General features: G+C 39.3%; 4 protein-coding genes and 3 long non-coding RNA genes across 19 annotated transcripts in view; 3 read left to right on the top strand and 4 right to left on the bottom strand.

Annotated features, from left to right (window-relative positions):
• The first annotated feature begins 6,162 nt into the window (after positions 1 to 6,162).
• LOC135417419 (serine/arginine repetitive matrix protein 2) lies at positions 6,163 to 8,067 on the top strand. The gene is made up of 2 exons (XM_064661567.1): positions 6,163 to 6,938; positions 7,098 to 8,067. Exons 1-2 carry the CDS (start codon positions 6,781 to 6,783, stop codon positions 7,801 to 7,803), a joined length of 864 nt encoding a protein of 287 aa, XP_064517637.1. The 5' UTR covers positions 6,163 to 6,780; the 3' UTR covers positions 7,804 to 8,067.
• Positions 8,068 to 9,318: 1,251 nt separating this feature from the next.
• LOC135417422 (uncharacterized) lies at positions 9,319 to 11,977 on the bottom strand. Its single transcript, XR_010432024.1, has 2 exons — positions 10,803 to 11,977; positions 9,319 to 10,073 (listed from the first exon to the last, which is right to left on the bottom strand). It is a non-coding gene; the product is annotated as an uncharacterized LOC135417422 (long non-coding RNA).
• Positions 11,978 to 21,366: 9,389 nt separating this feature from the next.
• On the bottom strand, positions 21,367 to 27,488 carry LOC135417423 (uncharacterized). Its single transcript, XR_010432025.1, has 2 exons — positions 27,183 to 27,488; positions 21,367 to 25,647 (listed from the first exon to the last, which is right to left on the bottom strand). It is a non-coding gene; the product is annotated as an uncharacterized LOC135417423 (long non-coding RNA).
• A 61-nt stretch (positions 27,489 to 27,549) lies between these two features.
• MGAT5 (alpha-1,6-mannosylglycoprotein 6-beta-N-acetylglucosaminyltransferase) lies at positions 27,550 to 148,800 on the top strand. Its single transcript, XM_064661553.1, has 17 exons — positions 27,550 to 27,684; positions 72,529 to 72,918; positions 76,827 to 76,994; positions 90,147 to 90,223; positions 91,800 to 91,889; positions 101,381 to 101,452; positions 102,502 to 102,663; positions 103,523 to 103,692; positions 104,619 to 104,753; positions 110,829 to 110,962; positions 114,785 to 114,918; positions 124,117 to 124,266; positions 131,932 to 132,078; positions 135,832 to 135,948; positions 136,735 to 136,809; positions 139,926 to 140,083; positions 141,456 to 148,800. The coding sequence occupies exons 2-17, from the start codon at positions 72,681 to 72,683 to the stop codon at positions 141,652 to 141,654; spliced, it is 2,226 nt and encodes a 741-aa protein (XP_064517623.1). The 5' UTR covers positions 27,550 to 27,684; positions 72,529 to 72,680; the 3' UTR covers positions 141,655 to 148,800.
• Positions 148,801 to 154,811: 6,011 nt separating this feature from the next.
• TMEM163 (transmembrane protein 163) lies at positions 154,812 to 247,441 on the bottom strand. 2 transcript variants are annotated; one of them, XM_064661568.1, is made up of 8 exons: positions 247,285 to 247,441; positions 242,121 to 242,240; positions 192,823 to 192,866; positions 191,612 to 191,703; positions 174,665 to 174,761; positions 160,404 to 160,515; positions 156,906 to 157,047; positions 154,812 to 155,953 (listed from the first exon to the last, which is right to left on the bottom strand). In XM_064661568.1, exons 1-8 carry the CDS (start codon positions 247,439 to 247,441, stop codon positions 155,893 to 155,895), a joined length of 825 nt encoding a protein of 274 aa, XP_064517638.1. In that variant the 3' UTR covers positions 154,812 to 155,892. The 2 variants fall into 2 exon arrangements, with proteins under 2 accessions (XP_064517638.1, XP_064517639.1); XM_064661569.1 differs by lacking the exon at positions 242,121 to 242,240.
• ACMSD (aminocarboxymuconate semialdehyde decarboxylase) overlaps positions 247,395 to 288,358 on the top strand; it is a 41,722-nt gene continuing 758 nt past the window's right edge. Inside the window, exons 1-11 of one of the 12 annotated variants that reach the window (XM_064661560.1) lie at positions 247,832 to 247,920; positions 252,332 to 252,388; positions 270,907 to 270,951; positions 271,196 to 271,400; positions 274,159 to 274,255; positions 277,746 to 277,795; positions 279,071 to 279,307; positions 281,189 to 281,282; positions 282,843 to 282,938; positions 283,412 to 283,584; positions 288,057 to 288,155. In XM_064661560.1, the coding sequence (XP_064517630.1) occupies positions 274,171 to 274,255; positions 277,746 to 277,795; positions 279,071 to 279,307; positions 281,189 to 281,282; positions 282,843 to 282,938; positions 283,412 to 283,584; positions 288,057 to 288,155 (834 nt within the window). In that variant the 5' untranslated portion in view covers positions 247,832 to 247,920; positions 252,332 to 252,388; positions 270,907 to 270,951; positions 271,196 to 271,400; positions 274,159 to 274,170. Of the gene's footprint in view, positions 247,921 to 251,460; positions 251,612 to 252,331; positions 252,389 to 258,120; positions 258,218 to 267,914; positions 268,046 to 270,906; positions 270,952 to 271,195; positions 271,401 to 273,104; positions 273,342 to 273,649; positions 273,681 to 274,158; positions 274,256 to 277,745; positions 277,796 to 279,070; positions 279,308 to 281,188; positions 281,283 to 282,842; positions 282,939 to 283,411; positions 283,585 to 288,056; positions 288,156 to 288,358 lie in introns of those variants that run through there. The other 11 variants (XM_064661559.1, XM_064661558.1, XM_064661563.1 and 8 more) reach the window with 11 other exon arrangements.
• LOC135417421 (uncharacterized) lies at positions 267,903 to 270,399 on the bottom strand. The gene is made up of 3 exons (XR_010432023.1): positions 270,187 to 270,399; positions 270,018 to 270,073; positions 267,903 to 268,036 (listed from the first exon to the last, which is right to left on the bottom strand). It is a non-coding gene; the product is annotated as an uncharacterized LOC135417421 (long non-coding RNA).

The following is a 288,358-nucleotide window of genomic DNA, read 5'->3' on the forward strand; positions in this document are numbered from 1 at the left end:
CCCGGGGGCAAGCCCGAGGTTCTCCTCTCCTGCTCGGCGGCAGGCTGGCTCCCCACGGGGTTGGCGCACAGAGGCTTGCTCTCCTCTTCTGGGACGTTCCCCCTTTGATGTCCTTGTCTTGTCGGTTGTGAGTGAGCGAGCGAGCGAGCGAGCCGAGCTGGGTCCCTCCTGTAGCCCCCGTAGAGATGTAGGCAGCGTAGCTTAGGCTTCCCAGGAGGGAAAGAGGGGGCTCTGTGCAGCAACCGGGGAGGCGCCCTCGAAGCCGGCGGGCGGAGAGGGGGCCCCGGCCTTGCCCCTTCTTCCCAGGACAGAGCGAAGCCCGTTAGTGGCGGTGCAGGCACCGTGACCCGCCTGTAGCCAGGGCCTGGGGCGTGTGCCTGCGCTGCGGGGGCTGCCTGTCCTGCTGGCGATGTGCCAGCGTGGAATCCCCCCAGCCCGTCCTCAGGGCTGGGGCCCTGTACCCCCGGCCCTAGGCCGTCAGGCCACTGTTGGGAGTGCCGGGCCTCGGGGGCGGCCCCGTAAGTGGGGGCTTTGTGCGTCCCCCGTGCCCGGCGGGCGGTTGGAGGACCCCCCTGTAACCAGGCGGGTGTCCCGTGGGGTCCGCCACCCTTTCACAGGCGTGGGGCTGGGCGTGTGCCCTCCCTGTCCTCGGGGGAAGGCCGAGCTCCGTGGCTCCCTGGGCGTGGACCCGCCTGTAAGCAGGGGACCGGGTCTGGGAGCCTTTGCGCTCCCTCAGCTGGCAGCCTGTGCGGGGCGACCGCCCCGTTAGCGTGGGAGCGGGTCAGGTGCCCCCGAAGCGGAGAGGAGGAGCCTCCGTAGGCCTTTGGGCCCAGGGGCCCCCCTGTTAAGTCGGGGGCCAGTGCCCTGGTGTCCCGGGCGCTTTGTGGTCCAGGCAGCGGCCGGAGGCCCCTGTAAGCAGGGCGGCAGCCTCTTTGGCCGCTGCTTCGCCTGCCCAGCTGCCTTTGCCCAGAGGGCCCGGCTCCCCGCAGCGGGTGGGACTGCGCCGTGCGTCGCCGTGGTGAGTCCAAGTGAAGCTTGGAGAGTTTTGTGGAAGTGGGGGGGCCTGTGGGTGGGCGGGGAGGGGCTTGGAGATGTGCCTCCGGGGGCGCGGGGTCCGGGTTGCCTGCGTACGGAGGAGCCGGTGTTTCTCGGGCCCACCTGCCTCCTCCCGCCCTGGCAGAAGCCGTCGGAGAAGACAGCGGAGGAGGCGTCGTGCGGGACGGCAGCGCCGACGCGGGAAGACGCCGCGGTGAGAGCAGCTGAGGTCGGGGGGGGTGGTGTGGAGGTGTGGGGGTCCTGCGAGTGGGCGGGGCGGGCGGTGGCTGGGGCAGCTGCCTCTGGGTCCTGCTTTCCTTCGGTGCAAGGACTCGGAGCTTCGGAGTCCGAGCCGCGTCCTCCTGCCTTGGCAGGAGCCCTCCGAGAAGAAAGCGGAGCCGCGGAGTTGGACGGCGAGGCAAGAGCGAGAAGAAGAGCGTCGGCTTCGCGCTCAAGAGGGGGCGGGAGAAAGGCCCTCTGGGCAAAGGCCCCTCCCCGGCATCCCCGGGGCAGGGATCCCTAAGAGTCCGGCGGGCAGCTTCCGGCTGCGCCCGCCGGCTTGGCGCTGGGCGACCTCCCTGTAAGCAGGGCTGGGTCCTTTGCCTTGCTTGGCGTTGGCCTTTTGCCATCGCGCTCCTCTGGCTGCCCGGAGAGCGGGGCAACCGCCCTGTAAGGAGGGTGAGAGTGCCCGCCTCCGCGCCCGAGGGGGGAAACGGAGCTCTCCCGACCCCCAGCCCACCCTGTAAGCAGGGCAGGGCTTTTTCCCTTGGCACCTTCGGTGCCTGCTGGCGGTCCCTGGCCAGAGTGACCCCCTGTAGTCGGGGCGTGTCACAGCCCGTGTCCCTTGCCCCTCAGCGCGCTGAGGCCCTTCTGGCCCGTGCGCAGCCCGGGGGCAAGCCCGAGGCTCTCCTCTCCTGCTCGGCGGCAGGGCTGGCTCCCCACGGGTTGGCGCACAGAGCTTGCTCCCTCTTCTGGGACGTTCCCCCTTTGTGTCCTTGTCTTGTCGGTGTGAGTGAGCGAGCGAGCGAGCGAGCTGGTCCCTCCTGTAGCCCCCGTAGAGATGTAGGCAGCGTAGCTTAGGCTTCCCAGGAGGGAAAGAGGGGCTCTGTGCAGCAACCGGGAGGCGCCCTCGAAGCCGGCGGGCGGAGAGGGGGCCCGGCCTTGCCCCTTCTTCCCCAGGACAGAGCGAAGCCCGTTAGTGGCGGTGCAGGCACCGTGACCCGCCTGTAGCCAGGGCCTGGGCGTGTGCCTGCGCTGCGGGGCTGCCTGTCCTGCTGGCGATGTGCCAGCGTGATCCCCCCAGCCCGTCCTCAGGGCTGGGGCCCTGTACCCCCGGCCCTAGGCCGTCAGGCCACTGTTGGGAGTGCCGGGCCTCGGGGGCGGCCCCGTAAGTGGGGCTTTGTGCGTCCCCCGTGCCCGGCGGGCGGTTGGAGGGACCCCCTGTAACCAGGCGGGTGTCCCGTGGGGTCCCCACCCTTTCACAGGCGTGGGGCTGGGCGTGTGCCCTCCCTGTCCTCGGGGGAAGGCCGAGCTCCGTGGCTCCCTGGGCGTGGACCCGCCTGTAAGCAGGGACCGGGTCTGGGAGCCTTTGCGCTCCCTCAGCTGGCAGCCTGTGCGGGGCGACCGCCCCGTTAGCGGGGAGCGGGTCAGGTGCCCCCGAAGCGGAGAGGAGGAGCCTCCGTAGGCCTTTGGGCCCAGGGCCCCCCTGTAAGTCGGGGCCAGTGCCCTGGTGTCCCGGGCGCTTTGTGGTCCAGGCAGCGGCCGGAGGCCCCTGTAAGCAGGGCGGCAGCCTCTTTGGCCGCTGCTTCGCCTGCCCAGCTGCCTTTGCCCAGAGGGCCCGGCTCCCCGCAGCGGGTGGGACTGCGCCGTGCGTCGCCGTGGTGAGTCCAAGTGAAGCTTGGAGAGTTTTGTGGAAGTGGGGGGGCCTGTGGGTGGGCGGGGAGGGGCTTGGAGATGTGCCTCCGGGGGCGCGGGGTCCGGGTTGCCTGCGTACGGAGGAGCCGGTGTTTCTCGGGCCCACCTGCCTCCTCCCGCCCTGGCAGAAGCCGTCGGAGAAGACAGCGGAGGAGGCGTCGTGCGGGACGGCAGCGCCGACGCGGGAAGACGCCGCGGTGAGAGCAGCTGAGGTCGGGGGGGGTGGTGTGGAGGTGTGGGGGTCCTGCGAGTGGGCGGGCGGGCGGTGGCTGGGGCAGCTGCCTCTGGGTCCTGCTTTCCTTCGGTGCAAGGACTCGGAGCTTCGGAGTCCGAGCCGCGTCCTCCTGCCTTGGCAGGAGCCCTCCGAGAAGAAAGCGGAGCCGCGGAGTTGGACGGCGAGGCAAGAGCGAGAAGAAGAGCGTCGGCTTCGCGCTCAAGAGGGGGCGGGAGAAAGGCCCTCTGGGCAAAGGCCCCTCCCCGGCATCCCCGGGGCAGGGATCCCTAAGAGTCCGGCGGGCAGCTTCCGGCTGCGCCCGCCGGCTTGGCGCTGGGCGACCTCCCTGTAAGCAGGGCTGGGTCCTTTGCCTTGCTTGGCGTTGGCCTTTTGCCATCGCGCTCCTCTGGCTGCCCGGAGAGCGGGGCAACCGCCCTGTAAGGAGGGTGAGAGTGCCCGCCTCCGCGCCCGAGGGGGGAAACGGAGCTCTCCCGACCCCCAGCCCACCCTGTAAGCAGGGCAGGGCTTTTTCCCTTGGCACCTTCGGTGCCTGCTGGCGGTCCCTGGCCAGAGTGACCCCCTGTAGTCGGGGCGTGTCACAGCCCGTGTCCCTTGCCCCTCAGCGCGCTGAGGCCCTTCTGGCCCGTGCGCAGCCCGGGGGCAAGCCCGAGGCTCTCCTCTCCTGCTCGGCGGCAGGGCTGGCTCCCCACGGGTTGGCGCACAGAGCTTGCTCCCTCTTCTGGGACGTTCCCCCTTTGTGTCCTTGTCTTGTCGGTGTGAGTGAGCGAGCGAGCGAGCGAGCTGGTCCCTCCTGTAGCCCCCGTAGAGATGTAGGCAGCGTAGCTTAGGCTTCCCAGGAGGGAAAGAGGGGCTCTGTGCAGCAACCGGGAGGCGCCCTCGAAGCCGGCGGGCGGAGAGGGGGCCCGGCCTTGCCCCTTCTTCCCCAGGACAGAGCGAAGCCCGTTAGTGGCGGTGCAGGCACCGTGACCCGCCTGTAGCCAGGGCCTGGGCGTGTGCCTGCGCTGCGGGGCTGCCTGTCCTGCTGGCGATGTGCCAGCGTGATCCCCCCAGCCCGTCCTCAGGGCTGGGGCCCTGTACCCCCGGCCCTAGGCCGTCAGGCCACTGTTGGGAGTGCCGGGCCTCGGGGGCGGCCCCGTAAGTGGGGCTTTGTGCGTCCCCCGTGCCCGGCGGGCGGTTGGAGGGACCCCCTGTAACCAGGCGGGTGTCCCGTGGGGTCCCCACCCTTTCACAGGCGTGGGGCTGGGCGTGTGCCCTCCCTGTCCTCGGGGGAAGGCCGAGCTCCGTGGCTCCCTGGGCGTGGACCCGCCTGTAAGCAGGGACCGGGTCTGGGAGCCTTTGCGCTCCCTCAGCTGGCAGCCTGTGCGGGGCGACCGCCCCGTTAGCGGGGAGCGGGTCAGGTGCCCCCGAAGCGGAGAGGAGGAGCCTCCGTAGGCCTTTGGGCCCAGGGCCCCCCTGTAAGTCGGGGCCAGTGCCCTGGTGTCCCGGGCGCTTTGTGGTCCAGGCAGCGGCCGGAGGCCCCTGTAAGCAGGGCGGCAGCCTCTTTGGCCGCTGCTTCGCCTGCCCAGCTGCCTTTGCCCAGAGGGCCCGGCTCCCCGCAGCGGGTGGGACTGCGCCGTGCGTCGCCGTGGTGAGTCCAAGTGAAGCTTGGAGAGTTTTGTGGAAGTGGGGGGGCCTGTGGGTGGGCGGGGAGGGGCTTGGAGATGTGCCTCCGGGGGCGCGGGGTCCGGGTTGCCTGCGTACGGAGGAGCCGGTGTTTCTCGGGCCCACCTGCCTCCTCCCGCCCTGGCAGAAGCCGTCGGAGAAGACAGCGGAGGAGGCGTCGTGCGGGACGGCAGCGCCGACGCGGGAAGACGCCGCGGTGAGAGCAGCTGAGGTCGGGGGGGGTGGTGTGGAGGTGTGGGGGTCCTGCGAGTGGGCGGGCGGGCGGTGGCTGGGGCAGCTGCCTCTGGGTCCTGCTTTCCTTCGGTGCAAGGACTCGGAGCTTCGGAGTCCGAGCCGCGTCCTCCTGCCTTGGCAGGAGCCCTCCGAGAAGAAAGCGGAGCCGCGGAGTTGGACGGCGAGGCAAGAGCGAGAAGAAGAGCGTCGGCTTCGCGCTCAAGAGGGGGCGGGAGAAAGGCCCTCTGGGCAAAGGCCCCTCCCCGGCATCCCCGGGGCAGGGATCCCTAAGAGTCCGGCGGGCAGCTTCCGGCTGCGCCCGCCGGCTTGGCACTGGGCGACCTCCCTGTAAGCAGGGCTGGGTCCTTTGCCTTGCTTGGCGTTGGCCTTTTGCCATCGCGCTCCTCTGGCTGCCCGGAGAGCGGGGCAACCGCCCTGTAAGGAGGGTGAGAGTGCCCGCCTCCGCGCCCGAGGGGGGAAACGGAGCTCTCCCGACCCCCAGCCCACCCTGTAAGCAGGGCAGGGCTTTTTCCCTTGGCACCTTCGGTGCCTGCTGGCGGTCCCTGGCCAGAGTGACCCCCTGTAGTCGGGGCGTGTCACAGCCCGTGTCCCTTGCCCCTCAGCGCGCTGAGGCCCTTCTGGCCCGTGCGCAGCCCGGGGGCAAGCCCGAGGCTCTCCTCTCCTGCTCGGCGGCAGGGCTGGCTCCCCACGGGTTGGCGCACAGAGCTTGCTCCCTCTTCTGGGACGTTCCCCCTTTGTGTCCTTGTCTTGTCGGTGTGAGTGAGCGAGCGAGCGAGCGAGCTGGTCCCTCCTGTAGCCCCCGTAGAGATGTAGGCAGCGTAGCTTAGGCTTCCCAGGAGGGAAAGAGGGGCTCTGTGCAGCAACCGGGAGGCGCCCTCGAAGCCGGCGGGCGGAGAGGGGGCCCGGCCTTGCCCCTTCTTCCCCAGGACAGAGCGAAGCCCGTTAGTGGCGGTGCAGGCACCGTGACCCGCCTGTAGCCAGGGCCTGTGCGTGTGCCTGCGCTGCGGGGCTGCCTGTCCTGCTGGCGATGTGCCAGCGTGATCCCCCCAGCCCGTCCTCAGGGCTGGGGCCCTGTACCCCCGGCCCTAGGCCGTCAGGCCACTGTTGGGAGTGCCGGGCCTCGGGGGCGGCCCCGTAAGTGGGGCTTTGTGCGTCCCCCGTGCCCGGCGGGCGGTTGGAGGGACCCCCTGTAACCAGGCGGGTGTCCCGTGGGGTCCCCACCCTTTCACAGGCGTGGGGCTGGGCGTGTGCCCTCCCTGTCCTCGGGGGAAGGCCGAGCTCCGTGGCTCCCTGGGCGTGGACCCACCTGTAAGCAGGGACCGGGTCTGGGAGCCTTTGCGCTCCCTCAGCTGGCAGCCTGTGCGGGGCGACCGCCCCGTTAGCGGGGAGCGGGTCAGGTGCCCCCGAAGCGGAGAGGAGGAGCCTCCGTAGGCCTTTGGGCCCAGGGCCCCCCTGTAAGTCGGGGCCAGTGCCCTGGTGTCCCGGGCGCTTTGTGGTCCAGGCAGCGGCCGGAGGCCCCTGTAAGCAGGGCGGCAGCCTCTTTGGCCGCTGCTTCGCCTGCCCAGCTGGCTTTGCCCAGAGGGCCCGGCTCCCCGCAGCGGGTGGGACTGCGCCGTGCGTCGCCGTGGTGAGTCCAAGTGAAGCTTGGAGAGTTTTGTGGAAGTGGGGGGGCCTGTGGGTGGGCGGGGAGGGGCTTGGAGATGTGCCTCCGGGGGCGCGGGGTCCGGGTTGCCTGCGTACGGAGGAGCCGGTGTTTCTCGGGCCCACCTGCCTCCTCCCGCCCTGGCAGAAGCCGTCGGAGAAGACAGCGGAGGAGGCGTCGTGCGGGACGGCAGCGCCGACGCGGGAAGACGCCGCGGTGAGAGCAGCTGAGGTCGGGGGGGGTGGTGTGGAGGTGTGGGGGTCCTGCGAGTGGGCGGGCGGGCGGTGGCTGGGGCAGCTGCCTCTGGGTCCTGCTTTCCTTCGGTGCAAGGACTCGGAGCTTCTGAGTCCGAGCCGCGTCCTCCTGCCTTGGCAGGAGCCCTCCGAGAAGAAAGCGGAGCCGTGGAGTTGGACGGCGAGGCAAGAGCGAGAAGAAGAGCGTCGGCTTCGCGCTCAAGAGGGGGCGGGAGAAAGGCCCTCTGGGCAAAGGCCCCTCCCCGGCATCCCCGGGGCAGGGATCCCTAAGAGTCCGGCGGGCAGCTTCCGGCTGCGCCCGCCGGCTTGGCGCTGGGCGACCTCCCTGTAAGCAGGGCTGGGTCCTTTGCCTTGCTTGGCGTTGGCCTTTTGCCATCGCGCTCCTCTGGCTGCCCGGAGAGCGGGGCAACCGCCCTGTAAGGAGGGTGAGAGTGCCCGCCTCCGCGCCCGAGGGGGGAAACGGAGCTCTCCCGACCCCCAGCCCACCCTGTAAGCAGGGCAGGGCTTTTTCCCTTGGCACCTTCGGTGCCTGCTGGCGGTCCCTGGCCAGAGTGACCCCCTGTAGTCGGGGCGTGTCACAGCCCGTGTCCCTTGCCCCTCAGCGCGCTGAGGCCCTTCTGGCCCGTGCGCAGCCCGGGGGCAAGCCCGAGGCTCTCCTCTCCTGCTCGGCGGCAGGGCTGGCTCCCCACGGGTTGGCGCACAGAGCTTGCTCCCTCTTCTGGGACGTTCCCCCTTTGTGTCCTTGTCTTGTCGGTGTGAGTGAGCGAGCGAGCGAGCGAGCTGGTCCCTCCTGTAGCCCCCGTAGAGATGTAGGCAGCGTAGCTTAGGCTTCCCAGGAGGGAAAGAGGGGCTCTGTGCAGCAACCGGGAGGCGCCCTCGAAGCCGGCGGGCGGAGAGGGGGCCCGGCCTTGCCCCTTCTTCCCCAGGACAGAGCGAAGCCCGTTAGTGGCGGTGCAGGCACCGTGACCCGCCTGTAGCCAGGGCCTGGGCGTGTGCCTGCGCTGCGGGGCTGCCTGTCCTGCTGGCGATGTGCCAGCGTGATCCCCCCAGCCCGTCCTCAGGGCTGGGGCCCTGTACCCCCGGCCCTAGGCCGTCAGGCCACTGTTGGGAGTGCCGGGCCTCGGGGGCGGCCCCGTAAGTGGGGCTTTGTGCGTCCCCCGTGCCCGGCGGGCGGTTGGAGGGACCCCCTGTAACCAGGCGGGTGTCCCGTGGGGTCCCCACCCTTTCACAGGCGTGGGGCTGGGCGTGTGCCCTCCCTGTCCTCGGGGGAAGGCCGAGCTCCGTGGCTCCCTGGGCGTGGACCCGCCTGTAAGCAGGGACCGGGTCTGGGAGCCTTTGCGCTCCCTCAGCTGGCAGCCTGTGCGGGGCGACCGCCCCGTTAGCGGGGAGCGGGTCAGGTGCCCCCGAAGCGGAGAGGAGGAGCCTCCGTAGGCCTTTGGGCCCAGGGCCCCCCTGTAAGTCGGGGCCAGTGCCCTGGTGTCCCGGGCGCTTTGTGGTCCAGGCAGCGGCCGGAGGCCCCTGTAAGCAGGGCGGCAGCCTCTTTGGCCGCTGCTTCGCCTGCCCAGCTGCCTTTGCCCAGAGGGCCCGGCTCCCCGCAGCGGGTGGGACTGCGCCGTGCGTCGCCGTGGTGAGTCCAAGCGAAGCTTGGAGAGTTTTGTGGAAGTGGGGGGGCCTGTGGGTGGGCGGGGAGGGGCTTGGAGATGTGCCTCCAGGGTTTCCCCCTAAGCTGGTGGGCGGAACATCTTTGCCCCTTGTTCCGGAGAACAGAGCGAAGCCCATTAGTGGCGGTGGAAGTAGGTAAGTAATTCACCAGGACCATTCCCAGAGACTGGTGAGAGGAAGTATAGAGCTTCTAATATTGTTATTTTCAAAATATGACCTAAAGCTATTGTTAAAGTGCACTAAGAGAAAGAGCTTGTGGGTCAAAGATTGGTATTTACCACTGAGGTGGTCTACTGCTTTGTAATTTTCCTGAATTAATTATTATAGATGAACGTGTTCTCAGTGATACCCTATGCTGCTTTTGTAGATTATCTACAGTCCATTGTCACGTCTACTAAACTACAAGTCCCTGCTGTCTGGGCTGAATATTAAGGTACTTTTAACAGCAGCTGAAAGGAATAAAAAGAAGCAACCAAACCCAAAGCTTTCACCTTCTTTTGTCCTGATATTCATTTGTACTTTTACCATTCAGCAGGTTACAAAATGAATGACCAGGATTAAATTATTTGGCTGTGGGATTATCTCTGTGGCTGCTCTTAGCAAAATATCTGATGTAAGGAGAGCTGTAACCCCACTTAATGCAAGACCCATAAAGGATCACTCTGCACGTAGTCATGGTGTGACACAGAATGAACATTTGTAAAACATGGATGCTGGCTTTTATGGGGAGAATAGGGACTTTTCTGGAACAAAGGGTGGAGAGTGGGAGGAGTATTCCAGGAGTGGCAAATCACAGCAACAAGGGGTGGAACTGTCTGAACACGGACAAATGGGAAACTGTCTTTGGGTAGAACAGGTGAAGCAGGGTAGGATGAATAAGGAAAGGGCTTACATCGAACAAACAGAAAAAAGGGTAACAGGGGTACAGTGCAGGGAGTAACACATTTTTATAATAAAATATACCACTAATAAAACAATTGCATAATGGAGCAAATACACGCTGAAACAAACACTCTCGTGGTCCCAACAGTCACATTCAGTGCACCAAGGTGTAAGTACATTCCAATAGTTTTTCTTCCTCTTCTTCTGATTTCTTTTTAGCAACTTCTCTCCACCACTCATAGGTCTCCATCGGGGCACCTCCAACAAATATCCATGCAAACCATTGAGAGAGCAGCATATAAGCACGTGAATCAGACTCTGCAGGGTCACTGTACATCCGACTCTCACTGTGTTAGCTGCACCCTGGCATTAGAAAGACTCAAAAAGCAAGATATCCCACTTCAATTTTTGCTTAATATTGAAATAGATGAAAGCTAATAGATGTGAACTTTCATTGTCTAAAAAATCTGACCTAAAAGGAATAGGAATTTAGCAAATGAGCAGCCTGAAACCTCCCATCATGCTTGCACCTGCTCATCCTTTGAGATTCTTTCTGTAAAATAAAGATATGATTCACTAACAGGAGATATGAAACACTGAAGTGGAGGAACTAAAATTGCAAATCTACCACCATGTCTTCCAACAGCTTAACCATCATTTCAATCTGGTCAGTGTTAGGGTGCAGTCCCATTGTTTTTTTCTTGCATAAGTTCTGTCATTAAATTGAAAGGTGGTTGGGAATGTATACCCCTCCCCCGTGTATTTTTACCTGTGCAGTGCCTTGCACAATGAAATATTTATCTCCAAATGGAGATTCCAGGCCTTATTACTTCTTGAATAATACATGTACCTTGAGTTATAACCTCCCAAAGACCTATTTACAACTCAATTTTTTGTTCTGTCTGTTCAGCACTGTGCTTCCTGACTACAGCCACTGGTAGTATTTTCTTACTTTCCAGTTAAGGTTGTATTTTCAATAACCTCACCTTCTCTATGTTATATGTTCTTTCTTCCCTTAGATAAAGTACACGACTTATTTACACCAAACTACTTACTTAAAAGAAACTACTTCTCTCCCTCAACTCCAGAAAAACTGCCATTGGCAACTTAATCTAATGAGCAAATTACCCCAGTGGATGAGACATCGATTTTAATGAAAAGAATATGCCCTGATCACCAAGATTGCTTGGTGGGGAAAGCCAGTAGATGAAAAAAGTGTAGACTCTCGTGACAAGCACCTACAAAGGCAACATCTTCTATATTCCTCAGATCCATGCTCCACCTTTTATAAAACACTTCAGAACAGTGGATGGTGCTTCCACTCAGAGCACCTTAACATAAGAGAAAACCATTCTATTAGAATTGTGCCACGGTCCGGGGGAGAGGGGAGTGGGACCATGACATTGCCCAAAGGGCCCAAATTGAAGTTGGAGGTCGGGTGCAATGGCTGTTAATTGAGGATGTGCGAGGGTTTATGTAAGTTCTGGTGTAGAAAGTGCCAGCAAATTGGGTGGAGCATGAGACAGACAACCAGGGGAACGAATAGGAGTAAGGACTCGGGAGAAGAGGGAGGAACTGGGAAAGGAAAGGACCAATGGTAGCTCTCTCCACACTGCAGCTTTTTCAGCCAACCACAGGGAAGAGTGGAGAAAGCAGGGAACAGACAACTCGAGGCAAGTCTTATCGTGCCCAGGCAATAGAACTGTAGGGGTAACATACAATGCACATATTTGAAACCACATAAGAACTGTAAAATCCATATAATAAAGTATTTTTTCAATTGTTGCATATCTTTTTCCATGCCTGGAACAGAATTGTATCTTACTAATTTTTATAGAGCAGGGAAAGAACCAGGACAGCATAAGTTGCTTGCCTGTGCACTCATAATTTTATCCTGAGTCCTCCACATAACTGAAGAGAAGAACATTTCTGAGGATTTTCAAAGTGCTAATTTACTAAGACCTTAGCCCAGACACACTGTCAGTTCTGGAACCCTGTCTGTCAGGCTAAGGAGGCCTCACATCAGCTGCCCTCTGAAAGGCATTCACAAAAATCACTGAACTTAGTAAACAGACTTAATAGTGAGTCAAGTGAGTCAAGAGTATTTGTGCTTAGTCACCTTGGATTTTCAGGTATTTTTAGGTAAATCCCTCTTTGTATATTTAAGAGTAAGTGACTTTGGGAATGTTACTAAGCAGTGGTGCTTCAGAGAACAGTCTAAATTAAAATCTTTTTCTACAGAAAAAAAAAGTTCCTCAGCCACTGTGTATTGATATTGGGGTTTCTAAGATGGAGTCTACCTTTCAAGGGAAAGTCTGACTAAAACACTTAATGGAAAAGCTGCCATTGCCTTCCTGGTTACATGGGCTTCATGCATTGAATGTTTTTTAGACGTTTAGTGAAATTACATTTTAGTAATTCACTGAAACTCTTTCAGAGTCAAAACACATGATGGTCCAGAACAGTGGAAAAACTGAAAATGAAATGACACTTCACTTAAACGTGTTGATTAGGCTAAAAGCTTCCAAATGCTAAGAACTAAAGATAAGGCACTCTTCCTGGTAGTGGAAAACTGAATTAGTTATAACAATTAGAACTGCCATTTGGGAACCTTCTGAGTGATTAGTGGCTTCATTACAGGTAATGTTGACAGCATGACAGCTCTCTGTGAGAGTATAAGTCCCTGTATACACCTCACACACTGTGCTTTCCTGCTTCTGGCACCCAGAAGAAACTATCAATATATACAGTGATATACTAGAATGGACTTGCCAAATTAACAAATTCAGTCTCTGCTATCAGCCAGCTATGTCACGCAATCCCCTTCATAAACATATTAAAGAACACCTCCAAAAATATCAGGGGAGAGAGGGATTTTTACTCCCTTTATGTTTGCTAGAAGAACAGTGTAGACACTCAAACATCTGACATTCAGAAATTTCTGATTTCCTGCCTAAATGTAATTTGTTCTTCTGCTAAATTTTCCTTTTACGTAAATGGTTGTTTTGTCTCTCTGATGTTTTTCAACCAATACATTTGTATGCAGCAATTGCATTTCCTTTAAGCCTTTGCTTTGTTAAGTTAAACAAACCAAGTTATCTTACTCCTGTTTTCTCAGGATAAAAAGATTTCATCCTAGACTGTTGGCCTTTGTAGATTTTTTCTGGCTTAAATTATGGCATTCATTTATCCTTCTCAAACAGGAGTACCTGTTTATAGGGAGAACAGTATTTACTATTGCACCTGGCTCTTACAGGATGGATACATGTCCCCTCATCTCTACTCACTCAACTCAGCAAAGGTTTGTTTTTCAGGGCTGCATCATATAGTCAGGTCTGTCCAATTTGAGTCTTCTCTGCTAATGAATTTTGAACAGGTAATCTTCCAGCTGACAGCAAAGACTCTTTTTATCTACCTAAATCAGGACTTTGCATTTTATATTACTAAATTGAAATGCATTTCTACAAAGCGAGGTAGTTTAGCACTCCTCAGGCATTTGCAAGTCCCTTTGGGAAATTCAGTCTTCTCCATCTTCAAGGCAACATTTTATCCCATAGTTCTTAGCAAAAATACAAAATAAAACTGGTTACTACCACAACAGAGTAGATTCACTATTATTCCTTCTCCAGTACTATATTTCTGCTTTCAGCATAATCTCTTTTTAATTCTAAATGAGGTGCTTTAAGCCATTCAGCAATTATGTTTATAATTCTTATACTAATACCAATTTTTCAATTATCTAACAGGTAATTTTCTCTAAATATAATATCCTTTATCTCAAACCTCTTCCTGGTCTCCAACTATGATGTTCATATACTTTTTTTACTATAAGATGCTATTGCTTTTTGCAAGATACATTGACAGAACCCAAACCACAAATATGGTGGTTCCCAGCACAGTAAGATTTCTTAAGAAGTCTCTCTAGTAAATCATACGGTAAGAGAGTCTAGAGCTTCTAATGTTTTGTCATGGTAGATCAGCCAGAGGGGTATTTCCACGTGGTAGACAGTATAAAATTTTGCAATAATGAGGGCCCAGTACTTTTTGTCCCCCACCCTTTTCTTCCCAATTCCTTCTTGTGGTGGGTTGACTGCATCCAGCAGCTGCACCACAAGATGGGGGAGAGATTATGAAGAGCAGAAGTGAGAAAATTCGCCGGTCCAGATAAAGTCAGTTTAATAACTGACAGTGTTAGAAAAAACCCAAAACAAATATTGCAAAGGCCATCACTCACCACTTCCCTCAAGTACAGCAATGCCCAGCCAGTCTCTGAGCAACAGCCACCTCTTCAAAAACCCCCTTCCCCTAGTTTGGGATCATTGCTGAACATGACATTATCTGGCATGGAATATCCCTTTGGTCATTTTGGGTCCCCTCTCAAGTTCTTTCCCCCCTGCCCCAGCCTACTCACTGAGAGAGAAGAACAGGAAAAAGAGTCCTTGCCTGTGTGCAAGGACTGCTCAGCAACAGCCAAACACTGGTTTGTTACCAACACTGCTTTAGTCCCTGATCCAAAACACAGCATCATGTGGGCTGCTTTGAAGAAAATTTACTCTGTCCCACCTCCAAAGCCTCAGCTAAAGCAGAGGAGCCATATGCACTTTCAGCTGACTAAAAGATGTTTTCAAGGACAGCATGTCAGTGCTGCCAGCATGTGAAGGAAACACATAAAAGTTGTCAGGGTTTAATTAACAGAAGGACTGTTATAAATCAAAAGTGCATTTTGAAAATTTCAGAATGGTCATGATTAGCCTCAGAAAGTGAAAAAAGAATGGGGCTGTCAAGCATCTTCTGTATTTGAAAGAGAGATTGCTTGGTTTAAAAAACACTGGACAGACAAGAGGAGCAGCAGGGACACTGTACTACACAGATGCAGGGCCTGGTGGAACCATTAACATCCATGGATCCAGCAGCACTTCCTAGATTGATCATGGCTTGGGGGAATCTTTCACGGGACAAAGAATGCCTTGGTTTTGTATTGCCAGCAAGGCTACTCCATTAGAAGGCACTAATGACAATAGTATGATTTTAGAGCACTTCTGGGAACTCAGGATGCTGTTTCACATCTCAGTTTGTGCCAAAGAGCTGGGGAGGAGGGGAGCAAAGCAGGGATACCAAAGTAACAGCAGGCAATGGGTTCGATCCTAACTGTAACACTGAAGATTTAACTTGCATCAGTGCTTTCTGATATGTATATAACTGATTCCTTAACAGAACCCTAGAACTAGATCAATTTTCAAAAGAAAATTACCATAGTAAGCAATATTCCAGCACATACATCTTTATACACAAAGTCTAGAAGATACAGAGGCTTGCTGCTGTCATCTATTCATATAGTACTATTTGAGAGAATGATGCAATCTTCCTGCAACCTAATTTTTTCCCCATTTTTATATTCATACTCTTTTCCTTTTTTTTTTTTTTTTTTCCTTTTTTTTAACTCTTTCTTGAACCATTTGCTCAGTTCAGGCACTTAACTTTCTCCACTGGAACTGTTGGTTTATGTTTAAAAGGAAAGCATATAGGGAATTGATGTACAGCACTTCTTTCAGGAGTATTCACAGTCTGCTTTGCAAACCCTTTTAGAAGAATACTCACTACTCCCTGACTTCTTCCCCATCCCCATCTTCTTCTGCAGATATACTTCCTTCAGCATGGCCCACCCAGAAGCACTGCCTTATCTCTGTCCCATAGGGTGACTTACCTGCCTTGGGGGGCCAATAAACCAAGCTTTGCAAGGGAATTCCCCCCCACAGAAGGGAAGCTTCTATTTCAACTGAGTATTACAGACTGTGTTACAAAGAGGTTCAAGAGAAAGGCATGAAACTGGAGTGCTGGTGCACAAAGGCAAATTATTTGCTGAGGTGTAAAGAATTTGTTCTCGCCTAGTCTAATTTCATACATTTCTTTTGTCTCACTGTTGTTCCAAAGGCATAAATATATATAAATAAACAGGGACTCACATGTGTGTAGGTGTATAATGATTTTTACTAATGGACGCTTCTAACTGATAAGTTCTTGCTGCACCAAATTCAGGCATCTTCTTAGAGATGCACTCAGTATGTGTAGTTGAAAACCATAGAAACCGTTCACTGAATTTAAATCTGTAAACATGAATTGTGAAAATTTTACTGACAATTCAGACCACCTCTCATTTTACCTGAGCTTTAAACTAGTTTTCACTTCTTGATTTTTCCTCTGGTTTTATATTTATGAAAATACTTCCTAGCAGATCTATAACATTTGATGGTACATACTCAACTAGCATATTCACTCCTTCCTTAATAACTGATACTTTAGGGTTTGCAGAGGTCTGAACTGCACGTACATCCATAATACAAGAAAGCACTAAACCAATGTATTCGTTGAGATAATGAGACAGGAAAAACAGACAAAAAAGACACCACTGCTGTAGCTGATTTCACTTTTAAAAGAGTCCACTAGATGTCTTTTGGCAAATTACTTATACAGTTATTTAAGCCAATGGACAGCTCCAGGAATTGTTTCTGTGCCTCTTAATAGATTTCTAAATTTCTTTGTTTGATTTCTTTTATTGCCATTGGTTGCATCAGACATCTGGGAACAAGTTAAAGGAAACCCAACAACAAAAAGGAAGCTTTTTGACACTGAGGTCAGAGAATAGGAGGCTACACTGAGAGATCAAACCCACCGCAACGAAGAACGTGTATCCTGCAAGGAAAGGCAGACCCATTCTTTTTATCCCAGGGCAATACCATTTTCCTATGTGATTATACAAAGAGCTCAAATTATTCATGCAAACACTTCCATTAGGGTCAACGGGAGTGCAGTGAGCAGGATGTGTAAGAGCATTTCCTTGAAATCAGCAGGGACCAGGAACTCTGTTGTTCTAGATATGGTTTATACACACTTTTATATAGACTTGGGCTTTTACTATCTAAACTATAAAAAGTAGGAAGAAGAGAGAAACAGAGGCACAGTGCAATTAACACCTTGATGCCCCTTCAAATAAATAAACGTCTGTTTCTAATTGCATAAATGTTTAATTTTTTGCTGGACCATGGCCAAAATGACTTGACAAAGGTCATATATATAATTTCTGCAGAAGAGTTAAGCATTGAATTCCATTATTCTAAAATCCAAGATTCATCAGTTTTCAGCCCCAGGCAATTAATCCAGGCAATAACATGCTACGCACAATGACTTCTGTAACAGCGGTTTTACTGTATCTTTGTAGAGTGATAAAAAAAGATTAAGAAGAATAAAAAAGGTCTAACAATATATTAGAAGATTAATTTTTTAATTTAGATGGTGGGAAAAATCCAGAAAGAATAAAAGCAAACAGATCAGATTCCTCAATAGTACCTCTATATATTATTCATGTACCTAAAGTAATTATAATGTGTAAAAACATTAATTTCAAAATAAATATTGTAAAACTGTCCCATTTACTATCATTTTAAATGTACTTGCCTGTGAGGAATATGATAATGTTTTCTATGACAGAAGAGAGTTAACTTTTTTTTTTCTTAATCAAGGCAAGTTTCTGCTAGAACAAGTTAAAATCAAACCCTCCTCTTCAGCAGTATTTTCAGTATGTAGCCTTTGCAGAACCTGCGGCTGTGTGCTGTGTTTGGGAAGTCTCTGAAGCCATGGTTGGACAACATGACAGGACGTAGCATGAACTGTTTCACTCAATCAACAACAATGCAAAAGGAAGTAACAGACTGTCACATCAAACAGGAGATATGTGATGGAAACCTCTTGTGACAAATTAGAACCTTTCTGGTCTCTGAAAAGTGGGTACCAAAGCAACGCCCTAAATGATACTCACTGTGCGTCAGTCGTTGTATTTGCAATATTTTTCAGGCAGTTTATTTTTGTTGTTTCTTCATTCTGCCTAAATCATGTAGTTAGCAGGAGCTGCCAGTCCTTAAGGAATGTGCTATCTGATGCTGGGTTTATTTTGTTCTGTTTATAACAGAAATGGAGCATTTCAAAAGTAAAATCAGCTACAACAGTGATGCCCTTTGGTTTTTTTAACATTTAGAGCCCTTGCAAAACTCTGTCCTAAGAGCTGACAGGACCTTACAACACTCATCATCTCACAGAGCTCAGCTCTTCAAACAGACAAGTCATCCACTCATCCACACCTTCCATTAACAAAGACCCTTAACAACTTTTACATAGAGAAAACCAGCCATGCTCACCAGACACCACCCACATGACCAACTTCCATACATATCCTTATGCATTTGCGTCAGGAAACTCATTACTAAAGACACGCCAATCAATTTTTCTGGATTCTAAGTATTATTTCATGAAGTACTTAGAAATTTTTACTATTTATGTAACTGCAACTAGTCTGTTAATTACTCCGACCCTAAACACTTTTGCAATTTAAGTTTTGCCTCCCTAAAAAAGCCGCTTTATTTCATATAGCAGTGCTTTCTCGAATAACTAACTAAATAAAACTAAATAACTGAGCTCTAGTTGTTATGGTAAATTGTTCTACATAGAGCTCTGCCATTTGTTGCCTTGTTTCCACAGTGGTGGTTCACTGCATTCTGACAAATGAGAACTGTTCCTTTAGAAATCTCTTTCCGCATGCCTTAGTCTTCACTCACCAACAACTTATTTTTTTATTTTTTCAGTATAGACACTGACAGGTCACATATATCAGAACATAAAGTGTTGTCATTGCAGATCAGACTACTGGGCCATCAAGCCCGGTAGTCTGCCTTTACTACATCTCAGAGGAAGGTGCAAATTCTCACAATGCGATAAGCAATTATGTAATGGCTCCCATAAGGGCAACATTTCTTCTGCACTTTTCCAATCAGCCTGTACCTAGAAGTGAAGGATGCTCTCATCCTTTATATAGTTTCCTATGCTGTGCATGACAGACTCCCTTCCCTTCTGATTGATATTCAACAGGACACTGTCATAGTTAATAGGCTCAAAATCTAATTTGGCCAAAGAAGAACAAGACTGAAAAGCAAGGTTAGCAACATAACTGTGTTTCAAAAATGAAGACTGAAACAGAGGGGAAAAAGCTGGAATCTGTGGCATTAACTTTGTTGAAGTTTTATGTGAAAGCTGTTTGATGATTTCAAATTCACACAGATGACTAATGAGGAAGACAAAGCAAATTTTGAGATCATATGTTAAAGGGCCATTTGGAACAGTCATGGAGTCCATGACCTGGATTTACCAGCTCTTCTATCGTAAATTCTGAATAGTAGTCTTTAATGGTAACAATCACTAATAAGAAGATATTGCTTTTATTCATATTTCCTGGTGGTATTTTGCATGAATAAGCACTGAAAAGCACTGTCCAAAAGAGCAGCAGTGATGTTTTATGGAAATTAGTCAAAGCCTATAATCCCATTATCCTGTGATTCTAGCATTTCTGGACCTACTGCTCAACAGTCTGCTGAGCTCAGAATAACTCAGTTTACGTGATTTCCAGTCTAGTTTGTAATTATTTTCTGTAATTGACAGCAGATTATGCAGAATATCCCACAGAGATCATCAAACCATCTGAACTCTCTCTAGCTCTGAAAAAATCATTGAGATGTCAGAGGACTGTGAGTTCAGATTTCCTTTCCCATAATGGGTCATATTTCCATTCTTTCAAACCCTTATTTTTATCCAAAATCTGATATCTCCCTTGAAGGTAGTAAGCTACTAATCCCTGCTGGCATTTGAACCTGATCAGTGGGAAGAAAGAAGAGCAGAAGTAGAAAAATAAAAAAGAATATCCAGAGAACAGTTAGGAGAAAGGAATTTGTATAGAAATTTGTAATAGATTTTTTAAAAGTACGTTTTCAGGGGCAAATTAACAGCCTAATGAAGGTTACCAGCTTTGTATTTTATATTAAAATGTGTTATTTCCCAAAACATTTGAAAGATCAAAAATACATGAGTGGAATTATTCTGAGTTATGTAAATGGAAACAACTGAAAGCGATTACATTAAACTGAAAATTAAGGAATTAATGACATAAGCGCAAAGAGGTGTTAGTTTCCAGAATATCACTGAAATATGATATGTCAAGCTAAATAAAGTGTAAGCATTTGGAATGTTCTTAAAGCCAGATAAAATGAAACATTAGCAAAACAATGCACTGTGTGAGAAAGGGAGATTCTGCATTTGCAGCAGGACAAACATGCCTTGACTGGTCTTTTCTATTTATAATTGCTGTAAGTTTGTACTTGTAAGAACATGAAAATTAAAAAGTTTCTGAGTTTTTTTAGTAAGTACATGTAAATGAATATATTACGATTAATTTTCATGAAAGCAAATGCAGTACATATGTATTTCTAAAAAAAATGCATGCTGTCTAAAATGGAAATGCCACAAGCTTCTACATTTACAAGTGTAGATATTGTTTGTCCAGAATTTGCTGTTAAATTAGTTTCTATTTTAGCAGCTGTTTTCATACAGAATGTTTTCATCAGAGAGGGTTTTGTTGGGGATTTTCAGTGATATAAAAGTCTAGGAATGTCGATAAAAAGTAGACAATTAAAAGTTGTGTGTATATTCTCAGAAGGCACTTTACTGTTTTTAAGCAACTTTGCAATAAATGACCAATCTAATGCTCTTCAGAAAATTATCAAAGACTCACCAATGCATCACAGAGCATCTAAGCCTCTGGGCTAAAACTGTGGTCACTTTACAAGTTCTTCCTGAAGGAAGAACCGGTTTGAACCTTGCTTGATGTCTGCCACAATCATCTGCAGTTACATCTGTCTGAGCTCATAGGATGGTCTGGTAATTACTACACTATTGGTACCATCCCTCCTTTACAACTCCAGCTCCAGCTGGCAAGGACAAGATTAGATTTATTAAAGTCAATATTTCATCTACCTAATCTGACAGATTGATGTAATTTAAGCTGCAATGACTAATGATAAATTAGCCAGCACATGAAAAATACCTGATTTCCTTCAAGCACCCTGTATCTCAGTGATCTATCTCCCTGTAATATACATAAAAAGATGACATTTCTTTCAACACTGGCTCTTCTGATTGAATATTTGTCTTTGTTGCTTGTCAATAAGCCCAGGTCCTAATGACTTTTAAAAAACAAGACTTCCAACACTAATTTGTATATTATTTAGCCAGATTTTTTTATACTGCATGCATATCCTAAATCACTTGCAACTCTGCTAAACCACATAGGTAACCTAAACATGAAAAAATGTGATCACACACAGTAAATTAAAGGTAATTCACTGCCACCCCTAGACAGACACATTTTCCAGCTTGCTAAGATCTAAATGATTCCCTCTAGGGTCTCTACCATGAGCAAATGTGAGGCTGCTACGGGTCAGTGGGTTATAACCTGAAACTCTCAGTCACACCTCTCCCACCTGGGCTGATGAAGCTTTTGTGCAGTGATCCTTCTCTAGCAACAAACGAGACTTGGAAGTTTGATGCTGAAATAGTATCTCGGCTGTAAAACTGGTTCAATATCCAGTTCCACACACTTGGATGGAGCCACCCAACCTTTCCCTGGATCTCACGCTTGTTAGGCATATATGTCCAAGGAGATACAATTACCTTTGAGAAATATATTCTAGAATGTGTAAGGAGACCAGGGAGGAAAGCCACTGGAAGCAAGGGACCTAATTAGGAACACATTAAAATTCCAGGCTCTCAGTTGTACTAGGAAACTCAAAGCTTGTCTGCAGCTGCTTAACATTGGGATGTACATCCAGGGATAACCAATATATCTAAATATTTCCTGTCCACAGAGACTGGTATGGGTCAAAGACTGGAATGACAGGAGAAATGGATTTGGAGACTGTCCTCTTGAATATTCTTGAGACTGTTGATTTTTTTATAATGATGGCAAAGAGTAAGGGAAAAAAAGATATAGGCTTGTTACAGTGTTTGGACAATCCACAGAAGATCTGAATTCCAGAAGAAAAAGTATCTACACATTTTCTAGCAGACTTTTCACATAGAGATAACATTGATTAAACTGGACAAACTGCTGCAAGTTCAATGCATTATATTCCACATTTGATCCCAGTTCCTTTCTGACTGCAGTTCAAGTTGATTTTTGTCACATTTACAAAGCCTTGAATCGATCTGGGATCTTGGCATGTTAGAAAGTGATTTCCTTAAGCTTCACTGTAAAATATTCCACTGATGACTGGTTTTATTAAATAATACATTAAATGAACAACTAAATATATTAAAATAACAAGATTTGTGAGGAGAATGAAGTCAATGGTAGGACAGAGAATACGTGATTATCCTTCTAGTAAGTAATGGAGACATTTAATTTAATAAATTCTTTTAAGAGTCAAATTAATAATTCCATTGTATTTTGAAATTTCTAAATATGTTAGGTGAATATTGACTTTGGGCTAAATTTTGCATAGTCAATCACCAAACCCATAAAAACATAAAATTAAAGGTGCTTTCCTCTTTCTTGCAATAGGAATCCTATTCACAGATACTCTATTTCCAGAAGTGTTCAGTAACACCATGAAAAGACTTAGAGATCACTGAAGTTCCAGATGGATAAGCATTCCTCTGTGACTTTCACAGTGCTTGGAAGTTTGCACGTATAGTCTTTGTTGTACAAACTTTGTGGGACCACAGATTGAAAAACACCAGCAGTTCCAGACAACTGAAAGCACCTAAAAGATTCTCACCAAAGTCAGATTAGTTTTCCAGATGATACTTTAAATCCCTATCAAGGAGACATCATTTAGAGCAACCTACAAATTACATTTATCACTTAGCAATTAAAATTCCACCAAAACTTTCATTCACCACCTAACAATGCAAACATGTGCTCAGTATTGTTCAGACCTTAGCCAGCCTGATTTTTTTCTTTATTAATAACACTAAGAAAATATAAATACACATGACCACATGTATTTCATTGACCACAGGACTCTCAACCTTTTCAATTTTTAAATTAGATGAAAGGGGACCTACTAGATCTGCTTAACCAGCCAAAAGCCTAAAAGTAAGCACTCATATGTGGTAATTCCACAGTCAAGAACTCCCATTTTTATTGCCAATCTTGTAAATAACAGTCAAGAATTACTGTAAATAATTTCCTGGTGCTGGAAGATATTCCAGGATTTCAGGCATGGGATACACTGCGGTGAATCAGTACCCTACATAAGATTTCCTTCATTTGAGGGACTGAGGAGAAAAGAGTGTTCAAAACTGATGATCTATATCTCACACTGTGGGTTTGTTTCTAATAACAGCAGCTTCATCTACCGCCCATTGAAGCAAGACACTCTTGTCACAGTTCATAAATTGCTAAAAATCGTTTGCTTTTTTGTGAAGTTTTATAATCAGTCCCTTCTAGCTTTATAAAGCAGACTTCAGTTTAATGTCTTTTATAAATCAAGTGCCTCCCACTTTTAAACATTAATTGCCAAAATAGTGACAACAGTTCTCTTTTAAGTAGATAGAAAATAAACTGAATCTGTTGTTAATGCTCTGGTTTAACAGTTTCCATAAGTGAAATGTCACCTGGCTACTTGACAGAGAAAAGATGCCAATTTCAGTGGTTGCCTACATGATGTGTTTTCTTCACCCTTGTTTGATAATGCATTTATTGCTAATGGAGAGTAAAGATAAGATACAGTTCTGAGTGTGTACATACTTCTGAGTTTCAAATTAACAAGTTAATAAAATATTTTAAAGAAAAAAAAAACCAATCAAGGATTACTTAAGAAAGTTACAGGAATGTACAACAGTAATATCCAGATTGGGAAGTCTGTCAAAAGTTCTGGAGATTTATAGGAGATAATGTATTTCCTAGATGTGTTGTTACCTAAAGCAGTTGGCCTGATGCTGAAATCACAACTGATATACCAGTTAAAACTGTAAAACCAGATTCAAAAATAAGGATTATTTGGATCCTAGTGTTTGCTTTGGGTATCCAGTAACAACAGAAAACCAGATACATTTAACTAAGGTAAGGCTGAAAAATAATTAACTTCATAATCTCATTTTGGCATTGACCTGGAGTCCTTTGTTACACTTGCAATAATGTAGCAGCGATCTAACCAGATACTCTGTATTTCAAATTTAGCACTACATTACACTGGCCACAACCACAGTGGAATTGGGGGTTTTGTTTGATTTTGTTTTGGGTAGGGGTTTTTTGTTTGCATTTTTTTGTTGTTGTTGTTGGGGGCTTTTGGGAGTTTTTTCTGTACTGGGCAGAGATAATGATACCTTTTAAAACTCTGACTTTTCAATATCCATAAAACCTTGGCAAAAAGGATGCAGTTAAAGCCTAACTGCAAAGTCTTACTCATGTTAAAACCGGGGGTGGGGGAAGGGGATGTGTGTGCCTGAATATGGGGAAAGGACAGGAACATTTTCTATTTCCTAATATTTTGATATTTAATCAGAGTTTAACCAAGGTTATTCTACAGCACTTTTGAAATGTGATTAAGAAGCAAAAGAGAGAGGGTGACTTTTCAAAATATCACTTTGTGATTGGAATATTACTAGGGTTGAATATGGCAGCTCTTCAGAAGTATATTGTACTGTATTTCAAAAAATATAGATGAGGTCCTTAGAAATCAGAGTGTTCAAACAAAAAAGCAAGGCGCGTTCTTGAACAAGAACACATGAGTTTTCTGATCTCTAGCACAGAGGAGACTATGCTGACTGTTGAGTCAGTTATCATTTTGCAGTAAATTCAATTGTATCAATAAAGCTGAGGGAGACATCAAACAGAAAGCTTTAAAAGCATATCTTGGAAGCCTCAAGACATGCTTATTGTGTTTGGCTATGAACAGGCAAAGATACTTTTCAGGAAGGTCTTTTTTATCTTATCTCTGGTTCAAATTTTAGTTTTACCTTCTTCTTTTTCCTCTTCTCCTTTTTTGTTTTATTGAAGTCATGTTCAATATTAATAATAAAATATTCCGCCTGCCACCAAAGAGTCCACTTAGTATCTGCAAAGCTAATAATCCTTTATTCAGAGGAGCATATGGAGGGGTTATAAAAGAAGGAAAGAAAACTCTGAATAGAGGGAGGGAGACCTTCCAGAAACCAGGCAAGGGGGCTTTAAAAGAGATGAAGATTATAATGCAAATGGTCTCTAGTTCCTATCCCAGGTGCTGTAGCAATACAAGTATAACATGATGTAACACTCTGTCTGTCTACCTGAGACAAGATGGGGATATGAACCACAACAAAGGCAGGTATGTTAGATGTACTCCACCTCACAAGAAAGACATTTCTATATTAAAAGTATTTTCTCTATCTATATTCTCTAATAATGTATATTTTGTAATAACAGATTTTTCTACCAGGAAAGGCAAACTATATTTTATACACGTGCTGTAATTTTATTATACAGTCTTACAAGTCAAAAGGGGAACACAGTTTTCACATACTTCACTAGGGAAAGGCTTGTGTAGGTATTGCCTGTCAATAATTACAGAATTCTTTTATGCTATAGACACGTTTCTCCATGTTACAGTAGTTCATTCTTTGAACAAAAAGGAATGGAAAATTCAACAAGTATGCTACTTTAAAGGTGACATTAAGCAAATCTGGAGTTAGCACTGGTGACTTCTGTGCACTTATGTTTAGGTTATCCTCCACTGCTGGTCCACAATCAGAATTCTCCAAAATTCAGTATAGAGATGTGCCAAAGAATTGGTCTCTCAATATGGAAAGTCCAAAATATGTTCAGTGTCTTCTAAGGATCACTTCTGTCCTTTATGTTGAGTGCACAGTAAGCAAGCTGAAGTTACTATAGCTGTGACTTCTTCGCCTCATCTGTTTGAGTTCTTTACCACTCCAAAGCTGCAACTGGCACAAAATCAAGGGAGTTTTTGTTATCCACTCAGGGCAGGGCTTTGTCCACCACCTTTGGACATAAAATTAAGCAGGAAAACAGTATCAGTAGCTGATATATTGAATGTCTCTACCAGAATATGATTGTTTTCCTTATGAATAAGATACACCTCACAATAACCCAAAAGTTCTCTATTAACAGATATAGCTAAGGGGCTCAGTCCTAGCCTTATGCTATGTTTGAGTGTTCTCACACATCAGCCATCTTCTTTAATCGCTTCTGTAATCATTCCTCTCTGCACCCAAGGATGATGGGATCAGTACATGCATGGAGTCTGGAGCTGGAAAGATGCAAAAACAGGCAAGGTGAGATGCCAGGAACAGGGCTCTGATCGCAGTAACAGGCCTTAATGGTCCTAATCAGCCTCACCTGGGGCCTCCACCCACACTCTCTTCCCACAGGCGGGGAATGAGCAAGGTGGGTGAAGCTTTAAATGTGGGACAGGCCTGAGACAGCTAAATCTGAATAATTGGTGGCCTACTTGTCACACACTAAAATGAGGAACAAACATGTAAGTGTTCTACTGCTCTCAGATTCTCCTAAAACTTTAATGCTGCGGGGGTTTATGTTCTCTCTTCTTTCAGTCTCTTGTTCCTTATGTTGTAAGAATCCAATATTTCTCAAGAAACACTTCTTGAGCAGGGAGCTCACTCACCTACACAGCTTTCACTTCCTTAATCAATGTACACAGTTTGCTCATAAATTCCCTTTTTTTTTTTTTTTTTTCTTTTAGCTATGTCAGATATAAATACTGTGGAATATCCAGTGTAACTTCCTATTCCTGAAAGGAAGATCTGGTTAGTATGATCCAGTTTGAAAACTGTTGGCTAATGAGGGCTGCTGTTCCCTTCAGTAAGAGCTCTGTTAAGAGACTACTGTTGATATTTTCTGATATATTTCTATATCAGAACATATAAAACTCAAAAGTGACTGCATACGAGCTATGTAAACTAAAAGCATAATAAATGGAAAGTGCTGTAGTTGCTGTTATTTTACCTGCTTTGTTTCCTTGTGACAAAAGCCTGTTCCACAAGCCACAGCAGATAATTTTAAAAGTTACCCATCTCACACAGAAAGATATCCAAGGCTTTGATCATTCAACTCCTTGTAAAATTTTCAAATCCCTAACCTCTCATTAAATGCCAGCAAGTGCTTCCAACCAGGAACAGAGCATAATGCTGGGTGAAAACTAAAACTCCAGATTGCAGAGCATTATTGCAGATGCTTGTGGGTGCAGACAAGTGTCCTTCAGCATGCATTGTGTACATCACTATTTTCTGTCCTGTGTGGAGAAACCCCAGATGAATAGCACTGAACACCAGCTGGGATTTTTGTGAGTTGTCACCAAAACCATACTCACTTACATGATTTTTATTTTTTTTTGGTCAACATTTTCTGATGATTCACGGCATGTGAAGAATATGTAACAGACATTGATTAGAGTTCTGCACCTGATTATAACCTATACGTATCTCCCTTTAACTTATATTAGGCTGTGGAGGTAACTAGAAACATTTTTTCTTTTCACTTTTATCTTGATCTGATCTTCTCCTAGTGAAAGAAGCCTCTATCCATACCAGAGAGCAGGATTGGCCACGAGGTGTCACCCAGCTTCTATTAGCCATTATGCAGGCTTGGGAAAATAGACCGCTCTGAAGCTGTGCTAAACAGAGACCGTCTCGCCACTACAAAATAGAGTCATCTTATTGCAAAAAACAGTAGCTTTTTTTTGCGCTAATGGCTCTCAGAAGTGAACTTCTAGGAGCTTGTAGAGAGTTCTTAAGACGACCTAAGTGGATGAATAAATAAAAATACCTGTGTCTAACGCTCAGTAAAACGCTGGCTGATGCAATGCGTCCGCTTACCGCGGACAAAACCGCATCGCTGCCAGAGTCGGGAGCCGCGCCTGACCTCATGAATTTGCGGAGGAGGACGAGCCAGGAGGAGGCAGAGGAGGCCGGGAGCCGCCTCCGCGGACTCACCGCGGCGGCTGCGCACGGGTGACGGTGCCCCTGCTCATCCCCGTTCCCGGTGCCCATCCCCGTGCCCGGGAGGTTTTCCCCTCGCCCCCGCGCCGGGCGCGCACTTTGCAGACGCTCCCTCGCTCTGCCTGTGCCTGTCACAGGCGTTTCCGCTCGCCCGCCCCTCCCTCCCTCCTCCCGCTCCCCGAGCGCGGCCGGCACTTTGCAGACGCTCCCCGGCGCCCGCCCGCCCCCGCCTGGCCCGTCCCCCGGCGGGCGCGGCCGCGCCTCCGCCCGCGCTCGGCCATGGGCGCTGCGCTGCGCTGGGCGCGGGGACCTGCGGGCACCGCCACCAGGTGAGCCGAGACCCTGCCGGGCTGCGGGGACCGGGGGGGTGCAGCTGCCGCCGCCGCGCCCAGCCCCGCTGCGGGGGTCGCCGCGCCGGCGAGGGGGCCGCCCGCCCGTCCGCCGCACGCCCAGCGCCGCGGTCGCATCGCCCCCGGTGCGGAGCGGGAAGGATGGAGGGCATCGCCCCGCAGCCGCCCCGGCGCGGCGGGGCCCCTGCTTGGCGCGGCCCGGCCGCCCCCGTCACCTTGCGGAACGACCTTCGGGGAGCGGCGGCGGCGCCCCCGGCCCGGCGGGGCAGGGGAGGGGGGTCTGCGGAGGAGGGGGCGGCCCCGGGAGCCCCGCGGTGCCCGCCCCGGGCGCGCCCCGCGGGGACGGAGCGGCCGTGGGAGGTTTCGGCGAGCGCGGGTGGCGGTGCGGTGGGTGGGAGGATGAATCCCGGGCGAGCGTCTGTTGAAATCTCTCCCCCTGACGATGCCATTTACCAGCTCTCGGTTCCACCCGGTTGCTGGTTTTGTTCCCTCTCCAATGCTTTGTGAACCTCTAGGAAGTGAATTTGAGAAAAAGGTTCCTGAAAGCTGTCATCTCTTTGCCAAATTTGCCTTGGGCTGCCATGTCTGCTACTTTTTTTTTTTTTTTTTTTTTTTTTTTTTTTTTTTTTGGCAGAGATGCATTGAGCTTTACACTGGAAATAACAGTGCTTTTCATTTGCCAGGTTCGTTATTTCTTACACATCAACATCATATTGTGGTTTGATCGCAGGGATTTATCTTGTCTCTGAGAAGCAGGGAGTGACCTGATGTGATTGTCTAGGTGTGCGGACGTACATTAAACAAGTATTTGTGGGGTCTGTTTTATTGTCTCCCTTGAGTTTTAGCAGCTGTTTAAGGTAGACTTACTTTTTAATATATTTAGGGAAGAATAAATATCATTTAGTTTTGAGGAAGTAAATCTTGGTAGAGGCTTTTCTCCCTGTTAACATAAGGGCTGTAAGTTCCATCTCTTCCAGACGTGGTACAAAATCATCTCATCTTTTGAGAATATTTTTTTCTTTCTGGTATTGTGGTCAGCAAACCTGAGAAAATGAATTCTCCATTCTTGCATTAGGTCTTGTTACATCAATTTCTCTTGATAATTGCAGCAATGATAGAATACTCTTTAAATGAAGGCTCACTCTTACAATTCTTGTTATTATACAGTCTTATTTGTCTAAAAAGCTCTGTCACCTTGTCCCCATGAAATAGTATGATAGCTTTTTCAGCATGACTCATAATCCTAAATACAGGAATGAATTTAGACTTAGTGCTGTGCAAATGCTTTATCTCAACAAACAGCTTTGTGTGTAGAAAATGCAAGTAGGGTGGAGGGAATCACTGGTACTCAGTCTGCTAATCTTTGTCCTCAGGAGGACAGCGTTTAAAGTCGTTTGCAGGTTGTGGGTATGTCTTTGCTCCTAAATCAATGAGGTGATCTCGGTTCTTTCAAAATACTTTCTCGCAGTTTCATAAAAAGCTTTCAAAAAAGGAGGAACCAGTTCGTTCTTGTTTTTTATTATTGAAACCATTTTGCCTGGGGACACGAAGTTCAATTTAGTCTGAATGGGTGATTTACCTTTTTCTTTCTTCATCTCTCTGTAATGACTCTGAGTGTACTTCATGAGAAACTCTCCTTGCTGCAGCACCCACAGTTCACATAATTAGTGCTGGTTGTACCAAGCATATTAGTAGGTGAAGAAAAACCTTCACTTTTTTTTCCTGGTGGTTTTGTTGCACACAAGGTAAATTTCACTACTGCTTCCTGATCTTTACCTGTATGAGATGATGTAGGGAGTAGTTTACTCTTAAAATAGCCATGGAACAGTACGTTTAGTGAAAAGAATGTCTGTGCTTCATGATTTAATGTGTGCACACTGTTTTCTGTCGCTCTTCTGTAGAATATGGATTTATTTTGTATGAACAGAATAAGGATTAAATAAGAACATATGCTTCTTCTTTTCTGGGTGATAAATCCATCTTGCTGTCCCAAAGGAAGGCAGCTTATACAGCCTGGACTGAAAAGATGCTGAAAGACAAAGTGACTGAATGCTGAATATAAGAAGATCAGGTTGTTTAAGCTCCCCAAACTAAACTGCCTAAAACTTGGGAAGCAGCCAGCAACACTGGGTGGAAATCATGTAAAATCCTTAATCTGCTTCATGAAATAGAATCTGGCAAAATAATGAAGTGTTCTGAATTCTTAAAATGACTTTGAATAAAGACAATTGCTCTCCAGTTTTAAGTCATCTCCCTCCAACCAGATTCCATTCTGTTCCCTTGTATAAAAAAGAAAGCTTTATACTGTTAACATCTATGCTTGAAATAATATGTGGGATTTTATTAGTGCTCATTTCCCTTCTACTTTGAAATTCATTTTTTTAAAATTCATTTACAGGGTTACATTTTTGGTGTTGTATGCTGCCATCATCCAACAAGTTCACTCTGGTTTTGCTTTTGTTGAATAAAATATCTTAGTATGCAGTTTTCTTCCTCATCTTGGCTTTGAAATTTTATTAGAACTTCAGGAGTCGTCGTTGTCCTTCGCTGATATTGTAACTTGATTATTAGCTATGTGGTAGGTGTTTTGAAGGCTTATGTGAATACAGTGTTCATGTTTTGAGCAGATTGAGATCTAAAGGAGACTGTCTTAGTGTTTCATGAGAGGATGGGAGAATTAGTTCAGTTTTTTTGATAGGAAGAGCAGTCATAAGGGAGATCCAGTGGCAAACATTATGGTTGTTTGCCAACAGATTGTCTGACTTAGTGTTTGTGTAGCCTCTTAAATAGAGGGTGGAAAGAAATACACTGATGAATATCAGAGTGCTAGGTGCTGATAGTATTTTCAGTTATATTATTCCCAAAGTGTCTGCTGAACTCTTCTGCTTAGCCTCTTTTGGAACCAGAGCAGTACTCTAGCAGCAATTCTTGGTAACGAACATCGGAAGCATCTGCTGAAGGAAATGAATATGCTGCACACTGCTAATCAGCTGGGAATCTGATGAGTGGAAACTTTTTCAGGAATCAGGCAGTTTTGCAATTACTGCATCCTCAATTTCAAAAAATTCTCAACTGGAATGGAATAAGGTCATTCTTTATTCCTCTCAACTTTGGCAAAGTTAATATTTGTGCGTCTCTGTGTTTCATATACCACATATGCACATGAACTAATTAAACAAACAATAAAACCCCCACCAAAACCTAACAAATCTCATCTTCCATACTTCAGCAGAAAAAGTGGACCTTTGTATTTGCCTCTGCATGTATGCATGCACACTCAAAACCCCCCTTGTTTTCGTTTTTAAGCCTCCTGTTATTGGCACAGAATACTGAAGTTTCACTTCTGAAGTTCCTTATCTGTTTCACTTTCATTTCTTGAAGAGCCCAGACCTGTAATGTAAGGAAGTATAACTTCTGTGAGGAATAAATCTTGTTCAGATTGTGTTTTAGTATAGTGGTTTGATTTCCATCACTTCTGGGGGTTTTTTTGACTATTTCTGATTTGTTCATGTGAATCGATAATTTACATATTGTAATTCGCGGCTACAAAGAGTTTTGTACAAACTTAGATTAATTCAGTTGAAGGGTTTTGGATACTGACATAGGCTCTCTTAATGGGTGGCATTTGAGGAGGAGCCACCATAATGATGAAGAATTGGTGACACAAGTGCTGACACAGCCTCCCAGGTAAGAGGCAGTGGCTTTTCGTGGCAATGCAAACTTTTATCGGAGCGGATAGCCTTATTCTTTTATTTAAGCTGGAATGGTTCAGCTCTCTTGAGATGAATTTGTGGGGTTTTGTTCTTATCTTCCCACAAGGAGAAGTCTAGTCTGCTTTAATCAGGTCAATCCTTCAATCCCAAGATCTGTCTATGCACTCAGACCAGGGTGTAGCTCCTTTGAGAAACTTCTGCTAAAGCGATGGTGTAATAGTGCATCTGTGTTGGCTTGTGTACTAAGGAGACACTGCAGTGAACAGAGAAGAGGAAATTAATTTGGGGGACGGGGATTCCCTCTTAGAGTACTCTTAGGTAGCAAAATCATTTTCCTGAGGAAAGCTTAAGTCAATGGTGTGATTCATTTGATTTATTATTTATGGTTTATATGAGTTAAGAATCCTGTGATCCTGGCCCTTTGAGTCTCACAAGGACCTCTTATTCCTGTTAGCTAACTGTATTTCTTCATACATCCCACAGGCATTCCAAACTGTTTAACCTTGGTTATTAATCTAACCTACTGACGTTTGTCTTACTGATTTTTATATCCTAATAAAAGCCTCTAATCTTTCAAAGCTATCAACCACCTCTTTTGACCTTGTCCTTGAGACAAAGGGATTTTCCTAGATTGTAAGTAGCAGGCTGAACCTGATTTTATTTTTATTGGTAGTTGCTCATGGGTCATGTAGTTTGTTACATTTATTTATATATATAATTTTTGACATGTAATGTGCTCCTTTATGTTTCCCTAGAATAGTTTACAATTAAAACCTTTTTTTTCACTCTTGGTAGAGTTAGGTAATGAAGTTTATTGCTGCTTGTTTTCCATTACCTATTAAGGTTGTGTTCCTCTCTTCATAAATGCACCATGACTGGTTCAGCTTTTTATATAGCCTATATTGAGGTTCTAGCAAAACATTCTCAGAAAGCTGCTAATCAAGTAGTAGATTGCATGCTAGGAAAATCTCTTCACCAAAAGGGTTGTCAGGCACCTGAACAGGCTGCCCAGGGGACTGGTTGAGTCAGCATTCCTGGAAGTATTCAAAAAGACTTTGGACTCGATAATCTCAAGTACCTTGCCCACCTTAAATGATTTTATGATTTTAAGTTGTCATAAAAGGTACAAGGTGCAGTGAATTATCATGCCTGCCTGAGATTATATTTTGTGAGCTGGAAGCTTTTTAGCCATTTCCCATTTCAAGATTCTGAACCTTTGGACTCTGCCATATTATGTGATATGTGTGACCAGAGTGGATTAACACACTCTTACAGGAGATCCTTGTTAATACAAAGGCATCTGCTTATATTCACTTAGGCAGTAGTTCTCTGGAGTTTAAAATGCTGTGTCTTATCCCTCTCTTTTTTTTTTTTTTCTACCCCCTCCCTTTCTCTGTCTGTTCCTTTTCTGCTGAGAAATAATACTGTTCAATGCAGTTTTTGGAAGTTTCCCTTGAACTCTGCAGAATGCATGTAATCTACTTGGAACATAATTTCAAATATTAAGGACGTACATAACTAAACTTGTATTTACTCTGCTATTTTGACCTTTTCCTTTTTTTTTTTATTTTTTGGTAAAATGAAGTGTAAAATGTGCAGTCTGTCAGAAATATTTCATTGGTCACATAAAACTTGTCTACACGGGATACATGAGTTAAAAATATACATAACTCTCTCATTCAGTGAATTTGAACATTGGTATGGTATTCATAACAAAAATATTTGAACAGATTATCTACCTCCTAACAAGCTTTTTAAGTAACTTCCATGAGTCTTTCTTGATAGGCCCTGTTCAAGCACAGTTTGTGCAATGACTTCATTTTCTATATTGTAGATTAAGAAGGATGAAAATACTAGTTCTAAGTTGCTCAAGAAAGTTTTATGCTGTACCACTACACCTTTGTATCCAATTCAGTCATATCAATTCGTTACTTTTTTTCTGGAAGTTTAAAAAAAAAACAAAACACCTGGAAAAAAAAAACCCAAAACCTGGAATAAATGTGAGGAATGTTTCTAACCTGGTGGTTATCCAGGTTTGACATTGTTTATTCATTCCATACCGAGGCACTGTAATAAGATTGTACTGAATGCTGAGTGAAAGTGTTTGCATGACCTAACTGTAGAATGAAAGTCCCACACTGTTTCAGTGCACTGTAGTGTGAAGGCTCTTTCTGCCCATAAGAAATGCTTCCAGTGCTAATGCCCCTAAAATATTACTCCAAGTAACATGAACATGAAATAGTTTGCTTCTCACGATGTGGATTTGATATGCTCATTTCTGTCTTGATGTAGTTGAAGCTTGCTGGTTTTAATAATTAAAATAGCAATATATACAGAAAACATAGAATATGTCTAGAAACATTCATCAGACAGCAGCAACCAGATATTCATCACCTCAGATTCTCGGGATGAGTTTTCCTTCTGTCTTGTGTTTAGTATGAGTTGTGCATAAAAATGAGCCCCCTTTTCTTAGAAGGAATATTAGAGTATTATTTTGCTCTGTGTTTATTTGTTTGGTTGGGTTTTTTTTTACCTAATCTTGGAATTTCTGAGCCACCTGGCAAAAGAGCTTTCTCCCTGGGGGAAAAAAAAAAAAAAAAAAAGGAGAAACTAAGTAGACAGATGTATTTCAGGCCTAGGAAATACATGAAATATTCTTGACAGAGGGACTTCCACACCTATTTGGCAAACTCCTGCTGTAAAGATGAAGGAGCTTGACCTCAGTGTTCTCTGTAGGTTCTAATACATTATATCGAATACAAACTTTCCTATCTACTTCAGACACGAAGGCATACACACGCACACAAAATAAGGCACACTTCCAAAACCTCCAGCCTCTCAGCTTTTGAAACACTCTCACAACCCTGACAAAAACGCATTTGGCCAATGGTAGACATATAGCGCATTCACAGTTGATTTTGGCAGAAAGAGGGGCTGCAAAATGAATGGGGCTATTCCTTGGCTAGCAATAAGATGCTTAAGAAACAAGTAGGAGAGCAGTCCAAATAAGGCACCATTGCAAGCAGTGAGAAGGAGCAGAGAAATGAATATTTCTCAGTTTCTGTGTGTTGATGGAAGAGAAAGTAGGAAATGTTAAAATACTTATTTCTGTTGCAGGGGTCATGGAAAAAAGTTCTAGAGAGATCAGGAAAAATCTGAAAAAAATATTTGGAGTACTGAACAAATTGAGTTGTTTGAGAAAGGCTTTTGAAGCACCCAAACTGTTTGTCTGTAAGTCAAACTAATTTAGATCTTGGGCATTAAATTTGAATAGACATGCAGCCAAATTAGAATATTTAATGGTTTATTTCTTCTTAGATTTAATTAAGTATTGTCACTCCTGTATTTTGGCAAGATTTAGTCAGCGAAATCAGTATTTGTGTTTCCTGATCTGACAGAATAGCAAAAGGATGGAGAACACTCTGTGGAGTGTTAAAAAAAGATTTATCAATTTTGCCACTCAGACTTCAGTCTAGGTTTTACAGGATATTTGACCACATTATTAAAATTACATTATTACAATCAGTCCCTTAGCACATTGATTTGGTTTTCTAAGTCCTTGTAAAAGTGAGCAGTTTACTTCCCTGTGTTTCTTTTCATGAAATGCAGTTTCTCAATCAGTATTATTGATCCTCCAAGAGCATGGTGAAATGCAGTATCATTCTGTTTACACTTCATATCTATTTGTGTTATACAGCTGCTTTTCATTTACTAGACTGCAAAAAAAAAACATTCAGGAGGAGAATACTTCCAGTGTCTTTTCTGCTCAAGCTAACAGCTATTTTACTTATAGATAAAATCAGCCAGTTTTGAACACTTAACCTAATTTTAAGAGCCTGTAATCAAGTTACCATATGTTATGGTTATACTTTAAATATGTTTATGGTAATGCTTTAAGTTAAAATATTAGATTGTTATTTCTAATAGACATTTTGTTAAATACCAATAGAGTTTATTTATAGGAAAAAAATTCTTTGTTTCGTTAGCATAACTTATCTTGAAAGATAAGTTCTGCTCCTTATAGGTAGGTTAGTAACCTGAATTTCTTGTTAGAATACTTTCCCTACTTTTTTTCGGTAGCTTAGCTTTCATGTGTTCAAGAAATTGAATAATCAATAAAATAAAAACTTTCGAATTTTTTAATGGTGTGAGAAATGAAACCGGGTTGCCTGAATTTTTAGTTTGACTAAAGGATTTGATGTATGACTGAATCTAGATCTCGGTGGTGTGAGACCTCTTGGGCAGGTCTCATTTTTTTGGCTCCAGTTTTTAATCTTTCTGAAGTCTTTGAGTCTCTGAAGTGACTCTCCTTGGGTTCTGGATTGATAACCTAATAGGGCTACTCGTGATTCCTTTGGGGAAAAGTTACAGTAACTTTCACCTGACCTGCCATACCAAAATTCTCACCAAGGTAAGTTAAAAAATATTTGAGGGAGCAAGGAAGAGCTTCAGGCTGGAAGATGCATGAGGACTTGGTGCCTCTGCTGGAGTCCATTACAGATGGCTGCATACCTGCATCTGAGATGAAGTTCTGTGAAAATAGTACCTGCCCACTGGAAGTTTGGAATTTCAGTTCAGTAGCTGATCCGGGCTGGCTCCTGAATGTCCAATAAGTGAGCAGTTGTTTCAGCACTGTTGATAAATTACCAGCAGGGATTCAGTTTGCCACCAGCCTATGGTGAAAGGATTGGATTTTTACAATGATGTAACGAGAGTTTAACTGCAGTGGGTAAAGTTCTGTACTGGTGTAAAAGGCATATTGCAGTTTACTTAAGCTCTTTTGGGCTGATGCTATTTAAACCTCTGGCTCTGTATGTTGAAACTAGTACAATGAGGCCCAAGTGTACATTTAAACTTTCCTTTGAGGGCTGTACTGGCTGATGCACAGCAAATGCTTGTAACAGGTTTAGCTTCTGTTCAACTTCTATTAAAGTCCTTGCACCTTGATTCATTTCCTGGCATCGTAGTTTCCATATGTACCAGTTGCATAGGTTGTGCACTGTGTAACGTTACAGAAGAATGCCATTGGTAAGTTACTTAAAACATGTCTGAGAACACTTTCTTACTTACTGAGATATTGGCATGTAAGTGGTCACATATAGAGCAAAGAAAACAGTAAGTCTTATAAATGAAAAAAAAAAGATTAATTTTAAAAGAGCTGTACTTGAAAAATGAGGAAAATTGTTCTACATAAATTTTGTATTACTTAGGCTTAAAAAGGGGATTTAGATGGAGATTTGAAAAATCTACTTGCTCATTATTTGGGGTTTAAAAAATATAAATTAGCAGGGGCATTTTTTCCCCCCTACATTTGAAGTGCAAGTTTTCTGCATCCCATGTACTTGAAGTATGCATTTTTTTCCCCATCCACTGTTAGTATTCAGTTTTGTTAGAATTGTACCTCAGGTCTCTTCTACCCTTGAGTATTGTTCCCAGTGGATATGGCAATCTTGAATTCAGTTGCCCAGCTGAAGGCTTATTACTTCAGGATATGATGTTCAGAATACTCTGTGTAACTCAGTAGTATTATAACACTCTTTTATAATTTGTACTACCTTATGCTAATCAAATATTCTGTTCCTCTAATGCAGGAGAATTAACACCAGCACTTGGTGGTGCTTTTATATGGGAATGTCATTAGTCTTCCTGATCTTCACCAAACTGCAGTTAGATGAAATTTGTTTCCTCACACCAATCCCTCCCCATTTCTTATCAATGCATTTACATGCCAGTGCAGTGACCTGGCTGACAAAGTATTGTGGCTGTAAATGGCTTTCTGGCATTTTGCTGTTCATGTTCCAAAACAACACCATTCCTCTCCTGTCCTCACCTTCCAGCCATACAGGCTGGCCAAGGAGGCTGGAGGAGGATAATGCTGCAGCTTTCAGTGACAGTACTGGCTTGGCGTGTTTGAACATCAGTCTAATTTAGAAGATTGTGTTCTTATTACTTCTTAAAATGTTAGTTTAGCAGAGGGTTAATACTGGTTAATGCTCTGTCCAGCAGGTCAAATGGCCCCAGTTTTATGTAGCAAATTAATGTGGTGTTTGTTGTTTTGTTTGGGTTTTTTTGCCAGAAGACTTAGTCTATGGAAGTATTTTCAATATACGTTTTTATGTTTGTTTATTCAAATTAAAAAAAAAAAATCCTTCTCACTGTAAAATTCCTAATATACAACTAAGATTTCACACTATTGATTTTGGGTGTGTATTATGAAAATAGTTTTTTAATGAAGGTGTACTCTTCCCCTTCGACAAGCTACAGAGTATTTTTAAATATGCCACCCACTTTATTCTTTAAATAACTAAAATTTGACATTTAATTAAAAAGGCTGCTGATGCAGCATTGTGGTTTGGCAGAAATTACTCCAGGAACCTTGCAGTGTCTACCTTGCCTGTACTATGGGGATCAAGCCTATTGCTCAGGATAAAGATGTTTGTCCAGGCCACAAAAATGCAGAATTAAAACCTTTTCATTGTTTATTTTTTACTGACGGGCTCTGCCGTCCTTGCATTTAACAAATGGAGGAAGAAATCTGTCAAATGTTGTTATTATCCTTTTTTTTTTTCTAATATAGTCTTACTATCTTGGATGTGTGGCTGAGTGCACTAATAGTTGTCCAGTTTATTATGATGTTAAGGTCTTTATTTCCTTAATAAGATTTATTTAGACTGTCAGGGAAAGTACAACAGTGTTTGAGCTATAAAGCTGGTTAAAAAAAAAATAAAATTAAAAATGAGGAGTGTTAGAAATGTACCAGAATACTGTGTAACAGGTTTCAGGGTTTTGGTCTTACCCTTTCTTTCCATCTCAGCTTGTGTCTGTTGCCTTCCTTCCCTACTTGGTGTAATTTCACAGAATCACAGAATCACACATTTGAAGCATGTTTCTTTGTCACTGCTCCCTATTTATTGCTTTTCCCACTGCCTCCGCTGTTCCACACCCTACAAGACTGAAGGGCTAATCATGTTGTGCTCTCTTTTCATTTGGTCTTCAGGAGCTATGCGGGCAACAGATGTATTTTCTGTTCTGTTCAGCCCTGGAAGTAGCCTTCCATTAGGCTGTGAAGATTTCAGTGTATGTAATCTCTTATTCAGAAGGTGTGTTATAATTCACCTATTTCTGAATTAATTTTCTTATTTTGGCTTTGGCATTGTGTTGTTTTTAGCTGTTGGTCAAGCTGAATTTCAGTTATGTGTGAGGAAGGCTTTCTGTTTTCTATGCTGTGTGTGTAAAAAAACCCATGATTTCCATCTCAGTCCAGACTCTTGAGTGACTTTTGCCTTTTTACTTCAAACATCTCATCTTCAAGGATGAGATTTCACCACATGACTTAAAACTTTTTAGCACACGTTACGCATAAGCTTTATCTCATGCATTCCTTCCCATCCCTGAAAGTGTACTTCTGAAATTCTTTTTCAGTTAGTGTAACCTGATTCTTTATTAAACCAGTTAGGAAATGTCTTTATTTACTGAACTCCTTGACTTCAAGTGTTGGACTAAAATAGAACCCCTCATCCTGCCCCACCCACCCACCAAACCTGGATGGATTTTTTTTTTCTGTACAATTAAGTCAAACTTGATGAAGTCTCTGAATGGTGTATGTGCAGTTGTGCTGAATCTTTGTTATAATCAGCTAATAATAGACACAAGATGAACTCAGACCTTTCTGTTGGATTGTTCACTGCCTATTTATGAAAACAGGTGATTTCAAGCATTGATTGCATGCCTTCAAAGGGCCATTTGATCTTGCATCTTTTTCTTTGTCACAACAATAACTTACACACAAATCCTGTTTCTCTTTTCTTTTTTTCTGATGGGGCTTTTTCAGCTGACCTCAGGAGCTGTCTCTAATGACTGAGGCCATTTTTATTAAGGTCTGACTTGCTGCCCTTGTTCAACAAGCTCTGAATCTCCAGATAATGAAAGGAGCACACTGAAGAAGTGGGTAATCCATGAGTGTCCTGTAGTTTGTCCAGATCTACAGATTTTTCTTTCCCTTGGGGGTTATTTGCACCAGAATTAACTTTCATATTTTTTCCAGTATATTCAATATGTTATTGCAATAATTTATTTGGCTTGATTATTCTAAACATATATATAGGAAATTCATCTAAGGCTATCATTAGACCTCCCAAAAAAGCCAGCCAGGATAAACAAATGAAAGTATTATGGAGAAAATGTAAGTTTGACACTTTATATTGTCTCAGTGATCTGTTAGAATGTAGGAAAGCTGAGCAGAACAAGGCATCAAATAAATCTGAATTTAAACAACTTTTCAAATACTATCTTCTGAAATGTCTGGTAAATCTATGCTAACTTTTAATTTCATAATTAAGCTGCTTCTTTCGTAAGCTGGCTATTTTGAGTCTCTCCTTGAACTTTCATTGTAAACATATTTTAGGTGTCTAATGTGGAATTGTGAATGTCATAGCAGCTAGATACTTAAAGCCATGAAGCAACAATTGGTTTTGCTTTTTATTTTTTGAACTAAATGAAGGAAAAATCCTTCCAATTTTAAAGAATTTTACAAGGTGTTGTTCTTAAGGAGTCATTAAATTAACTGGTCAGGTACTGCTCTCTTTAACATAAAGCAAACTTGAGAATGAAGAGCAGGAAGAATGCAGTTAATTAGAGAGAGGTTAGGAGTTAAATTAAACCTTTAACTGTGGGAAAAACAACTTACTTGCTCAGCTGTCTTGAAGGTCAGATACTTTCTGAGATTTGGAAAATAAAATAGTTAAAAATTCATATACCAAAATTACTTTATGCAATAATAATTTTGGATCAAAATAGTTATTACAAGAACATAAGAGATGACTTCTGGAAGCTATTGATTAAAGCTGTAGAAAAAAATATCATATTCCTCTGAAATACAGAGGGAAATGTTACTGAAAAAAATGTTTTCTTTATTCTGTCAGGCTAGTAGCTTGAACAGTTCTTCTCTTTAAGACCAGACCTCATAATAGAATGAACACAAAATGGTTTGGGTTGGAAGGGACCTTAAAGCTCATCTCATTCCAACCCCCTGCTCATCTCATTCCTCCCCTGCCATGGAGAGGAACACCTTCCACTTTGCCAGGTTGCTCCAAGCCCCAGCCAACCTGGCCTTGAACTCTTGCAGCCACTGAGTCACTTGAGTGGCCCTGTTGGGTTTCGGTGTGTACCCCCAGAGTTAGAGGTACTGTTGTCCTCTGCACACACGTGGCTCAAGTGCACATTTATCTGCTTCAGGCAGTGGAACCCAGGTCTAAGCCATGGGTTAAGATATGATGCAGTGGTAGGATGGTCTGTGTTGGATCCTGGTGGTTGTAGCTTACAAAGCAAATGGGCTGCTTTGTGTGTTGAAATGTGCCAAGATAATGCCTTGAATAGTTATTTGCAGGTTATGTGTCAAATCCTGGCTGTTGCAGAGATATATCAATGTAGCCCAGTGATACAGGGCTTAAAAGAGGAAGGCTTTTTGTATCAAATTTTAAAGATATATTTGCCAGCAAGTTTCCCCAGTTAGTGGAAAGAGAAGAGTATTTTCATAATATTAGAAAATCTATTTCTCTATCTCTACCTATCCTTTTCTCTTCATTAGGTTTGACTAAACAGTAAAAAAATCCATTCATCTGTGATAGTGTCAGTGTAGTGGTCTCTGGTTTACTCTCTGCTACTACTGTGGTACTGTTTCAAGACCATTTAAATTCTGCTTGGAGCTGTAAGTGATCTTTTTGGCAGCCTTGTGCACTTACATTAACTGCTGGATTGTAATAATTTTCAAATGCATTGTCTGAAAGTGAATTTATAGATGAGTATTCATGTCTCAGGGTTGTAGGTTTATTTCGTGTCATGTGCATTTACCTAGCTAATATGAACTTGGTTCTAGGAAGAAAATTTGGATCTTGTTAGATCAAAATACACAGTTTTTCACTGTCACCATTCTAGAGATGGACAATATTGTCTATTGAATTTCCTTTCTGATTCTGGAAACCATATGGCTTTAGGATGCTATTTAGGAAATATTTTTTAATTTTTTTTTAGTGTTGTGGGGGAGGAGGAAGAAAGCCTTCATGCTTACATTTATATTCTTACAATGCATCTGTATTGTTGAAACACAAGAGAACTAAGTTAAATACTGACCTAATGTGTTTCAATGGACCTTGGAATTCTGACTTAACTGCCTTGTAAATCTTGTCCCTCTTATTCATATAATGTTTGACAAATATGTGGATATTTTGTTGTACATGTGAGATGTTTTCAAATTATATTAATGTCTATCTAGTGTGTGAAGGAGCTTTTAGTTGGTACACAGCAAGAATTTCTGCTAGAAGGTACACTTTTTTCTCTTCCATTCATACAATTACGAACATCTAGAATGACTTCTGTTGCAGTGGCAGAGATTTGTAAATGCTAAGTTTTCTGTGCCCTTTTTAGAAAATACTTACCAAAGTGGATCTGTTTCTGCTTGTTTTTGGAAAACCATTTCATTTAATGAAAGTGCTTCAGTTTATAGCAAGTGTTCTAAGAACTGACTTGTGTTCCCAGCATTGGAGGGAGAAAAGCTCAATATTCATGCTTGAGAACACACTGAAGAGCACACATGGGGGAATTCCAGGGCTGATGAAAACTTAAGAAGAGAGTAACAGGTATTTAACATAATTATATAGCTTCAGATTATATAATCCTTGTACAGTTCAGCCAAGTGCAAAATTACCTCACCAGGTTTGTCTTTTTTTATTTAATTGGTTTGAAAAGATGGAGAGGGACTATTTCTTTAACTGAGAAAGTTCAGAAAATTGTGATAGGCAAGTGAGGTAAATAACCTTCTGAGATGGTTCAGACTAGAAAACATAAGATTAAATCCATGACAAGGCAAATATAATCTCATTTTATAGTTACATAAGACTATTTAAAGTGGGTCATTAGTATTGGGGAAAAACATGTTTTAATTTTCTAGCCTTTTTTTTTTTTCCCCTCCACTTCCCACACTAGAAGGAACGCTTTTCTCTAGGGACACAGATAGGATGAAGCTAAATATATCACTTGTCTACTTTATTCTCCATCATGTTGCTTCAGTGGTAATCACTTGTTTGAGATTTACCTTCAGAGATTCTGCCTGACATATGGTGATGTGCATAATGAATATATGCAAACATATAGCAATTTAAAATTCATTCTTTATTGCACTTAGGTTTTAGTTCACAAATTGCTGTAATAATTAAAGGGATTTGGTAAGCATTAATCTATGCACTTAGGGGAAATTTCACCTTAATTATTTATTATCTTTGTGAGATGGAAAAAACCCCCACATTTTAAGACCTGGCTTGACAGTTGGGCTTCTTTTGTTTCCTAATTTCAGATGATATGCAGGCAGGTTAAGTGTCTCTTCATTGAAAGTACCACCCTTTTCAGGGAAGGAGAGGAAGCTGAAAGTTTGAGCAGCATGACCTGTGTGTTTGTTGGGTTTTCGGTTTCCTGAAGCACCTGAAAAAGGCCAAACTGAGGAAAGAGGAGAATGATTGCATGTTTCTGTAGGGAGAAGGAGGCCAGAGAGATAACAGCTACAAAGGTAGATAACAGCTACCTTAGGTAGAAAGGGAGTTGTTTATTCTGCAGACCTTCAGAACTGAGAGATACAAAGGGAAGTACACTTAGGTGTCCTCTAGACACCCAAAAATGTGGACATCAAAAACCTGGTTCTCTCTCAGACTCTTTTCTTATACTGTGTTTTGGGGAATTGGGGAAAGGACTGAAATGTTCAGTTTCCCATTCATTGCAGGAACCATGTGATGATGAGGAAGAGGTACATACTGCTGCAAATGACGTTGGAGCTGTAACCCTTCCTTTGATACTCCTGACTGCCAGAATTGGCATAATTGGTTGCCAGCAATGGGAGTTGCTTGCAGCTTGTGATGATTGAGATAATTTACTTTGAATTTCCATTTAGCAGCTAAGTCCCACTAATCCAGCTTCGAGTTCATCCTGTGTTTCGGTTCTTTATAGGAGTTGACAGTAAAATTTTACAGTTCCTGCTGAAAACTGCATGTTGGCAAATAAACAGGTACCATTATAACACATGAAATGAGCATCTATTCAAGCTTTATGCGGAGCCTTTGATCAAGTAGTTGACAGTGAGTGGTAATGTCAGTCAGTATGCTGAACCAGAAGAGGACAACAGAATGATTTTAGGAAAGATTCCTGCAATCTTTATGGAAGGACCAGTCTATACAGCTTGAACTATGCTAATCAAAATAGCCAGACCAGCTTGGTAGATAAAATAGCAAATTAATTATTCCCCAACTTGTTTTGACTGAAATGTCTAAGGAACACTCAGGTTAATTCCGTGGGCAGATGTGAAGGGGCAGTGACTTCTGGTTGGAGAAGTCTGCTAGCACAGATGGATCCAGAATAGCTTGTGCCTTCCTCTCCTCAGCCTGTCACACTGAGAGATTTAAACCATGCATACTGAATCATGTGTCCTACGTGATTTACATTTGTCAAATCACAGAATTATTTTCCATGTCGCTCTCTCCACTATTTTGACTTCATTGCAATATTTGCTGTTACCAAAAATGGCTGCTGGTAAGTATGAGGGCTTTTGTGTTTCCTAAATATTATTCTTCATGATCAGAAAGTAAGAACAAAAGAGAGAAAGCTTTGGAGGAGTTACGAGCAATAACGGTTCCCTGATATTAGCTGTGCTGTAGATTGTTGGGGTGCATGGAGAAAGGGAAAAGAAGGGACAAAAGCACATCTTAATCTGAGTCTAAGAAGCTCAGGTCCTTCCATAGTCAATAGAGAGGATGAGGCTTTTGGGGCTGCTGCTTTGAATCGCTCCCTAAAAGGGGGAGAAGGGCTAAGCTAAACAGTTCCTTGCTACCAAAAGATACAATTTCTCCTTTTCATTTTCACAAGCTCCGATACACACCTGACCCATCTGTTAGACAGCTTGGTTTGCAAAACAAGCAGAAAGCTAATGTAAGAAAAAGGCTTCTTTTGTTTTCATGATCTGAATCAGCTCATCGAGGGATCTGTGGATTTGGCACATCTAGCACAAGGGAGGGTGTGAGAGTGAGCGGCTTGGAGCAGCAGGATAAGTGGAGAGAGATTAGCCTGTTCTCTGCTGTGAGCTCTTGGCTCAGCTCAGCCGTCTGCTGTGGCTGGACCCTCTCCTGTGGGTATCAAGGCCTCCAAAGGCCCCAGATGTCTTCACTGACTACCAAGGGACAAAATGACCTGCAGCTTCCCCTTCTGCTCTGGTGGCGACAGAGGCTGCTGTTGTCATCTTTGAATGTTAACTTTTCCTTCCTCTTCTTTCACTTCTTTCACCTTGTGTAATTTTGATTTTTTTTTTTTTTTTGAAACAAGAGATATGGTAGTCTTAGTAAATCTTTATGCCTTGTTAGGTGTAAAGTCAGTAACCAACTGATGGGAGGGTTTCTGGGGCAAAAAGGTGCTAAATTGAACTTCTTGATTGTTTTAGTAGTTTCACTGCTATTTGCACTACTGATGCCACACCTGTAGCCACGTCAGAGATCAGTGCCAAGTCTAGTGAAGCTTCTTTTCACTTGTATCACATCTGGGTTCTTTGCATTTTGGCAAGCAGTCAAAAACTGATTTAGCCCTTTGCAAGAATTAAGCACTGCACTCAGACATCGTAACTCAAAAGAGTGTGTCCAGTGTATGGTGTGAAATTAATCAAAAGGAAAGAAAATTAATGACCTGCTGTGGTGCCATCCATCATGATATCGCTCAGCAGGTGTGAAATTAACTTGCCTTGGCTGTGGATTAAATTTAACGGCATGACGTAAACCTAAGAAACTGTTTCTGTTATTACTAGGGAGCAAGCAAGTGTTTTTAAAGATTCCAGCTTAATGAACTGCTTACGCCATACAGTGGATAGTCTTATGTTCATTTAACAGCATGACTTTAGATTACGTTCCCTAAGAAGATCAAGTATTACTGTATCAGTAAAAATTGTTAAAGGCGGGCCACAGAAATGTGGTTTTAATTTCTGTAATTACTGTGCACCAGATGGTGGATGTATACTTTTTTCCAACCTAAGTACTTCAGCTCAAATATAAGCAGTTGTGATCTTTATTTACAATTCATCAGATTTTAACCAAGGTGATCACAATTCCTTTGTTATGGCCCATTATGACGACCTTCAAAGAAGTATGTAGACAATAGACCTCACTACTGTTTGATATAGTTCCAAAAAAGCCTTTTTTTTTTCCCCAGGTCTTAATTATGATGATAGCAAAACTACCCACTAATGTTAACTACCCACTAACTTGTTTTGGAGTAAGTATCTAATATTAGAATATCTACTTAAAGCATTTGGTAAATCCTACTTAATTTAGAGGAACAATATTACAAAGATGCAAAATACATTATGGATTGCTAACAGCTCGAGAGAAATGAGGAAAATGAAGGCAATGTATTTCCCAATTTGAATCTAAAAATCTTGATGTTCTGCCAACTATTTTCTTCTGTCCTGTCCTATTTCCTTATGTGTATGTACGTTTTCCTCTATAATTGCCCTGATTATTTTTTTTTTTTTGAAAGCAGCTGTTATCATTTCTGTGGAAGCTCTCTCTGACTCCTGAGTTCTTAGTGGATTTTTGCTGAATGTGCTCAGAATATCCTCCTCTAAAATGTTCAGTCATCTCAGTCCTTTTGAGAATGCCTGATGTCTTTTGCCCTTGCAGACAATAAGTCAGGTATGTGGCTTTGTCTCCACACTTTCCCTCTTAAACTCTGAATACGCATTTCCAGGAGTTAAGGAAGTTGTGTGTTTGTGATTACGAAGACTTAGCTACTGTGCAAGTCATAACTTTCTTTGACTGGCATGCAGCTATTAATATATTTTCAGGATAATGTGTCCACAGTACACTGGCACACACTTGATTAGCTGGCCTGTATAAGCCGATTCATTTGACCTCTGTGCTTTGTCAAAGCAGTACTATTTTGTTTAAATATCATATACAAAGAAAGTGTTAGGCTGGTGAAGGTCTAATTAATTCTTTACAGTTGTAACAAAGTTCTGTGGATTTTGTGTCAGAAGATAATTCTGACATTAACATTAGTAAAATTGTTTTGATTCATAAAAGACATGATGTAACTACTGAGAAATGTTAGGGTTGTTATAGAGTTGTCCCACTCAGGTCCTCTGTCACTAGCAGTACTTTCATCAAGGGATAAATCCATGAGCAGGAGCTCTAAGATCATGGGATCTGTACTGTTCTGGAACTGAAGAGTTCTATAGTTCTTCTGAAGAATATTTCTTTGGCTAGAGCTGACAAGATATTTTAGAAGTTTCTTCTTTCATTGAAAAGCAACATCAGTCTTTGTACCCATTTCCAAATGAGGAGGTAAGCAATTCATGGAGGGCTAATGCTTTGTAATGTTATAAACATTAACAAAGTTCACCGAGCTTTTAACAGTGAACAAAGGTTAGATGATTACTCAGACAGACATGTTTCAGCTGGAGCTTTGAGCTGCTTTCTTTCCTGCATTAGGAAATTAATATTTTGATATGACTGTCTAAAGAAACTTGCTTTTAAGGCTTAGATGCTCTTGCAACCTTGCTTATATTCAAATCAACCCCTGGATACTGTGTTCAATTATCTGCTTGAAATTTGGGGGTTACATTACTGTCTTTATTTAATTGTACTCACTTCTCGCTCTTGTTGATGGCTTTTATAGTTGCCTATGCTTTTTTAAATAATTTTTAGCTCTGGGGGAGGTGAGGAGAAAAGAGGAAAAGAGATTAACTTTTTTTGTGGAACTTCTCCTTTAGTTTTTGAAGACAAGTGACAAGCCAGGCAGGAGTGCTCTCTGACAGTTGTGGCAGCAAGAAAATTTAACTGTCTTGGCAAACCTTTTTGTCAGCCCACTTTGCCAGAAAGAAGGCCTCACATTTCTGTTTTCCACGACAGGCTGTGGAAGTTGGGTCGCACAGCTCTTCCTCGGGCCACACATCCAAACTGACTTTGTGTTGGCTGTTTTTGCTTTATTCTCCCATATCTATAATGCTGTATCATAAGGGAGCATGAAGTTAATGTTTCTTCACTTCAGGGTTTGATTGTTTTTTATGCATCACTGCTAGACTGTGGTATGAAGAGAACTCAGATTTCTCTACGTTGCCTGTAGCAAGAATATGCAAACTTGGTTTGTCAGCATGCTTAGAGTTAAGCAGTGTGATGTTATATGCCTGTGAGTATGGGTTCCTGAGAAAGTATTTGGATTTCTCTTGATCCAGAATGACTGAGGACTGCAGCTAAAGTTAGCAGAGATGGTCCATTGCAAGCAAACTGATCCAAGGCAGAGAAAACCAGAACGAAGTCAAACAAAACAACTGCTTATTCAGTGCCATTTGTACAACTGATATTGTGATACAGCTGTCTTCTTGTTGCACCCCATGTCTACAGAGCACTCTTTATATGCCAGGTTATGCTGAGAATACTTTAGTTTCTGATGGGCTCAGAGCACATGAGGAAGGGGAGCTTGAGTCTTCTAGCGAGGATGAAGCAGTGGCCACTGGTTAAATCAGTGGGCAGGGTTTGGTCCTTGGATTTGTTTTTGTTGGTTTTTGATTGGGGTTTTCTTTGGGGGGTGGTTTTTGGTGGTTGTGTGTGAGGAGTGAATACTTTGTTTGGCTTTTCTCATGACGTTTTCTGTATTTTCTCAAACTGCAGTCGATGAATGTCCCTTCCCAAAGGAGTTTCCAGTCTGTAGACTTGTGATAATCATTGTAACTCAGCCAGGGATAGACAGAAACTTGTTATATAAGAAGTCAAAAATGGTGATACTTAATAAGAGGTCTATTCTGCATGGGACAAATTTAAACTATTGTTTAATTAGCAGTCACCTCTAGTTTGTTATGTGTTATGTAGGTTTATGCCACTGATTCATGTAGCTAATTACAGCTCATAAATGTCACCATAAAATTAGTCAAAATAAGAGTGTTAAAGTGACTTGCTGCCATTAGTTACCCAGTTGGTTTGGTTTTGTTGACAAGTTTGTAGATAAAGTGTGAATTTTAGAGTTGAAGATGTCATAGGACTTGGATAGCATGCAGCTTCTCGTTATGGAAAGAGACAGCCTATATCTAAAAGATGTAGCTGAAACTTGTTCTCTGGTCATAGCTACTTATTGCCTCTCCTTATCAGCTGTGTCAGCCAGTGCACTGCACCAACTTTAAAAGCCACTAAAAATTGTGACATTTTCAGTAAGTCAGTGATGCCACTTCTGGGAACACAGTTCCGGTGAGATGCTTTCATTGAATCCTTGAGTTCCTTGCCCAAATGACAGTCAGTCAAGATGTGGAACTTAATGTGAGCTGAAGTGGCCACTTCTTTAACAGTACAGCTAATGATTTCCAGATGCAAATTATTGTAATATGCTCAAATAGTTCACATGGTAGGTAGGATCCCGGAGTCTGCATCTTAGAAGACTATTGTCATTGTGAAAAAGAAACCAGGATATAGTAGAGAGAGTGATTTTTTTATATGGATTTACATCAATAGATTTCAAAGATTTGCAGATATTATATGCTGTTTATTATATTTTATATAGAGAAAATAAGATATGGGAAGCTACAGGGGTAGTAGGCCATTGCAGTGTCAGAAGTACTGCTACCTGACCCCCAGATCATTTTAAGGAAACTAAAGCAGTCTGTCAAATAGCCTTTTTTGTTTGCTTCACAGGGTGCATTTAGAGATGTATGTCTTAAGTGACTAAAAATAAACATTTTAATATGTCTTTTTTTAAACTGTAACATTAAACTAGATTGTCATGTTGGGTTCATCTCTGTTCAGAGGCATATCTCTGGTTTTAATAATTTATGTGGAAACTGTATGAAAGATTTAAAATGTGACAGCTCTGAAATAAGAAGACTGATGCTACTCTAGTGTGATCTGATTTGGATTCTGACCTAATTTCTTTTAGTTAGTGATTGGTATAAGACTTTGTGGGGTACTTGAGCTTATGACTTTTGGAGATTACTGACTGATATTTTTAGGTTACCAGCTAATCCTGTTTAGGAATAGGATTTTCATCTGAAAACCAACAGGCCCTTAAATTCTTCCTGTTTTACTTTAGAATTACAACTGGAAAGTGTACAGAAAACGCAGTGGATTGTTTGCTTATTTCACACTGTCTCGTGCAGTGGCTTTCTGCTACATAATTATTTTCTGTGTGCATAGGTTTAAAAAAAGCTATTTTTCTTTAATGCTTAAACAAAAGTAAAATCTTCCACTGAAGTTGTTAATTTTGCACACTGTCTAAAACAGGTGTGGGAAAGCATTGTGTACACATTGCCCCAAGAATGTTTTGAGTATTTCATTCTGAATTTTTCCTACTTTGCCTAGCAGCCAGACTATAGATAAGCTAACAAATGCAAATTCACACTTCCATTTGCTTACTCAACAACTGTGTTCCATATATAAACACTATCTTCCAGATGTTTTCTCCTTGTTAGCAGTAGCTTTCATGTGCTTGTAGCGTATGGCAGAGAGAGCCTTGTTCTTCAATTCCACGCTTGGTGAGGAGGTGCCATCTGCTTTGTGTGTTAATTTGGAAGGTAAGCATTTTGTCACCTGTTCCTGCAGATTGAGACCATACTGCTTACCAGTCCTATTTATGAGGTTACCTTTATGATTTTTTATTAAACTTTGTGAAAAGTGTAAGGAAGCAGAAAAATAAAGGACGTTGTAGCTTTAATGGAATGTTATATGTAGGATTGTAGCTCCTGTAGCTGTTCTGGTTCCTTTTTCTATGCCCTCTATGATGGGAAAATTGAGGTGGAGAAATGAGAACTTACACTGAAAGTATAAAGTTTATAAGTAATACCATGTTGTATTGACGATGTTGCTTGAACTGTGTGGGTTTTGTTGCAGTTTTGGCTTACTAATATTAATAGGTTTTGCCTTTTTCAGGGAAAGGACATGTGTTGGACTGAGCTTGCTGTAAACTGCTGTGGGTCTGCCCCGTCCCAAGTTTTACTGCCTCAAAAGAGCCCTTGCAATACACACTCTGTAGACTGAAACCTCTTCTATTGCCATTACACAGAGAATTCTCAGAATGGCTTGGTGAGATCTTCGTGTCATTGGTAATGGGGGCTGAAGTGAAAGGGAGGGGAGTAGGAGGATGTCACGTTCACATGGGCGATGTCATGCCTTATGTGACATCCCTGCATCCTGGAACCCACAGTTACAGTCATGCTCTTGTCTCCTGAAAGCAGAAAAGGCTGCAGGTCTGTGGGCACTGTTAGCGATGAAAGGCAGCAACCGAGTCCCAGGAGTTCTCCCACGCAAATCGAGACAAACTTTGCAGATCTGCAGAGAAGAGTGGTTCTTATCTCTTTTTTTTTTTCCTTTTTTTCCCCATGTTGCCTTCCACACCAACTCTAGAGAGTTATTGAGGGTGTGTTCAGTGAAGAAACTGAAACTACCATCATCAATCAGCTGTTGGGGTAGATGGAGCATTATCTCTCACTGAGGCTTTCTCTGCCTCTTTGGCACTTCAGAACTGCCTTAACAACTGTCCACGTCTACTTCCTTATCTTCCTTTTCTCTCCTCTTTCCTCTTGAGTTTCTGTATATCACTTGTGGACTTGTGGTTTTTATTTGCTCCCACAATATAGAAATAAATAATATCAAATGCCTGCAGAACTTGATTTGTGGGTTTTAAATCTGAAAAAGTTGAAGTTGTAGAGATTTGGTAAACTTATTTAATCGTCTATATGCAGCTGATCTGAATATTGTATAAATCACATGGAGCTTCAGCTTTCTGCTCTTTACTTACCTGGTTTAGATATATATACTGGCAGTAGTCATGTGGAAGAGACAATGCTGCCTAGACACTCATGTTGTTTGGATAATTTTTATTTTATTTTTTATCACACAACTCAGATTTTGAGGTATCAAAAGCCGGGTATTTATGGGAATAGTTTTCACTTAATTTGTATGTGTTTGCATGGGTTTAAGCACATCCATTATACTAGGGAATATTTGTATATGTTTTAAGAGGTCCTAGTGAAGTTCTTGCTCACTTTCAGCATATTCCTGAGGAGTGCATATGTGTATGCTTGGAAACAGATATTTTAGAGCAGAATTTGAAGTCTTATTCATAATGCAGCTTATCAAAGCCAGAATCCTTTTCTGAGGATAAAGTAAGGTACTATTGAAAAGAGTCAGTGGGAAGATTGCTGTTTAGAAAGGGCCCTTAAATAAGGCAACACTAGAATACAGTACACCTAAACTTAAATATGAGAACTTATCAAACTAGTCCTTAGTTGATAAGGATTAAAGTAGATCCTTTTCACACACTTGCTTACAGATACTGTGCAGTGTATTCCAGGACTGTCTGGAAAACAGAATGGTCTCTGTAGTAACCTGCATAAAATTTCATTGATAAAATACCATAATTATGAAAAGCTGTTTAGTGAAGTAATGTCTATAGCTATCCTTTCTTTCATAGTGGAGATACAGTGTTCTCAAAGCAATTTCAAAAGACTTGTGCCATTTACTTGGTTACAGGCAGCCAAGGTTTGTGGCCAAAATACATTTACTTGCATGTGATGCTTGTTAGAAATTGTGTTAATGAAGGTATGCTTATTGCTTGGGGAAAAAACAAACAAACAAACAAAAATGTTTTACAAGATTTTAATGTCTTTTTCTAGTGAATGTTTGCAAGAATTTTGGTATTGGCTCCAAGATTCTTAATCTGTATGGGTTGTTAGTAAAATCCAACTGCGTGGAAATCAAGTAAGATTCTTGGAATAGATATTTGAAGCGTGAAACTTATTAATTTATTCTTTGAAGCTTTAGTAAGCCTTTAAAAGCCTGTGCAATATGCCATCTTGGAACCTTGGACTATGTCTCCAGTGTGTATGTTCTCACTTGGTTGATGTTGACTCCTGCTGGTGTTACTAAGTCTGAGTTTAGTTACATATAGACTAATATTGGTGCTGTTCTTTGGTATTTACAGTTGTGTTGAAAATGTTTCACTTACACCAAATCAAGGCTTCCGAGATGAGCAAATACAGGCTTATGGTTGTAACTATAATTCTTCAAATAAGTGTGAGAAGCATTAAAATTCCTATTGTTTTTTAAAACACCTTCACATTTAACAACACAGTTAAAACTGTAAATTGTCCTTAAACCCCGAGTCATTTTATGCCTGGCATTTCATGTTATGGTGTATCTAAGTACCATTTCTCTGTGAAGAATAGTATCGATGCCATGCTAAACAGGAATATTAACTAAATTCCTTTCACAATGTTTATGGATACTTCTAGAATTCCCATGTTAATGTACACCATTTTGGGAGGTGTGTCTGGTTTGAAGCGTTCAGGTTTGAGTGGGTTTCAAGTCTGTCAAAATGAGTTGCCTTACCTACTTAACTTTTGAGTGGAGAAGTTATGCCTGTGAAGGGACTGGATAATCTGGCATGGGAGGAGAGGCTGAGAGAGGTGGGACTGTCCAGCCTGGAGAAGAGAAGCTTTGGAGGAACCTTATTAATTTTTATGTATGAATATGAGTTGCATGGGATTTTTGTAGTGGTGGCTCAGTGTATCAGTAGACTAAGGCAATTAAATACTTAGACGGGGTAAGGGGAAGCCAACTGCCATTTTAAAAACTGGATATGAAATCCTTCATTGTCAAAAGTGATCTTACTTTTATGTAAATTAACACTTAACAGGTGTTTGAAAACAAGCAAGCTTTTTGTGGTGAGAAACAATGTTCTTGTTCAACCAAATAAGTTTTAAAGAAGTTGAAAAGAGTTAATTTATTTTTTTCCTAATCTTATTTTTCAAAATAAGAAATTCAAAGACTTGCTCAGTCACTTTGCAAGGCTGTAACAATGGGGCCTTGCTAGGCACTGCAGTAAGAGTTAAGGTAGAGAAATCAGGCGTAATGCTGAAAACATAAATATAAAGAGAGGAATGCTGATTTTGGATCACTCTTTTTCTTGTACTTCTGCAAAGGAGTACATTGTTAATGATTTTTTATAAAAAGGTGCTGAAATGCATTAAATGGTGAGTTCTCAAGTGTTGTCAGTGTAACCACTCTCAGTGGTTATATTTCATTTTCCTAACTGAAACTATCTGCTACTTTCACTGTTTGACAAAAAAAAAGAAACAAAATGCTTGAGTGGAGATGATTTTATAGTAGTCCTCATTATCTCAGTAGCGTAAACAAGTGCACTTTCACTTAGAGTAACATCATTGAGGTGGATTTCTGAATGATAGAAATTATGCCTTCTTAAATTGCTGCAAACCATGATTTATTTTTTTTTTCTGTAAATAGTATAATCCTTTTCCTTAGACCAGCTTCTAATTAATGTAGCACCGCCAAGTTCACCTCTAAACCACGTCCCTAAGAGCCGTATCTACATGACTTATACATCCCCGCAAGGATGGTGACTTCCCCACTTCCCTGGGCAGCCTGTGCCAGTGCTTGACCACCTTGTCAGTGATAACCCATTCACCTGCTTCCACTGTTAACTGAATCTACTTCAGTTTGCAAAGGATAAAAGGATTTCCAAGGTTTGTCTTCTCATGTTTTTTTCCTTACCTTGACTGCAACCTGTGCCGGATCCCTCGGGGCTGTCGCTGTGTGGCATCAGCTGTGCAATTCTAATGAGCGTCAGGAAAGCACAGCAGCATCTCTGCCTGGTGCAGCCTCTGCAGGGTTGTTGTCAGTCTTGTCCTGTTTTCAAGAAGGCCACGTTTCTTTGTAATGTTAAGTGTAGGAACAGCAACAAATTCTCATGCAGGGGCAGCTGATCAGCATTTTGGTGCTGAAGTCCTGGCTGTAATATCTATGTTTTATTGAATTTATTAGGAGTCTGCAGGACTCAAAGAAGTTGTAACACTGTAGGTCTTCAGATTTGAGTGACTAACCCAGACAAACTTTTCCTGAACTAACTGGTGCTGTGTTTCTAAAGTGTGCTGACCCATCTGCCCGTGGGTTAAATGAGTCCTGTGCTGGAAGGTCAGTCTGTCTTGCCTATGAGCTACATTTTTATTCCATCTGTTAATATGAATGTTCTGAAGATATTGCCAACAAAGAGTTTACTAAATATATACACTTATGTGGGAAGAGATAGTCCTTGAACTGATCAAATTTTCCTGAATACCAAAATTAAACAGGTTTTGACTACCCTCTCAAAAGACAAGCGGGAAAATTACTTCCCGTGGCTTTTATCACATATATATATATATATATATATATATATATATATATATATATATATATATATACACTTCCTTTCTCTTCAGATTCTTCTTAGGTCATGATGTTACTCTGTATCAGAACTATTTTTGCACTCATTTTTTTAATATACAGTATATATTTTGAATGTATATTCATGACATGTAAAATATAAAATACGTTACTATAAAAATATCCTAAATTCAGGTGATAAACTGATACAATATAAAAAGCAGAGCATTGAACTATGATTTCTTGTTATGAGGATAATTGGGAGCATGTAAGGCTTAAAATGTGGGTCTCTTCATTTTTTTCAGTGTTTAGGCAAATCCCAAGAAGCAGTTGAAAGCTAACTTCCAGTAACAGTTTTCAAATATCAGTAAAAGCTTTCTTATTCTCATGAATTCTTGTTACAGCTGTGATTTATATTGACTTTCCAAATGTAGCATTATATGCCAAACCCTAAAGAAATTTTCCTTTTTTTTTTTTTTTTTATTTCCCTCCCCCTTTAGCACATTAAGAAAGATGGTTGAGAGAGGGAAGGAATAAGCTGGTGCTGAAAAATTCAGACCTCACTCCTACTCTTTTATAAATTGCTGTTAGTATTCCTGTCTCCATGTGTGAGCCCGAGGTCCAGGCTTGAGGTTTAGACTATAAACAGAGATGAGATGCTTTTATACAAGGATAAATGTGCACAGATGGAGATAATCAGAAATTACTTAAGTGTGTAGGCTTTTGTAGAGGTGCCAAAAGCCCACAATACCAAGCTGACATTGATGGGGACTACAGGTGTGAAGTATGCTCAGACATATCCTTGAGTCTGCTTTGCAGAAGGTGTTCAGACACCTACAGGAGTACTCAGGAGTGTCTCATTAAGTGCTGTGGGAGTTGTGTATTTGGGCATGTTCATAAATCTCTTAGGCGCCTCTTTGCATATTTATTGAGATTTCTTTAAAATTTTTGCTGTGCTGTTGACAGTTGCTATAATTAAAGGGACTTTTTTTTTTTTCCAGAGCTTGCCTTATAGTTCTCAGTTAATTAAAAGAAATCCTGATGTTGTGGGCTCAAGGGTAGAAAGAACAAAAACTTTCAAGGGCAGTACTTTGCATGACATGAAGAATTTCTGTAGGACTCTTTAACCTATTGGATACATTAAAATTCAGGAACAGGACCTTTTGTGCTTTAAAAGTTTTTAATGATAAATGCAAAAAGAAGCCTTTTTAAAATAAAAACAACACTTCTGTAGTTACACCTCTAAGACATCTATTCTTTGAAATTTAGAAGGAAAATATTTTAGAAACTGTTAATGAATTCTGAGCTTTTTTTTTATTGACAGTCATCTGGCATGACTGACAAAATCCCCCTTATTTTTCTTTGTGTGTTACCTCCATTTAAGGCACACTTCTGTACTAAAGGACAATGTTGGTATTGGCACAGATTCAGAATTTGTTCTTGTTCCTTAACAGACATAGTGATTAAATGTGGGAAGTAACAGAGCTTTTTTATTTAATAATAAAAACTGTAAATGACCGTTATTTTTGCAATGACATACTCTTCTTACATGTAATTCCTGTATTGCACAGTAAGGCTCCATTAAGCTAATAAATTAAACTTCATATTCTTGAAGCCATTTTCATCTCCATTCCCAGTCTTTCCTAGCCATAGTATCAGCCTCTCTTTCCAAGTTGCGAATGTGAGAATATTAAAAAAAAGAAAGAGGAAAAAAAGAGCCTGAATCTTGCAGTTTTGACATACTTTCTGTGATATGTGGCCATTTTCATCCTGTCATGTAACATAAATGTTTTAACAGGCGAACACACCTCCCCCCTTTCTAATCTCAATTTAGTGTAATAGGATTTTTCTCTAGACTGGCTGTGCTGACAGCTCTCAAGTTCTGTATTTTCCTGTACATATTGGTCTGACTGTGTTCCCCTTACCCATCCTTCCACTCCTGTTCCCCCCACTGAAACATCATCATCTTCTCTTTACATTCAGACTCCCCATCCTACTCAGCCATAAGGGGTTGCTTCCTACCTCCCCCTGGGCCATGTGCTGCCCACATGAGGGTTTCCTATAGATAGAGACTGTGAAAAGGCATCTTTTTGCTTTCTCCTTCGTTCCCCTCTACCACAGTTAAGAATTCTCCCTTTAATCTCCATAAAACTACACCGTCCTCAGATCTCTTCTGAAAACTCTGCTGTGATGACTAGAGGATAAAAAATGAAATGAGACTCTCAGTCTCATTAGCAGTACTTCCTGAGGTTGGTTTCTTTGTGTTTGTCCGGTCGTTCTTATCATCTCTGTTTGCATGGTTTCGTTGCTGGGCACAAGGCAGATCTTTGCCCTTGGTACTGGAGAAACCAAGGTCTCCTAATCCATACGTAGGATTTACTGTAATGCAAATACTAGTCTGAAAAGGGAGGTCTAGCTTTAAAAATTCTGACATATTCATTTTGTACTCCAGTGAAATCCAACCACTTGGTTAGGAGGTAGCAAGTGTGGTAATTTCTATTCCTTTCTTTTTTTAAATAATTCTGTTGCTGTTCTTCAGCCTGTACCATATTGTCCAGTTTGATACATTTAGATACCTGGCATTTTAACTTTCAAGACAGAAAAATGCATGTAGGGATTGCAACTTGACTTGCAAAAAATATGGTCAGGATTGTGGGTTTTTTGTGATTCACAGGAATTGCATTTATATGTTTATCTTATTTTGTGTATACGTTTTACTTGAGCTGTGCTGTGTTCTTTTGTCCTTTCATTTTATATATTGACTCAAAACCTCTTAACTATTTAGCCTTTAACAATTCTGCTGGATGAGCTAGTTTCTCCCTCTTGCTTTAATTGGGAGTTTAAGTCAGGTGGAGATGAATGTATTATCTGTCACTGGAATTTGTAACCAGCCTTATTTTTTCAGTTTCTTTTAGTTCTGTTTTTTGTTTAAGTGGTGCATAAGATGATGCAATCTGTTGAAAACTAGGGGTTGCTACTTTTCTTCCTTGCTTCAATTCACTCCTTTTTATTTTGGGTTTTGATTTCTTGAAAAATTGCATAGCAGGTATTTAATTTAATATTTGTTCCAAACCTGATCTTCTGAAACTTTCTTGCCATATTGCAATAAAAAAACTTGAGCAGAGGAGGAAGAATAGGAAATGTTAGGGAATATATTTTTATTTTAGATAAATTGAATTTCAGTGGATGACTGGGTTTTTTTGTAGTTATGCAACGCTAAGTTTAGAAATCTTGTCAAGGTTCTTGAATAAAAATTGTGGGATGTCTTGGCGCCTTTCTCTTTTTGAAAGGGAAAAACTATCTGCTCTTGTTCTTTGGAAATGGGTTTCTTGGAGTTGGCTGTAGTGTGGGGAGGGTTTTTTTTAGTGGTTTTGCTGACACTTCCTTAAGGCTTGCTAGCTTGCATTTTTAATCTGCCTTATGGTTATTTGCTTGCAGTGTTTACAGTGTCACTTCAGTTTTGCTCATAAAACTTCTTGGACGTTTATCTTTCACCCACTACTAATGTTAGATCTTTGTTATTTTTGGTTCCTACTTAGTCCTTCAAACTCCTTCCTTTTCCTTATCCCCTAAAAAGACTGAAATCTTAAATGCCAACCTACCAGGTTATCTTTTCATTATTTTGCAGTCTGAAGGGTTGTTTACTTCTGTATTTCGGTATAGCAGATTTTATAAAAGTCTTGTTTAGTTTTTTGTTTTAAATCTCATGTGCAGTAGTTGTGTGTGTTTGTCAAAAATACATTTATTGATTTATTTTTTTTTTCCCCCACTAGTTATTATAAAGTGATGAAACTGTTTCTTTTTGATTGTTGAGGGTTGCCTCAGAGATGTCTTGGCCTTCAGTGAAGAATGAGACTTTTTTTTTTTAATTAAGTTTTGCCTCTAATACATTATACTAATCAGAAACTGAATAATGACAATTCCTGCTTCTATAAAAATATGCCAAGTACCAAGTATTTGGTGGGTTATTCTTTGCTGGATTTTGAGTTTGAAGTTTGGATGTCATATAAGCAAAGGGGAAGAGCAAACATGAGATATTTAAGTCGTAATTGATAAAGAAATGTGAAAAATCTGATGTGCACCAAAATCATTCTGTTCTCTAGCAGTTTGTGCTTCTTGGTATGTGCTTACATAAAAATGCAAAAAGGATGTTATGCAAGTAAGTGTTTCTTTGCTTGACACTCACTACGCAGCCACCTGTTAAAGCATAACGGTGTGGATGATTCCCAGTGCAAGATGTGAAAGCGTTGCTGCCTGTGATGAAGTATGTTTACTAACCTTCAGAAAGCAGATTTTGTTGTTAGCAAAGTAGAATTTGAAAGCCTGACACAAAGTGAATGCATACAAACTTTGAAAATAGGCTGGAAGGTAGTGTCGTGCTAGTAACAGAGACAGAGCAGCCAGCTGACTCCTGGAGAAAACTGCACTTAACTCTATACTTGTTAAAATACAACTGTGGACAAGGGTGGCTTTAAAAACATCTTTTTTGACATCTTCAGATTTAATAGTATCAGAAAAAAGCCTCGTGACACTCTTGTGCAATATGTAATGTGACAACACTTGACTAATGTTCTAACCTCAGTGTCAATGAATGTAATTAATTATGCATTGTCAGACCGTTGAGGGGAATTTATTCTCAAAATAAATGTGGAGGAACTAATGGAAATTACCAAAGTCTCTAAAAGATTGTTAGTTCTAGCTCTTCTGTCACCTGTGGTTAGCTCTGTGGGTTTACAGTGTTTCTTAGTATTGCTGCTTACATGACTGTAAAATGTGTTAAAGAGGGTGGTTATTCTAGAACATTTGAAAGTATTACTCTGAATTTTCACTGATCACGTGTAAAGATGTTCATCAGTTTATTTAAGTAATTAATGTGACCCTTGACCTTGGAGTTCTCGAGTTGTAAATGCTTAATATGTAATTTATACCAAATATATTCCTAATCATGAATGTAGATCTTGAATATGTTCTTGCAGCGTCTGTGGTTTTATTTCCTGTTACCGTCTGTCTCCAGCATCCTCTTACTGCCTGTGCAGCAACCTTAACATAAACCCATAATGTCTCATGCAAAGATAATGTTACATTTTGTCCCTGCTGACTCCTGACAGCTGTAGAAAATATCACACTTGTGAATGTGTATATATGTAGTGGAACATACCCTATTTACTAATGTCCAGATCCTTATGCTGTGAGTCGATTCAAGTGTTTGGACGATAAAGTGCATAGAGAGCTGACCCTATGAGAAGTTAATTTTTTAGTGAAGTTGATATTTTGGTAAGACTAATGGTAATATTGAGGAATAGGAGTTCTGAAGGAGTTTCCCATTACCTTGAATATGTTATTTAAGGAAGGTCTTGAAATAGGAAGTTCTATTCACTGTGGCTTTCTCCTAAACTAAAAACTCCACCTATTTCTTGCTCAAGGTGAAAGTTTTAGCAGCTTAAGTGTATCAGGAGATAGCAATAACTCTTTTGACAAGCAAACTGTTTCCTCTATCAGTGGTCACAGCCCTATTTGTGTATGGAAAATGATTAGTTATGCTTTACCAGTTGCACTTGTAGTCCCCTTTGTGTCTATCGGCATATCACTCATAATAATGATTTAGTATTGTTTAATGTTCTGTGTTTTCTTGGTCTTGCCTGACCCAGTGTATTCAGCTGATCAGTTTGTCTGTCAGCTGCTCTTTCTGGTACCTTTTCATTTTGTTTACTCTCTCTTAGACTTGCATTGAAATGTTTTCTTACCTCATCTCCTCGCTCCGGATATTTGGCTTTTTTCCTCCTTCCTCACATTTCAGTTTAGTCTCTCTTAGTCTTGCAGTGATTTCCATCACCCCACTCCTCAGATTTTCAAGTTGGTTTTCCCCCTTCTTATTACCTCTTGTTTTCTCTACAACTTTCTTCTCCTGTCTGTTCTGCAATTTCATCTATAACTGCATCAATGAAATGCTGATGACATTTGCAAGTTCTTGCTCATAATTAAAAGGAAGACCTGAGCTTTGTTTTCCTATTGATAATATTATTTATCTGTAATCTATTACTCACAGAATGTGTGAATACAAAATTTTGGTCTCTTTGATCTTGTTCTCTTCTAATTTCCCAATGAAAGAGGGCTCTTTTAATCATCTAATTTTGTCCTTCATACTTTCAATTTCTGTTGGACTTTCAGTTAAACTGGTTGTGAAATTTTTGCAAGCTTTCTGTGAATTCAGTAGCTGGCTCAGAAAGCCCCTGCTAGTACAGTAAGGAAAGACATGGAATCAGAAGAGTTGGTGGAAAAAAATAAAATGCAGAAAACTGAATTGTTGCTGTTCTTTGAAGTATTTGCATTTTGTTGCAATGGTCAGAAGGCTGTATGTGGCATGGGCATCCTTAGCAGGTTTCCTGCTGCAGGAACTGGAGAAATCCTGTTTGGTACAGTTACCGCTCGTTCAAGCAGAAGCCAAAGTCTGGTTCCAAGTGTGTTCTCTCCTAGTCAGTCTGGGATTGTGTGCCGGTCTCTAACCAAAATACATGTAAACAAAGGGATAGGGCCATAATCCATAAATCCATAAACCTTTTTGGCCATTAACGTTACAAATTGTTACTTGAGAGAATAACTGCAGGCAATTGATTTATGAATTTATTTCCTTGGCCGTTTCTGTGATGAGTGTCTATGGTATGAATGAGTTTGGTGACTCAGAGTAGTTTAGCATGTTCTCAAACATAGGTTTGAATGAGATGTGCTTTTTGAAGTGAATCATTAACCCTGCTAATAATACTTTGATTTATATAGGGGAGTACTAATAGAAATCACAAACTGAATTCCTCTTTAATGAAAATATTCCAGGAATGCAAATGATGTCCTCGAACTGTTGATATTTGGTCTTGAAGACCAGACTAGATATAATCCATGGCCCTGTCCTTCGGTACTAACACCCACAGCCCTGAGCTGAAATACCAGTGGTGTGAATGTCACATTCTCAAAACCTATCAGGTTTTTTTGCAGATGTGTTCCTGTTCTGCTGTGGTACTTGCTAACATAAATAGAGATTTTGAGACCTAAGGTGTGATTTTTATGTCTATTGAAGACAGACTTCAAGCTTCATTTTCTCATTTATTTCTTGCTTGAATTCTAACTAGAACCTTTGAGAAGAAAGAGGAAATTCGTGACCACTGAAGCATTCAATATTGTAAATAATTAAATTTTCCAAAATGCTAACATTTACATTTACTTTGGAACTGCTGTGCAGGGGGAAATAAAGGTTTGCTTTCAGCACTGAAAATGAAGCTACTTCTGCTACCAAACCTCGAATGGGAGTATTGATGATAGCCTCAACAAAGCATGCTTTGGAAAGGAGGTCTCTCCAGTAATTTGGATTATTTATAAAAAGCACCGAGGCATTAAAGAAAGTTCATTACCCAAACCATTACTGCACCATGGACCAGAACCAGCAGATGAAATAGCTTTTTTCAAGTAATAGTAGACCATCGCTGTCTAGAGGACCTGAAAACCTGGGAGTGAGAGAAGCTAAAAAGAGGAACACTGCTGTTAATGATGGGGTATATGCAATGAGGAGAGCTTATGGGGTTCTGCATCCACCCTTTAGTGCTGTGTTGTGCAGAACATCAGCTCAGAAACCTGAGTTGTTTACTAGGACACTTTCACATTATTTCTGAATTGTGCTGGTGGCGTCGTGTGTCCTCCCGCCTCTCCCCGCCTCGCAATGGTCTAGAGAGAAACTACAAAGTCTTATTACTGATTGATTTTCCTTATGCTGCCTGTGCTGGCTGTTTTCTACACGTCACTTTTTTTCTTTTTTTCCCCCTATTTAGCTACAGCTGAAACAGAGCTATTCCTCAGAGTTTGCCAGTACAAGTTGTTCTACAGCTGTCTAGGGATGGCGAAAGAGGGGAGGCTGTTTTCCACCTACTCAAAACAGTTCCCAAGTTGTGCCCTACGCTATACTAAGTACAGCTCATTTGTTTGCAAAGAAGGCTCATATAGTTTATTAGATCTTGCAGATGACTGGAAAGCTGATGGCCTCCCAGCAGTACAGTGGTGACAGGCTGGAATGTGGTCATGCTTGGCCTTGTACTGGCTCTCCTTAGAAAATGCCGTTGTGGTCATGGCCAGTGTTGTTCAGTATTTGTTGTGGTTTATGGTAAAGCTTTAAAATTCGTATCAACATTGTGAAAATCATGTGCAGAGAGGTTTTATGTGAAGGCTCATAATATTTGTTTTCTTATGGCTGGATGGATCAGAACAGTGTAGGTACCAAAACTTTAGTCTACTTCCTTTAACAATCCTTTCAAGCCCTTTGCTTTAAAGTTCTGTCCTATATGACTGTAGGTTTCTAACCAGGCTTTATGAGACATGCGCAGAACTCCATGTGTGTCCCTTTAAACATTTTGACATCTCTGTCTGACAAATTGTTGCTACTTGCAAAGAGAAATAAGAAACATTAACAGCTTTCATTTTAATGATCTCTAATCTTGAGTGGTATCATCTGTTGACAAATACCAACGTTGAGCAGCAGGGTATATACAGGTGATGCAGGAAATAGGTTAAAATGTTTTGCTGTCCTGCTAACTTTCAAATTAGATATGAAACAAATCGCAACTTCATCCTTTCAATAATAAAGAAAAGGTCTTAAATGCAGAAACTAGAGCAATGGAATAATCAGCACCACTGTTGCTTCCAAACAGGTGACAGTGTTGAAATTTTAACTCCATTAAATTTTGTACTTTGGAGATGCAGCTTGTACTTCCAGCCATTTGTCTAGCCACATAAGCTGGAATGTGTTCAAAGTGCCTGCCAAGAACAAATCCGTTGGAAGAAATGTTATACTTTGACCCAGGTTCAAGACATTCTAAAGCAACAAGAGATAAATATTTCTGAAGACTTATTTAATGTTGAGCTTAGATAGTTGGGCTTTTTTTCCTCCCTGTGATCTGATACACACTTGCTTAATAGCATGCACATAAGAATTTTCTATATATTTATTTCTACTTTCCTCTATTTTGACTTGACTCTTCTTTTTCCTCATCATTTGTCCTTTGCAAAAAGTTTGTGTGTAGAATCATCTAGCAACAATTAATTAAAAGCAAATTTAATGAGAATTTGGTTTTGCTTTGATTATATACCACCTCCAGCAAGTGGTAAAATATCCAAGAAAGTTAATTTTTTTACACGGATATACTTATATATTTTGTCTTCTATTTTTGAAAAACTTTTTCAGTACAATGTAGTGAGTATTTTGAGCATGAATGTGTTTGGATCTTTCCTTAAAACTTGTACTTTATTTTTGGCTGGCTGTCTGGGGTCCAGCACAATTGCTGAAGACGATGTTTAGTGTGTTGACCATCGATTTTAGAAGGGTTGATAGCTGGGCATCCACATCGATGAGAGCTTTCTTGCTGAATACAAAGAAGGTTTTGACTTTGCTCTGTGAGTTGGACAGAGCTCCTGTTGAGTGTTACTTGTTTTTTCTCTTGGACAGACTGCAAGATGTGATGTAACAGGCTGATTTTTGGTTAATAGCAGTGGGTGAGATTGGAGCCTGGAGTATCTGCTTGATGTAAGCAATGAGCTAATGGATCCAATTTCTATATAATAAACTTAGTGTAAACTAAGTTAAACTTAGTAATTTCTATATAATAAACTTAGTTGGTTTATTAACTTATGTTAATAAACCGAACATAATTCGGTTGCTTTGATTATAAAGCTGAAGGTAATTTTATTATTCATTAAAAATAGTTTTATGAATAAGTTCATAGCAATGCTTGTAACTCTTGCTACCACAGTTATACTGTGTCCTGAAGAAATTGGGGAGAATTACTAGAAACCAAGTTGCACTCATGGGATTGCTGTGTAAGAACCAAGGACTTTTTGCTCTTAACTTTGGAGAACATCCAGGTGATCTGAAAAATAGGAGGCCATGCTTCTCAGCACGTGCCCTTCAGAGGACAAATGCCAAATGTAAAATTCAGAATGACATAAGAGGATGTCATATATTAGCCTTTGACTGAGGGGAGTTGCAAGGAGGGGAAGAGAAAAATGTACTTGATCCATGCTAGAAAGATGATAAAACTTACTAGTCATGAGTCCTATTTTTAAAATTCATTAAAATTAATGAAGTAACTTGAAGGCTCGTTTGTTCAGTGGACTTCAGGGACTCTTGAAGGCATGAAAGCATGACTCATGGATGCTTTTTTTTTCCCTGGGTTTAGGGGATTTTGTAGATGATGACTGGGGCTCTCAGCCTATGTAAGGTAATTTCTTTCAAAAAAAACCCAACCAAAAACCAAAAAACACAAAAACTATTAATCTCTTGATCAGCATGCTGACATCCCAAAATGTTCTTTTTAAGTGAGAAAATGCTATTTTGGGCATATGGTTTTAATGGAGTAGCAAGATGAAGGTTATTAATATTCCTTGTACTTTGACTGTAAATGGCTGTAAAAATGTACATTTCTTTTGTTTGTTCAAGGTCAATAACATTTCTGATTTTTCTGTAGTTTATTGAAGTCCTATTCCTAGTCCTAACATTGATTCAGTTTTTTGATCTCTAAGCACTTTATTGAAAGAAGATTGGGTTAGTTTGTGATTATGTCTTTAAATACATTGCCTGGAGTCTTTCTAATCAATAAGCACTATTTGTACCGTAAGGGTTTCAATACATAAGGATTTTTCCTTATGGATTTTCTCATAATCCCTTTTTTCTTTATCTGTTGTGTAAACCTTCCTCCCTTCTTTACTCTTTCCTCCCTGAAATATCATGGTAAGCAAACAATATGAAAGGAACAACATCTGATGGTTTAATTTCTGTAGGACTTGGCTACGGAAAGTGATGTGCTAGGTAGAAAACTGGAAACATTTCAGAGTGCTCAGTAAAACCATGGACACACATGGGGGAATTAAGGTGGGATGCCACCCAAATTGTTTCTAATTGGAGAAATTTATTTTTGAAAGTGAAGGCAAGCTGCTTGCTCAGGATGAAAATTTACTTGTTTTTATGTCACCTTATCAAAAGGCTGCTTTTCCTTCTTTTAACTTTCATCTCACCACCTCCTGCCAATTTCTACTACATGCACATGCACAAAAGCAAACATGCCTCCCCAACCTAAAAAAACCCCAAACTGGAGTATTTATACTCTTACTCTCCCTCAGTCCATCTGTCCTGCTGCATCTGTTGAGACCCAGTGTTGCTTTGCTTTTCTCACTTCATGGGATTGCATCCCAAATTGCCACTTCAGGCACAGTACATGGTGCCACATCAACTGTAAATGGGTGGTGAGTGAGAAGACACAGTGATATCTGTCAGCTAGAAGGAAAGAATGGCTTGGCAGAAGCATTGCTGAAAATAAAATTGAGCAGCAAAAGGAAGAGCAAAACTAAGACTCCATAATACAGTTAAGGAAGTGGGTTTATGCATTTTATATATTAAGGAACTTAAATTATAAAATGTGTAGTTAGCAAAGGTGTGCATAAATATTGATTACCAGATGAGTCTGGTATAGTTGCATGATTTTTCAGCTGCCTCTTCTTCCTGAGGAGCCCACCTGTGAGATATGTAGGCACACCTTCAACCAGCTGGAAGCCCTCCCCTAGACCTAGGACTTGCAGGTGTGGGTTAATATTATCAGCTTTTCTGCTGTGTTTCTGCTCCTTCCAGAACATTCTGTCATGGATTTTGTCTTTTATTGGACTGATCACAACTGAAGAAAGTTTATTTTAATGTAAACAAAAATGTTTTGAGGTGCCGTCACATTTATGACTTGAACTATTAAAATAAATTTTCTTCCTTTGTTGCTGTGACCCAGTCGGGCAGGATACAGCCCTTGCCACCCTGAGCAGGTGTGGGTTCAGCCTTTGGTTGTCCTGCTGTCTGCCCTCTGCTTTATGCATTTGACATGGTCAGTGGCTAAACAGCAGCTAAAGTGCTTCTAAACAATCATTATTTAGAGGGTCTGAAGTTTTGTTTAGATGTGTGCATGGTTGTATGTTAGTACAATATATTTCCTAAGTTTAGTGATTATTTAATTGCCATGTCAGTACTGAAGTCAAAATGTGTGTGGTATGGAGATACTTGACAATGGTATGAGCACACATAGTGTTGAAATGCAAGTAATCTTATCAGAAATTGGGCTTCTTTTTTCTTCTCTGATCCTTTCTTATCTTCTACCAACAGATCATGTGATTGCTCTTTGATTTCACTTGCCTGCATTAAGTAGAAAGCTGTAGCTTATCCCGTTGTTTAAGCTGTATTTTGAAAGAAGGAAAGGTAGGTTCATCCTCCAAAATAACTAATGGAAGCCAACATCTTACAATAAGTGAAGGAGAAGGGGGGAGGAGGGCGACACATCACAGCTTGCACTGTTTCAGGACACAGATTGACCAGCTGTGGTGGGACATCTGCTGAGATATTCCCATATTCCCGCATAAATAAACAACTGCAGTACCAGGAAATCCATTAATTTGCATTCGGTTGGGGTATAGTGCACATCTGTTTAGGCAATGCAGCTGCAGTAGGAGACAGTGGTTAACGTCAGCCTGGGATTCTAGTTTATGTATATTGGAAGCTTGTCTGATTTAAACTCTTAAAACATAGTAGTCCCAGTTTGGACTCATCACTCCTAGAAAGGAGGTTTTAGAGGATTGCCTACCCCTTTTAAGATGCATTACGTCAGGTTCCACATGAAGCATGACTCCTGTCATCCCTCAGCAGAGAAGTGCTGGGATATGGCAGGTGTTTTCACTCACCACTGAGATTTCTGGCTGTAGCTCTGGCAGCCCACTGGTTTGACACTTGAATTATCGTAGCTTTTAGGTTAGCACACCCTTCAAGAGAATAGAGGACATTCACATCTTGATGGTTGGCCTTGGCTGGTGTGTAACAACTTGTTCCACAGAATCAAACAGTTGCAAACAGAAGTGCAGCTTGCCCTCTTCAGGAAACAGTCTGGAAAATAGATCAGGATTTGCATTATGATCCTGGGGGAAGGGGGGTGGTTAAGAGCACCCCTTGGAGCTGTTTGTAATACATTAACAAACTTCAGAGTCAGGCTGGGTGGCACAATGTTGCAACTGAACACAGGGCGTTTGTGTGTGGATGGATGTATGCAAGAGGAGAATGAGAGATTGCTGTGACTGAGGGCTTAGAAGGCTGATAAAACAAAGCAGCTTTAAATCAGCTTTATAACAAAACTTGGGTAGGGTGATATTCATTAACAATACATGTTGCTAATGACTAGGTTTTACTCATTCCGTAGTCAAAGTAATTAGTCTGTAACAGTCCCATAATGAGCCCAGGGTACCACAGAGCTGGTGCCTGTGTTTAGTGCTGATGGTTATGGTCCTTGATGGCCAGATGTGTGAGGCTGGTGCCTCTCTAGAAGATGGGTTTTCTTATTGCTTAGCAGTTTTATGCCTCCTTTTCAGCTTTTGCTGCCATTAAAAGAAGAGCAGGGGTTTTTTTCCCCAAAACTCAAGGTTCATCAGTGACTGATAATTGACCATCATTGAGTAGCTTACAGTGTTGGGCCACTCTTCTTTCAAACCTGTGCCCTTGTTTTCCAGGTCTTTGTTCTTATCTCCTGTGTAAGCTGTAACAAGAGGCATCTGGTACCCAGCTCTAGCTTGCTGACAAGTTCTCTGAATAATTTCTTAAGCATCAGAGACCAGAATTTGGTCCTTGCACATTTGGCATTGGAACACAGACCTGTTCCTAGCAGTGGCAATACTATTTATACTGAGCTACTTGGTACAAAAGTGCTTATACTTAGTTTGCTAGTCATGCTGTGTAAGGTTGCTTATGTTTGAGTTCATAACAAACTAATAATTAAGTGTGATTCAAGCTGTTGCTTTTATGGGTGCAAAAGCTTCTGTTTTGGCTGCAGACAATTAAGGTTTTATAACTATGTAGCTAGTCATGAGCACTGCATTCAACTGATGAACAATTTAATCCTGAGGATAGTGGTGTTCTAAGCTTACCCTGAGTAAGTACTGTTTCTAATATAGGTACAGATTGGACAGAGAGCATCAAGCTGTGTATATGTACATACTTAAAAAGAGACTTTGCTTAATCTCTTGTAGATGATTAATTTTCCTTTTTTAAAAGTGAAGAGGAATACATGCATATGTGTCACCAAAATCTGTTCACATGAAGATTTTAACTGTTTGTACTCTATTTTAAGCATTAAAAAAAATAAATAGCAAAGTCTTAAAATGCCGAGAAATGTGTGGTTTGCATCCCTCATGTATGGATTACTTTAGCATTGGGATACTTATCTGAGTTGATTTTAAATAGTGTGAGGGTTCTTTTGTTGTGATGACATCAGCATGGTAATGTTATCCTCTCTAACTAATGAAATGACCAGCTGTTGAACAGCGTTTCATTAAACATAGAACAGGAAAAAATGTGTTTTTAATGAAGCACTCTAATAGTACTTTTAGTACTTTAACATTTTTATGCCTATGTAAATGGGTGTAAGTTTAGCCCCTTTCCAAAGAAATCTGCTAATCATTTTTGTCCAGGGTAGGGGCAGTTGTGTTTTAAATTGTTGTATGTTTTTCTCAGAAGATGTAGTTAGTGTGTGTTGAAAACAAAACACCAAAACAACCCCCAAAAAACCCAGACAACAACCTTCCCCTCTCTCCCCATCATGCCATCCATGTTGTTTCAGTTGTGGTGAGATTTTGGTGGTTAGAGTTGAATTTGAGGACATAACAGACATGTTTATTAAAGGTATTCTTGCCTTATATATCTTTTAACTTTTGTGTGTGTGTGTGTTTTTCACGCTTGGTGTTTAGTTTTGGTACATTTAGCTGCTCTGATTAAGTCAGGAGCAATTATCTTCCTAACAGTTTCACAACCAACCTCACAAACTATAACATCCAGTTTCCAGAGGGTGCTGAAATTATGTCAAGAGATATACTTAGAGTGAGACCACATCTTTCCAAAGCTTAAGACAAAGGGGGTGGGGGTGGCAAAAAAGAGCACCTTTCATTATTTAGAAGAATGAAGAAATATGTGCTTCCATATTCTTTTTAAATTTGACTCCCATTGTGCATTTTGGAGACTGGACTAGGAAAAGGCCTTAGTAGTTAACAGGATTGGCTTCTTTGGGAACATTTATAAGGCAAGAGGGAGAATGAGGGAAATACTCTACTGCCTTAAGTTGGGAATGGCTTGCTTGGTATGAGCAGAGAGATAACGTGTCAGTCAAAATCTATCAGTGATTATAGTAGACAAAGATGTGCTTATTGCTTCAACTCTTGGTCAGCTCAGTTATTAATTTCCTGTCAAAACAGAAATAAAAAGAGACATTTCTGTGCTGCTGTCTTCTAGAATTCCACATAACCCCCTGATATCTTCTGTCCACTGTCCACTTAGGTACCAAATAATGAGTCATTAGAAGTATGTGGTAGTCATTAGCTGTGGAATAGTTGTGTTGCAGACCTTGACAGCTGTCAAACCTAGGGTTAAACATATACCCAAGTCAGTGCAGCCGGCCATGGAAGCTCTGGGAAGCACAGAGATTCTGCTGTGCACTTCACAAATCACCTTGACCACCAGCAGTGCTGTAAACTTAATTAGTTAAGTACATGTCGTTGGGCATTCATTGAGTTGCTGACCACTGGAATTGCTTAAGGAAAAAGTAAAGCTGGTTGGTGGTGTTTGAGTTTGGTTTTTTGGAGATTTGTTTGTTTGTTGAAATACTGTGGGCCAGTCTTCCATCTGTTAATTAATTAAAGTCCTTTCTTAGAGCAGTACTTTAACGTTTGCTGTCTACCTTGTTACAGTTTTTGAGTGGATTTAAGATGTATGTTTCTGTCGATAAATGGAATAAAAAAGTCAGCAGCTCTATTTAAGTAGATCATTCTCATAGTTCAGTGTCATATACACTGTTCCTTATACCATCCTTGTTTCTGTTCTAAAACTTTAAAAAGAAGACTGTAAAATACTTGCATTTTTTAATTTCTGTTTTTAATGTTAATTATGTTCAGAGGTTTTTTCCCCTAAACAACTAGTCATAAAAAGTCATTAGCATTTGTCTGTTAAAATGTGGTGGTGATAGGTTTACTTTCTTCACAAACAACTTCATAACTGGGGAAGAAATATTGACTGTTTAACCACAGATCTTATTGCCATAGAGGATGCTGTCAGTTCTTACTTGAAATTAAGTAATTGTGGGAGTTTTTCTTGAATATTTTGGATTTATTTTTAAAGTTTTGATGTTGTTTTAAACTATGGAATTTTCTATATTTTATCACACCAGATATTGCAAAAGAATATTAAAACATTCAGTTTTTAATGACATAACTATTCAGTCAACCCAAGAATATCCCAAAGCTATGGTTAAATAAAACATAAAGAAGTAAAAGTTCCCTCTGCCATTTCTTGGGAAATTAACTGGTTTATGGAGAGCAGCATTAATGGAGTCCTTCATTTTCTCTCTTGAGACTGTTCATTTTCTTTGTTGAGATATTCTAAGTGTGGAAAAAGTCAACTTGAGGGCTTTATAACAGTTTTCACTGTACTTGGAATTAATTTCTCTGCACTATTCCTCCTTAAGCAAAAGACAGCTGCAGATTGTTCTTTTAGCAATGTAAATGCGTGGGACAGTCTCTCCCTTGCCTGCTTTTAGTCTACCAGGTAATGTACATTCACTTCTACAGTCCATTGGGTGTGTGAAACGGGCACACACAGGACATGTTGGAAGATAAGTGCTCCAAAAGTGTTCCTGTCCCTCTGCAGAACTCCTGGTTCATATGGAAGCAGAAGATCCAAAGGGAATTTTAACAAACAGGGAGCACTGCTAGCAGGCATCTGTGTAATTATCCTATTAAAACAGAGCAGCATCTGCATTATCTATGCAAGTGCAGAATGGAAGGGAACATTATGTTCTCTAATCCTGTCTGGGAGCATTATGAAGTTAAAAGGATAACATTTTACCAAATCTGTGTTCTAACATGATAGGTTACACTTAATTGCCTTTTAATTACCTCTCTTCTCATGGCTTTCAGCTAAGGACCCTGCCTCTAGCCCTTATCACAGACCTTTCCTTGCCTTTGGGTTGTTTCTGCCAGGTTTTAAATTTGAGTTTCCCATGAAAAGATGGTCCTACTGTGTCTTGAAGGCTCTTACTACAATTCTTTTTACCTAGTGTGTGAAGAGCTCTGAGAATATTAGTTTATGTACACAAGATGTGTTGTAGCATTCGGACATTTGTGTTTTCAGTCTAGTTGCAAAGGGCAAAGTCATTGGACTATGTTTTATGAATAAGGAGTAACAGTGCATGGCAGGGGCCACACAGGAGCAAGAGATTATTCCAGCCTTCTGCCTGCTTGCAGTGTAAGCCAGGAGAGCGTATTGGCTTAAATAATGTAGATTTCTTTTTTCCTCTTTACCCCTGAGGGAGTCTGATTTCCTGATCACCTATCTAGCCATATGCCATAGCCCTTGCCAGGAACTCCGAGCAGTGTCACTGCCAGCTAAAATTACTTGTTTTCTGAGAACTGAATTACATTGAGAATTGTCTTAAATTGCTGCACTGGCACCATCACAAAGTTTTGCATACACACACAAAACTAAGTATGTAATAGCAGCCTTACCTTGGAATTCAGCTTAGAGACTGCTTCAAGCACTGAATTTGATCCAGATCCTGTGGCGTGTTCCACACCTGCTCAGGCACATCCCTCCTGCTTTGTTGTCTTTCCAGGGCCTTTCTCATCCTCTTTGTGCTCTGGCTAGTACACTACAATGATGAGACATGCAAATTAAACATTTACAAAGCCAGCATATTGTCTGCTCCTGTTTTCTACCAGTTACAGGGAGGACCTCGTATGGCTAGTGAAAACTTCAGTTGTGGTAACTATGCTTCTTTTCTTTCTCCTTGCGACAGGATGGATCTGAAACACGGATATGCATTGACAAAGGAGTTGGAATAAGACTTGAGTCCTCCTCTGTGATATTTATATACTTGGACCATGAACTTGCTGTTTGGCTTCATGATTTAGGAACCTTTGTAGTAACTGTGTGAAGCTGTTGGGAATCATGGCATTCTCTCCATGGAAGCTATCCTCTCAGAAACTCGGCTTTTTTCTGGTGACTTTTGGTTTTATTTGGGGAATGATGCTTCTGCATTTTACTATTCAGCAGCAAACACAACATGAAAGCAGTTCAGTCCTGCGTGAGCAAATTTTGGATCTCAGCAAAAGATATATCAAAGCATTAGCTGAAGAAAATAAAAATGTGGTTGATGGACCTTACGTGGGGACAGTGACAGCATACGGTAAGTGTGTTCTCTAAATGGCATGATAATCTGATTAAGGCTTTTTTCCTAAGTTGTCCAAATATTTTACTTCATAATGCTGCTCAGTTGACAGTTCTTTGCCCTGTGGATTTTCTGTACAGATGGAGAAAGTGGTCTTCCCTTACAAGTATGAAATAGGACAAATTTTACATTTCCAGTCACTTGGAAATGAAGCTGTCTGCTAATTTTTTACATATATCTAGTAGCTATATCCAGTATGCCTTAGGTTATTTGTTAGAACTTCATTTTAAAAAACTTTTTTGATGTTCTTGAGAAACTTGCAAGGCTTTTCAGTTTGCGTGTCAGTGATCTAAGAAATTCCCTGTGGATAGAGACCTGCTATGTTTATTTCTTCTTCCCTATTTCACTTCTGTGTTCAGTCAATTTACTTAATGTTTAAGTTTATATCTGGTATAATCTTAAATTAGGCTTAAATATATCCTATTTGCCCCAGGGCAGAGAACTTTGAGTGCTTTGTTCGGCAGTAGATTTTAATGCTTATTCTCTTCCAGTTTGTACACGAGAGTTAAGTTTGCATGTGTGAGATAAAGCAAGTAGAAAAGAACAAAGCATATTACCAGAAAATATTATCAAAATAAAAATATAATCCCATTTCAGGTTAGATGTAGCCCCTTTATCAATCTGATAAGATCACATCGTGCACCTTACTGGTTTAACATTTTTTAGACTCACTTTCTTTCCTACTTACCTATTTTCTTTCAGGCTGTGTGGAAAGCTAATGGTTAATTAATGATCTAGGTTTGTTTCCTTTTATAGTTGCCTTAATATTCAGCTCTGAAGAAATTGGATAGATGTTTTTGTATGCTTGGACAAAGAATATAGACTAGGATGCAACAGATAGTAGCTGCACATTTTTCTCTAGTTTTCTCTTAACGCTCTTTACCTTTTGGTGCATGCAGTGAAAATATCTTGCTGGGAAGTTCTCTCCATATCTTGTTTCTGTTACCTCTTTTTTTCTTCTGAAAAGTGAGTTTTTGGAGTTTGTGTGCATTTAGTTGCCTGTAAGGCTGAGATTATTATCCCAAACATTGCTTACAATTGTGTTGCTTCATCGCTTGAATAACAGCCTTGCTCTGTAACTCCTGATTTGTGACTGCAAGTTGAACTATGCTGGCATTGTAGTCTTACAAAGCAACACAAGCAAAATAGAGTGGTACTAGATCGATATTTGGATTGAAGACCTGCAAGCAAGTAGAGGTCCCTAGAGGATTGTGTGCATGGGTTTAAAACAAAACTCTGTCTGCTTTATAGCCATCACCAGTGTCCTGTTATTGTGTAAGGCTGCTTGATGGTAGGTGAATTGAAGAAGAAAAAAGGCAGCAACAAACCCCAAACAATCTGGCTCCAGGTGTTGAAAGGTAACTGCATTAATATGTGCCTGAGCGAGGTCTGAGGGTTCAGGATATCCTTAAGCTAAGTTCCCCCTGCAGCTCGTTGCCTGAGGCATTCATTTCCTGTTCCAAATCCCACTAAGGAATAAGTTGACTTGCTGCCAGACAGTGGTCAAGTTCCCCAGGAGAAGTTAAACTGCATTTGAAAGCGGGTAAAATAACTTTGTAACACTCTGTGAAGGTAAACCTAAGTTTTGTGTAGAAATTTCAAGTACGTGGCCAAGACTAAAGACTTCAACACCTGGCCAAACTTAACATTTTCAACAAAGTAGTTTGGAAAGATACAAAATAATGGTAATGTATTTATTTAAAATATTACAGGCTCACTGTGGTGAGTCAATAACATCATATTAAATAATACTTATGAATCTGAGTAAGGTAATTACTTAATAAGTAAGTTAATTTTTCCTGTTTGGCATACCAAATGGTTTGTTGCTAGCAAATGATCAGGTTAGCTGTTCAGGAGTAAACACATTAATGACTGATGTTAATAAAAATTGGTAGAGATTGCTTTACTGTTTTATAAAAATTAATGCTCTTGCTAAATTAGCCTTTTTATTTCTTTTAATATTATCCTCTGGTTTCTTTAAGTAAGCACAGCTGTGATTTCCATGTTCAAGAATAAGTTTAATGTTTACTTGATTTGGCTGCTTTTACCTACCCAAAAGGTTTTTTAGCCATTCCTTAATTGTGGTTGCACAGCTTGTTTACTTTCTCACTTTTTCATTCTACCATATATTCACCTGTCAGGTAGGTGGATGAAACACTTCTCTTTTAAAAGTTATAGTCCAGATATACACAGTGAAAATTAGATTCTTTTTTTATAGCAATTAAACATTTCTTTTACAAAAATTTTTGTGAATCTGTGCTTCTGCCCACCTCTTCTCAAACTAGCCTCCACGTGCCTTTTTGTTCTGCCAAGCAGTCTCTCATATCAGTTTTTTGGTATTAAGAGTTAAAAAATAATAATTTTTAGCCATTTTTGTCTCTAAGATCTGTATCTGCCTTTATGTATGCTATGTTTCTTCCTCTCCGTTTCCTGAGTTATTTTTACTACTTTTTTTCCTAGACTTTTTTCCATCCTTCTGTACCATGGTTTTATTCATGTTAAGTCCATTCTTTCCTTTTCTTCTGCACACTATGCCATTAAATGACTTCCGAACCCCCTTTAAAACAGTCCAGATGACTAGTGCTTCAGATTCCCCCTCCTGATCTTTACAGGACAAAGGAAAGCACACAGTTATAAAGACCTACTTTATAGTTCCATGGAATAAATATAACTCTCCTTTTATTCGGAAAAAAGAATTATAAGCTTTCCGAAAGTAATAGTGTTTTGTTATTTACTCTGTCTTTTGCACAAGAATTGAGATAGTCATGGGAAAAATTAAAAAAAGAAGGAGCACAAAATAAATGTGGCAAAAATACAACCGATGTAGAAACAATGGAATCTCTTCAGGTGTATGGAGAAATTTTCTATTACAGATCAGAAAGTTATTTGATTCTAAAGTTCTGGAAACCAGAAAATGTATTATATGTATACACATGTAATTATTTTATGTAATTAAATGGGAAACTAATGTAAATTCCTCATGCCAAATTCTTTAATCTTTACAAGGGTAAATGAAAAAAGAACAATACTTTCAGCATCTTGGCTTGTTGCCATTATAATTATACAGTTTACTCTGATAGTGGTCTAGCTTTCTCCTCTTGCTCACAGTTCTTTTAGCTTGCCAAACTCTCTGTGTTCCTTCAAGGAATCTGAACAAAATAAAAGCAAAAGAAAAAATATCAGAGAGCTCTTTCTGTGTTGTTGTTTGATATGCAAACTCCTGTTATTGTTTATTGCTTTGCACACCAAGGAAGTGCTGTCAGACCAAATAGAGGCTATCACCAAGAGACTGAAGAAAAGAAACACCTGATTTTTGTTTTGTGAATAGGACAGAAAGGTTGAACTTAACTGTGTTTGGATGTTTTGCCAGTGCAGAAGCTGGTTATGTGGAGGAGATGCAGGAGAAGGTTTTTGAACTGGAGTTCAAAGCTATCCCTTTTGGAACAGAGATTTTAGTTCCCAGGTGACTGAAGAACTGACTGTTCCTCTGATAGTGCTTGAATATGGATTTAGGTGTAGACTCATTATTATTTACGCAGCTTCTTATTGCTTGAGCTATTACAAAACATGCATTTTTCTGTTCCTATGTGTCTCCATGAGGGAGCACACTTCACCTTGAACACAGATGTCCATATGAGTTCCAATGTGCTTTATAAAATGGACAGCAAGTTCCACATCCAGGGAAACTTGTATGTGAAGCTGAACAAGGTAAGGAACGTGAGTGCACAGAACTGCTAATGGCAAAGATTTGCACTGAGGAAGAGTTTATATATAATCTAGTCTTGTTCTTGTATCTGTTTTTTGATCCTGTCTGACAAGTGTGCATTGCATTATTAAGCAACTTAACTTTCCATTTTCCTTTGCAGATTTGAAGAAGACTCTTGCTGTCCTGTTGGATAATATCTTGCAGCGCATTGGGAAGCTGGAGTCCAAGGTGGAAAATCTTGTCCTTAATGGAACAGGAGCAAACTCTACCAACAATACTACTACTTCTGCTCCCAGCTTAGGAGCAGTTGAAAAGCTTAATGTAGCAGGTGGGTATGGCAATTACTAAAAGTATTTATGGGCTATTTAATCTATATTTTTCTCTCTTGTCCATAACATGATTTTTCAGTGTTAAGTACATGGAATGTCTTAGAAAACGATATTCGAAGTCTAGCCTTTATCAACATCAATCTAAATCCAAGCTCAGAGGAAGACTTTGTCCTGTGGTAGCTTGAACACATGAAGAAAATCAAATTCTCTGCCATAGGGGTACAGTCCACCTGTTTATAGTAGATGTTTCGTGCTTTAAGTGGTTTCACTTTAGAACGATGAAACTGGGCAGATGTTTTCTCTTTAAGCCTAACTATTTGAGTTAGTATGAATCTGCTGTGAAATTCTACCACATGCACTTTGTTGGTTTTTAACTGAAAGAAAACATTAATTATATTTGTTACTGGTCATGATTTAAAAATGTACTTCCCTACAGTGCTTAATGGCTCTTAGGATTTGATACAGAGAGATTGCCTACCTGGTACCTTCATCTTAAATAAAAACATGTTTTGACATGTCATTTGAAGTCACTAATTTTGTCTTCAGTGAATGGACTGTTTGTTCTGCCACCAAGTCTAAACAGATGCTGAAAGTCCTGACTAGTAGGAAGGCCTGAGTCTGCCCTGCTAATGATCTTTGCAGTCCCAAAAAGGGAGCAGAGCACAAGAGTTAGGGCAATTTGGTAAATAGGTTGATAGCTGTGCTCCTAAGTCATGCCTGTGCTTGGTTTTCCTGTAAAAATATATGTTTCTGTTAAGAGGATGTTACCTACTTAAATCTGTCAAAACAGAGAAACAAATGGTACCTTTTGGTAGGGTAATGCCCTGCCCTTTGTGTCTCTCTTGCCATGTAGTAAAAATATATTTATAGGAATTTGCAACAGCCCTTTGCATGTGTGTTTTACTACAGCTTGCCTTGTGGTACCTTTCCTTCCGCCCCTGTCTCTCTTGTCTTGGTTAAAGTGAGGGCAGATTAGGAAGAAGTAGCTGAAGAGGTGTAGCACCTGCAGGTTACTAATAGGCTGAGCCGTGTTGCTGCCACAAGACATAGAGCACAAAGTCTTTGCTGGAAAATATTCCACTGTGATGGAAGGTGAGGGAGTACAGCATTGTTGTAGTTTCTGGGCTATATATAAAATGAGAAACATCCCTGTATGTTTTCTTTTTGTAGCTGGACAAAAGAGAGCCTTGATGCTGTTATTTCAACAGATTTGCAGATAATTGGAAGATACATACTCATGTTGTTGCTTTAACATTTATAGGCAAAGGTTCATTGTTCTTTTCTGACTAGAGGAAACATCTTTCATCAGTTCTTAGGGTGATTTTAATTTTGTTTGTTATTCTTGGAGTTGGCTAGATTCACAGTTCTGGAGCCTGCTAGGAGTTTTCAGTTTGCAGTGTTTGCATAGCTTTTTGCTGCCTGAGGCTTCCTCTGTGACAAAGAACACGATTCGTCTTATTAGAGGTTCAGGTTTTTACCTTTGATTCTTGGTACACTCAGTTTAAAGTGTCTGAAGAAAATATTAAACAGCAACAACAGAAAAACCTTTAGGTAACAGTTTCTTAAGTTTCAGTTAGTGTATTGTTCTGATGACTAGGTGATGTTACTGTTCAGGTATCTCCAGGCTGGATAGTACCAATGGTTAGAGTAGAGCTTGAATCTAATCTTGTGTCAAGTGCCTACTCTTCATCCATTTGAAGCAATCAGTTGCAATTACTCTGACCAGAGGCAGCCAAAAGGAAATGAAAGACTTGTTTCTACTTCTGCCTTGATAGTAGTTTCCTGACAGCAAACTCTAGGAGCCATATGATTCCAGTATAATCATAATATAAATATCTTCTCTCTTAGGAAGGAATTTTTCAAAAAATAAGCTAGATGAGTATATTGTGATTACAATACCAGTTGCAGTGTTGGTTTTGTCTGTAATATTTTGAAAACATCCTTTTTTTTCTTGTGCTAGAGCAATTGAGGTAATCTGAAAATTGTAATAAAGGCGTTTTGTTACCCAACGGTTTGTAATTTTCCTGGATCTGAAACATGCATGTATACAAATACACCATACTTCCATTGTTTTCTTTGTAGCATTCAGCTGTTATGCTGTGATCACAGAAATCAGGCATGTAAGGATTACCCTTCCTCTCTTTACCAGCTGTAGTACTTTAATGCTGACTTTAGACAGATTCATGGTAGCTATTATTAATAATTTTGCTCTTCTTGTCTGGACAACAGTAGAATTTATGAAGCATCCTAGTAGCATCATGTTTGATAATTCTGGTAACTTTTTAAAGACTTCTTGAGTTTATATTTTTTGCAAATCTTTTCTCTTTTTTTCTTTAACCTCTGAAGTAAATTAAGCATTTGATAGCCTCATTCATCAGTGCAACAGTGCAGTGTCATTAGCAGACTTTCCTACAAGAGTCCTGCTTCCAGCGGAGCTACTTCATGCATTTTTTTTTTTTTTGGATTGAGCTGTCACAGTACACTGAGACCTCTGATTATATAATCTGTATAAGCATGTCCCTTTACCTATGGAAAGCCTTTCTGAAATAATTGGAGCTTCATGCAGGCTTGAACTCACCCTAAAATCTATTGACACTGCTTGTAAACCTTGGTAGTAAATACTGGAGTCACAAATCCTCCCAAGATCTGCATTTTGTCCTCACTGACCTTGTGTAAAGTTTACTGTGTTACATACTACCCGAGTAGATAAAAGTGATAAAATAAGAAGGTGGTTATGGTGTAAGTATTTGTCCTCACTGCTGATTATGACAAACCCAAGAGCCAAACATAGTCAGTTTTAAATGATAAGAAAAATATTACGGTGGCAGGCTAGGCTGCTCAGTCTGAATATGCCTTGAGCTTTTCTTCATTGTGTATTTTCAGTGTTAATAACACTTTTACAAAAGAAAAAGTAGTCCTCATCTGCAAACTAGGAAAGAACAGAGATTATGATGATTAGTCAACATTTCTCCTTCCAAAGCCTCTCTGCAAGTATAGAAGTTAATAAACCAGCAAAGATTTACTTTTTTTTTTTTTTAACACTGTTCAACAAAAGAGGGTGTAGTCTTCACTGTATAAGACAATGGGAGCCACAAAAGCTAGGGAGATCAAGTGTTAGACTGGGACATGTTCTTACCTGGAGTTTATAATCCATTATAAATTACTTCTTGAAGGAATGAGCAATAACTTCTCTGAAAGAGCCTGACAGCAAAAGAAAAAGGAGGCACTGGCATGGGAAATAATCAAACTATTTAGCAGTTTGGAAAAAATGTCTTTGTTTTTAATTATTCATATAGGCAGAAGTTGGCCAGAATCTCTGGCCAAACAGTAGCCATCATGGTTATTTGTGCCTTGTAACAGCCTAATAGAAATATTTTGACTTCTTTAAAACAGTTTTGATAGTTTTTAGCCTGTGCTTTGACCACTGTAGCCTGAATGAGCAATTTATGGGATAGGTATTACTTGCTACAGAGCCCATGAAATTTTCTTTCAGTAGAGTAGCCTCTTCATTACTATACTGAAACTTGAGATATGTTAGTATTTAGAGATTACCTACCATAAGAAAAATATATTATTTGACCAAGATTTATAATTGTACTTCGGGCAGACATGCAGGCATCTTAAGAATATGATTATTTAAAATTTAATGGCTGCTTGGGAATCAAGGTATTCATTACTTTACAAAGGTCTCTTCAACAGTTATACTCCTTATTTGGTGAGACATGGAGAAAAGTGGTTTGAGTTTGTTTTTTTTTTTTTAATTGTTCCACCTCTAGCTATCAAGTGTGATGTAGAACTGAGACGGTAGTGGTGAAATCTGCCATGGAAAATACCACTCTGTGGTGGTGTGGAGAGTTTTTGGCAGATAAAAGGATCTGCAGAAAATCCATCTGGATTATGCTCATTCATGATAAGGAGGTGATAACAGTTGGTAGGAGGAATTGCTGAGGATTTAGCAAAGACTGTAACTTAACTGTCTCTGAAGTAGGGGAACTTTCTTTTGATTCATTTTTGAGTTTTGATCACAAGGCTGGAACAGCTCTCCTAATGAAGACAGGCTGAGAGACTGGGGCTGTCCAACCTGGAGAAAAAGAGGCTCTGGGGAGACCTTAGAGCCCCTTCCAGTACCTGGAGGGGGCTTACAAGAGAGATGGAGAGGGACTTCTTACAAGGGCATGGAGTGACAGGACAAGAGGAGGGTGGGTTTAGGTTAGATATTAGGAAGAAATTCTTTGAGTAGGGAGGCACAGGCACAGGTTGCCCAGGAGACTGTGAACACCCCATCCCTGGAGGAAGGGGATTGAAGCAACCTGGTCTGGTGGAAGATGTCCCTGCCCATGGCAGGGGGGTTGAAACTAGATGATCTCTAAGGTCCCTTCCAACCCAAACCACTCTATGATTCTGTGACTCTCAATCTAATGCTTATGTATATGTAGACTGTAGTGTGCATTCATATCCTCACTGTGTTTAGGTTTAATGTTTTTTTAGTGTGGTACTGCACCTAGTTCTTCCTCTGAAGTTAGTTTTGTGGAATCTTTCATTAAGGGAAGCCCAAGAGCAAAACAGCTTCTCTTCTCTTTTGGGCTGTATGAAAGGATAATACAGCATGAGCCCTGAGTGTCATAAGTGTCTTTAATCCTAGTCCTAAAGGAGCTGAGAATGGGACCTGTGCTAGAGGGTGAGGCTGCATAGATTATGTTCAAAAGCAAAGCCGTGAGCATTTGGGTAGCTTGAGTGGGAGGTTAGGTGTTACTTTTTGTTTTTCCTCTTTAGATCCATATGTAAAATCATAACCATATTTTGCTTTTTCTTCTTCCCTCGGCAAAAAGATCAAACAATATGGTGGTTCTGATACTGACAATTTTCAACTGCTTTTTCAGAACCTCCATTTCGTTTATAAAAGAGTGAATTGTGAAGGCGCTTATGAGACATCGGCTGATTTGTTTTGAAAGCAATAAAATCTTCTTTCCTTCACTCTTTTCTCTATTTATCCAAGTTATATCTGAAAAGCTTCTGAGATACTTGATAGCCATTCTTTTTGCATTTGTGGGAGGTAATATATTCCCATACCACACAGGAAAGTATTAATCTAAACCTTGGGTGTCAAGCAGATAAGAGTTTTCATCAGCCTTTAGAACAGGAAGCTTTGAGGCACAGCCACATTTGACACCCTCAAAGTTGCTGTTGTGGAGATGATTAAATGGAAATGAGGAAATACGAAACCATTGCACTTTCAAGCAGAGCTTGGCTACACAGCTGCTACTGTTGTAGCTGCATCTTTGGTTCCCTGTGACAGGCACAAGATCAGTTTGGTTTTGGCAACTTGGGTTATAACAGTTGTGCTATTCAACTATGAAAGAAATCCTTGATATTTGTGGGACAGAATTGCACTAGCATATTTCATGTATTTCATCAGATGGGGCAATCTGCTTGCACAAACATGGTCAGAGAATCAGCCCTCTGTTTTCTTCATGAGAATTTCTTTGGTAAACAGGAGGTATGGGGTTTGTGTGTTGTGGGTTAGGTTTGTTTTAGGTGGTTGGTGGAGTGTTTTTCTGAATTGTGAACTCTTGCTGTGTTCCAGCAGCTATGGAAAAACTTCATTTAAGCAAACTAAAAGAAACTGTTTCTATTCCTCAGGCTTTAAAACATTGCTAAATAATAGTGGTATTAATTCTTAAAGTACATTTTGCAAAATAGTTTTTTAAAAATACAAATATTGATTTAAAGCAAGGGCCAAGGTGCTCTGAGGGCGCTGTCATCACTCTACTGTGCTTGTTCAGTGAAAAGCTAAATTTTTGATAAGCATGACCATCTAATGCCTCAGATAGTATAATTGCACTGAAAACTGTGCCAGACCGGTTGTTTACAAAGTGTTCATTTGCCTGGAAAAGGGTCACTTCGAGGGATTTTAACTGTGTCTTTGATCCCATAAAAATGAGCAAGTGGAGGTTCAGGTTAAATCCTCCTCAAGACGCCCCCTTGTATATAGCTGGTGCTTGGAAAGCTCTTGCTAAAACTAACAGCAGTTCAGTGTCAAGTTCCTGTGTGTAGCACTGCTCAGTGAGGGAGAATTTTTTTGCTATATCTGTTCAAAGTTCCCATAGCTTTTTCGCCTTAAACATTAACTTCTTCTGCTGTGTTGGCTGTTGAGTTCTCTTTTAACAACTTTAGTCTTAACATCTTTAAAGTCACTCATTAGGATGCAGACTTCAGTATATACTTGTCATTTAAGACATGATGGCTTGGATGTCTGTCAGATATCTGGCATCCTTCGTGAATATGTGGCAAGGCAGGCTGACAAGACAGCTTTGGCAGTGCTGCAAGAAGGGGGTTTTTATTTAACGTTATATGGTGAGAAGGACCTTTGTTGTGGTGTTTCCATGTCCTTATTCTTGAAAACTTGGGGCTGCCCCACTGAAGCCTTTTAGGTTTTGGGGGGAAGACGCAGGTAACTTCATGATGAGAGGATTTGTTTCCATGGTCTGTGATGAATTTTGTTACACATATAACAGCCTTGTTAGTTTTAACAGTCTGCAACCACACTTACAACATAGTCCTGTGCTTGCAGAGACACACTAGACTAAAAAGAGCTAAGATACTGCATACTATTTTAATTTTCAAAGCTACCCTCCTATCTTGGGGACTACAGTAGGCTTTTAGTTAACATGGTGTGTTGTGCCTTAGAAAACAAACTGGCTGTCCCCACAGAGCAGCAGTGTGTACCAGGTGTAAGAGGGTGTGGGGCTGCACTGGCTCTAGTAGCCAAAATTGCAGCTTTCTCAAGGTGATGCTTTGCTTTGACTCATGTTTATTGTGCCTTATGCATTATATTCTTTTCCCCCACTGTATATAATACTAAGAAGTTTTTCCTCTTGTGCTGTCTGCCTCCCACAAAAGCAGTAGTGTGGAGGTGGAGAGATTTGTGTGCTTTCAAACCTGGCTGTCGCAGCACAGTGTAGTGGCTGTGCAGAAGACCACACGTGAATGTTTTCCACTGCAGTGCAAAGCTGTATCACTGATGCTGGAGGGGGCTTTTAGTGGTCCCCTGGGCTGCATTTTGATTAACCACTTGACTACAACTTGAATTCTCCTAACACTGCATTGATTTCAGTGGCGTTAATGGAGCACAGCAAGTGTGAGGATGGACTAGCAGTAGAAAAGTTAATTTTCTTTAAATCATACCAGTGCTTTGCTACTGAAGTTTCTAAAATGTTAGTAGAAAGCATTTTGTGCTCTGCATTTAAAAGTCTTGAAACCTTTAGCTCATTTCATTGAATATGTTGTTAGTGCTTTCAGCTCACACTGCAAATTCTCTCTTCAAAGAAATCTTACCAGCTGGAGATAAAAAATGTGAATTGAATTGAGAATGTGTTAATTGGTGGAAGAAGGGAAAGGAGACCTTACACAAACTAAACTAGCCTTAACTACAGTCTATGTCTAACCATAGATATGAGATTTCAGAACTGAAATAGAAGCAAGAGAAGAATTTCATTAATTAAAGTAAGAATAGTACTTACATGTAATGATCAAAACCAGAAGGAGAACAGAGATAAAATTTTTCAAATAGGTTTGAATGGATATGATTACTCTGACCTTGTAATACTAAGGAGGTTCCTGATTTTATGAGATCTGCTGACAGCAACACTTTTGATTTGATCTATAACCTGTGCTATATGTCATCAAAAGATACTCTAATGTGCTTTTTTCCGCTAGTCTAAAAATCTGAGTTTTAGCCTCAAAGTTCCAAAATATATCAATTTTTGTTTCATATTATATTCTTAATATATTTCCATTCTTTAAAGAATGCTGGTTGGGCCTTAGCAGAGTAGGTGGGCTTCTGGTGTCACAACTTGCAGCTTCAGCGGTATTGCAGCCTTTTCATTTGCTTTAACTAATATCACTATCTTAAAACTTTTATGACAAACAGAGTACCTATCAAACAGCAGTCATTGCTGAGTGACTAATTATAACTCTTATTCAGCTTACTGTCTTAGTGGAATATTTCTAGACTTCCTAACTGTCTGATGGAGAAAATTGAGGCAGAATTTTTTAGCCTGCTACAAAGCACATTATTTGAAGAATGTGCAACATAGGAAAGGGATAAAATATGTGTGCAGCACTCACTACTGCTCATTTTTATTGTTTTGTTAAAGAGTAACTTGGAAGCAAACAAAAAATCAATTCCTTGTCACGTACTGTGCTTTTAACCACATAATTCTCATCTGGGTGTTGTAGACCTTCACTAAAAAAAACCCCTGTGGACATGGAGTTTAATTGCAAGAGACAATGAAGACCTGTACCTGTGAACTGGTGTTTAGAGAGAGCAATGTCAAAGGGCTGGGGCTCTAGCAGGTGTAGTTGCTGATATTGAGCAACAAGGAAGAAGCCTCTTTTCCCATGCGAGGTTAGGTGACTTAGCTGAAATCTGCTGTGTTGTTCATGCTGACGTGCCAGACTTTGCACTGAGATAACTGATGATTGTTCACAAGTTCAGGTTCACCTGCTGTGCACTAAAAATGTCTGATGCAAAGCTGTACATCATTTGTGAAGTGAACATATGGCTCCCTTCTAAACATGGGGATTGAGTTTGTTAGTTATATTTTAAACATCCCAGAACCTCACAAACAGCGCACAGTATTTGAAGAGGTTTTTTTAAATCTGCGGTAGGTTGGTGTTTTATTAATATTTTTCAGGTTTTCCAGCATTATCTGTAACAACTGCATGCCCTTAGATTTATAACATACATTAGTGTTTTCAATTTATCAGTGCGTTGGTTTTTAATGTAACATCGTATGAGATAAATGTCTAATAATTATGTCTTTGCATAACAGCAGTCAAGAGGAGATAAGCTGCTCATGACTTCAAAAACAGGTGTCTGTAAAATAGAAATTAATATTGTGGCTCACATGAAGTTTAAAGAGAAAAAAGCAGCAACACTGCTGTTGCTTTGTACTGACTTGATAGTTCCTGTATATCTAACTTTTTTGGCTGTAAGTTCTAAGTTTTGGCTGGGAAAAGAGATCTCAGAACTTGCATTTTAAATTACATAAATCCTAATTAAGGATAAAAATCCTTGTGGTTTCTCAAATACTCTTTTCCAACAAAAGTCACTTTAATGTCTGGCTTAATAATGTATTTTTCCCCTTCAGGAAAAGACTATCCAACATGAATTTGCTAACAGCATAATACATCTATCCAGACCTTTTAATAAGAATTTTCAGAAATTATTAGTGTTTGAGGTTTTTGTTATCTCCAAATGATGAAAAACTCTAAAGTCTTGACTTGTATTTTAATACTTGGCTTTTCATGTTTTGAGAGATCCTGGTGTGTAAATCTGCATCTCCAGGGTTCCACTCTTCATCCCTCTTGTCTTTGTAATCCATTTAGAAGTGTAAATTGCTGGTATCTGGTTGAGCTTGGTCCTAGCTGTCTGTGAGATATGCAAGATTTGTTCACCTCCTGGATTCCTGTTTAAGAAGAGCCAACTCCTAGTTAGTGTGGATGGCTGGAGCCTGTGCATGAAAAAGGGAGTGAACTGATGTGTCAGTGTGGTCCCACACTGAGCTCAGGACATGCCAGGCAGTGCTGTCCAGCCATCGCTGCTTCTGCTGCTCCAGCTGTGCAGCAGGGTTTGATGAGGGCAAGCTGGACTTGGTTGTTGGTTTGTAGCTGTGAGTTTGTATTTTAAGAGACTGGTCACAGCGTCCTGGACTTCAGAAATTTTAAAAGGATGGTTCCTTTGTTTATAACTACAGTTCAGATCAGTTAGCTTAGTGAGGATGGGAAAGGAGCCTTTTTGTTGCCCACAGGCTTAGTAGCCTGTTACCAACAGGCTCCAGCACACACTCATTGCCTAGTTAGTAGTGAGCAACAAGAGGAGCAGAAATGTAATTCTTCGTGCAGGTTCTGGTCATTAAAAAGAAAAGTTGGGAGGGGTGTTTCTCAACCTGGAACTGTCACTGAGTGTGTTCAAGAAGAAAGGGTACGACTTCAGTGCAAGTAGTAGTTGACTGGAACCATCAAAATTATTCACTAGTGAATTCAGAGTTCTGCATTGAATTCTAAGTGTTATGTGTGGAAACCAGTTCTGACTTGCCCATTTCTGCAGACAGCGGTTGCTTGGGACAGCAATCCTTGATGTAGATGTGTTTCCAGTCTGATTGCATCAACTGGCTTCCTGTGAAGAGATACAAAGGAAAGGCTGCTTCTCTAGGGAGTAGTCAGATGGAACAGAGTTGCATTTCTCTGTTCCTTCTCGTGTTCTTTCACATTCGTTTCCTCTTGTGTGCATATATTGCTACATTTTGTTCTGCTCTGGATAATACTTTATGTAAATTGTTTCATGTTACAGTTTATATTTAAGCTTTATAGAATTGCCTTCACTATGCTATTACCTGATTAGTAGCTGTGAATGAAGCAAGTGAAAGTTGATGTAGGTGTTTGGGATATAGATCCGCAGTAAGGCTGAATGGGAAGATGGAGTGGGGAGCTGGTGAGTGTGTAAAACATCTTCATAGTCTGTGGACTATGTTGGAAAAAAGACTAACATTTTTGAGGAAGGTGAATTCTAGCAGTGTTTACTTTTGCTTCCAAGGAGGGGAAATCTGTCAGGTACTCTTGATAGTACTGTTGGAGACATTAGTATTTCAACATGGTTAGAGGTGATAAACGTGGGCATTAATGTTCTGTACAATCTGTACATACAGATTATTGCAGAGAGATCAATATACTGTTTGTCTGTAAGTCATCCCAATGGAAGAGCAAGAGTGGGGCTGCTGTGGAAAAGACTTAGTGCTGCTGGCCACAGGGGAGACCAGAAGCCTGGAAAAATCTGCAGCTTCTGCTGACAAAAATGTCTGTCTCTTCTTTTTTACTTCTTGGAATGGACAGGAACTGGGAGGGTTGGCTTTCTGCTTGAAAAGTATCTGTATGTGGTACATACAGATACAGCAGCTAATGGGAGCTGTTGGAAGTGTGTGGCTCCTGCAATATGTGACTGTTGGAAGAGGGCAGTTTTTGTTCTTGCAAGTAGATCTTGCAAATACAGTGATCCTGTAAAACCTCGTGAGCAATAAACAGTAGCACAGATCACTCCCCATCTACAAAAACGCACTTGGATGCAGAAAACCTGTTTATGCATGACAAAAGCAAACAGGTAGACTACAGTTGTGCATCTACCAAAAATGAGGCAATTGTATTTTTTTTTCTCTGTCCTTTCTTTCTTTGACAGACCAGGGGATACCCATTTAAATGCAACATGGTACTTGGCACTGAATGCTCTAAAATAAAAAGTTATACTTAAAAGGACTTCAGAAGAAGAGAGAGTTTCCTTGACTAACCTTTTGAAATAGAAAGCCATCATATGATAGCATAATTAGCTTGAGATAGAAGAATTTTTTTTATTTTAAATGGCAAAATTGATGGATCATTCCTGTTGGCAAGCTGTACCCAGCCGTTCAGCATTTTCAGCCCTAAATTCAATATGATGCTGAAAGTTGAACTTTCCCTGTAGTTGAGCTGCATCTCTGATGTATCATAGATTTCACATGTCTTGTTTTATTTTAGGAAATTTTGAATTTGACATGCCTTACATAAAGCTCTTACTTTGCATTGAGGCCAATGAGTTTGTATTAAAAAAAAAAGAAAGAAAGAAAAAATCCACAAAAAGTCCCATTCTTATGTAGCTGCACTGACTGACTTGAGAGCATATTTTAAATTGCTGCTATCTGTATGCATGCTCTGTATGTTCTTACTCAGAGCAGAAATCAGAGCCTTAGATGTCAATGGTCTAGTCTGCAAGAATCCCACAAGGATAAGAAGACAGAGAGAATATTTTGAAAGTGCTTATTGATTTGAAATTACAAAGTCATCATACAGACTACTTTCCTTCAGTGCTATTGTCATTGGCAGTACAGCTCAGTTTGTGAAACTACTCCTGCTGCAGAGGCTGCCAAGGAATTGTCACCTTCCTGGCGTGATTCTTCTTTCTCTCATCAACTCAATTTTGCAACTCACATTTCAAGTTTTATCTTTAAAAGAAACTGTGTACAAAAAAAAAGAAACTATGTGCAAAACTCTATGCAGAAAAACCTATGTGCTGCTAGACCAGGTGGTGGGTTTTTGTGTATAATACTATAATGCAACATTCTAACTTTTATCCACTGCTCTTGCTGCTACTCCGTTCTAATACTGCAGCTTTTTTTTATTTTCTTCTGGGCTTTCTAATTAGCATATTGTGCATAAAATCATGCACTTTTACCATAGCATGAAGTGTTCTTAGATTGGTGGCTGTCTGGCTTTAATGATCTTGATTCTTGCCCATGGGAAAAGCAAGAAATTATGCAGGTATAATATAGATAACTGTGGGATGAACTACCTAAATTGAAAACCTTATCTTCCACTGCCTTTGGCAAGAATCTCTCCACTGTGGTAATAGTTTTTCTTGCCTTAAAGACCTGAATTATAGGGTTCTTCTAAGAAGAAAGTCCCTTCCTGGAGTTAATGTGGTAATGTCCTTTAAAACTGCTGTTTTTTCCTTGGCTCATGAGCTAGAAGTGTTGCTGTGTATTATACTCTTTAATGTTTTACAGTAATCTAGAATGAAAAAAATCATGGGAGACCATAGGAAATATTTCTTATGAGATGTAGTGCTACTCAGTTGTAAAATTAGATCGTATTGCAACATTTATTAATTGGGTCATATATCTGATGCCAAGTTTTGGATCATTGGTATTTGATAAAATGATAACAGAACTTGAAAAACGAGTTTTTATATTTAAGAGCAATATACATCTTATAAGTATTTGACAATTCAAAACAAATTGTTGCAGTTAGTAGTTTTAAGCACACTTTGATTAGAAAGATATTTTCTTCTTGTTATTCTCAGTATGGATTAGCTTAATTTTTAAGTCTTCATAGATCAGTTTTTGTAATTCAGCACTTTTACTTCAAGTCAGAGTTGAAATGTGGGCAACCATTTTCTTCTATAGTCAAAAAGAAGCACAAATTTATTGTTATAACAAATATTACACAGTAGGACCCTTCAGTCAGTCTGGATTGTGGATTGGTGAAAATAAAAGGCAGGATTCATTAGGCTATCTGTCAGAACTGTAAAATGAAATTCAGTTATGGTCTGTGTTTTTCTTTAGATCTCATAAATGGAGCCCAAGAGCAGTGTGAATTGCCTCCTATGGATGGTTTTCCTCACTGTGAAGGGAAAATAAGGGTAAGTGAACTGGTTTGAATCTTATGTGTGTTCTGTTAAAAATTGAATATATGCTGCAAGTGATCACTACTTGGTGACATAAAGCAAGAACAACTGAGTCTAAAAAGAGGATCTTTAGGAGTATATATCACTATAGCATTGCTTACCTCAAGCCTTTAATACTACTACTGCAGAGAAATAAAATGACATCCTCCTAAGACAGGAAAAAGTTGCCATATCATAATAAAATGCTATATTATTTATTGAAATGCCTTATTATTTGAATTATATCTTGTCATTCAGAAACTTCTCCTTTTTTACAAGCCCTGTTTTTTTCCCCATGATGAGTAATTTGACGTTCCCCCACCCCAGGATTGTGATTTTGTGGGTCTCTCGCTCCAACCCTTTCTCTGTTTCAGTAAGACATAGGTTTACACTTCTTTCCTCTCTTTGCCCACATCTCTATGTGGTTCCTGCCTTCTCCTTTTCTGTTGAAAGCGTTTTACCTCTTCTGCTCATGAGCTAGGCAGTGCCCTAACTGTGCAGCCAGAACTATGGGATTCACAGTGGGTTCTACATAAATGCTATATTTTAGTAATAATGTGTTTGGAAAGGCTAAATATCCAAAGCCATCAGACTTTGATTGGAAAGAGAAAAAAACCCCCAAACAACCAAAAAACCCACCCACCCCCCCCCAAGAAAAACAACCAACCAACCCCCACCAAACTTGCAGAGATGGAGTGTTTGGAGTTTTTTTTCCCCAAGATACATTTCAAATGTAAGGATACTGCTTTATTGTTGTGGGTGTCACATCCCTGGAAGTGTCCAAGGCCAGGTTGGATGGGGCTTGGAGCAACCTGGTCTAGTGGAAGGTGTCCTTACCCCTGGCAGGGGGGGGTTGGAACAAGGTGGTCTTTAAGGTCCCTTCCAACCCAAACCGTTCTGTGATTCTATGCCTAGTGAGGTACAATAGTAAAATTGCTTAACTACCAAAGTATTTGTGAAATTCTGTTGCCTTTATTTCTCTAAATAAAATTCTTCAATTGTGATATTTTTAAAAAAATCTGTATGTTTTGAATCTCTGGTCTGTGTTTCAATCTGTTTTGACAAACTGGCCACATAGTGGCTATGTCTTGCATTATTTGAATATAAAAATATGAATTGCAATTAATGACTTGCTTCTGCCAAAATGGCATATTCCTGGCAGAATCGGGCAGATTTCAATCTTGGTGACTGAAATGACCTGTTAAATTCTAGAGTGAGTGTATCATGGGGAACACTCACAATGCAGCCACAGTCATGTGTCTGGATCTCGATTATATTCTCCTTTTGATATTTGTCTCTGTTTGCCTGGTTACCAGTTTGTATAAACTGTGCTCACATCTGCTGTGCTGTTGCTTCCTCAGTGTAACTGAAAGCAGAGATGCAGCATGCTACAAAATATTAATAAAATCCCTTTTTTGTTATTTTGTAATTTTTAAATTTTTATCTGGTTGTTTATAGTCGCTTTCAACTTCCTCTGTTATTCCTGAGTTTGGTGTGAAAGTTACTTCATTGTACTTAAACCTAACAGACTGTGTTTTTTGTTCTGTTGCAGTGGATGAAAGATATGTGGCGATCTGATCCCTGTTATGCAAGTTATGGTGTAGATGGGTCCACGTGCTCCTTTTTTATTTACCTCAGTGAGGTCAGTAGTCTTTTAATCTGCAGAAGGGGAACATCATATTGCCTTGAAAGTTTTGGTAACTGTACTTTTCTCAAACGAAATCATCATTTTCTTCAGAAAAACTCTATGAAGAGGAAAAACTTATTAAAACAGAATTATTATGACATGCATTGCTATTATTCATAAGCTCTCCAGGGGTTTCTAGCCTGGAGAATTCTAATGTTTGTAACTGAAGTGATGTAAGCAGCAACTCTCCAGGGAGTCCCCACTAGGTGTTCTGTTAAACCCAAATATGAAGCTCAGTCTTAGATCTTTGCCTTTGAACACTTTTTCTGTTGATTTCAATGTAGCTTCCGAGGTACTAATAGGGAGGCATTTTAGGGAAGGCATTTGGAATGTAAAATTTGGAAAGTGGAACTAGTTGGTAAATTGTCCTAAGCAGCATGGCCTCTTCCTGCTTGGAGACTGTGAATTGCAGGATTTGTTAAGAGAAAACAAAAACTCCTGAAGATCGAGTTTTTGAGTGAAGTTGCAGTATTATTGGCTGAAGTATCTATCAGAACCAAAGCTGTCTTGTACACAGTGGAGTAGGGTGCTTGTCCTGCTGGGTTTCTCTCTATTTCCTGAACAACACTTGTTTTCCAAGAATGAATTTTGTTAATTGTTACTTGCTCTATTACTGTCTTGGAGTGTGTGTGCCGGAAGCAGTCAAGTGTATTTGATCGCTTGGCCTCCTCTTTCTTATTAGTAAAATTTCAATAACTTACAGCAACTGATCTTATGGGTAGTATTGATATCTAGTGGATTACTGCTTGTAAAGAACTGCAAGAGCCAATGTGGCTGCAGAATTGAAAACTAATATTAATTTCGTAGCTTCTGCAGGATTGGCAGTGTGAGGCTCGTTTTTTAAATTATATATCTGAGATTAAAACAGTAAGTCTATTATAATAAGTAACTCAGTTGTAATGAAAGCAGTTGCTGTTAATTTACTCAGTTGACTGTCATTGAACTTTTGATGGCATTGCTTGCAGCAGCAATAGTTAAATGCATTTCCAAAACATGTATCTGAAGACATGAAAAAGGCTGGGTTGAATCACAGTTTTGACTCATTGCATTTCCAGTACCAAGTGCTGATTTATTCATGGGCTGTGAAGCTAGAGAAGGAAAAGATACAGGATGACTGTATTATTTATCTTGTTATTTATCATAGAAGTTAGAGATATGGTTTCATAATCATCTGAGGTTGATCTAAGTCTTCTGCTAGAAGGTCTTGTTTTAGCATTAGCAGAGTTATGTTTGGTCATTAGTATTCTGTCAACCAGCAGGTGCTTCCTGTTTTTCATGCAGATATATCTTAAAAATGAAGATATATTTCAACTGAATGAGAGAATCTAACATTCTTCAATGACATTTATTATTTGTATTTCTGTTAAACCACAGTTTTTTACACGACAGTCTTCTCTGATCATCAGTTTTGAAAACTCAGTCAATGCTGTTAGCTTTTTCATAATTGATCTTTCATGGCCAAATGTGAGCAGACTTACAGAGGCCAAATGGTTGTTTTTTCCAGGGTCTCGGGATTTGAATTTTTTCGTTAGCAGCAATATTAAATTTGGGCAACTTTTCATTTCATGAAGGAAAAACAGTGCAATTAGTCTGTGCATATTTGGCAACTCCAGACAAAGGTCCTGTCCTTTTTTTTTGTAAAGTGTTTTCTTATGACAGAATGTAAAACTAATATTGGGTGAGCATGTTATTAACCTTGAGTTTAAATTTGGCATTTTTAATCCTATGATTAATTTAATGATTAATGCCCAGCAGCAGAGGTTGAAAGCTTAAATGTTTGCGAATGCAAGCGTGAAATGAAATTCTAATAACACCACAATGATATGGATTTATGAGGTGTGTTGGCTGCTAGGGATAACTTGGAAATGCTGTTGCTAGAGTAATTTGTCAAAGTGGACAGTGATGAAGAGTTGACAGTTTATAGTATGGTTGCAGAGCTGAATGATAAATGTGTCTATAGAGCTCTCAAGTCAAAACTGCTGATTTAAAATATTAAAATTCATTAGGGTACTGGAAAGGATATTACTCTTAAGATTTTTCTTTTTTTACTTCAGGGTTACAGTACAGGAGTAAGATGGTTATGTGTGTGCATGCTGAGTTTGAAAAGGCAATGTATGCATCAAATTCTGCACCACCTCAGTTTGAAAAGACAAAATGTGCATCAAATCATGCATATGTCTACTTTTGCTCTACAGTCTAGTGTGACAAGTCTCTGTGCTCTGTCATACTCTTTTGGATCTACCTTTTCCTTCTGAAGCAGTTCAGTTAGGGTATTACATTATGCTCATCTAGTACTCTTTGTTATGCAATTTTAAACTTGTAAACAATGGAGCCCAAAATATGGTATTTTGGTGTGTAATATGGGTCAGAACCACAGAGGCACAAAGTAACTTGCCCACAGTTTATGTTAAGCTTTAGAAACAAATGGTGGGAATAAAACCCAGCCTTTGGGTATCAGTCATGTGCTCTTGTTAAGTTTCTGCCATGTGTGTTTGCAAAATAGAAATAGCATTGTGAAAGTTCAGGCTGTCCCAAGTGTTCTCTTCTGAAGAGCCTGCACAAGTGCAGGTATTAGCAGTTCTGCCTCCTCTGCCTTGTTTTGGATGGCACTCCTGCAGAAACAGGAGCAGCTCTTCTCCAGGTCTCTTGTGTCCTGCCTGCTGTACCAGAATGTGGCAAGTGTGGTGAACCAAGGAAAGGAAGAAGCAATCCAGCACGTTCAGGCTTATGTTTTTGATTTAAAGCTGTCCCCTATACAAACTTGCAGATGAAGCTGCAAGAAATTTTGCACTTCTGTCTTGCTGTTTTGCTGCAGGCACTGGACCATTCCTGATGCCTGACAGGCAACTAACTGTGTGGTCATAGAACCACAAAATGGCTTGGGTTGGAAGGGACCTTAAAACTTACCAACCCTCTGCCATGGGCAAGGACACCTTCCATTAGTCCACGTTGCTCCAAGCCCCATCCAGCCTGGTCTTGGACACTTCCAGGGATGAGGCATCCACAACCTGTCTGGGCAACCTGTACCAGGACCTCACCACCCTCTGGTCTTCAAAACACCAATTATACTGAAGCCTTTGAAGACTGGAGGCACAAGTGGTCTGAATAGCAAAACCAGATTCAAACAGAGTCTTGAACAGAGCAAAACAGGGATTAGAAACAGCACAAATTAAAAAGGAAGTTAAATTATTGCTAAACTATCTGGATGGTTGAACTTGCTTCCTTTTAACCATGATGCAAACTTGCCCACAGAGAAGTTACTTTCTTTTAATTTAGTTATGAAGCAGGCAGTTTTTTTACACTGTAATGATATTGGCACAGTTATAATTTTCACGGATGGCATTGCCTCTGGGGAAGAACGTGAAAAAATTAATTTCTAGGCAGTACCAAAATATATTTCACTGCAAAATGTCAGTTTGCAGCTGAAGAAGGAAGTTTTAAAAAATATCTTCTAGAAAATGAATTTTTCACACTGTTTTCCAGCTTTTAAAAAAAAATGAAAGGGGCTTATAGTTCTTTTTTTTTTTCTTTATCTGCATATTTGCTTTCTCTGAGAGGACTGCCTTGCACACAGGAGTGGGGCTTATGCTGTGCCTGGTGGTCAGCAGGGAGCTGTGATGCAAGTTACTACCTCCCAGGGATCATGACACTGGTGTTTACTTGCTGGAGCCAGGCAGGTCTCTCTAAAATCCTAGACTTTGGGTCTCCAACTCCCCTTTCAGGTGCAAGTGTAATTTTTGGTATCCATCTTGGAATCCAGTGCTTCAAAAGACTTAAAACTGTTTTGAATTCCAGTCTTTGAGACTCCTGTAGCTTTTGGACATTTGCTAATACACTGCTGCAGAGAATTCTTGTTTTCAGTCCTTCGGACTTGGTGGAAACAGAACATATGGTTTGGTTGTGGGAGTATTTTTCTTTACACTGTTATTTCTGCTTTGAGGGATAAAACAGAAAAATACAAACCAAAGGTGATTTTGAACATCAGTTTGTTTCCAGAATGAAAGTTGTAGGCTGAGGCACATTTTAGTGAAAACTCCTGGGAATCAAAATTATAGAGGTTCCTTAAATCCTTGTGGGTTTTCTGTTCTACTGCAGTTTGCTCACATTATGTGAAAGTCCCCTGTCCACAACTTTGGCTCCATGTCTAAGCTAATCCGTGACATGGAGTTAATGGTTTGCATTTCTTCAGTGTAATGTAACATCAAACCAGCTTCTTTGAATTCTATGCAAATACTCAGAAATTTGACAAAAACTATGTTGTCTTCTGAAATGCAAAGCAGAAAAAGTTCAGACTTATTTAGTCATCTTACAAATGTCCCTAAGAAAGTAAAATGCTAATGATAGTCAGCACTTTGTCCCCGAATTGTCTATTAGTGTATTGGCCTGAATTTGAGTGATTTGTTCTCAGTTACCTTTTCTGCTTCTGTCACTTTTCTGCTTCTGACTAGTCAAGGACTAGTCTTTTTATGTCTTGTTGGAAAAGGCATAAATGCCAGTGTAAAAGACTTATCAAATTTAGTGGACATTACTGAAGTTAGATGAGAGACCATTTGTTGATTGATGAAATCAATCAGTGCAACTTGATTAAGTATAAAATGTTGTGTAGCAATGTCACTGGGGCTGTGGATACCCAACACCCAATGTTTGAGATTGCCTTTGGAAACAGCCAAATCTTAAGTTACCTGTACACTCCTCCATTTCACTAAACAGGCTGTCAGTCATCTTGCACGCTGCAGATTCTGTAACACCTTCGAAATGATTGCTTGTCATTGAGGAAATGCTAAACAAAATACAGGAGTTGAGAAAGTCACCTTCCCAATGGAAGCAGTTCTTTCACATTCAATTCTCAAAGGGATTTGTAAGTGAATGTTACATGTTCTCTTCTCTGCCTGCCTTCATGCTGCCTAATAAATTTAAAGATGAACCTTCTTTCACCAGATATTGCACTGCTGGGTGGGGGTTGTGTGTATTTTTCATTCTGGGACTGACGTAAGATACTTAAGATCAGCACTGTACCATGGATAGGAGTACACTGAGCAGTAGTGTGTTCACCTGATCTGCAAAGAAAGTTGCTTTATCTTCCCCATAGATGGGCTGCACCTGCCCTTTAGAAGAATCCAAAATGAAGATTATCCCAGGTGCTCAGAGAGTGTACCCTTCAGCCTCTGCTTTATTCAACTCCCACTGTGACTCTTTAAAAGCATAAAGGACTTTCTGAAATTTTGGATTTGGAGAGCTGCTGGCAGAGTATACTTTGATTTAATGTGGAAGATGCTCAGACTACTCCAGTGCTACAGATGTTTGCCAGGTTCTTATAACTGTGCTTGAAGTACTTGCTCTGTAATAGAGTCAAGTGCTGCAATCTCTACCTCAGTTTCAGTGAGTTTCTGAAGAAGAGTTACTGGAATACCTGCAAAGCTTCTATAAAACATACTGGGCAAATTTCTTGGGTTTTCTTGTTTGGGTTTTTTTGTCATAAATTTAGCCATTTACACCTCAAAGCAATTCAGAACACCAGCTTTTTGCTAATACCTGCAATCATGTAGCACTTAAATTTTGAACTTCTAAAGTGCCACGCAGCTTAACCTTAAGGAGCTGGCTGTATATACTCCAGGCAGGGCTGTGACTAATGTGATTCAAAACCAAGTAGGGAACACTTGACTTCTCAGGTGCACATGACTTCCTGAGCATGATCAAAGACTACCTAATGCATTCGATTGGCATAGAATTCAGTACCAGCTACAGGAGGCACAGCTGGTCTGATTCGAAAATATGACAGCACAAAGATAAATATAGTGTGTTCTGAATAATAGCTTAGCATTTATATCACTCATCCAAAAAATTATCTGTCTTCAGATCTACAATTGCTGCTTCCCAACAGTCATCTTTGACTGCTAATCCGTCTGGTGTCACATCCTTCCTATTAAATGACAGTACAGCAGTTGGTGGCTATGGAGACCAACCATAGAGAAAGAACTGATGGTAACCCAGTAAGAGGAAGGTTGTCCTGGAAAGGTAGAAGAGGAGTCCTGGTTCCTTCTTTGGAGACAACTTCAGCGTTTGGTCTTAAATGATTAAACTAACAATTTGAAGAGCAGGATCTAAATGAACACCACTGCCCTCCTTCACCTTGCTCATATTTGTTGCACAAAGATATTCTGTACCTAAACAAATACAAAAATGAAGTATTTCTATATTTGTAATGGAGTTTTCATCTAGACCCACTTTAGTGATATCATAATCCTTTCTGTCATCATTGCCAATGACAGGGAAAAGGTGTATATGAATGGAATGATGCCAAATTTGTAACTGCATCCTGCAGCATTAATACATACTACATTATCTTCCTGTTTATAATCATATATATACACATCTATACACACTTTTTTCTCCCCACTGTACATGGTTTTTAATCATAATTATTTCTGGCCCAGGACAAGTCACACTTGAACACTGTTGCATTTTCTGCAAAACTTTTGTTTTGAGTTTTCAGCCAAAGCAGGTGTTGTGAGTCTGTCCCCCTGTCCCTGCCCTGTTCTGTATTAGGAGCTTCCACAAGATGTGTTGCAAATCAAAGTCCCTAATTCTTCATGTAATATTCTATACTCTATGTCTCTCTTGTCCCTGGTAGTTTCAGTGAAAACCAATAGGTTTTCTTTAGGTAATTTGGAAGCAAGGGGAGAAAAGCAAGTTCCAGGCACCAGGTGTTTTCACAGAGCTTGCATTGCTGCCGATGCCTGTTTGTCACTTATCACTTCCAGTTGATTCCTCAATTATCTGCAAAATTAACTCTTGTTCTGAACAACAGAATTTGTATTAGCATTTTAGCTGGTTTTACTATCATATGGGTTTGCATCCTGATGTTTACATCAAATGTTGATGTAAATTGTTTACACAATCACAGAAAGGCTTGAGTTGGAAGTGACCTTAAAGCTCATCTGGTTCCAACCTCCCTTTCATGGACAGGGATGTCACCCACTAGATCAGATTGCTCAGGGCCCTATCCAGCCTGATATTGAGTATTTCCAGGGCTGAGGAATCCACAGCTTCTCTAGGATGTGTTTGGCCTTTTGGGCTGCAAGCACACGCTCTTGGCTCATGTCCAGCTTTTCACCCACAGGAACCCCCAAGTCCTTCTCCATAGGGCTGCTCTCAATGACTCCATGTCCCAGGCTCAGCTCCTGGCTGGGATTGCCCTGGCCTACTACAGAAGGCCACCAGATTGGTCAGGCATAATTTTCCTTTGGAGAAGCCATGCTAGCTGTCTTGGATCACCTCCTTTTCTTGCATGTGCCTTAACATTGCTTCCACGGGGACATGTGTATCTCTCATCTTTTTTGACCAAGAATGCCTGAAGTTCACCACTAAGGTAATCCTGGTTTGGCTGGTTTGTCAGTCATTATTTTACCTCTCCATGTCCACTTTCCCTTGTGTCAGTACATTGAATGAATTAATAATGTTATTTCTTCTTTCCCCTTCTCATAGTATGTCAGACTGGTTGGCTTCATCTTTGCTTTCTTAGTGCACTTGCGAATTATTATCCCCCATCCAACAGCTCTCTGTGAGCCACTGGCTGATAATAATGAAGAGAATTTTCCTATTTCTGTAAGAAAATGCCTATGCTGCTTCCCAGTGCGTTTATCAGTCCTGAAAATAACAAAACAACTGACATACTTGGAAGAGTTGCAAAAAAATCTTCTGATGAGTTAAGTTGGTCCTTCCAATGAGAGAGGAATTGACTGAATGTCAATAGGGAAAAATGAGAGGCAGACCAACTGCAGACACTGACAGTACTTTGAATCTACTCCTCAAGTGTTTATTTATGATGAGAATTACCGTAATGTAATTTAGACTAGAGGGACTGTTTCTAAAAGCACAAAATAACTGTATTTGTTATTCAGTCAGTGAGGCATGCAGCTAACTGTCCTTGGCAGCTCTGAAAAATCTGCAATTCCTTTAGGATGCCTGGTGGTGCATTGTGAAATACATGAAGCCAGAAAAGGGGCACGTACAGTAGTCCTTGAAGTGTCATATCTTAATTTAGATCAGTGTTAACGCTAAGAATAATGCAAAATTTGTACTATTAAAACAAAGAGAGAGAGTTTGTGACTGTGCATGATTTGTGACATGGAGCTTGCAACTCTTTTCTGCCAATGATTCTACAAGTTTATGGTTGTAGAAGTTAGGACTGTTGATAGCTACAATTTCTAGTAAGGTTCCAGAGTTGGAGACCACTGAAGAATCAGATGTTTTCAGAGGAGGTTGATAAGTCACTACTTTCAAACGTTGAATTAAACACACTGAGTAGATGAAATAAGAGCATTCAAATTTAGCTTTTTATAATTTCTCTGAGGAACCTAAGTTTGATGCATTTCTTCTCTTTAATGAGGTTATGATGGCTATTCATTTATTTTCATGTGATTGGTCTTCTAGGCAATCATATGGTATGATCTTAAGTCTTTAATCTGTAATGCTTCAGGCTTACTGCAGCATGATTAAGCTAAAATTGTGTTTTGACAGGTCTGCATTTGGGAGAACCATAAGAGCAAGTCTGACTTCTAATTCTCTGGGAGCTGTGAACTTAATGAGTAGTGATGGGGTATCTTAGCTGGCCAATAGCTTTTTGCATTTCTGCCTTTTCACAGTACAGTCATGTTTCAGCTTTCATGGGTTTGCCTCCAGCCGTGAGATTCCTGCTTCCCAAAGCAAATGGTCTCATTTCCTAAGGCACATGAATAATAAGGATTCTACAGGACAAGCAAGATCCCTGAGGAGAGCACAGGAGCTTTCAGTGACTTGCATCCATTTGCTGTTTCTTCCCTAACTCACTGTTGTACTTTTCTAGTGGCCCATAGTAGAAGTATTGCATTTGCATTGATCATGTTTCTCTAAGCATTACAGCTGTTCATACTTGCAAATATTGTTACTTATGTTATAATTACGTTGTTCATACCCCTCAAACGTGGTGACTTTGATTCTATGATTCTTCTTTTTTTTGTCTAGATTGTTACAAGGTAGAACTTTGATCCCTGGGTTTATCAGTCTTTGTCTTTTTATAAAGATGGGAAATGTTCCAAAATACATATTGTTGTAAGGTCTAGAAGCATCAAAAACTTCTTGAAAACATTTAAGAACTGCTCAGAGAAACTGTATTTTGAGCATTTAACAATTGACTTCTGTCTTGAAAGGATTTGATCTTCTGTTTTCATTATCATGAATGAATATCTAAATGCAACTTTTGGTTGCAAATCTGCAAGGTTAAAACAGTTTTGAATTGCAAAAGGTCTTTTTCTTGCAAAAAGCAGTTCTACCTTGAAGTGGTTACTGTATTATCAGCTGATGTCCTGTTTAAGCCACAGAAAGGTGTAACGTAAAGGCAGTGAGAAGCTTTGGTAGATCAGCTGAAAGTAGAATAGCATGATTTATTTTGTATGATTATTTTACAGGTTGAAAATTGGTGTCCTCGTTTACCTTGGAGAGCTAAAAATCCTAATGAAGAGACTGATCAAAAAACAGTGGTAAGAACAACCATGTTCTTAATAAGAACAAACATGAGAAATAGTTCGGTAATTGTGATTCATGCAAAATATCCTGCAATCCTGTGCCACATAAATGCTAATAAGACTAGAATTTATAATTTTTATTCCTCTTGGACTGTATATATGAAGCTCATGTATCTTCTCCAGTCATTGTATTGTGGTAGATTTCCATTAAAAACATTTTTGTGTTTAAATTTATGAAATAGTGTGCACAAATAGTGAGAAAAATTACAAATCCATAGACTGCTCATCAGTATTAACTATATGTGAAACTGTCCATTTTTATTGTCCCATAAATCTGGACCTTTTTTATAAAAGTGCCTTACTGGAAAAGGCTTATATCCATTTCAGATTTGTAGTAACATTTTGATTACTCCTAATTTTTTTCCCTTTAAAAACTCCACAGCACATAGAGTTGTTTCTAAATTGTTACAGCCTAATTATGTAGCACTTAGGTATTTTAAGATAATTTAAGATAATTGCTGGGCTGTGTATGAACATTGCTTACATAACATAGATATAGGCTGTCTCATTTTGCAAAACCAATTGTTCTTAGATCAGCTTTAAAATGAGTATTTCCTTTAAAAATTATACCCTAGTAATATTTCTTCCTTTATGGGATGCTTGGAGACATCCTTGTATTTGGAAGATTCATGGTACACATGACTCTTCAGCATACTGTTCTGTACTATGTTTTAGACGTACTTTAATCTCCTTTTAAAGCACATGAGCAAAAATAAACAGAAAGAAACACATTGTGAAGCATTGTAAACATATTCTGAGCTGCCAAATGCCACTAATAAAAATAGCAGTAATTTATGTAGCTTAGAAATGTCTGTTTAAATATGTCTTTAATATTTGGACTAAAATCTCAACTTGTGCTAGGAGTGTATCCTTTTTTTTCTATTCCCTTTTATAAAAGAGGAATATAAAGCACAAAGTTCACATCTGAGCATTTTTGTCACTTCTGGAAAGTTCACTGAAGGATAACTAATGTTTGAGGTTTTTCAATAATGCTTTAATTGAAGGCTGAAATTCGCATCAACTTTGATAATCTCTACAAAATGATGTCAAGACATGAGGAGTTCAGGTGGATGATGTTGCGCATCAGACGAATGGCTGATACCTGGATTGAAGCAATCAAATCACTTGCAGAAAAACAAAATTTGGAGAAAAGAAAACGAAAAAAGGTAAATGAGGACGTTTTTATTCCTGTCACTTGCAGTTATGTAGGCTCTTTCAAGCTTCTTATTTCAGAGTGGAAATACCAAACACGTCTTAAAGGCTCCTGTTTGTGCTTGTGCCTCTTTTCAAGAAATATTTTACTGCTTGATATTATGTTACAGTGGGTGCTTGCTTTACAGAAGTTCTACGTGCTTTCCATAAGTCAGTCTGGGAGTAAATTTTCTGACCTCTTTAGTTTTGGATAAAACAGAGACTATGTAGAAGTTTCTAAAGGGAGAAGCTGCAAATTTACTGCAAGCTGATGACGATGGAGTTTTTATGTAGTCATAGGAGCTGTACATCTTTGTTGTCCAAAATTCAGACTTTAAATGATGTACATCAGGTTTGGATTTGAGTAGACTGAAAGTGGTCTATAGCTTTGGATTGGATCAATTTAGACCTCCTGTAATGAGTTCCATTTTAAAACCATGAGATTCTTGAAAAAGGTCTATTTCATTTGATTTAATTTTTTTTTTAATTATCTCAACTAATTAAGATAAAGCCAAAAGTTGTAAACACAACAACAGGTTTCCCTTCCTTCCTTGTTACTGGAGCCAGTTCTTTATGGCAGCAGGCCAGGCATAGGAATGTTTCTACCCTCTCTTTAGCCTGGCTGGCTGCAGCTGAGCTCCTTGCTTGAGATTCTTAGTCTTTGCCTTCATTACAAAATTAAATTATTGGGTTGGAAGTATTGGGTCATTTTCGTTGATTTTTTGGGGGTTATTTTTGGCCATGGTTGGAATTTAATAGAAAGAAAAAATGCCCTAAGGTATAACAGTTGCATGTTTAATGTCGATAACTCTAACATGTGACTTTCCTTTTCAGATCCTTGTTCATTTGGGGCTTTTGACAAAAGAATCTGGATTCAAGATTGCAGAAAATGCGTTTAGTGGTGGCCCACTTGGTGAATTAGTCCAGTGGAGTGATTTAATTACATCTCTCTACTTACTGGGCCATGACATCAGGATTTCAGCTTCACTGGCAGAGCTCAAGGAGTAAGGAGATTACTTTCACTTTTGAAACTGGCATTAAAAGAAAAGAATTGTAAACTCTTGAAGCTTCTATTAGCAGTATATAATTTCTTGAAGCGTAAAATGAAAGTGATAATTCACTAAACAGACGATAAGATTATTTTCAGGAGCTAAGTATATGTGCCATGGAAAGGATAATGTGTTTTCATTGTAGCTCCAGGCTCCTGGGACTTCATAAATGAATGTTGTAAAATTCAAACTAAGCAGCTTAGACTTTAACATTCCAGGTGCTTTAACCAGCTGCGCTAGGAAATGTTACAGACTAGCCTAATTCTGTGTCCTCTTCTTCAGTTTCTGCTATTCTTCACTCAGTATCTCACTTTAAAATAAAGGTTTAAATCCTTTAAACACATTACTTTTGATGTAGTTAATTGCTTATGTCAGGTCAAATTGCTACCTCACTCTTGGTTGTCCTGCTTTTCCTACTAGTTCAGCATTAGACATAAAACATCTGTTTTAAACAGGAGCAGATACAGTTTTTCTGTAGCTTTCATTTTTTTTTAACAAACATGAGAGCACTGTTTCATAGAGAACTCTTGTACTATAAAGCTGTCAATGGAAGTCAGAAATTGTTTTAAATACTTTTATAATTTAAATATAACTTCAGTAACTTAAAGCACACTGTTTTTAAACATTCCAACCATATTACTCTCTTGTTTAAACTAGGTGAGTTTTTTCATGAAAATTATCACTTTAGTGAGATATAAACATTCTTTGATAAGTTCTGAGCATCTCTTGCATTTGAGTGTTCTTATATGGTTTGAGATTTGGAAACAATAAAAGAGTAACCCTTTTTTGGAAACTGGAATTATTGGAATAAGTAGTATTACAGCATCAACTCAAGGTATTTGAAAGTAATGTTTTTCCATATTCCTTCTTTTTTTGTTTAGGATTATGAAGAAGGTTGTAGGTAACAGATCTGGCTGCCCTACCCAGGGAGATAAAATTGTAGAACTCATTTACATTGATATCGTGGGACTCACTCAGTTTAAGAAAACCCTTGGTCCATCATGGGTTCATTACCAGTAAGTATAACACTTATTTGACCTCTAAACTGCTTTTTTAAAGAGCTTTTGTTGAATAACACGTGTAAAAATACTGAAGTGAGTCCACTCATCTGAATTTGAATTTATTTAAAAGTGAAAATGTGGTTCTCTGTTGTCTTTAGCTCTGAGGAATAAAGGAGCTATTTATTACCTGTTCCTTGCATACCATCATTATCTCCTCCAGCAAGCTTGAGATTCTTGGATTCAAGCATTTTTAATCTTAATGAATTATATTATCTTCTTCAGCCATCATCTTTGCCCCTCTTTCCCTCCCTTCTTTACTGAGCCTCCACCACTGCTATGTTCTGTAAATTAGTAGATGAGCTGAGAGATTATTGGATTTTGTTGTTTAGTTGGAATACCAAAGGCATGTTTTGCTTGTTGATGTTTGTAACCGTACTGGATCGATGATCCTGGAGATTTGTCTATTCTGATTGTATTGCCCAATGCAATTTTCTCTGTTCCATTCCTTAAGATACTGAGAGTTGTCTTTAGGGGCAGGCCCAAAGAATAACAGCAGTTATTGTTGCTTCTTTAGTTTATAAACATCCTTCCATTAAAAACAGAAGATGAGGGTCACAAGAAATTACTTTGTACAGTCTTCTTAGTGTCTGCAGTTTTAGAACCTCATTTTTTTTGTCAATAACTTTAGATCAGCAAGCCTCCTGTGTCTTGTACAAATACCTATCAGCACAAAAGAAAACCAGATCTAAATTACTGACTTTGATTCTTCTATGCCTAGTCGAATTAGCTGTGTTTTATGATCCATAAATCCAGTAAATCCTACTTGAAGGAAAATATTGAAAGGTGTTCACTGCAGGCAGAAAAAGTGTGTTCTTACAAACCCAGGATTTTCTAGAGCATTGGATCTTTCCAGTGTGATTTTAAGTGGGAGTACTGTGATCAACATTGCAGATTAGATTACTCTTAATCTCTTTTTTGAAGCAGAAGAGTAAACGGATATTCTAGTTTTTAGCGGCCTGCTAATAAAGATAATCCCATTTTCCACTGAGCTACAGTTGGTTGTCTGTCTGCCAGAGGTAGTTGTCACTAGGCAATCACATCCAGTACTGTGGTCAGCATATGAAACTTTCTTATAAATTTTAAATGTTTCTTCCTGTTTGCTTTCAATTTCCTACTTGGTATATTCTATAACAAAGATAAGGAAATATACCATGATACTGAGATTATTAGATCAGCTGTTCAATTTTTCTTTTCTCTTTCATAGAATCATTAAATCTTGAATTATCAATCCACTTTTCATTGATTCCTATTTTGTGGTATCGGCCGATGTTTTCTGGATTAGGAGAGCAGAACTGGATTTAATTCTAAATACCTTAGGTAGAGTAGTAGTTTTTGTCAGGCTTTTGAATTAAGAATATTTTATTGCCTTTCTTCTACAATACTGGATTTGATGGAATGGAAAGGAGCCTCATTAAGTCCATGGCCTTGCTGAAAAATATATAGGGTGCATTTGTCCTTCATGAGAGACTTTTGCCCAATCTTTTACTGAAGACTGCAGAAGATGCCCCAGCATATTGTTTTATGTAGCTAAGATTTTCTTTAAAATGTTTTTCTTGGCCTAGTTTCTTGCAAAGTGCCCATTATTGTTTACCTAGTATGGTTCTGGGGAACAAATTACTTTCTTCTCCTCTCTACCAGACTCTAGGATGTCTTATATACTGCTTTTACTTCAATTTGTTTTTTAAAAAATAAATTTAGGAGTTTGAATCATTACATACAAAATTCAGGTTTTGTACACCTTTCATCAAACTTCTTGCATTTGCTGTGAATCTCTCTAATTACTTGATCCTTTCTCTAAAGTTCAGTGTCCAAAACGGGGTCCAGAGTCTAGCAGAGACTACAAAACTGATTAAAGCAGGAGAATTAATTCATAGCTTCATGCATGCTGTCTCCTAGTTCAGGATCCTCTTGCAATCATTTTTTTTTTCTCTCAGCATCCTGAGTTACTTCATAAGTTTTGTCATCAAAATATTTTTAACTTGAAAACACTAAGTGTAGTATAACAATATAGTTGTGCGTTTCTGTTTAATTAATTCCAGTAAAAAAAATTATCAAAAATAAAGCTGCTGTATAGCCCGTGTTCTTTACAAACTTTGTTTTCTCTCTCAGTTGTATTTAATGTCAGTAGAAATATTTGTTTGTCTTTAAAGTGTTTCTTATTAGACATGTGCAGGTCAGCTCAGTCTGGTTTATGCAGACCAGACTCAAATACAAATGATTTAAAATGTTTTTATTCACTTCAGTTCGGAATAGAGTAGTAGAATAACCCTCTGCCTTCAGAACAGTCTCTTGGTAAGAGTGCTTTATATAGTCTTTCTGGGTGAACTTGAACCCTGAGGTAATTTTTGGTAATTGCAAATCAGGTTTCTAGAACTGTTTATCCCGAAAGGATGACCCTGCTGCTTTGGGGAGGGAGTACTTCTGAAATACTGCTTTGTACAGCTGAGCTCTGTAGCACCAGTGACTTTTGGTAGTACTTGCTTTATCTCTGGTATAATTGGTGCTGTAAATAGCATGAATATAGCAAAACAGATCTCATTTTCGAGTGCACCTTATTTTCAAACAGAAGAATGCCTGGACATGCTGGGTTTTTCAGCTCTGAAGTTGGGATATTTTAATGCAGTTTATGTGCAATGAAACAACATAAAATTAGTAGCTTAATATAGTTAGAGAAGTGCAGCCCATTGCCTTTCTTAGCACCCACATCCTCCATACAGCATGTAAGAATCTGGTATTTTTTCATTTTTCTATGCAGTCTCTCTAGCAATGACTCATTCCCATATGCCAAAAATCCAACTGGCTTTTTTCTCGAAATAAATTAACATGACAGCTATCCTGAAAAATGAGCAGAGTTCCTGCTTCATGTATGTTCTCTAGAATACATCTGTTTTAGGAGGGTTATTTTCTAACTTAAGTTTTTGCATTTTAAATGCAAGTACTCTGTGGCCTGAAAGTTCATGTGTGTCCCTCTCTGAGGATTTCCATGGGCAGATAGGAGCTGCTCCTGGTCTGAGCTGGCTGGACATATGTCAGGACAGACTGGAGTCCGTGTGTCTGTGCTGGCACATTGCAGTGCCAGAGCTCAGGGCACCTACAGAGCTTCCAAAGCAGAACTGGTTGGATTTCAATCACCCTGCTCCCAGGAAGGTGTCTGCAGCCACTGCTTTTATGTACTCTGTATTTAACAGTTTGTGCTGCACTGGGTTGCTTGTTTAAACAGAGCTGAAGTAGATGGAACTAGAGAAAAATTATAACATCAGATGGGAGAAGTGTATGAATAAATGTGTAAAATACTTCCATTAGGACACCCCAGTTAAGATTGTGTTTCTACCCAATATTTATGGAAAAAAGCTCCCTTTAAATAATCCCAGGTTACTTTTGTCTGATTTTTTTAATAAGCACCAAAATGGTAACTTCTAATGTGTTACACAAAAAAGAGAGTTTAATATGGATGTTTCTAAAGCAGTTTGCTACCCACCAGTCATCTTTTTAATTAGGCAGAGAATAGACTTATCAGTCTGACACCAATTTCAGGGCATGCTGTCATTCTCTGCAGCTTCACTGCTAAAGCTAGGTGACATTTTAGGAAGGAAGGGGGTAACAGAGTGAAAAACTGAATTTAAAAGTACACCAAATTAAGATTTTTATTTAAAATATATCCCTGATTTAATTTAAAAAAAAAAGTTTTGTCATTTTCAAAAGTAATTATTTCACTTTAGAAATGCTAAGGCATTGTATGCAAAAATAAATAAAAAAATACTGAAAGACATTTAAACCATGAAGTGAAACAAATGGAGAATATGGTAGGGTAAACAATTGAGGTATTCCTACATATATTAAAATGTCAGTTCAGCATAACTGGTATTAATTACATTCATTTCTAGGTTTTAAATCTTTAGCAATTCTTTTCTGCTGCATTTCAGGGATTAATTTCACCACTTGAAGCTTTGATCTCTCATACCATTTCTGCACACATTTGCAGCCTTTGCTACGATCTTTTTTCTGATTTATTTTATTTCTGAATCACATAAATATTTTTTGTTTTCCTTGCTTTCTGGTTTAGCTTTCTGATGCATCACATTTCCTGCCCTGATTCAGAGACCCTGTGTGTACTGGACATAGTTCCATGTCTCCCTGTGAACCATTAGTGCTACATATCTTAAATCTGGATACAGGAAAAAGAGGAAACAAAGCACTTTGAGCAACGTAGTGCTCCTTACTTATATGATTTGACAAACTCCAGTAATGTTGAAGTTTTTCAGTAGCTTTATCCCATTTTTCATTTCCCTGTACTCAAGTACCTGGCCAAAAGCTGTATATTTGAGAGGAATTTTGTTTTAAGGCCTGCCAAGAAATAAGAGGGTTTTTATTACTGAATGATTCATCAGTGCAGAAGTCGTTTTGGTCCTGCTGGAGTATTTTGTATGATGCAGAGATAATTGCCACTGTTGTAAAATATTTTCATTGAGAACAGTTGACATAAAACACTGTACAGAAACTGATCTGTCAGCTTTGTTGTTTGGTGAATCATAATGTGTTGTATATTTTGACTTTCTTTTTGCTTGAAAGATCTCTGTGAAGGTTTAAAAAAATGTAATTTTGATAAATTTGTACTTTGAAATACAAAGGTAGCATTTCATATGAGAGTTTAAATGTTGCTGGGTCTTTTTTCTAGTTCCCAAATTAATGAATACTTCAGAGAAATGAACAATATATAAGAAATATGTAAATGTATTTTGGGGACTAAATTCTTTCATCTTTTAAAGCCAAAAAGTGGTTGGAGCTAAGTTCTTTAGCCTTTTGAGGGCTAAATTCTTTCACGTGGGAAATGTTGAAAACTGGGGAAAATAAAGCCATTATTAGCATTAACTTTTGCAGCCAACTCCCTTCTCTGCCACCCATGAGGTTGTGTTTTTTCCTCAGCATGTAGAAGCCTGGTGATACAATATGCAGTGATAAGAGCTCATGTGTTTATAACACAATTGCACATGGTGTGGGAGCACATCCTGTATAAATCTTTTCTGAAATATTGTTTCTGGGGGGTAGAAGAATGTCAGGGTCAGCAGCTTTGGAGCCATATAATCCAGTTCATTTGCAGTGGAGCCAGTGGCCAGTGTGATGGCCATAAAGTTCCTGCCCAGGCCATGTCAAAGGTCTGGCAGGCTGCATTTTGGAAACGTAACTTCTAGGATGTACATGCTGTAACGTGCTGTCTTCTCCACACTGAGACTTCTTCTGCCTGTTCTCTACTATGGGCCTTTTTTTTGAAAGGAGACGCTTGTAAATGAAGTGATTTCTTTTTCAAGTCATTAATAGGAGTTTAAATGAAGAGTGAGTGTGATTCTCTCATCCCAGGCTCTTTGTGATCCAGTGCCAGAGTTTCTCTCTGTTGTATGCTGGTTTTTGCAGGCATTTGACTACTATATTGTTTCTTCAGAAGTCTGTGATAAAATGTTTCTTAAACAAATAAATGGTCTGTCTGACTGCAAGAGCTCAGCAAATTAAACTGTTTTCAATGCTTCTCCAGTAGGTCTAAGAGCAGAACCTGGAGCCTAAAATTGTCCAAAGACAATGTAGTGTTCTGCTCTGATCTTCTTGGCATGTGGCCCTCAGCTGCTGCACTTGATTTTGTGGTAATGGTTGAGAACTTCAGAAAATAGATGAAGAATCCTCTCTTCTTCTGCCTAAATTCTACTTCAGAGCCTTAGGAAATGCAGGTGACCACTGTAGCATTCCAATAAGCTCTACTTGGATGCCAAAGCATAACTTCATTCTGTAAGAACAAAGAAACCCAAAATAAGCTCCAGGGTTGTTATTTGAATGTCTGATATATCCTTGAATTTTCTGTTCATGATGTCTTTGTGAATGTAATATGAACAGAAACGTTCGAAATTAAAATGTACCTTCAGTTTTTACGCCATCCGCAGTTGCAAAGACAAAACACATGTTAATTATCATAGCTATATATATATATATTCTTAAATATACATATATATGTGTACCTACAGTAAATTTGTTTTTCTCTTTTAGGTGTATGCTAAGAGTTCTGGATTCCTTTGGAACTGAACCAGAGTTTAACCATGCCCACTATGCCCAGTCTAAAGGCCACAAGACACCATGGGGAAAGTGGAACCTTAATCCACAGCAGTTTTATACAATGTTCCGTAAGTACCCCTCTGTTTATAAATAATTTAGAAGTTTAAAAAAAGGAGTGCTGTCATTAAGAAGAATCTTTTTATCGTGAAAGACGAATTCATGGTTTAATAAAATGCAACTGCTAAATGGGCAGAATCATGTAGGTAAGTGTCTGTGGGCTGTGCTAAAGCTCTGTCATGCTTTTATCCAGCAATCAGAAAATAAGAATATCAACCTAATATAAAGAGTGGTAAGGAACTTTATTCTCTGGATGCCTGTGGAAAGCAGTGCTTGGCTTTTCTCTCAAGTATCAGTGAGCTTTTGTTAGTTTTGACTTCTCTGATCTCACAATGGAGCAATAGATTTTTGACAGACTTGCTCGATTACATTTTTATAAACTGCACTCCTGCATTTCATCGTGTTGAACAGAAGTTTGTAACTATGTTAGCTATAGTGTTCTATTTCTGCTGCTGTCCCTCTGCAAGTGAGAAGCGCCATTCCTTTGCAATTTCTTTGCATTCAGGATTGATAAATGCTCAGCAAAAAAAAATTTTTGCCTCTACTTTTTTGTGGCTTTCTCAAAATTTTCACCTAATGGGTTTTCATGTTGTGAGTATTTATCCTGAGGGGAGCTGATTAACATTTAATTGCCAGCAATGTACAAAGCTGTTGAAAAATAAGTGGTAGATTTCAGCATTGCTGTAGATCTTCCAAGCATCAATAAATATCTTCCAAAAAATCCCACAACCAAACCTAAAAAAGAAACAAAACAAACAAAAAATAATATAAATTCTCTATAAATTGGGTCAGATTAAATGATTACTGTGACCTGCTCTAGACCTAGTCTTTGACTTTATGGCACTAGGTTCTAGAATCAGAGGGTCTTTCTCTTGCACATGGTAGTAGTAGTTTAAGTGTGTTATCTCTGAAAGGTGCAGAAAGTCACTACTTGCCAGCTGGCTGGAGGGTAAGTGAGGCTTAGGGCAGTGTATGTTGTGTGCAGCAGCTTCTCAGCCCAAATCTGTAAGGGAACACTTGGTAATGACCAGCCAACCTCCACAGTTTGGTGCTGGTCCTCGTCTGAGACTCAGGCCAGGGCACGCACTGTTCCCTCTCATCAGACTTCATAGTCAAGTCTTTCAAACTTTTCCACTTTTCACAGCAGAATTATACATTCTGCTGACTGCTTGACACGCTTTTGATTTCAGTTGCCCTGTAAAATTCTTGAGAGAGGCATATTTTGTCTTTCAACATTCGCTCTGCAAGTTTTTCAGGAGAAATATAAGTGAAGGTTGTTCGAAAGATAAAAGACTGCATTCACAGTTGTTTGGAAGCAAGTAACAAAACATGTGGTGGTGAAATGTGACTTGGAAGTGGTTGCAGAGTTTGTCTCTGGACATTAGTAAGCAGAGCTTGTTCCGTATCCACATTTGCTAATATTTATTGGTGTATGTCCTAAACAGAAGAGGAGCTCAGTTGTGCTTTATTTAAGTAGTCCAGCTGTTGGGAAATTTGTATGTGAGGTCCTGTTCAAGATAACACCAAGGGTGGTGATGCACTTGAGGAAAAGAGTTGGATGAATACTTGTGGTGCAACTGTGTGCGTGCACCACTCAGTCCCGCTCCATGAAATGCAGAAGAAAGTAAATCTCTCTAGAGATCTCTTTTGTGGCAGTACAGACTGCTGTTACAGCCTCTCCTTCAGAGAAAATCACTTCATAATGAATTTTCCAAAGCATATGACTATATTGGAATCTTAATAAGTAACCGTTTCCAATTTTTGCTACTGGAAATGACTGTGGGTTTTCCTTTGCAGGAAAAGTGGTAAATAGATTGCAGGCAAACTCATTCTGAAAACCTGAGTGGTTCCAGTGCTGTAGATTGTTCAAGGATCTTACTTTTTTTTTTACTAGGTGCAGAAGAGTTGGCGTGTTTTTTAATATTTAAAGTTTATATTTGTTGTTTGTTCTCTGCTGCAGAGATAACACCATCTTTATGAGGTTGTGATTAAAAGTGCATATTATGCATCAGTAAAGATTTTATGGCAGATTGGAACCCTGGACAGCTTCCCAAGAACCCCAGACTCTATTATGTTTTGAGAACTCTGATTATAAGGGCAGAAAATTATTACTGAGCAACAAGAATGTCATATTCAAACCTGTGGCATATTACCAAGTGCTTGACTGTTCTCTGAGGGTTTTTTGTGCTTTTGGTTTCTTTTTTTTTTTTTAAGTTCAAATACTTTTACGCAAAATACTGGCACTGGTACTTTTAAAACTGCATGACCTTGCTTAAAAATCCATCTGAGTGCTTCCTGTCAGTGATGTTTGAGGCACTGAATTCCACCAGTTCTGAATCTAACTTTAACAAAGGTTTATTTTTCTTTTGAGAGTGTACTGCCTTGCCTCTCCTTTGAATGCAGTCTCTTATCCAAAAATATGAAAGGATGGAAAAATGCCCCTTTTCAGGCATATTTGCTATGTGCCATTTCCTATGCAAAATTCTAAAAAGTCCTTGGGTCTAAGTGAGTGCAGAACAGTTGCTGAGGCATTTTTTGTGAAAAACAGTGTCATTTGAAAGACTAAATGTAATGCAGAGGGATGTGTACACAGTGTATGGTTTCTGTCTTCTACTGCATTATCCAGTTGGCTAATTTTCAGGAATCAAAAAGCAAAACCTCATAATTGCAATAAAATTGGTTTTTTTAATAACTCTGACTATAAATTTAACATTGCATGTAGCGTGAGTGCCTAGGGTTTTGTCTTTGGGGTTGTTTGTTTGTTTGTTTTTGGATTCTTTAACTTTGCAAAATGTGCTTAATAATTGTCAGCTTGTGTGCCAGAATTACAAGGGAGACTTATAGGGGTGATCCTGTGTTTATTGCAGCCTTTTTGTGTGAGGTTATGATACTTTTCAGAGAGGCCAAAAAACCCCACATGTTGGAGTAACTTTTATATAGTAGGCATGGATGTTTGCCTGAAGCCTTGAATGTTGGAGTCCATCCCTGGAATTAAACACCCTGTCCACAGAAAAACCCCGAAACAAAACAACAGATTTAATGAGCCTAAATGTCCATGTCTCTGTAGAAGGAGAACAGTGGCCAGTGTTGCTGGAAGTCACTGCTGGAAAAAGACCAACAGAGGCTAAATATAATATAAAAAAAAACTATGAGTAAATTGCTTATCCTTTGTGTGCACTTTTGTTGTCTGGGCATTGGATTAAGAACAGTTTTGCCAACTTCACTTGCTACCTTTCAATATTTTATGATTGCTGTATCTGGGTGAATTAGGCAATGAAATTCATATTCTGATTTACATAGTGTGACTTTGTCAGCCAGTAATTAGCATGGATACATAATACACAATGAGTTGGATGGTAGGTGTTAGCAATTCTGGTGTAAGAGGTGAACCCAAGAAATTCAGTAAAATTTATTTATGCCATTGAGCAACAAACAACTTTGATAACAAGCATAAATCCAGGGGGTTTTCAAATTTTTGGTATTGCATCTCTGAGATAGTCAGGCTAGATTTCTTCTGTTTCTTTTATCTCTAATAATAAAATAAAGCTTAGCACACACAGAAAAAAATCATTATCGTTGGAATCGGCCCAGCTGCAGAATTTTTATTATCAGAAGCAAGGCAGAAAATAGCTGCTTACTTCAGTAGGCACATGGGCAGAAATATAAGAACTGGTTTTGATAATAAAGCAAGCAAATTTATCTTTCAGTATTAATATGAAGGAGATGATCTGTTGCATAATATGTTCCTTATAACTTCCTTTCTGACAACATTCACTCTATTGTAACATTAGCTGGTACTTTCAAAGGTGTTGAATATGCTCTGTTTCTTACAGCTCACACTCCAGATAACAGCTTCCTTGGATTTGTGGTTGAGCAGCACCTGAATTCCAGTGACATTAAGCATATTAATGACATCAAAAGGCAGAATCAATCTCTCGTCTATGGCAAAGTAGATAATTTCTGGAAGGTGAGTTTTCTATACTCATATGCCTGAGCAAATTTATTTTGATCAGTAGAATAAAGCATAGCTTTTAATTTAAAAGTATCCCTTCTGTCTAAACTCATTTTCCTGAAAATAAATATATTTAAATAATTCAGTTGAACATTTTGAAGTCTTTTTGATAGGAAACTTCTGACTAGAATGATGTGGATCCTTTGCTATTTATGTATACCTTCCTGACAGAATGAAAAATATAGTCTTGATATGACAATAATTTTGGAAAATGGAGAAGCTGGTAAACATAATGGGAAATTGAAGGTGTTGGAGTCTTTGTGACCTTTAATCTGTCATAAGAAAATGTGTATTTCAATTATTTCTTTTCTTATATCTGCAACCAAAATATGCTGCATTTTGAACTGGAAATTACATTTCACTAAAAGTCTTAGAAGTGAGCAATCTCATTTTCTCTCCTGTAATAATACCAGAGTTTTGTTTCTTTAATATTGCAGTTACTGTATTGTCTCCCACCTGCAGACCAGAGCAGCAGAAAAACAACACTGAGATTGGGTCATATTTTCACCAAGTTAAAGTATATTGTGTTATTAAGTCACAGTGGTCCTTTTCTTTTGTCCACGGTCCTTTTTTGTGGCTCCTTCTCCTAGGCTGACACCCTGGGAGTGTCTCTCTCATGCAGTTTCCAAAGAGATTGCTTACTAATAACTGAATTTCTTCCAAGTTACCTCTATCTCTGTGTGCCCACACGCTCTGCATGCCCGTGTCCTCTGTGTGCCTTCCTTCTTGCCTAAAAAGACCTTATTTTAAGCCTCTTGTCAACTGAAAAAGGAACTGATCAGGACGTGTGCCATACATAAGACCAAACAATATGAGAGTGTGAGAGCACCCATGTCTTATATTTTATTTTATTTTATTTTCTCTTCCTTGGCATGAGAATATTGGTCTTGCACGGTTTTCTGAACCACATCTAGTCTGACTGAGATTATACAGAGTAAATTCTTGAAAAATGATACCTACAAGTAAATGATCAATCTGTGAGGTAAAACAAACCTAAAATTGAAGACAAGCAGTAAAATGTTGCCAGTGGTAGCAGAAAAGGTAGAGCTGAATGCTTGGCTTCTGTGCTGAGAAAAATATGTAATTAATACTGTGACGGTTATTCTGTTTGGCTCATGGTATAGAACCAGTTATAATGCCCATCTGCTGTCTCTTCTGTCTGCAGAGTGCTGGAGCAGAGCTGGGATCCTCTCTTCAAGTCTTTTTCTAGCTTAGGCTCTTGTACTTTTAGTTCCTGATCTCATTATCAGTCTCTCAGGAACAGTTGCTTGCCATAAGCATCTAAACTTGCTGACCTGATTTGTAGTGCACATCAGCAGAACAACCTGTTGAATCCTAGCTGGATTTAAGGAACAAGATAGTTGCTTAGTCACCAGGGGGTTTTTTTCACTGACATATATATCTTTCTCAGTTTATTTAGTCTGCATGGATTCAGAAATATGTAATAATAGTTGATATGCCCAGAGGGGAGATTTGTGACAGCCTAGTCTCAGATTGTGTATGGCACACTTATTCATGGACTCATTAAGACAAAAACATGGCTTTTTGGAAAAGAACATCCAATTTTGACTTTTAAATAGCACACAGTTTAAACCCCACTGTTTTCTCTGGTAAAGTTGTCAAATAATTGCCTTCTCCCTTAAGACCTTGCATTGTTTCTGGTACAAGTTTACCTATAGTAATTTCCAGTCCTAGTAGGAGTTAGACTTTCTCTACTGACCTGCTGATGTTTCTATTCTGTTTCCCTGTAGGAATATATAGATTGAGGTCAAAGTAACCTGGAGTCATCTCCTGAAAAGCCTGTATATGCTGAACCCCTGAGAGCTTTGTGCTTCCTAATCCTTAAGTGATCTCACATGTCTGTTTTCTCTGAACCTTCTCAGGATTATTCACATTCCTCTTGAAATGTGAATGTTAGCAAAGGGCACGTGGGCCATACCAGCACCAAATCCAGAAGGAAATACTATGTGCATTGTTAGGCAGATCCCCTTTTCACCACTGGGAACTCGTGTTGAGACGACTTCTCTGCCAAGCCCCTTGTATCATGTTTTAGAAGTGCTGCTTTTCAAGTCAGTGCTCTGTTCCTCTTGGTATTGCCTGTCTTGTTTTTTCTGAGATATGTGATTGGATATCTGGCCATATTAAAATGGGTACTGTATGCTTGTAACATCAAGCACATTAAAACTGTAACTTGCAGATTGTAACTGCAGTCATGCACATATGCACTCCTATATAAAGTGCAAATCACTGCAGACAGACTTTGAATCAGTTACAGTGTGGCTTGTCTTATCTGGAGTGATAAAATCCAATTCTCGTGATCAAGAGAAAGCCTGAACTAATCTTGTGTCTGTGTAATTTGCTTATTTCACGTTTCCTTCATTTTCCCTGTTCAGTGCTCTTTTCATCTGCCACCATGTCTTGTAAGGAGCCAGACTAATCTATTTATCCTGCTCCTGTTCTTTATATTGAACATGGCCAATTAACAAGAAGTGTAATCTCCACAGAATACACGTGTCACTGCTGGGTCTGATCAGTCATTAGAGAAGCACAGTGTGGAGGGGAAAGCATCCCACTTCCATAGACTGTGGTGTTTTTGGGGAACAGCAGTTGTGAATAAATTGTTTAATTTTTAACCAAGCAGGTTGAAATGGAACTGAAGTATGCATAGGACCATTTTTCCCTGGGGGCAGGGCTGGTATAGCCAACTGCTGTCATGGTTTTATATAGCCATGGACATGGGTTCTTTTCTTGTGTGGCTATGCCTGACGCAGTAACATTCATCCCATATTATTGTGAGCGAGTCTGGGTACGCCTTGCTGGAGGTCAGGAAGGATTTGTGCTGCAGAGAGCATAAGAGAAATCTTGTTTATTTTCCTCTAAAAACTAAATCAGTCTTAAGTGGGTTGAGGATTACAAATAGGAGACTCTAAAGAATTTTGCCACATTCCTAAGGGTTATATTTAGAGGTAAGCTGTCAAGGGCAACATTTGCCAAGTTTTGGATGTGTTTGCTATAAAGGTTTGGGGTTTTGTCTGGCATTTCTGGCAGTACTAAGGAGTAGAGTCCTATTCCTGCCAAAATGGGAAAAAAAAAAAAAGGAATGAGTAAAATGTGAGTGAAACCCATAATGCTCTCCATTATCAAAATTGGCTTTAATTACAGAACATTCCAATTAAAAAGGAATGTTTGAAGCCTTTTATGTTGCCTTAGCTCCTGTTTTGGTCTGTCTTTTCTTTGGTCTTCTTCTTGCAACTTCCTGTCATTATATTCCACTAATTTTACCTTTAATACTAGAAAGAAGAAAGAGTCGAGATTCATTTTGTGCTATTTGCTATTTCTCTTTTGTGGGGTGCTGTGAGAGAAGTCAGAGTGTTGCTTGTATGAGAAAATAGTCATTAACGCATAACATAAGTGTATGATGATTGCTTTAGTATTTATTATAGAGTATTGGAGCTGTCTTGAAAATATTTGTATATTTAGAGGCAAAATAACATGTGAATTTGTTACTAATGCCACTCGACAAGATGGGCATTCCTCTTAAATATATATACTGTCTGCATAACAAGTTTAGAAGCATTGGAGATTGGAAATGGTTATCTTTAGCTTGTTCTCAATGGCAAAGCACATCAACAAGGCTGTTCTTACTAATGTCTCCCCTTTAGAACTCCAGGTGACATAATATTCCCATCATATGCATGAAGTGGGAGGAAAGTTAGAGAGGAAAAATTATACTTGTAGGAATAGTTCTGTTACAGGCAGAAATCAGTGTCTTACTGCTTGCAGTATTGCCTTCCCTTCCTTCTGATTGGTTTTTGTACCTCATATTTAGCAATGTACTTTGAATGAACATTTCGTTTCTACTTTTTAACTAAAAGAAACATAAGGAAAGGGACAAAAGTTCCTTTGCATCTTTTCTCTCCTATGTGGTCAGTGCATTCAAAAAGTTGTCTTGTCATCTTTGTATTGTGTTCCTCCAAATGTACAGCAGCACTGTGTGCCTATCACTTGATCAAAACTCTTTAGTTGCTGTCATCAGACACCAGGAGCACTGTCCTGCTTTATGTCACATAACAAATTGAAATGAGCCAGACACTTTACTTAAGCAACATTTCTGAAATTCACCATTTCCTTCTGAAAGAAGTATGGATCAAAAAGCCAAGTAAATCAAAGCACACTGGCAGTTATAGGTGCAGTAAATAAGCATGCATGCATGTACACTTTTAAAGGCTTATTCTTGAATATTTATTATGAAAATCAGAATTTAATTTAGTATGAAGAAAGAAAGAAAACTGGTTTTTATGAATATTTAACTTTCAAACAGGTCAGTGATCAGCTTCTCATTTTACAGAACTCTTGAGCTGCAAAATGAATTAGTGAAGCCTTACAGTACTGATCAACACAGTCATCTACAAGTATTTGGTTAGCAAAAAACCAACACAACCTTTTCTTCCTGTGACCCCACTCTGTTTTCTTCTGTACCCCTGAACTTTTCTGCTTCACCACTTAGAATGCACAACGATGTCTCATTGTTAGTTGTGGAAATTTCCATTCAAAGGACAGGAAATTCCTGCCTAGGTGTTAGTGTGCATTGCATGACAATGAAATTGTCAACTCTTATAAAAATTTTAGTGTTTAAAAAAACTCAAACCTTCATAGATGAAATAAATAAAGATGAGGATAAGGAGCTGAATAAGGATTTCTGGCAAAGATTGAAGAACCGAAGTCTTTGCTGAGATGTTTTATTCATTCTTTGTGCAAAAATTATGTATGTGCCAATGTGTGTTTTATGAAGAGATGCCTAAAAAAGAAGCCATAAATGGACATTCAGGGAAGAGCAAGAGCATGGTAAACTTGCATAATACTTTCTTTGCATATTCTCTCTCTTTCCAGCTTTTCTAATTCAGTGTATTTTCTAAATCTGTTTCTCTATTGATAAACTGTCTGTTGGCACATTTTTGAGGTCTCAGTAAGAGGTGACTTCAAAGTACTTGTTTGATCGTGAACCTATGCAAACATTTTTGCCTGAGCAACTTTCTCTATCGTGGAGTCCCTCAAATCTCTGACCTGTTGCAGAAGGAGTTGTTAACTTCGGGATTTTTCTAAACCTGCCCCCATCAGTTTTTTATGCCAGTTATGGGTTTGTAAACCTCTATCATGCTCTGTCAGGTTGTCCCTTTCAAACTGGAGAATTGTTAATGACTTTGTTACAGATTTCTGTATGTAACAGTGGAAACCATCCTGTATCTTGGATCCTGTGTTCTGTGTTTTCAGCTTCTTTTTGAGAAAAGGGACCAGAAGTGCAGTGATATCCGAGGAGGGAGAGAAGAACTTTTTATAGAACAGTTCAATAATATTCCCTTTATTTTTCAATTCCTTTCCCAATAATTCCTATCATTTTACTTGTTTGGTGGATGGACTGACTGCTACTGAGCAATGGACTGGTTTTTTTCATGGACTATGATCATATATTATTGTAATGCAAAGCCTTCATTCTTGAGTGACTCTGGGTAGCTCAGGTTTTTTTTCATGCATGAAGTGAGGACTTGTCACTGTGTCCCTTACTGAGATTACTGAGGGGGCTTTTTCAAAAAGCTTCAAAACTTCCAAGTGTTCAATATTATGATGTTTTTCTGCAACATTTTGAAGTTAATTTCAGTTTTGCACCTTTGAATAGTGTGTATTGACAGCACACTTTTGTCACTTCTCTGTTTTCTTTCTCATGATGACTATTCATTCACAAGAGCGATTCCCAATCTCTCCCAAAGAGATCTAGTCCCTTTAAGATTCTTAAAGATTTCCTACATGCTGCTTGGCTTCTTTAGAGAACACTACCAGGGAGAGAGGATTTCCTTGGGCAGGAAGAATTGACTATTGTAATTTTGATGGGTTTACATGGTCACGTAGTTAACACTTTATTGAAATTTCAGATAATTTGTTCAGTGTAGAATTCACACTTGTTAGTCATGAATCACTAAATCTTCTCCACATCTATTTTTAAATTCAGTGGTTAGCAGTTTGAAAATTTCATATTTGAGCTCCCAGGGACATCAGCTACTCTTTGTGATTTAGCACTGTAAAACTCTTACAGTTAAACCCTATGTATTTAACTATCTTAATACTCCCCAGCCCTTGTGCTCTCTTCTAGCTCCCTCGTAGACAGGATTTTCATTATTCGAGGATGTCTTGAAAAGCCTTTGATGACAGTTCTTGAACAGAGATTATGTTTGCCTCACAATCTCAATTGTCAAACATTGCAGGTACACTGCATTTTGGCTTATTTTTGACTTGACTTGACACTTCGACAGATAAGCTGCAAGATGTTAGGACTTCAAGACTCAACAGTATGCATTTAGGATATATACAAAGATGTATCCCAGTACTAACTTTTCTGAATTACATTTGTCATGCTTTATGAAACCATTGCCCCCTGAATTTTTCAATATAAGAAAGTGAGGCTGGATATATGGGCTCTTTTACATACATTTTACAGTCTGAACTTTCAACCCATAAAGCAGTTTAGAACTCTGAATCGAGCTCTTCTGTAATCCAGTTGGCCTGTAGTTCTGCATATGTGCTTCTTAGTTTCATTCAGTGCTGAATTTTTGGTGTTCTGTGAAGGCACCCAAATGGTCCAAAATTGCAAAACACTGTCATTACCTTGGACTGACAAACTGTTGGTAAAGCAGAGTTGTTAATTACCACCATCTACTACCTCAAGAAAACTAAGCACAGAGTTTAGTTCTTGATGAGTTTTTTTAGCTTTTATATTTAAATTTTTCAACCACCAAACTTAAAATTTCACCTCTTCATACTGTGCTTTCTTGTCAATATTGTCCTAGGTAAAGACTTATCAAATAGTTGTCACTTGATGAGAAAGGCCTTATCATGGTGCTTTTAAAAGTAGGTGGAAATGATTGATGAACAGTAATAACAGTTCTGCAGTCAGTGATCAACAAAAAGTACTTTCCTGAATGGCATGTTTATTTTAGCTGCTGAAAAATTGTTTCAGAAAAGGTTTGTATAGCTGTTACTCACTGTTACACTTCCATTTTGATTCTGAGGAGAAATAATTTGCTTTTTTTTAATGTGATTATCTTCCATGCTCCAAGTCTTGGTTTGCAGTGTGGACAGCAGGATAATAAGCACAGTTAGGTGCACATGGCAGAGAATGCTGGGTTTGCATTACTAGCTAACAGTAATTCTTCTTTGCATTAATTTTGGAGAAAGTAAAAATCTGGAGTTTACTGTCAAGTGATTTAAGATAAAAGAATAATTATACCTGCTTCCTAGCAGGCAAACTCAAGAAGTGCATAAATAGTAGAAGGAATGTTGATATTTCATTTGCAAGTCAAATTTCTTGATTTATTTACATGTAGCCTTTCTATTTATAAATGTCATATTTACGCTCTCTCATTTTCCACTTCAGTGTTTTTAGTGTTCAGAATCAGTGTCCTGATTATTTTTGTGAATTATTTTGGCTTCTTACAATATATACCTTTATGAGCAAAAATAACACTCTGCAAGGAATGTGGAAATTCAGGACTACTTAATTGCAAAAGGAGAGAAATGTGAGATTTAGGCAAGGTATAAGGTGCTGATAATATTTTTATGGTGCTTGATAGATGGTTATGAAAGCAGTTGCTTTTGACTTGAAGTAAGTAAGGAAATAAAGGAGTGAGGCTTTGCTTGGACTTTGATTCTCTTTGGGATTCTAAATGTTTTATCTGTGGTTTTAGACTCTGCATCATGAAAGAAGTTAGTCATATGTTTAAGTATTGTTCCCAGTTAATGTTATGGACAGTTAATGTTCAATTCAAATCTGAAGTAAAGGGAAAAATAAAAAATGGAGCAAGCTTTTAGTTTTTTGAATAATTTGTGTTAATTAATAATACCAGCAGCCACATTGAACAAAAAAGCATCTTTGTCTTCATCTTTTGGCCATTTTATGTAATACTTAGCCCAGGACATTTTCTGGCCAGTGCAGCCTTGGCATAGCTGCCAGAGTAAGGAGATTTATTGATGAGGCAGGTCCTCCACTTCAGCACAACCAGGGTCCCCAACAGAGCGGGCTAAAGCAAGGAGTCCATCATTATGTACATTAAATACCCTGTGCATTCAAATGCATCCCAACAATTCATTTAGCAAGGAAGCTGTAAGAAGTGATAGCATTCATTCACCTTGGCCTGAGACTTTACTGCTCCTCCAGGATCTGAAAAGACAGGATTTTCACCAGTCTACTTGCCCTTTGAATGAACTTCAGTAAAATTTTTGGCCAGCTTTCACACAGGGCTGTGGAGGAACAGAATTTACATGACAAAAATAGTGAGTGAAAATAGAATTCTTAAACACTCTCTGCCAAGAAGTGTAGAAACTTGTTGCCTGATTTTAGAGCTATTACTAAGACTATGTGCAAATATTGAGGGAGAGTCTTCTGATCTATGCTGTGTACTGCGTGTAAATACTGTCTTTAGTTAATTGCCTTTGGAATGCCAGTAGTCTTTAAAACTCAAAAAACATATGGCATTGAAAATTAAAGTAAATCTTGTTTGCAAATTAGAATGGTGTACAGTTTTTTCATATTTTTTTTTTTTTAAATGCAACACTAAAGCCTTTACTCTTCTCTGCATTTCTTCCAAAATGCCTTTGAAACTTAAGGTAAGTGGAATATTTGTAGGCATCTCATGGGACTCAGATAATGGGTATTTAGATAAAGGTGTGTGTTCAGTTCTTCAGTTGGCAAGACTGCATCTTACTAAGGTGACATTCACAGTTTTCTTCACAAAGAAGGTAAACTAATTCTTGTGCGTCACAAAAACGGTGAAAAATTGCTATTTCAAAATGAGGTTTTAGTATTTTTAGGCCAAGTATTGTTTAGGCATGCTGAGATTGCAGCTGTCTGGTGGTGACCTGGTTTTTGTCCAGTTAGAAATTAAGAGGACCTTGGTATAGATTTATTTATACCTAGACTATGAATGAAAAAGCTGCAGTTTACTTCCAGTCTAGAAGAAAACAAAACTAATAATGTAATGAAAGATCAAATATAGAGATCAAATAAGAATGAGTGAACTTCTCTTGCTGGATTTTGAATACTGGATTGAATATTGCTGCTTCAAATTTGTAAAGACTGAAAATATTTTATCATTGCCATTACAGGATAAGAAGGCTTATCTGGATGTCATCCACACCTATATGGAGGTCCATGGAACTGTTCATGGGACAAGCACCATGTATATTCCTGGCTATGTAAAAAACCATGGGATACTCAGCGGGCGGGATTTGCAGTTTCTACTGAGAGAAACCAAAGTAAGTTTGTCAAGTGGGAGTGGTGGCAAAAATAGCTCCAGATAGGCAGTGTCTGGAGTGCATGCATTTCACCTCCTATGAATAAGCTCCTAATTTAAAAGCACTGGGAAAAAAATTATCAAATGTAAAGGATCTTAAGTCGTCTTCTGTGTGCTAAGAATACGTTTCTCATCATGTCCGTGTTTTTTGGACTGACAGCTCTTATTAGAAAATTGGCGTGACAACCTATAGGCACATTTAACAACCAGCTTGAGAAACAGGGATAAATGCATTTTTCATTTTCTTCAGTGTGATATTCAGCTCAAGGAGATTATCAGCTGAGAGTGTGCTTTGTTTCCCATCCCTGAGGTCAAAGTTAGGTAACAGCCGAGAGCTGTGCAGTCGCATGCCTGCTCTGCCCTAGCAATGACTTTAACCCAGAGCGACCCTGCTCTCTCAAGGAGAAAAGAAAAGCAAGCACTTCATTTGCCATTCATGTCCTTCCTCTGCTTCAGCTGTGCAGAGAGAGTGAGCAAAAGAGCATGCTTTTTGTGGTGTGCTTTGCCTGTGGCTCCAGAGTCAAGGGAACTCAAGATAAGGGACAATATATACATCGAAATAAATAACTTCTGTCCCCGTAGTTAAAATGCTTTGTTGGGATTCTGTGCCATTCCTGTAGTCTTTGTGGCACTTTACAACATTAAAACACTTCAGTAGTTTACATTTAAATAGGATGTTTAACTTCAAGTTGGTGAAAGAAGAGGGTTGTATGTTTAAAATTAGCAAAATCTGTGGAACTGCGTCCCTGTTGATAGTTTCTTGCTGTGCACTTCTACAGAAAAATCTATTAAAAAAAAAAAAGGAGAGAAAAAAGCAAGCAACTCCCAGGTTTCCCACACAAATGTAGAGATCTCCGTCTTTAAGTACTCTGGAAAATGTTGGTAATTTGACATCTCTGTGTGACAGCTGTTGGTAAATTATGAGTTTTTAAAGGCAACCACTGTGTGTATGTACTTGATGCATACAGATACACATAATGTTGCATATTAAAAAGTCAACATTTACTTTCGTCATAGATAATCTGAGATTACACAGCTTTTGCCTGTGTGGAGTAGGAAATCCCTGTGTTAATCATAATGTGGGAAGAATATTGACCTTGTAATAACACCAAGCACGAACAGTGCCTCCTGAAAAAAAACATGTCTTCTATTCACTGAAATAGTAAAAGAAGCTAATGGAATTCCTGTAGAATTATTCAGTCCTTATAATTTACAAGTAGCAGTTCATAATAATAGTTATGTTTGCCTGTGTCTTCTTCTAGTTCTTTATCAACCATCTTACATGTATCACAATGAAAGACTCGCTTTTCAATATTAACTAGATAGCTCATCTAGTTGTTATTGGTTATATTTGTTGTGTTCTAAGATGCAATGTAAAGACACATTCAATTTAGGACAAATTCAGGTTGATACGTACATATTATGCAGCTTAGTTGCATGGATTCTGTGACACAGGAAGTAGCAGAGTAGCTTCACTCGATTTTGACTAGTAATTGGAATATCAGATGGAAGAGACTGTCTTGTGATTGTGAAGTGCTCCCGGGACAGTAAGTTGCTTATTTTCCACAAGAAGTATTTGGTGAAAAGCATGGATCTGCAATGTACTGTTATCAGAGTCCTACAAGCAGTTTAGGTTTTCATGATTTTCTATACTATTGTTGAGCATTGGTTATGGTCAGGTTTTTCCTTCATAATGTTGGGGAAAATCGTCTGAGAATTTGCTGCATTTCTTAGTAGATGACATGAGAAACACATCAGTGTGTTTCAGAACCCTGTATAAGGAATTCATATTTTTATCAATTATCCTCAGTTATCTTTTTTATACGATCTTTCTTGATAAGCTTTTTTTAAAAATTACATCTGCAAATAGTATTTTCATGTGGCTCTTCTGAACTTTTGTTAGCAGGTTTGCAAATGACAAAAGCTGTTTTTCTTTTAAGGAAATTATTTATTTATGATGCAGCCAGGCTAACAAAACTTTGCCTTGATAATAAGCCATTAATAGTCCATCTGCTTCTCCTCATAGTTATTATTGTCAGGGAAATGGGAGTGCGATGTATTTCTAATGTTGCACTGAAATGAAATTAAATATGGCTTACTGCATCAGGAATTTTGCTTATTATTCCTGTCTGATACTGTTTCAATATATCTAATTGAACAGAAGAAGTGAAACAGCAGCATCCGGGGTTTGAAAGTGGAAACTGAGATTACCATATAGTTTGTTTGGACATTTTTAGCTGGACTGGGGAGGGTGTGCAGGGAGTTGTGGGGTTTATGTTTTTTGCTGGCTGATGCTTCGTATCCCATAGGTATTCTGGCTGTTCTGCCCTAGCATATGGTTACCTGTCAGTGTTGATCAACACATGTACTTGTTCTAAGTCTTCTTGTTGCTTGTATGTTCAGTTTCAGATTCTGATACCCTTTAAGAGACAATACTTGAATGTAGCTGGTTATAAAACACCACTCACCTGTCACTAGTGGCCATCTGCTGTCTATCTGGGTCAGTTGTGTTTATATCAAATGGATCATGGCTTGAATTTCTAAAACAAGTGCAGGTTTTCCACAAAAATCAGGCTGACTTAAATGGGAGCTTTGTACCCTGAGGAGCCCAGTGTTTGTGTGCACATGCATGCAGTGATGTACAAGGACGCTTTTTTCCCATAATCACTTTATTCACTAGGCAACATGGCCAGAGTTCCCTAATGAATTTAGTTAAGGAGGTTTTGTCGCTGGACTATCCGTGTGCTGCAAGTGTGTGAATAATCAGAGCCATAACTCTGGGCTGGGAACATCTGTGGGTACAATGCTGGCCAGGACCATCAAGGGCTGCTGTTGCTGTGTCCCAGCAGCAACCTTTGTCTAGGCTTCCAGAAGCTTTCAGATGTTTTGAGACCAAGGGCAAGAATTCTCTGTCATTGCTTGTGATGTCAACACTGTGTTAGCAAGTTTTTGTTAGGTCAGCTGACAAATGTTCTGGTTTTCACAGACTGAGAGCTAAATAATACTTCAACAAATTAGATGGTTCAGTGTACTCAGAAGCGTCAGTTTATGTTGAACTGCTTCATTTTGCCCTTAGACAGCAAAATACCAATAGGTAGTGGCTCAGTCCTATGATTCTTAGTCAGAGCTTTGCATTCCCAAAATGTATTTGGTCTCTGTAGGACACAGTTATTCTCAGAAGCATGCAGCTGCCATTTCATTCTGGTGTGTGTTATAAAGCAGCACATTTCAGAATAAGTGAGTTTTCCAGTCAGGAGGGGGCTGTTTGAGCCTCATCATGGCTAGTTCAGCTGTGTAGTGCATGACAAAAACGAGACATGTCTACAGTTTCTAATGAGAAGATGTAAAGCCATTCATCACGTCTGAGGAAAATAGGGTAGGCGAGCTGGCAGCCTTCCTGCCAACTTCCATGGCTCCTTGCCAAGTGGGCAGCTGGAGGAGTTGGACTAGACTCTCTTGGAAGAACCAGTATTGAATTCTTGAGAAATATTTCTCCTTTTGAGAAAGTTTCAGATGCAACTTTTTACTTCAGGTCACTGTACATTTTTGAGGGAGCTCAAATTCTTTTACTAAGTGGGATTTATGATTTCTGAATGGTGATTAATAAAAGCAGGAGCAACACCCTGCCTAGACAGAAACAGGAAAACAAGCTGTTTTTCATGTTGCCTTTTATGAAGGACTGTCTATTTTTACTTCCACACGCTTCACAAAATCATCTGAAAGGACATTTAACTAGTGATTCTATTCTCAAGTTGTTTCAATCACAAAAGAATTGACTTTTCCAGAAAGTATTTTATATTCATGAGGAAAATATAGCAAGATAGTTAACCTTTGCTATATTCCTCTTTCTATAGTTCAGAAGATAATATATAAGTTCAGTAAGGAGACATATAAAAGTGGTGATAAACCTGCCAACCTGACAGAATAAATTAGATAAAGTGCAGTGATGTCAGAAGGGGGAGAGGAGAAGATAAACACTCCTGTTCATGGAACTATAGCATTTAGCCTCTGGAATATGAAATTTTTTCTCTTAAATATTCAGCTACTCGTAATTACAGTCAGTGAAGTAAAGCATTCAATCCTTATTTTATACTTTTGGCTATAATTTAGAAAGCCTGTTTGTTTGCTTACTCATTTTAATAATAGTTTGATATGGTCCTGTGAACTCCACAAATTGCTTAGCATCAACTGAAAGTCAATGGTTTCCGAAAAAAATAGAAACACACTGTTTTTTCACAGGAGTGGTTGTGAGTCACTTTTTGTGCCAGAAAATCTCCACTTAAATACTGCACTGTGAGAGGACTGCCTACATTATAATCAGAAAAGAGTGGTGTCTTGACTACTGTGATGCTGGGTGGCCAACTCAAAATTCTGAAATTCCAAACGAGGGGCTCAGTTCATTGCAAAGGCAGAAAGGTTCCTGAAGAGCCTTTTTTTATGAAAACCTAAGTATTCCTGCTTGAAGGTTCCAATACCTGCTTTACTCAAGTGGGCAAGTGAGATTGCAGATACAAATCCCCTTTTTTGATTCACGCAGACCTACAGGCACAGACACATCTGGGTAGCAGACCTTACTAAAAAGGAATGTTTTCCTAAAAAACCCACACTGCTGTTACCGTGATGATTTTACATCTGCATTTATTTGCTGTTATCTCTTTTAGATATACTTTTATACTGTAATCTCCTCCTGGCAATCATCACATTGCATGAGGCATCAGCCTACAGAGCGGGTTGTGCCATGTGCCCACTTAAAGCACTGTAGGAAAAATAATGGTTCTTGCTTTTAAGAAGCATTTGAAAGATGAGCAAAATGCTCACATACAGAACATGAAATGGTTTCAAGCACTAATCAACTAGCAGAGCATAAAGGAATTCTATCCTGCATAGCAATTCTGCTGCAGCTAACAAAGTCAGATCAGGGCTAATATTTTTAGCCACATGTACCCACTGTGATGTTACTGACATGGTCACTCACATCTGGAGTTTTGCAATGTAGATCTTCGGCTGTGGGGTGGAGGTGCCTCTCCATGGTGGAATGGGTTACCAGACATAGTGACTGGTAAGAAAGTGTCCTAAAAATCATAGTGTGGTGGATGCAACAGTGTACATCTGTATCAAAAAATAGTGGAAAAACAGTCTGTTCTAAATCTTTACTCTTTGTGGGACAGAGCCTTGTCTTCCTCACAGTGTCAGCTGTACTGAGGATGGATGGTACCTGAAAACTGCTGACTGTTATTTCTACTTTTTTCTTTTTTTACTTGTTTTTCAATTAGTGACTTGCAGGATTTGTTACATTCTCTTAGGAAGTACCTTGACAGATTGGTTTAGCCTTTCTGGAAATAACAAGGTGCATGTAATTCAAATGATTAGCAAATGAGAGCACTGCGAGTTACAAAAATGGCCTGTGTTCTCTAATACCTGCTCTTTTAATCAGAATGAGCAAAACTCTCTCAAAGGCATTTAAGATATTTCTCAGCTTTGCTCTATATACCGTACAAAAATACTGGCTGACCAAGGAACATTAATCACAGAGACTCACACAATGGTTGGGTTGGAAGGGACCTTAAAGATCATCTAGTTCCAACCCCCCTGCCACAAGCAAGGACACCCTCCACTTCATAAAGGACAATTTTCAGGGGCAGGGTCTAGACTGAGTTTGGGAATTTCAGCTGACTTGATGACGATGAGAATGGAGACTGATAGAAGATTTTGGAGGGCTGAAAAAAGGACTTAGGGGAGCTGCAGGCAGCTGTTGCAACCTTGGGCCAACAGGCAGCACACACACACTGTTCTAGTGATCAGACACATCCTTCTCTCTTCTTTCAAAGGTGTAGTGCTGCTTAGAGGTGAGGTTGGAAAATGGATGAGAAACAGGTGGTAAGCTATTTATTATAGATTAAGTGGTGACAGTGTGCTCTGTGCTGTCAAAACATAAACCCGTGTTTCTTTCCCCGTGGAGCTTCCTCCTAAATAAATGGACCAGTCAGACACAGAACTCAGCAGTGCACAGCAGCAGTTTATTAAAAAAGTGCAAAACTAAGCAAACAACTCAGCATTCCCTACCTAACAGACAAACACAGGATCATAGGAGAATTGATACTTCAGATGGGTTTAATTGCTGATTCTCAGCTGGTTTTCTGCCTGAACTAAGGAGTAGTTTAAATAAATAATATTTTATGTGCAGGTTGCATGAAATGGTTCCATATCCATAAGTCATTATTTTCAAGACATACCTTTCTGTAAATTCAGCCTCTTTTTAGATAAAATTTAATAATGCATCTCATCTGACTGATGGGTCAGATGTCTTATGCCATATATAAAACCTGAATTTAGATAATCTATCTTTAATGGAGATAGTCTTCCAGACTATAAGATTTAAATCAGCGAGATAGCTGGGAAACTTTTTGCAAGCAGGCAACTTTTTAAACCTGAATATTGAAAACTGAAATAACAATATTCAGCTCCATGCAGTGCAAATTGTATGTCCTCAACTATGCTGAGAAGTGTTAAGATGCATTTTTTTAAATGAGCCAACTCTGAATTTATACTGTTGTTGCCATGGGTTGGAGAGGATTGGTGCTGCAATGCCTGTGCACGACAAGACTGACTACAGGTTTATGCACCAGCTCCTAGGAAGAGCCTCCAGCTGTGAATGTTCTTTTAGCAGGATTCATTTCCATGTTGCAGAAGATTTAATGCAGAGTAGTATATTTTGACCTCTTTGAATACATACATCCTGAATACATGATCCTAATAGTTATGAAGGTTGTGCTTTATTTTCTTGTAAAAGGCAGTAGCTCTCTCTATACATACATTAAGTTATGCAGCAGTGCCAAGAAATTGCTCTTACAAATCAGAGCTTGTATTTCTCCCATTATATCTGGACAGTCAAATGAAGATGAAGAATCCTATATTTAATTCAGGGGAGTTAATTATGTTTGGCCAGGAAAGGAGTCAAGATTTTTTTCAGGCAACTCTGAAAAAAACATTTAATGTCTTTTCATTTTCCAGAGCACCTGTAATCTCAGGTGATGCAGGAAAAGCTTTAGGATGCTTTTTTGCTCTAGTTTCCCCTTGAGGCACTGAACCCTCTGAAGCCTGTGCAGGCTCTTGTTGCCTCTGTACAGTGCCGTGAGCTGATGTTTGCTGCCACCTACCGTTTTAATTAGGAGCCTTAATTAGTGTGCCAGGAGCTAGTTCATGTTGGCAAACCCAGCAGGTTTGGAAGAGGGGGAAAACACTAGTGTAGCTGTTCCCTGAGTCTGCTGCGGTAGAACCTGTACCTGTAGGAAAGCACCAGCAGTTTCATTTCAACCCCAGTCAAACCACTAACTTTGGTTTTTCTTCAGAAAAATAAGTGAAAGGGTCTGTTGTTGCCTCAGCTCCATGAAAAACCACCTCAGCTCATTACAGAAGATTATTGTCAAATGTGTTTTACAGGACATTCCATTACCGCTTGAGTGGGAGGGGGTGAGCTGTTGAATTTATCCCATTTTATTCTTAACATTACTTTTTTTTTCTGGGCTGGTACATTTAGAATGGTTTATTGTTTATGTTAAACTAGCACTCAGCTTTGTGTTCTTGTAAATAACAAAAATTAAGACAGCCCTTGTTTTCTGTTTTTCAGCTGTTTGTTGGTCTTGGATTTCCATATGAAGGGCCGGCTCCCTTAGAGGCTATTGCTAATGGATGTGCTTTTCTAAATTTAAGATTTAACCCACCAAAAAGTAGCAAAAACACAGATTTTTTCAAAGGCAAACCTACACTCCGAGAGGTAAGCTTTATCAGTCTTGGTAACTTCTTTTTTTGAAAGTGATTGTGGATTTCTTTTTAGCAACACAGTGTAGGAAAAATTGCATAAATGTTCATGGTTTATTGCCAAAGGTGTGCAACTACTTTTTTCTTTAGACATTGATGGGATTATGAGTCCTTATTTTTATAGGATAATCATAATGTTTTTGTTAATATACTGTTAAGCTTTACCTCTAGATTTGCCTATATGTACATTTTGTTACTTCTTATTGATAGAACTGAAGTTTCATTTGAAAATCTGATGTTCTGCCCGGGAACAGATCATCATCTGACACATGATGTGTCATTTGAAAGTGGTTTTGTTTTGTGGAAGAAACAGACATTGCAGTGTACTGTGCAGGAAGTAAATAGGCACTGAAGTAAATTATGAAAATGGCATTTGTGGGTGGTTGTGTGTGTTTTGGGATTTATTTTTTTCTCCAGAAAAGACCTGTTCAAGGCACTGTTGAGCTGAGGTATTAATGTTCACAGCCCATCGTGTTTGTGGTTAAACACTGGAGACTTTTGGAGAACTGACTCTTGAAGAGAACAGGAAAACCAAACTTCAAACTTTCAAAACAGCCAGTGTGTTTAGACTCTAGTAAGAAAAAAATGAGGCTAAGTAAACTAACCTCTCATCCTGGCACTGACTTCGGAATATTTTTTGTCTTCAGTGTAGGTAAAATTCAGCCTCCACCACTTGCAAGCATTTAACAGTCACGTAGCTGTTTCTGACATTAGCACTTTTGTCTGTGACCATGGCTTGTTCGTGGGTGTATATACATATTTCCTTTACATATTTACCTGAAGGGAAAGCTCTCAGGTAATATGTAGATGATGAGAACTTTGTGCAGCCTTATTTCCCAATTCAGGTTACTCTTGGGCCATATAACTTGCATTCTGATCAGCATCAGCTGGTTGAACAAAAGACAGTTTCCCATTTTAAACCAGTAACATAAATTATGATTTTTATGATCCAGGACTGTAATCGCCTTTTAGCTTGTTATACATTGAATTCATGTCCTGTACAAGCTGAAACTTGCCCCTTCTCACAGTTCATGTTGCTAATAAAGGAGACAGAAATAAGGAAACAAAAGCCTGCTTAACCTTCTCCTTGGTCTTGGCACCTCTCAAACCTTTTCTTCTGGTGGGTTCCTTGACTGTTTGTCACATTTCCAGTTGTTCTGTGCCCAGACACTACAATTGGTCGTGCTCAGTAAATAATCCAAACCCACCTAACTCCTTAGTAGGAATTTCAGTGCTTGGAATACCGTGGTAAATCCCGATGGCATGTGTCAGCACTAACAGAAATGCCATGCACCTGATTTGTACAGAAAAATAATCCCTATTGACTGCCCTAGTCCAAAGTAACATAATGTATATCCATCAGGAATATTGCTGTGTTTACATGCCCTGCTGACCTGTCTTGACAGTAACCTTTTCTCTAACTGGTTTTCACAACTGCATTTTGATCCGATTGCCGGTAATCCATGTACTGGTTCTTTGGGATTAAGAAAGTCCTTAAATGGTTCTCTCAGTTTTTTCAAGTGTTAAAGGAGAACAAAAAGAGCTTGTACAATTCTGTGACATGGTTATCCATACACAAATGTGAAGATAAAGTCTGTGTTTAGTGCTTTTGTAAAGTAACTTTTGCAATTTACTGTTTCTCTATTTTTCTAGGTAGAATTTTGGGGAGGAGGTGTCTCCTCTGCCCCCATGATGGGGTACTGTAAACTGTAAAAAACCTGGAAATTATAATTTTTTTTTTTTAGATCAGCAGCTGTTTTATCTTGGGACAGGATTTTGCTGAAGGAGAGAGACAGGAAAAAAAAAGAAAAAAGAAAAATCATCCTCAAGCATCTTGTTTTATACCAGTATTTGTACCAATATTTCTTCTCCATTCCAACCCACCTCCTGCCAAAGAAAGAAAACATTGTATGCTTGATCTGTTTGAAATGTGTACTTGATGGATGTGGTTTCTTTCATTTGTTCCCTTTGTGAAGGAAAAAAACCCAAACCTGAAATTAGAAATTAATTCCGAAATTATTTATAGGAATTCTTATATATTTTAGTTATATACAGAGGGAGCATGTCTAAAAAACAATAAGCCTCAGCTAGCCAAAGTATCTCAGTACTAGGAAATAAATAGTCTTAATGTTTTTAATAGTATAGATACAGAAAAACTCGTACAATAAAAGTGTGTTGCTGGTTACTCTTAATACTTAAACCAAGTACTAGTCTGAAAAGTTTAGTGGTTCATCTTCCAGATCAGATCTGGCTTTAATGTTGCCATCTGTCTGTCTGAGATGGTAGAGAAAGAGTCTAAAGAATATTCCTAAAACTTTGTGGAATTTAAAACACTGGGTTATATTCATATTTTTAAAGGAGCAATAGAAAGTCCTTTGTTGTTACAGAAAGCAGTAGGAATGTAGCTTCTGCCTATGAAGTGCAGACATAAACGCCCTGGGAACTCAGTCTTGGAAACCCAAATTTTTGAGTACATACAGCTCTAGTTGCAGTAGAAATACTATTGAAAAAAAAAGGTTAGAATATGTCAGTCTTCTCCATCCAGCTGCCTGAGCCATGAGGTGGGAGCCCGTGGAGAGTCCCCTGGAGCACTGCTCTCACAGCACAGATTTCTGCTGTGTAACTATAAGACTGGCTTGCCTCATCCACAAGCAAAATGCAATAGGCAAATTTAAGAAAAAAAAATTAGTTTTTTTAATAATTTTAGTAGTGAATGCAATAGTTTCCTGCATTCACTCGAGGAAGAGCTCAAGTACAGTGTATGCCTAGTGCAGGAGAAGGTTCTACCCAACAGACACAGTTTCCTGCTTCAGATTTTCTGCAATTTGAATAAAGATAGCATAAAGAGGCAGCTGTATAAACAATGTCTATAAATAATCTATCCTGTGGGGGTTTTTTGGTATTTATTTAAAAAACAATTGTCTTCTGAGGCTGGTGTGAACCACTCCCCTCTTCTGTAGCTTGTGCTCCCTTTCAGTCTGTTCATTTGCATGTTCCTTTTCACTCCTGGGCAGCCTGTTACAAAAATTACTTTTAGTGCTGTCCTGCAAGTTCTGAAAGCAACTCTAATATAGCTCTTCTTAGTTACCTTAAGTGATATTTTCCTCACCACTTTGTCAGAAAACAAATTCAGTGAACACCCTTCCTGAGGTCAAATTACTCTTGTACTACCAGCAGTGAATTAATCCTGTGTGATAGAAATTATTCTCTATATACTGTTGCTCACAGAACTTTGGAAATGTTTGAAATCTGAAGGAAAAACAGGATGAGGACATTATCTGAAGGAGAGACAGACAGGGTGAGGGTGACATCTCTGGGAGACAGTCATGCAGGTCTGACCAGGACTGGTGGCAGAGATGGGCTGTGAAAAAGGAGGATGGCTCTGTGGATGAGCTGTGGGGAAGCAGGGTCATGGTGTAATTTCAAGTCTTCTGTGACATGGGTCATTGTGAGGATCAAAGCCTCAAACTGGAGGTTGCACATGTGTTACTTGTGATCTGCACTATCTGATTTTCAGTTTTCCAGCTAAATTCACTCTCTAAATAAGAGAAAATCTGAAAGATAACTCAGAAGGTGCGATGCTGACTGTTAGATTCTAGCTGAATGCTTGCATTATCCTACTGCATTTCATCCAAAAAGTGTGATTAAGAGTGAGAGGTAAGAATATCTTGATACATTAGTTTTTATCATTATCATTTCTTTATTTCAGTTGACATCTCAGCATCCCTATGCTGAAGTTTACATTGGGAAGCCCCATGTCTGGACTGTGGACATCAATGATCTTTCTGAAGTTGAGAAGGCTGTGAAATTAATTTTGAATCAAAAGGTGAGAAATGTGTCCTCAATTTGCCGTCAGTGCTTGAGGGTGTAGTGTGTACTGCATGTGGAGTGCTTCCTAATGTTAGTCTGATGACTGCACTTTGGTAGGATATTGGAGGAAAAAATGATTATTACGTGTCTGTGGTTTCTAAATTATCATGTTTTAGTACTGGATATGTCAGGTTTTTTCTTGAAAAAATATAAGCGTGGGTGAATTCATATAGAAATGTGAATTTCATCTGTGAATTGTACAGCAGTTTATATTTTCTGTGCATTCAGTGAGGAAGTTTCGTTGTTGATCCTTAGAGCATTGCAAATTCTTCAAATGCTGCTCAACTCTGTTGACTGATTTTGTAGCCTTGACATAACTACCACAGGGGTGCTTGTGCACTTTTGGTGTGGAATGGTAATGAGGGCACTTCAAGGTGGGGGAAAAAAAAAAAGTTTGAAGTAATTTTCAAAGGTATCACATTCTTTTTTGTCACTTCAGCTTCAGAACTGAAACTTAGTTAAAACAGGAGCTCTGGAATCCCATAGGATCTCAGGCAGGCTTTACATCTGCCACTTTGCAATACACCTTGGGTTTCCTTAAAGTTACTCATGGAGCAACTTTTACAGCCTTTAAAAAGGAGCAAAACTCAGCCTAAACTGCTGATGGTTTAGTAAAATTGTGATTTGTTAATGAGTTTATTTGTATTTATTGTTGCTACTTGAGCTGTAATGGAGTGTTTGAAACACACAAAGTTGATTGAAACAAAAAACCCTCTAATCTTAACACACTCTGTTTCCACAGATTGACCCTTATTTGCCCTATGAATTTACATGTGAGGGAATGCTTCAGAGGATGAATGCATTTATTGAAAAACAGGTATGAGCTTTTATTGTGGGATTACAATCTCGGTTTATGTTGGAAAGGAAGGACCCTCTCCATTTTAAAGCTTCTCAGTGTTGTTGCTGTCCAAGTAGAAATAATAGTTGTGCAGACCTTGGTGTTACATGAAAGCAGAAAGGCAAAGTAATTTTTCAGTGTGTATGTGACTTCTTTAACTGTGTACACAAAAAAAAGCTTTGTATCACGAAGGATCAGGTAAATACTGATACTCTTTGGTAGAATTGCAGTTGGGCTACAGCCTCTGGGCAGATTTTTCAAGTATTTAGTTTCAATCAATAAAGCTTTAAATGGTTTGGAAACCAGTTACTTAAAGGACTTTTGCTCCCTGTGCATACTGCCAGCTGAGAGCAGCTGAAGATGTTGAGTTGGAGTAATAAACTGCAGAGATTTACATGGGATCCTGGTTTCTAGAAACTGTATGTTTGCTTGGACTTCTGCCCAAGTCAGATCTGTTGCAGGAGCCAGCTCTGCCTTTTGTTCTGGCTGCTGCAGAAGAGAGATAGGAATAACTTTTATCTCTGATATGTCATTTAATTGCCAGTTTTCCTTTCAGAAGCACTGGACATGCTTCTCTGTACCTGTATTTCTGTAAGTGTGTGGTACTAAAAGCAGTCATAAAGAATAACACAGTTCCAGGTCAGAAGTGTAGTTAACATGGCACAGCTATTTCCAGTTTCCTACCAATAAACACTTAAAACTTTTTGCCGCTGTATTGATGACATAACCTGTAAAAGTATCTCTTCTGCTTTTGGTTCTTCTACCCAAGTGAGCTATAATTGAGAGTTTTTGTCAATACAAGAAGAAATGGAACTCAGTGCAAGGGAGAAAAAGAGGCAGTCTAGAGATAGCACCTGTGGGGGAAACCAGTCTCTCCCCTCTGGCCCTCCTCCAAGGGCTAAGCCCTGCTTTGTGCTTCTCAGAAATCAGTAGAGCATTGCAGTTTTGACCATTTCTTTGACTAATTGTCAAAAGTCAGTGGCGTTTCAGAGCCCCCAAGATGCTCAAGCATCATTATTAGCTGCATGTGCTTAGCACTGCACCTGATTAATGTGTCAGGTGAAGCAAAAATAAAAGCTGAGACCTTATTTTGAGGAGTTTGTGGTGGGAGGCAAGCAGAACAGAGAAAGCAGCACGAGCTGGAAACAGGAATAAAGATGCCTAGAGCTGGTCAGGTTCAGAGGCTGTGGGGTACATTGACCCCCTGTGGTCTTCAGGGGATGTTTGAGTGTGAAGAGGATGGGGCCACATACGCTCACCCACGAGTCACTCTGTGGAACAGTGAAACTGTAGGATTTAAAGGAGGTGTTTGGAGTTCCTCTTCTGGGGCCTTAGCTCAGGGCCAGGAGGGAGGACAGTGTTCAAAAGAAAGGTTTGGTGAATGCCTTGAACCTTCAGATCCAACAGCTGGGCTAAAGGTCTTTATGGTGTGAGGTAAGAGAACTATTGTGAGCTGTGGTTTCACATCTAGCAGTGCCAACATCAGTTGAATTAAACCAACTTTCACTCCAAGCTACTCCACTGCCCCTGCCAGCAACCCAGTGTGGCTGTGAGGTGCATCCAGGCCATCTGCTAAATCCATCCTTTTTGCTCTGTGGTTGCACAGACAGTTGTGTCTGCTCTGCGAAGCAGCAGCACAGGGTGGGAACCAAAGGGTGGGACTGCTTAAATTTTGGCACTGCCATCAAAGGAGCAGCCAGACAACTGCAGCCGAAGCAGCAGGGGTTCCCTGCTGCAAATCTGGGAGCTCTTGGATGGGGCAGACTAAGCTGGTGGAACACACAGGCTGACTTTGAAAGATGTGGTCAAGAAGAGTACTTAGTAACCCAGCAGAAAATGTTTTTGGCAGGGCTCTACTAGGTTAGAAAACTGACTTGGCTCAGCAAAGGGTCAGCTGAGCACCAGCGCTTGGCAAAGGCAGTGAGGCCATTCATCCAAGAGCAAGAAATGACAGAGGAAGGAGGACACCTCCTGTGACAGCAGGGCTAGGCCTGTCTCACCTTGAAATTCATGGGTCCCTTCCAACTCAGGATATTCTTTGTTTCATGTCTGTATAATACTAAATTTATGGTTAGACCTGGAGGTATGAAAACTTCCTCTTTCAGCAGAAGAAATCTAAATGGAATAAAAGAACTGCAAACTGATATTGAGAACTGCTAGATCACTTGAGGCTTTGGGTCACAGTGAGGGACCTGTTCATACAAGTTTTGTCATTATCCAGAGAAAGCAAACCTCGATGGACCAGGCCCAAATTGTTTTATCACCTTTTGATGAGAGTTGCCAAATGTTAAAATACAGTCTGGGTACTGTGGAATGTTATATAAAACCAGTGATTAAAATTTTCTTTGCTTTTTCTCATTTTAAATGTCAAGACCATAAGAACTTGTCTTTGAATAGTTTTTGCAAGCAGGTGTGTTCGGGTGTCATTTCTTCCCTCCCTCTTCCCGCTGTGGTGACACCTGACTGCAGATATTATTTATAGCCAGGTTTTTCTCAGTGTTGGGAAAGCACTTTGAATTAGCAGCAGTTCAACCATAAAGAACAAGCTTCTGTAAAGCTGGTTGCTTTACAGAAATCTTCAGTTTTTTATGAGTTCAGCTCACTCCATAGCACTGAGTCCCCAGATCATTCCCACATGTCTCTTCCCATGGGCAACTTGAGACATTTCTCTTCTAACTGGCCTCTGGAATTCTTCTCCCACGAGAACGTCCTCCTGATATTTGTGCTGTTATGAAAATAGTTCTGCCTGCAGTAAGTTAGTGAAACAGGAATCCCTGAGATAAATCCAAAATGGGTTGGGTGTGTGGAAGGAAAGGGACTGGTAGAGTTGCTTATGATAAATTTTAAAAGGTAAGGGTAGGAAAGAAGCTTCTTTGGGAAGAATGATACTACATTTCAAGTAAAAATCAAAGGTGGTCATTTCCTCCTCCTAAAGATTAAATATTCTTTTTAAATGTGCTTAAATTACTGATTTTAATACAACTAAAGTGAGCTGCAAAATGATTGCTTGAGTGATAACCACTTATTTTACTTATGGGGAAAATTGCTGTCAAGGGACCGAACACATCATAATAAAATCTCCTCTGTCACTGCAGGATTTCTGTCACGGGCAGGTGATGTGGCCCCCATTAAGTGCCCTTCAAGTAAAAATTGCTGAACCCGGAAAATCCTGTAAACAGGTTTGTCAGGAAAGCCAGCTCATCTGTGAGCCTTCCTTCTTCCAGCACCTTAACAAGGACAAAGCTCTGCTTAGGTAAGTACTTAAAAGCACAGGCATGTTGTTTGGTCTCTTTTTATTGCACTGGTCTTTGCCACACATAAAATTTGGTACATGAGTTGTGTGAGAAGGGAAGGTGGGGAGAAAAGCTATGAGGGTGCTGGCAGTGCTTTTTGGCAGTGCATGGCAGTGGTGACTGCTGTGCTGAGAGTGTTTGCAGGGAGGAGTACAGCACCAAAGCAAAAATTCACATCTCTGCCTTTCCCCCTCTGTCTCCTCTGTGTGTGCACCATTATTTTAAAAATAGCTTCTATAAAGTCTTGATTTTGTTTTTTGATCTGCCTCTTTGGTCACACTTAACATCCCCATTGAAACACTGTATTCATTGGCAATCAGCAATGACTCTTCCTGCAAACCTTTTGTCACTATTGTCCAGGGTAAAGAATTGTAAACCCTTGTACATTAGAGGTATCGGTGCTGATGTATAAAGCTCACCAGCTATGCAATAAAGAAATGAATGTTGCTTTCAGTTTCTATCTCTTTGGGAATATGTCTGTGTTCCTTTCAGAATGAAAACAAAGCTCTCAAAGCTAAGCTCCCACAAATGGCTGCTAGGGAATCTGCTTTCCAGGTTTTCTATCCCCACTTTTTGTTAAATTCAATTTGTATTTTGTTTGAAAAGTTATAATTTCCAGTGGAGTTCAGAAGCAGCTCATATAAAAACCTGGTCAGGCTTCTTTTCTAGCTGTCTAGACAAAATCATAGTTCTGTGGGAAAAAAAAAATCTGTTAAATGCTGAGAGCTACCAATGTTTCCAGAATAAGTGAAAAACAAGGCTCTGCTGGAATTGCTACCCTCCTGCTTAAGCTTTGTGGTCAGAAAATGGCATTTCATTTCATTTTCCAGCTTGCTGTTTCTGGCAGGTTCCTGGGCGTGACAGGCCCTGTTCTGCCCAGCTCCCACTGTAGTCCAGCAGCATCCCTCATCCTCAGAGTCCAGCTCACCCACCTGGAGCTGCCCAGGGCTGCATGGCGCTGTGTGGCTTCCCTGGGAGAAAGCCCTGCTGAAATTAGAGAGAATTATCTCCCGATTTTAGATTCTCTGGGTTTGTCTTACTAAAAATCCATGGTGTATTTAAATATTAGGTTTTGGGGAATAGTCAAAAGCATTTTTTTCCTTTTTAACTTCTTTGATGAAGTTCAGTGAAGCTGAAAAGGCAGCACTGCCCTCTGCAGAGAGAACCTGCACAGGAGAAAAGAAAGTCACGTTCTGGAAAGCTGCAGCTGTAAATGTACTTGATCTAGGATATAATGTAGCATTTTCTTTTATTTTTAGCAAGGAAGGATGAAAACTGTACCAAACTCCTATAAACTCCAATGTGATTTAGATCATGTGCTTTGCTTTTCAGGCATAACATCGAATGTCTCACCATGGAGTCTGCAAATGATATTCTGGTCCCCTCTTTTGATGCAAGAAGGAAGCACTGTGTTTTCCAAGGTGACCTGCTACTGTTCAGCTGTGCTGGATCCCACCCCACCCACAGAAGGATCTGCCCCTGCAGAGACTATATCAAGGGGCAGGTTGCTCTTTGCAAAGACTGCCTATAGCAGCAGCAGGGCTGCTTTGAGTTGGGGACAAAATGTAAGTAGTTTGGAGAGGAGCTACTTATTACTTCCTGCACTTTTGTCCAGGTTTTTTTGCTGCAGGCAGAGCTATCATTGCTGGGCAGAATTGTCTTCTAAGAGAGGAGGGATTCATAATAGACAGCTCACTGATCTGTTTTTCCTGTAAGGACGTTTGCAGTGTAACTCTTCAGACTCCTTCACCTGTTTGCAAAGAGAAACAAGTTTCATGTTCGACAGTGATTTGAAGATGATGGCGCAGAATAGTTTGTAGAAAATTTCCAGACCCATCAAATTTCTGGTTTTGTTGTTGAGTGAAGTGTTTTCTATTTTTTAATGAGTTAGGACATCCCTCATCATGATTAGCTGAAGTATTTAAACTTCATTCCAGTAGAAAATTGAAAAAAGTGTGCTTGAGGGAGGGGGGTGCTAGGGAGGAAGGACTAACATTTTATTCTAGGTGCACTGGTTTGGGTACAGCTTTAGCTTGAATGGCTACAAAGTGGTTTACTTCACAAAAACTTGGAATCACAAGAGAGGTCTGTACCCTATTATTGGGTTATTTGGGCCCAGTTCTGTTTTATTTTCCTTTTGGTTTTTTTTTTATTAAATCTTTGTATACAACAAGGTATTGTCTGCATCGCAGCTGCTGCATCAGAGCAGTCTAAACAAAGTGTCACAAATGAGCAAACAGGCAGTTGACAGCATGTGACACGTCTTGGTGACTGGATAACTGCAAGGGCTGTGGCATTCTTCAGTGTGGAAAAGCTACAAAAACATACTGCCATTTTTGGAATGGACTCATCACAGTTTACTGGTCCCATTTAGAGAGTAATCCTCGGAATTTGCCCATGCTTCTGTTGTAGTCTGTCTACTAGAAATACTGTGTGAAGCAAAAAGTATTCAGCATATTGGAGCAATATTATCATTAGAACCTCATTTTGCTACAGCTTCCAGTAGTTAAAGTGTTGCTGAATGACATAGAAAGGTAAAACTAAGCTAACTATAATTATTGTATGGTAGAAATGTAAAATGTCTTCATAACTAGCTCGGTTTTTAAAGAGAAATTTTTTCTGAAGAATAAGTAAGAGGAAACAAAATACTACAAAGAAAAGCATTGATCAGTCTCGTGGGTTCCTTGATTGATTTTCTAGTTTTAGGGGCTTGTTTGTTTCCTTTTTCTTTTTTGTTTTTTTAGCAAGCACACCAATTACAAATTTAGGAAAAAAAAACAATTCAAGAGTTCAGAATTCAAATCAAACTTGAGTTTTTTAGAGCAGCAAGTTATCTCTTCTTAACTGCCTTCTTTTTATAGAGGTAATTTTTGTTATTTTCAGCAGAAGGTGACGTGCTTGACAGCACCATTTGTAGTCAGGAAATTATGTGCTAAGATTAGTGAGAAACGAATCTGCAGTGTCTGCAGGTTTGCAACTGGGACATGCTCTCACTATGCTGGAAAAAAACCTCAAATCAAGACAAACATTTTTTTCATAAAGATTAACCAGCGTCACCAGGTAATCATGAAAAGCATAGATACTTTACATTTTCCTTTCTTGGATATATCTGGTTGGTTCAGATTGTTTTTGTAAGTGGCATTCATTATCAGTGTGGGAATATTGATGGGTCTAGTGACCTACCAAAGACCAAGCAAGGCAGATGCTATTTCACCTTGGATAAATTCTCCAGACCAATATACATTTAAAGTTTCAATTTGAAAGCAATGAATGAGCCTTTTCAAGCCTCTGGTTTCCTGCCTCAGCACTCCTGACAGTGTTACCCTGTAACACTCCATAACATCTCTCTGGACTACACAGGAGCCTAATCCTGGGGGATTGTTGAGTATCCAAAAAGGGTCTGTGGGAGCTGTTGAACAGCAGGGCCACCAGGGTCTGGGTTTGATGGTGGGAAAATCTGCTGTATTTTAGAGTAATTTTTCAGAAACAGAACAGCTGGGTTCTTTAACGGGAGGCAAAGTTTTTATATGAAAAGAAAACAAATGCAAACCAGTATGAAAATCCTTCCTGCTGCCATAGCTCAGCATTTGCTTCAGTCAGCACAAATGTATATTGCAAAAGTTTGCAGTAGTTTTACTACCCTGGCAAAGCTGGGGGAGGATGATTGGAAATGGGTCTGAGCAGGCGCAACGATGAATTCTGTATTTATACGAAATATCCCCTGCCTACCTGTGCATATCTGTGCAACTAGAAAAGCCTGAGTATCCAAGTGTATGTACTTCCAGCTGGTGCCAAAAGTAAAGGCAATAGTAGGACTTGTCTTTGCCAGTTCAGCCTGAGGTTCTTCAGGCAGGAATTTAGTTTGGACTGAGATATCACAGAACTATGTCGGAAACAAAGATTTGTGCGTGTGCACCTGAAGAATGCAAAACGTGTGGGTTTTGCTGTAGTGTAATTCTTTGCTGTAAATACATATTTGCTTGTTTCCCCCTTGCTGTATGGCCCCCCATGACACACTGCATTTGATTTTGCCTCTAAACCTTTAAAGATGGGAGGGGTTTGGTATTTGTTATTATAAGATTTTCTGGTCTAGTGCTTTGCTCAATGCTAAGTTTGCCTTTACCACAGAAGGGAGAGTTTATTCTAAGCTCTGTTTTTCCATGCTGTAGCACTGTTTCTAGTCTGCTGAACTGAATTACTGCATTGTGGCAAAAATGAAACAGCAGCACCGATGCCGCTTGCATTTCAGCCAGGGACACAACATCCGAATTGGCTTCAGAGTCACTTGTCTCTGATCTGATTTCCACTGAAACCTATAGAGAAGATTCATTAATCTTAAAGAAAATAGAATCAAGACCTACAGCTTCAGTCTAAATTTCTGTAAAAGGAGACTATCATGTGAGAACTGTAAGTGCATAAACTTTGCAAGCATTGCTCACTCAACTCCGTTCAGCACTCCCATCGCACCGCGTGTTCCTTCATGCAGTGGTAGATAAGTGAATCCTTCTGCAGATAAGCACTCAGGCAAATCCATGTGGGACTATTTAAAAGTCTGAGTAATTTACAAAAACCTATAATATATATCCACATTTCAGGATAGCGGGCAGCCTTCTGTCCAGGTTCCATAAGTATTTTCTTTCCTAATTAAAGAATAAAGGTGTAGTCCAATTCTTGCACTTAACCAAGGAAGTTAGAGATGGGACTGTGCTGCTGTTGTCAGTCTGAGAGTAAAGCTTGCAGCTTCCTTTGCTCAGAAGCCAGGTTTTTGCATGACTGCATTTGAATATATTGATCTGTGATTGATGGGGAAAAAAATGTCAAAAGTTGAATACAAAACCATTTTACAAGCTTTTAAACATATCTCTCATATCAAGACATTCTTTGTTTTAAAATTTTGTATTTTTGTATGTGACCTAGTTTTTTTTCAAAAATCTTGTTCCTACGGGATTAGAAAACTTGAGAGAAGCATTTACATATTTATTAAAATTAACATAAAAGGCTTGCCTTTGAAAGGTAAAGTTGGTAAATACACACTGTTTAAAAATGCCAATAAAAACCTCATTTATTTCATATATGCAAGTTGATTTGCACATGTATAGAGTTGCTTTTTGCATTTTTTGCTTAGTTTCTGTGTTTCTTTTTGTAAGTTATAGTTGCAGCAGTGTGTTTGCTTGTTTATATCAGATTATGTTTCTACAAATATTTAATGTTTATGTGCCTTTTTTTTACTTTCTTTGGGGTTTGGATGTGTGTTTGGAATATGGACACTGTCTGAACAAGTATAATGGAACACTAATTCCAGGTAAATAGTGCTAATGAATCTACAAGTTAGAGGTGTGAATTTTGAGTATTTTTAAGTAGTGGAGAAATCTGTTCTAAAACTGTTAAGGGTTAATAAGATAAAAGATACTATAATAATTCTTGCAAAACATTGTTTCTGCAAGCAGAATGCAATTTACTGAGTATCTGTGATTTGGCATGAGAGCTCCTGCTGGGACGGGATGTCTGTTCAATGACCAGGGAGCAAAGGAAAGCCATTAACATTCCCCAAGGAGACAATGCTAACAGAAAACCTCCAGAAACAGCCACAGCTGATTTGATGAGCAGGAAAATTGAAAATTCACATTGAAGTCTGTGAGGTGTTGGTTTTTCAGATAAAGATGGCTCAGCATGGACGTGCAAGGGGTGATTCCCGATGCTACCAGAGAGTACAGTCCTTTTATCATACCTGAATTTACAGCTCTCAGTGGGGAGGAAACTCTGGCTATTCAGCTTATTGCAGATGTCTTTTCTTTTTAATGCTACTACTTTTCTGCAACAGTAGTTTGCAAAATAGCTGCTGATCAGGTTTCAGTTGGAATGGAGTTGTAGCCAGAGCCAGGACTCTGTGTATTCCCAGCTCCACTCTGCTCCCAGCTACTTGTGCCAGCTTTTGCAACTTGCTGGTTGCCAAGGTTCAGACTTGTTGAAGGTTTCCTCTTGATATCATCAGCCCCAATCAGGTTGTGAGCTGATGTCTTCTCACTTAGTCATGTTGTTCTCCTGTCCTCTAAAATCCTAGTCATCATCTCCAGTTTGTCCTTGATATGAAGACATGCCCTCCCCTCTCAGGAACAAGTGGCCCATCTAAATTGCAAAGGTGATTTATGAGTTTGTAGCACTTTTCATGTAAACAAAATCCAAATTGCTTTCTCAGGTATGTCTTTTGCTAACAGTGCATTTCAGGACCAGATTTTGCAAGTAAATTAAATTAAATGGGATGAATCAGGCTGGATACAATCTCATCCAAGTCTAATTAACTTCGTGACTCCCACTGCTTCAGTGATAGCACAACTCCTCCATTAACACTTCTTAAAATTAAAAAAGCAGCCCTCTCTTTTTAATAAACATACAGCACTGTATCTTACATGATAAAGACCAAACACTTGCAGGGTATATTACACACATATCAGCAGCCAGTTTTGCTCACTGTCACAGCATATCAGCTCTGGCTAAGTTGATGTTACTGATTATTAAAGTATCAATTTAGTTTATCAGTAAAGCGTCAGTTGAAAATTTGGTTAAATCACTGTTCAGGCTGCAGTTAGGAGTCAGAGGAATGGCCTGTTTGTTGTTTGTTTATTTTTAAAGAGATCAGGAGTTATCAGTTTCCAGTTTCAGTCTTTTTTCCAGGGGTACTAACATTTGGCATGGCTGTTTCTTTATGGTGTTTGCCCTACAGCTGCTATGCCTTCAGCTTCTGACTTGTGATCTCTTTCCATTTGTAGTTCTCCTTTGGTCCCATCATTTTAGGGATCACTGTAAAGTCCAGGAGAATAATGCACTGACAGATGTATGTTTTCATTCAGGCTGAAAAGCCCAGGGACAGATAAAATTTCATTGAGATTTGCTTTAATAATATTGCTGTAAAGGTAACATCAAAACATACTGTTTTATGGGCAGTGACTTTAAATCTTATCTTCATATTTTTAAGCAGCTCTATAGGTTGTTTTTTTTAAATTAGTTTGTAATTTCCAAATATTATATCTAAATTGAATGTGTAAACGGCAACTCCATGTATCAAGTGTAAAATGTTTACTGTAGGAATGTGTTGAAAATACCAGAGGCTGAACCCCAGAGTGCCTCAGATGTGCAGCATCATTTGTGTTCTTTCTCCCAGGGAAAAGCAACAAAGCGCAACCATTGCTGATGTGCCTTGCACATTGGGACTCACCCATTTTTGTAGGTGTAATCCTTTTCATATTCCTTAATTATGAACATACAGTGGTATGTCTTATTTCAGCAGACCTCTCTCAGCCACCTGTTTATTAAATGGGAAATAAAACCAGATCCTCAAAGTTTTGATAGAATCAGTAATAACTCCACCATCAACACACAGAAACTGCATTAAAAAGCGTTAGTTGTATTCAAGTAAGGGAAACCCTTCTCTCTGCTGGCAAGATCAGTGCAGGTGCCATTTACTTAGGTGGGCTGTGCATGGGACCAGAATTTGTCACCTCACATAAGGGCTCACAGGACTGGAGCACTGAGGACCTGCTGTCCCCACATTTCACAGCCACCAAAACGCGCGGCTGGTTCTTGCGCAGGAGAACGTGTCGGTCTGAGCTGAGCTGTCACTGCAAATACCAGCCCTGGGTCAGTGCCTGCGTCCTGCAGGAGCCCCCCAAAGTCCTTGGCTTTAAGGAGAGCATGTCAATAACGCCCTGGCGTTTCCTGGAGCCATGCAGGCACTCGGCAAAGCGCATGCAATGCAGCCTGGCTCTGATTCCAGCAGCTGCAGAGTAGTCTGAAGTATCAAATGGGTACCTGATAAGTTAAATTGCTGTCTGAGGGAAGTTAATTTTAATAGGGTTATACCCAGAACTAATTTGTTATGTTCATTAACGGATCTGTTGCGGTACAGTGACAGTGAAAACCATTTTTAAGGAGTCATGGGTTTATTTGGGGTTTTTGCAAGGAATGCAGCAGAGGAGGAGGAAATGGCAGTTTTTACCAAAGGAAAAATGAGTAAGTTTTATGAGGAAAGGTACCCTGAAAATTCTAAGAGAGCTAAAAGAAAAGTATAAGGGAATCTTTACAAAGCTAATTTGGGCTTGGGGAAGTTGATCCCCCTGAGCTTGCTGGGCTGACTGTTGAGGGAAGATCCTCCAGAGGACAATTTTGGGCAGCTCTTTGGGTTCTGATCTGCATCATTTCCTGGAGGAGTCTCCCTCTCCACTGGTGAAGGGGGTCAGTGTCTGAATAAGCCTTGTAGCACTGTAAATTAACAAAAATCCCTACTGAAATCATTGAAAGTAAAATACTGCTTTTTGCAGACAATAATTTGGAGTCAATTAGGGTTTTTAAATGTACACGAGAACTTCAGGGTCAGGCTCGTACTATGGGGTGTTTGGTTTGAATTCTCCCCTAACAGGTTGATCCTTTGTTTTATTTCAATGGTTGTGTTCCACTATATTACGTTCAAGCAGCTGGATTCAAACAGAACAGAACGCAGTGGTTCAGATACTGCCAAGTCACTGGGGTTCAATAGGATGGGATTTTTTTTTCTTTTTTTTTTTTTTTAGAACAGTAAATGTCTGTACTTTAATGGCATAGAAAAATGCTTTGTTTTCACTGTTGTAGAAAAAAACTAGGGAGAATTTATTTTTCAATAAACTTTTTTCTTGTGTGATTTGGATTTATGATTGCTTTGTGCTTAAATGGGAACTCCATGAACTGCCTTTTATCCCAAATTGCATTTGTGTGGCTTCTCTTCCAACTCTGCAGCTGGGCATTTCTGTTGCTGCCCCACCTCTGCAGAGCTCCCCCACACATCATATCCACAGGAACAACAGGTGAGTAATTACCTGGTTGCTTTGTTTTGTTTTAAACCTGAGCTGGATAATGGATTACATCAAGCCTTCTTTAGGGAAGGCAGTTTTGCCACAGCAGTAATTAGGAATTCATGGTTTCCTATAAATTTACAGCACACAAGAAGACTTTGGAATTGCAGAGACCTGCAAGACTTACTGGTGTAATACACTATGGGAGTTCAAAAGTAAAGCTACACTGTGGTACAGTAATGAAGATCCAAGTGTTTATGCAAAGCACCCAGAAGCTTATGGAACATTTGCATATGGAAAAAGGGATGAAGCCTGAAGCTTTGGCCAACACGCCTGCGTTGCTTCAGCATCGCTCCTGGGCTGGGGTGAGGTTCCAGCAGCTGGTGAGGAGCCCTGGAAAGTCTCTGCCAAAATCATCAGAGAGGTGGGAATAATGTGTTTTGGACGACTGGAATGTGTAGTCTGCACTCAATAGGTGCCACACGAAATCACCTTGGCGGTTGTAAATATGTACATCAAAAAAGATGTCCAGGACAAATGTCCACAGAGTGACACTGCTCAGAGGGAGCTGTCGCTGTATTTCTGTGGCCCATTCTGCTCATGGGCTCATTGTGCCCTCCTCAGGTTTTGTGAGCCCAGCCAAGACTGGGGGAAGGGCTCTCTGTCGTCAGCTGCTGGGAATGCTGAGAGGTTTCGGTGGAGGTGTCCAAGAGTAATAGAACAATTAATGCAGGAGAATGTGCAGGAGAAAAAAGAATAGTAAAAAAAACCAATCGCCCAACCAAAAAACCCTGAATGAAGACCAGCTCTTCATCTGTTTTAAGTGTCCATTTGTAGCATAGTTGCTATAGACTTTAAAAGAAAAAATACACTGGAGGGAAGCAACTGCTCACTTTTTTCCCAGCATTACCTTATTCCAGATTTGTTCTATGCTGTGGTTTGTTGTTTGTTTTTTTTTTAACGTGGCCACACAGAATGGAGTAATGTAGAATCACAAGTACAGAAGTCGGTAACTATCAGCTTGAGATCCTTTGCATTGTCCTTGTCCAATTAATGACACACACACTGGTGAGCAATAGCATAAATAAAAATGTCAAACTGAAATGCCTGCAGGCTGGGAGAGGGTTTGTGACTTGGGTTTGGATATTCAGTTGTCCAGTCTATTCACTGGCCAGTTAGGGAGTTCAGTGCATTGTGGCTGCAGGTGGTGGTTTTCTGCTGTGTGGTGCTGCTGCAAGAGCCATTTATGGCTTTTTCAGTGAGGTGAAGTATGTCAATATCCTTCACCAGCCGCCCCTTTTTATGGATATTTCCTTGGCGTACTTCACCTTGGATGAAAATGGGTGAAAATGTTGTTGTTTCTGTGTTGCTATTCAACATGCCACAATTCCCAAATGTTTCCTACCATCAAAATGAACTAGTGGAGAACGCTGTTCATTCAGTCTCTTGTTCTGGTTTTTTTTGGAAATGTTTTCCTTCCTGTTTCATTCCCCTAATTATTGTTCAGCTTTGACATTCTAAAGAGACATCTGTAAAATGGTGAGCAGCTAGAGTCAGATGTGGGCTGTGTTGCAGTCACATAATGGAAAAAAAAAATCCATGAAAATTGGAACTTGAAATAAAAAATACACATGCCATGCAGCTGTACTGGAAAGATCATTGAGGGGAGCTTAAATACTGAATACTTCAACTCTCACACACTTAGACTGGGTTTAGTCAAACTCCAGCTGGTAGAGAATCCACAGATGGAAACGTTTTGCTGGGAGTTTGTGCTGCTCTCAACACACTTCCCCTCAGTGTGCAATTGCTGAAGAGCTGGAGCACCCAGTTTGCTGCCTCGCGCTCCTCTGTATTTGTGTTTGTGCTCAGGACTTGCACACTTTATTTTACTGATTATGGACGTTGCATTTATCTAAAATCCAGGTAGTAAATCTTTGTTGCCAGAAACCCTGGATACTGTTTGTACCAGACTCCAGCTGTTCAGTCTCACTGTGTGTCCTGCTTTGTGGGGCCTTGGCTCAGGAGTCTTTGCTCCTGCAGTACCTCAGAGAAGCATTGCCTGGCTGAAGGCATCTGCCTCCTGCACCTTTGTGAGGAGGGAAACTTCAAAGCAAACCAATGCTGGACAAAAATGCTGAAGCAGTAATAACAACCTCTAAAGAAAACATACTGAGGTGTGAGCCTTTGGTGGCTCAGCAGGTAACAGCTGGTGCTTGCAATGTAAGTAATGGGTACAGCAGATCTTGGAAATGAAGCTGCCAAATCACCGGAGCTCCCTCTTGGCTTTAATTTCCTTCCCACCTCCATAGGAGGCTGTAATCTATGTGATCAGCCCAAGGCTGTGCTGCAGGCTTGGATTCTGCTTTTTTGTTCTGCCCAGTAAAAGGAGGTTGGCATTGCTTGTCACTTGGCCAGTTTATGTTGCCTTTACTCTGTTCCCTGCTCTGTGGTGAAGTGACAGGTGACAATAATCCTCTCTGGCCTGTGTCATTAAGAGGCAGGTCCAGAAGGGTTCTGGGTCTGGTGGCAGCAGTGTTAGCTGACAAAATGGGATGTGTCCTAGTTACTTGCCAAACTAGCTTGGAAGAAAATGCACTTTCAGCTCCCCTGCTGCTGAATGTTGGTGCTGGTCTCAGTCCTGGTGGGACCTGCTGGGCTCCTCCACATCTGCTCTTGCAGCTCGAGGTGAGTGGGCTGGAGGCTGCTGGAGCAGCCATGCTCACCACGGTGGGCAACTGATCCCACTGAGCGGGGAAAATTCAGGAACTGTTTGGTGCTGTCTCCAATACCGATCCTGTGGCTAAAAGGAAAACAGCAGCTCCCAAACGTGGGGGGAACAGGAGAGGGAAATATCCCTGGCTTGTCTGTTACTTGCTTTAACTGTGCCCTCCCACGTTGCGTAACCTGGCCCCACATGCCAGGCCGCAGGAATGTGTTTTTTGTGTGCTCCTCCTGCGTCCTTACTAATCCTGGATAAGCACAGCCAGAGGCGCAGTGATGGGCTCTGTCACAGCACCTCGCAGTGGCAGCACACCCAGCACCCACTGGCATGGTGAGAAATGGCAAGTGCTGCGAGCACAGCCAAACACCTTCCTGTGTGCAAAGCCCGGGTGAGTCATCTACACTACACGAGCCTGTGCACCCCAGGATAATCTGGTCAAGTAGCTTCAGCACTTCTTTAGCTCTTTGCCTAGGAAAAGTGCGTTGTAAGGTTGGGAACAAACATTCCCACTTTATCTATTATTGAGGCTTAATAGGTGGACTAGGTTGCCTTGGGCTAGACAAGCTTTAAAGGTCCCTTACAACCCAAACTATTCTATTAATCCTTGTCCAGTGACCTGGTGTCCCATGAGCTGGCCTACAAAAAAAAATACCAGAAATGCCTACACTTTTTCTCAGGCAGCTGAGATTGCAGGAACACAAATTGTGTTATTAATGGTGAGCACCTCTGTGGCACAGTCCCAGATGCAGGTGTACCTAGAGCTGAATTTGCCAATTTTTGAGAAGCTTCTTGTTTGGGATCTTTGCTTCAAGTCCATTCCTGGAATGTCATCTTCAGCAAGGAGCTTCTTTTGAGGCTCTGTTTTTCCACAATGGTTGGGTGATAGTTATTTATGGTCTCCCTATTATTGCTAGAAGTGAAATGACGTAAGTCAGCAGCAGATGTTAGTGTGGTAATTTTTTTAGTGACGATCAGGGTGCAGAAAAATCTGGCTTTTAGCTATAAGTGGAACATTATCATTCCCCATGCCTACCTGGTGGGTACAGGTCATGGCTTGGGATTCAAGATCGCAGCTGGTATAATCCTGACAGAGTTTTTGATAGCTCCACTGAACAACATGGCCAAATTCAAAGCATCTGCTCAGTGTCACAGTGACTTTCAGGGATTAATTTGCAATTCTGGGCTTGGCCAGACTTTAATAAGTGTCAGTTTGCAGCCACTGATCCTTGTGTGAATACTGAGGCTTCTTCCTTGTGTCCTGTGCACAACAAAGAGCCCATGGCATTGCTGAGGAGCTGCTGTGATCACCAACCAGGTTATTATGTTGACCAGTGCCAAGTTTCAGGTAATTAGTCCGAGTGCTTTTGAGCTGTTTCAGCTTTTGAAAAGTCCACTTTCACTTAGCCTAGCTGGAAGCACACTTGTTATCTCATGGTTGGAAAAATCAACTGGCACAGACATTTAATAAAGAAAACTCATATAGAAACTGTTACCTCTTAGGGTGGCTGGTTAGAGCAGTGTCGCAGTAGACGGAGGACAGTTATTTTCTCTGCTATTGTCACATTCCATACAAAGTCTCCACAATGAGAGCTGGCTTTATCAGCATGCATTTGCTTTCATTTCTGAGAATCTGTATTTCCTGGCCTTTTTCAAGTATCACAAGTATTTCAGTTATTTTCTTGTATTTACCTGCTAATATTAGAAATGCTTTGAGCAGCTGTGGTAACTGAAAAGTTTCTGCAATTGGTTTAAATTAATCTGATAAGAAAAAGTATGATTAACTTTTTTAACCACACCTTTTCAAAGGCTACACAGCTGGAGTCTGTCCTTACAAACATCCTCAGAGCATTTCAGAGTTCCAGAAGGAAGTGTGAAACTTCATTTAGCCTGTGTTTAGCTTTCCTTCATGCACGAGCATGTCTGTGTAGCTCTGTGCTCCTGTTTACACTCGGCATTTTAGCAGAATTATTCAGTGTTTGACCTGGGTGTTGGTTTGAGTGTCCTACATACTTTCAGTGGTTCAGAACTTTGGTGTGGCAAAGGTCATATTGGGAGCTCAGTATCCTGCTCACTTGCCTGCAGAATCACTTGGTGCTGGACTGGCTGCTGGACTGCATGGCCTTGTGGAGCAGCACTTCCAGTAGTTCCCAAGTGTCAGTCTCACAACTAGCAGTGGGGCTGGAGAAGGAATAAAGCCCTCAGAGAGGTGGAAAAGTGTAAACAGTGCAAATAAAAACCAGCAAACCCATGAAATGTCTAATATAACTAGGTTCAGGCTCTGGGTCTGGAATTCTGAGGCTGAAGGTGCCTGACGAAAGTTGTTAGTGAGGAAACACCTGTTCCACAGCTCATTGCATGGAACTATGTGAGAGAGAAGAAATATACTGGGAAAATATCAGAACTAAGATAAAGTATAACAAATTAGGGCCTGGTGCAGGAAGAAAGGTCTTGGGGTGGCATTTGACATTTAAAAGTCCACCTGTGAGGACAGTGGGCACTCCTACACTTTCCAGTCCTCCTGGAGTCCTTGCTAAATGCTCTTATGATGTAGCTCCTTTGTCATCTTACTGCTGAGTGACACACCGAGCTCTAACACCATCCTGTGACAGCAAGGCACATGCAGCAGCAGCACTGAGGGGCAACAATTTCAGAAAGTTGTGTGCAAATACTTGTACAAACTTAATTGACCCAAAATACATGAAAACAAACCATAGCAGCAGAACAAATTCCACTTTGCCATAAAGAATTCTGCAATATTGTGCCCCTCGTATGGGCACTGTCAGATTAGTGAAACCACTGGGTGGTCTCTTCCTACACATATCATTTGGAGTTGGCTTTTATTAGAGATCCTTAAGGATCTGGCTAAATGACATATAATAGGAAATACAGTTTTAGCATCACACCAGTGAAAAACTCAGTGTCTCCACTGTACATCAATCACTGATGAGTTCTATTGTACATCTACTCTAGTTTCTGTAGTCTATTGTTGTGTAGTAGAAATTGGCATTTCTACTCACTGTGGTCTTATTTCAAAATCTGCAGTGGACTATCTATTTCTTATTCATCTGTGATAAACAGAAGCAACAATACTGGTTCTCTGTTGTGAAATCCAACCTGGAATATATAGAATAATGAGAAAATGGCTATAGCCAGAGAATCCAGTTTAATAGGCTGCTATACAGGAAGACTTTTTCTATGATACATTCTGGAAATAGTTTTCAAATGTTACTTACAGATACTGTATAAAATAGATAACCAGTTTTTTATTGATTATACATCAAGATTCTTTGATCATTTAACCTATTAAGTAATATATAAGATGTGTGATGGAAGGTGAGCAACACTTTACAGGACAATCTAAATCTAATAAATAGATCTGTATCTCACCACAAGATTGAGCCACTGCTGTGCCGTCATCAGACTACAGAGCAACCACAACGTCACACACGCTGGTACAGCTGCATATGGTATAATAGGAGATGAAAAATCCCATTCCTTCAGCAGCTCCTCTTCCCTGCACGACTTTTTGGCTTTGGTCTGTACAGTAATACTGTGTGTGCTTGTTTGGTCCATGCAAAGCTATGAACAGTGTCTCGTTAAGAAAAAATAGAATTTAAATTGAAGAGGTATAGTTTTGGTTAATCTGGGATTAAAATGCAGTTTTCTCTCTGATCACAGAAAGGGCTGTGCCTGCTCTTTCTGGGTGTCTATTTCAAGGGGAGGGGGAAGAAGCTACTTAAGTGTTTTAAGCAACACAGCTCTTGGTGTCCAGACTCTATGTAAGATAGTTCTAGTCGAAGAGGTTAGCAAGGATTGTACTCCTGTTACAGCATGTGTCTGGGAAAATACAGGCTGAGGGGGGGGAAAAAAACAAACTCCAAACCTGAAACTGGCACTTCTTTACCCACAGGCTTACCACACCATTAAGAACACTTTCACTCTGGAATATACAACATGGCAGCTGGGTTCAAACTGCAAACTGCATGTTTTCTATTGTCACAGGAATCAATAGCATACTGGAAATAAAAAGACGCTGCTGTTTGGCAGGACTGCAAGCAGTGTGCACATATGCCAGATTTACAGAGAGATTTCCCATTAAAACAAACTTCAACAAAAACAGACCACGGGAAACAAACTGCATATTCAGTAAAATACCATTGGCACCACTTGCCAAAACATAGGACGCTGTAGTTTTACAGTCCTTACAGAGGAGAGGGCGGGACCTTCACTCAAACATCTCGTAGTGGCGCGTTTGCCTCACCCGGGGCACCATGTCGATGAGCAGCCTGCAGGGGAAACACACAGTGTGGGTGCAGAGACACAGCAGAGCCCTGGGACTGGGGTGTTTGCTCTCTTCACTTATTAATTTACTTTATGAATAAAGAAGAACTCAGATGCAGTAACAGCCTCTACAGTTCTCCGGAACAGTTGGTTTTACACTGGAAATAGCAATTATAGTGACTTATTCAAGAATAGTGTTCCCCATTAAAATGTTAATTTAATTTTCGAAGTTTAAAAAACCCCACACAGCTTCCAGCTGAGAGCTGGCTGCAGCCTGGCCAAGATCTGGTTCCAACTAAGATGCTCCATCTCCCCCTTTCTCTTAATGGCAGAAAAGGGGATAAAGCACAAAACTTATGTTAGATTCCATGCAGTCAAGAGAAATTGTGGCAGCAATGAAGCCCATGGCAGGGCTTCATTGATTTTTTTATTTTGTTTCTGGTGTCATGAATCAAGAAAACATCTTAAAATTCAAGAGAAACAACATTTGAAACGCAACCAGCAACCTTCCCTTTGGAAGTTGTATAAGGTAGAGGGCTAGGACAGAAATCAATAGCAAGATCCTTCTTTAAACTTGGGCACCTTTCCTTTAATCCAGACTGTCTTTGGAGAAGCAGTACTTAGAAATGTGCCATAAAAGCAGTGGGGACTGATTTTATCCAAGATTTGTGGTTATATTTAAAATATTTAAAAACTTGTTTTTCCAATTCAGGTATCCAAAAGTCTTCTAAAGTTACTCCAGTTTATTTTTAAGTCCTGGCTGCTTTCCAGCTGATGTGAGAACACAATCTTTTATAACCATTTCCACACACTCTGCTTCAGCATTGGCAGCTCATCTAATAAATTCCAGGGACTGATTTCACTGGAGTTATATAAGCCTTTCAGAGCTATGGCTACCTCCCACAGACAGCCCATCTGCTGCACACACTGCACTACCTGCTCCCAGGAGATACTCACTTGATTCCATAGGCAGATATTGTAAGTCCAATTAACACTCCTATACTGCCATCCAGGTACCAGACAGAAGAATTGTGTTTAAATACTTCTGCACTAAGAAGGATGGAAAATCCCATTATTCCACCTACAAGAGAGTTGAAACCTAGAAGGGAAAAAAACTAATTAAAGGAAGAACACAAAGAGCTTATGAAAAGGAAAATAGTTTTTCAAGTAACTTTTCAAAGACCTTCTCTTGAAGCTTTTTACCCCATTCCATATATTTATTTATGTGTTTGGTAGTACACCAGCTTAGAGCTGTATACATTGCTGAAGACATACAGGAAAATTCTAGTAACATTTTACATTTATGCTTTAGGCATATCACAGCAGCTTCTTATCTTCTATTATTTACAATTTTTATGACCATCCTTTTAGATTCCACTTTCTTTTATTAATCCTCTCTCATTGTCTCCAAGACTGTCCCTTAAAAATTCTCCCAGAGCTTTTGAAATTATTAATGCCCTTTTTCATTCAAGTCCTGTTTGTTTGGTTATTGATTTGGGAGTTTTATGAGTCACTATATTTATAAGTCACTCCTTTTTTAAACCCAAACTCTTCCTGATTTTTTTTCCCCCTCAATAACCCAGAAGACATCACTGTTGTCTACAAAAAAAATGTCACTGATAATGCATTCATTTGGTAGAGCCATATACTATTTAACCTAATTAACAAGTGAAAAATCAAACTTGAAACATTCTATATTGCTTGGTGAGTCAGCTCTAGTCAGCTGCTGCTTATAGCACTTACCCAGGCTTTTTCCAATTTCCCATGACTGCCAACAAGGACATATATGACACTTGTTCCTGAGTATCTCCTTTGACCCAGACTTCTCACCTCCGGTCCTTTCCTCTTTATTAACTTATACTGCTAATGCATGCTGATGAAATATATATAGCGTGTATATATATATATAAAGAATATATAAAGAATATAAATTAATTAACTAGAAATTTAAACCAGTGTTACTTCCCCTACTCCAGCTCAAGTCAGAATCCATCAGCATGATATGCAAAAAATAATACATTTTCTTGCCATTATTGGTTAATGTTTCCAAATTATATAAAAGCTACTTGCAAAGGAAATTATTTTCTCTTCCTGATTGTCATTCAGTCCAATCCTTCTTTGCTGGCATGGCAGGAAATCATGTAATAGCTGGAGGTATTAATGCAGACACTGTTCAGTGCATAAGGCCAGCACAGGAAAAAACAGGTGGCTAAATCTGGGTAGGAAACAGGTATCTAAAACCTACAGGAAAGCTGGCTGACATCACCCAACTGTCACGTATCTGCAGTTGTCCTCTGAGATGTTACAAAATTCAAGGCAGGAAATGGCTGTTTTTATTATCCAAGAGGCCGTGCTCTTTTGCTATAAACAAATTGTACAAATAACCTTTTGCCTCATTACATTTAGGCTTGAAAGAGGTACTGTTGTCAAGCCCTGCTCTAAAACAAAATTATTCTTAACAAAAATTTTTAATAGAGGTTGACATGTATGAGAGAGAATTTGCTGTTCTGAAAATAAACCTATTTTTCAGGAAGAAAAATGTATGCTCTTGTTACTCAAAACAGTTTGTTGGTCCAGAGCCAGGGATCACAGGAGGTAAATTAGCAGGAAACAGAAAACACTAAAAAAAGATATGCAAGGGAGTGCTAAATCTATCTCAGCTGCTGAATCACATTGTCTCTTCCTGATTCTTAATAAATCAAATATATATGTAAATATGTCTCGTGAAAGAAGATATTTAACCACACAAGGTAAGATCAGCCTCCTACATTTTCTAAAGTAGTCCTGAAGGAGACAAGAGAGATGAAAACCAGACTGAGGTAATTGTACACTTTTTTCCCCTAATTTTTTTTAATCAAAGAATAAGCAATCTCCAGCTCAGAAGCAATATCATTAGCATGAGGACGTAATTATGGGGGAAGCGATTTCTGTGTCATACAGGAGAACAATTCAGAGCTGGAGTTATTTAGGAATTTTCAGCTAATATTTTGTCTGAATAAACTGTTCTGTTTCAAAACTAAGGTACATTCCTTTCTAAAGGGAGGGTTAATAATTTGCCTGCCTAGACACAGTTCTGAAACGGTCACTGTGTCCCACTTACGCTCTGACAGGGAAGGAAGTCAGACTCACTGGGCCATGGTTCCCAGGATCCTTTCCAGAAAGCTTTTTGCAGGTTGGAGATATTTTTGTTTCAAAAATGCCTAGGGTGGCAGAGTCCATAGGAAAAAACAAGATCTCTGAACTGCAGGTCTGTTGGGAGAGAATCTCAAATGCAGGGAGGCAGCAGCTCTAGTTGTAACCCCCGCACCGCTGTTCTGGTTCCTTTTTTCTTCTTTTATATTTAAAATATAAATAAATGCTCATGAAGAATTTATATAAGTAGGATGATATAAATACTCAAAATACGTGCTATCACACATCACCAAGGAAAAAATAAAGCATGTTTAACATACTTAAAATAAAGCAATTGTATGTATCCCCCGAGTAAGCTGAAAATTGAATTTTCTTAAAGTGAAATCTTCAGCAGAGTAATTTATGTGCCATTATCTATGAATCATTAACACCCTACCATGTCTGTTTACAGAGTATTTCTAACTACCCTGTGCTGGCAGATACAAAGTGGGAGAGGTTCATAGGGTGCTGTGAAACCTCTGCCATCACTGTGGCCTCACTCGTTTTCAGGGCAGATCCCCGGGGCTTTCCAAGGGTTCACAAGCTGGAGCCCTGTCAGTAAGAGATATACCTAGACCAAGCTTTATAACATGCCTTTAAACATAACTTTTAAAACCAGAATGAGTCAGGTGGTACACACCTGAGCCAGCACAGTGAGGTGTTCAGATAGAGTGGATGAAATTCACCCTGTGCCAAACCACTGCGGGACCAGAGGAGGGCAGGGCAGTGAGCAGGACAGGGCTTTGTTTCACACCTGCCATGTGTCTGTGGTGACAAATTACATCTCTGGGGGTATGTCTGAGTGATGGTGGTGATCCCTGCTCAAAGCAGGCAGCGTTTCTGCAACAGACTTTCCTTTGTTTAAACTGTCAGGATTATGTTGTTCACCAGGCACAGGCAGAGAGGATAGAGGTGACTTTAACAAAACTCTGTAAAGTGGTGTCATGTCCCCCTGCTGTACTCTAACCTCTGACTTATACACACCTACTTTGTTACCTTCTCTACCCTTAACTCTCTATTAGTAATATCGTTACTATTGCTATCCACACATTCTCTGTTTGGCTTCCACCAAACATACTCATTTCATCTGAAAAATATATGCAAGAGCCTCGTGATACCACAGATTGTTCTAGGTTTTCAGGGTGTTTCTTTCCATTTCTCAGTGGCTGCCTTATTCCAATGCACTTTCACAGCTGTCACTGTGCAAGGCTCACTCATATCCTCTGCATCTACAATATTCCCTGGAAGAGTCTATAAATGCAGCAGGATCAATGTCACACTCACCATCGGTTATCAGTGCTCTGCTTGTAAGGACCTTTCCCAGCATAAATTTGATTACTGCCAAGACAGTGCAAAGGATTCCACTTAAAACAGAGACACTATACAGAAAATCATCCTGGGGAAAAAAAAAAAAAAGAAATGTCATACATTAGTACATCTTCTGGTCATGCCCCATATATTAAATGATAAATAGTACTAGTTACTGTGCAATTAGTTGTGCCACTGGAGTATACAACCTGAGAAAAAAAATCCTGCGTTATGACTTCCATGGGAGATGGTGCTTATTTTGCTTATATTGCCAACTGCAATTCCTTTTGCGACCATAATTATTGACAGTTCCAACCAAAAAGTTTTGAATTGACCCAACCTCCTCAGAATAGGGAGGTTATATACCTGTGGGGCTGAACACAGACTGCCAAGCCATCTAATGCCTAGTGCCATCAGTATGGGAGTTCCCACAGGCAGGAGGAAGGCTTGAGGATAGAATCCCACCTACCAGACTTTTGTTGATTTTTGGCGTAAGAAATAACCATTTAATATTTTTTCTGATTCTGCACTTGCTTTGGTTTTGTTTGGTTTCCTTCTTCTAAAGTCTGGCCTGAGCTACATCCACAAAACTTTTGATACTGATGTGCAAAGTAAGGCTTAGCTCTTTCTTAAAAAACAAGTTTTCCATGGACTTTCATTTCACAGAATTATCCACATTGCTTAATTTGCATGTGTAACATGGGCTCCCCAGGCTCCCTTAAGAGAGAGCTGCATGTCTATGTAGGGCAAAGAAGGGTAACTAATTACTGTTTAACACACATTCTCTAAAAGGTTGTCTGGAGGCACCTACCCCTTCCTGATAACTATTTTGTGTTTGGTTGGGTGGGAGGAAACTCTCCTGAGTGCTGACACACCACAATAAGGTGCCTAAAGGGAGTCCCTGTTCATTTTTCCACCTGAGGTGCAAGAGCCCACAGGCTGCAGAAAAACCCAAGCAAGCTCTCAGCCTGCCTGCCATCTAACCACAGAGCTTTGAAATAGATTCATTTATTACCCTTAATAGAAGCTTTAATTTAAGCTGTTGCAACACCAGTACAAATAAAGGAAACAGCAAGAATATACTTCTTTTGTATCTGCAGGTCTAAGTAGGCCAGTGCCATTGGGACCTTGTTCCTGATTAAAACACTCCGACAAAAATCCCCGCTGATAGCAAATATTGTCATGATGATTCACCATCAGCTCCATCCATTTTCATTATTTTAGCAGCAATTTAAAACCCAAAGAAATCAAAAAATGGTTTTGAAATCTGCTTAGGAAGATGCTGGAAATTAGATTACTGGTATAATTTACTCACATCCCTAAATAAATCATTCAATATATTTTTATACAATTTTGTATGTCATATAATTTTGAAAGTCTACTTCATTCGCTCTCAATCATGAGCTCATTCTCTCTAGAGCTGGTACAATATAGAGTATTAAGGCAAAATGCATTGAGGGAAAGAGAGTAAAATAGGAGCTGTGAGAACACAGAATTGAAGCCCTGGGTAAAGTTAGGATGAAAAGCATTTCTAAAATTATTTTAACAGAACAAATGGAAAATATGCAGCCAATTTTGGAGTGCTAGGGAAAAACTAAGGAAGGACTGGGAATATTTGCTTGCTGTCAGTCTACCAAGGAAAGTTGGGAGCTTTCAGAAGGTCTGAAATGACAACAAAGCAAAGATTCAAAAGTCTGGACAAGCTTTGCAAAACAACACTGGAAATTTGAGATCCTTGTCAAAATCATGCCTCTAAATGTTATGCATCTCTCTTAAAAATGTGTATTTTCAGTGCCCAAAAACTTAATTTTGATAGCCTGACAAATTCTGATTGGTTTTGAGATTTTAATCTAATCTCATCTAATATTTCACCTAATATTTAATATACAACATATGTATAAGGCCTCAAAATAATCTGCTATGCTCCACTAACATAGTCATCTCTATCCTAGCCTACTGAGCTGGCAGCACAGTGCCATTCCCATACTGCCCTACAGACTGTGAGCTTCCCCTTAATGTGTGAGTTTGGGTTTTACTTGTTTGGGTTTTACCTTTGTTACAGTACAAGTGACAAGCAAACTTCCTGGCGATGCTCTCAACAGCACCAAGGCCCCTCACTCATTAGCAATGAGTGAGGAGTGGCTGAAAAGAGCAGTGCAAAGGTGCAGACCTGATGTGCTCCCAGCCATGCACAGGCCAGGGGCTGGTCCCAGCCCTTCACAGGTAACAAGTGGTGGGTGCTTGTTCAGCTGAGCCATTGACAGCTCAGTCTCACTTGACACAATGACTCATTGCTCTACGACTACATGAGAGTCCTTTTTTCTGCATCACCTCACAGACCCTCCAAAGACTTAATGATTCCTCCCAGGCATCCGTACCTCTTGTCTTTGCCTTCCTCCTCAGCAAAGCACAAGCTTTGTTTTTACACAGACTTGAGCCCTGTGGACCCAGTGGAGGTGACAGGGTAAATTATTTTGCTATCAACAGTTATGTTACTGTCAGCCTTAGGCTGACAAAATGCAGTTTTCCTACACCTGTAAAATTCTTGGGCACGCACTTGCAAACCATTACAAATTCACATTGATACAGATGTTCAGAAATCCAGTTATTAATTCAAAATCTTGAAATAGTTATGCCTTATTTCCTATTCTATCATGCCAGGTTTCATCTTCTGTATGGCACATTATTTTGAGGCTGGTTCAGTTTTTTCTTGTCATAGTGTATCACAAATTTTTTAAGTGAACTCAGTTATTTTTTTTCCAGAATGTGTCACTAAATTCACAGTATGTAGAAATGTGTCTTTCCATTTGTTCTGCTATACAGTTGTGATCTAAATGAGTCTAGCCACTCTACTGGAATCCAGGAATGACTTAAATGTGATTTCTGAATGAACTCGTGAATTCCTGAACAGGCTTTTTATAGAGAATATATATTCAGGATCTAGAAATTCTTCGTAAGTTTAGAGTTTGTCTTTACTGAATCGCACTAAACAAGCTCATTTTGTTGCTAATACTAATCCAATAGCCTCTGATAAAGCAGAAGACCTGACAAATTGAAGCTCCTTTGTTATCATAGCAGACACAGGAAGAGAAGAAGTCAGAAAAACTTGCTCTGAATGCAAACACCTCAGCAGTTTCATGCTGTACAACTGTGCCATACAGACTTGCAGAAGATGATTTCTTTTCCCCCATCTCTAAACCCCTAAATCTAACCAGTATCCAAAATCACCATCTCCAGTTGTGTGCAGCTTTTCGCACGAGCCACAGGGAGGCGGCAGATCCCGCAGGAACTGAGCGCACGCTGCGTGAAGACAAAAAACAGAAGAGGGAAAAATCTTTTGAACTCACTTTCCTCAGTACTTCCCTGTGTTTTCTGCATGTTCGGGCACCAAAGAGCTGGAAAAAGAAGAGTGAAGCTACTTGGCAGTAACAAAAGGTTTTGCAGGTGTAACAGATCAGCCCAAACCAGGCGGGCTGGTGTGATGGCCAGCAGCATGAACAGCCTGGCGGCGCATTGCCTGAGCAGGTGAGGGTGGAATAGGAGAGAAACAGCTAAAATATGCTGCTTTGGCACTTCTCTGATGCAATGATCAGAAGGTGGAACTGTTTTAGGACAACAGGATTCAACGAATTACCTGAGGGAGGGCTGCTGTGGGCTAGGCACCTGGGCTGGAGCTGAGCCTGTGGAGGTGGCCAGGCGGGATGCACGGCTGGCAGACGTGCTCTGCTGCAGTGCTATGGGCTCTGAAGAGTTAAACACGTCATACTGTGGCTGTGAAATGATTCCCATAAAACTAACTCATCCTTTGGAGAAATGAAGGAAAGAAAAGCCATAATGAAGACCTAAATTAATAAAATAAGCCTGGCCATCTGGCACCTTCTCCCTCTGGATCTTCCCGGAGCCCTGCCCTCTCTGTACCCCTTGCCTTCCCATCTGACAGTCATTAGGAGCACGAAGCACATCCAGCCAGACTCACTGTACAAGTCCTTGGTATTATTTTAATTAAAGCAGCTGCAAATTGTGACAGATGATAAAAATTTAAATTCTGATCATTTCCATATGATAAAAGCTTCTCAGTGCAGTAAATAAAGCTCCTTCCTTTTTGATTTCTTTTCATCATATTCCCTCATCACTACTACACTGTACATGACACCTTAATTAAAGGACACATATATCTGATTAGATGGCTTCATATTTAATCCAGCAATGTACATAAAACAAGATGCCCATCCTGGATTGCCTTCTCATTACACAGCACTCTAATAGCTACAATGTCTTAAGATTTATTTTATGCTGTGGTTTTATGCTTGCTTTCCAGAAAGAAACCTTTTCTAGGATGCTCTTTTACCTTTCCTAGGAAAGGAATAATAGAAATCAGCAGGCAGCCTTCCTCTAATTCATCCAAACATTGTCCCCACCAGTGCAGCTGAGAAGAGGTGTGTGACAACAGTTCTGTCCCTGCTTTCAAGGATTTCACCCAAAGCAGCAATAATCTTATGGCTTAAGAAAAAATTAGTTGATTATGATGGGACTTTTATCTTTTTCTGAGTCTAATGTAGGAAAATAACCAAAACAAAACAAAACAAAAAAAAATACCTCACGGGGTTCCTCCGTGCTTGGTTTATTAGGTGGAGATATTTTAATCCAATTCCCAGCCTAGTAACTAAGTTTCAGCTGACTTGTGTTCCTAATCTTTTCCTAGAATGCATTTTGCTGATTCTGACCCTAAAACTTAGCCTGGATTTCACATATTATTTCTACCAATTCCCCTCTGCCCACTCTCCTTTAGTCACAGTCCTTTCACTTCCACTTTGGGGATGTAAAAATGTTCTCATTTCACCTGCATTGTACAGTGTTGAGCCAAAAGATATTCACTGGTATGGGAGGAAGCAGGTATATCCAGCGTTCCTCCCCAGTGGATACAACACATAAAATATTACGATTAAAATCTATGTGTGACCCTCCTCTCTGTCCTTCCTCAGTTGCTCATTTTAGTGCAATCCCAAAACAAGCTGTTTTGCCCACCTCCAACAGTGCAGTTTTCCTTTCACTCCCCTGCCTTCTCCTCAGCTTCCTCTGTGAACCAGCCAAAGGCCTGGTTCTTCCTCACTCCTGCAGGAGTTGGGAATTCTTGTACCACCTTCTTTATGCCAATTTTTCTCTTCCCAGAGATTCTGATGTCTCATGATACTTCACCTCTCCTCTGCTGAGCCTCACTCATCCTGGCTGAGGAAGCAGGGACATATTTCTGGAATGATACAGATGCTGTTGGCTGGAGCAAAGTCATGGCTGGCCCAAACTGAGCTGAGTTTGTGTTGTTAAATATTAATTTTGCCCATCTCTGCAACTCACCATCTGTCTCACAGATCCCAACAATGACCCTTCTTCAGTCCAGGTGACCAGTCACCGTCCTCCCCAGTGCCCGTCAGGTTCTGCTCCCACCCTGCTCCCCATCCCTACTTTCACATGCTTCCCACTCCCTCCCTCTCCTCCAGGTCCCTTAGCAGCTGTCGTGTCATCTGGGCACACTGGCTGTAGGATCACTAAAAGTCCCTCTGCAGAACATGTTACTTAGTCAAAAAGACTGGCTTCCCTCTTCTTCCCCTGAAGTATTGTTACAATACAGACAGTAACAGAGATATTTCTAATACAAACACTTCAAAAAAAATAAAATCCAAATCTCTATCACACTTTCTCCCAAGCAATAAATGGTTTATGCAATCAGTCTAAAGGGAGCTCCTGGGAAGCCGGAGGGTCTCTCTCACTGTTGAACTTCCAAAGGAATAGGAGTTTTAATTGCACTCCACTGTCAGAAAACAAACCAACAGCCCAGTCTCTGACTCGCACAGGAGACAGTCTCTTCACATGGAGATACAAAGATCTATTATTAGTACAAAAAAAAAAAGTCTTATGAATGTTTAAACTTATTTCTTTGGTGTGACAAAGCAATTCCCCAGCACAGAATGTTTTTTCAAGAAACAGATAACAAAGACAGGGTGTGCTGAATGCCCTGGGATGGCACCGAGGCCGGGAGCCGAGGGACTGTGAGCTCCAGAGAGCTCTCATAGGAGACCTCAGGACTCCTGCAAAGGGTCTGCGTGAACCTTTAACATCACTTGTGCTTCCTGTCTTCCCAGGATTCATCCACATTGTTTTAGCAGCGAACGGTTATAAAACATAATTTCAAATGGTATTTGCCCTCTCTCAGCAGAGTCTCCCTAGGGAGACTGACATTTTTCTGATGAGTAGGGAACTGAGACCAGCAATACATTTCACATCACCTACCAAGTAGCGAGCAGTCATCAGCTTTTCTTTGTTATCACTCTGAGGTAAAATCTGACAGTAAGGCTTTCCAAAATTCACCTGAACAAAGAGTGAAGTTGTTATGTTTTTCCTAACCCTGGCTTACTCATTAGTTCTAGCATCCACAACATTCCCAACAACCTGCAAGAAGCACATGTGTTTTAGACCAAACTCCAAACTATACAGAGCAGGTAACAATTGTAAAGCAGGATTCTACCATATAATTAATGTATATGGCACTTTGATTTGAAATGGTAAGCAATAAATTATATATAAGAGATTAGAAATATATAGGCAAGTATGTACAAGGACATATGTGTATGTAATGACAAGTATTTTTCATATTGCTATTGACCTATAATTCAGTTGTTGACATCATTAAATGTATTTATACATTTATGATGGGTTTATTTTAAACTATTAAATTAGTAAATAAATTAGAACTCACAAAGCTATACTGTGCCACCCCTACCTTCCCATTTCAACTGTAATCAATATCATGATAGTGTAACATATGGCCTAATTTTTCAAGTGGTTTCATTTATAAAAGCATTGGAGGCATCACATCAGATGGGCTGCATGTCTTTTGTACACAAACTGATTATATTTTTCCTTCTTTGTTCTGCAGGAAATGTCACAAATACGGCATGATGCTTGCTTACTCTTGCAAAAAAGTGTCCTTTGCCATACTAATGAGGACAAATGCCAAGCTGCACTGACATTACATGTGTTATACTATTACCCAGGGAAATGCAAGCAGTAACTGAATAGTAAATGGATATTGATTTACAACCCCAGGTGAAATTAAAACAGCCATTCTCAGTGTGGCTGGGTTGGGCTTTCTGAGCCTTCTTTAAGGAACAAGGAAAGGTCTACAGATTCTTTGTGGCAATAGTAAAAATAAAGCACATCATTCACACTTATATTTGTACTATTGAAGATTATCTAGTAATGGCATGATGAGGGGAAAGGGGCAAATGATAAAGGTTTTTTGATCATGGAGATGACAAGCACTAACAATAGCAAATGCAGACACAAAACAATGCTCAAAATCTGTGCTCAATTTGAGTTTGAGACTCCTTTCTCAAAGTATTAGCAAAATGTCAAAAAATCACTAAAATTTACATAGAAATCCAAGTGTGATGTCATTGGGAGTGTGAATATCACTATTCCTCCTCATTTGTAGTGAAATGTGTGTGTATCAAATCCTCAGGGACAGCATTGGCTGTGGATACAGCTCTCTGAAACATCAATAAAGGAATGGTAATTCCTTTCCCTAGCGGGAATTATCTTATTACGGACAACATGGGTTGGAGAACAAATGCTGCAAGTAACAATAGGGGAAATATCCTGAATCTAGGAGAAAGCAAACCTTATTAAATTATTTGAGTCAACAAGAAGTGATTCTATTTTGGGTTCAACGCTCAACATTGTCGGGAAAAAGAATCTTAAATTACGTGATCTGAGAAATATTCATTTAAAATTAACTGGAAGGGTAAACAGAATGAAGGGCTTCTATTCCAATGTCAAATACTGATTAGCTTTGTAAGTCAGGTGTATTGAACAACAGCTAAAATTATCAGAAATTTCAATTCCAAACACTTCAGAAAGAAGAGCAGCTGGCCTACTTATTTTAGCACTTATTCCAGCAAGTGTAATAGGAACAAAGGAAAATAGAGAGAGACAGGGAGAGGAAAAAAAAAAAAAGACAAAGATCTGATCAGTGAAAATTATTTCCTTAGGGATCAATGATAAGAAACTGAAACAACTGCAGCATATTGAAGCAGACCCTTAAAGAACAAAGATTCCCAGCTATATAGAAAATAGGGCAAGAACACAAAAAGGAGTGGAATTTGTAACTGTAAAGTTCCCACACATTATTGACACATCTCTCCCTTCTGCAAAAAATTTGTTTTCTTTGGATTTTGTGATATTTCCAATTTTTTTAGAGTTTTCCAGGTGTACAATAGCACATCCACAGCTACTCTCATTGCAAACACTCACAGTGTTTGGGCAGATCCACTCTACAGTACATGCAGAGAAAGTCTAAGACAGTGTCACTTAAAAATTCTGGGAATGGTTGGGGGCACTGTATGGGCTCTATACAGCACATATACCCCTACTTTCTACAAGAAATCTTACCCAAATACCTCAGCATCCCAGTGATAGGGTAAGAACAGGAGAGAAGCAGCAAGATTTCCTTCAAAACCAACATGTTCCGAGACAAGTGGAAAATATCATCACATCTCTAAATTCACAAAACGAGAAAGCTTTAATTAAAAATATTTTCAGGCAAGTGAGAATGGAGGCCACAGCTTGATAAAGTGACTTGCATGTATGTGTTGATGTAGGGCAGAAACTGCCTCTACATACACACCCACACACAAATTGCCATCAGAGGATAATGAAGCTTCTCTTCGAATTCAAGCTGAGGTTACTTAAAAGACAAATCCCCTCTGGAACTGACATGAAAACTTTATTCTCATCGTTTACTCCTCTGTCCAAAAAACAGAGACTCATAATTTGTATTTTCAATGCTCACAAAAAGCAATGTCCAAATCATCAAAGATGTAGGAGAAAAAAAATCCATTCCACTTCTCACTGAATATTTTCAATATTGGCAGTTTCCAGACTTTTTGGACAAATAGATCTCTTTAGTTCCAATATTGCTCCTCTATCTACCTTATCATCAACGCTGCAAGTTAACTCATTTAAAAACATACACAATTCTATGGATCATTGTTGGAGAACACTGCTCTACATCACAAATACTGAAAAGACCAGGACAAGGGGGTTTATTTTAAACCCTGAGGATTAATATATATCTCAATTACTTGAAAACGAACTTTTCCCCATGACAGTAAAAAATGCATAATTAATACAAATACAGAGTTATTTAGTTAGTGTGTAATTAATTCTCTGGCCAACTCTCCTGACACAGAATGCCAGTTTTCAGGGCAGGCTTCTTTTTAATCATAATATAAATATAAATTCTGTGCACAGGGAAAACCATAAGTTTATCTAATAATGACAATTTCTGAACTTGCTGTTAACTGCAGGAGATGAAATCTACAGTTAAAGTTCTCTAAAAATATCAATTCAATGCTCAACAGTAATTTGCAAAAATGAACATATTGCAAAAATCCCTGGTGACCCCTATACTTGGAATTCTGTGGGCTCTTCAGGCTTCCTCATGTAAAATGGAGATAAAACTAAAAAGAAAGGTATGAAGAAAGTAAATGAAGACCAAAGATGGGCCTGACCCAGTATGGCCACAGTTGCTGTTGCTTAGAGAAAACACACACACTCCCAGGAGTCAAACATTTGTCATTAAATTTACCCAAGTTCTTTTAAACTAATTAATCTATCTAGTCATTCATATCCTGCCTTACAGGCTGTATCATAGGCCCTGCCACATCAAACAAGGAAACCAAAAGGAAAAATACACCATTTCTGTGTTTCCCAAGGCTTTGAAGCATTCAAAATAATGACAAAAAACATTGCTTGTGCTGAAAGCTTGTGTTGTGACATAATGCTACCTATTGTTTATTTTTACTTAACACAGAGGAAGAGGTAAAACAAACACAGAGCAGAAATGAAAGGCAGGAGCAGCATTGAGAAATGCAGAAAGTCAGGAGCTCTAATTGTCCTCTCGTCTCTGCCAGTGCAGATCAGGAGTATTGTCATTCACAGGGTTTCAGCAAAATTACATTCAGCATGGGATAAAAGAGAATTCAAATATGTGACTGGAAAATGTCTGACTGAGCTGAACCTGAGCTCCTGCCCTGTAAATTAAGCAGCACCTCTCTGCAGTCTAACAAGAATCTGTGGACATTTAAGACCCTTCCAGGATGAGGTAGTCGAGCTGGAAATGTCATTAATGTGTAAACCTGTCATTCTCTTCTTGGTTCTCTGAATTCTGCTGAGGATCACCAGACCTGCAGCAGAAATCATCATGTAAAATGACAACAATATTGAAGACTCATGTTTCTAAATGCCCACATAAGCTCAAAACATCTGGAAGAGTATTTCAAATTATTTCTTAGTCATGTGATTTTTATATTCTTTCTTACTGCTAGTGTTTTCATGAAAGCAACCCTTCCAAGATCCAGTTTAAGGACAACAGAATCTCTGCATTAAAGAATTCCTAAATTCTTTCCAAGAAAATATCTTTTTTGTAACATGCCTTTAAAGAACCAACAGATACAAAAATGATGTATCTCATACACAACAAGAAATACAGTGAACTTCCTCTAATTATTCAGAAGTCACTGACAAGGCTTTAAGGGTTTTAATCATAGTTACTTCCAATTAGCAAGCAGATACTTAATTGGTCAGTCTGTTTATTTGCTTAAATTAAACTTGACCATATCATACTATTTTCTCCAAAACTTACTCAAATTAAAATGAACTCAGAGAAATTATGACAAAGTTGCTGAAGTTTACCACAAATTAAGATGTAAAAAGGGACTTTATAGTTTTGAGAATGATGCAGTTAGTCATGTTGCTCTGTATTATTATCATTAGGTTAATCTTGACTCCCCCACAAACAGAGCAATGCATTCCAAACCAGCTCCATCTCCAAGGCTGACAGTACCAGCTTTGTGTTCAGCATCTGAACACCATTTTCCAGTTGGGTTTTAGCCACATTATCTCTCTTGAAGTTGAAGTCACATGGCTAAAATTTCACAGGATCCTTTACAAAGTACCCACATCTTCAATGACCTTCGCTTCACCAAAGAGCAATAGGATGTAAACTGTACCCAAAAAATCATGCGACTGTGACTCACATGTGAAGGTTTTGCTGAAGTATACATCCTTTTAATCTAGTGCAGAATTTTTCCCCCTAGTTTTATACCACTTTGGGACACCAGTGGAGTTACACTACCTTGCTCACACCACAAGGATACTTCCCTGGTCTCAGAATAGCACGCTAATATGGAATCCCAGTGACACAGAAATCACCATCAGAAAATATCTCAGGTCACTATTTTGATGCAGAACTGGTTACTTCCCTGCTAAGCAAAATTAGCAGAAAACACTACTCTATTATTTATCCACATATGTCCATATATTAAAGCTAAATTACATGGTAAGGTATTACAGAAATTAATATTATTAGCTGTTAGCTCATCAGTGGTCCAAGAAACAGAAGATAGCACCTTGGATAAAGGAGTAGAGACAGAAACTTCTCTCCCTTACTGATTTATTTTGAGTAGATTTCCACTCTGCTCAGATGTTAATGATACTGCCTGGGCAGCTGCAGATTAACTGGGAATACACTCAATAAACAAAACCCCAAACAACTGGGAAGAATGATCATTTCTGCTGAGACACTGAACAGCTAAGGGAGCAATGTGCAAACAGAAAATCAGCATCAGGTTCATGCACAGCCAGAGCAACTGGAAAGGTTTCTATTGGACAACACCCTCTTCCCCCAACTATTTTTAATGTTGGCAACCCTCAGGCATTTTACCCCACTGGCCGTGACTTGCAGCAGTGATGCTGTTCTCTCAGCCTTCCCATTTTTCAGTGTTATTCTTAGTTTACACAGAGATGTTTCACCTGTCACACAACCCCTCCTGAATCAGTTTCCTGCAGTGAGATGTACTGAAAGACTTTGAATTTAAATTCCTTGCTATGTTATTTAAGAGACATTGAACAATAGTACCACTGCTTTTCATCCCATGCTCCAACCTACTTTCCAAGCAAAATTGCAAGGTATGAAAAACCTTTAAGTGTGTTCATGTGGCTTTTACCCTACAGTAGTCATCCACAGTCCGTGCCTGGCCAGATACATCTTTCAAACTGTTGATAGCACCTGAGTGCCTAAATGAGTGAGCACAGTCACAGGAACAGAATTATCTATCAGTGTTCTGATACAGTTTCAAATGGAAGCAGTATCCACCTGAACTTTTACCGACTCGACACGGATTTAGCACACCAAACTGAACCCAAGGCAGTCTGTGACAAAAAGGGATCTGTACAAATCATTCTTACAGGACACTGAAAATGCAACGGGATGTTCTTTTCAGGGATATCCTTCTGTAGTTCTGATTGTGTTTTTTTTTCCTACTGTAACTTTTTTAATTTAAAAAATTAAAAATGAGGATGTAGAATATCCCTGCAAATCACAGAAAATGTTTATAATGCAAATAGGAGACATTTCTCCCCTGTAAGAAATTGAGCCCTAAACTGTAGACAGAATCCATAATGGAAAAGTGAGATATAGATGATACAAGTTTTAAATTTTTGTTCTAAGTGTTGTTTTAAATGTTTTGTTTTGTTGGAATTCTTAGGGCATTTGCTCATAATGAAGTAGACTGAGACATCCAAATTAATCTGATCCATGCTACCATAAATTCACCAAATTGGTGTTTTAATTATCATTGCAGCCTCCCTTTTCCCTTCTGCTTCCCTGAGTCAGCACTATATATTACATTTTCTCACTAAACAGGAGTTAAACTGTAGCCAGATGCACCATTTGGGTACAGACAAGTTAAGAAGTTGTCCTTTAGCTGGTCATCACAGTAGGGTCTCCCCTCACCCCTACCTGTCTCTCCTTCAGCCTCGCTGGCACGATGGCATCCATACCCACTCTCTAACCCAGTTCTGTCAAAATGTTTGAGTTGAGTTTGAGAACTGCTTACTGGAAGTGTTCAAGTTAACCCAGATCGTTTTGACAGAACCAGGCTGGTGAACTACATGTGCTGTTGTCCTGGCAAAGCTGAGGAGGAAGTAAATCACGAAGACTGGAAAAGACGGAAAGTCAAATGCAACAAGAACATGAATCAGCTGCAGTCAAACAATGCACCTGGCTCCAATTCATGATGTGTAACTCACTAAACTACTGAAAATAAGTTTCTGTAATTGCCCGGCTTCCTGGAAATTTCCATGAGAGCACAGGACCCACTAGGTCGTCTGCCCTGCTAACAGAGGGTAAAAAGATGGAATTCCATTTTGGCTTTTTTTTTTTTTTTCCAGCTCTGCCTCCAACTCCTGGTTGAAAGGAAGGAGTTTAGGTTTCTGTTTAGTGTCCTGTTGAGAATGGCACTTGGCAAGGTGACCCTAGATGCCAAAGATTGAACACATAACTGGACCAAACTTCATGAGAGCTGAATACAAAAGCTCCAAGTTAGGTTGACTACAACAACTGAACTGAAGCCTCATTTTGTTTAAGCACATTAGGAAGAATCTTGTGGGAGTGGAACCATTGCCAGGTGGCTTTCCCAGTGAGCAGCTGGTTTGGATGAGCAGAGCTCAGAGAAGTTAATATCCAGTACTGAAAGGAAGCAAGCAGGACAGGACAGAGCAGAGCTGAGAGAAAGATCACTGGGGAGAGCTACTCTACAGGCCAGGTAGGGGCTGGTTTTCACAATGAAAAGAAAGTAGAGAGCAGGAGAAAAGCCCTTTGTGATGCTCCATGGTGAGCCAGTCAAAAAGCCTGCTCTTTGACCCAGCATGCTCTCCTCACCTGTTTCATTCCTGCTACTTGTACATGGCTCTGGAATTGGAGGCAAGAGCTGGAAAACAAAAAAATGAAATCCAAAAATACATTTTTTCCACACTGAAAATAGAATACTGAAGCCATTGGAGTAGGAAACCATTCTTCTCATAAAATTCTACTGCAGTCATTAAGCACAGAGATGCCTCCTCTGTAAGTGAACTCTTACAGTCCCATGTAAAAAGCTTTAAGTGGTTACACTGAGAAAAATTTGGGGTTAAGCCTATAAAAATTCATAAAGATTAGACTCTATCACACAAGGAAAAATACTGCTTGAATCCTAGGACCAGTATGTGCAGCCAGGCAGAAAATGCACCTGCTAGAGCTTTGCAGAGTTCAGGGTGGCTGCTGAGAGGAGACACTGGCATTTCTCAGTCTCACTGGCAGGGCAGGGAATAAAGAACATTTGAAGGAACAGGAATCACCTTACCACTTCTGGAAGCACCTTCTTCGCAAGATCGTGGATGGCTTTGATCACAATACATATAGATGACAGGAGGAATATGACACCCAAAATAACACAAGCTCTGGGGAAAAAATAGACAAAAATAAACAGAAATGTTAAGAAGGTATTTGAAGCTGCCAACTCTCCCACTGCTGAGGGTAACAGAATATTAATAATAAAAAAATGTCTTAAGGAGCTAAAAATAGAGACTTAAATTAATGAACAGAATGAAATGTCCAGTTCCTCTCCGGTTCTTAAAACCTGGATTATGTATGAGAAGACAGGGCATACCAGATGATGTTTCTGGGCATACCAGATGATGTTTCTTTCTCTCTGATATTTCAGAGAGAAAGACCTCCCACTTCTGCTCCTGATGATTTATCATAGAGTCCTCTAGAGATCTGTTTATCTTTATTTGTTTGTTTTGCTAGGATCTCCCATTAGAAATAATCAAGGGAGCTTCATTCTCTTTACCAAACCAGGACAGATGTTTGGTAAATCTGGTCAGCAGCACAACAGAACCTGACACATCTGTTTCCTTCCCAAATCTCCAAGAAAAAATATTTTAAGTGCAGATATTAAAAAAAAAAGTGCCTCCCTTTGTAGGCTGTCCAAGATGCTCTCAATACCTAATTAAGGGGCAGTTTCATCAGATTAGATGCTGTGCAGAATTAGACTCTCTCCTCCTGCTCTGCAGAGCTTACCACCCATTCTTACAAAAAAGGCAAACAAATGCTTAGTGAAGAGAACATAAAGTAACAGACAATATTTTGCAGAGAATTATGAAGTTTTGGGTAGGTCAGACACACTGAGACTTACAAAGCACATAATGCATACCCAGAACTTCACAGTAAAAAAAAAAACCCTTGCTTTTGTTCAAACATACAGACTAGTACTACTCTGAGATGGTGTTCCTTTTGCTGTGAAATACTACATATAAGGCTTTGGTTTCCTCTACACCAATAATTATAACCATTCTATTACAGTGCTGCTATATCTGTAACTCCAGTTCTTTGTATAAAAATCTGTTACCACAGATATACAATAAGAGCAATTTAAACATTTAAAGTATGAAATAGTTAAGAAGTGATATCTATATGTACTTTTTTTTTTTCAAAAGCTGTATTTCCTTTGTTATTCATCTGTTGGTACCTGTCTGGTAGCTCAGGTAGCTGATGCTATAGCTCTTCCCATAGCACACTACTGTTTTCACCAGCTCAGCCATCAGGGCCATGTGGGGGTTGACAGCACATGCCATGTTCACAGCAATCTCCATCCCAAGGCTGGAGTGGAACTGGCACTGCCCTGCCTGGCTCAGAGGATGCAGCAGCAGTGGCACAGGTGAGGAGCTGCTCATTTTACCCCCCAAGACACGTGACACTAAATCACACTGTGGACAATCCAAACAATCCTACAGACAGCTTCTCAGTTAAGGGGCTGCCCTTCTCCAGAGGAGTACAGACAACACAGAGGCTCACATCCTTCCCAGGAACAGAGTGGTACTGCTGGTGAGGTACTCAGATAGGAAAACTCTGCTACACCTATTTTAAGGTCGATGTTTAACACCATTGTACTAACTTGCAACACAATCTTCATTTTTGTTAAACATAACCTGTTGTAAAAGGCAGGTAGAAAAGGCTTGAGACAGTCTGCTGACCCCAGAGTCCTTCCCCTGGGCTCAAACACAGAACAGAAGTCTGGCCCGTAGTCTGTGACAGAGGAAGAAACTCACAGAACGGATTCTCTGCAATCCTGCAGCCAGAGATGATCATTAAATGTTCATACAGATGAGACAAAAGTTCATCTCCCCAAAAGAATGACTAAAATCAAATATTATTGGGTTTCCTTTTTCTATTGCACACTTGTGAGCAGGTCCCTGTTCTGCAATAAATTCTTTTAAGAGGTTTGTAGCTTCACTCTATCTGAACGCAGAGAGAGACCTGTCTGGAGCCTCTTGAACTGCTTTTGTTAAACTCCAAACTTCTCAGAATTATCTTTATGCATTACTTCTGTAATATTTAGCACTGCCATTACAGAAGAAGCTTATATTGCACAATCTTTCACAACAGATTTTGTTGTGACAATGGGGTTTTTTATTTATTTATTTTATGTAAGGAATCATATACTAGAGGTTCTGCTCATTTACCTGGAACAAATGCAAGTGTGAAGTATCTTAGAACTGGTCCACAAAAGTTGGCTGACTTGCCTTAAGGCCATTTGCTGAGCCAGTGACAGGTTTACATAAGATACCTATACTTCCTGTGAGAATATGCTGACATTTTTGTCTGAAAGCAACTCTGAAAGACAAGGTATTCTATCACTCCCAGCAGGCTTAAACCCACACAGCCAGAAACCTGTGAGCTGGAAACTATGGATTACACTTCCTTATGGCAGTATGTGTTGTTGAATGCCAAGGGTATGGGAAAGAGAAGACAGCAAAGCACCATCACCTTCCCTTAACTTACCTTTTATTCTCTGCATACTTCTGAGAAAGACAGGCAAACATTCCCTAAGGGGAATGCACTGGCTGGATTCAGTTCTGACATAAACTGGAGAGTTTGGAGTTATCTCTGTAAAGTCTCCAACCACTCAAGCCTAACAGCAAATATTTTGCATCTTTGCCTATGCCAGCAGATACACAAAGACTTCAGCAACCTTGATCTGCTTCTCTTATTCTCAAGATCGGTTTTACCTGGCTAAAGAATTCCCATACACCTACTTAACCAGAAATAGCTCAAGTAGAAAGAAGACAAGCAAGATGATAATAACAAAGACAAGGTTATTAATAGCAGACAGAAATGCACTCTTAGGCTTGAATCAGCATTCAGTCATGATATTTAGCAAGCCTAGCTCCCCCTTTATATGCTGGCTTTTGGAATCCAGAGCCATGTAAAATTCATGAGTAATGACAGTAGTTTAAGTGCAAAAGTATATGTTTCTTGTCTTCTTGAGTGTCTCAATTTATCTGCAAAACCACTAGAACACAACATTGCATAGCGTCTTCTTTCAATCTTATTTGCCAGAAAAAAATCATTTCTAACTCCAAATCATACAAAATTCAACTAAAAATTTACAAAACAAGAAACCTCCAAAAATTAATCCGAATAACTGTAGTACATAATAAACAAACTGCAATTGGTTATTGTAAGTTTGCTCTGCTTTCACGGTATTGGACCGCAAAATTTTTAATGCAAGCCTTGTAACTTCCATCTGCTGACAATTACTGCTGTGTAACTAAATAGTGTTTCCAACTGCACACGAAGGGTGTTAGTGCCAGGGTGGTTGGCAAATCCAATTTCATTTATAACATTCAATTAAATTAGATGAGCCAACTGCCATTTCTAAACAGGTTCAAGTCAACTCAGAAGTACCCATAAAAATTAATGAGAGGAGTTATACAGTGAGGTTTGACTGATTTTAAAGATATTCTTGACTTGTAATTGCCGTGGTGTAGTAAACGCTCCTCAGTCTCCAGGTTGTCCATGATGACTGTCAGCAATTCAGACACTCTGGAGTAGCTGGGGCTCCACCTAATGCTCTCATATTCCAGAATATTGGTATCTTCTTGCTAAGACATGAGGAAGGTACTTTTTTCAGCAACCCAACAAGATGGACAGATCTCCAGGTATCCTATGCCACCTGTACCCCTTAAACCTCCAGCACCTGTTGAAGATCTTGTACTTATTTTACACCCATTTCTACCTGAGTTAGTGTAAGAACTTCCCACTAAATATTTACTAAATCATTACAGTTATAATTGATCTATAATGCAAAATAATTGATTGCTACAGGTTTGACAGGCAGCAGGAAAGACCTAATGAAGAAAGCGCGAATCCTAATTCTCCCTCAGTTCCATGTAATATGTTACTTCTAAAAAGAAAAATGAACGGAGAGAGTTTGGTCAAAACATTTTAAAACATAATGGAAAAGCACTGTTTGATTTTCAGAAGAAATGAGCTTTCTGGAATCTTTCAGAATGTAGTATATTTTAAAGAATAACAGACTAATTCAGAAACAAAAAGGTGAGAGCATCTCTCTGATATCCAGGCAACAATCAACTTTTAAGTCAACTAAAACTCAAACTTTCAAATTTTTTTTTATTAGAGCAATGACACGTGGAAGGCAAGAGTAATTAAAATTACATCATTACATTGTCAGTAAAGAGAATTCAATATTACAAATTTAACAGTGAAACCACCACATCTTCTTTAGTTTGCTGGGTGACAGTAGCAGATCATGATCTGCCAAAGATACTTCTTGACATGTTTTTGATATTGTATTTCTATCTGCAAATCCATGAGATAATATAAGGTACAATTCATTGTATTAAAAATTAACTCATCAATTTTGTCAACTTTTCAGTATTACTTTGTCACAGATGAAACACACTGTTAAATTAGCTGTACTGCAGCCTCAGGCATTGTGAATGAAATTATTTACACTCTCAAAACTGTCAAAAACTTTACACAGCTTTTGAGCTTTGGGTACTGCCAGTTCACTCCTAGAGGAATTCAGACATGTATAAATCCTAAAAACTAAAGCTTGGTTCTGGGTTTGCTACATCCTGGAAATTTTCACGACATTCTTCTGAAAGCAGTATTACAACCCACATACAACTCGTTTATATTTATACAACCCTATAAATATCCATTTTGTATTACATCAGTCCTGGATATTTGGACTCACATCAATCAAAACAAGATCAATGTAGCTGCATTACATGACATACAGCTGCCATCTCATCTTTTCCATAACATATTCACTACTGTATGGAGCTCTAATAAACATAATTCTTCATTTTGATGACAAATTCTCACAACTCATAACTAAACCAGAAAAGGAAATCAATCACTGTGAGCACCTGATGGTCTTTCCCTTAATCAAAAATTTGTCACTTTGCATAAGTTAATGGCTTTTCAGCAGGTAGCTATGAAAAGTACTGAGATTCAGGGATTTCCACCTCCACAAACTGTCAATTTTCAAGCTGCTATTAGTAAGTTAACTTTTTTTTTCCTCTTTTTATCACAGAATTAATTTCCTAAGGAGAGTATGTCAAATTATTCAATTCATTTGCATCTAGCAGATGGAGCAAAACAGCCTTATAATTCATGGATTTAGCCTTAATTCTATCTTATATTTTGCAGTTAATTGTTATGATTCCCTGCAGGGAGCGATAAGACTAAAATTCTGTAATATTTTCATCATAGAAATAAAGATTAATCTCACTCAGATTTCTGTGGTGATTAATCTTCAATGTAATGAAGGAATTTTACCTTTAGCATGGCTCTTGCCAAGCACTAAATACCCTTTACATGAATTGGCCCTTCCCGCCAAAGAGACTGCTCTTCAGTGTAAGCAGCAGTCAGCTTGAAGTGAGACTACAGATTTAGATTCTCAGCTACTTGTTTTGTAACATTTTATAAAAAACCCCTATATATATAATAGTAGTGAAATTACAAATACATGCTGAGTAACAAGCTCTGCTATATACTACCTCAAAAAATATCTGGGGTAAGCTACATAAGGGTGATTGGTAACAGAGTTTTCCTCATATCAACCGACTGCTTTAAAATACCAACTCAAGAGGTTTCCCTTCTTAATTATCTTCTTCCTGTCTTTGTGGCAAATGGAATACAGCATCACAACACCAACACCAGTTTGTAATGAAGCTCTTGGTAATTAAGTTAATCTCTCAAGTTAATCTGCCCTCACATGCAGCAAAGGTGGTGCAACAGAATTAAGGATTCAGAAAAGATTAGTGATGCATGTGAATGCAATCTGCAAAAATGTGTTAACTTTCTCTTAGCAGCTCATGGAGACAGTTGTTTTGGGGTAGTGGGGAGGAAAAAGGGCCTCATGCACTTGGTAGTTTGTCTGTTACATCCTGGACCTTATTTTACCACCACGCTTCAAGTTCACTGAGATAGTCCCGGAAACGTGATGACATCATGTGGAATAAAACAAGTTTGTCAGTAGCAGTCTAATTACTTCCCACTTTTGTTAACATATGGTACAACTAAAATGCAATATTAGATGCCTAATCTTCTTGTCAAATACTGGGCTATTCTCCCACCATTTTTATTCACTGCAGTAGCACAGACTACTTACCCTTTTTTGATTAGATGAGTTATTTGGGTTTTTACTACTTTTACCAATATGAAGAGGCTTGCAGAATAATAGAACAGCCCAGGTTGGAAGGGACCTCCAAAAATCATCTGGTCCAGCCTTTCAAGGAAAAGGGACCCTAGATGAGATTCTCTAGCACCCTTACCAATTGCATCCCACCATCTACCACATCCATGGGGAGGTTGTTCGGGTGACTGACTGATCTCACTGTGGAAAATTCTTTCTTGTATCAAGATTTCTTACCTTATTTGCTTAAAACATTTTAATAACTTCAGCTGAGCTACAGAAGTAAACATGACAGAGAGAACTGAGAAAAAATCATTATATAAACCACTAGCATTTGTCTTAATATTCTTGAGGTAGAAACTCTATTGTCACATTTGCAAAGCTGCCATCTAAACATGGTTCAGTTCCTCATCCAGTTCTCTGGCAGCCACAATACTATAAAGAAAAGATAATACTTCTAATTTCTGCATATATTCTTGTTACCCTACTAGAACCAGTTTATTTTAATTCTGTATTTCCATGATTGTTAAGAATCTTACCATTATATATCTTCCTAAGAGAAATGGGTTTCCACCCTGGAAATAGTGAAACAGTTTCCCAGAGAGGTTGTGGAGTCTCCATCCTTGGAAGTTCTCAAGAGCTGACTGGATAAAGTTCTGAGTAACCTCTTCTGATCTCACAGCTGACTCTGCTCTGGGTAAGAGCCTGCACTAGAGACCTCCTGAGGGCCTCTGCAACCTGGATTATCCTGTGATCCTATTAATTTTTATTCACAAAATCTTTAACTCTGCATGTTCTGTCAAGATCTTTCAGTGCTAATGGCTCCTAATGGCCCATAGAAAAGGAAATGCTAAAATCTCTAAAGGCTGTTTTCACCACTGGAATGAAGAGATAACGTTAAAAATATTACTTTGCAGGGTACTGTAACTTCACATTAAAATGAGCTGCAGGCCACTGAGAGCAATATGAGCTCTAAACCTAGGACTAATGTGAGCTTTTTCAGCAAAGCTGAGCAAATCAGTTTTATGATGGATACAGGATTTAATCTCTGAATAAACCCACCAAGGAAACCTCTAGAGTTTAAGTAAGGAAAAAAAAATTAAATTATAAAAGTAATTATTTTAATAAAAACTGTAAAATTGCTAATTCATGTTTCCCTATGATTAGAATGGATTTGAGTATTAGTGGGTGGCAGAATGAATATTATGTATGGAATCATTCAGGGAAAGTCATATGGCATAACACAGAAGGCAGTTCCTCAAGAGGTTTTTGCTGACAGAAGTTAGGAAAATATTTTGAACATTCTTCACTTTATAATTCTGTATCTCTCTATACCTTTTTATCAAGTGTCTTCTGTGTCTAGCCACATGACAGGAACTCTCTTGTATCTCTTTGCCTCACTGATACTCGTTTTCATTCTTCCTTCCCATACCCAAATACAAATTACATTCTATGAATGCTCCTTCATCAGTCACTTGGAGCTTGCAATAACCTGCAACACATTTCTTCTAGATGAGAGGCTGTCAGACTGTTTAAACAAAGCTAGGCCTGTTTTCATTTAATATTTGTATTATGGCAGCTCTTATAGTCTGTTTACAGTAGCCAAGTACCATATTCCAGTCACAGCCAGCCCAAGATTTCTCAAGCACAAGCAAAAATTAATGACGATACCTGAAGACTGAGAACCTGGGGGGAAAAAAAAATCAATTTTTGGTCACCAACAAATGATTTTCTGGTGGCAAACCAGTGGGATCTGACTGATGGGGATGAAGTGGAGCAGGGTTGAGAAATTGGAAGAGAACTCAGAACTAAGTCAGTGGACAAAGAATATAGAAAGGGGAAAAGTCTGAGGATGTTTCAGAGAAGGGAATGAAAGTGTTTGTTCTGGTCTGCAGTCTTTTTGAGGCTCAAGGGATTGCTGGGGAAGTTGCAGGTGTGGTCCTCTGCAGATCATGGTAATACACAGGCAAAAAAGGCAATATCAATCCCAGTCTTGAAAGTCCTGCTCATTTGTTGCTCTCTACTGCTAATCTGAAACTTCCTTGTGTCCAATGAGGTAGTTATATTGCTGGTGGTGTAACTTCTCTGTTATCAGGTTTAGTTACTGAAGAGGTTTTGGACACTGAACTGTACAGAACCACAGCTGTTCTGAGTATTTACACCTGCCTGCAGGGTGAAGAGGGAATAGAGTCAATTTAAGATGCACTTTAAAAGGAACAAAGTGGGCTTGCTGTTCATCACACATGTTCCATAATCCACCCCCAACTGCCAGAATCCAGATCAGCATCATTACAGCTACTCCTTTTTCTGACCATAAAAAAAAAGTCCAAACCAGGTTACACAATAAACAGGATTCAAGTAATAGTACAAATTACCATTGAAAGTCAATTTCTCAATTATTTTGATATACTGTGGAATCACAGGGTCTAACCTCTTCTTAAAACACATGAAGGGGAAATGCTGTTTATATCTGAAATTCAGATTAGCTCTGCTAGCGATACATTTCATGTTGAAAATGTTATAGGCCTTCTAAAACTTTTATTATCCCTTAGGTCCTCAACTAGTTGCTGCAGAACAGGGTGTTTACATCCTCTAAAATCATGAAGCTCAACTGGGGCAACAGTTCCATAAATAATTTGGTACTCCAGGTATTAAATATCTGCCAGAAAAAAAACCTAACAGACATTTCTACAACTTGGGAGAGTTTGAAAACTCTCATGACCTATTTTCTAATCCCTGGTCTGCACAGACTGTGCAGCTGCACTTCGAGTACACCTGCCTTACAACCACCTTCCTGGCTTGAGCACTGCTCCCAGCCTTGCAGCAGATGATCAGAGATTCTGTCATTCCCCTGAAGCTGGAAATTAAAGCTTTTAGAGAATTTCCGTACTATTCGTTTTTATGGTAATTATCAAATTCCAGTACAGAAGACATCATATCCCTGATTTTATATATATCGACCTATGTGTAAATACTAGTCAACATAAACAAATACTCCTCATCAACTACAAGTGAAGTGAGAGTTTTCCATAAATTAAATAGACTTTGGATCTAACTCCAGTAAAATCATTGCCAAGGCTACAGATGCCACAGTTTTCGAAACAGATTTTAGAATGTATAAATATATACATTTTCAATTTCATATTTAATATAACTTCTATGTGCGATGATTTGTGTGTGTGTGCAGGGATAACCTTATGCATACTTGCATTTCTGTCCGGATAAGAGCAAAGTTTAGGAATACTTTACTTTTGTCTTTATTTGGTACAATGAATTGAGGGAGAAATTATAGTGTTTAATAACTCAGCCTAATGGAGCACATCTAAAACTTGCATCTAGCCCTGTACCTGGATGCAGAATTTCAGCTAAATATTTCAGAAGAAAGAATGGTTTGAAAATTTTCAGTGTGGTTAAAAAGAAACTATATTTCCCTTCCTACAAAGTACATATTCAAGCACAGGTGAATACTTACCTTGAAAACTCTACACTGTGCCTCACTGTGTGGGAGAGATATGCAAGTGTCACATGAGGATGAACTCATGGTAACTGAGAACTACACAAGAGTTGCAGAGGTAGGTTCTGAGCTCTTTGAAGTTTGTAGGCCAGCTCCATGCATTTGACACTTTTCCAGACCACTTAGGTGTTCCATTCACTCATCACAAAGGAGTTTTTCCGCCTGCCACAGAGGTTTGCCCTGAACTGTGGGTAGGTGTGGATTTTGCCATCTGTGCTTCAAGTCTCTTTCGTATGTATGGCACAGATAAAATTATCCCCAGTTTTTTCAATGTGACTGATATGTTGGGTCTGAACCGAGAGGATTATTTTCATTCAACACCACCTAAATAGACAGTGCTCATTTAGCCAGGCTAACCAGTACAGCAGAGCCAATCCACACAGAAAAATTTAAATACTGTACAAATGCTAAAAATAACAGAGATGGTTTTTTTTTAATTCTGTGAACCAAAAGAGAATATACCCTGCAAACATATAGATCAGTCTGCTTTCTTATTTGAATCAGAGGAGAGAGAAGAGCCAGACCTCACCTTGCAGGATGTCCTCCTATAAACGGTGACTTCTAATTCAAGCTTTGAGTGCAAAAGTAGGATAAATCACAATCCCCATATTCCCTGCCTAATTGCAATGCACATATATCCAGCATAACTTCCGTAAGGCTCCCCATGAGCAAATGCCAGGGTAAATATTCTCAAGTGGTGTCACTGAACATGAGCAAGAGAGAAAAAAGGGTTAAAATTACTTTGGAAGGAGAGGTTTGCTCCATCATAGGGTCTCACCTGGCATCCTGTTTTCTCAGTAAGAAAGAAGCTCGCCAGCCAGTAACTCCCCACATTTGTCCAGCAGCCCCAAAGTGCCCAATTCCTTCAGCAGCAGGGGAGGTGACAATGGTGATGGCTTACAGAACCTGCACAGGGCAGGAGTAAAGTAAGAAAGGGTGATTCCAAGGATCACCCTCAAAGCAAAAATCACTGAGAGGATGAAAGCTTCTGGAGTGCCCTGGACTAGACAAAAAGCAGCTGGACAAGAGACTATAGAGTGAAAGTAGATTTGCAGTTCAAAGAGACAATGTAGAGCAAAGCAGTAAGGTATAATTTCATGAAGCCATAAAGCACCTTTCCCTAGCAACTGAAGGATACCATGGACATATCTGACTTCCTCTGTCTTCCAAAAATGAATTGCACCAGAAAGTAAAGAGGAGGAGAACAAGGCATTGAAGGAACAGTTATCCATAAAATACTCATGCAGACAAAGGGAACACAGCAAAGGGCAGTTCTTTCAGGTATATTCATTTTGGAGTTGCATACACAGAGTTATGGAGATGATTTTATTACTGCTGTTTACTTAAGTCTAAATTCCAGAAAGCAGGTAACTAAGCAACTGGTAAAGGGTTTCTAAGCACCTGAATGGTCTTCTCCAAGGATCACATGCCTAAGGAGATGTAAGGTTATTAAACAAAAACTGTTCAAAGCTGCATTCTTCCACTTGATAAACATCCACTGATTCATGGTAATATTTGAAACACTAATATGTCTTTTTCCTGCAGTGCCCCATTTACCTGGAAAGTCTACTAACAATCAATAATGAATGCTAGGCATACTCTCTGAAAGAACAACTGACAAAATACACATAACCAGGAGACCAGCAAGCAAATGAGGAAAGGGATCAGCACACCAATGGTGTTGCAGTCATTGGGTATTATTAAGAGTCTATTGATAACATTGGTATGCTTCATAAAATGTTTTAAATATCGTAATTCCCAAGTCATACTGTTACATAGCCAGAAGTTTCACACTCAATGCATGAAGTCCTAGGAAAAGGTCAGAATTTCTTTTCTTCCTTCCTCCCTTCATTGCATATCTCTGTGTAATGGATAACCCATATATAGATAGAGATAGAGATCAGATATAGATGATACAGATATAGACATAGGTATAGGTATGGATATAGATATGGTCTCCACACAGTGTATTTCTCCAGCTGCCTAAAAAGTGAAAACCCCAGTAAATCACCATGTTCTTCTTTCAACAGACAGAAAAAAAATCACAATGTTTATAAACCAAAGCTATACGTATACACCATTTAGAAATAAGATGTACATCTCTATTATTGAGATTGTTAAACATAGGGGTAGGGCAGTGAGGGGTGAAAGAGATTCTTAATTGTTGCATCCAGCATTCCAAATATGAATGGAATTAATATTTACTATTTACTCCATCCCTGAGAAGCAGTCAAATATCTTTCTTAGAGATTGCTTTTAGCTCAAACTAAATTAGAAATTTTTGGATTAAGCTCTCATGAGTTGTGTTCTTCTGAATGTCAAAACAGGTGAGAATACCAGTTCATCCTTCCCATAATATAAGAATCCATGATTTAAATCCACAGGGCAGTCATTTTTCACTTTGCCAATAGGTTCAGCATTCTGGCAGTAACAAATCCAGCTGCCACAGCTGAAGTGTAATGTGTGGAGATGAAAGTTAAATCACAGACATATAGCAATTTGTTTAGATAATGTCTGATTGCAAAATGACTATTTTCTTCTGGCAAAAAGCTTTCTCAGAAGCAGGTGGAGGTATGACAAATATCTGCACCCATGTCTGCCACACTGTAGATTCTCTCTAATTCTTGTCTTTTTAATATTACTGTCAATGTTTTGGACAATATAAGAAAAAAAGGGATATATCTGCATTCGTTATATATTATGTCATGGCAACTTAGAGCATCACAAATTTGTTTAAAATTATTAGTCCATGATAGAATTTATATTTCTTATTACAGTAATTAAGGAATGAATAGCCAGAGTCTGAAGTATGCAAACAAAAAAAACCCCCAATGAACCAACCAATCAAAAACCCAACAAAGCACACCAAAACAGTGAAAGAAATGTGTGTTTTCTGCTCTTGGCATGATCCAGAATGTTCATTATGAGTAAGGTTTCCTATTTACTCTGGCACTGGGTTAAGAAAGATATTGCCAGACCGGTTCCTGGGAAACACAGAATTTAACTTGGTGCCATCAACAAAATAATATATAACAAACACCAGCTGCAACTGTCAAGAATCACTATGTTAAATATGCTGTACTGAGTTAGTTTTTGTAATACAAACTCAGTAGCCAAAAACTCCAAGGAGCAGTGGATCTCACAGGCAGAGTCAGACACTCAGTGCTGAGTTGCTCTGTACAGAAAAGATTTTTCCAACCAATTGTCCTTCAAAAGCTCTGTCCTTTAAAGCTTTTTCACTAGGCTGTGCACATATTATGTTATTCTGTTTTCTCGATCTTCTCTTTTTTGATACTGTTTCTCACTTTCTCCTCACACACATTTCCAGCACTACAATCCGACTCCTTCATTCCTTAATTTAACAGAAGCAAAGAGTTGCCCTTAGGCTGCATAGCTGGTGACTAGTTCAACATCTCATGAGACATTTTTCCAATCCTTTATTAAGAAATTACTTCTATTCTTATTTACAGGATTTATTTAAGCCCATGAAAACCCATTGTTACTGCACCACTTTCAATAAATTCCTTCCTTCAACAGAATTTAGATTTACTTCAGCAACCCAATAAACTATTATGTCACTAAAGATTTACTAAAGGCAGAATATTCAAGATACCTGTAAACTGGTTATGGAGAACAGGAATGGGGAACCATTCAGGTTTCTTTGCATATCTTGAATGTCTCAATGCTCAGTCAGTGTTCAAATCACAAACCAGAAAACTGGATTTAGAGCTGTAACCTGACAAATCAACTCTGCTTTGAGCAGGGGGTTGGACTGATGACCTCCATCACAGCACTGCACAAAACTCCCCCCACACCAGGCCTAAATCACGCAGGTGGTGGGTCTCTGCTTCATCAGCTACATCAGGGTATATTGCTTTTGGTTTCTCCTCTCATGAGAAAAATAAGGTATTGAAAAAGTTTTATTTTAGCCATAAATTTAAGGCTCATGGAAACTAAAGAGGTGATTGATGACAGTCAACATGGCTTCACTAATGGCAAATTGTGCCACAGGATTACAGCTGTGGAAGGTGAGGGAAGAGCAACTGATACAATCTACCTGGACTTGCACAAAGTGAAACACTGTCCTGCATGGCATTCTAGTCTCTGAACAGGAGAGAGGTGGATTTGATGGATGAACTACTCAGTGGATAAGGAATTGGTTGGGTGGTTGCACTCAAAGAGTTGGGGTCAACAACTCAATGTCCAAGTGGAGACCAGTGACTAGTGATGTTCTCTGGGAGCTGATACTGGGACTGGTGCTGTTTAACACCTTTGCTGGTGACATGGACAGTGGGGTTGGAGAGTGAGGGCACACTCAGCCAGTTTGCTGTGTGGTGTGGTTGACGCCCTGGAGGGAAGGGATGACACTGAAAGGATGTACACAGCAAAAGTACCTTCTCATCTCGCCCCAGAAAATGAGAGAAATCAAACTATCTAATAAAAATGAAAACCATTAAATGGAGTTAAACTCAACAGGACAAATTTTCATGATAGTTTCAGCACTCCAATTCCCCTGAAGTCAAATGGGAATGCATTGGTTCATTTTAGCAGAACTTGGCACAGCAAGCATTTTTGTACTGTTAGGAGTGCCAGCCCATAAAATGTTGCATCTCTATCTGCCATATGGCTACATCTTAAGTAAAACTACGCAGTCCTTTTACATGGTAGCATTTTATTCTAAGTATTTAATTCATAGCACAGAATGAGTCAGGCTGGATTCTCCGTCTCTTTTTCTGGGGGTTTGTTTCTCAGTCTGTCTTTATGTTCTCTCTCAATGACGTCCAACAGTAAGGACTGAATGTAGCTCTGCCTTTCCATGAGAGGCTTTCCACTGATTTCAACAGATTTTGGATCAATCTCTTGCTGTCAAGTTTATGAAACAGGAAGTTTTATAAATTTGCAAAACAAAATTAATTGGCAATTCCACTTGGCTTTTGCACGGAGCTAAGGATATTTTCAGATCTGTTGGGATACACAGACAAAGGTACTATTTAAATCAATAAAAGACAGACCTATCAATAAAGAACTAAACCAAAGCCACTCTGGCACACCTTACTCTGGCAAACAGGCTCCCCCACTAAGGCAGAATGTGGCCAGGCACGCAGAGACAGGAATAACACACAATGTAAGCACCTACACAAATTTGCACCAGAAGTGAAGAGCAGACTGGCCCACTGAGGCACTGGCACAGAGGAGACAAGGACTGTGTTAGACCAGGTGTGGTTACAGGCACATGTGATACAAAGATTATTCATAAGGTGAGCAAGCAGCCAGCAGGCCTCATTGTAACATTGTCCCAGCTAGAGCAAAAGTAATTACATGCAGCCTTTCAAGCAAGAGATTGATTAAACACAACAGGAAATTAGAAATGTGCCTCCCTCAAAAATCTGACACAGTAAGAATTGCCTTAAGCAACACAACCATCTCATCACCCCTCTTTGCTTATCAGCGTTATGGTAATTCTCCTGTCAACTCTAGAAACAGAAAGGTAACCAGACTGACTGTCCAGTGATTCATATTCCCAGCATATGGAACAGTCTTTCACTCAGTACTGATCCCACCATGTAATCTTATCTGTCTTCAACTAAATGGGCATGGTAAGTAATTCATTGATTTAATTTAGCCTTATGTAAAGCAGAGGGATTATATGAAGGAAAATTAAAAATGAGCATTAGTTTAGGAAAATATGTTTGCTACCTTGCTTTTTCACTTTACTGCTTTAGCCATAAGGATATGTTGATTCTTCTTTTGTATTGGGATTTTTGTTCTCTGTAAAGTAGTTTACAAGGTTCACTTGAAAAAGCTCAACAGAAGGAGATTTCAAAAATATGTTAATTGGATGTTGACAGGAATCTCTGTGGACACCCACAAAGCAAAATACTCAGGAAATATCTGTTAAGATCTCCAAATCTGTGCAGGAAGACTAATTTTAATCACATATTTCTGAATTCATTTTTATGAATCAATGCCACATCAGTCCTTTATGGCCTTTTATTCCAAACTGTTCTGTATGGAGCCCTGCCAGAAAGGAACTCACAGCACTGGCAAGCTGTTGCATGAGCTTGAGTTAATGCATGTAAAAATACTTCTTATTTTTTTCTTAGTTTTTAGGAAAAGACTATGAAGATGAGTTATAGACCCTTCTGTCTGGCCTTTTTTTTTTCCGATCCTGCCAGTTATGTACACATTCAGTTTTATCAGGTTGCCCTTCTTGTTGAAGGGACACCATTAGAGGTGTCTCAGCACAAAACCTACCTTATCCTTCTTTATTGTAAAATTGTAATCTAGTCCAGGGGATAGTTGAACTGTTTTCAAACAAGCCAGATGGGATGCTGCTAGCAATGGCAGCACAGAGCAAACCCAAAGCAGACAAATGTACTGCAATTCTCTATCTAGTTGTACTCAAAATTTGAGTAGGAGCTTCAGATTTTCTTTATGCACTAGATGGAAAAATCCTTGAGTCAATCTCAAGCTGGTCTTCTCAGCTACCACATGTATCCCCAACAGAAATACTGCACAGTGATGCAGAATACAATGCCCACCATGACCAATATTGCACTGCAAATGTAAGCTCTTTTTTCCCATGGGATACATATAGCAAGTATTAAAAATGGGGAAAAAAACTATGTGCTTGCAAAGTAAACATAAAGAAGACATGTAAGTACTGCTACACTCTTACTTACAAAAAACCCCAAACAACCAACAACAAAAAAAAAACCAGGGGGGTGTCTCTCTCTCGGTACAGCAGTTACAACAACCTGTGCCACCCTACCATCATATCACTAATATGGACTCAATCTTACCAGATGTTCTGTAATCTCAACTTCCAATAATATCACTGAGTGTTGAAGTGATTTACATCCAAAGAGAAGGGATTCACATTTCAAACTTGTTAAGGAGGTAAAAATATAATACAAGCAACAATTTAAAAAACATACTCTAGTAAGAATAATGCAGTAAGATGCAAAATAAAAGATTTAAAAATCTATTACAGATTGTAAATACAGTTTGTTTGATACAGGTGCTGCAAGGGAGAAAAAAAAATCACAAAGACCTGAAAGTTGCTGTCTTGGCTAAAAAGAAACTGAAAATCACAATCCCAGGGAGGTTTGCCTAAGGAAAGGCTGCGTGTCTGGGACCAAACAGTAAGCTGGCAATAGGAAAGAATACTTGCTGACATGACAAAGTGCTTTTTGTCAAAGCTCTGGAGTCTGTAGCATCACAGCTTGACAACAAAAGCTCTGCATGTCTCTCCCAGAGCCAGAAGTATGATGAAGTGTACTTACATGTACTCCCTGTGTGCAGAATGCACAGCGGCTGCGTTGCTGTATCGCCACAAAACTATCGCTGACGACAAAACATCCAGGGTGGCATCAAACTGCAAGAGAGACAGAGTCAATGGCTTTGCTGGCCATTAAATGTGCCCTGTGCTAAGAGCAGTGCATTTACTGTCCTGCTGCACAGGCACAGAGCAGCTTCAAATAAATCACTTTAATGAAAGCAGGATTTACATTTATTGAATTGATCTTCACATTTTCGCCATGTATTATTGCATAATGATACACTTCAGAGGTCAGGAAGTCAATCAAGCGATTAAAAACTTATTTATTTTTAATCCATCACTTGTAGAGAAATTAAGGATAAAAAAGGGCCACCACAATCTACAACTGTGGCACGACAAGAGTTAAAATACTAATATGCTTCTTATGCAAAGATTCTGAAGAAAGAAGTGTTTGGAAGTGCCTGGCAGTCATTCCTTTTTCTTGCAGTCACTAATTTCTTGCAATAGAAGGTTTTGTTTCAGAGCAAGAAAATACTAACTTTTTTCAAAATCCCATTGTATCCAGATTTCATATTATATGAATATGTTATCCTGTATCATCAGGAAAATTGCCATATTTGTATTTCCAGTTAATGAAGACACCAAAAATTAGGCTTGTCCCACTGTAAGAACTTTCATCCTTACATCAAGCTTTCTAGAGTCATCTAACCTTCAAATTTGAAAGCAAGAGACAAATTATTTGATATGAGTCATTGCTTGTAGTTGGGAATTTTTTGCTCTGCTGCTAATCAGGAAAGTCATGGCAAGGACTAGAGAGGAAAGCTGTTATTCCAAAGTCAATAGTAGTCTTACCATAGACTTCAACAGGAACACGGTAACATAAAATTCACAAGGGAACTTTGGAATTTGGCTCAAGTTCAACAAAAAAGCGAGAGATTTTGTAGAAGAAAACATTATCTATCAATGATGAGATACAAGCATTGATATTAACTCCAATATAAGACTTAGTGAGCAGAAACTGAAAAAGTATAATGCTAACATCTTTGCCATCCTTCCCAATGCTTGACTTCAACAATACTTTTCCTAATCCATCGTTGACTTTGCACAACTTACCATGAAATTACCATAAGAAAAAATACAGTATTTCATGTTTAGGGAAAGCCCATTAAAAAAAAAAAAAGGCATAGAGAATATTTAAATGTATCTTCTACTTACAGCAAATCCAAAGGAGGATGCACTGTATCTCATTACGGAGACAGCTGAAGGAAAAAAAACATTATTTAGAATCACTTTAATTTTTTTTGGTATCCTTTCTTCTTCACTCATTCAAGATCTACCAAACTTGTTTCAACACATAGGCTTAGTTCCACCCAGTTCCCACTAGAACAACCTGACCAACAGTTCAAAATGTCTACAAGAAAGGCCTTGTGCTGCAGGAAATGGTCAGGTCACTTGAAGGATGCTTTTCTTTCTTGCAAAACTGTAATGGAGCAGATCTTAGAATAGCATTCAGATATTTTTATGAAACATACTGTGTTTTATATGCATACTGGAGTAAAAACATTTTGGAACTACAATTTCAAGCTCTCAGAAAACTGTACATGTCTCAAGGTGCTCCTTGCTCCAGCCAGGAGCTTCGGGTCCCCTGAATTGGGTGACAGAAAACTATGCAGGCCCATGGAGACTTCTTGAGTGCCATCTTTTTGACAAAAAGCCTAAGGGCAATTCACACAGCCCCAGGAAATGCTTCAAATCCCATCAAATCAGTGATTTCCAGAGAAAAAAGCATTAGTAGGAAAATTGACCAGGTCTGATTTTGACTGAATACTACCTCTAAAAAATAAACAAGACTCTAAAAATGGTCTAACATCTAGGGAAAAAATACTATTTTTATAATTTTACTCCATGCATCCTAATTCCATCCCCTCACACTTTCCAATTCTAGGAGATGCTGTGCAAGAAAAATACTTCTGGAGCCCAGAGGGATATCAGGGAAGAAGGAGACAGCAAGGTAAGAGGCCATCACCTGGGACTTCATCAAACTGCAACTCTCCCAGGCTGACAGCCTGGCTATGCCAAGCTCTCAAACACTGAGCAGCTCCAGCTTCTTGCTGTGTTTTATAAAAGGACTACCTGAACCTGTGCTCCCTGAAAAAACTCACAGCACTCTAGTTCCAATATTCAGAGAGTCTGAAATACAGCCTAAAAGGATTGATTTTACTTCTTTTTTATGAACAAATATCAGCTAACTTACTAAGGAAAAAAAAAACAACAAACAAACCCACAAAACAGACTCAAAACGACTCATCAGTGACTTTGTGAATCTTAGGCTGACAAACACAATATCTGATTTTCAGTATTCCAGTACTCATTAGAACAGCTTGGCAGAACAGAAATGCTATGGTTTGACTGTTCTTTTCAGTAACAGCAAGTTGCAGTTCTGTGGCATTTATCTGGATAAACAGAAAACAAAATCTTGGAAAAAATAACCCTTTTGTTATGGATCTAAGACCCAGCTGTGGCCACAACCATGCCACGTGTCACAAATATTTGGACTTTATCATTACAGTTGGCCAAACCAAAAAGAAAAGTCATCAAGTTCTTTTCCAGATTCCAGTTTTCTCAAAGTTGAAGAGTATTGAAACAGTTAGTGTAGATTTACCTCTCCCTCTCATTTTTAAATCATAATGTCCCACACTTCATCTCCCAGGTAAAAAAAGAGGCTATATTTCTTGGTCAGACTTGCCAGGCAAGAGCTTGAAGTGATCCATCTGCAAATTTCAACACTTCACTGCATAATAATATATTACCTATCAAATGTTCCCTGTCTGTCTCCTTAGAGGCACGATTTCAAAAACTGCAGAACTTGCATTTAAAAAAAAAGGGCATTCACAGGTACATACAAACTTGCAATGTTCCTGTCATTACTGCTTGCATATGATGCAGTTCAAAGCAACACTTTTACTCCTACTTCTATTTCTAGTCTGCCCCTGTAGTAGAATAACTCCTCAGTTTTCACTAAATTGCCAGTTTCTTTCCTAACTCAGATCCTGACTTAAAACAAGCAAACTTTATGGCTCCTTTAAAAATGAATTTGTTCTTTCTCTGGGTGATGAACTGCATGCAGAGAGCCACACCTTATGTATGCTTTAGGGGACATATTTGTTGTATTTAAAACACAAGGTCCTTAGCATGAGAACTGTCTTTATTTTATATATTCTACCCCAGTACTAAGACACAATCTGTTTGACCTGAGCTATCCAGAACACTAATGAAAAACAAGTATTAACTAGCAGTGTCACAAGTCTGCTCAACCTTTTTGCTAACTACAGCTCAGACTGGCACCCTACAACGCTAACTTGTAGTGGTGAAAGGCCATAATAAAGGTAGCAATGACCATTTAAGCACTGGAAAGATTTTTTTATATATATATTATTTATTTACATAAACAACCCATTTTTTTTTCTTTCAGAGTCAAATAACAACATTAAAGCACCTTCAGCCCTGACTTCAGCACGTTAATACTTCTAGCTGACAAGTACAGTCACAAAGCTCACCAGTAAGTCACCCCAGGTTAAATGGGATGTTTGTCCACGGCTCCAGGTTCTATGGCAGTGGAAACATCTGCAATATTGGCTTATAGGGTATCAGCCAAGAGAGATTGCCACAGACTAACCACACTAAGAATGACTGACTCCCACTGCAGCCACTGAAGCTGAAAGGACTTCTAGGGAAGTACTTCTTGGCAGCCAAAGATTTGAGACCCCTGGGCAAAGGAATAATCCATGGTCCTTATGACTCCAGCATCCCTGCTGACTTCCAGGAGCAATTTGTGGCTCTGCAGGAATGGTCCATACAGCCTTGGCTCATCTCTCCCCTTCCTTCTTCTCAATATGCATTTACAGCTATTCCCAGAGAAGCACGTGCTGTAAGAAAACCCCCAAAGATTCCTAATCTCCCTATTGAATCAATACAATGGTGGGAAACAAGCAATGAGGGAAGAACAGAGCAGGCAGCTTAAAAATCCTGTGAGGCCACTGTGTACATTTAGCAGCTCCACTGCCATGACAGCAGGACCCTGCTTTTAGCTGGTTTATTGGCTAAATTGGACAACATTTTATTACCTCTACAATAAAGCAGATAATCCTAATGCATTTTCCTGACATTTGTAAACAGAACTTGCAAGCAATCAGAAACTAAAAATAGAGCCAGCACAGTAAGCCACAAATCTACCACTGCCTCCACCTGCACAGCAATAGCAGTTTGTGAAGTCTGCCAACAAATTGGTCAGATTTTGATGTAATTCCTTCACCCCTTACAAAGTGATTCCAAATAAAGAAAAATACCCCATTTTGCACACATTCTACCCTCAACAAAATAATGGTTTTATTCACTTCATGGGCCTCGGAAAAATCATGTAACTAGGGCCCTAACCCAACAAAATAGTTCCAATTTAACTCTTCAGCCATTTAGACTAGATGATGGTATTTTCTAAAAATCCCTCACAACAACTTAAGGCAAAGAACAGTGCTGTAATACTGTTAATACTTGTAAAAAATGCTACAGACCAGGACCAACAGGCACAGATGCCTTTTCCCAGGTACCTTCTCCCTTCTACAAAATTCTAGTAGAGCAAAATTTGAGGATTTCTGCAATCAGCACAGCAGCTACAAATGGCTGCCCCACATCCAACATTTCAGACACAATTCTGCCAGATACCTAATCTACATGGGGAGATCCAGAGCTATCCATCAGTGTCATGTTCCTGGATCCACATTTCTACCCCAAAGTCACTTGGCAAAACTGTACCAACCGTACCTATACAAAATCTTCAGCTCATTTTCCTAGTTTATAATTGCTTCAACGTGGTAAAGACCCTTACTTCTGTGCAGTACCATCAGCCCATTATGTGTGTATCTACCAAGTGGAAACTTAAATATAATGTATATCAAACCTGGATCTTCATCTCGTTAGAATTTTTGACCAGTTCGTAAAGAAGTCCCTAAGGGGGTTCATTTTCCACCTGCCTGAAAGGTGCCATAGCAACGCTGTGCAGAATGAACAGGGAAGTACCAGGAGACTTCAATCCTTGGGGAAGACCCAGTGGGAACTCAGTGCACAAGACTCTAAAGAGCCAGACATCATGTCCTCAGCTCTGCTTCTGCCTGGGCCATGACTATGAGGTCAAGAACCCACTCTTCTCAAGGCTTGTGTTTTTTTAATTTCTGAATTTGTTTTCTGTACAAATTCTACACACTTCAGAGCAGGACCTGTATCTTCCAGTCTCTCTGCTGTCTCCTGGACTACAAGCAGGGCTGGAATTTCTGGATTATATATGTGTACAAAAGTAACAAAGCTAAGGAACTTAGGATTTATTATTCCCTCCCTTCAAACAGAAAGTACAATCCCACCAAAACTATTAAACAGCTTTACTTTTTCCTTTGTTTTTTTTTTAAAGTCTGAGATCCTTGACATAAATGACTCTACTGCTTAATAAAAATATACTTTGCTTCTTCCATTAAAAAAAATCCTCAAGGCATTCTAAAAATTTTTGCAGATTCAGTGAGGTAACAAATTTTGATATAGGAAGTTTTCCAAGAATATTTTTCTTTCCTTGTCTATCATGCCAAATTGTTTTGGTTGTTTGTTTTCATCTATTGCAATGGTCAAACCTTTAGCAGCTGCAAACTTCCATAACTTCATTGGCTTCAGTGAACTACAACAGTGTATGTCAGTTGAAGATTTTCCTCATTTCTTACTACAGAAGCAGTAGAGTTTCAGGACTTTGTGCAAAGGTTTTCCTTTAATCCACACAGTTCTTTCCAATTTGCTGACAAGTTAGAAAAAAAAGATTGTTATTGTTATTGTAATCTCTGACTTCAGGATTTTCTATATTAAATCATTCATTTTTCAATGTTTCAATTTCAGATTTTTTTAAAAACTGATTTTTTTGTGGTTCTTGCAAAGAGATGTCCATTTTCCCTTAATCCCCTTTATTTACATGTTTTCGTTTATATTTGTCTTGTGGCTTCATCTTTGCCTCACTGAAAAATATCAGACGATTTCCATTTCGGGGTTAAATATTCACAACATGGGCTTTCATGCAGGCAGGGTGGATGTGATTTTCTGAAACTGAATATTCACTACACCATGGTGCTCACCAACAGCAGCAATCTCAAAGAACAGCAAAGCAGTCCAGTCCTAAAGTTTACTTATCTCCAGGTTCACTTCTGTTTGATTTGCTTTCATCTTCCTATTTACTACCAGAAGAGCAGCCAGGCCTCCACTGGCATGTCCCACAAATGGGCCACAGTGGGCAAACTGGCACGGCTGCACAATCCTGAACTCTGAAATAAAAAAAAAAATAAAAACAACAACAAAACAAAACAAAAAAAAGAAACTAGAAAAAACTTACAAAAAAAAAAATATAACTTTTCAAATCATGAAAACATTACCCATGTGGAGAACACAGTGAACCCGCTTTCTCTACAACACTCAGTAAACAGTCCCCAAGAGCACACCTGTAATATAAAAAAACCTGAGTATATAGCTACTGAATGATGGAGACACAGAGACACTGGTGGTAAATCTGCTCCTGATTTCAGAAAAAAAATAATGCCTGGGATCTCTTTTAACAGCTGCTGAAATACCTTCTATGTACAGCAAGCTTTCACTGCCACTCTTCAGTGAGTAGAACACTAATAAATGGCCAGCCAACTATACCAAAGCCATCAATTTTGTATGTCACCCTTTCCAGCACAGGTAGAGATGAACATCAGAAACCAGTTATTTAAGCAAAGCTATTTGTAAAGCCAGAAATGAGGCAAGTCCCATAAGGCAGAGTTCACAGCAATTTCTCAGCCTGCTCAAAATCCCATGCAGGGACAATATTCCAGCATGTGCAAGCGCTGTGCAGGGCTGGGAGAGAGCAGGATCCCTCCTGTCTGGCATCCTACTGCTTCACACTCTGCTGTGCTTCCTCTCTCAGGTGCCAACCTTCTGTTTTCAGACAGGATCATCTCAAAAGAAGAACACAAATAAATCAGAGAAAAGGAGGACTTGACGTTTTTGTTTAGTTTTGGCTTTCCAGGGGGCAGGAACTAAAAGAAGGCCAATATGTTACAGCTCCAACTGAGCTTTATCAGGATACCGAATGTATATGTTGGCATTTAAGAATAGAAATAATAAAACTTGAAGGGCTGTAAGAAACTTCCAATTTTCCTTCTAGGTACATGGTGCAAACCTTGTGCAATTGAACATACAGGTGCATACTTTAATCTGTTGTATTTCAAATGGGGTCACTTAAATCACCCAAAATAACTCACTGCAATGACATTAGAGCACATTGTCTTTTAATGAAACTATGTATTATTGATGTCCCAACTCCAAATAGAACAACTGAAATGGCCTAGAATATTGCAAATGCCTGTGAGTGCACATTTACCAGGGAATTTTTTCAGCTTATACCTGCAGTCCACAAGCCTGAAACCAGCTTCCAAAAGCAAAGGAGGCAAGCTGACCCTGAACAGGGACAAGGAATGAGTGGTACCTTGGCTAAAAAAGCCATAAATTACCAGAAATGTTGAGTGATATGTGACACAGTCAACAGCTGCTTCTAAAGCCCTGTGACCAAGATTTGTAACTTGCTGTATCCAAACAAAGGCTATCCAGATTTAATGACCTGGGAGACTCTCCCATTTTTTGTGTCTTACTGACTGGAGGCAAAAGAAGCATTCAGGTTCTACTCAGCACAAAAAAAAATTATTCTTGGGAGTTTGAGCAGTTGATTTAAAAAAATTAACAGAACAAGCCAGAAAACCTTTATCTGACCTAAAAAGGTTTCTGGAAGCTTCACAGAGATTCAACAAACTCGTATTTTATACATGTATCCCCAAACCTGGAACAGCTTGGACATAGGCAAAGCATTATTACCAGTCACTGGAGGTTTTGAATTGTTAATAAAAGAGCTGAAATATTGTTGTTATTCTCGGGTTCTGGTACGCTCCTGTCCTGTGGTCACGTTAGAAAGATGGAGAGATCCTTTCAAAAGGATAATTAAAGGCAGATATTGTTCAAAAGCTCAGATGTATTAACATAGAATTTATCTAAAAAGGATTCATGTTAACTGCAGCGCAACCAATAATAAATATATAAATATCATTGGTTGTGCTATGTATTGTGCCATGTATTGGTCTCTGTAAGGAACAAAAATATTGTTAATTAGCTTTTATTTAGAACCAAAGCACATTTAAAAGAACATAACCAGTGAGAATTGCATCCCCTACCCCTGACAAGGTTATTTGTCTCCATTACTGTAAAGAAGCCAAGTGGTTTTCCCTTTAGAAAGATGCTCAACTTGAGTTTGCCAAATTTAGACTAGAAGAAATATATCAGAAAAGTTCAAATGCCAAAGCTCCAGATTCAGGGTGGGTGGTTTTTTGGTGGTTTTTGTTGGTGGGTTTTTGGGGTTTTGGAGGTTTTTGTTGGTTGGTTGGTTGGTTTTTTGGTTGGTTGGGTTTGGGTTGGGTTTTTTGTTGTAGATTTTTTTTGTTCCTTATTTTTATGCCACTATTTCAAACTTGACTTTAGTGTGAGCAAGTTGTGGTATGTCAGAAATCAAGAGCATTAAAACTAATCATAAATGCTGCTATTAAAAAATTAAGTCCCATTTGACATAAATAATTGTCCAATAAGACCTAATTCTCAGCATGCTGCAAGGATTCAAACCACAGGCCTTATGGCACATTAACAGGAAGACCTCTTCCTTAGTATCTGCTATCCACAATACAATACAGATGAATTTCCAACTTACAAACAAATAGAAACCTACTAGATGATAATATTTTTGCTGGAGTTTCGTGTGATTTCAATATAAAAATTTTTGATCAAAGGTCTTTTTTTTCCCCAAGAATTTCAGTAAATTTTAATCAGCTCAACAGATGAAGAATGTAATTGCAAAAGTTTTTACTTACCATGAAAAGTTTTCCAAATAAATTATAGTCTATTTTACTTTATGGATTGTAACTTTTTCATTCAGTTGTTGTGGGGAGAAAGTTATTGCTTTTGAGGTCATTATAGACATGTAACTATTATGTTTACAGTTACCTGAAAAAAAAACCCAAACCCAAGAACTACAGTAGTCTTCCTATTTCACAGGTGAGGAAACAGAACTGGATCAGGGATCACAGGACATATTTGAAGGATCCAAAATAAGTTTAATAGCCAGAAGAACTGAACTCTGAAGAGAGAGCATAACTGTGTGGAAAGGCAGGCAGGTCCAAGTGGTTGGCACAGTCTCACACATCACACTGCCAACCCTTAAACATTCCCTTTTCTAGGATTCTTATCTATAAAATGGGATAAAAGTACTTCCACAGTTCAGGACATTATACACAGAGAAAATCATTTTACTGTATGGAAGGATGGAGTGACTCTGCAAAGACTGACAGCAGGTCTCAGGAATCCCTCACCTATTTGAACGAACTGTTCAGCATTGTGATCTGCCTTTTATGATACTTCACATTCTCAAAGCCCTGCTTTAACTTTTAAACTGCAAACTTTAACTATGGAAAATGGTAACCCAATTAGAAACGATCTCTGGGATCTTTATGGCATTCTCACAGCTTAACAGTTGTGAGAGGCTATTTTTATACTAAAAGCATTTGAACAGACTTCTGAAAATCAAAGCAGACTTCCTTTTATAGAGAATTATAGCAGTTGTTCAGAAGTGTATCAAGTGCTGAAAAAAACATTCATATTGAAAATAATTTGGTATTGCCCTTTAAGTTGCACTAGTATAATGTATTTATAATTATTGAAACTGATGTGACTGGTGCACCCCCATTGATGGGTCATTACAAGCTCATTTTTGTCCTGCTGAAACCTCTAGAACAAGAAATTCAGTGAGAGTCATGAATACAAAGGGGACTATTTTAAACATCCTTCATTTTAGATGCCTTTGAAAGTTCTGAACTTGGAACAGAGCAAAATGAGTCCATATAAAACTGTCAATTGGACACCAAATAATGAAGAACTCAAAATAATTATGAGAAAGGGTTATTTAAAATGACATTGAAACTCAGGTACATGAGAAGATAATACAGGCTGATACTTAAAAAAAAAACCACCAACATTGCTAGCATAACCTTTTATCTGTGTTCTGTTTTCTTATGAAGGTAAAAGAAAGTATTTTCTTGGCACTTTCCTTGATATTTTTATCTGGTTCATCCCTTAACTCACAGGTGGTTAAGTCTTGCAGTGCTGTTCTCGAGGAGGATAAATAGAAATAGAATAAATTCTCTTCACACATACATTTGGGATTTAGAAATCTAAGACTGCTACCCTGGTTGGAGCCCATCCACAGCTGACCCTTGTTCAGCAGATCCTGGGACAAGGAAAGGTCACTATAATCTGGAAGCTGAAGGTCACAGATCATGATCTGAGGCGGGTCTGCCCCACGCAGCTGAGTCCCTCTGTCATCAGTAGGAGCAACAGAGGAGAGGGCTGGAATGATGCAGATTAACAGATTTTCCTTATCATAATAAAAGACAGAGGAAAAGAAAAAAGAAAACTCGAGGCTTATATTCATTTTTCTATGCATGGCCCTCCTGGATGTGCAAAGAATGGAGCAAGGTGTGTGAACACAAGACCAGGAGAAATTCACACTCGCGACATTTCTGCCTCGTATAAAATGTTTGTTCTCTGAGCATTTCAATGAACTTAGAAATATGAAAACCTAGGAAGATTGGAACTGAAAAGCTTTGGTTTTTGAAAGATAATTAGTTTTCTTCACAGCCTTTTTCATCACCCCTATCAATTTAAGAGACAAGACACGTATCATACTACCCCCTGTTTAATTAGATGGCCAGTGAGCTGCTCCAGAACAAAACCAAGCTGCCAAATACAATTAAGCAGGCTGCCAGAATATAACACAATAGTAGAGATTTTCCCTTTTACAAAGGGAGATTAGGAATGCATACCATGCCAGACATCTCAGTGACTTAGTGGAAAAACTTAAAGACCTGGTTTTAACTACAGATCTAGAAAAACCCAAAATTTTAATATTCTAATTTAAAGCTGCTTTTTGGTGTGAAAATTTTTAGATACCTCAACTGGCTGTGGGAAAGGACACCTGATCAGGCTTCTCCAGCTGTAGACACAACCTGTTTTAGTGTGTAGGAGCCTGAGGGCCTGTTCTCAGAAGGGAATGTGCTGGGCACAGAGCACGTCATGCTAAGGACACCTCTACATACTGCTAAACAGCTCTTCCATAGCCCTTTAAATCCTTCCATTTAATCTTCTGTTTTAACAAGTAGGAGTTCAATTCCTGCCATTTAATATCTTAAACTTGTAAAAGTCTCCCAGAGGCATTCCCAGACTCAAAAGCAGTATGTTCAAGAATTCCTGTATGTGGTGTATCTGACAAAAATTCAAACCTGGAAGAATTATATTGGAATAAAGTAATATTTATTTTGAAACTGAGGGTAAATTGGAAGAACTGTCAAAATTTTACCCAATAAATTTTACTGGCCCATTTTCCTAATAAACCTACAAAATGCCAAAACAACAACAGTAGTTCTGAGTCAGCAAGTATTTTCATAATTTAATTTTACCTCAATACTGTCCTTTCAATATTTATTAGCATTTACTATATTGTCAGATAGTTTGTGGCAGTTTATCACCTAGATGGTTACACTGTAAACTCATTTCTGTAGTCACATAACTGGAAAGCAAGAGATGACTGGAAATGTTACCTTATTTATTCAGGTGGACCAAATGGCAGATTTTGTCACCTATTTTGTATATTGTATCATGGGTTCTGATCAAAGTAACATTTAAATGGCTTGCCTATCTATGATAGGGAAGATTATGTAATTTGCACAAAGCATTGAAATAGTCCAGGTAGCTACAAATAAAATCTATTGATTTCAGCTCAACAATTAAGAGATAGCAGATTCTTGCTTTATTTCTCATCCAGCTTCCAGAATGCAAAGAAATCTTAAATTTTGAAGTGGATTAATAGTGTTCCTTTCACACAAATCACCAAGCAATGAAAATTCACCATTCTTATGCAAATTTAATTAAACAGTCAAGTTCTGAACACAGATAATTCCCATAAATAAATCAAAAGTCAGGAAGAGAAATGAAAAAGGAAATCCTCTGAGTTACCTTTTTTATCTGAAATGTAAACAAACCTTCCGGGGAGAGAAGCAACGTGTGATGGTTCTCTGTTAAATGTAACTGGAAGGAATTGCAGGCCCTTCAGACAGATCTCTGCCTCAGACAATGTGTTAATCTTAACAATCTATTGCCGAGGGCTGCAGTAAAGCAGCCTGTCATCAATCCTACCCCAGTGTTGTAGTGTGGAGATGCTCTGATAGCAAGGATGCCACAGACACGCTGCACACACAAAACAGCACTGCAGTCAGGCTTGGGGTACGACTCGAGCAAATCCAATATATTAAGTTAGCTCTGGGCTCGAAGTCATTAGGCAAAAATTAAAATGAAATGTGACTCTTAATAACAAATTTCCTTTGTTCTGTGTTTTTTAATTAAGGTCTGTTAGCAGCTTTTAAATACAATTATTCTGAATAAGCCCTCTTGCAAACAGGTAATGCACATTTTCTAACAAAAACATTTTAAAACTCTGGCAGCTTTCTTCCAGTTGTGCAGTCTTGACAACAGGCAGCAGGAAACCCTATCCAGCAATTCAAGAGACCAGGAAGAATGTAACAATTTTCCTGATGGATGCAGAGTTGTAAAGCCAAAAGAAAAACCACTTAATGATTGGCATACCACACTGCTTTGCATCTGTCCAATTTTAGAGTAATTGGCTTGACACGTCTACTGCTAATTCTGATCAAAGTAACACAAGACTTCAGTCCTCTCTCTATGAGATGAGCTTAATTTATTTGGACAGAAAATAGTCCAGATAATATCAGAAAAAAATATGATGATAAGACAGGGGGATATTACAAAGTCGTACACTGCTATTTATAACATGTAATCACATCAATAAAACTCGAACTACATCAATCATTTTTTTCTGTTCCATGCACAACTACTCCAAGGAGCAAGCTCCTGAAAAATCTTACAAGTATATTCCCAGGATAAAACCTTCTATGTCAAGCAGCATACACATTTTCTTTTAACATACAAAGGGTTTCAACTCTTGCTGTTTTTGCTTTTCTTTCCTGTTATGCAAGCTTCAAAACCAAGAATAAAATTCCACATTTCAGAATATAGGGAATGTTTAAAGCAGAGCTGACATGCCCTTGACTTGCACACAAAATGACTTTTCAGTGGAAGATACCAACAATCCATGGAATCATCTAAAATATCCTGGCTTAATTTTTCTGAGATTATAAGCATAGTCTCTGAAAATAGTTTTTCAAGGTTTCTGCAGTAGCCCTTCTGAAAATGGAGCTGACTTTGAAAGGACTAACATGTCTCCTACAATCATGACACCAACAGTTTTAAAAATTGTTGTTGTCAACAATATATTTTTTTAAAACATTGTTTCAGATTATTGAAAGCAAAAAAAACCAAACCCCCCACACACCTGCACACATACAATTTTATCATTCTTATCTCTTCAACTGATCTCCTTTTACAAATCAGCCAATATCTATTCTCTGGCTCCATACATAAGTAATGATGGGAGTTGGGGTTTTCTTCATCTGTAAATCTTATTGAGAATAGTTGCTTGTTTAAAAAAGCAGAAACCTAGAATTTCTAACAGCAGAATGCTGGACTTGTGGTTAAAAAAATAGAATGGTCTGAATTTGTAGTCAACAATCCTGATCCTTGAATCTGAGATCAACTTACTAGCAGTGGTAGGTTCTGTGATGAGAATTGTAACACTACTGTGGCATTGCAGATTGACCAGAGATGTCTGGCTCACTATTCCCACTGTGACAGATTTAGTGTTTTCCTTCCTTGGCAAGGAAAGGCTTTAAACTTCCTTGGCCTGATGCACCAACACAGCCCCAGCCCGATTCCCTCCATGACGCAAACGCCGCTGCCCCTGGTGGTTTCACCTCCCTGCTGCCTGATGAAGAGAATGTGTTCCTTCCACAAAGCCTTCCAAGCCAAACCAGGTATTTCATATTCAATTACAGCTCTGGTTATGTGAGACTATTCACTGCTTTCGGTGACCTCCCTCACAGGTGAGACAGCCTTTGAAGTTTACAAGTTCTTGGATTGTGTTCCCTGTATTGCTCTTACTTCGTAGCTGCCTGCTGGTCAGAGCCACAAGATGATGCTAAGTCTGCTCTGCAGCCACAAAAAAGACATTGCAGTAAGTTCATTCAGCCACTTTGAGGGAAAAATCAAGGACAAAATGAGCAGCGTAAAACTAATGTAAATGATCTGAAGTTAATGTGTCCAAGCACACAAATTAGATATTTTTGTGGTGAAGTTATAGAAGAGTCTAACAAATATTTCCCTCTACCCCCAAGCAGATCAACTCTCAATTCAGTAGATATTATTGCAACATTCAAAGTAATATTACATAAAATAATATCATATGAGAAAAGTAGCTTCCTTTTGGAAAACAGAAAGAACAAGTTACTTCTTTATCAACTTTGCAAAGAAAATTACTGTGTGTTGTGGAGTACTAGAAATTCACCTCACAGTATATTACATGGTAACTTTATTGCATACATAGAAGATAAGAGTCCAGACTGTGTCAATTTACACCATGTTCCTCAGATATGCTTATTTATTTATATTACTTGATTATCTAGCCTTCATACAACTGACTGTGTTTGTAACACTCAGCCTAAATTTAAAATTTCCCATTATGAAGAGTGTGGTAAAAAAGTCTAAAAATTTCCATGGAAATTATTTAGATAAGTTGATCAATGATAGTGCTGGATAAAAGAATACTTACGATTGAAAACATTATTTTGCAAATATATTTTTGACATGCTGGAAAGATAATATCCTTTCTTCAAATGAGAATATGTAACACCTTCTCAAATATCCTAATAACATCCTTTTGCATACTAGCTCTGAAAAAATATCCTGCCGTACGCTACTTCATCTCTCAAAGAATAAAATGTATAAAAAGAAATTGAAAGGAAAGGCCAGAGAGAAAAGATTAATTCAGAGCTAGAGCTGAGGCTCCTCTGGGGTAGGAAGTAGGAATGACACAGCTGCTCCAGATGGAAGCCATGAGATTAGTCACAGTTCACACATAAAGTCTTGAAAGGGCTTTAGAACAATTCTGAAATGTTTTCTGCAGTAAGGGATGTATCTTTCTACGTGAAAGGAGGGGATCATTCCAAACACACATGGTATAAACTGTTAGACCTACTAATGCTTGTAAAATGGATTTGCAATCTCCTAGATGCCAGAAAGCTCTTATGACACAGAAGTCAATATTTATAGTGTACACATATTTATAGGCTCATCATTTCTAAGGAAAGCATTATTTATTTCTGGCCTCCTTTGCATTTTTTATAAATATATGACAAAAAAGAAGAGTCATGATTCAGGATCAGTCAGGTAGACTACAAGCCCACCTTCTTTGCTGTGGCTTATGGTACTGCTCCGTACATTGAGTTATCAGCCACAAGCCTGGACAACGTATCCAAGAGGGATCTTGGGGTGCAACTCTCCCAGCTGTGTTATCCAAAGGTCTGGCATACAAATTACCTCTTGGAATGACAGTAAACTTTCAACAGATACTCCAAACTGATGTATTCAAAACCCTGACCATAGTTTGATCTCAATCACAATAATTCAGAGGAGGAAATGATCAAAAACCTAAATCGTATTTCAAAGTCTCCATTTATTTACTTTTTTTCATTGTTTTCTTCACATGCATGGCCTTCCCGTGAATATATAACAAAACCATCCCTCTTTTGTATAAAGGACTTCTTGGGAATTTGCTTTTTTCATTGGGCGTAACAGAAACAAAATGACAGACTGCTCCCTGGGCAGCTGTACATTAAACCCAATGCTGATTCCTACTTGATTTCTCTATAGGAGATATGTTTTCTTTTACCTACATCAACAGGTTTCAAATCCTACAATTGGAATTATGACCGAACTTGTCCACTGGCATGGCTCTTAATATTCTCCTAATTTTCAGGTTAGAAGAAATACCTGTGTTCACTTGTGCTTGTGCTTTTGATTAATCTTGCCCATTATTAGATCAGATACCTCATCCCTCCATGACTGTGTCTTGCATCCACACTGTCCAAGGTTGGACTGGTCCACATCTCATCTCACAGTGATACAGCCCCAGCCCAGGACTGGGACTTCTGCACAGAGATCTGATGGTGAGTGACTCACATGCATTTATAGAACACTTTCATCAACTCTAATTTAATTTGAAATATCTTCAATATCAGAGTCTCAATAGACAATGACTTGTTGGGGTGTGCATACTGATAAACCAGGGCCCAAAATGAGTCACTTCATTAAGAACTGAGTAATGACTTCTAAACAATTACTGCTTTTGTTGCAAATGAGGCATTTGCTCAAGGAGCAAACACAATCAAGTAATAAAAGGTGCTTATCAGGAGTTATTAAGTAAATATGATGGTTTAAAGAAAATTATGAATGATTTTTGTTGATGCTGTACCTTACTCAATGCAAATGATTTTCTCAATTGTTTCTGCTATTATTTTATGTCATGAAACAACAAGCAACAGTGATTATTTGATCCATATCTTTGATGTTCTTTAATAAACTCAGGATTAAGAGCTTGCAGCTTTATACTGACACAAATGGAATCAATAAATTCTTAAAGTCGACTGTGAAAGAAATTGTAAAAACAGGTGTTGGCATTTGGGAACTGCAGTGCTGAACAGAGAGCAGATGATTAATTTCATGACAGGTACCACAGAAAGTCCTTAAGAGAAAAGCTCATTGAGACAGCCAGAAGAATATACACATGAAACAAACCACAACAATTTTATAAATAGTAAAATTAGACATTTAAAATTAATTCAAACTGGTTGTACATGCCAATCCAGTTTCCCTTCATAATTCCAGTTCCACCTATCTAAAATACACAGTCTTCACCATCTATTGATACAATTAGTTTGTCATTAAACAGGAGTCTGAATTCACATTCAGCAACACACAGATTCAGATTTTTACACCTTAGGAAAGGGTTAAACATTTACAGTCACTTTGATTATTTGCAAATTTAGATCTGACATTAGTCACACTAGAATAGCTGGGCCTTTAACACCGTGTGATGTTCAGACAAGCTCTCAGAAAAGCCAAAAAATCTGCTGGTGTTAAATTTTTTTTTAAATTCCTGTCTGGCAGCTGACCTGAAATGGATGTACAGCATCTGTTTCCTCTCAGCACCACTTTCAACTTATACAGTTCCATACCAAGAACATTTTCAGTTCCTTATAAGATTAACTCTGTGGTAAAGTTCTGATCCATAGGCAAAATAACTGTCAAAATAAAGCACATCAATAAAGTATTGGTTCATCTTTAAACTTCAAAAGAAATACTTAAGAATCCATGTAAACGTTTACTACAGTCAGGATAATGAAAATATCCTTTCTTTCTTAAAGAAACCACAATGTAGCTTTGAGGAACATATTGAAGAACAATATGTAACTACCTTTTATTTTACAAGTCGACAGAAATGTTGGCTAAATAAAAATATCTAGCAACAGCATCAAAGAAAACCCTATATAACGTCATTACACAGATTTGAATAGATTGTTACAAGTGTTAAAAGAGAGAGAAATGTATGCACTGCAAGTCCTGCAGAGAAGACGAGTTCCTAAAGAATTTGGTCAATTAATTATATACCTTGATGTTACTTTAAAGATGCAGGTCCTCTCTATTATATATTTTATTGCAATGTGGTTTTGTGGCACATAACTACATTAGTAGAACGTGCCTTACACAAGTAATGAAAAACACAGCAAAAACAACTGGCCAAACCCATTCTCTCAGCCCCTGCGTGTCACTAAGAATTCCAGAAGCTGCAAGGAAGTACTAAGCTCAATTCACATAGAATCAAATGCAAATCAGTCACTTTTACACATCTTCCAACTAAAGAAAAGGACCAGTTTAGCACAGAAAAGTGCTGAACACGTTTCATGTGTTTTCCTTGTACAGGCGCAAATACACTTGCACTGGGAGAAGGGAAAGTAAACCAAGCTGGGCTGACAGATGTGGCAATGTGCTACATTTGTAGGAACATAGGATGAAAGAAGTAGAGTTGGCCTAAAACATCACAGACAAGGAAGAACAATCACACTTGTCAACATCCATCATCAGTAGATCCTTTCTCAGGTCCCAGCCTTGTGTCATCAGCAGAAAATGCTTCAAGTGGGGGAAAGCAATTGGAATTGTATGCAGGCTTGAAAAACATCTTCAAACCCACCCACCCAAGGCCAGCTATTCTTTTTGTATCTCCCACAATATCTGCTGTCAAAGTAGAGGGGGAGAAGCAGAATTTGGCTTGTTAGGTGAGAGGGTCAAAACAATAGACGAGCTTGGACAAGACTAAGACTTGTGCTTTGTCCATTTATGGCACATCTTCAGCTGTTGCCATGACAACACTGACATCTCCCCATGCTGGGAAGTGCTCTTAGTTTAAATATTGTATAAATGAACATAAATCTTTTATATATCCCACATAGCTATTGTTTGTGAAATGGGGGTAGTATTTCTCTTAGTTTTATTAGAGGAAGAAATATTATACAGATCAGTCATGCTGCTATTCACTGAACATTGAAGAATTTCAGCAGCCCAAACCAGAAGAATGTTAATATTTTATTATGAAAAGCAGTATAGTAACGTGTTCTGTATCTTGAGCACAGGAATCTTTGTACAATGGCTGAAAGGATGGTTTTAAGTAATTTTCTGTTCTGAAAAATTCAGGTGTGTTAGAAAATGAGACCTTCACAATAACTTATTTTCAACTAAGAATCTTAAGGTAAGTTGAGTAAATTTTTTTTTCAGATGTTTCAATATTCTAATTGAACATTTTGTGGAGATTTCTAATTAACAAGTTTTTATATTTTTAATTCCTTTTGGGTATTAATCATAAATATTTAACATTTTTTAGGATAAAAACACTCCCATCTGTCTCTAGCTGAGTTTCAAAACACAAATATAATGACATGCTTTCTCTCAGGGTATTCTGCACACGAGAATCTTATTATCATGTACGTGTAAACCTGTAACAGTGATTCCATTATTTTTAATTGTACATTCATAAAAATATTTGAGATAAACCTAGAAATAAATGACATCTTCCTAGTTTTCTGCGTGATTAAAGACATTTTAGAACAAATACGAAAAGAGAAAAAAGAACAGTCAGTCCTTTAAAAAAAATCAGTAGTTTTCCACTGCAAAGGCCCACAACAGAAATCAGCTTCTTGTGTGAGCTCTCTATCCTGTGCCCTTTTTTTCATGCAGAGAGTATGGAGTTTCTACTAATCCCTTATAACACATATGTATATTTTTTATTACTTAAATACGTATATTCCAGAATAAGATGATACTGGGAAGCAGGGTATTTTTGTGGGCAAATACACAGCAATGTTGTAAAGATCTGTAAGGAAATGCATTAAATAAAGTCAGACTCATCTTTAATCAACCCCTGCATTTTATTTATAGACAGGCACATAGATAGATATTTCATCTTCTCACTTTTCTTTTAGGTTCACTTTTCCTGGCTGCTGTAGCATTTAAATAGAGTTAATCAGTTCCCTCCAGAGCAAAGGCAAGTACTATAAGCAGAGCTGCATGGCTCAAGGGATGTTCAGCAAATGTGTTCAATCAACACTTGCTCCTTCTGGAATAAAGAGGATGTGACTCTGCATCAGATTTAGCCCTTCTCTACTGTTTGAATAGTGTGGCAGTCTCTGTCTGTGCCATAATATGATTTGGACTGAGGGGAAAAGGCCAAAGGGTTATTCTAAAGCTGTATTGAAATGCCCAGTTTTCATCTAATGAGGATTATCTGATTTACATCTGAAAACCTGTACCCACCACAAACTACAAAAGAAGGCACGTGCAGGGCTGGAGCTGCTGGTGGGAAGGCAGATTTAAATTTACTCTCCCAGGACTCTCATTTATATGAGCATGTCAGTTATTATCACCGGAATAAAAATTTATTAAGCAAATTAATAAAATCTTGAATCTTGATATTATCTTTTTTTATCTGATTAAGTTTTAATTGTAATTGAAAATAGCAAGCTTATGAACATAGCATTTGCTGGCACATGAGATGGTGTGTTGCTTTAAAAGGTGAGAGTGGAAAAGAAGTTAAGCCATAATACACATTAAAGAAAGGATCCCGATGAATGTCACCAATGAATAAGTATCAAGTAGTAGTTCTGATTCTGTAAACCCCCACAGAAATTGGCAATTTCAGCCATGTCTAACATCTCCTTTAAACTGGCTAAGATTACACAAATTCTTATAAGTAACGCTCTCTGTCATTATTTTAGTAGATTACAGGTTAATTATGAAAAGATTTAGAGCCTTCCCAACCTCTCACTTTACATCCCTGAAATCCATTAAGGAAAGAACACAGGGCCATTGTGCATGCAGACACATAGGTTGCTTTCATCTCTAGAGTCAAGCTGCATGACTCCAATTTCCCATTAATTAGATAATCTTTCAGAGGGTTATTTGCTAATTATCCTCAGTAGGTTTCCAGTACATTAAAAAATACATGGGGAAAAAAATACAATGAGAGACTTCTCCAAAAAACCCGACTGTGGAGAGTAATATTGGAATACCCCACAGATTCTTGGGGATCCTTTAACCATGACATTCCAGGTATAACAACTTAGTTGTGTTAACTGCTCCTGGACAAGAGAGCAGTACCCAGGGCCTATCGGACTTCGGAAACATCCAACACCAGACAGGACTTTGAAATAAGATTACTTGATTAAAAAGCATGTTTAGGCATCTACTTGACAGATTTGTAAACAGGCACAAAAAATAAGTGTGGTATCTAATAGTTATGTGTCATTTATTAGCTGTGGGAATTTCCTTCTTTTTCATCCTGCTAGCAGAGCCGAGCACAGACACAGGAGGGATTTTTGCACCTGTGATGACCAAGCAGCAATTCCTAGATGAAGTCAGTTTTCCATGCAGTCTCTCCCTAAACAGAAACACTTGCTTGGGTGGGAATCTTCACTTGTAAACCCTCCTGTTAAGAACTAATTAATCTGTCAGTTTTTCCTGTAATGTTTAATTTTGACACTAAATTCAATCAAGAAATATTTGCAATTTCCTTACTAATGAAATGCTATTTGTGGCAGTGTTTTGATGCTACACGATGGTGCTTTTCAAACATGCAGCCCTTTCTGCCAGAGCTAAGAAGTATTAACATGGGGTTTATTAATAATATATTCATATGATGCAAACAAGATTCATTCTGCCAGAACAGCTTATGTCTTGGTACATAATACATATTTTGGCAACCCCTTTTCACACAACATGGTTAGTGCCACTAAGAAGTGCACCTTAGCTTCTGCTTATGATAAAAACTATCTGTGATGGATGAATTCAATTTGAGGATTGATATATTGAGGATTTGATATATTTGGGCAAGGTTACAACTTTATCAGTATTTCCAGGATTTGGAGGACATGATTTTCTACACACTCTTACTGCCTATATGCTTTTAGTAATACTACATAAATAAAGGTATTAAAATGACTCAATATACTGGTCAAAATGGGGTAAACAAGAAATGTTGAACTACTGCTTCCATTAGAGCTGAACATGTAGTAATAAACAAGCACTATCAGACAGTGTGTGCTTGGAGAAACCTTTTTTTTTTCAGCCTTGTAACAATAATTATCCATTCTTACAGACTTTGTTTCACTTTCCTTCTTTCCCACCCAAAGTTAAACAGCAGTTGCTGGATACTCATGTGACCAGCTGACATCAGAACTGTCTGGTTCTGGGATTTGAATTACTTCATGTCCACCAAATGCTACAGAGCTTGCATCCGTAACCAGTAAATATATCCCAAAATGCTGCTTAGTTGACAAGTTAGACATCTGTAACCAGAAAGGATGAAACAGGAAGTAAGAGCTGTCAGACTTATCCCAGCAGCAGCAGAGTTTTGTTCTTTCACCTACTCTCAGCTACCCAAAACATGGCACAGAGTTCTGGCTGCTGCTGTCCTGACTGCTCCGACTCGTGGCTGCCATTCCCTCCTCCATTTCCAAGGCATAACAATGTCACTTCTGTTCCAGGAGCTCCTACGCCCAAAATCTGAGCAGCAATGTGCAGTCACATGACTTGATGCAACTGAGACAAGCAAAGTGATACCTCAGCCAACTCTCCAGCAACCAAGGGAATGATGGATCGATGCTGGCAGCTGCAGACCACAGGCTCGTTTGCTGCTGAGTCAAGCATTTGCAGCACATTTGACAGCAGCAGACACAGCCAAGTGTGTTTAAGTTCCAGCAGCGTGGAAACATCCTGCCAGCAACTCTAGAGAGCCACAAATCCCCTAACAAAGGCATCATGGAAGTTCATTGGCCTCCAAGTGCTTACTGGATGTGAACTTTGGTCACTGAAGTCAAGAGAGCTATTCAGAGAAAGGGAAGCATTGGTTTATGCAGTTGTAGAATTTGGGTGCCTTGGGTATGCACCAGAAATTTGGAAAAAAAAACCATAAAAAAATACTGTGTACATGTCTATATGTTAAAAAAGCATCTACCTCTTGTGGTGATTTACAGGAAAGGTAAAAATCCTTACCTCTAATAGATTCATAAATAATTCCTATGCTACATTTCTGGTGTAATGTGCTGATGTTTTGAGTTACTGCAGGTTGAGTATACTCAAGAAAATGCATATTACTGTCCTATAGAATTCTCCTGCTGGGACAACAAGAAGATTTTTTTAGTTTGACAGAAAGAAAAGAAAAATAGGTACCAACTGCTCAATGAGAGCTGATGGCTTACCAGTAAAAGATGACTTTCTTAGAGCACTTTAGGGACCTCTAGATTAGGAGTGCACCTCACAGAACTGTCTGTGCTCCCTTGAGGGACTGCTTTCATAAAGAAGTAAGGCACCTAAGTTTTGAAGTTAAAATAATGGAATAAAAGATATTCCATTCTTATGTTCTTTTTTATTTTCCCTTTCCCGTTGTCTGCAATGAAATCTAAGAGGCCTTGTATCAGATCCAATATGCATATTAGGGAAAAAGAAATATGTTTGATTTCTAGAATAAAACAAAGGGTACAAAGCTTCATATGTATAATAAGCAGTCTGGGAACACATTTCATTTTCCACAACAAAATCCCTATTACATATGCAGACTCTGAAACATAAATATTAATGTCAACAACAAAAATAATTTGTATTTATATCTGTTTGTGGGCAAAACAGATTCACTGAATAACAGCAGTCATGCCACTGTAGTCTATTGTAGTATATAACTTCATAAAATATATTCAATATTCACCTTATAGGTAGGGTTTTTTGAAAAACTCATTGCAAGCTCTCCAACAAATACTGGATGTTCTAGTGGTTTTTGAACTACTATATTATTGTAGTTAGTCCTTTCTCAAAACAAGATATACACCTGTAATATACTGTACAAGGTTGCTCAAATCAAAGCTAAGTTATAGAGGGTTTAGAAATAAAATTCTATATTTATATTATGCCTTTATATTATACCAAGAAAAAAGAGTAACTATGTACAGTCAAACAGATCAGATTCTACTTTACATTAAAAAGAAAAAACACTCACAAAAGACCAGAGTAAAATTTCTACATGAGTACAACTCTCATACTGCTGTGGTACAGTGTAGTATCAGTTTTGCTGCTGAAAATGCTTCTGCACACACTAAGTTTCCAGAACCTTACTTTTTTTCAACTCTTGTTGAGGAGTCACATGCAAATCTTTACATGATTTAACAACTTGCAGTCTAAAATCTTCCTGGAGATGGCAAACACGACTAGGCTGAAAATAAATTCACATTTCAATCATGAAACGATTTCAATTCAAGCTCCAGCACATGCACTGAGGCAGCCCCATTTACGTTGAATGGTAACAAAATTTTAACAAATTCGAATAGATAAATGTAAATAAATAATATGTATAATATTGCTGCTGATTCTGAAACATATTTTTCTCAATCCTCCCCCTTCCTCCCAGCCTGATACTCTAAGAATATACTCCAGCAAATCTTGCATTTGTCAATGAAGGAGAAAAAAAAAACAACAAAAGCTGTACGAATAAGGTTCCCTTTCTTACCCCCTCTATACCTAATTTTCATGATCACAATATGAATCTCATCCAATTGGCCTCGACCCTTCAATCCAGCCTGTCCAGATCCCTCTGTGGAGCCCTCCTGCTCTCCAGCAGAACAACACTCCCACCCAGCTTGGTGTTATCTGCAAATTTACTGAGAGAGCACTTAATCCAGACCATCAATAAAAATATTAAACAGGATTGGCCTCAGTACTGAGCCCTGGGGAACCCCACTGGTGACCTTCCTCAGTTGGATGTACATCCAGTAGTATTTTAATTCCTTAGATAATGACAGCCATGGACAGTACAGTTAAATATGATCCATTAAAATACGTAACCACAGGAAGCTGAATTTAACACAACAGCTGTTTGCTACTCCTCTGCCAAAACAGAGCCTCAAAGGATTCCCAGTATCAAAAATCTGAATACGAGGTGAGAAAAAAATAATTGTCTTGGAATCATTAATCTTCAGTGAAGGACCTTTACTGGTCAAGACTTATGGCAGCTGATGACAGCAGTATCATACTATAAATTAAAGATAAAATCCTGGCTCCAAAGTCCTTGCCAAATTCCAACAGTACTTTTGAGCAATTCTTAGCCCTTCTGACTCAGTTTTTGAACTGTCAGTTGAGTGGGAGGTGTGAATTGAGGAAATGTTTTCATGCGTTTCCTCATTTAGCCATTTTTCCATAACATACATTGGCAGAGCTCAGAGGAAAAAAAAAACCCACTCTACAGACTGTTCACTGTTTTCTGAGTGAATTACTCAGCTTTTTAGCTAAGCCAACGCTTACACCTCCCAGGGTTTCCAGAAATGCTGAAGGCTGTAATTCTTACTCCTCAACACAAAGAACCAAAGCCCAGGAACGATTCTCTCTCTACAACCATATTTTTGCAGATATCCACATGAAACCTCTTAAACGTCAAGCTTTTACTGAGAAGACTTTAATGCAAATTAGAAACGTATATATATACAAAATATCAATTAGCCTCATCACTTAAATACTTATCATATCTGAACTTCAGAAAAACTTGAGCAGGCTGGAGTAGGTAGTAATTCCAGAGCAATAGGGCAAAGATTCCTCCAGCACTCAGGCCAGGAGTTGGCAGTCTGATCTCTGGAGTCCCATTTCCAGCTCTGCTACTGCCTATTCTGTGACTTCAGAGGTCATAATACACAGTGCAAAACATAACAACTCCTGTAGGGCCCAATCAGCTCAGTAAGTTTTGGCCTTTATGAATTCCTAACAGAGAGAATAAGAAACATCCATCTGTCTTTGAAAGGTTTACTTGAAAGGAGATGAACCTTCAGCATCCCTTGGCTGCAAGAACAAAATATCAGGATTCAAGTCCTCACTGCAGGATGAGCTTGGTTAGAAGACAGAAACAAAGTGTCTGCCCAAAACTGACTGTGCTAAAGAGAATGAAATAAGGGGAAGCAGAAAGAAACTTTTGAAACACAGAAACATAGGCATTTGTAACAACAGCAGGGGAGCAGAGGTGGAAACAGCAGCATCCAAAGCATGCCTGGCATTCCCAGGCAGAGACCCTGCACACATATGACCTTGCAGGGTACCCAAGGATGTGTTTTAATGGATACATAAAGGAAGAACACCCACATCTCCCACTGGAGGGGTGGCAGCAGGTCCAGCACACGCCCAGAGCAGACTCATAACTATTTCTTTTATGGGGGTGCACACATAACCTTGGGAAGGTTAGGGTTAGTAGTTGACACTGCAAGTATATATTTTGTCTAACATTGTGGTTTATCCATTGTGTTGCTGACACTGATCCTTAATGTACAATTTACTGATTGCCAGCTAATTACATGTCATCAATAAATGAATAAACCACTTTGATCCGTGTTTGATTTGATCTATGTTAACTGAGCAGTTTGTCCCTGCAACCAGCATGGGACAAACAAATGAAGTGCCACTGCAGGAAGAAGCCCAAAATTCACCATTGCCTAAATTATTACTCTAAATAACTTTGCATGTCCCCCAAAAAATGCCTTGGTGGGCCACGACATACATGGAGAGCTCCAGGGCAGACAGCATTCCTGGTCAGAACAGCAGTGCTTCCCAGGTACACTGCAACCCCTGACACAGAGAAATCCAGGCTATCATTGCATTTCTGAAACTCATTATGTATACAAACTATTTAAAGGCTTTTGTATTGCTGTGCTCTATTAATAGAATACTTTGCACAGTTTGGAGGAGAGCCCATACTCTAATAAATAAAAATTAACCTTGGTTGCAGTCACCATTGGGGAAAGTGCTTTTTAAGTACAACATACCACAAGAATCCTTGGGATCTTCTCAGTTTGAGACAATATCACTTTGCATAGCAACAGCCATCATGTTCAGTCTGCAGAAATGTATTTCAATGGATCTGTAAGCCTGTTACAGCTGATTTTATTTAAAAGATAACAAGAGTAAAATAGCAGAGAGATAAAAACTAAATAGAAAAAAATAAAATCCAAATGCATTTTAAACCTAATCCTTTCCAGTGGGTCAAATTACTTATCTTTTTCATGTCTACCATTATGAGAGCAGTTTTCGGTTACACTGGTCTACTAATTGCCAGTCTCTCCACAAAATGTTGACAAAACAAAACCAAAAATAACAAACAGCAGAATACACAGCACTGGTTTCTCAAGGGACCCATATATGTGTTGATGCATGACTGCAACATGAATAATTCAGAATCTTCCCATTTGAAAACAATTTTTACATAACTAAGGTATAAAATCCCCCACATTCATTAAGAAAGATTAATAGCTGCAACTGCAAATTCAGGGATTTCTTATTGTCATTAGACTTGGTGGTTAGAATGTGAGTTTTATACAGGCAAGGAACAATTATCTCCTGTCCATGCTCTGCATTTTCTGAATAAATCACTCAATAGCTTTTCCTTAAATTGCATTTTAATGATATTGATTGTTCAGGTGTGTCAATTTAAAATACACCATTTAAAACACTATTAGGGTAAACAGCTAAATAAAAAGCTAAAAGGAAGCTTCCAATAAGCTGCAGCATGAAGTCTGTCAACCAGACAACAATATGCCATTTTGTGTCATACCACCACTGAACCTGAGCAATTGGGATGTACACATACATGGTCCTCAGGGAATCACCCTGATCCATAAGAAAATGTTTAGCAGGAGGGAGCAAAGGCAGTGAATCCTACAACAGCCATCTTCTTTTGTCCTAGGGAAAGACATTCCCATTCTCTGCTTTTAGGAGACAATGGTTGATGGTGTACATTATCAAGTCCTACAGTGGACTTCAGTTATGCCAAGGCACTCCCAATTATCACAAGGATGCTGAAATTGGGGTGGGGATGGTGAGGGAATCAAGAGAGAGAAATGCTGCAGGCTGCTGTTTCTGTAGTGTCTTAAGTCCAGTTAACCACGTTGAATTCAGTTCAAGTAGACATCAGCAAAGTCCTATGAAGTTGTCTGCTATATTCTGTCACAAGAGAGCCGGGAAGGGATGATGTTCAATTACTGGTTAGCTTTAAATATTCTTTTATAGCAGAAAATGTGCTTATTCTTCCAAAGTGCAGACTCTTCCAAGAAAAAAAAACACGGAACCATAAATGAAATATCCCATAACCTTTTGTAAGTGATTCTTCTAATATCAAATAAGGTTAAATGAGCCTCACTAAAGTGATCCTATTGATGTATTTATGTTTTGTGTTCGTGGCCTTTGTGCTCCTCTGCAGAGTCCACTAATGACAGTAGGGCAATTCAATATACTTGCACTACCCAGTATTATCCAATTAGCAAAAATATCAAGCCCAACTATCAAAAGCTCTGTCTGATGGTTATGATCCATAAATTGTATCACAACAATCTAAGGGCTGTCTATGCAACTTTATCAGATTTTTAAGCATTTAAATGCATTAGAAGAGCAAATACTGAAAAGTACTCAGGTTCCTCCTGCCAGATTGATTGATATCAGACATCTGCTAAGTTTTAATTCATAACTACTTCAGAAACAGCACAAACACCGATCAACAACTTACAGATGTTTCTTTCTTCAAAGCAGAACATTATTCTGCAAAAGACAGAAACTTCAGAAACTTTAGATACTGTCACTTATTAACTTCTGGCTTTTGCTGAAGACGTACCTGGAGAACCAGTCTTGAAATTAAACTACTGCAAGACTCCTTAGAGACACAGAAAGTGAGTCAAACACCTCTTCCTGTGCATGTACAGTGAGACCTGCACAAGCAAATACATGTAAAGAGCTGAAATACATTTCATTACAAGCACGATCAGCTCAACAGATCCACTGAGAAAGTTTCTTTCCCCAGTGAAGCTTTGAACCTTCTCCTTTGCAAGGTGCTCAGTTGGGCTCATCCACAGCCACTCAGCTGAGAGAAGGGCCACTGTTTTAATGGGAGGAGTGAATGGTGAATGTCCAAAGGGACAAAATAAGCAGGAAACCAGAGAACTGCTAAAAGGCAGCAGAACAGTGAGGAAACACCCCTTCCCACAGCATTTGCTGTTTCCTTGCTCTCTTCAGTGCTTTTGGTCCAGGACTACACAAAGTAAGCCCACAGGCCAAGTATATCTGGCAGTCACTAGTAAGACTACACTGTATTATGTTATAAATGATATTTCAAGAACACTGAATAATTTATATCAAGTATCGCTTGTACTTCCAAATGCTAAGACATCAGAAGGCACTATTCTAGGATAAGAAATAATCACTGCATAAGTTGGAAGGAGCTGTTCCCCTTAGGGAAAATATTAGCTACCAAAAATATAAGTGAGATTTTCAAGTTCCTCCAAATGTTTTCAACTTGCAAAATCAGAAGCAGAAAAGTTCATGCTATGAAGTCACTAGTGCAGCAAAGCTCACAGTCCAACCATTTCCTTATCAGTATTTCATTGGTCTTAAAAGACTATATATGTAGGATGATAAAAAGTCAGTATTAGGAAACAAATACATGAAAAACTTGGACTAACTTTAAATTATCCAGTAAAAATGCTGCATATGGAAGACAAAACAGAATTCAGTACAGATGGAAACATTCTCATGTTGCAGGATGGGAAGTAGGGTCTATTCTTGGGTATATAGATTTTACACAGTATCCAACCAGTATCAAGATTATAAAATATCCTTCAATAAGGAGAACTTTCAGACCTTGCATATTAGGTCTCCTAAATCCAATATTTCTGCAGGGAAGATGTTTCACACACTTTTCTTGGTATGGAACTCCACAGTAGGCTTTTCATTTAGTTAAAACTTCACTTCCTATTTAAGGCAGGAAGATGTTTTTAAAGGATAGAATTTTTAAACAAAATTTTCCAGCAGAAAGTCTTGTGCTAGATATTTGAATCACCAATGAAAGCATGACAGTTTTAAGTTTATCTCTAATCCTCTGATGGAATTTCATGTCACTTTGGAATTTTCTACACAATTTTTTTCACTAGTCTTTCTTATTCTAGATCCAAAATCAACTTTTTGTTGATAAGCACAGTTTTAGGGATCAAAAAAATAAAGAGTGCCCTCAAAGCAGTCTTTATTTCTACATAAGTTCTTCATTTCCAACACTGCCTTAACCAAACTTTTACACATGAATGGTTCACTGCATAATTACCATTTAATTATCAGATTAAATAGACCAGACACCTCAAAGGCACTTTCTCTGATAGCCTTGCTGGTTTAACAGCAAAACATCCTCCCCAGCTGACATGTGACGTGCGAGAGCTGATGGTGTAGAACTCCACAGTGGTAGCACCTCCAGGTTCTGACACAAACACAGCTTTAATCTATTCATTTATACAGCACAGAGCTTGTTAAAATAGTTTGGTGTTTTGAGTTGGTATAAATTTAACTCATGGTGCACTTTTTAAAATTACAATTTCCCCCAGTAGACTGCTTCAAAACAGAGCTGTAAACATATAAGACTCCTTCTGAATGCCTGCACTAATAAAGCAAGCATTTAACTGGAAACCTTTTGCTATTTCTTCAACTTTTCAAAAATCAATGCACATTTAGGACTATTATTCAGTGAACTCAATTATTTTTATTATTGGAAGTACCATGAGAGCTATTACCTTCCTCTATTTTCTTTCTGATAATAATAGTTTTGTTGCACATGGAAACTCACACACACTCAAATCAGGTTGCAGGTCAGATGTCAGCAATACATAAATATTTGTTAGTAGTTCATTAATACACTTCTCAGCTACACAACAATTTCTTCATCTTTGATTCTAATGGAATGTGCTTCAACCAATATTGTGTTTCCCAAAGATATCTGTTGCAAGAATATGTCTCACAAAGAGCTATTAAACAATCTAGTCATTAGTGCTTATGGGCTTCCCCCTGAAATTCTGAATAATTACTGAGAAGTGACTCAAACTTCAAAGCATCAGCTTCAAAACCTGACTTGATAAATCTTGAAAGCTTTCTGCTAACACAGGCCACACCATGACCAACACAATGTGAAATTTGAAATTTGGGCTTGCTAATCCCCAGCAATGGGTTAGATCTTGAAAACAGCAAATTCGATGGGAGACCAGTACCCTGGTCTATGAATTGTTTAGAATTAATAAATATATATATGATTTGGAAAATATTACAGACAAATTTCCCTTAAAATGAAGAAAATATGGAAAAAAGTTGTAATATTTCTATAACAAGTCCTCTTAAACATTTTAAGAAAACATCATGTAATGCAAAACTATCCACTGGGAGAATGTTCAAAGAAGTGATCTGAGATACTAAGAGTGAAAATTAGACCTCTAAAATCAGTATTCAAATTATTCTTCTTCAATGTAACCTTCCCAGTGGCACGGAATAGTAAATATGTTCCAATTCACAGGCATTGAGTAGCTAGGGATAAATAATAAACTAAAACCATAAAACACTGCAGCATAGTACAGATTCAGGATCTGAATATGCAGTTTTGAGACATGCAAGAGGAAGGTTTTTTGTCCAGGGAAACCACAGAAACAAAGCAGAGCTGCTTAAAATGTCCTTGACACCCCACAACAAAGTTATCAATGTTCATCTTATTTAAAGCCAGGTAACAGCCTAAGAACAGGTACCCATCCCTGAGGTCAATAATCACAGTATATATAACACAGACAGCAGACTTGCACCTAACAATGATAATAGAAATGTAAAAGAAAGTACAGTTTTCAGTGATCAGAATGGTTTGAAATGTGCTGTTTAAGCACTTGAACAAAGCAAAATTTAAGATCCAAAACAAATAGGCACTTGTGAAAAAAAAATAAAAAGCCAACACAAAACCAACAGGTTTAGGGGGAAAAAAGGAGGGAGTGGAAGAGGAAGGCAATATCCAGTTCTTTAAAATTTTATAACTTCTGAAAGAGTATCTTTAAGCAGACAATTTAATTCTAATGGAGTTTTTATTCTAAAAACTATTTATTTGGAAGAGAAAGATTTTTTCTTTATTTTTCAGAAGATTTATATCCACAGGAAAAATTAACAAAAAAAAAATTATCAGAGGGGACAAATTGCCCACTAATTTGTATCCCAACAATCAACTATGTCCACCAGACTGACTCCCAGTTTGTATTCATCTTCCTTTAAGAGTAAACAGACACAGAAAACTGGAACTTGGATTGCATCTGTGTTCCCTTTCTCTCCAGCTGGAAGAGAAGAGCAGGAGCACACTATGTGTTTACTCCTTCAGAGGCTGAAGTACAGCCAAACACAATTTCTGTCTTTGTTAGGACCCTAAATGTCTCTCTCACTCAGCAAACAGCATTTAGGGTAATATTCTTTTCCAGAATAAGAGTGTTTCTCCTTCTCCAACCTTTCAATTTTAAACCCCAATTACAAAACAATTTCTTTCTCGAGTACTCCTGGAAAACCTAATTTAATTTTTTAAGATGACAAGCTATTCAGTTGCTAAGGACTGAAAACCATTCAAACACATCAACTGCTTTGAAGTCCTCCACTTACAAGGCTGACCTAACTCCTGCTAAAGAAAATTAACCATATCAACTACATCAGCAAAACAGTCCTGTACCATGAAATATCTGAAATATCACAACATTTCTCCTACATTGAGCACAGAATAGAGAAGGTTGTCTAATATTCTTGATCTACTGGATAAATCATCTATCTTTCCCAATTAAAAAAAATATGCTGAGAAACTTTTCCATTTGAACAAGGGTTTAATTTGATAGATAACAGTGGAAATGCATAAAGGATTCATGTCTCCAGGTTCTGTTGCATTCCCACCCCTCAAAGCTAAATTCTGCCTTTCTACAATCCAATAGGGTAAAAAGAAAAGAAATTGTCACTTAATTTTTGAGTTGCAAACTTGGTAGTTGTTCAAATCACTATCCCTACTATTTTTACTAATCCCAAAATTCAACGTGCACTACATGCAGCATTATGAATCACTCTGTTATTTCCTAAACCAGCTCAGATTTAATTATCATTTCACCAAACAGAAAAGTAACATGATGTTCTGGATCCTTCCCCAGGATCTGTGGAAGTGGGCACAGCACTGGAGGCAAACACAGTGTGTGAACTTTTGATGTGATTCAGGATCACAGCTGACGTGAAATAAAACACAGTAAGGCAGCTCTTGCCAACAAGAAGGTGAATGAAAAATTGAAGAGATTAATAACTGTCAATGACCAGACTGTCATCTTTCCATCTGTCAAACAGGCAGGAATTTGTCTCTGTGTGGAGTAAGAAGGAAATCAGGCTTGCCACCCCTCTGTATCGCTGTTACCCACTGAAAACAGCATTCATGCATATCTTTGGGCTTAGATTTTCAGAAAATGGATCCAGAAAGCACAGAAGATATGCCCAGTATGCTCCCAAGCACTATAAATTAAACTTTACACTAGTAAATGCCATAACCAAAGCACTGCAATTTTCTTCAGGTAAATATTTAAAATCATTGTACTCTGAAGTAACTATTTTCATATAGGAAACAAAATAAATAATACCCTTATAAAAATGCTTGCATCTTGTCAAATTTTCTACTATCACAAAACAATAATTAAAGTTTTGAAATTTAACAAATTTCAAAATTAAAAAACACTGAAGAAAAACAGACATGATGGTTTTTTAATCAGAATAATAGGAATAGTTTAATAAAAAGAAGTTAAATTCCAAAATGGCATCCCTTGTGGATGGAGACACCTCTGCAAACACCAACCTTTACCTTAATTTTTCAGAAGAAAGTTAAGTGGGAGAGAAAATCTAGTATTACCCAATAAGGCTCCACACTCCCAGGCAGCATTCCACTCTGTATCATTAGCACTTCCATTAAAAAATAATGTAGATTTAAACTTTAGACATTCCATAAAGCCACAGCCCACTATAAACCCCAGGAATTCACCTGAATTTCAGAATCTGACTTTGTTTTTCTGGTTTTTAAAAGCCTTGCTTTCAGACACTGAAACATGATAGAATTGCTCCTCTAGTACTGTAGTACTGTATGTCTTTGACCTTTTGTCCTTCCACAGAGCAAGGAGCAAAAAAAGCAATGTTTTTCCAAGTAGCCATTAGATTTCACCTAAAATAAGAATGGGAACAGAGGAGGCAGCAGAGACATAAAGCACTGTTAAGTATAATTGTGGGACATGAAGGGTTAGGTTTTGTTCTTCCAGTTTGAGTTCACCACCACCACTGAATCTGAACACAGCAAGATCAACAAATTATTCAGGAACAGAAACTGTATGCAAACCATAGATTTCATCACAGCAACCAAAGGCAGAAAACATCCCAAAAAGGCCATATGAGCCAAGGGGAATATTTTGAAAGGGGAAAATCAAATAGTCCTTGCAATTCTTCATACTGGTAGCAAATGACATTCTAGACCTATTGAAGTAAGAGGAAAAATCCCATAAAGCCATCTCTGAGGCCAGGGAGTTTGTCCCTCTACTGGAATTATGAACAATCTTGTTTGTTTTTCTATTTTTTAATAGATGAAGCTAAAAGGAGGAAATTCAACAAAACTACATGCAACTGCATCTAAACCTCCTTCGAGTTCCTAAGTCCCTTATGTATTTCTGTGTTTTCTATAACTACCCAGTGCTGTCATTTTTACCTAAAACTAGTGGAATCCTATACTATATTCTACACTGTATCAACACTTAGAAAAATATATTCTTTCCTGAAAATCTCAGAGCCCAAGATCATGATTTTACTAAGGCTTATGAATACAGTGTGAATAATCTCAATGAAAACAAAACAAAACAATTATATCATTTAAAGTTCTAGTTTCTTTTTAATTTCTAATTCTTCATTTTAAATCAGAATTACTAGAACCAAGTGCAGCCCTCAAAATTCAAGTGCAATGTGGTGACAGAAAAACTAAGTGACCTACCAGCACCAGAAGTAGAAACCGAATTCAAACTGTCCTAAAGCCTATTATTTGCCTAAGATAAAAAAATTAATTTGCATTAAAGAAAAAATCTGAACTTTACAAGATAGTAATTGAAGGACAGGCAGTGAACAAATATACTCTGTCCTGATAACTCCATTGTAGGGACAGAATCCAGATGTAAAGGGATAGACAAGACATTGGAAGAACTTTACTGATAATTTCTCAAGCCACTGTAGCAAAATTTACAGGGCTTGACTGCTTCAGTGAAAATCCCCCATCTAAAGCACGAACTAGAGGTGACTGGGAGTATCTTCATAGTGTAAATGCCTTTGTTTGAAGTTGACTGATTCTTAGGTTTATTTATCTGCTGTTTCTAAACAGCTACAGTGCTGAGGGCATAGTGCTTAGTTTATTTACCCTTCATATTTATTAATTTAATTTTACTTTGTGGCACCTATGGACAGTGAACTGGAAACACAACCCAACTACCTCCTTTCAATATTTTTATTTTTTGTATTTTGTGCACTTTTTTTACAAAGTCAGTTCTTCCCAGCTATTGATGTCTCCCTACATCAAAGGATTTCTATTGATTGCAGTGAAGATAATGAATACCAAGTATCTCTCAAACAGAACCCCTTTATCAACATCTTCTGCTGGCCCAGGGCATTGACATTCCTTATCTTGATTTCATGGGTATCACAAGACACATAACACAGCACAAGAATGCAAAAATCAATTCTGATTGGAGTTACACAAGTGAAATCAAGGCAGATACATCGCTGTGAGCAGAAGACACATTATCATTAATGGGATACATTTTATTAGTTTTCCTGCATCTTATCTAACCTCCTAGTGAAATCATTGTATATACACAGAAAAGTTAGAAAGCAGAAAAGAGATTGTAAATATTTAGGTCTAAAAGGTGTTCTTACACAGTGCAGTAACTAATACTTTTTTGCAGTTCTATTTGCCTGCAAAAGTGAAGCCTAGGCCACCAGGAAGGAAAAGCACACCATTTGCATTCCTTCCTCATTGGACCCCAGAGATGCACACATTCAAATTCAAGATCAAATCTGCTGCTTTTCAGAATCAAACTGCTGTGTAACTGTAAAACTGCCTGTAAAGCACAGGTAGCAATATCACTTAAACTACATTAAGTCACCTGAACAACTGTTGAATAGATTCAGCACCAGCAAAGGTCAGGTCCTCATGTGTCTTCTTCTACTTTTCATGAAAAACCTATTTATACTTGCATGAGAAATTCAAACAAGCAAAACAGCTGAACACCAGGAGCTCCAGCAAACTCAATTCTTTACCTTCAAAAGTGTATTTTCTCCAAGGATTTCTCAGTGCTTCAGAACTGACAGTGTGGGACACTCTCTTTCTGAATCAAACCAGTATTATATCATCATCTGCCGTAAGCAACCTTGCTCACTGTGCCAGGCAGAAGGAAACTGTCTGTGGTGCACCAGAGTGCAGGCCTGGTTTTATAAGCCTTGTCCCTGAGCTGCCCCAGCTCTCCTGAGAGTTTACTTTGTCTGAAATTGAGAACACATTTTTAAAAACACAACATCCATGCAGAGTAATTGCTTATTATGCAATACTTAGCAAGACACCACAGAGTTTGTGCTCTTGCTTTAAAACAAACACAGTGTCTGCATGCTGATGTTTGTACATTTGTATTAGACTTCCAAACCAATTTGTTAGTCTTGCAGCTTCTTTGCAACCCAATTATGCAATGTGTTTTCCCATGTGCCCTCTACTATGTAGGACAGGATGACTGAATATCACCACCCTGTTTATAAAGTGGTATGCTGTCAAGTTTGATGGGTTTTACCCTGGATGATCCACTCAAGAATCTGTTTCGGCCTGTGTACATCACTGACATCACTGGATGCCATCCCTTCCTTCCAACTGGAAGTATGTCTGCTTTCTTCAATTATGTGAAAGCCATGGAAATCCTTAAGTCCAACTACATTTTTAGGAGTGTCATTAAAAAAAAGGCTGATTGTGCTTACTTCTGTGCAATATCACAGTAAAACCAAGAATACACAAAGCAAAGCAAAATTTTTAAAAACTTCCATCTTTAAAAGCACTTAAGTCTTCTGCCCATACGACAATTAGACAAGCCTTTGGCTTTTCCTCATGCCAGGGACACTGAGCTTTGACAGTGTACAGAACGTCAAAGGCTCTGGGACTGAAAGCAGCCCTGTCAAAGTCTGTCCCAAAGACTTGGCAAAAGGACTTGTGACACACAGGACACTGAAACCTTCTCAGGACTAACCTGCAGATGCAACAGGTTCACTGTTAGCACAAAATCTGCCCCTAAGAGCACCTCTGTATGTCTTCCTTACTTCCCATCCACATCCTCAAATGCTGACTGTGCCATATGAGGCTGCAATAGCTATAAAGATAAGGCAAGGCAACAATTCTCTATAGTTCTTCCTCAAATCTTCTATCTGAAGTTCCTGTCCATGCCAGGCACTGAAATAACACATAACACATACAACAAGGTCAGAAAAAATATGTCACCACAGAAGCACGTGCCTTAAACAAGTGATGTGCATTTGATTACAAAAAATTTGATATAATCAGTGATAAACAGTCTTAATTTTTAAACAAACTTCACACAGTATTTAGGGTGCTTTTTTCTGTTGTTTAAATCCATACCATATATGCGAACCTTTTCTCCTGTATTACAGAAGTTTACATATTATTTTGATGTGGTATTTTTGCAAAAGGGAAATTTAACAAGGTTTTTTACTGCTTAGCAGAAACCTGCATTGCAGCAGGAAGCCTATGCAGAAAATGTGCCTAGTACCCAGTCAGAGCAACAAATCACCAGCTCACTAATCTCCACTGTGCCTTACAGTCACTGCAAAACAGCACTGATTTCATAGGGAACTCAAAGCATTCCAGGAGGAGAAACAAAGTGAAACTTTATGTGCAGAAAGTTGTTTATTATGGTTCCAAGACATCATGGAAATCCTAACTTCATTCTGTATAGGTGAACACAACCTTTCAGCCACCTAAGAAAACCATCAGGGACAACACTCTGCTACAAGGATTAGGGAGACATCCCCCAATGCCACAGCAATCTTCAGGGATATAGGTGCCATAGCTGGTCTGACCCATTATACTCTCATCTCCCTTCCTTGTGTCGTGTCCTGAAAAATATTCACAGCTCTGTTACAAATTATCAGCAGAGTCTTACAGAGTAATAAATGCAGACTAAACTGTCTATATTCTGTGAATACTGTAACTTACCTTGTTTTAGAAAGCCACACTTTAGCCAGCCAAACCCCAAATGCCTGTTCAACTCCTGGCAAAATTAAAAAAGGGAAGAAGAATAAAGAAGAAAACATTTGGTAACCTCATGGAATCCAACTGCACTTTTGATGCAGCTTTCAAACCTTACTTTTGAACTGTGGACTGCTGAGTTTTGTTACAAAAACCTCCTATTATCAAAACCTCAGGCTCAGTTTTTCCCCAAAAGAGAAAAGGTACACGCAACAAACCTAGTCTAGTCCTGCAAAAAATAACATCAGACTTGTGCTGACATGAAAAGTTACACTGAACATCAGGTCAAACATACAGCTAAAAAAAATAGGTTCTTCCTTGAGAGTCAAGGCCTCACTAATGTGTTCCTGACAACTGTCAAGAGTCAAAACCACCTTACTTACTGCTCAAAGACACTTAAACATTTTTTAAACTGCCATCCTCCACAAGGATCTCTTCCTTGGTTTCAAAAACTTCATACACTTAGAACTCAAGGCAGGTTATTTCCTAACATTCTCTTGTCTTTTTTCATTTCTCAATGGTACTCATCTGATAGCAATTTTAAGTTGTAAAAGTTCTTTCTAGCATCTGTCTGACCAATGACAATGGCTACTAAAAGAAACAGAAGTTTGCCAGCACTGAAAATCAAATGTTAATCACATTTACCTTTCTCTACCACCTATGAAAGGGAGAAGAAAAAGAAACATGCAAGTCCCTAAGCACCTCATGAAACCTGAGAGGCACTGCACAATGTGAAGCTGTTCCACCATACAAAACTGCACAACCCTGTTGTCTTACTCTTAGTTGCCTATCAGGGCCTTTTCTCTGCTCCAGGTGATCAGCAAGGGGCCTAAACTGCATCACCAAAGTACATCAAGAGTAACACAACATTCCTCAAAACACACCAACCCAAAACACACCTCTCAGCTGTAAAGTTACTGAAGGGGCAACAAGAAGTCAAATGTATTTGAACACATTCAATCACAAGCATTAGAGAACAAAAAACTCTGTGACTCTGAAACAGCTTTCACAGGTTAAACCAGAACAAACTGTAGAAATTATCCCACAAATCAGTAGGTCTAATACTGAGCTGAAACAGCCTGCAATACCTGCCTGTAACTGTGCATACAAAATTCAGAGGAAGTTGTCACTACAGAAGACTTAAGGTACACATAAAAGTGTCAGCTACTGGGTAACAAAACAGTCCAATTTTTTGGCAGAAAAATCAGTTACTTTTTCATTTATCAAAACCTGATGTGTGCAGATGGAGAACAAGCTTACAGCAATAAAATCATTTTCCCAAAGCCACAAAGAAAGCTTGGGCTATGCCCAGGATTAGAACAGTCCCTGGAGCAAATTCTTGGCCCAGTCTCTGAGAATGTAGCAGGATCTGGATCAGTGTGAATTCACCTTTTTTCCTTAACATTTAAAAATGCTTGTGAGAGATTAAACAGGCTGCCTTAAGCAAATACTGTCTCACAAAAATGGGAGACAAGCTACTATGCTACAATGCTAAGTGGAGATGTAAGTCTGAAAACTGCTAATCTAGTACAAGTTCATCCTATTATTTGCCATAAGCTTCAGGGACCAGTGTTATGTTTCAAATTGAAGTAAACCCGTGGAAGTCAACAAATCCATGTTCTCCAGCTGAAGACCTGTCCCTATAAACTACCTTAAGTGTATTTAGGCGATTTCAAGCCTAAAGATTCCATAAGCCAATGAACTTTACTTGCAACATTACCCCTTCAATCAAAGCCTTGTTTTCATCCACCAGATGCTTCTCAGCAGGGAAATGCACACACCATAACTCAATGAGTATCTCTTAGTGGGAGAATAGCAGGAAATCCCTCTTTGAGCAGAGTTTGTCCAAGTGTTCATAGGACTTTAAATAAAAAAGTTGAAGCCTTTTGCTACCCACATCTCTATTAGATGTTTATGGTTCTGTTTTTTTTACACATGCACAAGCAGTAACTATGGGTTTCCCACAGCCAGAACTCATGGTAAAAGGTCCATAACTATGTTTTTTACCTCCTTAACTAAAAATCTGTACAAATTAACTTGCTGACCCATTTTTTTCATGGCTAGAGAGAGAATTGTTAAACAATCCTTTTCTTGTTGCAGGTAATTACACATAGAAATACCAAATCATGCTAAATGAAAAGGAGACACAGTTTTTAACTTGCCACAAGGATGAGCAAATGAATTGGCTCTTTTGGGTGCTATTAGTTCCACACAGTTAGACATTATAGTCTGATATGTGTTAGCCACAGCAGCAAGTCTGTGATGTCTATCAATTTGGGAGGTGCACAATATTCCTCTGGGCATACACAGAGCCCTCAGTCACGCTCTTACACAATGAGCTGAGACCGATGCCTCACATCTCTCTTCCTGTGCTCCTGGCAGCACTAACAGACATGCAAATTGAACAGAAATCAGTGCTGGTCCAGGCTGTCTGCCTCGTGCTGTTTTCTCCTAACTCCTTAACTATGCCTTTAGGAAGTGATCTGCCAGCACTGCAATCACCGTCAGTTTTGTCACCAGATTCCATGATATCAGCCAGGTCTGATGCTGCTCACCTGGCTCTGCCCTGCGTTTTCCATGGAGCTGTTAGCAACATTTCTTGAGGGTTAACTCAATTCATATTAAATGTGGGTTTCACTTCAACATTTCAAGCATACCTTAATCTATTGTCGTCTATCAGGTGAAAGAGAATGGGAATGCATGGAGCCACTTTTATTTTCCCCAGCTATACATTCCAGCTGACACTGCAGGATGCATTTCCATTCTATTAAATCTCCCACTGAACGACAATAAATCTTTCTTCTAAAATTTGAGGTTTTTCTTTCCGGAGCCTGGGGAAATACTGTCATTCTTTGGCCACTGAAATGTTTCATTAAAGAATGTGATCTGTGGACAGTGCACTTAGATGTGTATTTTCTTCGCCTTGATACATTGAAAAGATACCTTGTAATTAACAGTTCCTTGATGCATAATTTTTAATTGCAGAAGACAAATAATCCTCATATCTGATGAGAAAACTTCATTTAGGATTCAGCCAAAGATCCTGTTCTGCAGTTGATCTCACTCATGTTCTCAGCATCACACCTAGCACAAAAATGGTCCAGAGATCTCTCCAGAAAGGAGAGATGGTGGTGCAAGTGCCAGAAGCCACTTATTCTGCAACAGTTCCTGGAAGGCAGATGCTTCTTGTCTACCTATTTTTATGACATCTGCCAGACTATCCCACTTCCTCTGCAGTTTTTCTGTCTAGCAAAATACCAGCTGGTTATTTCTGGTCACCCCTCTTTGACTAAGCACTGACTAATCTGCATCTTCGAACTCTGAAGATAAGCTTATCTGTCCCTTTCTCTGCACATTCAGAGGAAAAAGAGCAGTAATGGGTCATACAGGAAAGTCAGAAGAGATAAGTAGGAGCTCCTTATGGTTCTTCTGGAGAAGACTGGTTTGCAAATGAAGGTTAAAGTCTGTTAAAAGTTACCTTGTCTTTCCCCATCTCCAGACTTCTGGATTCAGTCTTTACCAAAGACTGATAATCCTTTTTTGAATAAAACTAATTTGACCAGGTTGTACTATTCTTTTAACACAATGCATCAAAGTTTTCCAATCTTTCAACGCAAAAGACAACCAACCAACACTACAGCTGCTTGACAGATTATCAAAGCCTATGATGAGATGAGAACAACTGTTAAACCCTTAACCAAGTGCTACCTCCCCAATGAAAAAACAAAACAAAACACCAACCCCACCAATCAATCCAACACTGCAGTATTTTCACCTATTTTTAATTTAGGTTAATATTTGTGTAATATTTTTGGTAAGTTACAGTAATGGATTTATCAAACCACACACACACATCATTTTACTGTGTGCCAGAAATGCCCAGAACTGCAGTGGACAAGCACAGCTGCTTAACACAGCACAACCAGGTTGCAGTACAGTTTATCACCTACAAAGATAAATACTAATTTTTTCATACGAAATAGCAAATCATTTTATCAAACTGAATTTCTCACAAGGTCTGTATTAATATTCCTTTCCTCAAAAAGTGTCACAGCATGTAAAAAAATAGAAGTATGCCGGACACAAGGTTTATGCTCTTGCATTTTCAGAACCCAAAGTGTCCATCAGTTCACTCTGAGCTCAGGAGGAGCAGTGCCACCTATTCACACATCACCCTCTGTCACAATCGATTTTCTCTGTGACCACTCTGTATATCCCCACAAGTCTCCCTGGTGCTCCCATTTCTCAGCCAGCACCAGAGCTGACACAGGGAAGCACGAGTGTCATCCAAGCCACAGTTAGTCCTGCTGCAGCCAGGTACAGAGCTGCTGGAAGCTGGAGTGCACTGAAAGAAGCAGATATTACTTATGGGATTATTTTACTAAGTTCTCCTACAGCACAGTTTGGTTCTCCTACCAAAGTGAGATGAGTCATCTGCAAGTAAAATTCTGTACTGAAAAAGTATTAAAATGTAGCAAGTTCCAACTTCCAGCAAAAGGAATTCAAGCACTGTTACTGAAAAATCACAGAGAATAAGTTCCAAGAAGGAAACACCAAGTACTATCAACCTCCCAGTAAACAAAGGTTACAAATGTTATTAAAAAAATAAATCAGGTTTAAGTTTACATTTTTGTTTACATTTTATTGTCTACTAAGTTAAAAAGCATGAATAGTTTAAGATTTCTGGCAGAAGAAAACTTAAGGAGGAGAAAGCTGTGTTCTGATTTTCATTAGTTTCACTGCTACAAATTCAGTAGTGCTTTACATCCTCACAAAATTCAAACAATAAAGTGATACTATACAATGAATATTGAACATGCATTTTCTTTCATTAATTTTGATTTCCAGCTCCAGATGCAAAGTACAACTTCACCTTTGCCAATAAAAAAAGAAGCGAATTTTTTTAATTGGGAGAGCAGAGAAAACATCTCATGCACTATGAAAATCCAATTCTACTGGTGTATCAGAAACCTCTTAACACATCCATACCTTTGCACAATCCTGCAACAGCTGAGGTACTACTTTGCAGAACTGACACTAGAGTGATTGATGGAAAATACATCTGACTTTTAGGACTGCAGTGATGGTTTTCCAAAGGGCAGATGGACACCCACTTGCTTATGTGATATAGCAAATACAGTAAGAGCAACGACTGAGACTGGTACTAGAAGATCATTTATATTCAATTTTTTACATAAAAAGTCAAACAGGTTTTTCATTGACAACAATTAATACCCATCACATGTAATATACCTAATATTACTATTTTTTTCTAATTATTTCTGTCTACTTTTAGTAAAGAAACACATTCTTCATCCACTATAAGCTGGGGATGGCTGTAGGGCACATCATTCCCACATCATCTAGTTATCACCAGTTGGGGTGCCTTAAACCCTCCTCATTAAATGTTCAATTCTTTTCCCATATGAAAAATTCACACTGTAACAACAACTGTCTCTAATGGCACAGTATAATTCTCTCAGGGATATGAGTAGGATCCATGACATCCATCCAATTATTTAACAATACCTAGTTATTTAGCTTACTTATTTGTACATCACACTTTGTTACTCGACTGTACTCTCATAGTTGGAGCCTCTGAACCATCAAACACAGAGTTGACTTTAACAGAATCCTGGCAGAGACCTGATGGCAAAGCTGAAGACCCAATTTCAAGCATCTAAAACCTCCTGCTATAAAATAAATATTATATATATTAGAATATGTAAATTATATATATGGTATAAATAATGCAGCATAACATAGATGTTAATCCATCTCAAGGATGTTACTGTTCTTCCTGGCCTAGATATTGCACGGACTTATTTCAGACTCTTGCACACAAAATAAACCCCAACAAAATCTCTGAAAGGAAAAATAAAACAACAAGGGAAAGAACTGTGATTGTGACTATTACACTAAATAGCCTAGATTTAACATATTTGCATGTTTCTCGTTCTTCATGTAATGATGTTGCAGTGCTAGTTTTCCCTAAATATCAGTATCCTGGTTTAATTTCAAATCTCTTTGGGATGATCTTCTCTCATGAGAAAGGAATAAGTACTTAGCACAAGGAATGATTAAATTGCAATTCCTTAATGCAAAAATACAACAGGTTGCTGTGTTTTAAAGGTTAGCACTTAAACACAAACCCAGCTGTTTTAATAAGCTTCCAACACAAAAACAGTTTTTTAATTGTTTACTGGTCAAATACATTATACCATTGTATAGCCTGTTCTAGATTTCACAGACTTCTACCATCATTTTTCCTGCCAGCTAAGGAAAAGATTTCATGAAGTGTGAAGCATTGCAGATTTTAGACCTACACTTCTGTTCAACAGCTATCAGTCTTGAACTTGACATCCATATGTTATTTTCTCCTCCCAAGAAAGTCACTTAGAGTTTTGTATGCCTGAAAAAAAAAATTAGGCAGGCCTTTACTGGCCTCTTATTTCATTTTCAGTGAATGAAAATTGCATTTTCCTGTCATTAAGTACAGACTGACCTATACAAAAGGCTATCTTCTGCCAGTGTTGCCCAGAAAATGGATCTTTTGTCCTTCAGATATTGCATGTAACATGGTTAGGACCAAACTCTATTTTTGACTCCAGTGGCGCAGCTATAACGGAGACGACAGGGAAGCACAAGTGTCACCAATATCAGAACTCTACCTTGGGAATTTAAGTTCCATATTTCATTAATGCTTCTGAGAGACTGCAGCCCTGAAGCATCTGTCTTTTTGTAACTGATGTAATTAAATGCCCTGAAAAATATGCAAAGTGAGAGATCTGCATACTACCACACAGCAGTTCTATTCTGTATTTAGTCTTTGCTTGTTTTTAAGTGTCTGTGTGGTACTGTGACTTGAAATATAACTTTCTGAATAAATGTAATCTGCTCTACTGAAAAAAAAAAAAAGAAAGAAAAAAGAGAACAACAACTCCCAGGTTTTTAGGAGTGAGAAATGTAATTCTGTATAGTTCCTGGAAGATAAAACACAAAGACCAAGACTTTTCGTATGGCCAGTGATCCTGCAGAGCTCTGTTTAGTACCCAGCTGAGACACTCTAAACCTGGCCTGAGTGCTGAATGCCCATCATTTGTCTGAAATTCAGTGACCTTTAAAGAATACTGAATTGAATATCCAAACTAGAGAGCCTCAGAACCATGAACCTTCCCCTACATTTTTTATTAATAGTATTATTATGATTCACAGCTGTGCCCAGGATATACTAAGTACTGTGCAAACATAAGGGAAAACCCACTTATATTTAATTTTTCAAGCAAGAATAGGAATGGTTCACTGAGAAAATGATATATTCATCAATAAATTAATATAGTCACTCCCCATCTCAGTTGTCTGAGCGGTATGTCTGAGATGAGGAGTGACAGATCACATCAATATGAGCATGTGAGCATCCAGAGAATGACACCTTTGATTGCTCAATATTTGTCCCATGTAACTTCATTTGCATGCACCAGAGTAGCATAATAGTGGAGGAAAATCAGCAGTCACGTCCTACAGCTGACCCAAATGAGACTTTATGACTCAATGTCATTCCAATGAAGAAAGTGGACCTGGAGCCGCTTCCTAAATTTGTTGGCATTTATATCTGTCTGTTAGAATCTGAATTAGCATGAAGCTTTACTCTGAAAGTAAGACCTACCCTGAAATTTTTAAGACTGTGGACCATACATTTCAAACAGAATGCCTCTCTAATCTCAGTATGTGAAAGTTCACTTTAATAAATATTTTTTTAGTGATTAATTCTGAAACACAAATGATTTTGTATACAAAATCAGAACATCAGTGTCTTTTGCATTTATTTGTAATATCTTACCCGTGGCCCAATAGCTAATCCTATAATAGCAAATACTCCCACCTACAGAACTGTATGTACCAAGTTTCCACCTGAGATACTCTACAGATTAACACAATTCACCTTATCAAGATAACAACACTTACTGCACCAGACTACCAGGATATGACCTCAAATCATGGACCTATTGTTGCACTCGAGTTTTCAGTTATTTCTGCACAGCTAAACTTCAAACATGCCTGTGGTGATCTAAAAGGAGTGATCTCTAAAGCAAACATGCAGATAGGTTGGACAACCTGCTGTGACTTCCCCAGCACTTTGCCAGCATCCCAGTGCCACTCCCTGGGATGATCAGCACGCAGGGCCTGGCCTGACCACACTGGGATGGGCTGTCTGCAAGCCCTTGACAAAGCTCACATTTACAAAGGCACACATTCTAAATCTTCTCCAACTACAAAGAGAGCTTTTAGTGCAGAATTTGGCCTGTACATTGTTTTGATATATTGATATGACCACTCCATTCACTGTGAAACCATTTTAGCTAATCCAATAAGGAAGATGAATGAACACACTGCTTTCGGTGAATCGAGTCTCCACAGGACAAAAAATAACAGACAATGGGTTTGTTCTCTGCTTTGACAATATTATCAAAGCAGAGCAGAAACCAAACTGGAACAGCAAAAGCTATATTTGTATATTCTTTAAAATTACGTTTTAGTAACGTAAATGTCAAGAAACTAATAATGGGTTTCAAAACACCAGAGTTTCATTCCACCTGCAATAGTACCTCATCCTCAAATATGATTCTGAAACTAGACTAGTAAGAACCTTTAATACTGCAGCTACAGAAAGAAGTTATAGTTGTAATTATGAAATCACTGCAGCCTTATACTACACAGACACAAACTGCAAATAAAAAAAAACAAATCAGAAAGATGTTCATGTTTTATCATTCTTTTCTTGTGTTATTGTAAATCAGAAACAATTATATTAAAATTATTATTCCAGTACTTCCTTGGAGTGCTACGGAATAATCTAATATTCATTTCAATAATTTTTATCCTGTTCAGACTCAGTTTATTACTATATATTTATAACAATGTAAATCCACTCTTGATGGGAATTCTACAAGCATGAATTTTTCAGGCAGCATTGAAATGAAGAGCAAAATTAATTTATTCACCAGGCATAGATTAACATTTGATCATAAAAGTATTGCACAAAACCACGTCAAAAGATTCTGAGAGCACCTAACTTTCAGCCATTAAAGACAATACCATAGGGCTCCACTGACCTCAAGGACCTCACAAGTTTAAGTCTGTAGAGATTTTATTGAAGCCTCATGCAACTACATGCTGGAGAACAGCACCTCCAACAGCACCCAAAGCCAGTGAGACCAACTGATTACCACGGTGCAGGAGCTGTGTTAGAGACAGCAGCCGAAACTTCCAAATGGTCTTTTACAAGTACAGCATTTCTGTAGTAAAGTTAAGTTTATTGAGTACCTGATAGTAAGAGATCTCTTCTTTCAGCTAAGGGGAAAAGCTGATTTCGTGGCCGGTGCAAGTCCTACTTCTCAGTATTAGTGAATGAAAGATGACAACTTCACTTTCCCTTAAGCACTCCTGCTCCATATCCAGCCTAGCCTAGCTGAGCTTTCCAGATCCAGAGCACAGACACAGTTTGATGTATATACCAGCGTCTAAACTCCTATATTCTGGTGTTTCAGGCCACAAAACACCCCATCCCAGAGAGAATACATAGCATACACCTGTTTTATAGAGGTGTATATAAGTATGTCATAGCTTGAATTTTTGCACCTTACAATACACTGCACACAGGTTTTTTCTAATAGCAACACACAGACATCAAAGCAATGGGGATGTTATCACTCTCTACAACTAACTGAAAGGAGGTTGTAGTGAGCTGGGGGTTGGCCTGTTCTCACAGCTAACAAGTGACATGAGGAGTGGAAACGGTTGCAAGTTGCTCCAGAGGAGGTTTAGATTGGATATTAGGAAAAATTTCTTCACTGAAAGGGTGGGCAGGCATCGGAACAGGCTGCAAAGTGGTGGAATCATCATCATCTCTGGAAGTGTTTAAACAACGCGTGAATGTGGCATTCAGGGACATGGTTTAGTCATGAACGTGGCAGGGCAGTTTTAAGGGGCTCAATGATCTTAAAGGTCTTTTCCAGCCTTAGCATTCTATTATTCTATGATATCAAGCCTCATTTGCCATAGGTCAACCATTCCAACCTACTCTAATGATGGAAAAGCATAGTGTTGGAAGAAACCAGACTAGTCTTTAAAGGAAGGATGGTGAGTAGACCATAACAAAAGGAAAGGAAGTCTAGTTACAAACACTTGGTTGGAAAAGCAGGCTCCTGAACCACTTCCCTACTTTCCACATGGGCATCACTCCCCTTGGTGTTTTTCTTACCTTTCATGTCCTCCATTTCTTCAACTGCATTTATCAAATAACATCAGTTCCCTGGCCCAGTATCTTTTCTATATTAAGTGCTGCAAAAGCAGCACCATGAGATACAAGCGCAGGAAAGAATTTTGAATCCTGTAAGAGGATAAAATAGAAATTTGCAGGAAGAGAATTTATAGAGGAGTCAGAAAGAGTAGTGAGAATACAGTCCGTGTAGCCCAACTATTAGCAAAAGATCCATTTTTCACTGAAATGGAACATCAGGACTGTATTGCCAACACTTCACCATCACAGACAAGAGGTGAAACGGAAAGAGGATGCTTTAAATAGCAGGTGTTTGCAAAGAATTGTCAGTGTCAGACACCCCAAAGTGACAACTAGTCATTTATATCAAACAGGCAGCATATTGTGGTCACCTGGCACCTCTCCCAACTCATGGACTGGCTAGAGGAACCTGCTAAAAGGACAGCACAGAGGAAGAGAGCAGCCAATGTGAGATGACAAACTGAGCAGAACTTCTGAATTTGCATGGGGGAGCAAAGTGTTTCTAGAAGAGTCACTGTATTTTCCTCAAAGATTAAAAATTTTTAATACTACACACATGAAAAGCCCTGGCAATGCTTTTGTGGCATGTAAGTTAACTGTCAACTGCCTACTAAGAGATTCCATACAGATTTAATATATATCTGTGAGCTGATTCCTCTTCTATTCTTCATAAATTTAGCTTCTGCCATGGGGAAAGATACATTCCAAAAACATCATAATTAGTCTACTACTGACAGCTGATTTCAGTAGTTCAATGCCAATCCCCTCCAGCTGAGTAAGCAACCACAGTATATCCAGGCAGGGACTACATACTTTGCTGGTTTTTTTTCTCTCTAAACACTAACGGAGTCCCAAAAATAAGGAGGGGGGGGAGAAAAGAAAAATAAAAAGAAAAAAATAAAAGGTTTCAGAAAATTTCTGAAATTTCTGAAATCCCTAACTAATCTTACAAAATGTTTTAAAAGATCCTTTTAAAAGAAAGCGTTTTAGTTATCTGTATTACACTTATGTCTTGCAATCCTGACAAATGAAAATGTAAAATAAAATTAAGCCATTTCACAATAAAACTATAGTGTTAGTAGGTAACAAAATTATTTTGTAACACTGTACTTACTTTTATGTTGCTTCAGTAGCAAAGACAAACTACTGTATTTTCATGAAGCAGAACAAAATGGAAACTTGTTTAGTTCTCTTGTTAACATTACAATTCTTTACAGTGTCAGATTCTGGTTTTAAGTGTTCCTTCTCTTTTTGCTTATTTTTGAATCAAGTTATTGTATCTGTGTTTCTATACAAATTGCTCTGAGTAATATATGTTGAGTTTTCAGAGACCATTTGGTCAGATTTTAATAACCTCTCCTGGGAGCTGACACCAACTTCCAGCAGCAGGTCATACAATGCAGATTAGAATAATAAAAGACATGCTGCTGTGACTTCAAAAAAAAAAGGAAAAATAATGCAAGTCTGTCTTTATCAAGCTCGAGATTGATGTTTTGAGACTTCTTTGATGTCTCCTAGATGGAGCTTTCCTTTTGTTTATATAAACACATGAATTCAGTCACTTCTGATTTTTCCTTCTTTCAAACAGAGAATGTGCTACTACAAAGATTTTGTTCCAGATTCCACACTTCCTTTTGTCTTTAATGTGTTACTTAATTGACCAAGATAGAAAGCTTGTATTCTACAAATTGGCATTGAACTAAAATATATATTTACACAATGTTGTTTTTTTCCCCAGTTTTGAAATAATAGTAATATATTTCTTTTTTTTTCCACATGGCTTTGGTTTGGGTTTTTTTCTACTCAAATTATTTGTGTAAAGGTAAACTAGAAAAAATGCCTTGAAACTTTTAGAAAAACACTGGTCTAAAAAAGAAATTGGGATTTCTCTTCCAGATTAGTGTTGTCTTAAAGTATCTGTCAGTGTAATACAGATAAATTTTATATTTCTCCCTTACAATTCACTATTCTTTATTATAGTTTTCCCACTACAAATCCCAAGTGGATTGAGACTTGTCATATTTGACCCCTTTGGTTAAAAGCAACCCACTGCATAGTGATTTTTTACACTATTCTCTAAAATGAACAGTTCCACATGCATAAATGCTAGCAGGAAGCAATGTCTCCCGTTTCTTTCTCCGACCTTCAGCAGCCCTATCCTCTGCAGAAAAAAGCCAACAGTTTTACTAATTTATAAGCAACATGCAGACACAGGCAGTCTAGAGAGAAACCTCTATAGCAGCTGCAAAGAAAAAACATAAGAAAGCTTCCACAAAGAGAGAAATTCTGAGACCAAAAGAAAAACAAAAAGGAAGAGGTGTGAAGATTTAAAATATTCCCAATACTCACTGAAAGCAGCCACGGCAAGAGCCAGTGTGACAATAATGGAGACCCAGGAAACCCACAATGCCTTCTTTCTGTAGCTTTGAGCTTCATGAGGTTTTAGCCTTGTACTGCTTTCTAGTAAACCTGATAAGCAATAAGCAAAGAGGGTATGAACAATACATTGCTCCTTTTAAAAACACAGCTGTGTTAGTTCAGCCCTATATTTACATATATTTCCATTCTATATTACATATAGAAGCAATACAGAATCAAATCCTGCTCACATTATTAAGGCTGAGTGCTTGAGGTCACCAGAAACATGCAAGTAAGCAAGAAAAGCACACTCAAGCTGTTTTGATTTCACACAGAACGACCCACATATCAATCACTTGAAAGGAGCACTGCAGTTGTAGGGCAGTTACGGGAATTCACACCACTTAACATTTTCCACCTGTACATCTACACAAGAAATGGCTCAGTCCTGTGCTCATTCAGATCAAACCTCGTATCAGAACTCCAGGATCCTGAATATAATTAACACAGGAGAGAAACTCGTGCTCACCAGTCTCTGTGGAATAACCTCCTGATGCCCAGGGATATACTGCACGGATTGTGCACGGAAGTAAAAGCGGGCAAGCCTTAGAATGAAAGCGGCTGCAGCTGAAAAAACATCTTGAAGTGTATTGTCCTTCATTTGAGGTAAGAACACATTCCCATCAGGGGCTAAGTGAGGAACTAATTCTGTCCTAACTGCAATCAGTGTAGAAGTCTGTTGAACACAAAGGAATGCGGTTGCTTTCTCTTTTTTGATGATTTTAATTTGTGGAAGTTTTTTGTCCACTCATCTTAAATCACAGAGAATGCAGGTTAAAAATAAATTAACAGTATTCTCTGGTTTTTATTCTCTCAGTCTGAATCTTAGGCCACTTCTAAAATGCATGCAGTCTTTAGATATTTGTCTTCTGTATATTCCGTTCTGATCCTTTTATGTTTAATGTATTCAGCTCATTTAAAACATACATTCTTTTTCACTAGCGTGTTCCAGCTCAAATCTGCCTAACTGGAGAGAACACCTGATGGCTTTAAGCTTCTTAATTAATTACTCCAAAAGATGTGGGTGGTTCCTCTCAGGTGATGAGCACTTTTCAGAGAGATTTTTCTGCACTGAATGCACTGAACTGGGATACTGGTTTAATAGCACAACTTTCTGTAGTTGGACTAAGGGTTGAGAACAAGGGCTCTGGTAAACTCAGCATCAGATCAAAATGTAACAGTGGACTCTGTTATTATCCTCACCTTCCCCAGTTTTCTCTCTGATGGATATAGCCACTTTCAAGGCAGGAACACCTCATCAGGTTCTCAGTGTCCTTCTGGATCCACACCGTGTTTAACCAAGTTTATTAACCTTAACAGATATTAATTTCAACTGACTTTAATATACTGGCTGAAAACTGCCATGGTTTTGGAATCAACTCAGAACTGAATCAGACATCTCTGCCTTGGGGGCAGCAATGTGTCAGCAGAGGGGCAGGCGTCCAGGGGTGGCAACAATTTGAACCATCAGATTTTATTCTGCCACTTGAAGTCTGTTAAAATTACTGGTTCTAATCCTAGCATAATTGGTGGGCTTCATGCTGCCTTGGGAAAACGCTTCATGCTTTTTACACCTCAATTACAATAAAGCAGAGGGAGTTTCTTTTCGGCAGTTCAAAAAGCCACTCTGAGATTTTCATGCTTGTACTGTGTTCTTAGAAAATTTAAAATATCATCATGCTTTTGTGCTATACACTTCCCCCTTTATGAATGGAAAAGAACCTGCAAACTTACATGCACCAGGCCCTACATTGAAATGATATCTGTTTCTTATTATGAGTATTCTTTCTTTGTTTAATACATGAAAACTGCCAGATGACAACTCTGAGAGGTTTGAGTCTGTTAGGAATAGCACTGCACAGCTATTTCTCACATGCTCGCCTTCATTTGTGTGAAGAATTTTTTTTTCCCCTAATGTTTGGCCTATCTTCTGCTACTATATATAACGATGCACAGTTTAATTGCTGTCTGAGGTAATTTAACAACACATCTTGAAATAAAGGAGAGATTTCTGCTAACACAGCCATAGAGAAAACACATCTTCTCACATTTTGTGTCTCCACCCCTCTCACCCCCTCCCCAAACCAAGGATTTTAAATAATGGCCCAAAATTTGATGGAACGTAAAGCAAAGTAGGTTTTCTTAGCCAATTTTGATTCTCAACATTTCAAACCTCAAATAAACACATATCAGAATGACAGATAACCTCACCTGTTTCTTTCGTTAAAGACATCCTATAAGTCATGTGAGCTACAGCTCACTGTTACCTGGGAAGTCCAACATACGTGGTTGATATTTAAAAATCAAACAATATCCTAATTAAATTGAGGAATGTATAATGAGCCCCACAACCAGTGTAGCACTGCTGATTGCTATTCACATGTCAAGCACGTGTCCAGTATGACAGAGACTGTGATCTTTATAAAACTGAACCACTTCTGCCGTGTGTGTGTGTGTGTGTGTGTGTGTGTGTGTGCGTGTGTTTCCCTCTGTCTCTCAAAATGGCTGGCATATTCTAGCTGTCAGGGATGTGATCCCTTCCTTCCTAAAATAATTCACATAAATTTTCTCTATCTAAAATTTTCCACCCTGAGAAAGATCATATAATTCTTACGAGTGTCCTAAAGCTGGCACGGAATAATACAGACTCATTCACATGACTACCAAGCCCATAGCATGAAAATCATTTAGAAGCAACGACAGCTCATTAATTTACACACAACAACACAATTCACAAGGTAAACCACCATATTTTTTCCACTGACCAAAAGAAAGCAAGTTTTAAGCATCTACAGGAGGCTGAAAGACAATCTTTCAGTATGACCTGCATTGCTAAAAAAAAAAGAGCTGGCACCTACAAATAAAATTCCTCCACCCTGAAATTAGCAAACTGAGTAATTTTATTGCCATTAATTTATTTAGCACATGGATATCCTTAAGGTATAGAAAAGATGATGAACTGGTTAAATCCACTGGATTTTTACTTTGTCTTTCAGTATCTTCATATATTAACAGATTTTCTTCCCATAAAAAAAATCAGAAGGAGAAAAAACCTGCCTAACAGTTGCAGAACACAAGCTTGGCATATTTGTGAAGTGATTCTAGGATATTCTTTACCATATGCTGACTTACCAGAAGTACTTTTCTATTTGGCTAAGGGATTATTTTAAAATGTCAAGCTAGAATTTGTGGAAGAGATCAGGCTAATAAAAAAACCTGTTCATCTAAGAATGTTAATTCAGGGACACAATACACAAAATTATCATTGATTTTGGATCTGGCTCTTGAAGAGCAAATATCTTGTTCCAAAATTTGGGGTTAGTTTTTATTTTTAGCAAACATGGAAGCATCATCTCTATAACTGGATCTGCTATGATTCATTGGAAAGGATCGTAAGAAAAAGTACGATCTGAAAGGACAGACTGTTAACATTTTCAACAGGGACAACCTGCAAAAAGCATACCAGATTTTCCTCTACAATGACTGGGAATTATCCTGGTACATGGAATCAGTGACTACAGAAAAGGCTAAAAAGAAAGCTTCTGCCAGGGCTGTAAGAAGAGCATGAAGGCAAAGAAGGAAATAAAATCAGCAGCTTTAGTCTCATCTCCCTCATAGAAAGAAATAGTTTAGGAACAACAGGCAATCTGGTATTATGGAATTACCCTTAATACCAAAAGGGACAGATTTTAACTTTCTCTCTGTCATACTGGGCACAAATTAAAAATTTCTGCAATCAAACTTCCATGTTTGAACTAAAATCAAAATTCCTCACTCCCATTATTTAAAAGAGGAACCAAAGCCTCAAATTGTCCTCAGGTACAGTGTCTGTCCTCTGCCTTTGGTGGTGACAATGAGGGTACCCCTTGATTAAGGGCTGTCCCCAGCCCCAACATGACAGAAACCTGTCAGGAAGGTGGTGATTGCTCTTCCCTCTTACTTCTCTACTTTGTGTCTAGGATTTGTGAGCAAGCACAGGCATTTGGAAAGCTGGGAAAAGAATGGGAGATAGAGGGGGTAACGTGTAGAGGGATTATGGATGAAGGCTGAGAACACAAAAAGGACTCTGGGGTGCTGAAAGCAAAATGAAAAAGCAAAAAAAAAAAAGGCAACAGAGAGGCTAAGGGAAGCCTATACATGAAATAAAAAATGGAGACAAACTGTGTGGAATTGGAGCCTGGAGGCGGTGTGGAGGACAGGGCAATGGGGTGGGTTAAAATGGCAGCTGCCTTTGTGGGCGGCAGGTACGTGAGTGCCTTACACACCCTGAACAGATGTCCGAAATAGGTGTGTTAGGATAAATGTGCAACACGGTTTGGAAGCAGGCAGCTTTCCACCCCCAGTCAGTTATTTAGGTAAATAACAAAAAACGAGTTATGTGGAAGTGCGATGCATGGCGGGGGAAGAGAGACAAGGCGTGAGACCAGTGCCCCGACTTCAGCCCCCAGCCTGGCTGGGGCGGACCCCCCCCAGATACGCCCCGATGTGCCCCTGCTCGGGGTGGCGGCTGCGACCGGGCAGGGAACCTCAGCGGCCAGGAAACCTCCGGCCCTGCCTGGCCCTGCCCGGCCCTCCCGGGAGCACTGGGAACACCGGGAGCCACTCGCGCCCCTCGCCCGGGCTCTGCCTGTGGAGCCATGTGCCGCCGGCACCCGCTCCCCCGCCAGGCAGGCAAGTTTCCGGGCGAGGTGGGAACAGCCACGAATAGAGTTTATAAAAATACTTCAAAGCTGTCGCGGAGCGCTCGCACGGGAGCTAAAACGGGGAAAAGCTCCGAGGGCGGCGCGGGGGTGTGAAGTGAGTGCGGGAGCGGTGGGCGGCCGGGGGCGGTGGGGCAGGAGGAGAGCAGGGCTGGAGGGGGCAGCCCGGGGGGCTGGAGCCGGTGTGGGGCTGCCAGGGCTGAAGGGGAGGGGGCGGGCAGGGATGCTGTGCCGGAAAGAGGAGGGTGCGGGTCCAGGAGAGCGAGGCGAGAGGGTGTTGCAGGGAAGGTGTCGGCAGGGCTGTCGGGGTGGGTGTCAGGCTCCTCGGGACGGAGGGGAGGTGACGGCCGAGGGCAGCGCGCAGGGAGGTGGGTGATGGACGGACGGGCGCTCACCTCTGTCCTCCAGCCCCTCGCTGAACTGCCCGCTCTCCCCGATCCGTAGCTGCTCCTGCTGTTGTTGCTCCCGAGGGGGCACCGGCGGGCTGGCGCCGGGAGGCTGCACGATGGCGGGGTCCGGGGTGGTGTCCAGGGGGGCAGCGGACGGCTCCATCTCTTGCGGGGCGGCGGGAAGCGGCCGGCGGCTGTGGCAGCGGAGCGAGGAGAGAGCGGAGCATCCAGCCCGGGTGCGAGCCCGGGGGGAGGAGGAGACTCCGGCTCAGAGCATCAGGGAAGACGAGGGCAGGCAGCAAACAAACTCCGGTTGCTCCGCTCCCCGCGGCCGCCTCATCACTGCCCGCGCCGGCGGCGGAGAGGGGCAGGGGGGGAGCGGTGCCGCCTCCCGGCGCTGCCCGTCCCCTCCCCGCCCCAGGGAGCTCCTTCGGCGGCGGGAGCGGCTTGGGAAGAGCGGGAGACTCGTCAGCCTCCCCTCGCCATGGCAGGCTCTGCCGCCTCCTCCTCCTCCTCCCGAAGCCTTAGAGCGAAGAGCTGTCCAGGGACTGTCCAAACCCGGAGCCCTCCCGTCGCTCCCGCGGGCTGCGGATGCGGGCCCTGCGGAGCGAGGCTCCGTCCGCCTCGCCCTCCCTCACACAGGTAAAAACGCGGCACCTCTCAGAACCCCCAGCTCTGGCGCTCTGTGACACTTACAGTTGGTTTTACCAATATCAGCCTAAAACTGTCCTAGAATATACTGAAGCACGGAATTACAGCTGGAGACTTGCTGGCGTTCAGGGCTGCTCTCAGTTCGCTCACCTGCCTTTCCTAGGGCTACAGAAGAACATAGGGACAAAATTAAAACCTTAGGTGCACAGAAATGTTTTCTAAAAATGTAAAATTTTGCAGCTAAATCTGTGCCAGAGCTGCTCGTTTCTTCTCTGCTGGTTTCTAATGACTAGATAGAGAGGTGCAAATAAACAAAGCCTTCTTTGTGCTCGCACAGTCTCCCAGTTCATGCTTACTGGCATGCAGATAAATTGTGAAACTGCATCGTGTTTTGACTTGACCCTAGGAAACATCAGAAGACAACTGGGCATTGAAGCCCTGGTCCTTGGGTGATATGTAGGGATATAATCCCTATTTAAATTATATTAAGATCAGGCTGCCCATCTCTTTTGAGGAATTAGCAAATTTGGGGAATATAGAAAGGCCAGCTGGAAATTAATATTTATGCGAGCATAAAAGGGACGTGATTTATAAGTTGTCAGAATCTTGTTGATATCAGCCTTAAAAAAAGTTTTGTAGCAGTTTAGTAATACCTGTTTGGGAATAGTCAGTGCAACAGTACTACCAAAATGTCTTAGTTTTAAAAAATGCCTCTTAAAGCTGTATACTAACCTTCAAAACCTTTTCAGCTGTATTTTAAACCATTAATTATGTAAAAAAGTAAATGTAAGGAAATATTAAGGTGAGTCACATAGAATACTGGCTTAGAAACTAATAGGCATTCTGGCAACCTTGCGGAATTGAGATGGTTGTTGTGGTATGAGGGATTGGTGTTTCCTTTTTACTTAATCTTATGATTTCTTTGCATATAGTCTACCAAACCTACTATATGAAATGTTTTGGAGGTCTTCACACCTCTTGCCTAAATTTCACCTTCACCTTTAGCTATCCTACCCTGCTTTGTGATCCCAGAGCTCTTGCTCTTCTAGTTGGATGAGCATTAATATGAATATAAGCAATGCCAAAAGTATTTTTTTCCCTCAGGAAATGGATAGTAGATTACAAATTGCCTATTCAATGTTAATGTCAAAAGAGGTTCGTTCACACCTGCATAAGTTAACACAAATGAGTTCTTTTGAGGGAAGTGTTGCTCAGGGCGTTGGGCCGTTGGAAGGGGTTGGAAATTAGTAATTCCATAAAAAAAGACCATGATTTTTTAATGGGCTGTTTATTAAGCTCTGGTGACCGTGAACCTACAAAATACGAGAGCAGATGGATGATGCAAGTGCATGTGAGAGGTGAATGAAAAGTAGAAAATATTTACCTTTTGTTACTTACCACAAAAATAGATTGCCATACGTATCCGTGAAGTGAGAATCCTTAAATGAGTAGAACTAGTTTTTTAACCTGGTCAGAGACAAGGGACTGGAGACCAATCCCTTTTCAGGAACTGGCAGGATACAGAAACGTTTGGTGAGTCTGTTTGGGGAGACATCCTCCCATACACGTGCAGCCAGTATGAGCCATGAAGAGTCCCTTGAAATTGCTGCAACAGATATAATGCTCCCTAAAGCAATTATTGCAGGATCCTTCCTCTTTTAGGGAGATAAATCCATATCTAATCTCCATATCTGACCCATTCCAGTAAGAACTTTCTTATTCCTTGCATAAATGAAAAATTGACTAATGACTCTCATTGAATGTTGCTTCCTTTCTATAAGTTTCTCTAAGCTATTTTGATATTCTTATAACTTCCAGAAATCAACCCAAGAGGAAAGTGCCTGGAGATTCCTAATTCCATTTCTTTAAAGAGAGGTCAAAAGAGTAGGTTTCCAAATGATCAAGAGGAAAATAGAAACTATGAACACCAAAGCACAAGCTTTAAACTTTAATGTGTTTCTTTCTTTTTTTTTTTTTTTTTTGGTTGTCCTCAATTGCTGCTCTTACATAAAACTGTGTCTGGCAGTGACTGCAGCTGTCTCTATTTGTATAAATGCTATAGTGTTCAGGCTATAGCAAAGAATATGAGGCCTGCAAAGAGTCTTAGAGTTTTTTTTAAATGAGTCTCTTCAGTGCTTTCAAACATAGCCCCATGTGAGAAGGAAGATAGACTGTATTGAGCAAATACAAATTCAAAACATTAAGCAGATCCACAATGAAGGGCCTTTCAGGTCAGACCATTATCTATATAAACGAGAAGCAGAGAAACTGCCACACCATAGCAGCTGAAAGCTGGTTTCCAGCACTGCCTCTTACTCTCATGACACCTCTTTCACTCACACTCTGTTCCACTGGACAAAGAGGTAGGGCTGGGTTTTTAAAGACCTGCATCCTGTTTTCCAGCCCTCTCAGACTTCTTGTGTAGGAAACCTGTAGGCAGTCAATGAAGAGAAAAATACCTCGCTTTAATAGCTCTATTACTAAATTATTTTATTTCTTGGCCCCTCATACCTCCCTTTGTTGGATATGAATAATGAGAAGTCAAAATCAATTTTTAAAAGAAGAGCTATATCTCTGGATTTGATCTAACTGGACTAACATCATCCTGTGTTCTGTAGCTGCTACAAAATTAATACACACTTGCAAAACTTTGCTCCCAGCTGGAACTGCCCGTAAATTCCATAATATTTTGACTTTCAGAAAAAATTGATTCCAAATAGGATGGAAGTCTCATGCACCACAGCAATCAGCAACAACAGAAAAAACTTCTTTTATTTTTCTTCATCTGGATTGTCTGTGGTCTAGTTTTGCTGTTGTTATTTGTGGTGGGTTTTTTCTTTCTTTCTTTCCTTTCTTCCTCTCTTCCTTCCTCCTTTCCTCTCTCCCTTCCTTCCTCCCTCCCTTCTTTCCTTCCTTCCTTCCTCTCTTTCTTTCTCTCTCCTTTTCTCTGTTCCTTTTCTTTCCTCCCTTCCTTTCCCTCGCTTCACTTTTCTCTACTGAAAAAATGACAAATATCAATCACATTTGAATATCTGGTTTTCCTTTTCTTCTTAGGGCTACTGACTGGAATGTTTTCACTTGAATTGGCAGAACACAGTGGTGCACTCAAGGGCTCCTGAGAAGGAATTTTGCTTGATTCCATTGACATTAACTAGCCAGTGTTCCATATTGACCATCACCTTAAGTGCAGCACTTACATTGAGAGCACTCTTGCATATTTGGAAAGGGCTGGTCAGCTGCCCTCGTGATTACTTTTTAAGTTTAAAGGCACATGAGCAAGATGGTGTCATTCATCTTGGTTACATTTCATACAGACACAACATAAAACTGCCTTCTTTCGGCAACAAAATACTATATTTGTCACAGGCCTTGTATTGCAGTATCAGGGAATATTAGTAACTCAGGATGGTTTCTTGGTTTGGTCTATCAGACGTTTCATGGCTGACATTAAAAAAAAAATGCTCACTTTCTTACTTCATCAATATGCCTTTCATGCACTTACAGCAGGAGGTAATGGCATTCCCATTCAGTTCCACAGGAGGCACACTTCAAACAAACCCAGTACCGAACAGGCAGCCATGGGCTGGGAAAGGTCATCCCTCAGATCATCTTCAGTGTTACTGCTCTAGGACCAGGGTTTGAGACTGAGTTATCCTGATTTTCCTAGAGGCAACACCTTCCAGTAAGTGTTTATGGTGTTTAAACGCTCTGCTAGTTTGCAGTACAGCTCCCTCTTTGTGTCTGTCTCTGGATCAGACAATTCTTTGTCATTTAGACACATGTCCTACTCTAATGAATAGATTAAATATGACTCTTTAGTGATGAAAACCTCTAGATTCTCTATTTCACAGCCTGTTTCCATGAACCTATTTGTTTCTTTTAATAGTCCCTCAGCCATCTTGTGCAAGGTTGCCTGCCATAGTTTTCTTCTACAAACACAAATTAGGCTACATGTTATAGGATGTTTTTTTCCTTTTTGTTTGTTTGTTTGTTTACTTGATGGCATATAGGCAGATACATATTTTTCTGTTGTTTGTAGCTTATGTGTAGCCCCACAGCATGTTCAGTGGTCAACAGGATGAAAATACCAGGTTCTTTTAACTTAGTCTAGATAATTCTCAGCCCAATATTAGTTACCCTATTTTTTTTAATTTAAAATAAAAAATAATGTTGATGTTAGTGCAACAAAACTACATTAATTTTTAAACTGCAGAGCATGCTTAAATTATTATCCAATGTATGTAGGTCGTTTAGTGGTTTTCTCTTGCACTGGGTTAAATAGAGTTTAAATTGAAATCATCTCTCTTCTTGGCATTTTTAGACTGAATATTAACTTGGGTCAAAAATAATCAGGATGTTATTTTGAAAGAAGAGTATGATAATTCAGTATCTTTTCCTTCAGGCTATGAAGAAGTGCCTATAATATGATTCTCAGAGAATAGAGCATGAGGTGACCTTGGTAAGTAATTGATAACACCTCACATAAGCACCTACTTTTCCTGTGTACAATGTTGTTGCAGGATCATATTTACAAAAAATGCCGCAGCTAGCAAGAGCCACAAGCATGGATACATTCCATTGTGGCAACAAAGGAGGAATAAAAACATAGAATGCAAAATATGTCATATTAAATTGAGCAGAAGATCTTGAAAAAGGTTCTTCACAGTGAGCATTTCCCAACTATTTTAAAAGCTGTTCTTAATTCAAGACAAATTTGCTATGTAAATATGGGAAACCACAAAAACTAAGCTTATTATTTTGTTCAGAGAAAAATTATGCAGTCATTCAAGACTACATGTCTCTATTCCAAACAATGTTATTTCTTTATATCACTGAAGACATTTCGTTTCCAGATTTTATATGACTGAGTAAAACTGACTTATTCGACAGTGGGTTTATTTCATTGTTAATATTCACAAGCATTGAAGAGGAATGGAAGGGAACATTAATTTTAAAGAGGCAGCTACCTGTTACTTAAGTAATAATCTTCCTCTTTTTTACTTTTTATTCCTGCTTCCCATGTTATGTGGAGAGATCTTTCTTCTCCAAGTGTGACTCTAATGGATGACATGAATTTAAGCAGCTGAGATTTCATTTGTGCATCAAAGAAAAGAAAAAAAGCTAGGAAATTTCTAGGAAGCAAAAGTCAATATAATTTTGTAAAAAACTTATCCAATTACTTATAATTACTTGTTAATTCCTATCCAAAAGCATCTTAACAACTAAATACTTCCAATGTATGTGCATAACTTCATGTTTTCTCACATCAATTTTCAAAACACAATTTTCCATTAGGTTTATATGATTAAACACTAATTAAAGTGAACTACAGAAATCAAAAACCATTCTTTTTATCCCATACAGATTGGGTCACTCTTCCCCTTGCCAAGCCAATGCCCATTTCTCCTCATGCACCTGTCTGCTGAGAACTTGTCCTGTCGTGTCAGACCTAGGGTTCGTTAAAAAGGCTGCTTGAAAATGTAGATGTACATTTGTTTCCTAGTCAGGTTTGACTCCTGCATTCATGAAATATTTATAGTTTATAAATTTAACCTTATGCATTAAAAAAAAAAAATCAAGAGTCATAATCAGTACCTTGAAGGTAATGTAGGGATTTAATGAGAAAAGAGACCAGCTGCTTTTACCTATGGGATTTGTCTGTGTCAGAAAAGAGATGCAACAGGTTAGGTTTTAGAGGGAGTAACACTCAACTCACATCTATTTTTTTCTTCCCATATTTTAAACTCTAATTTCTGATTAGGGTTATTGTCTTGTTCCTTGGCACTTAGTGTCATCTGCAAAAGAATATTTTTTTTATCTTGTTGTCTTTTTATCTTTATGAAAAGGTACTGAGTATTTGAGGAAATCACCTTTCTACTAATCTATAGCAATAATATTTATGTTGCTTCTGCTCTGATGTTAAGTAAGTACTCCCCAGCTCACTTTTTCTGGAAGTCGTCTGATAAACTCTGTGATATAATAACATTTATGTGTTGTTTTGAATAGCTAATCCACATTGTTTTGTGAATTGGAAAAGAGTTTTACCCTTTTCTTATGTCAAATGAATTGTAGCTGAGTGTTTACCTCTGATGATCACAGGAAGTGTTTGGAAAAAGACTGATAACCACTGCCAAAATGAATATTTTGTAAAGCATGTTCTTCATAACTAGGAAACTATACACATTTCAAAGTGTGCCAGTTTGGGGAGCTTTTTTACATCTTCTCAAGCAGATGTTTGACACTTTAAATCAAACTCTTCTAAGTTCTGATGGCCATCAGATTTCTAGTACCCAGTGGAATCTGTTACCCACCTAATGTTCTTTGTCTGATTGATTTTGTTGGGAGGAAATAGAATTAGTTTCCTGAGTTGTGGCATACAATCTGTGTTTGAATACTTCATTTCAATGGGAGATGCTGTGAGTAATATATTTAAATTCTTCAGATAATAATTTTTTGGAAGAAGCAAAAATAATGTCAACAACATATAGAAGAGTTCTAATGAATTTCTGCATTCTTTATTCTCATAATTGTTTCTCATCCTCTTAGACAGGGAATCACATCATTCATGTCATTCTTCTTGTAAGAAATGGGAACCATTTTTTTATGGAATTCAAAGCCAAAAGTTTCTCCTGTATTGCAGCCAGGCCTTTCTCTGCATGTACAGCAGTAGCAAAAGCAACAGATCTCTTTAAATATTGACATTTGTCTATCCATAGTGAATGCTGTCTGATCTGGATTTATAGAAAAATGGATAGGATGGTTGGTTAATAACCCCATTAAAACATTTACATTACATTAGCAGTGATAGAATTGAGCATGGCTACTAGCTTTTGCTAATTTTACAAGGAAAAGGAGCATAAGAAATTGGGAAAAAATATTCTTTGTAGAATGAAGAGTATTAAGCCCACTTCAAACTTCAATTGTTTTTAAATTTGAATTTTACTGGTTGCTTAAAAAGACATGCATAGGTGAAATTCGAAATGTCAGTAAAATTTTGAACCTCTGCTGCAATAAAATTGTCCTGTAACCAAAAAGGAAGATGGAGATGTCAGTCATATAATTTAATTGGACTATGATAAAATTCAATTTCTGCTTCTTTCAAATTCTGTCTCAAGCTTTCAATGATACCTAAAGTCATCAGGGGCAGGCAGTCATGTAGTAATGCAGACAGCTCCTTCTCCATCATCAAGCCTACACATATTTTCAGTATCAAGGTGCAGGGATGCTTCAATAGTCCCAGAAATTTCACTTAATTTTCACATCCTTCTATTAGAAAATCTGTATTTTAAGATTTTTTATTTTATTGGTAAGGTTTATATACTTGGATTAATTTTTGCTTTATCCACTGACTATCACAGCTGTCACTGGACTGTACAAGTTGGGTATATTTATACTTATAAATTTAGTCAAACTGAGACTATATCTATAAATAGAAGTAATATGTTTTATTAAGCCAATATTCCAATTAATATGCTCAGAAGGTGTAGTTAGGTACACAGTCTTCATGACTTCAGGAAGGGTTTGTATGTCCAAAAGGGCCTGTTTCCTTCCCTTCCTTCTTTAATTAAAAACCTATCCACAGACTTTGTGTTATCTTTGTACCAAAGTGTCTTCATTTAATATGTCTGGGGTTTGCCACATTTAGGATCTTCGTATATAATTTGTTAGCAGGAGATGCATCACAAAATGACTTTTCAGGCTGAGTCAACAAGAGCCATATTGGGATCAGTCAGGTTTTTTTTTGGTTTGGGTTTATTTTTCTTTTTTTTTAGGGGGGGTTTGTGTGTCACAAGGAAAATAATTTTGTTCCTATAACATTTGAAATTCAAATAATGAGGAAAAAAAGTAAGAGCACTCCACTTTGGTTTTTATTTTAGATGCCAGAATCCCCTCAGTTTCACTGTAGTAGGTTCTGTAATCCTTTGAGACTCAACTCTTGGAGCAGCCAAACACACTTCTTCCATCAGGCAATACTTGGAAGAGCTTATTAGTGCTTGGGTGTAGTTGTTATTTAGTATAAAGTAGACCTGGCCTTTTGCTTCTTGTTTCTTAACTTACACTTCCCCAACTTTGCTCTGGATAGCACTATCTTGGCTCATTTTTTTGAGAAAGTGATAATTCAGGTCTAAGAGCAGGTTAATTCAGCAATAAAGGGCAAGTGCTGTGTTTTTATGAAGGTAAAATCCTGATGACTTACCCCTCTTGGATTGTTCCTTCCTTGTTCATTTTAGAAGGACAGTTAATGGAGTATATTACTTATCTGATGCCAATAGTCTCTCTGGGCCCCTTATTCTACTCCAAAATCTTTTTATGACAAGCCTATTTCCTTTATCTTATATAACTTTAATTTTTGGTCACTTTTTTTCCTATTTTATCTACAGATATAGGAAAGTGACCTCATAGTTTTGAAGACTAAGATCATTAATTCTGAAACTCTCAGTAGTTACTGGTTGTTTTTGCTGATGTATCACTAAAGTTCTTCGAATTGACTCCTTTATCAATTTGTGTAATTCTATTGACCAAAAAATTCAATCTCTAAATGAAATTTAATTAGGAAAGAAAGTCAAGAGCATGCCAATTGAGTTATAGTTCTGCTCAAAACTTAATTCAGTATTAAAACTCTTAAGTGGTTGCAACACTACCTAGATTCATATTGCACAGGTTGTCCAAACAGACTTGTTGCATCTAGACTTGTTGATTTTCCCACTAGATGGCATTATGCATTAACTGCAAGTTAATTGCACATGCTAAAGATCCAAAAAATAAGAAATTATCTATTGTGCTCTTAGACTATGTAAGAGTGAAAGAACTGTGGCTTAAAAATCACTTGGCTTACTTCTACCTAACAGCATCCCAGTCCATCCTTAATGCCTCAAATATGGATTTACTCAGAGCAATAAAGGAAGTCAACCATGGCAACAAATACCTGATCATGTGTGCAATATGCTTTTTAGAATAAAAACTCGACCAACCTTTTCTGCATTTAGCATTTTAAGAGTGACTTAAATGCTGCAAATTGCTTCCTTTATGGCTGCATGGCTTCAGCTGAAGTGATAGGAAGTGTCCAAGGTAAAGCTGCAGTGTTGAAGGTTGCTTTTAAATAAAGAGCCCCACGTGAGCATATTTTTATTTAGTAGCTAATTCAGGATAAAGTATCAGAATATTTTATCTAATATAATAACATCTAACTGTAAGAGGAAGGATTAACCAGTTCAGTTAGCCTGGGCCCATAATAGAAAAGCACCCCAGGCCAAGGAATAACAAATATTAGCTTAGTGTTAAATAGCTCTTAAATCCTTATGGTGTTGTAACACATAATACAAAAGTTAAACTTGTCCTTAAGGTTGTTTCTGAATTGGGTTTTTGTGAGGAGTACAAACCAATGCCACTTGTAAGGACTTACCAAAAGGTTGCCAAAATTCAGGCTGTTCATGTTTTCTATTTAAAACTTTATTTTATTTATGCTACCCCTGATCTTTAATGAACTATAACTTTAATTGCCCTATGCAGTGCATGGCTGTAGGTGGTACAATACATGATTCTTTGATATAGAAGTGTTTGTGGTTTGTATTTGCCTTTGATGGTTAATGTGATTCAACTGTTTTGTAACACTTTTATAAAAAAATATTACATGAAATATGACATGATACCTGCCTTCAACCACAATACTATCAAGCTTTTTGGAAGCCTAGGTCTGTAGAGTGAACATCAGGTAATGTCTGTCACCTCCTGTCACACTGATATGAAACCATTTACTTATTTCAACCACCTCAGACTCCTGCTCTGCTCCTGTGAGATATTGCATTTACCACGTGGCTTTGCTCTTCCCCATTTTTTTGCTATGACCAGAGGGAGACACCCCCAACTAGGGATAGGGGTGTCTGTGTTTGGAATTACAGTAGCATCCTGCAATAGTATCTGGGCTTCTGCTTGGTGACCAACAGCCAGACTGTGAAGGAAAGAGCAGGCAGGAGCAAATACCTGGCAACCATCTCAACAGGGGATCCTGTTTCATTCCTGGCAGCACAGGTCTCCATAAACTCATGATTCCACAGGACCTAACTATAGGCATCCAGACACTGATGTCTGAACATTATTATTTCTGGTTCCCAAAGGGCAAAATCTGCTTACAGTGTAGGTGGGTTTTATGTTAGGGAAAAAAATTCAAACATCGAAGCTCAGCAAACCAATAAAGGAGTTACATTTGAAGCCTCTATGGGAACATAGCACGGGGTCCATCTTGCTGTGATTGCCTTTGCTGTTCCCTGGCCATTTCCCTGGCAAGCAGGTGAGTGTCTGAAACAGGCAGTACACGCCAAGTATAGCAATACAGGTGAGAATGAAACAGATCCTGAAATTTTGACTGAACTACAGAAAATCATCTAAACCTGACTAATTCAGGAAGTCATTTAACTATATTTCAGTTAGACTGTTGAAGCACCTGCAAACTGCAAGTATGGACTGAGATATAGTTCCACTGAATTAGAGCAACTGCTTTCCCTTTGTTGCTTGAGATGAAAAGATGGAATGTAAACTTTATTTGGTTAGTAATATTAGAAATTAATTAAAAATAATTGTTGTTAATTGTATTATTGGCTAATTTTAATAAACACATATATTTAATTAATGGGATCCAAAACTTGAGAGCTTCACAAATGGTATGTAATCTTGTTACTACTTAACAGATTTCATGCGAAAAAAGGTAGTGACAAGAATTTCCTTTATTATTTGGTAAGTGGTGAACATTCACTGAAAATCAACAACCAAACCCTAGTATTTGAAGTGTGTGCTCTACATTGTGATCCTAATGGTTGTGCTCCAAGCCCCCAGGAGATTTTAATACACCCAGTTGTTTAAGAACATACAGCAGAGATGAGCAAGAGTGTTAGAAAAATGGATATTTGGAGCAGGTATTTCCTTTCTGTTCCTGAAAAGGCTGTGCTACTAGAGACAAAGGAATTTTAAAATACCCATCCAGCAACCACTGATTTATATCAACACGTACATTCATTACAAACCCACACCACTTAGCAGCAGCTCAACCCAGTTCTGCTTTGACATTGCAGAGTCAGCCACAAGAGCAGACGGCGTGAGCCTGCGTCACTTCCCACAGGCAAAATCCATTGGGATCGATAGGGAATAAGTGCTCTGTGTGTACATTGCAATCACTGTTTGGTGCTCTACTTAATGCACTACAAACTGCAACCTGTAGTATCCACAGTGAGCTGCACAAACATTATCAGCAAATTTATGGTTTATAATGCAGATCTCTTTTTGAGGCACCGTGGGCCAGCAGACACAGTCCAAAAGTGGCACTCCTGCATTTCATTACTGAATCCTGGGAAAGGTTTAGCTCTAATTCCTCATTTAATTTGGTCTGATTTTTTTCAGTGGCTCAAAACTACTTTTTGAATCACTGCTTGTTTGCTCTCTTCTGAAACAACTGGTTTTCCTGGTGACTTCAATGGACTTTCTGTTGGGTTCAAAATGATTAACTATAACAGAGCTCTTCTAAAACATCTGAAATTTTTTTTAGATTGTTAAAAAGTTTACAAGAAATATTAGGTGGGGGTGAGTGGCATTGTCCTGAAGGGGAAAATAGATCTGATTTAGGAAGAGGCTTTGTTTATGAGCTTCACACTCAGAAGTGAACACAGATGTTTCAATGTATCTGCAGTACAGTCCTGGCTGTAGTCGTGACCAAGAAAGTGTAAATTTCTTGATCTTTTTTGGCAAATAAAAGAAAAAAAAATCAAATTAGTAAAGCACACTTAAACATAGCCAGGAAGCCATGGGTCTTTTTTTAGTACTTGTGAAAACGATTGTTCATCCTTGGAGGATGTTGTTAAATTCCAAATGTCGGAATAAAAAAAGAAAAAGACTGTACCTGCCTTTTCCTGAGAAGAAAGCTAAGTATAGTGGTTGAGGAAAGAATTCAAGTTGCAGTGTTAGTTCTACATACAGCAGCAGTTGCACTGGATGAAGTCTTTTTGTCTGGATTTTGTATGGCACAAATTGTAAATCAAAGTGCACCTTACAGGCTTCTCAAAGAAAAGAGGTTTGGTTTTTTAAATGGGTAGCACAATTGTGTGGCTGTGACCACAGTACGAATTTACTGCAACATTTTTGAAAATACATGCTTTAAGACTAACTTGGTGAGGCTAGGGCATGTGGAACCAAAATGACTCCTCAGTCGAGTCCCTGAGTTACAGTGTGAGTCTTGAAACCATTCTTTCTGTGCTCTCTTTGTGTGCATATAGTTGCTAGTGGACCCAGCTGCATGTAAATTTGAGCAGGACTGAGGTGAACACTCAGGTGCAAATGCAGCAGTTGGCACTTGCTCAACTTAGTAGTGCTACCAAATCTAGTACTCCCAATGCGTTTTAGAGTTAAGCATGAATTTAAATATTTATTAGCAAACATGAATCAACATGTTTCCATTTAGAATGGAACCTTCCCCAGGAATGGCAAACTGAAGGTGTCTTATTGGGGAAACAAATTTTCTTAGAAGCCATGGTAAAAATGTTTATGAGTAGCTATCTAGAGGAGAAGAGCCAGTGCAGCAGGTGATTTTCTTTCCTGTTCCACTTGTGGAAGTTACAAGCTAAAATAGAATGGTCAGAGCTGGGTGGCTGAATTCAGTCTGGTGTAAGTCCACCAAATGCATTGAGTAGAAAACTCAGTGATGGATTTGGTTTTAATAGTTATTTGTAAGAATAACAAGGATTTACAAAACTTTTCCTGTAGCTGAAGCATTATTTCCAGAGAGGTTCTGTGCTATTAGTACACAACCTTTTGTTGCTTGGCATGGCTGATTTTCTGAAGTAATCCCAGTCCTAGCCACTGTCATGCTGGGGCTTGAAATAAGTGGGCACAGCAGCCATGTATGTAACTATGCTTATTTACCTGTTATGTAAATGTCTTACTGCATATTTCTAAATTATTTTTTGGTCAAGAGTGGATTGAAATTCATAAAGTGTTTCTTAAGATTACTAATTTGATTTTGTATTTTGAAATGGAGTTTTCTTTTGGAGACTGTTATTTTTTATTCCCAATAACTTTACAAAGTTATTAGACTTATAGTGTTTAAAAAAAAATATTCATTTGTTGAGATGAGCTGAAAGCTACTTCTGTTAAGGACAGGGCACAACTTTTAGACTCAAGGTCAGTGATAGATGGGATATTAGGAAAAATTTCTTCACTGAAAGGCTTGGCAAGCATTGGCACAGGCTGCCCAGAGCAGTGGTAGAGTCACCATCCCTGGAGGGATTTAAAAGAAAGGTAGATGTGGCACTTGGGGACATGATTTAGTGGTGGGCTTGAGAGTGTTACTTTACCAGTTATACTCAATGACCTTATAGATCCTTTCCAACCAAAATGAACCTGTGATTCTATTACTTTATAATCCCATTGTATATATTCACATAACAAAATCTAAGTGTTTGTCACTTTAGCTGGAGAGCAAAGAAATGATCAGATAATTTGCAAAGAAAATAATTCCTAATTTTGTTGTCTGGTTAACACTTTTTAGTAACAATTTTGCAGTTTGAATATTATTTCTCAATCAAATTGGAAACTTGTTTTAGCTAGTAATATTTATTTTTGTGTTAAACATATCAAGTTATCTTAGTACAATGAGCTGCTAATAGGATGTTCTATAAACCTTTACTGAATTTGGACTCACTGATCTTAGAGGTCTTTTCCAGCACTAATGATTTTAGGAATATCAGTTCTGACCCCGTGGAGCAGTTCTGTAGCCTCTTGTGTGCTACAGAAATGTAGTGCAACCTGTAGCATGACCTTCTGGTTCAACTGTAAAATCACTTTTGACGAAGCAGCGCAGCAGTACTTCCAGCAGTATTCCTATTAGATTTATTTGCCTGAAGTAATAATAACCAACATATAATTCTCATTAGTACCAGTCTTCACTCAGGGACACCAATGGGAAAGTATGAGTATCAGGACTATCTCCTTTTAATCCACCAGAAACAGATTTTTTTTTTTCCAACTGACAGCATTTTCTGTGAGATGTTTGCATTAAGGTGGTAATCATTGGGCTTTGATTGCTTATATGACTTTTGTAGAAGTAGTGGCATGAGGGAAAACTTTAATATTTGGATCTTTCTTAATTCCTTAATTTGAACTGTATTCTCAATCTGGTCCATAATTTTAATATCTTGTGGATTTCAAAGAAATAATGTTGAAGTATAAATCCTATAATGGAATTATTGTATGTGGAAAGATAAGAATCGTGGAACCTAAAGACAGAAAAATGTTTGTAGCTGAACTCAGCAAGTGAAAGTAGGCTCCAGAAATCCCCTGTGGAGGCACTCCTCTGCCAAGCTCCCTCCTCCAGATGAATGAATTTCAGCACTAAATCTGAAACATTTACATTGTAAACATCATCATGATTGGAAAGGTCTTCACCTTGGCACTCGCTGTGGTAATCTACAGGTACCAGTATTTCTGCCTCCCAGAAGTTCAGTCAATGGATCATCAGCCTAAAGCCAAGGCTCAGCAGTGCCCAGCACTTACTGGGAGCCAGAGGGTCATCTCAGTCCCTTGCAGACCTCTTTGGCAAAAGGGATTCACAGCTGCTTAGAAATGACAGAACATAAAACTCTGTGCACAAGTAGACCTTGAAAAAAAAGGAGGACCCAGGAAAAAGCCACTTCATTAGCACTGTCCTTGTAGCTGAGAGAAGCCATAAACACACTTGTGCAGAGTTCTAGAGGAAGGTGCAGGAATTTGTTGAAGCAGCTGAAAAAATTCAGATGCTCTGGGTCTTTCTGTTGCTTCCTTGGCTTCTTTTCTGAAGCAGTAAAGACTTTGAGAAGAGCATTCTTACCCCCAAAATTCAGGTGCTCCCAAAGAGTGGCACAGAGAGGCCTCTTCAAGGAGAGGAAAGTGGGGATTTGACCATCTAGCAAGCAGGAAAAAAGTTGTTAAGACATTTGGACTAGCCTTCTAAATAATTGAAACCATTTCAGATGTTACTACGGGGTATTAACTAGAAAATTAAGACTTTTTGACATCAGTATCTGTAAGCTTCATTCCATCTGTCCTTTTTGGCCCATGTTTTTGCTGCTGTTATCTATCTGGTTGCTCCCACTGCACAGGAGTGACACTTGGCCTGAAACATGCTCAAATAGAGTATTTTTTATTTGTTTGTGTCTACACATGGGAAAAAAATTAAAGTTTTATTTTTCTCATACTCATATTTTAGAAAATATCTATTTAATTAACATTTTTGATGGAACAATTCTATGCAAGATAAATGCATGGCAATTGTAAATTGCAAATTTGCAATTGTAGTGTACTAAGAAAATAATTATGCTATTTGAAAGATAGCCATATGTTTTTCTTTAGACTTAGGATGCTAGTTGAATTTCAACAATATAATATTTTCTAGAAACCCGAAAATAAATGAGGATTTATTGGAGCTTAACTGAGGCAGCAGAGAACACAGTAATGGTCAGGAATTTGGCAGAGGACTTTCTATTTGCTTTCACCACTGTGTGATTCATCAGAACCCTTGCTAGGCTGGAGTCACAGAGCAGGGCAGAGCTGCCAAAGGCGTCAGCAAGCTTGGACACCTTCACACTATCAATTTTAGTGACACCACTGGGGAGGCTGGGGCAGCTCTAAGAGGAGACCACATGGTGAGCAGCATCACCCTGAGCTTGTGCAACCATGAAGCTTCACTATGTAAAGTTAATAGCTTAGATCTTGGAAGCATCAGAGATGCATCAGCACAGTGTCATTTGAGCATCAGCACAGTGTCACCTGCATCAGCTCAGTGTCATCTTTGCTAAAAACCCCAACTTCTCTGCAAGGCTAAACTGACTCAAGACACAGAGCAGCATCAGCTTCTACAGTTGTTTCTGCAAAGGGTTTTTAGTAACAAAATGAATAATCTCCATGTCTTAAGTGTTTAATGATGAGTACACCTGCACTGCTGCCACCTTGAGCTGATTTAGCTGGCTCTAAGATCGGAGCTATGTGTCCCTTTTCTATTGCACAGTATAAATGTGTATAAATGAAACACTGACATTGCAATCCAGCTGGCCATCCAAGCCATCAGGACCTTCAGCAGTCACACTGGAGTGTTTGGTACATGGCATTTAAGAATAGGAAATCACAATGCCACCCACTGCCTGGGATGCGCCTTCGTTAAGGACTTTACTGGTGTACCTGTAGCTGGACATCCTCCTGGTGTAGCTTTGCTGGGTAAACTAATGTATTCCTGTCAAAAATAGTACCCACTGTACAGCACTTGAGAGCTATGTATGGAAAGTGCTACATGGGAACTGCAAAACCTTATTCCTCATTGTTACTATTCCCTGCAGGACTGAAACCATACTACTTCCACTGAAGTCTGTGTTCTTTGCATCCCAGAAGAGGACTAAGTTCTGTGATCAGGCTAATTTAATAGGAGAGGTTTAATTATTTGATACCACACAAAAAATAGAATTACTGACTTTTACATCCTTTCCAAATCTGACATTTCCAAGCAGGTCTGTAATGGCAGTCTCAGAGGACCTGTGCAGTCCCCAGCACAGCCAAAGGATAACCTGTTGCTAAGCAACCAATATAAGTGTGCTGCTCAACATTTATTTCATTTGGAAAGGAACATGTTCGTTAAGTACTTCATCTTAGCTACCAAGCACAAAGAGTTTTCCATTTGTTTTTCTGGAGCTGTTCAGGTGTGTAAAATAGTCAGCTTGCACAAACAAATGTGCAATTCAAAGAACAGATGCTAGAGAAGAACATGCAAAACAGAAGGTAGGAAAAACTGGCACAAGTATTTTAGTCTTTTCTAACATCAGTGTCCTGAATTTGCCTCTTTGTGTCTGTGTTCATCCCACTTGAAAATGGGCTGCCTTGGTATGTGGCAGAGCTGTCTGCAGAGCTCAACAATGTTTGTTGGTGCACCCTTTTTTGAAGATGTCATGGTTTTCCCACTGACATGAGGAAAACCATGCACTACGTTTTTTGACGCTTTTACCCTGATAAACAAAGGCCAGAACTGGATCCCGACTTTCCAGCCTGAATGCTCCAAATCTCAGATTCTGTACTTGTTTCAGAAAAGCAACTAAATAGGTTGGAAAAGAGCCCTTAATGTTCTACAACTAACACCATTTTCACTTTATTGCTTGTCTCTATAGTGAAATAAAACTCTATAGATGTGCTAGATTTGTGTCTGTGTATCTGAAATCAGCCTTGGCCTGAATAGTTTCTAGCTAAATTGGCCTGAAGGAGTTGTTAATCATGTTTCCCAGTCTAAAACTGTGCAAATAGGCATCATATAACACACACACACAGATATGGGAAATTGCTCAAATTCAAGCATGCAGTTTGGTTTCTAATGGCCATAATAAATGCATGTTTTATTGCAAGTGACCTTAATGACACATATGCCCTGCAGAAGTGTACTGAGCCTGGGGGGTATGCCAACTTAATGTATGTCCCATCCTAGTGTATGGAGGCTGCTTTTGGCTAAGAAGAAGTCTTTATGCATTCTACTTCTCCTGAGTAGATGTAGCAAGTATATTTATTGACTGATTTTTTTTCTCTTGACTAGCTCTGTGGTCTCATCCAAATTCTCTCAATGTAAAGTATTTGTGGGCAGCCCAAGGATGGGTGAAGTTCATGTCTTACAGGGGCCCACAAATGGTAAAATACAGCTTTCTATGGCCCCAGACATCGTGCATGTAAAAGTTTTCATCTGATCACAACCTCCTGCCTGACATATAGCCCAGTGAATTCAAGCTCAGCTCTGTCTGTGTAAGGCCACCTGACGCAGCTCCACGTTCTCCTGGCTACTGCCAGCAATTCCTGCTCCTCTGTCTCACACCCCAGAAATGCACAACCAGGTGGAGACAGACAGCAGGGACTGTGCTAAAAGCCATTGTGGTGTTCAGCATAAAGATTGAAAGGCAGAAGTCACTCACTGTGATCAGGCAGGTTGTCCAAAACATCAGTGAAGGTGTTCTGTTTTCCACACTGTTGCACTCAGAATAGGTTGGGTGCTTGTGTAGCTGAAGATGGTTTTGTTCGTAGCCACTGAAGGTCTTCCTGTTGCAGATCCAATGGATCGTGTTGGATATAGACAAATGTCTTACCATCCCTTGAATCAAGTGAAATGGAAACAAATTTGCCTTCAACTGCTATGGTTTCCAAATGCTGTATTTTGCTAAATGAAATGCAGTGTGGGAGTACTACACTGTTTGCAAGCTGAGCTGTGTCTTGGGAGCAGTAAATAACAACTACATCTTTCTTTAGAACTAAGGAAAACTACACACAGTGTTGGAGAAATGCAGCTGAGCTCTGCATGGCATCCTGCAGCTAAGGTGACTTAAGAAACATAGTGTCTTACACTATTCAGATGCACAAAGCTCTTCCTGCCCCTCTCCTTCACTAGTACATCTGTTTTTATGCTTAAATAGGGAATTGTCTTTCAGACATCTCTTTATTGAAGGACTCACCTTAGCTGTCTGCCTCACGTCTGTGGATTCATGATGCAGAGTCCCCACAGCTGAATCAATACTTCTTTCTTATGTCTGGTGTAGTACATGCAGGAACATTGCTTGTCAACAGGCTGACACTGTAGTGCCACATCACAGAGCAGAGCTGTCACATTTGGGAGCAGGAGAGCAAATTTGCTGCTTAACCTGGCAGCCTGGTCATGAAGACATTGATTTTGATTTTGAGATGGAAGTAATTGCTATTTTCAACCTCAGGGATTTGATCTGTTAAAGTAAATTTTTGGCTGACTTGCTTTATTTAGGAAATACTCTCTCAAAGCTGCTGCTTCCCATCTCTTTTGAACACTCAGTCATTCCTGCTGCAGAACCCATCCAACCAACCCCATCGCAAGAAGTTGATTTGAAGAATAACTCCAAGAAATTTACCTGACCAAATCAAAAGCAGATTTGCTTAATGTGTGAACAAGTAGGGAAATACAAGAGTCCATTTTTTTTTAATCAAACCCAAACAAAATAGTGAAGTCAGAAAACAGATGAAACAAAATGTGCCACTTGTTTTTCACGTTTCTTTATGTGAAGTTGCAAGATTCACAAGAGCATTTAGTTTTGGGAAAAAAACCAGCATTTTTCACCAAAAAAAAAAAAATTAATCAGGAAATGGTTATCCAGCTTTCACAAGAGGTCACTGTGTGAGTAGAATACATTGAAATAAAACTCTAAAGGAAGTAAAACAACAGAGAAAAACACAGCACAAATAAAGGGCAAGGGTATCTCGAGGAAAGAAGTGTAATTCTAAATTGAGTAAAGAGCAAAAGAGGAGATGTAGTTTCACAGAAAATCTGAGATAGCTGCAGTTAACTTAGGAAACAGAAACTGCTATGTTTGCTATGTATATGTATTGCTGTATATTGAGCCAGCTTGAAAGGCTGTGAGCGACGTTATGCAGGAGCTTGTGTAAATATCCTACAAGAACCAATAATGAGAAGGGGGAAATAAAGTGCAGAGCAGAGATTTGTCTACAATTCAATATTTCTGTGGGGGTTTTCTTACATAGCTTTAAAGAAAATGCAAGGGGAGAAAAAAGAGAGTACATGGGGAGGTGTGACTGTCTATCCCAGGGTTATATTACATATTCTCTACATTATATGTTCTCTACAGTTTCAGATCTGAGAGGCAGAAAAGAGGAAATTCAAGTCAGCATGCTTAATACACCTATTCTAACTCGATTTTATTGAGTGATTTTCAACCACAAATTTTCATTTTAGCTTCTGTGTAAAATAAATCCCTTCATAGTGCCAATATAAACATGTATTTTCCCTTTGCCCTCAGTCAGCTGTAGTTTGTGCATTAACAGGGACTTTCTGCTAGAAGCCTTTGTTCTTTTGGAGAGCCACTCCTCTGGGATTTAGGCCTCCTGGTTGGCCACTGGACCAAGCCTTCCTGGTAAGGCAGCAGGTGGATCTGGACAGCAGCCAAAGTTAATAACCTGTGAACCAGGGACAGGAAGGACAGTAGCATTCACACAGAAAACATTATCATTCAAGGAGTGCTTCTCCTGTGATACTTCCAAAATGAAAATTGATATTCATAGCCACATTCTACCTAAGGAATGGCCTGACCTGAAAAAGGTAAAAAGAGTTTAGATATTCAATGCCTTATGTGATCAGCAACCATTTCTACCCATGTGGTTTTTGAAAGAAAAATGAATGATGTGGTTAACATCTCTAGGTTTTTGTATAATTTGATTTTTTTCAGTTGTAAAATATTTGTATGCACTACTTTGCAAAGTAAGAGTCTCAGTAAGAAAGGGATGTCATACTGGGCTCTGTTCCCCACTCTTTATTTAGTCTGAAGCAATTCTTACCATTTTCCTTGGGTTTTTTGACCTAAAATTGTCAAATAATGAGGTGTAAATTCCACTGTCTTGATAAAAATGGAGATGTTCTGTTCCCAAACAGTATTCATGTTTGTTTTAAATTAAAAAAATAAGCAAATATTAGGCAAGATTAATGTTAACTAAGACAAAAATCATTCACATCTTATACCCCCAGGCATGAAAGTCATTAACTTCAGTAGGAGTGGGGTCACTCTAAGTGCAGTTAATTGATGATGATGATATCTGTTATTTTTTCAGTTACTGGAAGGAAGTAGCATATTGTTTTTAAAATACAAAATCTCAGTTGTAAGAACGCTGAAGCTATGTCAATTTGTCTTAATTTTGAATCTTTGCATATTATTATTATTTGTATTGTTGTTGTTATTATTATTCAGTGACATAAATTTATTCTTGTCAGTCATATTTTCATGATCCCATGAAATGTATTTAGGAACGGAGAGTGTCACTTATGTTTTAAAGTGTATCTATTAGCTCTGTGTTTCTGTGATTTTAATCATGACAGTCCAGCATCAGCCAATATTAGACAGAGAACAGCTAGAAAATGTTAACAGCATATTAGAAAAAAAAATTATGAGAAAATCTGGCATTAAAAACATACATAGAATTGCTTCCTCATCAGGGGTAAAAAATAACACCATTATACACAAAACTTCCTGGAAAGGAATGTTTGTTTCCATGTCTATCTAGGAAGGTGTTTATAAATATCTATTTGAACCTCCTGTTTGTAATACTAAGAGCTCCTGACGTAAAACACATAAACACTTGATAATGCAGGTGGGAGGACAGACCCTTTCTAGAACAATTATGTCTGTTTTAAATGGACAGGAGTTTAAATAGACTGACTGCAAGACAGATTACTCTTGATTGTTTCAGATTTTGTTGTCTTTGTGCAATAATCTTATAAAAACACCTATAAAATGCCTTTATTCTGATTTTATATGATTTTTAAAGGATTTTTTATTTTTTTTTCTGTATATACTTTAAATGGGCAACAAATTCACTGGGATAAAATGACCCCAAGAATCCCTTGATGTTCCAAGATGTACATCAAGAATTCACTCATGGTAGACACTGTAGGCCAGTGTTGCATTTCTTAAAACACAGATAAAGAAGCAAATACCAAATTTTTAAAAGGTGATTTCCATCTGCTAGTTTTTGTTCCTCTGTTCTGAGCCACTCAATGGTTTATTAATGGGTCCAGAGCAGAAAACACCTCCCAGAATTCCCTGGAGTCTTCTGAAAATTCAAGCCATTAACACAGATCTCTACATCTCATGCATGGAAAACCAAAGAAGTCTCCTGACATGCACACATTTACTTAGTGCTGAACTTCTCTTTCTTGTTTCCAGCTTTATAAATACTGAACCTTCATCGTAGAAAATTCAATTGTCAAGATACATATTGAACATCTTAGGAACCCAACATAAGTACAAAAATTTGTATAAAAAATTAAGTAAGGACTGTCAATGCACTCAGCCAGTAACTGCAGGGAAGAAAGAAGAAAACAAGTTCAAAAACAGAGCAGTGAATTTCTTTATTGCCTTTGTGCTCCTTCAGCACCTTTAAGGTACTCGTTTTCTGCACAGCTTGTAACTGGAATTAGCACAGTTTAAGTTAAATTTCCCCCAAGTTTCAATATTTTTATATATAACCTTATAATTAAATAAAATATGCATAGCTAAACATAGCTAAATAAAACTTACATAGCCTCAGTCTGTAGAATCTCTGACTGGCTGAAGTCAGGCTTGGCTCTGCACACCTGCACTAGGAAAGTTCACAGTGGCATTAAGTAATGATTTAGTATCACAGGAAATTCAGCACTATATCCAAATTGTTTACATTTCAGTGAAAGAAATGCCTGCTTTTACTTACTTTCCTTTTAAATGTTTCTTTATGGAAAAAATAGGAATTCTGAGCATTGTTTCCAGTCTGATATTTGAAAATTTCATTTCTCATCTAAATTCATGAAAGTAAGAGGAAATCAGCTTCATATATAGGTTTTGCTCTTTTGCATGACCAATTTTGAATCTCTCTGGAAGAATCAATGAGCATCTAAGCTTCTCCTCTTTAGCTACTCTTGGCTGTTTAAATATTAATAGACAAGAGTCTGACCTTCAGTCCTGCTGCTGAATCATGGAAGCTGAAAAGTGGAATCGATGCATCTCTGTGCTAATGATTAACTGATCACAGATTGCAAAGTAGTCAGCTCAATTCTCATACTGCCAAATATTTAATTTAATTTTTTTCTCTGTTAAAATCATTCCAGTTAGAGTCTCAATATAGTAAGCAACTTTGAGCATTTTGGAATAAATTGTTTAAAAATGTTGTTGAACTGGCAGCTAAAATTGCACATACAAACAACGTTAGTCAGGTCCAGTCCAACTTCAGCACTTCTGCTCAAGTCAGTGGGGCTACTCAGACTCAAAGTTGAGCCCACGTGTTTCTCCTGAATGAGGTACTGCTGGATTGTAAGAACTGCAAATAATAATAATAGTACTAGTAGTAGTAGTAGTAGTAATAGTTTGTTGTTGTTGTTGTTGTTGTGATTACAGAGTGCTAACTAGCACTGTCTTTTTCTTCTTTCTTCCACAGAGATATGGATATGGTGGATGGGTACAGCTGGATCATCACTGCAAGGTTTGGGCTGTTTGGTGCTCTAAGCTAATCTTGTGTTGTCCTCAAGAACACAAACCCACAATAAATCTATTAAGAAGTGAAGTGGCAATAAGATTGGCTCTGTTTCTGATACAGATTTCTCTAGAGCTCTGTATTCTATGAAGTAATATCAGGGCAAGTCCTAATATACCTCAGTAGAACCTTTTTCTTGAGAGATGAAACTCACAATCTGTGACTGTCTTCTGAAATTCTTCTCTCAATACAGGGATTCCATACTGAAAACTAGAGGGATAAGGGATAGAAGGATTGGCTACTTTGCATTTTCAGGGTGACAGTGCCTCTCCCTATTGGAGTAACCTTATAAAGAAAAGAGTACCCGATCTTCTTCCTTGCTCCTTTTTGTGGTTTGGCCAATTCATTCATTCTCTATAGAGACTCAGCTTTAGGGAAGCAAGACTTGCATCTTCCAGGTACCAAAGTATTTAAGTATATAATGCCTGTTCATTTCAGTGGAACTAGATATTCCCTCATCCCCTTGTCACTTTGCAAAATCCTACTTCATTGTGATTGCATATAAGCTTACACTAGCTGGGTAATAGAAAGAAAGAGAGAGAGAGAAAAAAAAAGAAACAAAGAAAGAAAGAAAAAGAGAGAAAGAAAGAAAGACAAAGCCTGATTTAATAGATACACACACTTTTGCCTTTCTATTACATGCAATGCTATGCTGTAAAATGCCTAACAACCATTTGTGGAAAAGGACCACCGAATATGAAGGTTGAAACCAAGAATGAGGAGCAAACAAATATTATGCTGAGATTTCAGATCTGAGTGTAAACAGGCACAGTAGGGGAGAACAAGCCACCTGCAGAACCAACTTGTGGATGGCACAGCTCCTGAGACATGTGGGAGCTGCAGGAAGAAGAGAATGCTTGGATACATTTTTAGCAGCTTAGCTGTTTGTTACAGGTCTAATGCTAAAATTCCATGCTAAAAATAGTTTGCAGAGGAACTTTGTGGCAAGTCAATAGCCTGATACCCTCTGCAGAGAATTCTGTCCAACCTACTTCTGTCTGAAAATTTTACATGAAAAGCAGTGCATGGTGAAATAAAATCCTGTTCAGATATGTAAAGCTGGGGATAATTTAATAATTTTCTTTAATTCTTAAGATAAAAAAAAAAACAAACAAAAAACAACAACAAAAAACAACAACAACAAAAAACCAAGAAAAAAAAACCAAAGGCTTCTCATATCATTCTGTGAAGAAACATCAGAGTCAAACTGGAAGAAAACAATTACATGCATGTTTAAAGAAGAACAATTTGGAATGTGACTGAGTAGTTCAGCAATGGGATCATTTAAATGTAGTTTGCTGAACCAAATCAGCCTGCTGGACCTAATTCTGAAATAAGTCTCTCTTACTTTTCACATAAATTAATTAAAGCATTAAATATTGAATAATGTTTAGAATGGGATAGAGTACAGTAGTGTAGAATAGAAGAGAATAGTAAAATCCATGCAATCTATTCATGTGTGGTGCAATGCTTGGTTCTACTCTGCCTTTTTCTCACATCCCAAATGGTTTTTTTGTTTATTAGACAACCTGTAGCAATGCACTAAACTTTTCTTAATGTATTGGAGTGTATGGCCAGAGTAAACCTTTCCATCAAGTTGGAAAACCAATTTTACAAGAGTCTGAAGTATTTTACTGGAGAATCAGGACTTTGTAGTTATGATATTTCAAGTAATTTTCATAGCCTGTGATACAGGTAACAAGTAACTTGACAGTTTGCCAGGGCAGCACAGTTAGATTTTTTGAGAAGAGCTTTGAAATACTCATTATATCTGTATATTATATCACAGTATATCTGTGAACAATGTATGAAGTTAGTAACAAATTCAACCTTAAGAACAGTCTGACTTCTCAGAAGGGGACAGAAATCCCTCTGGTTGGGTGTACTGGTAACAAATGTTCTGATTTAACAGGGTTTTTTCTTTAGAAAAATAGACAATTCTAAATAACACCGACTTTGTGAGGAAAAATAAAGTGGCCTTTGGAGAGAGAGAATTCCCTTTCTTGACGGGTCAGGAGCCTGCCTTGCACGGAGCTGTTTACTGCCAAGGTGAAGGAGTAGCTGCCGTGTTTTCTCATGTGGTCTTCAATTTTTAACTGCAGGTGGAGTGTTCCTCTGTCCAATGCATCTGCTGCATGACCTCACTTACCCACCCCAAATGCACAGCGCCAGGTGGATCTTCTGGCTTTCATCCCTTCCCACTTATCCCTACAGTAGCTTCAAACAGCTGGGAGACACTCAGGGCTTGCAAGTGTTGATGAGTTGTGTCCCATCCATTTGTGCAAGTGTCAGCCAGCAGAAAGCCTGGTGTGCCTGTCTGTCCATGTTCATAACAGCATGTGGGGACTTCCAACTTAACAGACAATTTACTTTGCTTAATGTGATGACACTGTACATCCTCAACCTCTTTGAACAATTCACAAATCAACGAAAAAATGAAGTTTAAAAGGTTTCCATGTTCATAAAGGAACAATATTATATTTCATGACTGTGATAATATCTTGAACTTCATACATTTGGGAATTGGTGGCATATGGGAAAGGTATTACACTAATTGAGGTCATGGGTTTATACTGTGATAAAGTTTTGCTTGGGTTTTTTTTTTTCCCAAATACAAATTCTTCAATAACTCCTTTTTTTTCCCAAGGAGAAAACATAACCTGAAGACAACATAACAGGTCTGCTTTTGTCTCATTATCAATGGCGATATGAAACAATTGGACTGAAAGTAACTGAGCTGTACAGTTATTTCTGTAGTTACTGGAATCACTGTGATGCTATTAAGGGAACATATACACACCCAAAGGGAAAATTTAGCACAGATTTAATTAGAGCACTGTTTTGAGGTCAAAATTTGGTTTGAGGATAAACTCGGATTAAGGTACCTGGTATCTTTTCCATATAAATGTAGAATGACATACCTTGCAATAGAAAGGGGACTTTTTTTATTACGAAGACTAAATCTGAACTATAAATGATTGTTTAATTAATGTCTATTTTTAAAATAGTCTTTGTTTAAAAATACCTACTGCATAAAAATAAAAGAACAATATTTTGTCACTGAATTTCCGTAGGGAGCACAATATACTCAAGCAACTATAAATTAGCATGTACTGCTTTGTCACATTCATAATATATGAAAATGTCATTTCACAGGGACAGGCAAAGATGATGAAGGATGGAAAGGTTTTTAGAGTTATTCAAGAGAACTGCTGGGATCCAGAAGTACGGATTAAAGAGATGGACCTGTCAGGTACCTTCCTCCATGAAGGAATTGAAATCATTGAGTCTCATTTAGAATAACTGCAACTTGTCTGTCAGTTCATCTGAAAGTGCTCAATAACAATGGGAAAATTAACAGGTTTAGCATATTGACTCCTTAGTTTAAATCTGTTGAAAGTCATTGAAAACTGATATGCTTTATATTCAGATGGGACATGTTCCCATAACTTTCCTCATTTTCAGTAGCAGTTTATTCCCCACATGAACTCTTTGATTTTGATGGGATTTTAAGTTAGTAAGGAACTAATTGACATAAGTAGAGATGACTTATTGTGGACTTAAAAAGGAAACACACATTCCAGGTATAGAAGTAATTCACATAAAGGAGGAAGATCTTTCATTTTTGTTCCAAATGTTAACAATATTCTTTTTACTCATAGGATTTTTTGTATGTTTGTTTCCAAATTAGCTTTTCATCAAGCTGCATACATGACACTAAATAAAGTATGTGAGATGGGAGACTGAGGATGAGGGAAGGAACTTACAGTCTGATCAGTTATTTTTGCTAGTTCTTATTAACACTGCAATTCCAAATTACTTCTGTGAGAGAAATATGTTACTAAAGATTATTTTCTTCTTAGATTGAAACCTGAATAATTACTACATCAGTTTCCCAGTAGACACAACTTGAATATCTTCTTCAACTTTTTATGAGAAATAAACACCTGAAGAGAGTAGATATTTTTTTAAGTAGCATCTTTATGATTATTGTTTCCTCAGAGCTTATCACACTCTACAACTGTCTGACAGGAGGCTGTGGCCAGCTGGGAGTTGATCTCTTCTCCCAGATAACAAGCGATAGCAGAAGAAGAAATGGCCTCAAGTAGCACCAGGGGAGCTTTATATTGGATATTAGGAAAAAATTTCTTCACCAAAAGGGATGTCAAGCACTGGCACAGGCTGCCCAGGACAGTTGTGAAGTCACTGTCTCAGAAGGGATTTAATAAAAAGGTAGATGTGGCACTTGGGTACATGGGTTAGTGGTGGGCTTGGCACTGCTGGCTTAATGGTTGTACTTGATGACCTTAAAGGTCTTTTCCAACCTAAATGATTCTGTGATTTTGTGTTAGGGAGTACTGTGGGTCATTATCCTTGAGGAGCTTTACTGCAACACATCATATGGGCCAGTTTGGGAAGCCAGGGGCTATGGGGCAATTTACATAAACATAATTAGATAATTTTTCAATTACTTCATCTGCACCCTGGAAAAGTATTTCAAACTCCAACCATTAGACATTTAATTGGAATGCCCAAATGTCTTTGCAAACTCTAAAATATGCTGCCTTATCACAGAATCATAGACTTGACTAGACTGTAATCTTTCTCTGAGTTAGCTCAGGGATTTTGGGGATTACCAAGTCATTCAACTACAATGTGGATCACAAATAGCCTTTGGGCATCTTTCCCTTTCAGATATTTCCCTCAACACTAAAGGCAAGTTTCTACAAAACAGTTCTGCCCCATCTATTTGCTGTAGGCAAAGGGAAAGCACAGGAGCAATTTTTTTTTTTTTTCAAATTTCTGCAAGAGCTCTCCAGAATAGAAAATGTATCATAAAACCAACATCACAATATTTCTCCTCAAATTGAACAGTGCTTGCTTGGTTAAAAAAAAAAAAAAGTCTAAACCTGTGTGTTACAGCACCATCTGGTGACTTGTGCCCTAAAAACGTCCCCCTTTATTACAGTACTCCAGAGACACAGACATTAGCCAATTCAGTGGGACAAAAAAAAGGCCCTGGTGTTTTTCATTCTTACTGCTCAACTAATAATAAAGACTATGGGCCACATTTACTCCTTTTTGGTTTAGAAAGTTGTAGCTACTCAGTTTAAAGAGCATTTTCTGTAACAAAGGCCGAGATAAAGTATACCCAAAAATTTAATGTCTGAACATGGCATAATTTTGGGACAAAGATGCAAGGAGTCTCCCAGCTGAACAAAACTAGAATCAGTCACTAAAAGGTATTATTAACTCAGAGAAATAACTTTGAGGTTGGTTGCTAAAAGACTTTCTTTGTGCATTGTCCAAGAAATCTTGCCAGTAATAAAAAATGGTATCCAATGGACCAAAGAGACTCAATTAGTTCTCATAATCATATGTCCTGGGTCTAATTGGTGTGCACACCTCTGTCTTGATCCACTCAATAAAACAAGCTATCCAGGTAATTCAACAAAACAAGCTAAAAAGGTAATTAACATCACAGTTCTGCAACACAAATCATCACAGTTTTGTTAGAGAAAGTATATTAGTTCATCCTAACTGCCTTTTCTTGTTATTTTCTCCTTTGTAAAATCCTCTGAAGAGGATATGAAGTAGAGTTTTTTCTGTGCTGGTTCTAATTCTTCCTAAAGCCACTGTCTAGGAAGTTTAGCTTGGAAATCTGCCTTCAGGCTTTATGTTAAATTTGCTCAGAAGTGTAAAAATGGATTGAAACCAGATACAACATTCATTGTGGACAACATGGTGGATGTCCTCAAACACACCAATCAAGTGTCATATTGGTGGATAACACGATTTAGGCTGCACTTTGGTAAACATGTAATTTTGCAGTCCTAATCCTTAACCCAAACCATTGCTGCTGTACATAATATTAATCAGATCTTGGAAGAATCTGAGCCACTTTCCTGCTTAACTATTGAGAATCATTTTGTTAAACATTGTCTCAGAAGAAAGTGCATAAATCAGACCTAAAATGTAAAAAAAAGTTTTGCATTTAAATATTTAGTGAAGTCCTAATTATTACCCATTGTTTCTTCTGTTGCTTGTCTGCTAGGTTTGTTGCTTTTATTCCTGTGGTCTGTCACACACAAAGTTATGGTATATATGTGTCTGAACAGAAACAAAACAACATGGACTTAATTCTCTTTATTGCAAACAATAAAGTTATTTCTGAAAACAGGCAGATTTTCTTATACTTAGCCCAGACACAGGATGAATGAAACCTAACATGATATAGCTTTGTGGAACACTTGGGTAAACATTGTTTACCAACCATTGTTAACATAATGTTTTTAATCTTTGAGCAAAATCACTTATTTATTTATTAAATATGTATGACAAATGTGACCCCAGAGTAAACTTAACTTATGGCATTCTGTTGGTTTAACGTCACATTCATTTTTGTGAGAGTAACATTAAATTGCTATTTTAATTGATTGTACATGTGCCTACTAAATATTTCTAAAATCAAAATACTTAATTTCACAAATAATCTAGTATGAGTAGGAAAGTGTTCTCTTTCTTTCTACTTACCAAATATGTTCAAATCTTAATAAACTGCTACATTACAAAATTTATTACTATGATCCATAATTTAAAAAAAAATCTGTCCATGTCACTTAAATCAGTGTTTCTTATCATTAAACTTTTTCCTTCTACCTCTCAAAACAAAATGCTTTCTTATCTTTTATCACAAACAAACAAACAAAAGGAAACATTAATAACTGCTTTTTCTTATTCAGGGGTCACAGTCCAAGCCCTTTCCACAGTCCCTGTGATGTTCAGCTACTGGGTAAGTTCCTACTACCGTATTTTGTAACTCACATGTAGCAAAACTTTTAGAATGTACATGCATCTTCCTGTGAATGAGGTGACTGAAGTAGTCACTAGATCACTGAGGTAAACAGGGAGTTGTTCTGCTCTGAAGAAGGCAAAAGCAGTGCAGGTGTCAGAAGAGCCAGCAGGGTGTCCTGGCAAAGCTCCACCCCGGAGTACACACGGTGGGAAGGAAGGAGACAACAGCTGGATCTCTTCTCTTGTGGGGGTAGCTGGAAATGGGGAGACATATATGTACAGATTTCATGAAAGTTAGACATCAAACAGTATTTTCTCGTGAAAAAACCCCCAAATATATAAAAGATATATTTGTGGTCTTGTCCCACTTTCTTTTAAATGTGCGCAGGGCTCAGGGACCTGGAATATTTGAATCTTAAAATTCAGTAGTAAATTTAAGTTAATACGTTCCCTGCATGGTGATCTTTAATGCTTCAAAGAAATAAAAACAGACTGAGAACATAAATCATAGCAAAATGCTGTTCTAAATACATTCTCAGTTTGATTATTTAGTGATGTGTACAAGTCAATATGTTATATGTAAACAGGTATGTTACATTAAAACCATTGTGTTAAGCCCACAAATAAGTAGTACCACCAATTTTCAGAATTTCTTGTTGAGCAACATCTCTTTAAAACTTTACTCTGGTGTCTAAGGGAATATCTTCCTTTAAATACTTATTGGGGGGGGAAATGGAGATTGATTCAATGGATATTGCACTTTTCTTATTGGAATTATGACCGTTATCTCATTCTAAATGTTAGAGAAGTTTGCCCAAGTTTTCTCTGTAGAATTCTCATGCTGCAGCATCTCACATTTCTTATTTTTATTTCTTCAGCTCCAGTAATAGGAGAGTAAATATTCATTGCTATGTTTAAAAATTATATACTGAGGCTTTTGCATTGGGATAAACAGAAACAGGGGACTGGTTTACACAAAAGACCAGATACTTAAAATGCATCAGCAATCTGGGCTTTATTACAGTCCTATTGAGCAGCAAAGGCAACAGCAGTTGATAAAATATTCAAGACAAGAAGCAGAACTGCACCCAGAGGTTTTAAAGTGAGGTAGAATTTAGTCCTGCAGGTTTCCATCTATTCAGAACTGTAAAGCAAACTTAGGCTTAAACCCTGTCTCTCAGTTGTTTGCAGTGACATTTATCCAATATCTTCCAAAGGTGATAACATTTGAGAACTATATTTTAATGTACTACTCTGCTTAATATCTTACCAGGCCAAACCTCAGGATACTTTAGACCTAGCCCAGATATTAAACAATGACTTGGCTGCTACAGTAAAGAAGTACCCCAAGAGGTTTGTGGGTCTGGGCACGTTACCCCTGCAAGCTCCAGACCTGGCTGTGAAGGAAATGCATCGCTGTGTGAAGGAGCTGGGATTTCCTGGAGTGCAAATAGGATCTCATGTCAACGAGTGGGACCTGAATGCCCCAGAGCTGTATGATGTTTATGCTGTGAGTAACCATTTCTTTCCTTCTTTGGGGGGAATTCTGTGATGTGGAACTCTGTCTAAAAATATCTTGGAGCACGTTCAGTCATGGTTTGAGCCTTCTAATCTGCTTAGTGATCAGAGAGACTCAGCTTATATAGGGTATAATTACAATGATACAACACAAAACATTCTGAAACATTTTATAATAATGAGTAACAATTATTTTTTTTCTTATATGAGTTCTCACTGTAGAGTTGCCTTCTTGGTTTGTGAGGGTAAGTACAGTATCAAATAAAGCACTTCTGCACTGTTTCCATTCGGTTTGAAGTTGCTGTATCTAATCCTATTGAAATAATTGATAAAATCCCAGAGATGATCAGAGATACCTACAGAGCCAAAATACCACATGGAATTATGTAAATAGGACCAAAGGTTCCAAACAATGCATTGATTATAAAATGAATTTTTAGATTGAATTTCGTAAATAGCCTGAGGTCCAGATGAGGATGGTCATTTGTCTAAATTACAGCTTTAATCAATGTACATTCTGCATCTGTTTCTCAAGTTATTAGAGCTGTCTGCTTGAAACTGAGCCACAGAGGTCATATTTCAGGATGCTCAATTTTTCCAAGAATTCTGTTAGTGCAGCACCTGGACTGTTTGTTTTTATGGACATAAACAGTCAGTTATCAGATGTAGATGCCCACATTAATGGAATCTTAGCATGGCTGATGTTGGGGGGGTCCTCTGGAGGCCATCTGGTCCAACCCCCTGTTCAGCACTTCCTTACAGGAGAGATGCTCAGTCCCTTCATCATCTTTGGACTCCCTCCAGTAACTCCGTGTCTCTGGTGCTGGGATCCCCCTCTTGTACTGGGATCTCTCTCTTACACTGTACCTTCTTCACAATGTAGGAAGTAACCTCCCTGGACAATACAGAGTGGGAAATTAAGCCATATTTGACAATGAACTCTTGTCAATCTACCAAGACAGTAATTGAATCGCTATTTTTAGTTTACAAATGTAGATGGCAATTACTCCCCACAACCCAAAAGTTGCAGCTTTATTTATGCATGTGTGGGTAAACAATATCAAACTTTTTCAAATGTGTGATAATCTCCTTAGCAACAAGAGGAGGTCCAGAAATACATCTGACAAAACGAAGCTGTTAAATCCTGATTTAGCATATGAATGACTCTGATGATTATATATTTAAATTTAAGCAAATAGTTCAATTACTCAGTCAGGGTCAGCATCTGTCATTGTTCTTCTGTTTTCCTTTCCTAAGATGTCAATAATTTTGGAAAAATTAATATACTTGCATGGAAATGGATTCCTGATCAGAACACAGCCATATTTGGAACTCTTAGGATAGATTAGGAATATTTTTAACTTTTCTTTAAAGCCAGGTAGAAGGCCAAAGGGGACAAAGTAGTGCAACTCACATGATAATTCCTGAATGCAGCTGGAACAATTCTGCAAAACCATCCTAAAATTGTTCCATAAAATATTATGAGAATTCATCCTCATATGTATAAAGAAACCAAAGAAGTTTTTGCTTGAACTGAGTTTTTTACTTCAGGATGGCTGAAAAACATGGATGGAAAACCGTTTTTGTCCTGCATTAATCTGAGGAACATTTGGCTTACTAAAAAGATATTATCATCTATATTTCCAATCTGTGGTCACAGAAAGAACTTTGAATCTGAGTAAGGACTTCAGACTATGGCCCAGAGGAGTAAATATAAGCAACTATTACTCATAGTTCTTACTTGTGAGCTTATTTTCATACTAGTACTACTGCTCAGTACAAGTTTGCAGGTAATTTTAAAACATGACTAAGAAAAAAAGATGTATTTTGGTATAATATATAGTCAAGATTTAGACTTTTTCTTTTGCTGCAGGCTGCTGAAAAATTGAATTGCTGTCTCTTTGTGCATCCCTGGGACATGCAGATAGATGGGAGGATGTCCAAATATTGGTTTCCTTGGCTAATAGGTAAGTGTATATTGACTTTGCTTAGCCTAAATTTATAAACTGGATTATGCTCAGCAGATTGTTGCAAAGTAAAGTACTAGTGCAGATAAAAAATGGATTTTCTATCAAACCTTTTTTTTAATCAGGTAGTACGATTAAGTCTATTGTGTAAATTCATTTGGCTTTAAGCTTGTTCAGTTTACCTAACTTTTAAATACTTAGAATTAAAATTATTCAGCTTTGCAACATAACATAGTATTCCCTTTTGTCTTCAATACAAAAAGCAGATGACTAAGGAAAAATGAATTCTCTCAGAAATGAGCTCCTCAAAAATAATAGGAGGAAACAAACATTACTTCCTAGAATTTAGTGGATTATTTCCTAGAAATAGGTTAGCCAGAGAGGAAATAAGTCTAACTTTACATCAACTATAGCTGGAAGAGCATGTACTTTGAAAGAACTCCACAGATACAGGGTATTATCTAGTTCCTGGTTTTTCCCCATCTGATGGTACATCAGAACAACAGTGAATAACAGGAGGAGGGTTATTCTGCTACCTCGAAATGTTTAGACCTCATTCCACCCTCACTGACTCTATTTTGCACAGTTTTGCTTTGCATGGTTTTGCACTGACTTCAGTTCTGAAAAACATACACAAGATACATATAATATATGTTCTGCAGAATGCACTGGAAAATCTTGCTGTCCCAATCACTAGTGCAGTATCTTAAAACAAGATTAATTAATCTTAATGAGAGCAGGCTCAACAATGCAGATTTAAAAAGAGAATAAAATTATTGCATTTACTTAACAAAGTATAAATAAAATATTTTCTTACAAAGACTTACAAGGCTTTACATCTGAGCATATGGTAAAACATTAATGAAAAAAAACAACTTTTTGAGCTGGATGGGTATTGTTTCTCCCAGAGATGAGGGGAACTCATTTCCTAACTTTAAGCTGGATGTCTGAAGTTAGATGTTTAGATGGCACAATATTCTAAGTATGTTGGGTAAACCCATAAATTGAAGCCTGCTGTAGGAACCTAAATTGCTGTTATGTTCCTAATGCTGGCCATCCAACTTAGCCATGGCAAAGAGAGAGAGAGGTTATTTCAAAACTGTAGGAACTGGCATCATGTCATAACTAAACCCCAAATCTCTGTTGGAATATCCACCAATACATCTGCCCCCCTTTTCACAAAAGAGGAATCCAGAAGCACAGGTGAGAAGCTGGCATATTCCAGACTACTCTTTGAGCTAGGATAATGGGAATAAAGCCTGTATTGTGTATTTCAGGACATACCCAACCTGCCTGTCATCTGTCCTGGTGCTATAGAGTAAAAACTGGACTTAGAATTCAGAACATCTGAACTTCCAGTCCTGCATCTTCATTTCATTTACTTAAAGTTCAGCTCTGTGTCCCTCTAATAGTAATAATGTGAAACCTTTGGCAGGTGCCCTGTAACTATTATTTTTTTCAGTAGGCTCAAGGCTAATGGAAGAAAATTCAGATAACATTTAAAAATCAAAGAGGAAATTGGAAAAGTGAAACTTATACAATTACACTTTTTGTTCCTAGGCATGCCAACAGAAACAACCATGGCCATTTGCTCCATGATTATGGGTGGAATTTTTGAAAAGTTTCCTAAGCTGAAAGTTTGCTTTGCACATGGAGGTGAGTAATGTGGCATGTGAAACTCCATTTCTTTAGCTAAGCATGTTACAGCTGTATTTTCTGGTACCCCAGCTAAGGATCAAGGGTTCAAGCACTTTAAGGCTGCCACCAGCTGAGCACTATTACCCCAGACCTGCCAGATCAGCTGCTTCTATGAACACTGCCTAGCCTGTGTCAAACAGGGTTTGAACTGCTAAAATACCCTTTAAGGGAAACAAGGAGGAAAGAGAGATGGGAGATGATTTAAGGAAAGGGACAAAGAAGCAGCAGGAGGAATTTGGACATCACAGTAGTGAAGAAGTGAGGACAATAGAAAAAGAAGTTAACGAAGGGAAAGGAATAAAAAATTACTGGTGCAGAGCACTTTCTAAATAGCTGACAGTAAAACTTGTGGGTCTTTGGTGATAATGTGGCTTTTTTTTTTCCCTCCTACGTTATTTTCAGCTGCTGTTGTTGAAAATTTCTTCTTGCAGGTGGAGCTTTTCCATACACAGTGGGGAGAATCTCCCATGGATTCAACGTGCGCCCTGACTTGTGTGCGATGGATAACAAGGTGGATCCAAAGAAATACCTTGGCTCATTTTACACAGACTCTCTTGTCCATGACCCTGGTGCACTAAGGCTGTTAACAAGTGTCATAGGAGAGGTGAGTTTTAATGCTTCCAGAAGAGGGTGAGTCATTATTTAATTCTCTATGAAACAGCAAAATAAGAGAAGAAGAAAACAGGAAGAAGACAACAACTCCACCCAGTGAAATACACTGATGGGTTTCTGCCATGTTGATAATATTTTTACTGTATAGAGTAAATGGACATGTGCATGTCCATTTTACAAGACATCCAAAGGCTCATGGAGTAACAGTTCAGCACTTGACTCTGTTATTCCTTTTCTGAGAAATCTCCCCAAATCTAGACCACATTCATCCAAATATTTGTTCTACATGCAGTTATGGTACAGAGGGATGAGTGTAGCTCTTGAATTTTAAATTGCCAGTGCAAGGAGAAAAGATCACTGGCTTATCTCTTTTTATGCATTTTATAATGTTGGGAGACATGTTTTCCCATTGTTCTACAGACCTTGGTAAATCAGCAGCTGTGTGACTCAGCACGGCTGAGACTCACAGATTCTGTTTCTGGTCTGAATCTGTTAAGCTGACCCATGGATGTCAAGACCAAAGGAGGGAAAGTACAACAGGATGCTTAATCTATTGCTGACTAATTTAACTCTTTTCTATTTGAACTTGTGTAGCTTGGCAAGTCTCAGAGCAGTTCTGCTTTAGGTCAGCTTTGTATCTCAAGGCTGTTCTAAACTATTGTTGTTGTGGGAAAGCTGCAGTCTTTGCACCACACTTTAATTTTTCTACCTTTCATCTCAAGAAGTTACACATAGACTCTGGCCCTTAATCATGATTAGTCTTTGCAACTGAAATTTAGTTCTTTGAGGAGAGAGAGATGACAGATTGTAATTTGATAATCTAAAAGTCACTCAGCATTAACCTCTCTGGTGTCTTGTTTCTTTTGTCAACAGCCTTCTGAAATTAAGTTTCTAAATGCAATAAATTTGGCCAGCATACTACACAGAATGATGGTGTCCTCTTTAATTCTCCTCTGAGTATTCTGAGCTCAAGCAATGAGACATCAGGTGGAACTCTAATGCTGTAAAGTTATGAGTCAGATACCCAAAACATAAGTGCTTTTTAACACTCAGGAAAACTTTCTCTTTTTCATAGCCTAAGGCATCTTATCCTTGGGAAAAAAACATTCACATGACATTTTCAAACTTTACTTTATAACCATGAAAATTAAAAAGCTCCCTTTTTTTCTAATGAAAGTTGATATTCTTACATAATACCCTTCCATGAGTCAAACACTTAAAGAAACACCAAATATCTCAGTGCTTTCAGTGCAGTCGTGTGTTGGCAGGGTAACACATGTAAGATTAATAAATTCTGGGCTAAAAACAATGTGATTGAGTCTTGAAGATGACACTGTAACTTTCTGAGCTGAAGGTTTGAAATAGGACAGCTCTCCAGAGGATGGCTAAGAGCTGTGCAGGAAGGGGATGTGCTGAGACATGGCTCTGGGTCCTCAGGGAACAGCCACTACCTGGCACCAGAATGTAACGTGTTGGCTTTGAGCTGATGAATACTAAAATCCAGTGACATCTGTGGTGAGTCATGGACAGTGAAGTTCACGCCTTCTTTGTTTTAGGTGTGGGTTAATTGAAGCCCATCCCAGCTAAAGGAAGCAGAAATACACATTTCTGGGAGCTTTGTGGGACTGCAAAATTGCTGCAGTCCTTCGCTCCCCCCATGATGAGGTGGGATGAGGTGAACACAAATAAACACAAAATCCCTAATGATGCTGGCTACGAAAAGTGAAGAACTGTGTTGAGATGGGATTAAATGATTCAGTGTATCTCTGCAAAAACTTCCCCATGGTGATTCCTCAAGAGCCATTGCCCAAAGGCAAAACATCCTCTGGCCAGAAGTTGGAGCTGAACTGGTTGTAGCAATCTGACCTTTTTTTTGAGATGTGTTCTGATAGCAGGAAAGAGGGTGAGATTCAAGGTAATTTTTACCAATATAAGAGAGCAAACTCATGGTTAAGGTGAACCAACTTTGAGGTTCATTTTCAGATTCACGTCCCTATTACTGTGAAAAAAAGTTCTATGGAGTAAAAGAGTCCCCTGAGGTTAATCATTATCCCATGTACCTTTCTAAACAGAGACCTGTGCTAATTAAGGAATCAAACCATAATTCTTCTAGGAAAAATTGACTTTGTTGATATGCTTTGGAATAATATAATAGTACATCTCTTATGCTAGGAGCATTATTTATCTGCAAAGGCTTCACAAGACTTCTCTGAGGCTGGTTGCTAAAGACAGGTATTCCAATCCCTGTTTTATAGATGGGTACAAAACTGAAGCTCAAAGAGTATAAATGAATAGCCTAAGATCACCAGCCAGAATGCTGCTCCTAAATTTTTCCTATCACTTTACAGTTCTTAATTTTACTACCAGGGAATAGATCCCATGATTAGTTTTCAAACACTTGTGAAACACTTTCAAATAGAGGAAAAGAAAAATATATTTATAGAGAGAGGAAAAGAAAAATATATATTATTCTAATGAGGTTGTGGGATTTCTTTCTGGTTTGGTATATAGGAGGCATAAACAAGGATGTACAAGCCTTCCTGCCTTACTTAACCTTGCCTAGTAAATAGCTGGGCAAATTCTGCATTTCCTTCTCCTTTGCTTAGAAATCCATTTTCTCATATAAACCTGGTATGTTTATTAATTAGAGGTTTTTGTAGATGGCATATATTTTTTTTCGTATCTGAATAAAATGTCTTGGTATTTAATTGAATATTATAAATAAAAGAATATATTTAGAAGCTTAAAAGTACATACCCTAAATATATTTTGTTTCATCTACACTCAGAAATTGATTTACTAGACAGGGCATATAAATTCTCCTATATTAATCTTTTAGCAGGTCTTCCATAATAAATTATAACACATCAATATAGGACAGAACAATAGAATATCTCCTGGTTGGATTTTGGGTAAAGGTTTGTGTAGATTCTTCCAGAGACTCTTGGCTGACATCTACTGGAGGTTAAACAATTTAAAAACAAAAAGCATTTGGCAACTAGGAAAAACAAAGCATTTCAAAAAATAATTGAATGATGTTTTCTTCACCATATGTCATTATTGGTAATAGAGTTCAAACATTACAAAAAGTGTCCCATATTTATCAGCTTGACTTCAAATTCATGACACATTTCAAAACATATTTTTTAATGAAAACTGTGGTTTTCAAATATTCATGTCTTCAGGAGATTAAACTTAAAGAAAAACAGACTTTTAATAAAATCAGGAGAGTTGGCAGTATGCACTCACCAAGGCAGATAAAATGGGGAAATATCACTCCAGGGTGAAAGTGAGCCCATAACAATGTGGCCCTGTCAAGGATGTGCCTATTTCTTTTCATCTCTGATAATAGGAATGCTGCATGAAGATTTTTATTGAATTTTCTTTTCATAGACTTTCTTTCAGAAATAAATCATATCATGTCACTCATATTCTCAGGTACATGTTTCAAATGCACAGTTAATATCCAGTCCCAGTTAAAGCCATTGACATTTAAAAAAGTTACAGACTTCCAGAAATATCTGAAATTTTGTAAATGAGATTTAGGTTTTGTAATCTGAAGCTGAATACCAGTTAAATTAAATTAAATACTCTTTTAATGTCAGTGTTTTTAGTAATTCTACATTGTATCATACTTTAAGTAGTGTCACTTTGCCATTATTACAACTTTCAAGGTATCACACAAAAGGTAATTTTGATTGCTTTGTATTTCTTGTTACATGTTCTTCTCACATATATGTAAGTTTAAGTTTGTGTATGTCTGTGTGTATGCAGATAAAAATTTCAAATTCAGGAATGCAAATCCAAGCACATTTTCTGATCTCGGTGGAGAATTTCCTTAGATTCTTAAAGAAATGAGTCAAAAAGTCTCATACACATTTTGCACTGCACACAACAGTGCAGGGCATGCAGTGAATAAGTCAAAAATCAGAAGGGAGAATTCTGTGTGTCCTTTATTGGCTATTTAATTATGGCAACACTTAACCAAAATTAATCATTGCATTTTAGGCAGACTACTTGCAGCGGTAGTATGAGCAGTGTAGGAGAACAATAGATGCCTCTTTGTTACATTTCTAACCAGCATCACAGAAAATCAATTCAAGTAGGAAATTCCTATTTGTCTTTTATTCACCCGAGCAACAGACTGTCATGCCATGGGCCTGGGATTTGCATTTTGAACTTTTTGTATATCAGAATAAAAATACCTCAAACTTCAGTTAGGCACCACAAAAATTATTAACAAATAACCTGCAATTTTTTCAAACTTAAATTCACCCAATAAACTCTTGAGCCATTGTTTTCAAGCTTTGTTCTTTCCCTGATGGAAGTTATTATCTTCATATTCACTTTCATAACTAATCACTCCAATACATACATGCAATTTCCTGTGGTTTATTATAAATTCCAGAAGGCACCTCTGTTGTTCAATGTTACTACAAAGTGTACAAATTTTTTTATTACCAGGACAAAGTCATTTTGGGGACAGATTACCCTTTCCCACTTGGGGAACTGGAACCTGGAAAATTGATTGATTCGATGGACGATTTTGACCATAAACTGAAGGTATGATCTTTACATTAGAGGGTTTTTTTCCCTCTCTAGTTTGAGACATGAGATAGAACACTGAAAACTCAGTGTAGTACACTGATTTCTGCAGAGACTGGAAGAGGCCCTCTACTCTAGTTGCAGCAGTTCCTTTTAAAGCACAAGTAAAAGCATTTGAGTTAAATATGAGTTAAGCACAAGCATATATATGTGTTTTGTTT

Source organism: Pseudopipra pipra, chromosome 7 (genome assembly GCF_036250125.1).
Source record: "Pseudopipra pipra isolate bDixPip1 chromosome 7, bDixPip1.hap1, whole genome shotgun sequence".
Classification (NCBI taxonomy): domain Eukaryota; kingdom Metazoa; phylum Chordata; class Aves; order Passeriformes; family Pipridae; genus Pseudopipra; species Pseudopipra pipra.

Bases quoted from the DNA above. Each gene is read 5' to 3' on its own strand.
- LOC135417419 (XM_064661567.1), top strand. From the start codon at position 6,781: ATGTGCCTCCGGGGGCGCGGGGTCCGGGTTGCCTGCGTACGGAGGAGC. The intron at 6,939-7,097 runs GTGAGAGCAGCT...CTGCCTTGGCAG, and splicing joins CGACGCGGGAAGACGCCGCG to GAGCCCTCCGAGAAGAAAGC.
- MGAT5 (XM_064661553.1), top strand. From the start codon at position 72,681: ATGGCATTCTCTCCATGGAAGCTATCCTCTCAGAAACTCGGCTTTTTT. The intron at 101,453-102,501 runs GTAAGAACAACC...CTTTAATTGAAG, and splicing joins AGACTGATCAAAAAACAGTG to GCTGAAATTCGCATCAACTT. The intron at 135,949-136,734 runs GTGAGAAATGTG...CTGTTTCCACAG, and splicing joins AATTAATTTTGAATCAAAAG to ATTGACCCTTATTTGCCCTA.
- TMEM163 (XM_064661568.1), bottom strand. From the start codon at position 247,441: ATGGAGCCGTCCGCTGCCCCCCTGGACACCACCCCGGACCCCGCCATC. The intron at 191,704-192,822 runs GTAAGTAGAAGA...TCTCTCTTGCAG, and splicing joins CATCCTCCTTTGGATTTGCT to TTTGATGCCACCCTGGATGT. The intron at 157,048-160,403 runs GTGAGTGTGACA...TTTCCCTTCTAG, and splicing joins CAGAGCACTGATAACCGATG to GTTTCAACTCTCTTGTAGGT.